We start from the raw sequence: 288358 nt of genomic DNA on the forward strand, positions 1-288358 counted from the left end.
CTTTTGTTTGTCTGGAAATGGCTTAGTTTGTCTGGAAATGTCTTAGTTTGTCTTTCATTTTTGAAGAATGATTTTGCCAGATATAGAATTCTTATTTGACAACTTACTAGTATTTTCCTTTCACTACTTTAAATATGTCACCCTACTGCCTTCTGGCTTTCATGGTTTCTGATGAGAAATTGGCTATTAATCATATTGAAGACAAGCCACTTCTCTCTCACTGCTTTTAAGATTCTCTCTCTGTCTTCACAGTTTAATTATAATGAGTTTCAGTGTGGATCTTTTTAAGTTTATCCTACTTAAAATTTATTGAGCTTTTTGTATGTATAGATTCATATCTTTCATCAAGTTTGGGCAGTTTGTGTCAGTATTTCTTCAAATATTCTTTCTGCCTCCCCGCCCCCCCCCTTTTGGGCTCCCATTATGCATGTGTTGGTCCATTTGATGGTGTCCAAAAGGTTTCTTAGTCTCTGCTCATTTTCCTTAATTTTTTTTTCTTTCTGCACCTCAGACTGGATAATCTCAAATAACCTATCTTTAAGTTTGCTGATTCTTCATTTTGCCTCTTTATGTCTGCTGTTGAACTCCTCTAGTTATTGTACTTTTCAGTTCCAGAATTTCTACTTGGTCCCTTTTTATAATTGCTGTCTCTTTATTGACATCCTCTTTATGGTGAGATGTTGTTCTCCTTTCCTTCAATTCTTTGATCATACTTAAGACACTTGATTAAACTTTTTGCCCATTAAGTCCAAAGTCTGGGTGTCCTCAGTGAAAATTTCTATTAAGTTCCTTTTTCCCCCCCTCTGAATGGGGCATCCTTTCTCTGCATTGCTCTTAATTTTTTTTTGTTGTAAACTGGATGTTTTGAATATCGTAATGTGATAACTCTGGAAGTTAGAATCTCCCCAGGGTTTGTTGTTGCTGCCTGTGGTGAGTTGTAGTTTTGTTTAGTGAGTTTTCTAAACTATTTTTGTGAAGACTGTATTCTTTGTTGTGTGTGGTCACTACAGTCTCTAGCACCCCTGGAGCCGAAACAAAACAAATCAAACCTCCTGGTCTTTGCAGACGGGCTCTCTGTGTGGGCTGGGGCATGCCTCCAATGCTCAGTCAACTCTGCCTTAGCCTTCACTGTCTGTCTGCGTAGAATGTGAAGCTCAGTTGGAGGTGAATGCTTACGATCTTGATCTTTTTCTGAAATTGTTCAACCCTGGGTGTGTATGTGGTTTTTTAGATTCCCCAGTATATGCCAGAGTTTTCTGAAGCCTCTATTCCCTGAAGCAACCCACTCCCTGATTTTCCTCCAGGCTTTCTAGAGTGGCTCCTGTTTGTTTTAACTTATTACTTTTGTCCCCAAGCACCAGTGGGTAGTTCATTTGCCTTTGGATATTTTTGACCAGTGCCCTCTATAGCTGCTTGTCTGCCCTGAGGGAGTTCAAGTTAGAAAACGAAAGGCAAGCCCTTTGCATTATTCCTTCAGTGAACCCCTAGACAGGTTCAAATAACCACAATTATTCAATAACAAGGTCTGTTCTGCTCCCCCTGGCCCCAAGAACCCACACCAAGATTGCCAGCAAGGTGTAGGTAGGTGGGGGATGAGTAGGTTAAAACACCACACAGGTCTCCTGCTGGATTTCAGTCACCTATCTCTTCATTAAATGCTCATTTTGTTACTGTAAACTTTTGAATATTTTCTAGAGTTTCAGTAAAGTTGATTCTGGTAGTTTTTGCCATGTTTTCTGTTGTATCTATAAAGAGGTTCTTGGAGTTCCCTACTCTGCCATCTTCGCTGATACTACTTGTTGATGACAGTTGGCACAGTTACTTCCTGAAAGCTTTTGTCCCAACTTAACTATACATCCTTGCATAGGTCCTTGAACCTCCTCTGAACCTCAGTCTCCCCATCTGTAAAATGGGTGGCCAGAATTGGATTGGATGGAGGTATGGGGGGATGGGGCGGGGGGAGAAGAGGGCAGCACCAGAGGTCTGTGTGAGGCACCAAGGGAGTACAGAAAGGAAGGTACTGGGGAGGGGGTGTGGGGCCCAGGGGACACATGACTCGGCAGCCTTGGTGGCTTGGTGGGGGCAGGAAGAGGATAGTGGGGTGAAGCATTCCTGGCAGAAAGCTCAGCATAAGCAAAGGTGGAAGGCCCTATCCTGGGTGATGAGCCTGGAGCAACAGTGAGCCCTGAATCTGGCAGAGGATCCGGTGTGATGCCAGAGTGGGTCATGGGGGCATTAGACTTGCCTCTCAGATCTGGTACACAGGCCACCTGCAGGCAAGGGGCCTATTTCCAGGCTTCAGCTCAGGGTGGCCTGGGTGCAGAGGATTGAGGGGCTGAGCAGTGGGTCTGGTCTGGTAGGTGCCAGGCTTTCAGCACTTTGCTGGGTCTCGTCGAGGGGGCCTCTCTCCACCCCCAGACCTGTTTTTTACCATCTCTTCCTTCTTCCTTCTGCTTCTCTGTGCTTTGCTGTTCCCCTCTTCTGATCACCCTATCCCTCATGTCTACTTAGAAAAAAATCACAACATCCAGTTGCCACCCCCTAACATGACTTGCTTAGTTAATAACCAACATTTATACAGCACATTTGTCTAGCGGGTACCAATCTGAGTGAGTTCTCACACTCACCTGTTTAATCCTGCCATCCCACATACGAGGAAACAAAGGCACATAGAGGCTGAGGAACTCGCTCAAGGTCACACAGCTGACAAGCCGCCTCGCCTGGATTGAACCTAAGCTGTCTGTCTCCAGAGTCCAACCTCTTAGTGGCCGTGCCATCCTGTCTCTCCAGGCTAATTCGTCCCTTATCTGGTGGTGCCATTCTTATCTGTGTCTGGCTCTGCCGACCCCCTTACCCCTGGGCTGGGAGCTCTGAGGGCAGTGGCCCTTCAGCTTTAGTCTGAGCCTAGTTGGTTAAGTGGACAGATGGAAGGATGCCTGAAAGCCCGCCACCAGCAGCCCCGTGTCTGAGGGTCTGATTCCTGTTCCCATGGCCTCCCCAGGTGGGTACGTGTGGACCTGACTGTGAGAAGGAGCCTGCCTGAGAGCAGGAGCCCTGAGAGGGCTCAGGAAGTGGGTGGGGATCACGGCGGTCAGTCCGATTAGTGCTGGGTGGCAAAGCGCCGTGTTCCGGGGCTGGGACAGGGATTTGGGGTGGAAGGAAGCCTGGGTCCAGCGGGGCAGCTCTGAGCTCTGTGTGGGGCATCACTGTCTCCATCCTGGCTAGTCCCCCCCCACCCCCCATTTCCCCCTTCCCCACCCACAATGGTTTGCTTATCTGTGGTGGGAGCAGTTGGGCTTCCAGAATTCCAAACAAGGTCAAGGGCCAAAAATGGGAACAAGAGGCTTTGAAGAGAGAAGAGAAAGGAGGAAAGAAGGGAGGAAGCTAGAGATAAGTAGGGAGAGGGGAGGAGGTTGGGGTGGATGGAGAGTTATAGGGCCTGGGCATTCCACACCCTCTGGGTGGCTCCATGGCCACTACCTCACAACCCAGCATAGAACCCAGCCAGGTACCCAGTCCTGTGTCGCTGCTAAGACACAGGAACCCAGCTTGGTACCCACGGTGGGTGAGCTCTGAGCCACTAGGGGTTGCTTGCTGTACTCAGGAGCCAGGGGACCCCTGCTCCAGGCCTCAGGGCCTCCTCTGCAGGCTGGAGACCATGGGCTGGTGGCTCAGAGGCTGGGTGAGGACCAGAGACGGACTCTTCAGGGACTTTCTCCAACATCCCCCAGAGCCCCCTGCCCCCCAGCAGCCCCGGATTTCTATCTTCCCTCCCTTCCCAGAGGCAGCCAGTGAGCTAGAAAGATCTTTGATGCATTTTCCCTTTTAAAAAATATATTTTTATTGATTTCAGAGAGGACCGGAGAGGGAGAGAGAAAAACACCAACAATGAGAGAGAATCATTGATCAGCAGCCTCCTGCACACCATCCAATGGGGATCGAGCCTGCAACCTGGGCATGTGCCCTGACGGGGAATCCAACTGTGACCGCCAGGTTCATAGGTCGAGCTCAACCACCAAGCCAGCCACTCTAGCCTCCCTTTAGCCTTAGAAATTCACGAAGTTCATTGTATTCTACTCCGTAACAGCCCCGGGTTTCTTTTCGTAGCAAACATACCGATTTTCTCCAAAACTGCCGTCAAGGTGAGGTTCCAGGTGCCTCATTTGCGCTGAGGCCGGCAGCCCGGTGGCCACCTGCTGCGGTCCCTATGAAGCTGGCTGCGAATCCCCGACGATTTTGGGGTGTTCGGGGTCCCGCCAACAGGGGAGGGGGCCGGGTCGGCGCGGGCGCCCCCTCCCCGCTCCTGGCCCGCAGGCGTCACCTAAGCCGCCGTTGCCATGGGCCCGCGGCAGATGGCCCGGTTTAGGGTTCCCCGAGGGCGGGCGGCGCGCACCGCATTAGGTGAATTAGGGACCTGAGCCGCCCCGCCGCCGCCGGAGCCGCCGCCAGACCCTTCGCGCTATGGAGCCCCCCGCCCGCCCCGAGGACCTCGCGGACCCCGCGGACCCGGCCGACCCCTCCGCCTCCGCCGAGGCGCCCGCCCCGCAGCCCGGCAAGTGGGCGCTGGTGCGCAGCCTGAACCAGGCGCTGAAGACCTGCGCGGTCATGCCGGTGAGGCCCGGCGGGAGCGGGAGCGGGGGGTGCGCCTCGGGGCCCTGCCCGGCCTCGGCCTCCCTGTCTGTCAGGCGCCAGGGAGGACCACAGGGTCTCGAAGCCTCGGGTGCAGGCAGATGGGGCTGGGGGCTGGTGGTGCTGCATTTGGGCCCTGACTCACAGCCTGAGTTGGCCCCTCCCTGGGGGGAGAGCCTGTGCATTTACCCAGGGGGATGGCCAGTGCGAGGACGGTCCCGGCAGGGAGCTGAGCAGGTGCCCCAGGGCCTTGGTAGACATCCGGGGACTGGCTGGCCCACTGAGCCTCTATCACCGAGGTTAGCAAGTGGGCACTTCCTTACGCACAGGCACCTGGACCCGTCTGCGGGCTCACCTTTCCCTCCTGTGGAAACTGGGGCTAATAAAACCAGTGTCCTAGAGCCATTATGAGGATTTGGGGGGGTGGGGGGGGGTGGACGGGGGTGGGGGGGGGGAGATGTCCTGAAACAGACTCCTTTTCATTCCACAAACCGGGACTGAGCCCCAGGCCCCGCCCCAGAGGAGGGAAGAGGCATAAGGGACTCAGGCCCTTGAAGAGAAATGGGGCTCCTGCCTGGGCGGGAGGTGGGAGACGTCCAGCACAGCTGGCATTGCGTGGCTCTCTCACCTTCACGGCCGCTGCCCTCTCCCCATTTTAAGGCTGGTGAACACTGATGCCCAGAGAGTCTGACAGACTTACCCAAAGTCACATGGTGTCAGTGGCGGAACTGGGACCTGAACCCACTCTCTTCTGCTTCCCTGAGGGGCCCCACCAGGGTTTTGGGGTACCCACTCTGGGGCTGGGAGACCCTCTGCTCCAGCCCCGTATTCATAGCAGAGAAGCTGGAACTTGTCCTGAGTCACACAGCCACACTGAGGTGTGTCACACTGCAAGTGGGGTTTTCAGTTCAAGGTGAGGTCCCCAGTGGGGTGCCCTCCTGGAGGGGTGGTAGGAATGGGGCCAGATGCAGTCATGGGGACGCCTGGAGTCTGGCCATGGGGATGGGAGCGTCTGGCGGGGTTAACCTGGAGCTCAGGGTCCCTTCTATTCTGACGCTCCAAGGACCTTCCCTGGGACCATGGGCCTTTCCGCCTCAGGGTTCTCAGGCCCCAGAATTCTCCCTGAAGCCTCTTAGCTGCCATTTTAGCCTCTTTCCCCGAGTTCAGACTGTTAACATAAAAAAACCATTGAAACCTGTAAAGAATTTTTGTGAGTTTATTTGAGCCAAACTGTCGACATGTGTCGGGAAGCAGAACCTCAATGAATTGAGACAGTGCTCTGGAGAATGGCAGGGTTACATCCGTATTTATACATTCCAATCAAAGGAGGGACATAGGTGGGTTACATGAAATTCATTGGTGATAGACTAAGGAGGTGGGATTAAGCGAAGCGGGGGAAACCTCTGGGATTGGATAAAAAGTAAAATGATGGACACATACTTAGGTGGGTGCAGGAACAATTCACATGATGATGAAGGAATCTGTGGTATCGGTCCTGGGGCCCAGCACATGAGGTTGTGCCCCAGGGGCTCCAGACACAGGGAAGTCACAAGCTACCCAGACATTTCAAGGCTATGTTACCATAGATGCAAAAAGACAGATAGGCTCAGTTACGGTAAAGGTTGACCTTGTCAGGGAAGATACCGGCCTAGGACGTAACTGCCCACCATCACTGCTTTTAGTTAAAGTTTAATTTCAGACCGTCCTTTGTGGTGACTTTAGGTCTCCGAGTTTGCAAGACCCCCATGCAGGCCTCCCCTGAGCTTGTCAGGTCAGCGTGTGGCCCCTTTCGTCCACCAGACCTAAGCAGAGACACTTAAGTCACTGTCCTCCTGGTATCAGGCCTTGGTTAGGTGGCTCTAGTCCCTTCTCTTTGCTGTGTGGCCCCACGCTCCTTGCTCAGCCTCTCTGAGCCTCCATCTCCTGCTGACACCAGGTCTTTCATTTTGGTTTTCTGTGTGCCAGACTCTGAGCTGGGTTGGGGGGTCCAGATGACGCAGCTAGCCTTGCCCTCTGGCTACCCCCAGCCCAAGCGTCCAGCTGGCCTTTTGGGCCCATGAATTGTCTGCGGGCAGAGACCTTATCAGTGCTCTGCGTTCTGCTCACAGAGCTGCACAGGGTTGGGCCCAGGGCATGTCGGGAGAAAGCCCTGGGTTTGGAGTTGGTCGGGCTAGGCTTCATTTCTGGCTCTGCCACAAAATGGCCGTGTGAACTGGAGCACGTTTCTTGACGTCCTTGTGGAGATAATCGGAGATGGAATCTCCTGCTTAAAGGTTATCATGATGTTCCATGAAATAGGTTGAGGGAAACATTGTGGGGGTCATTGTGAGTCAGCACAGAGCAATGTCCTGGAGTCAGTCAGCCTGTCTCTCTCTCTCTCTCTCTCTCTCTCTCTCTCTCTCTCTCTCTCTCACACACACACAACACACCCTCCTCTCTCACACATGCTCTCTCTTACATACTCACACACCCTCTCACTTGTATGCTCATGTGTGCCCCTCTCTCTCTCTCTCTCTCTCTCTCTCTCTCTCTCTCTCTCTGAGACAAATTTTGCTTTCCTGCGTTTGACCCTGGGAATCACAGATGAAGACTCAGACCCAGCCCCGCAGGCCGGTGGGGAATGGACTCAGGTGGTGATGACCTGGCGTGGTGCTGGCTGCACCAAGGGATGCCTTCATTCTCCACAGAGCAGCCAGGGTGGAGCTCTGAACATCACTCCTTTCTCCTGCTTAACACCTCCCACTGGCTTCATACTTAAAAGCCCAGCGCCTGTCCATGGCTTTCAGGGCTGCCACTGCTGCCCCCGGCACTCTGCCGGGTCACTGCTCTGTCCCCAAAGCCTGGCCCAGGCCTGGCCCACAGCTGGCTCTCCGCAAATATGTGCTGAATTAATGAATGAACTCTTCAGGAGTTGGGGAGGAGGAGGAGGAAAGTAGGGAGGTGCGGAGGGGCCAAGGAGAGATGCTATTTGTTCTGGATCTGGACAGGCAGGTGGGTGGTGGGCAGGTGAAGAAGAACAGCCTGGGCAGGGGGGTGTCAGGTGGCCCCAGGGCTAGCACTCAGGAAGCTCAGCTTGGGCCCCGGTCTAAAGCAGACATGGGGGTTACAGGGGGCCGTTTATGGAAGCAGCCATGCAGGCCGGGCACACAGTAGATGCTCAGTAAACATGTAAGTTCTCCTCCCCTCCCAGAGGCTCTCCAATTATGTTGACTTTTTCTGAGGGAAAGCTTGGGTTTGGACGAAGCCTGTCTCTAACACGCGCTAACCTCCCATAAAGCAAAGACCCACAGTGGCAGCTGTGGCTGAAAAATAGTTGTTTCCAGTGTGAATCGGAGGGGGTTGGAACGGTGATGAGTTGACCTTGGGACTCACTGAGCCCACCTCTCACTGGGACATGTGGAAACCGAGGCTCCGAGTGGTCAGCCACTGGTCCAAGGCCAAGCGGGTCCTACAACCCAGTCTCCTGACTCACAGCCCAGCGCTCTTTCCCTGGGCCATTCCCATGGGCTAATTTCATTGCGAGTCAGTTTTTATCAGCTGTTAGGTTTCTAACTGCTGCTTGATAGTAAGTTATATTTTTATTAGGATGTCTACCTCCTGGAGAATTTGGGAACCACCAAAAAGAATATTCTTATGAGGATTAGAATAAAATCCAAACACTTACTTGCAGGCCAGTGAGAGCCCCTCTTCCCCGGAGCGTGCCCACTCTGTGACTGACCTCTCTCTCCTCAGGTCCTGACACAGGGACCTCCCTGCCGTTCCTTCCTGCCTTGGGGCCTCTGCACGTGTCATTCCCTCTGCCCAGATTTCTGTCCTTGTTCTTTCCTTGTCTGGCTGCTTCTCGCCTTTTGGGTCTCAGCTCAGAGATTTCCTGCACAGAGCGGCTTCCCTGGCTACTGCACCTACGATCGGCCACTCAGCCGTTCTCCACCGCGGTGCGTATCTCCCTCACAGCCCTCACCACCATTCAGCGTGGTCGAGTTAACGTACTTGCTCGGCTCTTTGTTTTCTGTGTCCTCCCAACCAGAGTGCAGACTCCATGTCGCTGCTCGATCCCAGCATTTGGCTCAGTCGGTGCCGTGTATTCAGCAGGTGCTCCATACATGCTTGTTGATTGCATCGTGGTGGAAAGTTGTGGCTCGAAGTCCGTTTCTCTGACTTTGGGTTTTACATTTGGCTTCCACGTGCCCTATTGAGAGCCAGGCCCTACGGCAGCTGCTTCCGAGGACACAAACATGACCCCCCATTCCCCCCCCCACCCCAGCCCCCAGGGTCAGGGCTCTACCCACAAGCCAGGAGATGGTGCGACTGAACTCATATCACAGGGCCTGGCCCCGAGCGCTGTCACTGTGAGGAACCCTTAACTACAACCATGAGAATCGGCCCTTTCGGGTGTCCTGTGGGGCCGCCTCCTTTAGGACCGAGGAGATGTGGTTTGGGTGTCTTGGTGTTTTGCCGGAAGCCGGTCCATCCTTGCTGCTTGACACAGTCGCTGCAGGATAGAAACATCTGCACAGCATATGTTTCAAGGGATCTGGCGTATATAGCATACTGTTCTTAATATGTTTGCTCCCCTTAGCACTGTGTGTTTTAACCAAGGTCACCTCTCCGAGAAAGGTTGTTTCCCCAGGTAGGGATTTTTCCCTGAAGTCAGGGAGGGGATGAAACTCCTTAACTAAGTGCCAGGCGGGTAGTTAATCAATTTAACTACAAACAATCATGCTTAAGCTACATAATCTTTACTCCCTGGAATGGAGATAAGAAACGCCCTAACCTTTGTAATAGAAATTGACAGGATTAAAATCAACTGGTATAAATACGGATGTAACAAGACAATAAAAAGCAGAACCTCTCTGGAGATCCAGACCGGAACTTGGCTGGAGATCCTGGCTGGAGATCCTGGCTAGGCTGCTGATCAACTGAACACTGTCTCCGTGTCCTTCCTTCTTCGCCGACTCCGTCTACGCCTTTGGGAACCCCTGGACCTGCTGGGGTTGGACCCCGGCAGTGTTTCTACCTAAACCTCAGTGAGTCCGCTCTACATGTGTGAGGTGCAGAGCCTCGGAGAGCCGGGCTTGGAACAGGCCTGGGGTCGAAGCTGCCCAGCTGTGTGATCTCGGCTCTTCTCTCCAAGCCTCTGCTTTTCATCTGTAAAATCAGGGCAGTGATGGCTGCTACAGAGGGGGGGCGATGACATTGCCTAAATGCCCAGCCCAGGGCCTGGCACCAAATGGCTTTCAGCAAGTGCAAGTACCCTTTTCTTCCCTCTCCTGTGGTTGGCACAGAAGCCTCTGGTGGGGGTGGGGATGGGGCACAGGGCTGCTTGGAAGGGGTGCCCGAACCTCATCCCTGCTGACCTGGCCTGGGATGTCTCTCACCCACAGGGGGACTATGTCTGGATGGACCTGAGATCCGGGCAGGAGTTCGATGTGCCCATCGGGGCGGTGGTGAAGCTCTGCGACTCTGGGCAGATCCAGGTGGTGGACGATGAGGGCAATGTGAGTAGCCCCCTATCTCCCCCCATCCCCATGCCCTGGGGAGGACACGGGCTGACAGGTGACCTGAGGTAGGCGCCAAGCAGTGACCCCCCCCTCAAGGGGGTAGAGGTGGTGCCTGTGCCCTCACTGTCACCTCTCACTGCCCCCCCCCCCCCCCGGAGTTCTCCACTTCTGCCCCAGGCTACCTGTTCTATGTCCACAAGCATAGTCCATGCTTCCTACTGTTAGAGATAAGTGTCTGCGCGGGCGTGTGCACATGTGCGGTGAGGCGGCGGGTGCCCCAGGCTGGGAGCTCTTCAGACACCAGTGTGCTTCGGGGTTGGACAGACTAGGCTCATATTCCATCGCCCACTGACTAGCTGTGCAAGCTTTGCCAAATCTTTTTTCCTCCTGAGCCTCACTGTTTTCTTCTGTAAAATGGGGATAACAGGAACTATGTCACAGGGTGTTGACCCACAAATGAGATCACACATGGAGAACACCCCAGGAAAGTGAGAGCTTGGAAACGCCCTTGGTCTCACTCTATTGCAGCGGTTCTCAGCCTGTGGGTCGCGACCCCTTTGGGGGTCGAACGACCCTTTCACAGGGGTCGCCTAAGACCATCAGAAAACACATATATAATTACATATTGTTTTTGTGATTAATCACTATGCTTTAATTATGTTCCATTTGTAACAATGAAATTGGGGGTCACCACAACATGAGGAACTGTATTAAAGAGTCACGGCATTAGGAAGGTTGAGAACCACTGGTCTATTGGGTTAAGGCATCCTGTGAATTCATTGTCCACCCGACTTCCCCTGGGAATCAGCCTGACGGGTTAACCCTTTACCTCCCGTGTCTCCTCTGTCTCCTGAAGGAGAGGGACACGGGAAGTGTGAGTTGGTAGTGAGAGTGGGGCTTTGAGGAGGGAAGGAAAGGTGTGAGGAAGGTGCACGGTCTGGATGAGGGCTCAGAGGGGAAGCCTCTGAACACGTGTGCATGTGTGTTGCACGTGTGTATGTGCATGGGGACGTGCAGATGTGGTGCAGAGAACAGGGTGGCTGCTTAGCAGGGACGTGAGGGACTCAGAGAGATTCAGTTCCACCATAATTTGGGTTGCACTCATCTCTAGCCCAATAGAGATGGGGCTGAGTCCTTGTCTTAGCCTCCTAGTCTGACGGGGGAGAAGGAGAGGACAGCAACGTGGAGCAGAAGGCTCTGCTGGGGAGAGGGGAGGGCTCAGGACATTGGAGGCCATGTAGTGGACATGGAGGGAGAGGGCATCACTGTTACCCCTGCAGCTCCCGGGACATCCCCATCAGGGTCTGCACAGCCCTTTGACCCCGTTCCGTCTTTGGGTCCTCACAGCGTCTGTGACAGGCCAAGTGGGCAGCCACTGTTACCCCCAGGGACACTGCGCACAGAGAGGGGCCAGGGAACTAGTCACACAGCTGCAGGTGACGGTGCTGGGGTGAGGACCCAGGCCCTCTGGCCTCTGTGCATCCCATTCCCCTCCCAACATCTCAGTGGCCACTTGGGGCTCAGGTTCATTCACCACCTTTTGTGCCCTGGGTTTGGGAGCGCCTGCAGGGTCATTCCTGAGGCTCCAGTTCTCAGACGCCCCAGGAAGCCACTGGCTGCAGCCACAAAAGGGGGGCTGGCAGCACAGACAGGCCCACGAACCTGCCTGCAGCCTTCAGGGTGGGGCCCCGGGACGCTGCCTGCAGGCTTGAGTTTCAGCGGGGTCATGTTGCATGTCAGATGGTGTCCCGTAACTGTGTCACCAGATCTCAGAGGTCCCCTCCCAGCCCCCCCACTGAGGCCCTGAGACTGGGGGCTGCATGACTGGCTGACGTGGAGCAGGATGGGGAGGATGGGCTTGCCTCAGTGGAATCGGGTGCCTGGGCTCTGGCCTCCTCTTTCACCAGCCTTTCTCACGCTCATGCCCGCCTCACCCCTCCAGGCCCTCTCTTTTATTCCTGTCATCCCACAGACTTCTTCAACTTGAGGGTAGGGACCAGGTGACTCACATCCAGTTCTCCAGAGCTCAACAAAGGGTCTGCCCAGACAACGTTCTCCATAGAGGCCTGCTGAATGAATGAATGAATAAGTGATGAATGGCAGGTCATGGTTGCAGCCCTCATTGGAATCCTAACACTCCGCCTTTGCCCAAGCCCTTCCCATGGCAGATGCACCTCCTTCCCTCCCTCTCAGAGCAGGTGGCCCCCCTCTCTCCGAGCTCAGTGCCAGGCCAGCTCTTTTCCACACGTGCCACAGTCCCTGCAATTGGCCATGGTCTCTCTCGCTCCCTCCCCCTCTCTCTCAGGGCCGGGCCTTGGTTTCCGCCCTGGTTACACTTTGGTCCGTGTTGTGGGTGGACATTGACCTGAGGGTGCTGCCTCAGCCGGGAAGGGGTGGGGAGAGACTCGGCTCTGCCGTTGGGCTGGACAGGCCACTGTACCTCTGGAGCGTGACTCCTCGCTGTAAACCCGCGGCCGGTCGCTCTGTCCCGAGGGAGTATGACACCCAGCGCTGGCTGAGGAATGCCCAGGCTCCTTTGTAGATCTCGCAGGAGTAAAGCAAAGGTCGGCCTTCATTGTATCAGTGAATCCTCCCAACATCCCCAAGAAGAAGGGGCTGTTGCTCTAATTCCCATTTCGTAGGTGAAGTCGTGGAGGCCCAGGGGAGCAGTGACGTGAACAAGGTTACAGGGTCACACAGGGGCTCAGTCGCCTCTTCCCTCTGTGCTGAGCGGTTTGGGGAGTAATTATGGGCCCAGAGTTGGGGTCAAGTGGGGAAGGCAGACAGCTTGCCCGCGAGTCCTCTCTCTCCGGCCCACAGTCAGTGAGAGGGGACCAGGCGGAGGGAATTTTCCACCTGGATCAGCTTTTACGAGGAACAGGGAGCCTGGGCGAGAGGAATGTTCCGCTTGGGACTGGAAAGCCCAGGCGCGTTCTTCGATCTCACCGCCCGGCCCATTCACGCCGCGGGGAGAGCTGCGTGAGGGCCTGACCTGGCCCAGGAGGTGCCTGGAAATGCCAGGGAAACCGAGGGTGTGGGCACTGGCTGGCCTGGGCCTGAGCCTCTGAGGGCCTTGTGCAGGCCACCGCCCTGCTCTGGTCCTAGTCCCCCAGGTGAAGTGAGGGGTTGGGATAGGAGACCTCTGGGGTCCCCCGTGACCAGGACTTCTGCTTCTGATTCAGACCTGATCCGCCGTGCTCGCCAGCTGGCCACTGGCCCATTAGCGAGTCCCTGCCATGGTCCCTGTAGGGGGCACTGTGGATGGGACACCGCAGCCAGGGAGCCTGGCCCCCAGGAGTGCCCAGCCTGGGGCAAGTTGGGGGGGTGGGTCAGGGACAGAGCTGCACTCAGACAGTGGCAACCCAGGTGACCACTGCCTCACAGTGGGAGACCCAGGCCACGTGGGGACCCAGAGGAGGCCCCTGACCGTGCTTGCGGTGGACGTGGGCGGGGGGCACGGGTGGAGCATGTGAGGGTGGGCAGACGTGTCGTGGAGGCTTTGGAAACTGGGGAACATCTGAGCTGAGCCTCAAAGGCTGATGGAAAGAAGGGAGAGGGGACAGCACGAGCCAGTCACAGAGGGGTTTGGGGCCATGACCACCAGCCTCCCCTGGCCTGGAAGCACAGAGGTAACTGGAGCACAGGCTGGCGGTCCTGGTGTCCGGCTCACGCTGGCCCTTGAACGCCAGGCTGAAGAGCACGTGTGTGGGGGAGTCAGAGAAGCGCTGAAAGCCCCCGAGTGGTGGGATCAGACTGGTGCCTGAGGAAACGCCAGGGGGTGAGGGGTGGGAGGGGAGGACTGGAGGGAGGTGGAGGACTGCAGGGGGCAGGGACCAAGTGAGAGCTGGTGTTCCGGATCAGGATCAGCATAGGGGCTTGAGGTTGGCGAGGAGGGCGCTTTAGAGGATTGAGTGGGTAGGAGTGATGACCAGTTGGATTGGGGGTGAGATGGGATGGGGTGGGCGGCGATGCCCAGATTCCTGCTAAGAAGTTTCCTGCTAGCATCTAGCCACAGGGGCTGGTTCTCCCGGAGGGGACCTGGAGGAGAATCGTGACTTGTCCATCACACCTGCTCAGCAAGTCGGAGGCTTGAGCTGGAAGGTGGCAGAGGGACCCCAAAGTCAGGTTCCTGCCAGGTCCTGAGGCTCCCAGGTTCTGGCATTTGGGAGGAGGGAGGGGGCCCCAGAGGTCTGTGGGGGCTTGACTCAGGCTGTGGCTACACCCCAGAGCACAGGTCAGACTCACTTCCCTGGAGGGCTGGCATTGTGAGGAGAAGGTGCTGGAGACTAGGGGGAAGGTGAGGGGTGAGGGGGAGGGAGCGGGGGAGAGGCTTTCAGCGCTGGGAGGAAACCTGGGCTTTGCTAGTTTGTTGAGAGTCAATGCTGTTGGCCAGATGCTCCACCGCCTGCCACCCGGTGGCAGCAGGGAATATTGCAGGGAAGAGGAGGGGAGCCGGAGGGCAACCTGTCCTGTTTCTGCTTCTGCTCAGTAGTGAAAGCGCCCAGGCTCCACGGGCATCAAACCCATGAAATACACCCCGAATGGGTCCACTTCTCCCCATCTCCACTGCTCCCACCCTCCATCACCAGCCTCAGCCTGTGCATGTGCCGTTCTCTGGACCTGGAATTTCCTCTCGTGGGGACTCCCACATCTTTTTTTTAAAAAATATATTTTATTGATTTTCCACAGAGAGGAAGGGAGAGGGACAGAGAGTAGAAACATCGATGAGAGAGAAACATCGATCAGCTGCCTCCTGCACACCCCTCACTGGGGTTGTGCCTGCAACCAACGTACATGCCCTTGACTGGAATCGAACCCAGGACCTCTCAGTCCCCAGGCCGACGCTTTATCCACCGAGCAAAACCGGCCAGGGAAAAGGATTCCCACATCTTACAGGGTCTCTTTCTTATCATTCAGGTCTGAGCTTAACTACCCCCTCCTCGGAGAGGTGGCCCCTGACCACATTGTCTAACGTCGGTCCCCCAGTGGCTCTCCATGCTCTGTGCCTGTTGCTTTATCCCTGGAACTCTCTGAAGTTACTTTTTGTGCATGTGTTTACCGGAGTCTAGATTGGAAGCCAAGGCTAACTCCAAGTATTACACTTTCCATCCCATCCCACAACGTGACTGGGGGACCCTCATCCCCTTTATGACAACCTATGGGGCCACAGTCCCTGGCCTGCCTACCTGCCTCTGAGGTCTGTCGAGAGAATCCCTAAGAGGAGGAGGAGAGGCCCCTGGGGGTTGGGGTGGGAAGTACCGTCCTCATAGACTCAAACCTGTTAGTACGGATGGCGTTTGGCTGAGGAAGAGAATAAAGAGAACAAAACCCTTAGCAGGGTCGCATGGACTGGGGGTTCCCTTCCGTCCAGGGCCTCTCCCCGATCCTCCCGCAGCCTGGGATCGGGAGCGCACCCTGACATAAGCCCCTGTGCCTCCCGCAGGAACACTGGATCACCCCGCAGAAGGCCACGCACATCAAGCCCATGCACCCCACGTCGGTCCACGGTGTGGAGGACATGATCCGCCTGGGGGACCTCAATGAGGCTGGCATCCTGCGCAACCTGCTCATCCGCTACCGGGACCACCTCATCTATGTGAGTGCCACCTGCCTGGCTGCCCCGGGCCCCAGTGCCATCCAGGGGCCCAGACTCCCGAGACTGCCAGGCCTGCTGCTGGCCCCGGGCCAGGGACCCCTCTGCCCTGCCCCTGGGGCTGGCTCATCCTCTCTTTGGGGCCGTGGCCTGTGTGGTCTGTGGCTGGGGAAGGAGGCTGTTTGTACCACAGGTTCATGTGCCTCGGTAGGTCTTGGAACCACGGGGAAGCCAGGGCAGAGCTGGTGAGAGGCTCGGTGCTTTGCCCAGAGACAGGGAGCTGCTGCCCCGCCCACCCGGGTCTGCTGTGGGGTCAGGCCTGCTATTGGGTCCACAAGGTCAAGAGAGGAGGGGTTGGGAGCCATATCCTCAGGCAGGGGATGGAGGAGGGCACGTGCTCCTTGTCTCCCCTCCCCCAAACCTCCATATTACACCCCACACTCCACCTGGAAACTCAAGACAAATGAAGACAGTCTCACCCAGACAGGACTGAGCTGATCCCAAGAGGAGGAGGGGCCCATGGGCGTTGAGGGCGGGCAGTGCCCATCAGAACAAGAAGGGCCCACGGAGATCATTTAACTAGAGGTTCTCACACTTTGTGACCCAGGAACCCTTTGTGCTCTTAAAATAATTGAGGCGACATAGCCAGTTTGGCTCAGTGGATAGAGCGTCGGCCTGCGGACCAGAGGGTCCCAGGTTTGATTCCGGCCAAGGGCACGTACCTTGGTTGCAGGCCCTGGCCCTGGTCAGGCCTCGTGCCGGAGGCAGCCAATCACTGTGTTTCTCTCACATCGATGTTTCCCTCTGTCTTCTCTTTCTTCCACTCTCCCTAAAAATCAATGGAAAAATACCCTCGGGTGAGGATTAACCAAAAAAAGAAATTATTGAGGACCCCAAAGTGTGTTTATGTGAGTAATGTCTACTGATATTTACCACATTAGAAATTAAAACCGGGAAACTTCAAACATTTTATTAATTCATTTAAAAATAACCATAAAAATCCATGACAAGATAACATATTGTTATGAAAAAGAACTATATTTGCAAAAAAAAAAAAAAAAGAGATAATGAGATGAGTGACATTGTTGTACAATATTTTCAAATATCCTTAATGTCTGGCTTTAACAGAAGACAACTGGATTCTCATATCTGCTCTGCATCCAGGCTGATGTTTTAGTTAAAGTATATGAAGAAAATCTGGCCTCACTGATATGCAGGTGGAAAAGAAAGACTTGGTGGACTTTCTAAAAGTGTCTGGGGACCCTCAGAGGTCTTTGGGCCACACTTACAACTGTGGATCTACTCCAATAGTCCCATTTTACAGACAGGAAGACTGACACCCCACGAGGTTTAGCCAGGCTCACAGCAGTGTGCAGGGAGAGAGTGGAGGGAGCCCCCGAGGCCAGTCCCCAGGCCCTGGGCAGGCTGGTATGGAGGGCATGCTCAGGGGGCTGTGGGGTGACAAGTGCTTGGGAGAAGTGCGGAGAAGGTTCCGAGGGATTTGCAGGAGGGAGGTGTCACTCCCAGCTCGGGGAGAGTGGTGGGGCTCCTGGAGGTGGGTGAGGCTGGCTGGTAGAGATGGCATTCAGGGAAGGGCACTGCATGCCTAGAGGCGGAGACAGGACCACGCCTGGTGAGTGAGTGGCACAGGGTCGTTCAGGTTGTCAGGACCATGAAGGGGAGCCAGGGGTTGCCCCTGAGGAATCACAGCAAGGAGCTCTCTGGGCGAGGGGCCCATCCCCTTAGAAGCCCGGGCACTGTGGCCCCAGAGCTGCTGGGAGGCCCTCTGCCACCCTCCCCACGCTGGGTGCCTCTGGGGCTTCAGGCTCCCAAGGAGAGGCTGTGTCTGGGCCCTTGGCATCCACCCCTGGCGCAGGCACAGCAAGCGGCTTTCACAGGGAGCCCTTTGCACTGACAGGGGGTGGGGCTAGAATTCAAGCCAAGGCCAGAGATTCCCCTGAGGGCCCACTGGTGTCTGCACCCCAGTCATTGGCAGTCCCCCCCTTGCTCCTCTCCCTGGGTGGCAGGTGGACACCGCGGGGTCCAGGGCTCTCCGTGGCCACTCCCTCAGGCTGAGTGGAGGCTGGCACTGAGTCTGGATGCAGCAGGGAGGTGCCCACCCGCCCGAGGTCACTGCCAGAGCCATTTCCTGACCCACCCTCCTGCCAGGAGGCCGGGCCCCTCCCAGCTAGGAGCTGAGGGAGGTGGGAGGTGTCTCCACCGTGGACCCTGCAGACCGTGTCTGAGAATCACTCTGAGGCCTGGAGGTGGTTATTTTACACAGTTCAGTGATTTTGCAGACGAACTGGTTGCTCACGTGGGAGGCAGTTGGTTCGTAGACTGAATCAAGGAAAAAGGCGAAGGCGGGTTCAGAAGGGCTGCGGTGGGGGGGAACTTCCGAGTCCCAGGGTCAGTGAATCCTGCTTGTGATTGGCTGGCAGCTGGCGGAGAAAGCGGCTGGACATTGCGTCTTCAGAAGGCTGACTAGGGGTCAAAGAAAACCATTCCAGAGGCGGTAGATTCTCCAGAAAATCCCGGGATCTGCACCATCTGCCTCATCGGAAGAGTCACTAGTAACCTTTCTGACCCCTTTTCTGGGTGAGGGAGAGGGGGCAGGGAGGGGACAGGGGACGGAGCTGCCTTCATTCTGAGGCTCCGGTCAGAAAACCAAGCCATGGCCCCTGGAAGGCCCCAGCCTTCTCGTCCATGGGCCTCAGATTCTGGGTGTCTGGGAAGTCGTGCTCAAGAGCTTTAGGGTTCAAGGGAGTTTCTGGACTTGGTGGCTCCACGGTTCTGTGACTGGGTGGGTGATGTGGAGGAGAGCAGGGTCTGAAGAAGCAGCTGGGCCGGGCCGTTGTCCCACTCAGAAATCGTACCTGTCCCTCACCATGGCAACCCTGGTCACTTCATGGCTTGGGTTACCCTGGGCACAGCCCCGCACACCCCGGATTTCCTCAGATTACCGCACTGCTCACAGCCATGAGCGGGGGACACCCTGTCCCTGACTGTCTGCCCTGGGCTTGCCTGCTCCAGCTGGCCCGCCCCCAGGAGCCCGCGGGACAGACAGTACCCGGGCCACAAATCGGCCCAGGCACCCCAATAGGAGGGGGCCCTCCGAGGACACCTGGCAATCTCTCATTGGGGACCCAGAGGCCAGGGGCTGTCCCTGGGTTCTGCAGGGAACAGGTGGCAGGGCTGATAGGGACCAGGACTTCCTGATGTTGAACAGAGGTCTGGGAGGCCTGCACCCGGTCTTGGCAAGCGGCCTTTGGGGAACCTCTGGCACTCTGGTCACAGCCTTCCCTCCGGTGCAATGAGGAATCTCTTGGGTGGCACCTCTGTGACTCTGGGGAGGTATGTGTGCCCCAGGATGTGTTTGGGTATTCATGGTCTGCTAAGGTAGAGGCTGCAGGCTGGCAGGCCTGAGGGCTTCCTGGAGGAGGTGGAGCTTGAGGTAAAATGGATTCCTGCCACATCTTGGGGGTGGTATCTCTGGCCTCGGGGAGGCCCCCTGATCTTCCCCTGGGGACCTGGAGGCCCCTAGGGACCTTGTGTGCTGTGTTGGGGCTTGGGAATCATCCTTATCTGTCCTCCAGCCCAGCCCAGGGCCCCACAGGGCAGGTTTTATTACTGAGACTTGAGTAAGAGGCCTGCACTGGGCAAGTGGGCAGTCACTGTCTGCTGACTGTGGACTCTCGGAGAGAGAGGCCAGAGGGCTCGGGAAGCAGTGTCAGGGGATGGATGGGCACGAGGCCCAGAGAGGGGCAGGCAGGCCTGGTCTCAAGCCGGCAGTGGCAAGCCTCTTGCTTCTCCTCCCCACCGCCAGCTCCACAGTCCCGCAGGTGCATCCTGAGATTGGGGGAGGTCCAGGTGGGAGAGCTAGAGCTAGAGCTGGGGCTCTGGGCCCAGGTCCCTTGCTCATCCCACTCCCTGCTTCTCTGCTGTGTGATCTCGAAGCCCCTCTCCTTCCTGGAGGCGCAGTTCTCCCTTCTGAGAAGGGAGCGTGACTACGCTTCTCAGCGGCCTTCTGAGGAGGTGAGGGGAGATGCTGTGGAGCTGCGAAGCCCTGCGCCCAACGGGACCTTCCCGTCAGGTGGAGTGTCCTTGCCCTTCTGCGGGGGAGGGTCCTCTCACCGAAGGAAGCGGCCTTGTTTTTATTATTTATTTTGAAATGGGTGTCCGTGCTACAGATTAGAACGTTTTCCTTCTGCCACACAGAGAACCACTGCCATTAATTTCCAATCGATCCTCCAGTGTGCACAGGGGATTGGTTCCAGGACCACCAGTCAATACCCAAATCCGTGGATGCTCAAATCCCTTAGATGAAAGGGTGTGGTATTTGCATATCACCCATGCACCCCCTCCTGTATTCTTTAAATCAGTGGTCACCAACCGTTCAGACCTCACGGAGCACCAGTGGTCTGTGGACCACCGGTTGGCAGCCGCTGCTTTAAATAATCTCTAATGGTACCTAATACAATGTAAATGCTATGTAAATAGTTGTTATTGTTTAGGGAATAATGACAAGGAAAAAAATCTATACATGTTCAGTTCAGACCCAATCATCATTGGCCTAACTACACAGTATGTCAGCAACAACGTAACTTTTGCTGCATATTTTTGACTCATGGTTGGTTGAATCCATAGATGGGGAATCTGTGGATATAGAGGGCTGACTGTATATGTGTATCCTATATAATAAAACCCTAATACACAAATCGACTGAACACTGTAACGACCAGCGGAATGACCGGTGGAATGACCAGTCACTATGACACGCACTGGCCACCAGGGGGCAGACGCTCAATGCAGGAGCTGCCCCCTGGTGGTCAGTGTGCTCCCACAGGTGGAGCACTGCTCAGTCAGAAGCCCAGCGAGCACAGGGGCAGCGGTGGGAGCCTCTCCCGCCTCCACTGCAGGCAGGCAGTAAGGAGCAAGGGGTCCCGCACTGCGAGAGCCCTGGACTGCAGGCTGTGAGAGGGATTGGACCTAAGCCAGCAGGCGGACACCCCCTGAGGGGTCCCGGACTGTGAGAGGGCCCAGGCCAGGCTGAGGGATCACCCCCACAGTGCATGAATTTCGTGCACTGGGCCTCTAAAATATATATGATATAAAATGTGTTACACAATTAAAAATTTTTGTCTATGATGGTAACATTGCCCCCAAACTGTTCCATGCTTTTCCACTGGCCACATGTCTGGGCCATCCTTCCCGTCAGCATAGGTAGGGCTGCCTCAGTGTTGCTGACAGGCCTGTCCCCCGAGCTCCCTTCCCTGCTTTTTCCTGGGCAGCAGGGACTTTCATCACCCATTAATGTAGTCACTCTTTCCGTTAGTCAGTAAGCATTTGCTGAGAGCCCTGCGTGCTGTGCAGGGTGTAGGGGAGAGCGGACCAGAGCTATAGCGGAGTCAGGTGGACCAAGTGGAGTCCCGGTGTGAGCTGTGCTGGGGACACAGGAGGGCGCGGCTTCCTGCAGGCCCTCTCAGCTTGGCCTGGAAGGATGAACAGGAGTTCGCTAGGTGAAGGGGCAGGGGTTGGAGTGTGGGGCTTTTAACTGAGGTGTTTAATATGGAGGGCACCTCTGGCTGTGGGATGGGGCTGGTGAGGGCCAGGCTGTGAGGGCCGGGCTCGGGGTCTTGTGGGCAGGGACAGGATATGGACTTTGTCCTGAGGCCACAGGAAACCGGCTGAGGGTTTTCAGGAGGGGATGACACGCTCAGGTTGTTTAAAAGCTGACCCTGCTCGCAATGGAGGGTAGATGGGAGTGGACAGGGTGGAACCTGGGAGCCCAGCAGGGAGGTGCTTGGCCAGGAGGGGGGTGGCTGTATGCAGGAGCGAGAGGTGTGGAGGGAGGGCCCAGGCCCTGCTCTGCCTGGGGAAGGGTGGTGGTGGCGTGTGGGCCGAGCTGGGAGGCTGAGGAGGAGCCCCTTGGAAGGGAGAGGAGGTCTGGTCTGGACAGGCTGGTGGACGTCAGTGTGGACACCCAAGAGGCAGGGGACTGAGGGCCTGGTGCCCAGGAGGGCCCAGTGGAGAGGCCATGGAGCCCTGATGGGAGGAGGGGGCAGGGCGCAGCCCCAGGAAGGTGCTCCTGGGGTCTCAGCAAGCCCAGGGCCTCTGGCACTGCCCCTGCCCCACCCAGTCACAGACCCAGCTCTCAGACCACCTCTGTCTGGCTCCCTTTTGACTGAAATTAGATCTGAAATACCGTCTCTGCCTGCAGCCTCTGCAGCAGCCGCCCCTCTCCCTGCAGCTGCAGGGCGACCTTTCTCCCAAATGCCATGCCCTTTCATGCTCGATTCTCACTGAGAGACCTTTCCCCACCCTACCTCGAGGAATTCACGGGGGTCCTCGAGCTCCCAGAGCCCCAGGCTTTCCCTCCACGGCCCCCAGGGATGGGCTGTCAGCGGTCCGTGTACCTCAGACACAGTGCTGCATGGAGCCAGCCTCATGCCACGTGGTGCTCAGGGGCCAGGCGGGTGAGCAGATGCTTTAAGGGGGTATAAGGAGGAAGGAAGGGGCACCTAGGGCAGCCGCTCTACACCAGGCACCTGCAAAAGTCATGCTCTTTGGTCTTTACAACAGCCTGGGAGGTAGATGTTAACCACTCCCCTTTACAGATGAGCAAACGCAGGCTGGAGACTCAAAGTGATGCTCTGCCAGAGATGCTCCTTATGGCCACTCACCCCCCGGGGCCCAGAGTCCAGCTGGCTCCCACCGCTGGGCAGGGCTGAGCTGTGGGGGAGGATGGCTGAGGGGGTCCCGGGCTGCGGGTCGGGTCGGCAGGTTCTGCTCTGAGCAGTCAGCCCAGCCCTGGGCTGGTGGGGTTGTTGGTGGAGAAGGACCTTCTCTCCCACCTTCCAACTTCAGACCAGCTGTGCGGGCGGGTGAGTGTGGCACAGAGCCACCCAGCTCTCCATGGTGCTTGGCCTGGCCGCTCCTCTCCAGCCTCCTTCCCTGTCCGCGTCCTGCCCCATCTCTTCCTGCTGGGGCTCCTGCCCACGGTCAGCTGGACAGTGGGGTGAGGCTCAGCCGCTCTGGCTCAGGCTGCTTGAAGGAAGAGCCTGGAGGGAGAGAGTCCTCCAGGCCCCAGAGAAGGGTGGTCCAGGGTGGGCAGAGCCGGGACTGGAGCCCGGGTGTCAGGCTCCCAGCCCAGGGCTTCCAGTGGCCACACCTGGCCCCGGGTGGGCGTTTTCCCTGCCCGCAGCAATGCCTTTCCTGCATGGCCACTCGGGCTGAGGCTGCTGGGGGGCACGGAGGCCTAGGCGGGCGGGAATGGCGGACTGTCACCTCCCTGTGAGGTCACATCTTTCTTCAGCCTGTCCAGGCCCAGATGTCAACACATTTATCGCCAATTACAGGCTGGGCCTGGTACTTTCGGGGTGGGGTGGGGAGGGGCAGGAGGAGGGAGGAGTAGCCCTGGGTGCTTCACTGTGTCCTGGTGGCTTGTTGTCCCCTGAGTGGCAGGGCCAAGCCCACAGCAGGACATTTTGCACAGTTGGGCGCTCTGTGCACTAAGCGGGGAGCCCACAGACAGAGGCTCTTGGAGGGGCCCCTGGCCCTGAGCCTGCACTGCCAGGATGTCTGGAGGTGCCCCGTCCCCAAGCTCAGGGGCAGTGCTGCAGGGACTGAGGCCCACCCAACCCAGCCACACCCGCTCGCCCCTTCAGCTTCTGTGGCCTGGTTCCCCTCCCTCTGTTCTAGAAAGGTCCAGTTTAGAATTCCACTCTAAAAGTTCGGGCTGCGGGGCCGGGGGGCAAAGGTGGGAGCCAGCATTTGAGGAGTACCTACAGTGTGCTAGGAATTTTCTTTCATTTTCATAAACAGTTGATTTATGCCCATTTTACAGATGACGATAAAGAAATCAAGGCTCAGAAACCCTTTCTCCCTCTCTCCTCACTTCCTTCCTCCCTTCATCAAATGTCCCTGACACCTCCTCTGAGCCAGGCCCAGTGCTCCTCTGAAGACCCCCCCCTCCCCAGGCCATAGGGAGACGGGATTCTGGCACCAGAGCCACCAGGCTCCAAAGCCAGTGCTGTCCCTTCCGGAGGGAGGGAGCAGACAGAACCTGAGAGCTTCTGGGGTCAGAGCCTCCCACGGGGGCAGCGGTGAGCTCCCTGGCCCTTGCTCTCCACAGACGTACACGGGCTCCATCCTGGTGGCTGTGAACCCCTACCAGCTGCTCTCCATCTACTCGCCAGAGCACATCCGCCAGTACACCAACAAGAAGATCGGGGAGATGCCCCCGCACATCTTTGCCATTGCCGACAACTGCTACTTCAACATGAAACGAAACAGCCGTGACCAGTGCTGCATCATCAGGTGGGCGGCCCAGCACCAGGGTGGAGGTCCAGGCTTAACCCCAAGAGCACTAGCTATGTGCTCCTGCTAATGTCTCGTAGTATAGAGAATCACCTCCCCTTTCCCAGGTCTTATATCTCTATTAATGCGACCCAAGCTCATGTTAGCTTTTGAGACCAACCTTACTAGAATTGACTGCTGGCTCCTATTAAGTTATGGTCAGTGGAAAGCTCAGGATCCTGTTCTCTCTTGGGCAGAGGGTAAAAGGACAACGCACGATCCAGAATATAATATGTGCCATTCTATATGGCCAGTAGGGAGGGAGGGGTGTGCATGTCGGAATGAAGGGGGAGGAAAGTAACCTCTGGTTGTGGCAGAGCAATGAACTCCTCTAGCCTTCCCAGCCCTGGAAGGTCTCTATTGTCCGCCCATTACACAGACGGGGGAGGACTCGTAGGGGAAGCAGCTTGGGCTGACGCGCTAAGAGGAGGGGGACAACGCAGACTGTGACAGGCCCTGCCTGTGCCTGGGTGTCTGCAGTGGGGAGTCTGGGGCAGGGAAGACAGAGAGCACGAAGCTGATCCTGCAGTTCCTGGCGGCCATCAGTGGGCAGCACTCGTGGATCGAGCAGCAGGTGCTGGAGGCCACCCCCATCCTGGAAGGTAGGGCCAGGGCCGCAGGGGAGGGCTGGGCGGCGGGGCGGGGGCTGACCGTGCCCGTGACCCTCTGCCCACCCTGAAGCCTTCGGGAATGCCAAGACCATTCGCAACGACAACTCAAGCCGCTTCGGGAAGTACATTGACATCCACTTCAACAAGCGGGGTGCCATCGAGGGCGCCAAGATCGAGCAGTACCTGCTGGAGAAGTCGCGCGTCTGTCGCCAGGTGGGCCCAGGCCCGGGGGCAGAGCTGTCCCTCACAGAGCCCCGAGCCGCAGTGCTGTGTGGGATTCACGCGTCCGAATAGCCTCAGTCCCTCGGCGGCTGCCTGCTTGCATGCCCGAAACCCACCATGGAACCACCAGGGGAGCTTTTTCAGAGAAGCCACTTGTTCTAACAGCAAACCGTGTGGCCAGGCTTCCTGATTGGTTCCTGGCGGCCTCCCCCTGTGCTCCTGCCCCCAACACCTGTGCCCCGTTTTCAGGCGCCTGACGAGAGGAACTACCACGTGTTCTACTGCATGCTGGCGGGCATGGGCGAGGACCAGAAGAAGAAGCTGGGCCTGGGCCAGGCCACCGACTACAACTACTTGGCTATGGTGAGGTCCAGGCGGGGCATCCAGGGAGGGGGCAGCCATGCCAGTGAGGCCGGGGTCAGCCCATCCAGCCCCTCCCCAGCCCTAGGCCGGGTGGGTGGGAATTTCCACATGGACTTTCTCCCATCCTCTCGCCGGCCCCACCCCCAGCCCACCCTGGGCTTGTGTGTGCCCTAAGGCCTGTTCCCCACGTTGGGTACACCCCCGCTTGCACACACATCTAGGCAAATTCTCCCCACAGACACACGTAAATGTGTGTAGACGTCCCAGACCCAGGGACACACACACACACACACACACACACACACACACGAGCCCGCCTGTACACATATACTGTACTAGTGTAGTGTAAAGACTTAAAGACTGGGGCCTCTGCCAGGCCCCCAGGAGTGCAGGGTGCAGGACACGGTGGCTTCATACCCGAGGGCTCGCTGATTACGGGGCTCTGGTGCCAGCCTCTTGCTGCTGGCAGGCCACCAAGGAGAAGTGGACCCAGGGCCATTGCTACCACACAGCAGGCTGCCTTGTGGGGCACCAGCTTCCTTAGTCCTGGGGAGACCTGATGGCTGGTTGCCTGGAGATGGGCTGAGCCGTGTGGACACAAGTGTGGGCAATGGCACCTGAGGGATGTGGGACAACGAAGGTGCATGTATGTGTGGTAGGTGTAACGTGCACACACACACACACACACAGACACACACACACACACTCGGGTCTACAGGCACACACAATGGGGCAGGCCCTGCCAATGCTCCTTCACCCCAGGCTGCACCCGGTGAGGGGTTCAAGGCCCTGAGGGTGGGTGTCCCTGGATAGAGGGGAGCACGGCAGGGCCCTGGTGCTGTGCCTGCAGGCAGGGTGATGGGCCAGGCCTGGCGTCAGTGACCCAGGCCTCTTACTCATGGGAAATGGGGCATCCGGGGTTTCCAGACGGAGGAGATGTGTTCCCGAGCAGCCCACGTGGGAGCTTGCTAGCCTTCCTGAGAGTCATGGTGCCCGGAGCCAGGCTGCTTGGCCGGGCAGTGAGGGCCCCCCCCCCATGCCCTCCTTCACCCACTCTCTCCCTCCTGCCCACCAGGGCAACTGCATAACCTGCGAGGGCCGCGAGGACAGCCAGGAGTATGCCAACATCCGCTCCGCCATGAAGGTGCTCATGTTCACTGACACAGAGAACTGGGAGATCTCGAAGCTCCTGGCCTCCATCCTGCACCTTGGCAACCTGCAGTACGAGGGTGAGGGGCCTCAATGCACCCCACTCCCCACCCCTGTACAGAGAGTTCACGTCTCACACTCAGCATGACGCCTAGCTGTCCAGGGGGTGCTGGTGGCTCAGTTCTGACTCAGTTTCTGTCGCATGTGCCTGTGGGAGATTTGAACAGGTCCCCTAGCCTCAGGTGTGGCTTAACTCAGGTGCTGAAATTCCACCATACAGGTGTATGGATAAAGTATAATGGGGGATGACTATTGGCCCTTTATTTTAAAAAATATTTTTTTTTATTGACTTCAGAGAGGAAGGGAGAGAGTGATAGAAACATCAGTGATGAGAGAGAATCATTGATCAGCTGCCTCCTGCACACCCCCTCAGGCCCTGCACCCTGGCCTGCTTTCATCTCCAGCCCCTTGGCCCTCATGCTGGGGCATATTCTTTGGTCATTCTCTCTGCTGTGCTGCTCCTACTGGGGATTGAGCTCGCAACCCGGACATGTGCCCTTGACCGGAATTGAACCCAGGACCCTTCAATCCACAGGCCGATGCTCTATCCACTGAGCCAAACCGGCTAGGGCTCTATTGGCCCTTTAAAACCGCTTCCAAATCTGTTTTCTTCTTTAAGGTCAAATGTCTTAGAGAAGGAGTAAATTTTTTAATTAAGTCATACTAAGGTATGAGTGATTAAATATCCATCTTCAGAAAAGGGGAAAGGCTAGAAAAGAGAATATGTTCACTCATCTAACACTCCCTGGTCACCTACTCTGTGCCAGGCTGGGAGACGGTCCTCTAAGGCAGGCCCCGAGTTCCACTTTGCTCTTGCCCTTGGTACCCAATACAGTCCACGACCGAGTAAGAGCCTGAGCTTAAGTCGAAACTGACCCTCTTGGAAAGTTTGTTTGGTGAATGGATGGATAATCCCAGCTCTAAGAAGCTCACAGTCTAGTGAGTCTTAAAAGACCAAGAGAATGCATACATGAGTGGAAAAACAAACTGATGTTCCTCTCTCTCTCTCTCTCAAAATCAATTCTTAAAAAAAAGACTAAGAGATGAAGAAAGGGTACACCAGGCAGAAGGGAGAGTTCATGCAGAGGCTCTGGGGCCTGAGGAAGCACTGGGGGAAGGACAGAGAGTATCAGGCACTAAGCCAAGCAAGGCCACAGGACCTGTCTCGGAGGAGCCACGGGTTGTTCTGGGAGCCTAGAGTGAAGGCTGGGGGGGTGGGGGGGGGGCGGCGGGGGCATGACAGCCAGCGTCTGATACCTGGGTGCCAGGCGTTGGCTACACACTGTTTCTAAGCTCCTGGTGCCCATAGTTCATGATGAGAACATTCATCAAACATACATTGACCAGAGAAGCTTTAAATCAGAGTGTGGTGTCCTCTGTGGACAGGGCGGGCATTCGTCCCCTTAGACTGCCCCCTTGGCCCCTGCCCACCCTCCCCTGCCTGATGCCGTGCCCTCTTGCTGCTGACAGCCAGGACATTTGAAAACCTGGATGCCTGTGAGGTGCTCTTCTCCCCGTCCCTGGCCACAGCTGCATCCTTGCTCGAGGTCAGTGCCCGGTCTTCTGTCCCTCGGCTGTTTTTGTTTCTCTCAGAGGGACAGTTTGGACTTCAGGCCCAGGGGCTGAGCATGTGGGGCCCAAGGAGCTGGGACCTCTGCTTGGGAAAGTTCTAGAAATTCAACACGGAGAACCCACGGTGCACAGGATCTGTGCTGGGCACGGGTCCCTAGGAGGAGGAGAGCCTAGAGCCTGTCTTCCCCCAGCTGGTCTTGGGAGCAGCAGGGACTTAGGGGACCAGGGTTGGGGGCCCCAAATGAATCAGTCTGTCGGTCTTTAGCAAACACTAGGCTTGGCCCTGGGTTGGAAAACGGCGATGAGTAAAACCAGAGTAAGAGCCAGTCCTGGGAAGGGCAGGTGACATACGGGGGGCGGGGGTGGGGGGCGGGGGGGCAGGCAGGGGCCATCCGAGAGCAGTGCCCTCCGGCAGCGTTGGGGTGGGTTGGTGTTGGGAGGATTTGGCTGTAGGGCCTGGGAAGGGCATTCTTACGGTGGGGCTCTGCCCTGTGGGACCGTCTGAGTGGAGGGAGCAGTCTCAGTGAGGCCTGGTTGTGAAGAGGGAGGGGTTCTGGGCGTGGTGGGAGTTCTAGGGGGGTGGCAGGTGGCCGGGTGACCTCCCGGTGTCGCCCCACCAGGTGAACCCCCCAGACCTGATGAACTGCCTGACCAGCCGCACCCTCATCACCCGCGGCGAGACGGTGTCCACCCCGCTCAGCAGGGAGCAGGCGCTGGATGTCCGCGATGCCTTCGTCAAGGTGGGCTTGCGGAGTGGCCCCTGCTCTCCCCACCCTCTGGAGGATGGGTTGTTGACGAGTAGGAGCCGAGGGGTCCACAGAGCTGGTGGGCCTCTGGGCCATGACCCCTACCTGCCCTTGGACCCAGGCTCCAGCCACTGGCTGCCTTGGGCTGAGTCCCACAAGGGCTGGGAGTTGTGCCCCCAGGGGCCCTGCACCCTGGCCTGCTTTGATCTCCAGCCCCTTGGCCCTCATGTGGGGCATGTTCTTTGGACATTCTCTCTGCTGTGCTGCTCTCAGCCCAGGGGCACCCACTCTGGTCTCTTCAAAGAAGACAATGAAGAAAGGCTGGGCTGGGTGGGCAGGGTGCCGAATCCTGCCTGTGTCCACAGTCACACGCTTGCTGTGCCTGCTCTAGGCCCTGTGCTGGGCTCTGGGACCTGCAAGGCATCCAGGGCTGATGGGGAGACAGAGATGGATGGAGAAATGGGAGTCCCAAGGAGGGCTCCCCATACTCTGAGGTCAGGGAAGGTTTCCTGGGGAGCTTTGAAAAACCAATAGGAATTGTCCAAGCAGAAAAGGGTGCTCCGGGCAGGGGGGACAGCTGGAGCAAAGGTGTGGGATTTCAGAGCTTGCTACCCCACGGAAGGGGCTGGAGCGAGGCCTCCAGGGCCCAGGAACATGGCCTGTCTCCCTGGGGGCCTGTGGCTGGGCCAGGGCTGATGCAGCCGCCCTGCCTCTCAGGGGATCTACGGGCGGCTCTTCGTGTGGATCGTAGACAAGATCAACGCCGCGATTTACAAGCCCCCCTCCCAGGACGTGAAGAACTCTCGCCGGTCCATCGGCCTCCTGGACATCTTTGGGTTCGAGAACTTCGCTGTGAACAGGTAGCGGTGGGCTCTGCCCTGCGGGACTTTTCCTCCACAACACGGACAGGAAGGTCACGTCTCTCTCCCTTTAGACTACATTCGTCGGCCCCACACTCACGCTGCCAGGCTGCTGGGAAATTTGACTCCCGTCGTCCCTGTGGGCCCTCTCTCCTTCCTCCCCATCCCCTCCAGTTCCTGGGCCAGCTGAGGCCAGCGAGGAGGGGTGGTGGTGGGGAGGCTCTTATATGGTCAAGGACACCCCAGGCCCTGCTGCCCATTGGCCTGTGCCCAGCTGCAAGGTGCCTGGAAGCAAGTGAGGCTGGGCCTGAGCCAAGGTTGAGATGGGGGTTTTGGCCACACTTGGAGGCCCACACTCTTGGGGGGCCATGTGGGCAGACGGATGGAACAGGCCCAGGTGGATCCCAGGTGGCAGGAAGCCGGCCCTGCCCCACTTCCTAGCTGCGTGACCCCTCGCAAGTCGCCTCAGTTCCTGTAATGTCTGGATGTCTTGAAGCCCTCCCCACACGCCGCCAAAACGCCCACATTGAATTCACAGAGTGTCACCGGGAGGGCGCTGAGTTGGTGGCTCAGCGATGTCAGCCGTCAAGGCTCTGCTTCCAAGTCTCACCAGCGCCCCCCCAAATCCCATTTCTCCATCACTTGGACCACTCCTCCTGGGCCACCTCCCCAGCCTTGGCTCTGCCCCTCCCAGGCGCTCTGCCTGGGGCTGGAGCCCACCTGCCCGCCCTCCCCAGGGCCTGGTCATGCAGGGGAAGGGTCCTGAGCCCCAGGCCCTGGCTTTAGCTCTCCCTCTGACTCACTGAGTGACTTTGGGGGGATGCTTTGCTCTCGCTGGGCCTTGGTGTCCCCTCCTGCTCATAGGGGGTTGGACGTGGCAGTCCCGGGCCCCCTCAGACGTGGAGGCAGAGCTGGGCCCCCGAGCAGTGGAGCAGGGCCTGAATGACACCCCCTTGTCCCTGTGTCCCCTGCGCACCCCCCCCCCCCAAGCTTTGAGCAGCTCTGCATCAACTTCGCCAACGAGCACCTGCAGCAGTTCTTCGTGCGGCACGTGTTCAAGCTGGAGCAGGAGGAGTACGACCTGGAGAGCATCGACTGGCTGCACATCGAGTTCACCGACAACCAGGACGCCCTGGACATGATCGCCAACAAGCCCATGAACATCATCTCCCTCATCGACGAGGAGAGCAAGTTCCCCAAGGTGGGCCTGCGGGGGACTGAGGGGGTGTGGTGGTGATGGGGGAGGCTCATCCTCCACACCCAGCCTCCGCTCTCCTCACCTGCAAAATGGGGCTAATGACACCCACTCTCAGGGTGGCTCTGGGCCAACTCAAGTGCATTCATCTGGGTCCTGCACCCAACGCTGAAGATCTAAGCATGCAGCTGGCGCAGAATAGGTGCTCCCCACACGGACTAGGCCTTGGAGTGGGAGGGACTGTTCCCAGGGTTTTATTCCCAGGAGTAGATTTTCTAAACTGGACTGTATTATCATGGTGGGCAAGTGGAGGCTCAGAGAGCTCCTCTGAGCAAAGGGAGAAAAGCTCTTAAGAAAGACAGAAGAGGGGGTGCAAAGACATGGGGCAGGACAGGCAGTGGGGCCTGGTGGAGAGTGGGGGGAGTGGAGGTGGGGGGCATGGGAGAGGAGGCCCGACAGCTGCCCTCGGTCCCCACAGGGCACGGACGCCACCATGTTGCATAAGCTGAACTCGCAGCACAAGCTCAACTCCAACTACATTCCTCCCAAGAACAATCACGAGACCCAGTTCGGCATCAACCACTTTGCTGGTGTCGTCTACTATGAGACTCAAGGTACAGGCGGGCTGCCTGGGGCTGTCTCCTTGTCTGGGCCCCTCCCTCCCTCACCCTCTCCAGCCCAGGGCAGAGACCCAGGTCCTGGAATGCAAGGTGGAAACGGTGGTATCAGTGCTTTTTTTGCTTTGTTTTAGAGATTTAAAAGTGTTGCAGTAAAATATATAATACAAAATTTACTATTTTAACAATCTTTACGTCTATGATTCAGTGGCATTAAGTTGTTCACAATATAGTGCAGCCATCATCACTATTAGCGTGACCATCATCACTATCCGTTTCCAGAGCCTATTCGTCACCCCAAATAGGAGCTCTGCACCCCACTGACAATAACTCCCCCTCGCCCTCCCCCCAGCCTCTGGTACCCCCGATCCTGCTTTCCGTCTCACATGTTGGACCATCTGAAGTGCTTCTGGGAGTGGAATCTACAATATCTGTCCTTCTGTGTTTGGCTCACTTCACAGAACATAAGGTCCTCGGGTGCGTGGCTGTTGGAGCACGTGTCCTCTTTAGTATCGTTTCATCTGTTGATGGACGCTTGCGTTGTCTCCATGAGGTGGCTGCTGCAGATGATGCTCTGAGAACGTGGTGTACACGTATCCGAGTCCCTGCTTTCAGCTCTTTGGGGTGGGCTCAGTGCTCATCCGTACAATGGGAAACTGAGGCTCATAAGGGGGGGTTCATGGTCCTTACAAGACGTAGCCTTTGGATGCAAACCCAGGCCTAGAACCAGCCCAGTTACCCTCCAAGACTCTTTTAGCAAAAGGACCACGTGTGAGCTTTGAAGGGGATGTTCCTCTTCCCTCCTGGGACATGCAATTGGGTTCATTTCAAGCTAGACGCCAAGAAGAGGGTCAGAACACAGTCCAGTTTACTCCACTCGGAATTCTCACAGGGTCTGCCAAAAGCCTGCAGGTGGTCCTAGCCCGCCCCGTTGGACTGAAGGGCCAGCCTTGACTGGGTCTCCGTTGTGGGATGTGTCTGCATGGAGCTCCGGTCATTCAGCCCCAAAGGGTCCCACCCACAGCCCAAGCCTTTGACATTCAAAACAAATAAGAATAGTCATCAGTTTAGCAGGTCCTTGTTGAGCTGGTCCAGAGGCAGTAGTGTGTCATGAGCCATGCTGCAGGGGTGGGCTCTGAAGGCTGCTCAGCCCGCCTTACAATATGAAATGTGAGCTCCAACCGGGCTGTCGAGAGAAGGACGCCAACGTCACGTGAGAAGGACTCTTGGGCAAACCAATGGGTCTGTTGTTTGGAGCAACAGAGGATTGCAGTTTTCAGTTCAGTGCCACCAACACTCACTGAGCATCTGTTACGTGCCAGGCTTCCTGTGTTGCTGAGGATGCAGAAGTGAAGGCGGAGGGAATTTTACATGAAGCTGTAGAATTATAGAACGTTAGCTCTGGAGGGAACACGAGGGTCATCTACTTCTATGGATTTGCCAGCTGAGGTCCAGAGAGTGAAATGCCTTCCTCAGATCACTGACCAGTTCTGAGCTGCCTGAAGCAATTCTGCCAGCATTTTCTGGTTGGCCAAGTGCTGTTTTAATCCGGCATTTCATTCGTGACATGGATGGTGATGGGTGATCTGAAGAGAAGCAACAGCCTTTGAGTGCTGTCTTTCCCATCTGACCGACGAGGAAGCTGAGGCCCAGAGGGCACCTTCCCAGGTCTCAGCGCGTTCCTTAGAGCCCCACAATCCATGCCGACCCCAGAGCCCACCCCTCCACTGCGAGTGCCCCTGCAGCTCACCCCTCCTCAGATGCCTGGAGGGCAGCCCGGCACTGGTCTCTGTGCCATCTACCAGCCCGGGCAGCCTGAGTCCTGTGGGGAGAGGGTGCTGCCCTCTGCAGTGTCCCTCCTCCTCAGCCCTGAGCATCTGTCTCCTGCCCCCCCAACAACCCCCCTATTAACCAGCTCCTAACTCCCCATTAACTGGGAGCGGCAGTTGGGGTCTGTGTGGTGTAGGGAAGCCTCCTTGGCCTGCGCCGGTGGTCCTGAGTTTGTCTTAACTCTGCCTGTGACTTGCTTAGCTGCTCTGAACATTGATTTACTCCCTTGTGGGATGAGAAGATAATCCCTGCTTGTCCCACACCTCCTGGGCGCGGGGGCAGCTGTGAGGGGACATTGAAAACATAAGGCAAGCTGTTGTGAGTTAATTTTTGTACTATTAGCTGGTACCAGATCAACATGTAGTCTCTCCCAGGTGACACTTACCATTGCTTTTGACACCTTTGTTTAAAAGACTGAGGCTGGCATTTTAGGCACTGGGGCTCACCCAGGGAGGTGCCCACTCCGTCCCCGGGACACACCTGCTGCCCTCTCTCTGACCAGCCTGAGGAGGGGCTGTGTGGTTGGGGTGATGGAGCTCCAGCTCAGGCTCTGCCCTCACTCTCTCTGTGACCTTGGGCCAGTGGCTGTCCTCTCCCGGCCTCAGTGCCCCCCCTGAAACACGGATGTGGGTGGACTGGGTGAATGTTGAGGATCCTCTGGCCTTGGATTTGGGCGGGGGGAGGCGGGGCTGAGTCTTGTCAGGCGGAGGCAGCCGGAGCCCGCGAGGCATGACCACTCTCTGCCGCTGCCCAGGCTTCCTGGAGAAGAACCGGGACACCCTGCACGGAGACATCATCCAGCTGGTCCACTCCTCCAGGAACAAGTTCATCAAGCAGATCTTCCAGGCCGACGTCGCCATGGTAACGTGGGGGCAGGGCTTCCATGGGGCGGGAGGGGTCCCCAGGCACCAGGCCCGTGTCTAGGCACCCTTGTCCAACAGCCTCAGCGTGTCCCTCTGGCCGCAGAGCCGGGACAGAGCTTTCCTATGCCTCTAGGAGGGGTCGGGGGCCTCCAGGACCCTCCCATCTGGTCCTGTACTGACTCGGGGTGGGGGGGGAGGGTGCGGGGAGGTGGTGTGTGTGTGCAAGGCCCAGAGAAGGGTCACGTGAGAGGTCACAGAGCAGAGCCTGATCAGGACTTGGTTTACCATGGGGCCCCCCCTCCCCCCAGACCTCCTACTGCTAACAGGGAGCAGGTCCAGCCTCAGGTCGTCGGTAGGTGTGGCATTCAGAGAAAAGGCACAAAGGATAGATGTGCACCAGCCCTGGAGCCCGTGGGTGGAGAATTCCTCACCGTCCGTCTCTCCTTTGTCCCTCGAGTGGGAGGCTGGTGGGCCTCTCCCTGCAGGATCATATGCCTTTTTCTCATATTTCCTCCTGTCCCCTGGCTTCTTGGAGGGGCACGGAGAGGCTCACAGGGCCGGCAGAGCCGCTACCCCCTCGGTGCCCGTCCAGGTGCCTCAGATGCCCCCAGCCCCAGGAGCCCAGACCTCTGCCCTGCGGGTCCTCTTCTCTCCCTGGTGGGTTTCGCCCTCTGTTCTGACCCACCCCGTTCTCCTTGCCCCTCCCCCCATCGCGCCTGCACTGTGGTTCCTGCTATAGTATCTCTGTGGTTACTCATCGGGCACCCTCCGCCAGTCAGCAGCTTCTGCGAAGGTAAAAGCCCTGAGGTCTCTGGGACTAGGCTGTGTCCTTGGTCCCCATGGCACCAAGGTTTGGGGAAAGGGCTGGCTTTTCTTTATTTTTCTTTCTTTTTTTTTGAGTGTGTTTTTTTGTGGAGTGGTTTGTGGAGTGATTTTGTTTTTGGTTTCTGAGTGTGTGTATTGCAGGCATCTCAGTTTCTTGAAGAAGGAAACTGAGTCTTAGAAAAAGAGGCAAGACTTGCCCAGCTGCCCCGTGAGCCAGGGGCAGAGCCGAGACCAAACCCGAGTCTCCCGTCCTCTGCCCCCCCTGAGCCTCTTCGAGGCATCAAGGCAGCTCCTCCCAGGCCCTGCGCTCGGTCAGGTCCTCAGTGACCTTGTGCGGCAGGAGGGGCAGGTGGTGTTTTCTGCATTTTTCGGATAGAAAGCTCAGAGATGGGTGTGACCCACTCCAAGTCAGCATCCGGGGGAGCTGGCCCTAGAAGGCCTCGCCCAGACCTGCTAGGGTCCAGTGGTCGGCAAACTGCGGCTCGCGAGCCACATGTGGCTCTTTGGCCCCTTGAGTGTGGCTCTTCCGCAAAATACCGACTTCTGTGCATGGGCCACAAAGTTTCAATCGCACTGTACATGCGCTCCCGCACGTGGTCTTTTGTGGAAGAGCCACACTCAAGGGGCCAAAGAGCCGCATGTGGCTCGCGAGCCGCAGTTTGCCGACCACTGTGCTAGGCTCTGGAACAGCACCCCTTCAGGTCGTGGCTCCCAGGTGCTTTAGGTGCCGAAGGTGCTGGGGCCCCCTTAGCGGCGGCAGAGCTCTGGCATCCCCTTTGCCTCCCTTTTCCCTTCGGAACCCTCCGTCTCCTCTGTCTAGTCCTGACATCGCCCCACACGTGGTCTAATGCTGAGTCCCTCTTCCTTCCTGGATGTCTGGCGCCCCCTGCTGCCCAGTTCCTCACAGAGTCCTGAAACAATTCGTGAAAGCCTCGGCTGCAGAGTGGGGCAGGAGCAGGGGGGCCTCTGTCCGCTGCCCACGGAGCAGCCCTGGACCCCACCCCTGTTGTGGCTCAGTCAGTTAACAGCGTGAAGGTAGGGCCACCACCAAAACGGGGCCCAGACTCCTGAAGCACCAGCTCCGAGCACTCCCACCCCGAATCCACCTGACCCAGGGTCACATTGATGAGACCTCCAGGCTCTCCTGCATTCTTTCCTCTCGTCCTTTCCATTCTTTCCTCTCAGCCCACCTGCCAGGCCCACCCACTCCTTCTGGTCTTCATGGTCCTGGAATACCACTGCACCCCGTCTCCTCCCACCCCCTCTCCTCTCACCCCAAAGTACGATTGCCCCCAGGTGACAGCTAAGGAAGCTGGGGCCCAGAGAGGCCTAGCTGCTTGCCTGAGTTCACACAGCTTGTGCCACACAAGGGTTAGATCCAGGTCTGTCTCGTGGAGGTACAGCGACTTGTCCAAGGTCACATGCAAGGGAGGGCTAGTGAGGCTTTTCAAGCCCCCGCTCTTTCCACTGCACGATGGTGTCTCTGTGAGCGTCCCCCTCGAGAAGAAAAATGCTCTGTACCCGCCGGCAACACCGCGGGTCTGTTAAAGGCACACGGGACCCGGCTGGGTGAACCGTGCAGTCAGTTTATTCCACACAGCGTGCTGGCTGCAGTGCTCTCTCGGGGCGGAAGCCCAGACGCCTTGTCCAGCGATCTGAACGCATGTCCCGTGCAGGCCCCCACCCCTGAGCTCCCAGCCTTGCTTCTTGTGTCTGCTCCCCAGGACGGCCCTGGCAGCCCCACCCCAGCCACTGCTGCTGGGAAGCTCAGCTGAGCCATCAGGACGGCGGCACTGAGCACCCGGATTAATGTCTAACCCCAGTCACGTGTCCCTGGGGCCCCGAGTCCACGGACGTTTTGTTCACTCTGTGCCGGCAGCTTCCCAGCCCCATTCCCCTCACACTCAGGTGCCTGCCTCTTAGGTCCCTTCTGTGGAGTCACTTAACAATGACTTCTGGACTTTTCACTCCTGCCTTTACCCTACCTGCCCACCCCCACCCCCCCGCACCCTCCCAGATGCCATCCCCAGATATCTTCAGGTCATCCCCAAGACGAGGAATACCAGGAAGGGCCACCTTTCCCCTCACCGATAAAAGCCAAATCAGGAGCCCAGGTGGCCAGGGGGTGATGGCAGAGCCCGCGCTCCGTGGCCCGTTCGCTCCATGATCCAGGCATAACTGCTGGTGTGCCCTATATGCCAGACGCTGTCCTACGTGTTGACACCATAGTAGTGAACAAAACGGGGAAAATGTCCTGTCTGCATGAAACTTACAATCTGGCAGAAGGGGAAACAGTTAATCAGTTGGCAATAAGTAAAGTATATAGCATGTCAGGCGGGACTATATGACATGGAGAAAGATTGAGAAATGGGGAATGCCGGTTGGGGAGGCGTTGCAATGTTGAACAGGGGCATCGGGAAAGGCCTATGGAGACGTCGATAAAGGCGGGGCGGGGGGGGGGGGTGCGCGGAGAAGCCCGCCATGTGCATTGTGGGGGGAAAAGCACGGCAGGGAGAGGGGACAGCGAGTCCACGCCCTCAGGTGCTCCTCAGCCTGAGCCTGCCAGTGCCTTATAGGAAGAGCAGGAGGCGGGAGGCGGCTGGCTGGAGGGAGCGAGCGGGTGTGGACAGCGAGCAGCTACAGGGGCCAGGTCTTGTGGCTGCTGTCGGCTGTTGTGTCATGGCAGAGTGGAGGCAGTGTGGGGGGACAGAGCAGCTTGGAGGTTCTTGCAGGGATCTGAGAGAGCCGCTGGTGGCTTGGACCGGGCGGACAGTGAGGAGTGGGAAGGACGCAGGTCCTGGGCCTCCTTTGGAGGGGAGCCGAGAAGATGCTGGCCTGCTGTCTGTGCTAGCAGCTGGATGGCTACTAGGGTTTTGGCCTGAGCAATCGGAGGTGGACCATTTCTGGGAGCCCTGGAACGAGGTCAGCAGCACTTCAGATCAGCTGTGCTGTGGGCTGGTTCCGTGCCAGGCCCTGGGCACCGCAGTAAGAAAGGCAGGCCCACCTGTCCTCACGCGGCCCACAGCTCAGCAAACACAGACTAAGGTGGTTCCATTGTGGTCAAAACCAAAGAAAGCTGTGGGTCTTGTGTGTGGTTGTGTATATGTGCTGTGTGCGCGCTCTGTGTGTTATATGTATGTGCTGTGTGTTCTGTAACTTGTGCACTCTGTGTGTTGTATGTGTGTGCTATATGTTCTATAAGTTGTGTGCTGTGTGTTGTGTATGCTGTGTGTGTTCTGTGAGCTGTGTGTTGTGTATGCTGTGTGTGTGTTCTGTGAGCTGTGCATTGTGTATGCTGTGTGTGTTGTGTGCTGTGTGTTGTGTATGCTGTGTGTGTGTTCTGTGAGCTGTGCATTGTGTATGCTGTGTGTGTTCTGTGAGCTGTGTGTTGTGTATGCTGTGTGTGTGTTCTGTGAGCTGTGTGTTGTGTATGCTGTGTGTGTGTTCTGTGAGCTGTGCATTGTGTATGCTGTGTGTGTTCTGTGAGCTGTGTGTTGTGTATGCTGTGTGTGTGTTCTGTGAGCTGTGCATTGTGTATGCTGTGTGTGTTCTGTGAGCTGTGTGCTGTGTATGCTGTGTGTGTTCTGTGAGCTGTGTGTTGTGTATGCTGTGTGTGTTGTGTATGCTGTGTGTGTGTTCTGTGAGCTGTGTGTTGTGTATGCTGTGTGTGTGTTCTGTGAGCTGTGCATTGTGTATGCTGTGTGTGTTCTGTGAGCTGTGTGCTGTGTATGCTATGTGTGTGTTCTGTGAGCTGTGTATGAGTTCTGTGTCTGTGCTGTGTGTGCTTAGGGCAGGGGCTCCCACACAGGCTGGGCACAGCCCAACCTGGACAGCTCTCCGTCCCAGTGCTGCTGCTGGGTCAGGGTTGGGGGCAGCCAGCCTGACATCCACCCCACCCCCCTGCAAACACCCCCAGCTTCCCTTGGCAAACCTTAGGAAATGCTCCAAATAAAACGACAACGGAAAACACTGCACATTTCAGACCAGCAAGTGTTGGCTGTTTCTCGGCAGGTTCATTTCAGTCTGAGGCTCATGGGCTATGGCTTCAATGCCTCTGCCCACCCCCCTCCACACACCTCACATGTCTGCATCTGCACCCCGGGTTTTGGGCGCTGCAGGAGATCAGCTACATTTATGTCTTACGTGTAGCATAAAACCTTACAATAATAATCAAATTCATTCATAAGAAATCCTCACCCAACAGAAGTTTCCAGCAAAACCATAACATCAAAATGCTTTGGAATAGAATCTGGTTTCTATGGCCAGTGTCTGGGTATCAGTCTGAGATGGTCCACTTCCTGTTTGTTTGCTGTCTGGCCTCCCTACCCCACCCCACCCCACCCCACCATCTCACCATATTCTGAGAGGGGCTCCACCAGGGCAGGGAGGTGCAGGGGTCCCTGGTGGGCTCTCCAGAGAGACTGGCTGGCAGAGCACAGAGCCATGGGCCTTGGGCCACACAGTGGGAGGCCAGCTCTGTGCCTTCTTAGGAGGCTGACCCAGACCTGCTTGGCCAGGCCAGCTGCTGAACCACTAATCCCACAGGAAGGGGAGAGCACAGGCAGCCCTCCCCCAATCCCCCACCCTCCAGCCCCCACCCCCTATCCCAGGTTCCCAGGTTGCTGTTCACGTCCACTGTGCCACTCTCATCACAGCCTGTCAGCCTGATAGGGAGGGAGGCTCCGCGCTCAGGACCACACAGGAGGTGGTGGGCCAGGGTTTGAGTTTAGGTCCTCTCACCTGTCTGTAGGAAGGACCCCTCCCCTTACCCGTGCCCTGAGTGAGCGTGTTCGGCCACTCATTTATTCCTGGAGAGGGAGACTGGGGACTCAGAGAGGGGCTGAGCCTTGCCTAGAAGCCTCCAGCACACCAGGGCTCTTTCTGGCTCAGGTCCCAGGCGGCTCCCTGGAGCGGGCACGCCTGGGTCCAAGCTCCAGCTCAGACCAGACAGGTCACAGGGAAACCCCAAGTCCCGGGCAGCCTGCTTCGCCGCTGGGCTGTCCTCCCTCAGGCCCTGAGCCCGCTGACCTCCCACCGTCCCTTCCCTCCCCTTCCCTTCCCTTCCCGAGTGCTGGCGGGACACAGGTCAGCCCCTCCCATCGCTGTGGTCCGTCCCCCCAGGGCGCGGAGACCAGGAAGCGCTCGCCCACGCTCAGCAGCCAGTTCAAGCGGTCGCTGGAGCTGCTGATGCGCACCCTGGGTGCCTGCCAGCCCTTCTTCGTGCGCTGCATCAAGCCCAACGAGTTCAAGAAGCCCATGGTGAGTGGAACCAGCCTGGGGGGGGGGGGCGGTGGAGGGGCCGGGCCGTGGGGGGCAGGGTGGGGACTGGGTGAGGGCCCCCACATTCGAGATGTGGGACCGAAGGCTCCGGGAGGTTAAGGGGTTTGCAGCTGCAGAGCCCAAATCCTCACTGGGTGCCCGTCCTCCCAGGGCCCTGGATGTGTTGTTTGCCACATGCTCTTCCTAGAGGCTGGGGCGGGGGTGGGTGGGACAGAAGGTGGGGGGCCAGGGAAAGTGCCTGGAGGGAGAGGAAACAGGTGGCGGAAGGAAGCCAGCCCGTCTGCGCGTGCTGGCCCTGCCCCCTGCTGGATGCATTCCCCAGAGTGCGGAGTGCGCTGACCTGATGGGTCCCCTGGGGGCTCAGGGCCAGGTCTGCAGGGTGTGAGGTTCAAAGGGGCCCCAGCAAGCTCCCCACCTAAAGCAGGAGGAATGAGGCCAGGGCCCTGCCAGGCAGTTGGGTACCACCTTTCAGATGCCCTTCTCTGGGCCCCGACCCCAGCATCTGTGGCCTGGACCTTGATAGCAGGACATCCTCACTGCCCTCCGCCTTCCTGCCCCTGCCTCCCTGTCCAGGCCCCTCCACTGCAGTGAGAGACAGGAGTCAAACGCGTCTGACCGCTCACTGCCTGCGGCCCCCCTAGCCAGGCCCCCGAGGGCCTTCTCAGCCCTCCAGGAACCCCAGGCTGGCCCTGCGGCTGCCATCACAAAAACAACTGTGCGCCGATTAGACCAATTAAGGCACTTAACTGTCAGCAGCCAGACAGTTGTCTAAATAATGACAAATCTGCAATGACCGTAGCACGAAGGGCAACCCCTGGGATGTGCCAGGCACCCAGCACCTGCACAACCACAGTCTTGGCGTGGGTCAGCCTCCGCAGTCCCTGTGAAGTCCCCCGACATGCCCTGCACTTTCAGGCTTCCGCACCTTTGCATATGCTCGCCCTGCCCCTCCAGTGTTCTCCAGGGTTAGAGCAAAGGCTGCCTCCCCCAGGCAGCCCCCCCCCCATGTCCCAGGGGGAATTAAGCCATCTCTCCTCTCTGCCCCCGAGCACCAGCTCACCTCCGTGAGGATCTCATTTCTTGCTGCCATGTGGGTTTGAACTGCAGACCCAGGTTCCGTCCCACCTTTGCTCCTCATCTGCTGTGCGGCCTGGGCCTCTCCGGGCCTATGTCTGGGGCTGGGGGCACGCGGAGCAGGGCTGGGCTCCCAGCAGGAGCCGCCAGCACTGACGCGCTTGGCTCTGGGCAGCTGTTCGACCGGCACCTGTGCGTGCGCCAGCTGCGGTACTCGGGGATGATGGAGACCATCCGCATCCGCCGAGCCGGCTACCCCATCCGCTACAGCTTCGTGGAGTTCGTGGAGCGGTACCGAGTGCTGCTGCCCGGCGTGAAGCCGGCCTACAAGCAGGTACAGAGCTGGGGCACGGGGGCAGGAGGAACGGTCCCAGCTCTGGGCTGGGCAAGGGCCCATTTTCCCCTTGAGACGGGGTGCCGGGCGTGACGTCCGCCTGCCTCCTGAGGTGCGGCTGGGAAACTGGGGTCAGGAGGGCAGCGAGGGCTTCGATGGCCGTGCTTGCTGGCCGTGGACTTCACCGGTGGGTGTACTGGATGAGACCAGGGCTGCCAAGTGGGCTGTAGGTGTTAGATGTGGGAGAGGGGTGTTTTTAAAAATATGTTTTTTATTGATTTTTCTTTTAGAGAGAGAAAGGGAGAGGGAGCGAGGGATAGAAACATCAGTGATGAGAAAGAACCATTGATCGACTGCCTCCTGCAGTCCCCACAACCCTGGCATGTGCCCTGACCGGGACTCGAACCGGCGACGTCTTGGTTCATGGGTTGATGCTCAACCACTGAGCCTCTCCAGCCGGGCAGATGCGGGAGAGGGTCCTGCAGGCACCCTGCCGAGCTGAGGAGAGAAGGGAGGGTCAGAGAAGGCAGGGCCTGCTTGGGTCACACAGGGAGTTGGGGCAGAGCTGGAGCGAGAGCCCTGCCTCCCAGCCGTGGGAGGAGCACAGAGGTGGCCTTTCCCACTGCCCATTCCCTGATGCGCCCTTGCCCCACAGGACGACCTTCGGGGGACCTGCCAGCGCATGGCTGAGGCTGTGCTGGGCACGCACGACGACTGGCAGATTGGCAAAACCAAGATCTTTCTGAAGGTGAGAAAGGCTCCAAGCCGACTGCCTTGGGGGCTGTGGACTCCTGTCACGGTGGGAACGGGCGCCAGGGGGCCTCTTTGGAGAAGCTGGCGTCAGACGGGGTCAGGGCTGGGCCTGTGCATCCTCCCATCCTGCAATCTGTGATAGGACGAGTGGGCGTGTGGGCGGGAAATCAGGCCATCTTGGTAGGGGAGGGGCAACTGGTATTGAGCCCAGCTGTGACCTGGGGTTGGGGTCAGAGCACTGACACTGGGTGAGAAAATAGAAGACCAAAGTGGGCTCATGGGTTCAATGCGGACCCCGTGGCTGTCTTCCCTGGGACTCTGGGCAGGCCACTGGCTCTTGCTGAGCCTCATTTCCCCATAAAATGGGATGTGCCTGGTGGGGGATTTCTCGACTGTGGTTTCCTGCCAGGCAGGGCTCACCCCAGGCTCTGGTGGGTGCCACCCCCTCACTCTCTAGTGTCCCTGGTTCCTACCCTCCCTGAGCACAAACCTGGAGCTCTCTGGCTCCCACCGCAGCCTGAGCTGGGAGCAGGAAGCGAGGTCCTGGGGCGTCCTGGCCTTGGAGCAGAGCTTGCTGGCTGTTGGTGGTGGCTGGGCTGCTGCCTCAGGGCCAGTGTGAGCTCTCAGCCTGCGGGCTTCCTCATTTCCATTTCCGTCGCGTTCGCTTTCTGGCCGTTCAGGGTCACAGGGCAGGGCTCCTTCCTCTGGTACCGGGTGGGGCCTGGGCTGCGCAGGACATCTGGGTGGAGGGAAGGAAGGAGCCAGCCCGGAGCCGGAGGGGGCCCCGGGCTCCAGTGTCATTCCTTCCTGGCTGCGGGGCCACAGGCCAGTCCCTTCATCTCCCCGAGCCTTCATTTCCTCGTCGGAAAAATGTGTGCACCGGGCGTGCATCCCACAACTGCCCAGACTCGGTGGGGCTTTTTGTCCATGATCTTATTTAGTCATCACAGCAGCCAGTGAGGTAGGATCATTATGCCCATTTCAGAGGCTCAGAGAGAAGAAGTGAGATGCCGAGGTCAGGCCCTGGGCTTGCAGCCAGGGTTGGTCTGATGCCCGGCCCTGTAGGTAAGGGAGGGAGGGCACGCAGGGCACTGCCCCCCAGCCTCACCTCTCTGGGCTCTTCAGCAACCGGCAGTGGCTTCCAGTCTCAATGTCCACTTCCCATCCATGCATTCGTTCATTCGTTCACTCATTCAGAAAGGCATGGCTGAGCAGCTCCTCTGTGCTGAGCTCTCGCCACAGGAGATGTGGTCTGTGATTAGCTGGTGGATGTGGCTCCCCACAGAGACTCAGCACGGGGGGGGGGGGGGCCTTTCTGCCTGGCTCCCCAGGGACCCACTCCAGCACCTAGCACGGGGCCGGCAATGGAGACATTAGTTTTAAAGGCATTGAATGAATGATGAGATTTTTGTCTAACCAGAGTGAAGGGTGGGGGTGTGGGGGTGAGGAGGGGACAGGCCTAGAGAACTTGGCAGGGCCTGGATCATGGAGGGCCTGAAGGCCAGGGGAGACCAGACTTGTCCCCGAGAGTCATGGGCATCACGGTAAGATCACCGGAGAGTTGTTTCAGGAGGGTCCCTGCTTAGGGAGGCCAAGGGGAGTGACAGAGGCCAGGAGACTGGTGAGGAGGCTGCTGCCAAGATCCCAGAGGGTGGCTTGGCCCAGGTCAGAGGCTGATATGACAGAGACATCGGGGAAGGCACGGCGTCGGCGGACAAGGCCATCGGGATGAAGCCGCTGTGTGTGCCCATCGCACCCTCTGACTCCATCCAGTCAGATTCGGCTCCTCCCGCTCCATCTGTCCCACCCAGAACCCTGGGAAACAGCCACAGCACCTCTCTCTGTCCTGTGGCTGGGAGATGCTGCCCCACGGAGCAGAGCAGGGCTGGGAGCCTGTGCGGCCCAGGCAAGCCCCAGGCCTGGAATCCAAGGGAAGGAAGAGAGGGCCTTCCCTTGGATTCGTGGGGGGCCGCTGCTTAGGAGCTCTGCCCCCCAGGACCACCACGACATGCTGCTGGAGGTGGAGCGGGACAAGGCCATCACCGACAGAGTCATCCTCCTCCAGAAGGTCATCCGGGGATTCAAAGACAGGTACGCGCCGGGACCGGCCCCTCCCCATGGGAGCCCACACACCTCTTTCCTCTAACTGGAGCACTAAAAATACGCATGCACACCCAGCTGCACACTAGACATGAGCACACGCTGCACAACTCATGGGTGCACACAGACACACGATTACACAGGCACACACATGTGGATTCAGGGGGCACACACATGTGGACACTCTGTGGTCTCAAATGCCTGATAACATTTCCCAAAGAGGAAATTCGAGATTTTATAAATTACAAATTTTATAAATTACAAATAAGGGACATGTGTATAGCTGTGATAATCCACAAATCAGCAGGACTGACTCTGGAGTGCGATTCAGGCTCCACAAAAATCCCACAGCCTGCCCCGTTGGCAGTTCATCTGGTCACTCCCTCCTCTCCATTCATCCACCCACCCACCCACCCACCCACCTGTCTGTTCATCTGTGTGCCTGCCCACCCATCTACTGTTTCCTTCCACAGTTGCTCACTTGCTCTTGTGTGGCTCCAGGCATTGGCGTGCTGGTTCATTCACACGTGGCCGTATTAATTTTTCACTCCTCCTACATGTATTTCCACATCCAGCAGACACCTGCTGTTGGACGTGTGGCCTCTTTGTCCTCCATCCGGTCACAGGTGACTGTCATGTAGAGTGTGCGGGGGAACAGCATTGCGCCCACTCAGCCAGACAATGTGGGCTCCAGTCCAGCGTCATCGAGTCTCAGTTTTCTCATCTATAAAATGGGGAAATCTGATAGTAGTGAGTGAAGTTCACACATTTCAAATATTTTAATCTTTAAGATTATTTACTTATTATTCATACATTTATTTATTTATTTATTTATTTATTCCATAAACATGGAAAATCTCCTTATGGGCTCATGTGACAAGCCTGTGAGCAGGCAGGGCAGGTATCATTCTACCCACTTCACAGATGAGGAAGTTGAGGCAGAGAGGTGATACCCTGTTGCCCCAGGTCATTGATCCAGGAGACGCAGGGCTGGGACTAGCCTTGCTGTCCTGATTCCAAGCCCCGCCTGCACCCTGCTGCCTCTGGGCACCCCGTCTCTGCGTCTCTGCTTTGAGGATCTCCTGCTGTTTCAGGTCCAACTTCCTGAAGCTGAAGAACGCTGCCACCCTGATCCAGAGGCACTGGCGGGGCCACAACTGCCGGAGGAACTATGAGCTGGTGAGCCTCCCCAGGGGGGCTGCTCCTGCCCCACGAGGCCTTTGAACCTGCCGGCTGCCGGAGCAGCAGGATGTACCTGTGCCCAGACGCCTGGCCTCCTGCCACTGCCCCATCCTGCCCCGGCCATTTCCCCAGCCCCAAGTCCAAGTCTGGTTCTCGTGCCTTTTCCCATCTGGTCAGCGATGTTTAGGTTTTTCTTCTGGAATGTTTGGATGAGCGTGAGCACTAGGTCCTTAGAGACCTCCGAGGGGGCCCGAAGCAGGGGTGTCCCATTGACCTCAGGGGAGCAACTGGGCTGCAGCCTGGGGCTGGGCTGGGGAGGCAGACGGGGAGGAGAGCAGCTCCTGGTCTGAGGATGGGGCGCCAAGGCCACTCCTGGGAACCTTCCGCCTGAGAGGAGGCAGAGCTTCCCTCCGGGGGCCCCGGTCCAGGGAGTCAGGGTGTTCCTGCGGGGCACGCGGCGGGAGCGGGGCCGGGGCTCTGAGCGGGCTGTCCTTGCAGATGCGGCTGGGCTTCCTGCGGCTGCAGGCCCTGCACCGCTCCCGGAAGCTGCACCAGCAGTACCGCCTGGCCCGCCGGCGCATCATCCAGTTCCAGGCGCGCTGCCGGGCCTACCTGGTGCGCAAGGCCTTCCGCCACCGCCTCTGGGCCGTGCTCACCGTGCAGGCCTACGCCCGGGGCATGATCGCCCGCAGGCTGCACCGGCGCCTCCGGGCCGAGGTGAGCAGTGCCCGCCGGAGAGGGGCGAGTGCTCATCGCAGGGGGACACATCACCCCATTGCTGGCTGAGACCTAGGGCTGGGCTGGGTCTCCCCTGAGGAATGGCCGCACTGGGACCAGACCCCTCATGCTCATTCTCCCAGCCGAGGACAAATCTCTGGGAGGTGCCAGTGAACCTGGTTTGGTTTGGGGATCACTGGTGTCAAACCTACTCCCCGGCCCCCGAGCCGTGTGACCCGGGGAATGTCTCAGGTGCCTCAGTTTCCCCATCTGCCAAATGATTTGGCAAATCTCTCCCAGGCCTCAGTCAGGTGGGTGGGGCAGAGCTGGAGGAAGCACGGGGCCAGCTCCACATGGTTCGTGCCCATCGGCTCTCCCTTCCCTCAGTACCGGCGGCGTCTGGAGGCCGAGAAAATGCGGCTGGCGGAGGAGGAGAAGCTGCGGAAGGAGATGAGCGCCAAGAAGGCCAAGGAGGAGGCCGAGCGCAAGCATCAGGTGAGCGGGGACTGTCCCAGCGCTTCGCTGTCCATCCACTGGCCGACAGCCTCCTGGACACTGGCTGTCCAGCTTGTCCTCTACTCCCTCCCTTCATGTGTGCCCTGGGTGCCCGACCTGGCCCAGGACAGAGGCGGCAGGGCTGTGGCTCCAGAGTGCGCGGGTCCGTGCCCTCCCTTTTCTAGCTGGGAGACAGCACCTCCCTACAAGCCTGAGCCGGGGGCAGAGCACCCAGCATGGGCCACCAGCCACCTGTGGTGACTGAGCTTTTGAAATGACATAGCACAGGCAGCATAAAATACTCATGGGTTCTGAAGGCAGTGAGAAAAACAGGGCTATAAACCATCTCGGAACTATTTTTAAAATATTAATTACATGTTGAGATGGTATTTTGGAAAGATTGGGTTAAATAAAAGATATGATTAAAGTTGGTTTCACTTACTTTCTGTGACGGTTTGAAGTGTAGCGGCGCCATGCACGGCTCCCATGATCTTTCTGTGGGAAGCGCTGGCTACAGCCTCGAGCCACCGCGATGGGGTTTTGGGTGGTGTGGTGCCCTCCAGCTGGGGAGGCCTGAGCAGGCTTCCTGGGGGAGGCGTTCCAGCTGAGCCCCGGGGGCAGGTGGCCTTACTGTCTGGGCATCTGTCTGCATGAGGCTCGGAGGGCTGGTGGGAGCGAGGCCCAGGGGGAGAGGGGGACTGTGGTCTGGGGGTTGCAGGGGCCCTGGGGCTCCCCAGGGAGGCCTTGTTCTCTGAAGCTGTCTCCTCTGCATCACGCCCACCCGCCAGGAGCGCCTGGCCCAGCTGGCCCGCGAGGACGCGGAGCGGGAGCTGAAGGAGAAGGAGGAGGCCCGGCGGAAGAAGGAGCTCCTGGAGCAGATGGAGAGGGCCCGCCACGAGCCCGTCAACCACTCCGACATGGTGGACAAGATGTTCGGCTTCCTGGGGACTTCGGGCGGCCTGCCGGGCCAGGAGGGCCAGGCCCCCAGTGGCTTTGAGGTACGAGGCCGGGAACAGGGGCTGGCGACAGGCCTCAGTGGGTGACTGCGCCCCCCGGCGTTGAAGACCACCTGGTCCCCTCTGAGCAGAGGGCAGCAGCAATGACCTGGGTTGGGGGCCACAGGGCCCAGGCCCTGTCCAGCCGCCAGCCTGCCACGCCCGGTCAGTCACTGTCCCTCTCCAGGGCCACTCACCAGCTTGTATTCATTCATGCACTGAGCTCTCCGCATGCGCCAGGTTCTAAGTCGTGAACAGGACGGCACAGTAGCCCCTGGGGGAGGCAGTGCTGGCCCCACAGGGCAGGTGGGGGCTGCAGCCAGGTGAGTGGCCCCCACAGCAGGGACCCTCTCCTCTCCTCAGGACCTGGAGCGCGGGCGGAGGGAGATGGTGGAGGAGGACCTGGACGCGGCACTGCCCCTGCCCGATGAGGATGAGGAGGACCTCTCGGAGTACAAATTCGCCAAGTTCTCTGCCACCTACTTCCAGGGCACGACCACGCACACCTACACCCGGCGGCCACTCAAGCAGCCGCTGCTGTACCACGACGATGAGGGTGACCAGCTGGTGAGGGCTGGGGCTGTGGGTGCTGAGAGCAGGTCCCTGGTGGGCGGGGACCAGGGCTGACTTGACCCACCCCAGCCTGGGGGCCAGGCCACCTGGGCAAGATCCTAGGCCAGTGATGGCGAATCTTTTGAGCTCCGCGTGTCAGCATTTTGAAAAACCCTAACTTAACTCTGGTGCCGTGTCACATATAGAAATTTTTTGATATTTGCAACCATAGTAAAACAAAGACTTATATTTTTGATATTTATTTTATATATTTAAATGCCATTTAACAAAGAAAAATCAACCAAAAAGATGAATTCGCGTGTCACCTCTGACACGCGTGTCATAGGTTCGCCATCACTGTCCTAGGAACACCTGAGTGCCCTCAGCACAGTGGCCTCCTGTGGGCTTCTCCAGCCCCTCCCCGGCCCCAGGGGACGCTGCTGGCTGTAGCGACACCCTGCACCGAGCTCTCTGACTCCCGTGCTCTCCCCCAGGCGGCCCTGGCCGTGTGGATCACCATCCTCCGGTTCATGGGGGACCTCCCCGAGCCCAAGTACCACACGGCCATGAGTGACGGCAGCGAGAAGATCCCGGTGATGACCAAGATTTACGAGACCCTCGGCAAGAAGACGTACAAGAGGGAGCTGCAGGCGCTGCAGGGCGAGGGCGAGGTGAGGCCTGGGGCGGGGGGGGGGCCCAGGCCATGTCCCTCCCGGCCAGTGGGCAGGGCTGTCCGGTCTCCCTAGCCTCAGGGTCCTTGGCAGAGGAGGGTCCTAAAATTCGCCTCTGCCTCACCCCCCAGACCCGCGCTCTCCTCTGTCTACCCCTGGGAGCCAGTGTCCGAGCGTTTTGTAAACTGTCAGGCGTTGACCACGAGTGAGGGAGGCCACCGGGCGGAGCAGCTGGCCTTCGTAGTCAGGCCTGGCGCCCTGGAGACTCACCGAGGGTCGCCGGGCGGTCGCTACACTTTCCCAGCCCCAGTTTTCCGTCTGGCGGTGGTAGGGGCCGTGTGGGGTGAGGGTGGAGGGTCACCCGGGGTTTGCCTCCTACGCATTAGTGTGGAGGTGAGACACGCCTCCAGCCACAGCCCATGGTCAGCTGCGCTGGTCATTACTTGGGCCCACTCGCTTGACCCTGACCCCTGACCCCTGACCCCTGACCCCTGACCCCCGTTGTCCTGCAGGCCCAGCTCCCCGAGGGGCAGAAGAAGAGCAGCATGCGGCACAAGCTGGTGCACTTGACCCTGAAGAAGAAGTCGAAGCTGACAGAGGAGGTCAGCGCAGACCCCGGCTGCCTCGGGGGGCCCCGCTGGGATGGGAGCGGCGTCCATGCTGCCTGTCCTCAGGGCGCTGGGACGGCAGGCGACAGGACAGCGTCGGGGGTGGTCGGGGAGACGGGAAGAGGGCAGTGAGGTCAGGCGGGGGTCAGGTTGGGGAGGGCTTCCCGGTGAGGGGACCTGAAGGCCGGGAGGGCTGGAGAGGCAGCTGGGAGGGAGGACGTGCCCTGCCATAGCGTTCGTCTCAGGACCTTTCTGTGGGATGAGTGCCACGGGCACCGACACTGTGATTTGTTTGCGCTCATTGGTTAGTGACCTTGCCTTTTCCGAGAACCACCCCTGCCCTGCGCTCCAGGTTGCTCAGGCCGGGAGGGCAGACGGACACAAACCCAGGCGGTTACAGCGCAGGGCTGGCCCCCCTGTGCCCCTACATTTGCACACACCAGTGCTTCTCCCTAAATTCCGCCCTCCTGTCCTCTGCCTGGGGGTGGCCTCCTCCGGGAAGCCTCGTGCGCCCCCTACAGCCACCAGGCTCCTCCTCGGGGCTTCCACGCTGCCTTTGCCTCCGTCCCTGTCCAGTTCCCCATCTGAGGCTCGAATCCAGTCTCACAGCCCGAGATCCAAGTCCCACCTCTGCCGTGGGGTGTCTGAGACACCCACTCTGTGGGTCCCTGGGGGGGGGCAGTGCAAGGCGACAACTGTGGGTGCTCCGTAGATGTGAGGACCTCCCACACCCTTCCGTCTGGAGGGCACGTTCCCTCTGCTCACCTCTCACTCTCCCCTCACCTGGGCAGGGTGCAGGGCTGGGGTTGTGGGCTGTGTGAGACCAGGGAGAAGAACCCAGGCTGGGCGTTGCTCACACAGAGGGGCCAGGGCATTGGTGACAGGTGATGGTGACGGGGGAGTTGGAACTGGGGTAAGCTCTGGGTGTCAGAGTTGTGTGGGAGCCCTGGAGAGAGAGGGGTCCTGCCAAGAGTCGGAGGAGCAGATCCCTGTCCTGACTGGTAGGGGGTCGGGTGGGGTGTCAGGGAGGCTGCAGGGGAGCCTTAACCTCAGAAGTGGGTGCCAGCAGGCCATGCTCCTGGCCTGTGGGCTGGTCATGGACCCAGCGTCTGTTCTGCATGGGGTGGGGTGGGGCAGGATGGGGGCAAGACTGGCCCCTCCCAGGATTCTGCTCTTGGGGGCGGGGGCAAGGAGGGTAGGCAGACCCAGGCAGGAGGCAGGTCCCTCACTCCTCCCTGTGGCCCAGGTGACCAAGAGGCTGCACGACGGGGAGTCCACAGTGCAGGGCAACAGCATGCTGGAGGACCGGCCCACCTCCAACCTGGAGAAGCTGCACTTCGTCATCGGCAACGGCATCCTGCGGCCCGCGCTCCGGTCAGCGCCCGAGGGACGGTGCAGGGGGGGTGCAGGGGGGGGTGCAGGGGGGGTGCAGGGAGGGTGCAGGGGGGGGTGCAGGGGGGGTGCAGGGAGGGGTGCAGGGGGGGTGCAGGGAGGGGTGCAGGGAGGGGTGCAGGGGGGGTGCAGGGAGGGGTGCAGGGAGGGGTGCAGGGGGGGTGCAGGGAGGGGTGCAGGGAGGGGCGCAGGGGGGGGTGCAGGGGGGGTGCAGGGGGGGTGCAGGGGGGGTGCAGGGAGGGGTGCAGGGATGGTGCAGGGGGGGTGCAGGGACGGTGCAGGGGGGGGGTGCAGGGGGGTGCAGGGGGGGTGCAGGGACGGGTGCAGGGAGGGGTGCAGGGAGGGGGTGCAGGGGGGGTGCAGGGACGGGTGCAGGGACGGGTGCAGGGAGGGGCGGCTGTTGGGGAGGCAGCGCTGGGTGTGGCCTGGGGAGGCTGCTGGTGGCTGAGCTGTGGCTCTGTCACCTTAGCCAACAGGCCTGCTGGTCATGTGGCCTTGGTAGAGTTAGTTTCTTCTTCTGTAAGCGGGGGACGGGGGGGGGGGGCGTGCGGGGACGGGGGGGGGGGCGGTAATAAGTGGACCTGCCTCAGAGGCTCGTGGGCAGATGAATCTCAGGAGGCTGTAACCCGGGCGGCTCTCAGTAAGTGGTAGCTGTTGTTATCACGCCCTGACATGCGTCTCCTGCTTCAACCGCATCCCTGCCAGCTCATGCCTGGCAGTGCCTCCTTCCCCGCCCAGGCCCGGGGGGCTCACCTCAGGTCCCTGGGGGTTGGGGGAGGAGAGGGATGATGGAGGCGTGCCCAGGAGCAATGAAGGAATCAGCTCAGCTGGGTCAGTGGAGGGGAAACGGCCTTTTCTGAGAACTCGCCGGACAGTCGGGCGGGAGAGCTGACCCATGCGCCTGTGTCCGCTGGCTGGGAGGACAGCAGGGTGGGGTGGGGAGGGGGGGGAGCTCCGTTTCACTCGAAGGAAAACAGGTCCCGACAGGGCAGAGACGTCCCCGGGAGTCACTGGCCTCCCAGACCTTCTGCCTTCCCTCCTGGCCTCCTCGGTGCTCCTCCGGGCCATTGAAGAGACGGTCCCAGGGCCCGGGGCCACCCGCCTCCAGGGAGAAGGGGCAGGATTTGTGGCCCAGTTGTCTCAAGAGCAGACCTACAGCGGTTACTTCCAGAGAACACAGTGGCTGGGGTGTTGACTCCCCGAAGGACCGCAGCTGGTCCTTCCCTTTTCTCGGCCCAGGTGACCCCGTAGGTCCGTAAAGTGATGGGGGTCAAGGACTCCCAGCTGCCGGTGATAAAGTTTTCATTGGTTCCTGACAAGATGGAAAAGATAAGGGTGTTTCTACAACTAAATTTGATTTATTTGAAGGCCTGTTCTTTGTTCTGAGACTTCAGCCTTCCTCCTTTTTGAATATGAAAATTACCTTTGTTCTATGAAATAATTGTGACCTAGATAATGGGCAGGTTGTGTGTGGGTGGTGTGTTTTAAATGTCCTTATTTGTCACGATGAAGAGTTAGCAGCGTCCAGAATTTATTTTGAAGTTGCATTGGTTGGTTGACTCTCAAAATTGGGAGCCACTGAATGAATTAGGTCGGCTCCCCTTTCCACCTCGGCCTGCCTTTCTGAGCGGGAAAGAGCCGCGGGCGCCCCCTGGTGGCCACATTATCACCGCGGCTGGCACTTGGCCCTGAGCAGGCAGGCAGTGTCTCAGCCACAGCCAGCTGTGCGTGACAGGTGGTGGTGACTGAGGGTTTTGTGCTAGGTGCCTTATAAGCCTCGGCTCATTTTCTGCACAGCAATCCTGTAAGGAAGGTACTACCGTTTCCCTTTGAAATGAAAGCAAAAGCCCACCTTCATTGCTTTCATCTGATTACAAAAGCAGTACCCGACCACTTGAATATTCTAACGTTACAGAGATATATTGAGAGAAGATCAAAGTTGCTCATTCCGCCCCACAGAGTGAGTCCCCAGATGCTTTTGCTGTTTCTGTTCTGCCAGTTGCCATTAGTAGCAATTGCACCTGCTCTCATGACCGTGGGCTGGGCTCAGAAAGGTGAACTCTCCTGCCTTGGCCACCCAGCTGGTGAGGGACGAGGCTGGGGCGGGGCCTGCGCACCTCACCAGAGTGGTCACCAGTGGCTGTGGCCGCTGTGCCCCAGAGCAGGATATGTGCCCCCCTCAGGATCACCGGGACTGTCCGTGGGTCTGACTGGTGTTAGGAAGGGCTCCGTGCCTGGTGAGCCCGTCTCCAAAGCAGACCCTCTTCCCCAGGCCTGGGCCCGGCCGTCCTCACCCGGCCCCACTCTGCCTCTTCTTGGATGGTCTTGGTCAAGTAGCAGAGGAAGGCCTGGGTGTCCCACCTGCTGGGGACTTTCCTCTGAGCCGTCTCCCTTCCTGCCTCCCCACCTGCCCAGGGATGAGATCTACTGCCAGATCAGCAAGCAGCTCACCCACAACCCCTCCAAGAGCAGCTACGCCCGGGGCTGGATCCTCATGTCTCTCTGTGTGGGCTGCTTCGCCCCCTCTGAGAAGTTCGTTAAGGTAGGGCGGCCGCCTGGACTCCTGGGCGGGAAGGGGAGCTGGGAGAGAGCAGGGGAAGGAGCGCCGAGGGGTGAGGCCCCGCCCACGTCATCTCACGGGGCCTCACAGCGGCTACCAGGCCCGTCTTCCTGTCCCCGCCGCCCAGGCACCCAGAACTTCACACCGTTCTCCCCTCAACCAGTTTTGTGTGTGAGGAGGCTGAGTCTGACAGCATCTCGGGCCCCTCTCCATACTGTGTTCGAGCAGGTGCTTTAATTCCTCTCAGGCCTCTTCCTTGCCGGCTCCTTGGTGCCAGGCCCTGGGTGCTGGGGACAGACAGAGCCGGGGACAGCCTGGCGGCCAGTGCTGTGAAGAGGGAAGCACTCGTCAGGGAGGGGCCTGGAGGAGGAGGAGCAGTTAAGCTAGGTGCAGAGGGGGTATAGTGTGTGGGGTGAGGCAAGGGGCATGGCTGAGACTTGACAGGTCTGGGGGGTGGTGGCCCTGTTGCCAAGACGACGTATGTGGACTTCATTCTGAGGGCAGCGGGGAGCCATGGAAGGCACGGGAGGGCCGGGGGAGACGCGCCTTGGAAAGCAGGTCCTGAGCGTGGGTGGAGGGATTGGAGGCAGGAGACCCAGCGAGGCTGCTCTGTGGCCCGAGCGGGAGGCCAGAGTGGGGCCCTCAGCTGGTCCTCGTTGCAGTACCTGCGGAACTTCATCCACGGGGGACCGCCTGGCTACGCCCCGTACTGTGAGGAGCGGCTCCGGAGGACCTTCGTCAACGGGACACGGACACAGCCGCCCAGCTGGCTGGAGCTGCAGGTGCACCACCCCCCCTCCCCCCAGGCATGCGCATGTGCATGTGTGTGTGTGTGCGCGCGTGTGTGTGTGTGTGTGTATGTGTCTCCGGTGCCCAGAAAGTCCCCGCTTTGGGATTCTGGGTTCCTCATCCTTAAGTTCTGGAAGCCCAGGCCTATTGGAACAGAACCCCCAGCCGATGATCCACTCCATCCGTTGGCTTCATGGTCAAAGTGATTCAGGCAGGGCTTCCCACTGCGCCTCAGTGGCTTCATTGGCCGCAACGGTACTCGTGCCACAGGGCCCTGTGAGGGTTTGGGACATGAGGGCAGAAGCCCCTGGTGTGTGGCAATGCCTAACCTCCCAGCCCCAGGGACTGGCTCAGGGGCCCTAATGTTCCCATCGAGTTGGGGAGCACAGCAGGGCTCCCTGGGGACCTGTGACCCGGGACATACAATGTCTGGGTGAGATGCTGGGGTCTGGGGGCCTTGGGGGAAACTCCAACCTCCTAGGCAGCAGGGAGCCAGGAGCCCAGAGGGGCCAGGTGGTCTGAAGTGAAAGGATCCCCACCAACGCTCCTTGGTCACTTTCAGGCCACCAAGTCCAAGAAGCCCATTATGTTGCCTGTGACATTCATGGATGGAACCACCAAGACCCTGCTGACGGACTCGGCCACCACGGCCAAGGAGCTCTGCAACGCGCTGGCCGACAAGATCTCCCTCAAGGACCGCTTCGGGTTCTCCCTCTACATCGCCCTGTTTGATAAGGTAGGGCCGGCCCTGCAGCGGCACCGCCCGGGGCGGCCCACAGGTTTCCGGCTCAGTGCTGCCACCTACCGGCCACCTTGCACAGTAACTTACTTCCAGGGCCCTGGTTCTCTGTTAGCTGGTGGTAACTAGCTCCCGCCAATTCTTTAGGATTGCGGAGCCCTCTTAAGCCCCTAAAGAAAAGTCCAACAGAACAGGGTTGAAACCCAGAACTCACTTCAATCATATGTAGCAAGGCCGCGTCAGTCCCCCCCGGTGCCGGAGACAGGCTGCAGGGTCCTGCAGCCACGCGGCTCTCCGAGATTCATTTTCTCACCTACAAATGCGGATATAACTCCTCATCAGGTTGCTGTGGCCATTTCTTTTCACTCTTAATGGCCAATGTCACGTCTAGGCCAGGAGCCTTCTCTGTGGCGCTGGGCCTGGGGGTGGCTGATTTTACCTCCACACCCAGGAACATCACACCCAGCGGAGGTGCCCCCACCCTGCAGGTCCGGGACGGAACCACGTGTCCGACACAATTTATCTGGATTTTTCTGCTGTACAGATGGATACTCTGTGTTTTCAGGGGCCATTTGTGCATCCGAGTTTCCCAAAGGGCTTACTCTAGGAAATGGGAGCTCCCGTGGCTGTGCCGGCTCAGAGCCCATGCCTGGGGTCCAGGGGTCCCATGCTGGCCTGCCTCCAGGGTGACCTGGGCACCTCCCTGCTTCTCTCTAAGCTTAAGTTTGGCATCCGAGAGCAGTTGGCACAGTTGGTGGCTCTTTGTAGTCCTTCCTGCTGGCTCACCTTCCCACTGGGTGACCTCTGCCCACAGGTGTCCTCCCTGGGCAGTGGCAGTGACCACGTCATGGATGCCATCTCCCAGTGCGAGCAGTATGCCAAGGAGCAGGGGGCCCAGGAGCGCAATGCCCCATGGCGGCTCTTCTTCCGCAAAGAGGTCTTCACGCCCTGGCACAACCCCTCAGAAGACAACGTGGCCACCAACCTCATCTACCAGCAGGTGGTGCGAGGCGTCAAGTTTGGGGAGTACAGGTGTGAGAAGGTGAGTGCGAGCGAATCTTCCGAGTCTCCCGGCTGATCTTGCTTGGCTCACGGCCGCCTGTTTTCTGAATTCGAATTCGGGCTGAGTGTTTACTGTCTGGGATCCGCCACTAGCTAATGCGGAGGTTAGCCTGACGGAGGGCGGACATGCTCCTCGCTCCTCCCGGAGGTAACGCTGCCCACAGGAGCCAGGGCTCTGAAGCACAGCCCGGACTCTGCCAGTGGGAGGCTCCCGCACCTCTGTGGTGGCTGCTTCACGCTTGCTGTGCTGAGTTAGTCTAGGAAGCTCCGCTCTGAAGGATCAAGAGATCCACTCATGAGCACAGAGTTTGCACACGTGGAACCTTCTATCTCCTGTGGACAGGAGCGGTGTGGTTGTTTTGTTTTTGATGACGGTGATGACGGCTCTCATGGTACCTGTGATTCCGTTGGTGATTATGATGGAGGGAGGAGGATGGAGATGGTGGAAATGAAGGGGACGGTTGGTGGTGGTGGTGATGGTAGAAGTAGTGATGGTGTAGGGGTAGGTGTGAGGGTAGTGACGATGATGATGGTGTTGCTGATGGTGGTGGTGAGTTGATGTTCAGGCAGGAGGTATCAGGACAGCCGTGTCCACCGCTAAAATCCTGAAATACTTTGAACTAGTTGGGAAATATCCACTGCCTCTGAAGCTCCCAAGAGCCTTTCTTTACTGCCCCTGCTGCCAGAGCCTGGGGAACCCCAGGCAGGCATCACGGGTGCTGCCATGCACCAACCACGGGCAGAGAAGGGGCAACTGCCCAGTGCCCAGCTGGCTCTCTGGAGCCTCTGCACTGTCGCCTATGGGTTGTTCAGTACTCTGACTGTCCTGGGGGTGTGATGGTGATGGTGATGGAGTTGGTAACGGTGACACACTCCCTTCACTCGCTGTCTCCAGCGGTATCAGGTCCCCCGCTCTCCAGGGCAGTCCCTGGCTGTTCTGGTGTTTGCCAGCCCCAGTTGTTATCTTACTGGGTTGAGGATGTAGTGGCTGACCCATGACCAATGGGCTGGCTGGTCCCTCTGGGTCAGCCCGGTACCTCTGGTGCTGAGAGGACCCAGGAGAAGGCAAGAATGTGGCCCTGCCCTCAAGAAGCTCATGGTTCCACCAACCGGACAAGCTCTCCCGGTGAATCGGTGAGAGCTCAGGGTGCAAAGGCCAGGGGCTGAGGGCCCAGGAGGCAGGGCCCCGGGCTTCGGTCATGGGCAAGGGCTTCCCGGAGGGTGTGTGAATGAGGTCCCCGCACACACCCACCCCCACCGCAGGAGGACGACCTGGCCGAGCTGGCCTCCCAGCAGTACTTTGTGGACTACGGCTCCGAGATGATTCTGGAGCGCCTCCTGAACCTCGTGCCCACCTACATCCCCGACCGCGAGATCACGCCCCTGAAGACGCTCGAGAAGTGGGCCCAGCTGGCCATTGCTGCTCACAAGAAGGTACGGGGACTGGGGGGCTCTTGGAAGAGGGGGTCTCTGGTGGCCGAGGCCAGGAAGTAGCACCTGGGGGATCAAAGACATCACAGCTCTCACCTGACACGTCCACCCACAGGCTGCCGGGGACAGGCTGGCACCCTTGGCCTCCTGCTTCCCAGCCGCCTGCCTTCCTCCACCGTGCACATCGGTTCTCGTCTGTCTCTGTCATCCGCTCTGGCCTGGGTTCCAGGGATACAGAGATGGCTCACATCCAGCCCTGTGGCCCCCTGAGGGAAGCTGGGTGCAGGGCTGGTGGGGGTCCCGTCCTGGCCTTGCACAGGCGCTCTCTAGAGCCGCAGCTCAGGGGCGCTGGTGTGTCTTGGGGAGCTCCCAGGAAGGGCACCCTCTGTCCTGCCTGCGGGAGCCCTGGCCCACCTTCCTGCCTGGGGAGCTTTAGGGACAGGCCCCAGGCCCATAACCAGCCCTGAGTAGCTCCCTGTCAGGCGAAGGGGCTGCCCAAGTAGAGCAGGGTGGCCTGCTGGGGAGCCGGTGGGGAACCCTGGCTGCTGGAGGGGACCCCAGGCCTCCCCACCTCCAGGCCCTGGTTGTGTAAGAACAGAATTACCTTTGCACACAGTTGCCGGAGGGCTTCACAGACCAGCGGTCTCTCAGGCCCTTGTCACTTTCCACCCAGCCTCCCCCTGAAGCCCCCTGCAACCCCTCCACATCTAGGCCGGGCTCAGCACCGACGCCTGCCCTCCCCTCCAGGAAAGACACTGTTCTCCCTCCATCCCTCCGTCTCTCTCCTTGGCCACCTCCTCTCCATCACCCCTCACCCCCATCGGCTGCTGGAGCCCGTCCATTCCCTGCACCTGCCCTGGCTGCAGCCGGGGGCTTTTCTGTCACTCGGGTGCATTGGGAGCTCCCTGCAGGCAGGACCCTCGCTTCCCTAGCAAGTGTCGGGGGCTGATGGGACGGGTGAGGCCATGATGCCCAGGAGGGCACCGCAGCCCTGGGCCACGCCTGGCCTGGGGACAGGGACATGTGAGTTCCGGCCAGAGCACACGTGACGTCTTTTGTCCCCTGTCCTGGTCTGTCCCCCTCCAGGGGATTTATGCCCAGAGGAGAACTGATTCCCAGAAGGTCAAGGAGGACGTGGTCAATTACGCCCGCTTCAAGTGGCCCTTGCTCTTCTCCAGGTTTTACGAAGCCTACAAATTCTCAGGTACCCGCAGCCCTCCTGCCTCCATGCCCTCTTCCACCCTCACTGCGGCCACAACAGGGCGAGGCCGGAAACAGGTGCCCCCGTCAGCCAGGCTCCTGCCTGCGGGGCTGCGGGTCTCTCCAGGCCAGTGCGCTGAGTGGGTCCCACCTCCCACGGTCCAGTTGGGCTCTGTGGCGCACAGTAGGTGCTTAGCGACACAGTGGGTTGAACAACTGGATGGGCATGGAGACCATTAGAGCACCTACAGGAGAGGGTGGCCCAGAGCAGGGGCTGGCTGACTCCATGAAGCTGAGAGTGCATGTGGCCACCTGCTCACTTCCATTGGCTCAGCCGTCCCGGGGCTGTCATCTGGGGGGCACCTGCTCTGTGCCAGGCCTTGGGATTCACAGAACCACCAGTTGTCAGGCTGGAGGGAGCCTTGGGGCTCCGTGAGTCCAAGCCCCACCCGCACCCCGCCTCACCGCAGGGCGGGACTTGTCCGCAGCTGCACGAAGACCCGTGGCACCACTCACACCCAGGGCCCTGGTCCCAGCACCTCCCCCACCGCACGCGGGGCTTTGGCCGTGGGAGGCCGTGCTCTGGGGCTCAGTTCCCGTTTCTGTAAAATGGAAGGCAATATACCCTCTGCCCTGGTGGTTGGGCGGATTGGGCAGGGCTGGGCCCAGGAGAGGGGGGCCCCCTCTCAGAGCCTCGGTCTCTGCCCCAGGCCCCAGCCTCCCCAAAAACGACGTCATCGTGGCCGTCAACTGGACGGGCGTCTACTTCGTGGATGAGCAGGAGCAGGTGCTCCTGGAGCTGTCCTTCCCCGAGATCATGGCCGTGTCCAGCAGCAGGTCAGTCCCACCCCGCACCCCACTTCCTGCAGAGCAGGGAGTTGTCGAAGCTGCGCAAAGACCCGACAGGGTCCTGGTTCAGCTCTGTCCGAACTGAGGAAGGGCAGAGGGGCACACAGACAGACAGATGGGCTCCTGGAATAGACTGGCGTTCTCTGGGCTGTGTTGCTGTGGGCAGGGTTGGGCCTGGCCAGCTCTGAGCAGGCACGTGCCAGGCACACAGGATGCAGTGGTGACTGGATAGTCCTCCCCCTTTGAAGCTTCAGGCGAGAGGGGAGATGGATATTGAGCAGGTCATGGTAAAGCAGGATGAGGGTCATGAGGGCTGTGGGAGGGCAAGGAGGGCTTCCTGGAGGAAGGGGTATCTGGGCTGAGACTAAAGGCTGAGTAGGGATTAGACAACAAAAGGGACGTGGGCTGGGCTGCTGCAGGCCGGCCACGTCTGACGCAGGCTGAGCCGTGTCGGACCTGGGCGCCGCCTCACCCTGGCTAGGCCAGCCTCTCCCTGGCCGGGCCAAGCCTGACTGCGCTGGCCTTGGTCTCCTTCAGGGAGTGCCGCATCTTGCTCTCGCTGGGCTGCTCTGAACTGGGCTGCGCTTCGTGTCACCCGGGCTGGGCAGGACTGACCCCGGCTGGGCCCTGTTCTCCGTGTTGGTCCTGCAGGGGAGCCAAACTCACAGCCCCCAGCTTCACGCTGGCCACCATCAAGGGGGATGAGTATACCTTCACCTCCAGCAACGCCGAGGACATCCGTGACCTCGTGGTCACCTTTCTGGAGGGGCTCCGGAAGAGGTCTAAGTACGTGGTGGCCCTACAGGACAACCCCAACCCTGGTGAGTGGCTCCTGGCACGGGCTGCCAGGCACCGGGGTCAGGGGCGTCAGGCAGGTCACCCCCCTTGGCCTTGGCCTTGGCCTGGCCTGTTACCCCTCCTTCCCCAGATACTCTTAGCTCCGACTGAACCAAACAGCTGAACTCTGCCTCCCGTCTGCGCTCTGTGGGGACTCTCTCCCTCTCTCCCTCCCTTCCTGGCACCTCCTCCAGGGGAGTAGGGGTTCCTCCTCGGTGTCTCCAAATACCCCCATCTTCAGGTGATGACAGCAGTAGCACCTCACTGAGCATCCTTAGCCTCCTAGGCCCTGGGCAGAGCAGTGGAAAGACAGAGGGGCAGTGGGCCCTGGCCCCGCCCTCAATGGAGGCAGGGGCAGGGGCAGGGGCAGGAGTAGGGCAGACAGTGCAGTGCCTGTGCAGTGACCAGGGAAGCCAGAGGCTGTGGGACCCCAGAAGAGCGGCCCCAGGCAGCCTGGGGTGTGGGGATGAACACGGGTGTGAGTGTTTGAGGCAGAGAGCAGATCACAGGCCAAGCACAGGGGTGGAGAAAGCACGTGTCTTGGATCTGCAGTTTGGTTGGGCTGGAATGGGGGAGGGAGAGGAAGGGGCCTGGAGGTGGAAGATGCCAGGAAGGCAGCCCCCGACAGGCCTTACGAGCATGTCAGGGAGTGTGGGCTTTCTGCTAAGGGCAATGGGGAGCCACAGAAGGCGTTGGAGCAGGAGACTGGCCACTCTGATGGCCATGTCTGCGTGGAGGGCAATGGCAAGGTGGAGGTGGGGTGGCCGGTGAGCAGACATGACAGGGTCTCAGGTCGTCCGTGTGAGGAGCGGCTTACAGGTCATCGACCCAAAGAAAGATGTTTTAACCCAGAGTCTCCCTCTGCCCACATGCGGCCCCTCTCACCACGGCTTCCCAGCGGGCGAGGAGTCGGGCTTCCTCAGCTTTGCGAAGGGAGACCTCATCATCCTGGACCACGACACGGGAGAGCAGGTCATGAACTCCGGCTGGGCCAACGGCATCAACGAGCGAACCAAGCAGCGTGGGGACTTCCCCACTGACTGCGTGTATGTCATGCCCACGGTCACCATGCCGCTGCGGGAGATCGTGGTATGTGGACGGGGCCCCCGAACCCTTCCTTGTCTTCTTTCCACGTCTGAGGGAGGGATGACAATAGACACCTGGCCTGCAGCTTCCGTGAAGACGAGCTGGGGGTCCTCTGGGACCACAGACTTAAAGCTGGGGCAGCTGTCACGCCTGGAGAGGGGCCTGAGAGTGCCTCAGTGAGGAAGTGCCCAGGGGTAGGGGGGAGGAGAGGGGGCAGGACGGCACCTGGCTCTGACCGGAAGGGCAGTGGGGGCAGAGCTGGGGAGGGAGGCCCTGCTTCTTTGGACTCCCCTTGCGCGCAGCACTGAGAACTCAGAGCTCAGCTTCTCCAAGCAGCTCCCTGAGCAGGTCTCACTGTTCCTTCCCGCCCGTCCGGCCTTTCTGACTGACCTGACCGGGTTCAGACCCAGGGCACCGAGGGAAGGGTCCTGAGCCCAGCAGCCTAGAGGCAGCAGCAGCTTCAGAGATGCAAGGAGCAGAGGGGCTGCCAGGCTGAGAATGGGCACAGGGCCCCCTGAGTCCCTGAGTAACAGTCTCCCTGTCCCCCTCCCCCCCCTGTGAGAGGGTTCTGGGCTTTATCGAGTGGATCCCAGGGCCCCAGGTGGAAAGCTGACCTCAGCCCCACCTCTTGGTCTCTAGGCCCTGGTCACCATGACCCCTGACCAGCGGCAGGATGTGATCCGGCTCTTGCAGCTGCGAGCGCCGGAGCCTGAGGTGCGCGCCAAGCCCTACACCCTAGAGGAGTTCTCCTACGACTACTTCAGGTGACCGGGCAGGAGAGGGGGGAGAGGGGCCCGGGCAGGGACCTGGAGAGGGGCCTGGCAAACGGCAGGCTTCTGCGGCTCTGGTGGGGGCATCACAAAGCAACCCCACCTCTGAGCAGGGTGTGGGTCAGAGGGAGCAGGGGACCGTTTTTGTCCTCGAGATGACCCTTCTATGTGTCACCTTATCCTTCCTTCATCTGAGAGAAGGTGACTGTGCCACCCCAGGCGGGATCCTGGGCACTCATGACTCGCAGTCCTGGTGGGGAGGTGGGCACACAAGCAGGAGCTGTGATTCTGTGTACCCAGCATGTGGCGGGGCTGCTGGGGGCAGAGGCGAGGCTTCCTGGAGGAGGTGGCCTCTCGCTGAGCTGTGTAGGGGTGACTCGGGAAGAGCCCGTGCCAGGGTGGAGCAGAGAGGAGAGGAGAGAGGAGGTGGGAGGGGCAGGGCTGTCTGGGGCACAGATGTCAGAACCTTCATTTTCCAGCAGAGAAGGCGAGGCCCGGGGCTGGCACTGCCCCGGGTCACGGGGCCGCAGGGAAGAGCAGGGCCTGTTCCTGACCCCTGGCCTCCAGCGATGGGGCTGGATGGGGGTGGGTCTCACAGCTTGGTGCCTGTTAGCGCTGACTGTCCCTGTGCCTGCCAGGCCCCCACCCAAGCACACCCTGAGCCGTGTGATGGTGTCCAAGGCCCGAGGGAAGGACCGGCTGTGGAGCCACACGCGGGAGCCGCTGAAGCAGGCGCTGCTCAAGAAGATCCTGGGCAGCGAGGAGCTCTCGCAGGAGGCCTGCATGGCCTTCATCGGTATCCGCACCGACGGGGGGGGGGGGGGGGGGGCGCGGGGAGGGGACCGCAGGGCAGGGTTTCCATCTAGACACCTGCTTCCCTCTGGGGTTCAGTGGGTCCTGGGCAGATGTGGCGGGATGCTGACGGAGCACCTCCATCCATGTGCCGGCACCTTACAGTGTGCAAGGAGCCACCGCACGATCGTCTCTTCTGCCTGTTATTCAGTTGACAGTACTGTTGCCATGTGCTGGGCCAGGCATGGAGACACAGTGGTGACCAGACCCAGCCCCGGGCCTCAGGGGAGACATGCTGACCGGGATCAGTGCTGTGATGGGGTTGGCAGCGCAGTGACCTGACCCAGCCTTGGAGGAGGGCAGGGAGGGCTTCCTGGAGGAAGTGGTTTCTTGGCTGATACCTGAAAGCTGAGTAGGACTTACTTAGCCAGTCAAAGGGGAGACGGGTGGGGAGTGTTCCAGACACAGGGGGCAGCCTGCACCGAGGCCCCGAGGCAGAACAGAGCAGGTGTTCCAGGGCACAGCTGGCGGGCAGGTCCCAGAAGGGACTCTCAAGATGTGGGCTGGCTCACGGAGGGTTCCGGTCCTGTGAAGAGGCCTGGACTGTGTCCCGAGGCCATGGGGGCCCCTGGGCAGGGCTGGCACAGATTAGTGAGTTGGACCGTGCCTCCTGGTGCTGCGAGCACTTCGGATAGAGGACTGGGGGCCTGAGGAGGCGGCCGCAGGAGTTGAGGAGAGAGGGTGGGCGGTGGCCAAGGACAGCAGGGTGGGAAAACGATGCCCATTTCCTAAGTGAGTAGTCTGAGGCCCAGGGCCGCCCTGTGGCCACAAGCCCTTCCTTGACGTGCCCCCCCCACCCCCCCAGCCATGCTCAAGTACATGGGCGACTACCCATCCAAGAGGATGCGCTCCGTCAACGAGCTCACCGACCAGATCTTTGAGGGAGCCCTGAAGGCCGAGCCCCTCAAGGACGAGGTATACGTGCAGATCCTGAAGCAGCTGACCGACAACCACATCAGGTGAGCCTGGGGCTGTGGGCAGGTAAGGAAGGGGGCAGGCCCATCCCTAGTGCTCCAGCTGCAGGGCGTCCTAAAGGTCATGCGCCCACTGTGATGGGGAGCTCCCTCCCTCCCTCCCTCCCTCAGGGCGGGGCGCCACCCTCAGGCTCCTGTCCTACCTCCGCCTCAGGGGGGTCAAGAACCAAGAGGTGCGGCTGTGCCCTCTGAGCCTGTCCTTCCCCAAGTTTAACAGGCCCAGCTCCTCCTAGCGCAGCGGCTCTCAACCTGTGGGTCGAATGACCCTTTCACAGGGGTAGCCTAAGACCATCGGAAAACACATATAATTACATATTGTTTTTGTGATGAATCACTATGCTTTAATTATGTTCAATTTGTAACAATGACATTGGGGGTCACCACAGCATGAGGAGCTGTACTAACAGGTCACAGCATTAGGAAGGTTCAGAACCACTGGCCTAGCTCCTGCCACTCCCTGCTTGAGCCTCCTCTGGATCCTCCTGTCCAGCCCAGACTCTCCTGTCAGCTGCAGGGTCAGCTCATGAGCAAGTGTCCCATCTCTGGTTCGGGCTGGGCTAGGTGTCAGTTGGAAGCTCTGGCTTAAAACGCTCATGGGCTAAAGGTGCTGGGTCCCAGAGGGTATCACCTTCTTCCCCTGCTGGGCCATACAACTGCAGGAATGGGCGGTCGGGCACATGTTAGTCTCAGAGCCTGAGAGAAGCCCTACCATCTCCCCTTATGCCCAGACCCCCAACTCCCTCCCCAGCGGTGTCACTCTCTACAACTCTTTCTCAAGAGCCATACATCAGATCTCTTCACACTGACAAACCTCTGTACGTGCCATAATCACAGCCTGGAAAACTTTTCATCTCCTTCGCATATCAGAATTTTCCTCATCCTTCAAAGCCTAGACCCGTGGTCGGCAAACTGGGGCTGGCGAGCCACATGAGGCTCTTTGGCCCCTTGAGTGTGGCTCTTCCTAAGCCTTAGGAGTACCCTAATTAAGTTAATAACAATGTACCTACCTATATAGTTTAAGTTTAAAAAATTTGGCTCTCAAAAGAAATTTCAACCATTGTACTGTTGATATTTGGCTCTGTTGACTAATGAGTTTGCCGACCACTGGCCTAGACCAAATGCCACCTCCTCCTAGGAGCCCTCCAAGATTCCCCCCTATCAGACACAGGAGCTCAGGATGGTGTCTGAGGGAGCCCGGCGGCTGTTCTAACTTAGCGCTATTCAAAGAGTAGGAGAGCTTCTGCCAGAACAAATCACACACTTCTTCCTTCATAGGAAAGTCTTGCTAAAAGTCTTGCTAAAATATATATATTATTATATATATATAATTAGTTGAACCAAAGTACTTGGTGACACAGCTGATTTTCATTCTGGCATGAGCATCTTATCTCCCTGTGGCTGTCACTGGCCCCTCATGGTTCAGCTGACTACACTTTGAGTAGCACTAATTGGATCGAGCTGTCAGGGAGGTGGGTCCATTGGTCCTCAGACAGGGGTGGGGGTCCCGCCAGGCGTGTGCTGCTGTGGTGAGGGGCCGAGGGGTGTGCAGCCCGGGTGGTGCTCAGACTCCGTGATGGGGCCGTGGTACCCGGCTGGACACCACCCCTCTTCCTGCAGGTACAGCGAGGAGCGGGGCTGGGAGCTGCTCTGGCTGTGCACGGGCCTCTTCCCCCCCAGCAACATCCTCCTGCCCCACGTGCAGCGCTTCCTGCAGTCCCGGAAGCACTGCCCCCTCGCCATCGACTGCCTGCAGCGGCTCCAGAAAGCCTTGAGGTACAGCAGCCCCAGGGGCAGAGGCAATGGCACAGAGCTGGGGGGCAGGCATTGGGATGGGCTCCCGGCCACACCAGGTTTGTAGGGCGAGCCCCCTTGGGGTGAGGAAATGACCACCAGCAATTGGGACCATCCCTGGGGCACCACAGCGGTCAGCCCGACAAAGGTTGCAGCACCCAGTGCCCGTTCGGACCCAGTTGAGTCTGGTTGCTCAGAAGGGCTTGGCTCATGCCTTCAAGTCTGTCCGGGAGGCAGACGCCTGACTCACTTCATACTCTGAAAAGCCCACCTGCACCCTTCCCTTCATTCGGTCCCTCCACAGCCCTGTGCGGTGGGCACTGCTAGCCCATTGTACAGATGGGCAACTGGAGGCTCTGAGAGGTTTCGTGACTGTCACCTGGTAAGACGGATGGACAGGGATTGAAGTGCGTGTTCCGTCTCCAAAAGTCCCCTCGGTTCCTCGCGTCATGCGCCAGCTGGCCCCTGACTGTGTCCCCTCCACCCCCGGCTTTTAGGAATGGGTCCCGGAAGTACCCCCCACACCTGGTGGAGGTGGAGGCCATCCAGCACAAAACCACCCAGATATTCCACAAGGTCTACTTTCCCGACGACACCGACGAGGTGAGGGCCACTGGCTGCTTGGTTCGGGGACGGCCCGAAACACCTTCCTGAGTGCCCTCGGGGGCACGGGGGGCAGCCCGAGTCCTCCCCTCCGCCATCCCCACTTTTGCCCCTTCCCCTGCCCCTCGTGGAGTCAGAGCTCAGTCAGGTGGGCACCGACCCCTGGGTCAGGAGCCTCTGGGTTCCGGTGAGCAGCTTCCTTGAGAAGGTCCCCGCCCCCCCCCCAGGAGGCCTGGCCTTGGAACCAAGTGCCTTCTCCCTGGAGCTGAGCTCAGTCCTGGGTCCACTTTCCTCAGACCTTCCTCCCTCCCTCCCCCCACCTGGCCTGATTGGGGGTCCCCACCACCCTGTCCCCTTGTCCAAAGGTCCCTTTTGTCTTCCTGCCCTGCCCATTCGGCCAGGCTGCCTCCTGGTGTCCACTCCTGACCCCATCAGCGTCTCGTTCAGATAAATGCGTCCGACATTGAAACTTTCTGTCTGAAAAGCAGTTTTAAAACTTGTCTAGAGACTAGAGACTCAGAAATGCCACGACAGGATGCCAGACACAAGGACAAAACTCTCTGAGACCCTTTTCTGTCCCCTCCAGCGGAAGGTCACATGGAGGCCCCTCTCTCATCGCACTCCTCCCTCCTTCCCCAGACTCCGCGGTCCCTCCCAGCCCCCTCTGGGCTGCCTCCCCCTCTTTTCTCCTCCCCCCTTTTTCTGAAATTTGCTCTCTTCCTCCTCCCGTCTCTCTCCTTCCAGCCGCCCCACCCCCGGCCCCTGCACTCTGTGCTCCTCCACCATCACTCAGGCTTGCTCAGCAGGCCCAGGGCCCTGAGGCCCAGGCTGAGTGCCGCTCAGGGGAGGACGATCTGGGAAGACCCGGACAGGAGTTAGCTGCCTTGTTCTTTTCATAAATGCTGTGCCTAGCTCTGGACCCCGGGAGCCCCCTCGGAGGGGGGTGTCTTGCATGGGAGGGGGTCGGTCCCCTTGGAGGCACAGCCAGAGCCAAATGAGCCCCCTCCCCCAGGCCTTCGAGGTGGAGTCCAGCACCAAGGCCAAGGACTTCTGCCAGAACATCGCCGCCCGGCTGCTGCTCAAGTCCTCGGAGGGCTTCAGCCTCTTTGTCAAAATTGCAGACAAGGTGGGTGGCGAGCCTTGCCTGTTGGTTGGGACATTTGCTGAAGCCTTAGCAACTCATGGGGCAGCAGGGGGAGGAAACGAGGGAGGGAGGGAGGGAAAGGGGGGAAGAGAGAGGTGCTCCTGTATGTGGCATCCCCGGGTGCCCCCTTACAGGCAGCAGCTGCCCCAAAGTCTCTCCTCCGGGGCACTGCACAGCTAGCCTCACACCAGGCCCCTCCCTGCACCCAGTACACATCTCCCTCAGCTGCCGGCTGAGGCCAATTAATCCTTGAACTGACCCTTGACGAGAGGGCAGTCATCCCCACCTGACAGGTCACAGAGCCGGGCTGAGAAAGGTGAACCTATCTAAGGTCACACAGAAGGGGCTAGATCAGCCGTGGGCAAACTACGGCCCGCGGGCCGGATCCGGCCCGTTTGAAATGAATAAAACTAAAAAAAAAAAAAAGACCGTACCCTTTTATGTAATGATGTTTACTTTGAATCTATATTAGTTCACACAAACACTCCATCCATGCTTTTGTTCCAGCCCTCCGGTCCAGTTTAAGAACCCATTGTGGCCCTCGAGTCAAAAAGTTTGCCCACCCCTGGGCTAGATCTAGGTGGGACCTCCACAGCGCAGGTCCCACATTGCTCCCCGCTTCTCTGCGCACGGGGCCAAAGGCCCAGGGTCAGGCCCCTTCCCCTGGGAAGGCTTCCCTGACCAGCTCAGGCAGATAAGTGCGCCCTCCCAATTGCTCCAGCTCCCGGTGCATCCATGTCTATCTCCTCACTTCATGACTGTCCCTGTGCCTGACACGGGGCGCAGAGGCGTCTCAGTGAGGTCCTGGACCCGGGATCACTTAGAGCAGTGGTTCTCAACCTTCCTAATGCCGCGACCCTTTAATACAGTTCCTCATGTTGTGGTGACCCCCAACCATAAAATTATTTTCGTTGCTACTTAATAACTGTAATGTTGCTACTGTTATGAATCGTAATGTAAATATCTGATATGCAGGATGTACTTTCATTGTTACAAATTGAACATAATTAAAGCATAGTGATTAATCACAAAAACAATATGTAATTATATATGTGTTTTCCAATGGTCTTAGGCGACCCCTGTGAAAGGGTCGTTCGACCCCCAAAGGGGCCGCGACCCACAGGTTGAGAACCGCTGGCTTAGAGCCTGCAGGAGGAGCAGGACGTGGATGCCGCAGAATGTGCAAGGCAGGGACTGGGCCTCGTTATCAGCCTTTTCCCGGGGCCCAGAGCAGCGTTCAGCAGGTCTTTGCTGAATGACAGAATGGAGTGACTGTCCCTCTGTGCAGGCTGTGTTCTGGAGACACTCAGCAGGCACGGCTGGGCAGGGTGGGGCTGGTACACGGACACCCCTTCTGGCTGCCAGAGGGAGTCTGTGGAGAAGGGGCCACCAGGTCCTGGGGTGGGGAAGTCAGAAGACAGTATTGCTCCAGCTAAAGTGAGGGGACTAGAATGGCCATGTCCTTAGGTCATCAGCGTGCCTGAGAATGACTTCTTCTTTGACTTTGTCCGACACCTGACAGACTGGATAAAGAAAGCACGGCCCGTCAAGGATGGTAACGTGAGGCTGGGTCCTGGGTGCATCCGAGGCCCGGAGCAGGGTGGGGGCTGGCTCAATGTCACACCCAGAGGGTCTCCTCGGGGGCTGGTGCTGGGCATGGGCACCTCTTGTCCTGGGACCTTTGGGTGACACCGGGCTGCCCTCTGCCGCAGGAATCGTGCCCTCGCTCACCTACCAGGTGTTCTTCATGAAGAAGCTGTGGACCACCACGGTGCCAGGGAAGGACCCCATGGCGGATTCCATCTTCCACTACTACCAGGTGAGCCGCCAGCGCCGCTCTGCGGCTGTGGCCTCCGCGTGCGCGTGCGGCCTGTGCGCCTGTGGAAGCGGAGACCTGTGTCCTTGCTGGGCGGGGCTGTCCCGGCACAGCCCTGGGGAGAGATTTGTCCTGCTCTCTCCTCTGGGATGCTCCTCTCTCGGGCCTCTTCCTCTTTACCTGCTGAGCTTTTGGATGTGGATTCCATCATCGGATGTGTCATTTTCTCAATTACACTTTACATTCAGTAGTATTTTGTATTTGCTCCAGGTGTACAGCATAGTGGTTAGTCATATACTTTACAAAGTGTCCCTCCCGCCCAGCATTTTCAGTAGCCACCTGGCAGCATGCCTAGTTATTACAGTGTTATTAACTTCCTATGCTGTGCTTTAGATCCCCATGACTATTTTGTAACCGCCAATCTGTACTTCTCAATCCCTTCACCTTTTTCACCCAGTCCTCTAATCTCCCACCCCTCTGGCAACCATCAGTCTGTTCCTTGTATTTGTGAGTCTGTTTCTATTGGTTTATTTTGTTCTTTAGATTCCACATGTAAGTGAAATCATATGTTATGTGTCTTTCTCTGCCTTATTTCACTTAGTATAATACCCTCATCCATGCTGTTGCAAATGTGTGGGGTTTTGGGGGGAAATATTCCATTGTGTATATGTACTACAGCTTTTTTATCCAATCGTCTACTGATGGGCATGTGGGTTGCTTTCATAGCTTGCTTATTGTAAATAACACTGCAATGAACATAGGGGTGCATATATTCTTTCAAATTAGTGTTTTGGGTTTCTTTGGATATACTAGACCCAGAAGTAAAATTGCTGGGTCAGAAGGCAGTTCTATTTTTAATTTTTTGCGGAATCTCCATGCTGTTTTCTATGAATCATCTTAAGGGAAGTCTTCACTGTCCCTGAGACTCTATCAAGTCACTTTGTTCTGTGTTCTCATAGCACTGGGAATATTTCCTTCAAAGATTGAGATTGTACATTGGTTTGATGTGATAATGCCTGTTCTTGCTTTGCCTATAAGTTCAACGAGAGTAAGGAGGATATATGTTGTTGCTTATAGGGCTCAGCTCATAGTTGATGCTCAATAAGTAGATGTTGGCTTGATGGGTGGGTGAATAGGTGACTCTGTGAATGGATGGGGGAAGGATAGATGGTAAATGAATTTTTGAATTGGATATCGGTGAATGGATGGGTGAATGGGTAAGTGTGTAGGAGGGTTGGTAGGTGGATGGATGAAAAAATAGGGAAATGGATGGAAACAGATGTGTGGGTAGACCCATATGGCTGGGTAGATGGATGGATGAGTGGGTATAGATGAGCAGATAGGTGGTAGCATGGATGAGTATATGAGTGAGTACGTGAAAAGGTAGGTGGGTCACCATTGACTTGGGTTTCTGATTTGCCCTGTGTCCTCAGGCTAGCCTCCGTTTCCATACGCTTTAAACAAGAGAGCTTCAAGGCTCCAGGAGCCTGTGGATGGTGCTGGCCCTTTAGAGCAGGGGTCCTCAAACTACGGCCCGCAGGCCACATGCGGCCTGCCGAAAACATCCATCCGGCCCGCTGGGTGTTTTTGCTGCCGCTGCCTGTTGCTTAGCAGCCGACTAGTTTTTTTTTATAGTCCGGCCCTCCAATGGTCTGAGGGACAGTGAACTGGCCCCCCGTTTAAAAAGTTTGAGGACCCCTGCTCTAGAGGATTCATCTTTGTTTTTGAGTTACCCGTCATCCTCAGTTACTCTGGCTCTGGGTCTGGAAGTTCAAGGTGCGGAATGGGCTGGTGCTGCTGCTGAAACCAGCCAGTCTCAAGGGATCAGTGGAAGGAGGCTGGCTGAGAGGCTTTTCCCACAGAAGGACAGGCCTGGGCGGAGAGGCTTTTCCCACAGAAGGACAGGCCTGGGCGGGCTGGTGAATCGTCTCAGGTTCACCAGCTGGTCACTCTTGAGTTTCTGCATTTTTGAAATGGGACTGCTCACCCCGCTGGACTGTTGATGAGGGGAAATGACATACTATTCCCACGCAGCTCTGTTTTGAACTGCAACGTGCTGAACCTGTGCGGGCACAATTGCTGTTGTCCTGCCCTGTACCATTTCCCCTTAAGGAGGCTGGAGAAGCAGGTGGACCCAGCCTCAGGGTGGTAGGGAAGAAGTCCCTGCCTCCCTGTGACCTGTTCTATTTCTGGCAGGAGTTGCCCAAGTATCTCCGAGGCTACCACAAGTGCACGCGGGAAGAGGTGCTGCAGCTGGGGGCGCTGATCTACAGGGTCAAGTTCGAAGAAGACAAGTCCTACTTCCCCAGTATCCCAAAGCTGCTGCGGGAGCTGGTGCCCCAGGACCTCATCCGGCAGGTCTCACCTGACGACTGGAAGCGGGTGAGCATGGGGGTGGCGGTGGGAATAAGGTCCCCCACAATGGGTTTCCGGGCACCCCAGGGGCCAAGGAGCAGCCAACAGCCCAGGGAAGCGTCTCCTGTGGCCCTGCGTGTCATAGGGTCATCCTCCCATTCCCTCTCCACTTGCTTTAGTCTCCAGTCTTTCAGGCAAAGGCCACTTTGCAATAATGTTCCGTCCTGGTTACCGTGGTTACCATGATGTCTGTGGTGTCCTGGCTTTACTTGATTGCTACTCTTTGGCCTGCTTGCTTGGGGGAGGGGAGGGAGGGCAGCAATCCACTAACTGGGATAAGGAGGCAGCTCCTCATGGCTCCAGGACCCCATCCTTTGCCTGACCCTCCAAGGCCCATGACAACTGCTGACAGAGCAGATGGGGGAGGGGCAGGGGAGAGGACTGACCCAGCCTCCCCCTGCAGTCCATCGTCGCCTACTTCAACAAGCACGCGGGGAAGTCCAAGGAGGAGGCCAAGCTGGCCTTCCTGAAGGTCATCTTCAAGTGGCCCACCTTTGGCTCAGCCTTCTTCGAGGTGAAGGTACGCTGTGGGCGGCTTCTCAGAGAGGAGGGAGGTGGGGGGGAGGGGCCCGAGAAGACAGGGACTCCTCCCCAGGACCGTGGGGAGCAGCGGCGGCCTCTGCGCCTGCCCTGGCCTGGAGAGGAGAGCTCAGGACCTGTCTCAGCCGGGTGTCTCGCTAAGTGCTGAGCCCTGGGCTCGGTACTGGACACAGAGGGACAAGACCTCAGCCTGGAGGGAAGCAGATGTGTAAACAGGCCAGACTCTCAGAGGATAATCTGTGGGTGCTCTTGTCAAGGTGGCATGGCAGGGCTGCCAGCACCCTGCCCCCCTGGCACCGCGTTGGCAGGAGAGGTCAACTTAATCCCAGCTGGAGCGTCTATTCTGCCCCAGATGCACACAGCTTTTCCTGCTCTGGGTCCCCACCTGATGATTTTTTACTTCCTTTACTAGCAAACTACGGAGCCAAACTTCCCGGAGATCCTCTTGATTGCCATCAACAAGTATGGGGTCAGCCTCATTGATCCCAGGACCAAGGTGAGCAGAGACAGGGCAGAGCAGGCAGGGGCAGGCTGCTCTGTCTGCACCCCTAATAAAGCCCCTGCCAGCCTCCACCCTCACGTCACCTGCCCTCGTGGCCACACATCTTGAGAGGCTGTGCTTGTTCCGTCTACTTCCTGACCCTCATCAGCTCCATCCAAACGGCTCTGCTGGTTACTAACGCCTTGTTACTAAACCCAGGGAACTCCTTAGTACTTGCCTGTCAGCATCATTGGACGCTACCATCCACTCTGTCCTTCCTACACGCTCTCTGCCTGTCGTGGGCAGCATGGCAGGCTGTGCTGGGGTGACTAATGCTCACATTTATGGGCCAAGCAGTCCCACCCAGGGGACCAGGAAGCACAGACCTACCACGTGCACAGGAAGACAGCTGCACTGCGGGCGCCAGTGACCCCCGTCTTCCTCTTGGCTCCGTGTTTGCCTGGTTTTCCTCTCAGACCCTACTGTGGGCTTCCTCTCTATCCATCCCATAACACTGTGCTCCCCAAGGTTCTATCCTGTCTTTGCTTTTTAATCTTTCTTGTTGAAAGTATTACATATGTCCTCCTTTTCCCCCATTGACCCCTTCTACCCGCCCCCCCTCCCTCGGCACCCCCCCTCCCCACTGTCGTCTTCTTGTCTCTTTCCTAGACTTTCCCTGGACTCTCTCACCCGGGACCACAGTTTCAGTTCCTTTAGGCCTCTGACATGTCCACTCCCAGTCCCACATCCCTGCAGTCTCCTGACTCCCTTGGGTGTCCCGCCTGCTGGTTCCAACCCAGATGTGGAGCAGGAAGGCCTCTGCCTCCCCAGCAGCACTCTGGCAGAGCTAGCCTCTACCCTCCTGCTCGTCTTTCCAGGGCCCCATGCCCTTCCTATGGTGGTGTCTGTGGGCTGGAGCTGAAGGGAGTGAGGCCAGAGAGTCCAGGCTGTGCAACCTCAGACCTTCTGTTCCCGCAGGACATCTTGACCACGCACCCCTTCACCAAGATCTCCAACTGGAGCAGCGGCAACACCTACTTCCACATCACCATTGGGAACCTGGTGCGCGGGAGCAAGCTGCTCTGTGAGACGTCGCTGGTGAGAGCTCCTTTCCAGGCCTGGCAGGCGCCCCTGCCGCACTAAAGCTTCAGCCGCTCTCCAGGCCCTGGAGCAAACATGGGGAGTGCGTGGCTTGGCCTGGGGCCAGGATCAAGTCAGGTTGGGGCCACGGTCAGGTCATTTTGAGGCTCAGCTTTAGGTCTGGGAGAAGAGGCTTAATCTGGGGCTGAGGAACAGACCCCACCTGCAGTAACTATCGTTTGAGTGCCTTTAGTACCTGGGGAGTGAGCCTTCAGCTCTGAGTTCAACAGTAAAACCGTTAGCAACGAGGCTTCCTGGACTCAATTTCCAAGGCATAGCTTCACTTGTAGCCTTTAGAGTCATTCTTGGAGGTAGGCTTCCAGGATGTGAGGGACCCGCAAGCTAGGCCTTCATGTGGGGTCATACAGCTTAGAACCGTAGACATCCTGGAGGAATCCAGCCCCTCCACTGTGCAGCTGGGGGACCGAATCCAGAGTGGATGAGAGTTGCCTTGTCCAGGGTGCTGCCTACTGCACTTCTCTGGGAGCTGGGTCTGCGTGGGCTGGGCCTGTCCTTCTTTGCACTGTTTATCATCTTGCCGCTGTCTCCAGGGCTACAAGATGGATGACCTCCTGACGTCCTATATCAGCCAGATGCTCACGGCCATGAGCAAACAGCGGGGCTCCCGGAGTGGCAAGTGAACAGTGTGGAGGCGGCACTGGCTCTGCGCCTGCGCCTCAGGTGGCAGCTGGGTGAAGACCTTTGCCATCGGGCAGGGAAGCTGGGTCGGCCAGCCACCAGTGACAGCACCAGCTTGGACTCTGGTCCTCCTTCCAGTGAGGTGGCCTTGCTGGGGTGCAGAGCACCCTTCCAACACCCCTAAGGCCCGCGGGTAGGATTCGGTCCTGGCTGTGGCCTTCCCGGTTGTAAGAGCCTGTGCTCCGTGCATGCTTCTATCATCCCAGACCAGCCCGGCCATGCGACCTCGTTTGGCTTTCTGTGTGCACTGGGACCGGGAATCAAGAGGACACCCTAATTCTCCATCCTGGGAGCAACCAGACCAAACCAACCGAATCAAGAGTATTCTGACACCTAAGGACTGGACTGGTTGAATTCCTGTAAGTCCAGGACCCTCAGCTGGGGTGGAGGAGACGGACCCCTCTCTCTATTGCAGTGTGAGTGCTGAGCCCCTCTTTCCTGACCACCTCAGGTCATAAAGCACGTGTTTCACCTTCTGGCCTGGGAGTGTCTCTAATGGGAGGAGGAGGGAAAGAGTCTGTGGGGACAGGGTCCTGTTGGCTGTGTAACTCTCTCCTTGGTCTGTGTACAGGGCCAAGCTGGTCTGGGCCTGGGGGTAGGGGTGGCTGAGACAAGGGCAGATAGCAGAGAAATGCTGGGCTTCGGCCTGGGAGGTAAGGACCTAAGTGTGCGTGGGCAGGAGGTCAAGGAGGAACTGGCTTCTGAGCCTTCACCAGGGCCAGTGGAGCCAGAGTGGCCCCGGAATCCTGCCAGAAACATCTCCTTGGTTCATCAAGAAATCATTGAGAACGCCACGAATAATGTCTCTTTGGGTTAAATCCCTACAGCCAGTGGGTGCCTATAAAATGCTACTTTGACACCAGGATGGAACAACCAAGTTTGGCCATGACCTGGGCAGGTCTGGAGCTGGGGGCTTCAGAGAGGGAAGGTGTGATTTGGGGCTGTGGCCGGGATGAGTGCCTAGTGAGGTGACAGGGGAGAATCCCCTTGAAGTGGGTGTGTCTGTGATCTGCCTCGGGGTCCCCCTGATACTTCAGCAGAGCCAAGTCCTGCTTGCCCTCACACACCCAGGTGTTTAGCGTCTAGGTGCCCAACCGACCCACAGGGAGTACTATTCCTGTTCTCTGCAGCTGCCTGTGGGAGAGGGAGGGGTGGTTGTGGAAACGCAGGCCCCAAACCATAGCCCAGCCTTCTGGGATGGTCATGTTGCTGTCCTAGACTGTCTGCCGCCACCCCCCCGCCCCCCCCCCCCCCCTGAGTGGTTACCTGCCTCCACAGTCAGTCCAGGATAAGCCTGGGCCTGGGGAAGGTGCTACAGTGGTCTGCCCCTACACCGTCATCGTATAGATGGGGATCCCGAGGCTCAGGTAAGTGTGAACAGGTGAAGGCCACCTAGTGGAACTCAGTTCACTGCTTCTACTGTTGGGGTCCCACACAGAAGGGGCTCCAGCTGCTTGTTCTAAGTTGTAGTTGCCCTCTTTCCATTGGGGACTCAGCCAACAGCAAACTAGTAGGAAGCATCCCACTTCACACTAGATCACAAAGCCGCCTGTGGATAAAATCTTTGCCCCTAACATGCCCAGGCCACCTCTCATTTTCTGACCCAGGATGGCATCCCTTTTGCGCTCATCCCCTAGTCTTTGCCAGCCTGAGTCATCACAGAAGGGTCCAAAGAATACATACTCCACTCACCTTCTGTCTTCCTGAAAGGTTGCCTTTATTTACATGCTGAAGTTCGCCGCCGCCGCTCCATTAGCAGGGCTACTATGAAGGGTTCGGATGAGGAAAACCCGTATCATCCAGGGAAGAACGCGCTCCAGCTCCAAGACCACAGCAGTTGTTTTTCCTCTTGCCCACACCCTGGGGCTGCAGCCTTTATAGAAAGGCTAGACTAGACGTTCTCCATCGAGCTTCCAATGCTCTTCTGCACTCCCTTCTTGACCACTCCCCACCATCACCACCCTCAGGCACAGAGAGGAAGAATCAGAAGGGGGCAAGATGTGGCTCATTCTTTGAAGAGAGCCCAAAGGAGGAGGACATGCTGGATGTGGTGGAAAACATCATAAAACAGGATTCTTGGGAGTATTCAACAGTGGGAGTCTTTTTGGGTTGTTTTAGGGTGAGGGGTGTCTATGGAGGAAACTGCTGGGCCCTTTGCCTCTGGCACTGCAGTTCGGAGGGTGGCCTCTGTTGGCCTCTAGGTGAGTGCTGGGGTGGATTCAAAGGCCTCCTCAGTGGGCACTGGTTGTCTAAGGTCATCTGTAGCAGGCTCGGTGGCTTCCTGGACTGACTATGGTTCAATGCCTTTTATCCTGGTTAAACCTGGGGAGGGGCTGCTGGAGGCGCTGGGCTTTTCCCAGCTTGGGAAGGAGATGGCCTGGCTGCAGAGTTATCTTCTCCTTTCTCACTTTTTCTCCCTTTGTATCTTATACTTCCAGTATCTGTGGGACAGAAAAGAGAAACACACGGAGTTTTCAAATGTCACCTCTCCAATCTCTGTTGGTCACGTAGTGAAATCCTCGTTATATTTAAAATGTTAGTCCCTCACTTACCATCTCAGGTTCTTTCCCCCTAGTTCTCCCTATCCCAGACTTTGTGCAAACTTTATCATGGTCATGCAATTCAGCATGCTGCTGGAAGCGAAGAGTCTATTGTGTGAGGTTCCAACCCCCCAGGGAAGCCCTCAGAAGACAGAAATTAACATTCTCTTAAAGTTCATGCACTTCACAACCATTGCCTTAAAAAAGGAACACAAGAAAGAGAGAGAAATAATGAACACTCCTCCATTAGAATAGGAGGTTCTTATGGTCAGAGACTTTGTCTTGTTTGCCACTAGATACAGTGTTGTCACATAGTAAGTACTCAAAAAATAATTTTTATCTAGCTAATAGAAAAAATAGAAGGTGGAGAGGTCTTCAAGCAATGGAGCTGGGGATTTGACTCTTACCAAAGACAAATTAAAAACTGGATAATATACAAAACCAAGAAAATATCTTAAATGATGTAAGAATTTACAATAAGGGAGGAACTGTGTAGCCAAAATCTAGAAGAAAGTGAGAATCCAAAGTGGTAAGCCCAGAACTCGGTTATTTTTTTACCCTGAATGTAATTTCAATCTTGAAGAAATAGCTGCACACATGAGCTTTATCTTCTGTCAGGAGGAAGGGGATTTTTTATTGCTCTTGAGTGGAATTTGTAGGTCAACTGGATTTTAGGACAACAAATACCTAGGATATTAGGTTTTCTAATTCATGAATGTGGTGTATTGCTCCATTTATTTGGGTCTTCTCTCAGCAAACATTCGTAGTTTTCAGGTTTTATGCTGTTATAAATGGCATTTAGATTTTTAAAATTTTACCAATTATTCATTGGTAATATAAAGCTTACAATTAATTTCTCTGTATATTGACCTTATATCCTGAGCGACTACTTAACCCACTTATTATTTTCAATAGGTTTGTTTGTTGTTTGATTCCTTAGTGTTTTTTAATTTAAATAATCATATCTGCAAATCAGAAGTTTTATTTATTCCTTTATAGCTGTCATTTATCTTATTAAACTGGCTATGATCTCCAGCACAATGCTGAATAGAAGTTGTGAGAGCAGATATCCTTGCCTTATTTCTGATCTTACAGGGAAAATATTCATTGCTTCCCCATTAAAAATGATATTGGCAGTAGGTTTATTGTAAATATATTTTATCAGATTGAGGAAGTTTAATCCCTATTCCTAGTTAGCCCAGACATTTATTATAAAGGGGTGTTGACTTTTGTCAAATATGCTTTTTTTTATTTTAATATGGGATTATATTAGTTTTTATATGAAATATCTATCTTGCATTACTGGTATACACCTTACTTTCTCATGATGTATCATCCTGTTTACATTGATTGATTCAATTTGCTAATATTTCATTAAGGATTTTTATGTCTAAGTTTGTAGATGATATTGATCTGTAAATTTTGTTCTGTACTATCTTTGTGAAGTTTTATATGAGAACTTTTCTGGCCTCAAAAATCAGCTGGGAAGTGTTCTTTTTTTTTTTTTTTTGAGTTGGTATAATATTAGTGTCATTTATTTATTTATTTTTAGTTAATCCTCACCAGAGGATATTTTTCCCTATTGATTTTTAGAGAGTGGAAGGGAGGGGGCGGGGGAGAGACAAACATTGATGTGAAAGAGAGACACTGACTGGTTGCTTTCAGCACGAGCCCTGACCAGGGCAGGGGATTGAACCTGCAACCCAGGTACAAAACTCTAGACTGGGAATCAAACTTGTGACCCTTCCGTGTGCAGGCTGTCACTCTAACCACTGAACACCACCGGCCAAGGCTATTAGTATTATTTCTTAAATATTTGAATAACCAGTGAAACTCTTTGGGCCCAAACTTTTCTTTCTGGTGAAGTTTTTGATATATGAATTTGATTTTGATAGTGGGTTATCACAAATTTCTATTTCTTTTTCTGTCATGTCTGGTAAAATATATTTTCAGGAATTGTTCGCTTCATTTTGGTTGTCAAATTTAATGACATAAAAATGTTCATAATTTTCCTTTTTATGGCTAGGATCTATGGATATACTCTTTTATTCATCATTAATTATATTGGCAACCTCTTTCTCCCCCCCCCCCACATCTTGCTAAGAGTTTATCAATATTATTAAACTTTTCAAAGGACTAACTTTCCACTGTTTTGCATTTCCTTTGTATCTTTCTGTTTTATCGATTGCTGCTATATTTAGTATTTCCTTTCTTTTACTTAGGAAAAATGTACTCTTCTTTTTATAGATTCTTCAGGTAGACACTTAATCAGTATTAAACCTTTCTTCCTTCTAACATTTAAATTTTCCTGTAAGTCCTGCTGTTGTATATGCATTATCCTTTACTTAAAAATATATAATATCTACGTTCCCTTGTGATTTACTCCTAAATCAATGGAATGTTTAAAAATACATTAATTTCCAGTATTTAGAGGCTAATCTAGATATTTTATTAATATTTGTTTTTAAGTTTGTTGTGGTCACAGAATACACTGTGTAAAGATCCAAATCTTTTGAAATTTATTTATTGAGACTCGTCTTATGGCTTGTCATCTGGTCTATTTTAGTAAATATGCCATGTACATTTGAAAATATTGTATATTCTTCCAGTTGTTGGGAATTTTGTTTTATGTCAATGTGACTAAAATTGTTGTTCAGATTTCTATAACCCTTCTGATTTTATTTTTTTGTGTGATTATTAATTTCAAGTACTGAGAGACTACTTATAAAATCTCCAACTATGATTTCTCTTTCATTTTTTGTTTCATATGGTTTGAAGCTCTGATATTAAGTGCATACATCATTTTATTTATAATGGCTTCCTGATATACTGACGTTTTCATTATTATGAAATCTTTGTTTCCAGTAATGTTCCATGTTTTGAAGTCTATTTTTTCTGATATTATTTCTTACTAGAGGCCCAGTGCATGAATTTGTGCATGGATGGGGTCCCTCAGCCTGGCTGACAATCAGGGCCAATCGCCCGATCAGGGTTGGCTGGCCAGGGGGAGGGACCCTGATCAGGGAGGGACCACAGGAAGTTGGCCAGCCACGGGAGGTTGGCTGTGGGAGCGCACTGCCCACCAGGGGCAGCTCCTGCGTTGAGCGTCTGCCCCCTGATGGTCGGTGCGCATCAAAGCAATCAGTCGTTTGGTCGACTGGTCGTAAAGGTTGTTTAGGCTCTTATATATATAGATGCAGATTGTTTGCATGATATATTGTTTTCCCCATCCTTTTACTTTGAATCTATTTGTGACTTTGTTTTTAAGTATTTCTTTTGTAGACCACATATGGTTGGGATTTTCTTTTTTTCTATTAGACAATCTCTACTTTTGAGTATTTGGTCCATTTATATTTAATGTAATTAATAAAATGGTTGCATTATGACTACCATGTTTCAACTTATTGTCTATTGTTCTTTTCTGTTATTTTGCTTCCTTTGTTCTCCTTTTTCTGAATCCATCTGCTATGAGATGTATTATTGTGCTAGCTTTGAAAAAATAAGCTGCTTATGTTGTGAGAGGGCCATATGACAAGGACCTGAAGGTGAACTCCAGGAGCTCAGAGAAAAACCCTGTCATCAGTGATCAAGAGAACAGGGACAGTTACAGTCCTACAATTCTAAGGAACTAAATTCTGCCAAAAACCAGTGAGAATGAAAGAGTAATCTTAAGTCTCAGTCAGGCCAATTCCTTTATTTTAGCCTGGTGAGACTCTAAACAGAGTACCCAGCTAACCCATGCCTAAATTCCTGGCCATAATAAAATTACTGAAAACCAGTAACAAAAGAAACAATCATAAAAAGCAGTCAGAAGGGGACATTTCTAATACTTTCAACAATAAAGATAAATGTTTTAAAAAGCAGAGAAAAAGGACACATTAGAAGTAGAGGAACAAAGAAAAGAAAATGAAAAACCTATTTTTTTCTTGGAAGACTTTTCATAAGAAACTATATGAGCCCTAGCCGGTTTAGCTTAGTGGATAGAGCGATGGCCTGTGGACTGAAGGGTCTCAGGTTCAATTCCAGTCAAGGGCATGTACCTTTGCTGCAGACTCCTCCCCAGCCAGGGCCCTAGTCGGGCTCATGCAAGAGGCAACCAATCAATGTGTTTCTCTCACATAGATGTTTCTGTCTCTCCCTCTCTTTTCCATTCTCTCTAAAATCAATGGGAAAATATACTCAGGGGAGGATTTAAAAAGAAAAAGAAACTATATAAGACAGAAAACAAAGGACTGAGTTCTTTAGAGTGCTGAAAAAATATATCCTAAAGCTAGAAAGGTGCTGAATATCTTCTGATGGCAACAACCATACATGCCCATCCTGTTGGTGGCTATGGTGTAAGATGTGACACTGTGCTTAGTATTGGGGGCTCTATTCCCCTCAACCTAGACTGAGGTTTTGGGTTCTATCTAGTCTTACTTGTTCCTTCCAGGATTCTAAACTTGGTCTTGAACCTTCTAGGTTTTTCTTGGAAGTACTCAAACAGCCTTTTGATACCTTTTCTTTCTGCTTAGATCAGACAAAATTAGTTTATGCAGTAGGCAACTAAAAACTCTTAAACTGAAATACTCATTTTCTATTCACCTTCTCTCCTTTTCATTTTAACATGAATGGTGTTGGAAGTTAACTGAGTACTTTTTCTAAGGCATTATAGCCACTTCCTTCATTCAAGGTATACATATCTTCAAATTTTCCTTCAAAACCTCTCCTATCCATGACTTCCTCACCATTTCCATGTTCTTTTTATTTTTTGGCTCTATTAGTAATGGGCTGAATTGTGTGCCCCCAAATTCACATGTTGAAGCCTTAACCCCCGTGCCTCAAAATCTAAACTATACTTGGCGATAAGAGCCTTTAAAGAGTTTATTACAATAAGGCCATTAGGGTGGGCAATAATCCAATCTGCCTGAAGAAGAGGAAATTTGGAGACAAACAGAGGCACTGAAGATGTGTATGCGCACAGAGGAAAGGCTGTGTGAGGTCACAGCAAGAAGGTGGCTATCCACAAGCCAAGGACAGGGGCTCAGAAGAAACCAAACCTGCTGACGCACTGGTCTTGAACTAGTCTCCATAAGTGTGAGAAAATAAACTTTTGTTGCTTAAGTCACCAGCTTACAATATTTTATTATGGCAGCCTTAGTTTATTCATGCAACTACTGAAAATCATAAGGTATCTGGAATACAGCCCCCAGACTTCTTAACAGCTAGTAGAGTGATCTTAAGATCCATGTAACTCAGAGTTACTTGAGAATTCTCCTCCCCTCAAGAGATTTGGACAATCTTGGTTTGAACCTTCAGTTTCACAGTATAAATGACTTCCATTTAATTTATTCAAATTTCTAAACATATTCTTTCAGAGTCCCTGTGGATCCATTCCTGACTCTAAGTATTGTGTTATTCAATCATCTACCACTGGTGCATAGCATCTCAGGATCTTCACCACCATCCACAAGAAATTAAATTAATTCATGATTTTGTGCTGCTTTACTAAAGGTTCCAGGAACTGTGAAAGAAGCAGTATCATGTACTGCACAGTCCTCTGCCTTCTAGTTGGTTTTTCCTTTGACATTGAACTGGCTTCCCAAACCAATAACAATGTGATTATCGCCATAACCTTTTGAAAGTTCAGTCTAGCTTACCCTTCCCTTACAGGACCTATCTCCCTTCCTCAGCACCTGAATTCTTCTGCTTAATAATAAAGTATTCTGTTATTCCATCCCCTCTACACAGAAACTGAGCATATTGCTCCCCTATTTGAAACTCATTTGCCATCTCCTGACTGCTTATATGCAGAGCCCAGACTCTAGTCCAGCACTTCAGGATCTCTGCTGTGTCCCCCCCACCCCGCCCCCGTCCCTCCACCACATTGCCCACAGCTATTCTGGATGTGGGTGTCTGGACCACTGGTGTCAATAGCTATACTTCTGTCTGCTTCTTCACTGTTCTCTGTGGGCCAACCCTCTGCTCTCTAGAGCCAACCTCCATTTTTTCAATGATCTTCAGTCCCTCGCAGGGTGCTTGGCACAAAGTGAGAACTCAAGAACTGTGTGCTGAATAAAGATATGAAGAAATAAAAAGTAAATACCATGTTCAACATCTTCCTATGGGGTCTCTGCTTAGAGAATGAAGTCCAAAATGAGCCTGATGTCAAGGGCCCTCCAGAATCTGTGCCCAGCTACACCTCTCACTTTTCTCTGGTCCCCACCCTCCATATCCGACTCCCTCAGCACTTGTCAGTGACATGAAAAGCAGACCCTATGTCCTGGGGTAATGGGTAGCAGTGGGGTAGGCCCCCAACTTTACCTGTGTAACTGCTGGTGCGTTCGAAGACTTGTTCTCTTAGATTCTCTCTCCACCTGGAAGGAAGCAGACTATCCATGAATCTTGGATAACAATATAATAATCCAAAAATAACAATAACCCAAGGTAGTAGTAAAAAAAGAACAATAATCCAAGGCAGTAGCCAGAAAAGAAACATTATCCAGTAAAATTCTCACTTAAGCAGAGGGTTTGTAGTTTTCCCTTTAAAGGATAACTCACAAGTGAAGAAATGGTGGGCATGATTAGGTCTACACAACCATGGTCTCCTTGAGCTAAAATTCTTCTAGTTGGTGTTCCCTCTCCCACCTGGAAACTTGTAACCATGTAGCATTATCCCTGCACGGATTCTGACATGTCATTTTCTTAGATAAAGATTATGGCCTAGAAAAGGACAATGATTTTCCCAGGGTCACCCTGCAACTAAGGGGCAAATCCAGGGCTAAAACCCAGGCTTCCAGGTTTGTGAACTTGCTGTTTACACAGCGTCCTGCTATGTCCAGTTTTGTGGAAGGTGGGAAGATGGAGGCACTTGTTCTTGACAACCTTCAGCTCCCATCCTCTCCCAAAATCCCCACTGAATCTGTGGTCACTGAGCATCAATGACAGTCCTTATCCTTAGAATATTGTCTTGTGCAGAGGAGGTGGAAGGGGTGTGACGAGCTGCAGGCAGCATGAAAAGAAATGAAGGGTTCAGATTACTAACCCTGTCTTCCTGAGAACTTGCCATGAGGAATGGATTATAGGAAGGGTGTTTAATTGTTTTTTCTCAACTTCTCAAAGGAACCACTTGTACTTTTATTTTGGGAAAAATTCATTTAAAATCACAAACATATGCTTACCAATGAAAATAAAATATGGTGAAAATGAAAACTGCAGAAATACAATCCAGGAGAACCCACAGCAACACATAGGACTTTGGTGTCTGCAAAGAAGAAAACAAACTACAGTTCATGAACTGTTGGAAGGGATTTTAGATCAGATGGGCCAAGTCCTTCACTCTGCTGCCAGAGCTGGGGGAGTGGAGGGGAACAAACCAGGCAGAGGAAGCTGTCTGATGTGATCTCTCACACAGAGAATACCTGCTGCTCTCCTAACAATCACCCTTCCAAGCGGGGAGGGGCTCTACGAGGGATGAAACTGCACACTCTTCATTTCCCTGGACACTCAACACAGAGGCCTGAGAGAGTCCTAGAGAAATCACATGGCAAGTCTGCTCTGGACCCAGGACCACAGCCCAAGTTCTGCAGTCCCAGCTCTCTGTGTTTCCATGGCTCGGCTTCCCAAGCCTGGCTGTGCATCCAAATCCACCTGCGCAGCTTTCAATAGTACAGGTTCCTGGGTCTCTCTACAGACCTCAGGAATCAGAACTCCTGTATTTTTAACAACTTCCCAGGTGATACTGAAGCACCTCGTCTGTGAGCCAGCAGTTCTATATCATGATGCTTCAAGTAAGTAGGTTGAAATTATAATTCTCCCTTACCTAACATGTCCCCTGCTCCACACTCCTTGCCTGAATCACCACATCCCAGAGCTCCAGCTCCTCTTGTGTGAGTTTCCTAATGTCCTGGTTTGATCCTCCCTTTCTTCCTCCACTGCTCCCCCTCCAATTTTACTTCATGCTGCTAGGGCTGGCATTTTTTTATTCTTTCTTAGGCCATTCCTCACCCTATCCCAAGGTCTTTCTTTGGATTGAATAATCCTATATAATAAAGAGGTAATACGCAAATTGACCGTCACTCCAACACACAAGATGGCCACCCCCATGTGGTCAAAGATGGCCACCACAAGAAGGCCAGCAGAGGAGGACAGTTGTGGGTAATCAGGCCCACAGGGGAGGGAAGTTAGGGGTGACTGGGCCAGCAGGCAAGGGCAGTTGGGAGCGACCAGGCCAGCAGGGGAGGGCAGTTAGGGTGAACAGGCCGGCAGGGGAGGGCAGTTAGGGGCAATAGGGCTAGCAGGGGAGTGGTTAGGTGGTGATCAGGCTGGCAGGCAGAAGCAGTTAGGGGCAATCAGGCAGGCAGGCAGGCAGGCGAGCAGTTGGGAGCCAGCAGTCCTGGATTGTGAGAGGGATGTCCGACTGCCTAAATGGGCAGTCAGAAATCCCTCGAGGGGTCCCAGATTGGAGAGGGTGCAGGCTGGGCTGAGGGACACACACATATACACCCCTGCCCCCATGCATGAATTTCATGCACAGGGCCTCTAGTGATATTAATAAAAACACTAATGATCATGATAATAAGAACTAACAATTAATGAACACCTACAGGAGCTAAGGAAGTGTTCTAAGCACTTTAAGGGTATTTTCACATCTAATGTTCACCTACTAGAAAGGTGTAGCGGGAGCTCTTAACGAACTTCCACTAAACTAGGGCTCTTACGCCCTCGGGGAACCAGACTGATGGATGCCCACCCCATGAGCATCACCAAGCAAAACCAAAAATAAGTTGTCTTGTGCCTCAAATGGCTTAGAACAGTTGTATTTATTGTTTTAATTGTGCAGTATAAAATGTTACTTAAATCTGTAAAATCTGAGTGAAAATAAAAGTATACAATGTGACTTTGCTATTCCTCCCCAACAAAAGGTGAAGTCTGTTTCTGCCCTCATCCACCTTGAATCTGGACTTGACCATGTGATTTTCTTTGGCTAATAGAACATTTCCAAGTTCACAGTAGGATCTGTGTGATAGAAGGGAGAAAGCCACACCTCCACAATCATAGATGTCTCTGCTCTTAAGTCGCTCCCCAGGCAACTACACAGTGGGCCATATACAGGTGGGGTAGGGGATGTAAAATCCTATTATACCAGCCTTTGAAGAACAATCTGGAAGTCAGCTCACCATGGAGTAGTACGGGTAATTTATCTGCCTCAGGAGCACAATGTTGTCTGTGGTCACCGAGTTAATCTTGGAGCACCAGGCCAGTGAGAAGACCCAAGGCTCATTGACGATATATAAGTTGATAATGAAGTTAGCTGCTTTATAATCACTGGAACAAAAACAGAATCCATAGGAGGTTTAGATTTAATCTTCCCCTCATCATCTAAAAAGGGAAAAGCTACCAGATTTGTGAAAGGCTGCTGCTTAAATCACCAGAAGCAGCTGGTTCTGAAACAACTAATGATATGACATGCAGAATGGGTTCCTGTAGGAATGAGATTAAGGGAATGGATTTGATACCTCTACTACTGCACCAACAGTGGCATGTTAGTAAATGGATGGCCTAAGGCAGTGGTCGGCAAACCATGGCTCGCGAGCCACATGTGGCTCTTTGGCCCCTTGAATGTGGCTCTTCCACAAAATACCATGAGCGGGCACGCATGTACAGTGCGATTGAAACTTCATGGCCCATGTGCAAAAGTCGGTTTTCGGCCTGGGCGAGTCTATTTTGAAGAAGTGGCGTTAGAAGAAGTGGGGGGGTGTCGGTCGGTGGGTGGGGCGACGGGATATGCAGCGCAGGGGAGGTGCGTGATTCATGCACAAGTTGAAGATGGGAGAGTTGGAAGGGGTCGACCTCAGCGAACGTACCTCAATCAGATTGAGGACGTTTTTAGCAAAGGCCAGTTTAGGAGTACCCTAATTAAGTTAATAACAATGTACCTACCTATATAATTTAAGTTTAAAAAATTTGGCTCTCAAAAGGAATTTCAATCGTACTGTTGATATTTGGCTCTGTTGACTAATAAGTTTGCCGACCACTGGCCTAAGGGAAAGCAAAGAAAGAAAAAAGTCCTATTTGTAGTATTTGCTAATTTCTATGATGTAAATACTCCAACCATAGCCAATTTCAAACTACCACTGGTAAAAACAGGTTTACATAGTTTCTGAATATTTAATAATAGGCTCCCAAAAGCTGATATTAGTCAGTTCCAGCACACTACTGGGTACCACCCTTTATTCTACTTGCTCTCTTATGGGTCTTCTTTATTTGAGTGTAAGCAAATTAAAGGCAGAGACAGTATCTATTTATCTTTGTATATCCAGGACCTGGCTAGCATAAGACTTGCCTTCATAAATAGTAGTTGAAGGAATGAATAAATGAATTCCAATTTGGTTAATATTTACATTTTGAATATAAAGATTTTTTATAAACATTGAGTAGAGGGAATGAAACCCAATTTTACCCAGTACACTAAATGCCAGTAGATACTTGTGTACAGTCTCCAGAAACAGGAAGAAAATAACTAGAGGAATATCTAGTGATTCTAATCAGGTAGTCATTTTCAGGGATTAAACTTCTCAGAAAATACACCATGTATAGCATATTGAAAACAACTCCATACAGCCTGGGTCTGAATCTCACCTCTGTCATATATATCAGCTGGGCAAGTTCTGTAAAATAAAAACAATACCACCACCTTTGCAGGAATGTTTTCCATTATTACCCAATATGTGTCTAAGACAATTCTACATATCACCTAACGATAAGTAAAAAATAGAAGAAAATAGTAGTTAAAAGCTACCTTTTCATTTCTTTTGAAACTGACACACAAAAACCAATCACATTTTCATTTGGTAATAATGAACAGATAGAAACTAAAATTAAAAACACAGTACCATTAACAATCACTCCAAAGAAAATTAAATAATTAGCTATCTTAACAAAGTAAGTACTGGATCTGTAGGCTGAAAATTACAAAATATTGATGAAAGTAATCAAAGCATCCTATATAATAAAAAGGTAATATGCAAATAGACCCTAATGGCAGAACTACCTGTAACGACCAGTCGCTATGACGTGCACTGACCACCAGGGGGCAGATGCTCAACGCAGGAGCTGCCCCCTGGTGGTCAGTGTGCTCCCACAGGGGGAGTTCCGCTCAGCCACAAGCTGGGCTGATGGCTGCGAACACAGCGGCGGTGGCAGGAGCCTCTCCTGCCTCCTCAGCAGTGCTAAGGATGTCCGACTGGCCTAAGCCGTCAGTCAGTCGGACATCCTCTGAGAGCTCCCGGGCTGCCAGGGGGATGTCTGACTGCCAGCTTAGGTCTGATCCCCTGGGGAGCGGGCCTAACCCGGCAGGTGGACATCCCCCGAAGGGTCCCAGACTGCGAGAGGGCGCAGGCTGGGCTGAGGGCCCCTCCCCCGCCCCCCGTGCACAAGTTTTGTGCACCAGGCCTCTAGTATTTAAATAAATGGAGAGACATATGTATTCATGGATTGAAAGACTCAACATCATAAAGATGTCAATTCTCCTCAAATTGATCCACCAGCTTAATGCAATTCCCATCAAAATCCCAACAAGGTTTTTTGTACAATTTGGCTAGCTGGTTCTGAAATTTATATATGAAGGCACAATCTCCAAGTAGCTAAAACAATCTTGAAAAAGAAGATAATAAATTGAAAGAGAATCACTCTACCCAATATTAAAGGTTACTATACAGCTATAGTAATCAAGACAGTATGGTATTAGAGAAGGGATAAACACATAGTTGAGTGGAACATAATTTAATACCCAGAAATAGACCCACACAAATATGCCCAAATGATTTTTGATAAAGGTGAAAAAGTAATCCAATGAAATAATGACGGTTTTTTTAAATGGTGCTAGAGCAATTGGACAAGCATAGGCAGAAAAAAAGAAGATCTTTGACCTAACCATACAATTTATATAAAAATAAACTCAAAATGGATCACAGATTTAAATATACAAAAACTAGAGGCCTGGTGCATAAAAATTTGTGCACTTAGGGGAGTCCCTCAGCCCAGCCTGTGCCCTCTCGCAGTCTGGGACTCCTTGGGGGATGTCCACCTGCTGGCTTAGGCCCGCTCCCCGGGGGATTGGGCCTAAGCTGGCAGTCAAACATCCCTCTGGTAGCCCGGCAGCCCTCGGGGGATGTCCACTTGCCAGTGGGGAGCAGGCTTAAGCTGTAGTCAGACATCCTTAGCATGGCTGAGGAAGCAGGAGGGGCTCCCGCCACCACCACTGTGCTGGCAGCCATCAGCCTGGCTTGTGGCTGAGCAGAGCTCCCCTATGTGGGAGCGCACTGACCACCAGGGGGCAGCTCCTACATTGAGTGTCTGCCCCCTGGTGGTCAGTGTATGTCATAGTGGCCAGTCATTCCCAGTCGTTCTGCTATTAGGGTCAATTTGCATATTACCCTTTTATTATATAGGATAGAGGCCTGGTGCACAGGTGGGGGCTGGCTGGTTTGCCCTGAAGGGTGTCCCGGATCAGGGTGGGGGTCCCACTGGGGTGCCTGGCCAGCCTGGGTGAGGGGCTGAGGACCATTTTCAGGCTGGCCATATCCCCTTCAGGGTGGGGGTCCCCCACTGGGGTGCCTGGCCAGCCTGGGTGAGGGGCTGAGGGCCGTTTTCGGGCTGGCCACGCCCCCGGCGACCAAAGCTCCCAGCCTCTCCTTTTTTTCAGCACCTCCTTGAACGGAGGCCAGGGCAGGCTGGAAGCCGGTATCTGGGATTTATTTATCTTGTATAATTGAAACTTTGTAGCCTTGAGTGGAGCCAAGGGCCAGCCAGGGCGGGCCGGCCAGGGCAGGTGGGAAGCTTGGCTTCCTCCATCGCTGGGGGCAACCCAAGCCTTCTGCTTGCTCCAGCTCCATGGCCACCACCATCTTAGTTGGGTTAATTTGCATAGTTGCTCCTGATTGGCTGGTGGCTGTGGGTGCAGTGAGTGGCAGAGTGATGGTTAATTTGCATCTTTCTCTTTTATTAGTGTAGCTATAAAACTTTCAGGAAAAATAATAGGAGAAAATATTTGATATCTAAGGGCTAGACAAACAGTTCTTAGACTTGACACTTAAAACATGATCCATAAAAGGGAAAAATGATATTGTACCTCATCAAAATTAAAAATGTTTTGCTCAGTTGAAAATCCTGTTGAGAGGATCTCAGAATAGCCATAGACTTGGGCAAAATATTTGCAAACCACATAGCCAACAAAGGACTAGTATCTATAATATATAAAAGAACTCTCAAAGGTAAAAACAAAACAAAAATCAAGCAATCAATTAGAGAAGATATGAAGAGACAGAAGAGAATATACCAGTTGCAAATGGGCACATGGTAAGATGTTCATTAACCATCAGAGAATAAAAATTAAACCACGATGAGTACAAACATCACTACACATCTATCAGAGAGGCTACAATAAAAAGTAGTGGTAATGCCAAATATTAGCAAGGATGCAGAGACTCAGGAGCATCAGATATTGCTGATAGAAATGTAAAATGATAGCCCCTTTGAAAAAGTTTGAGTTTCTTTTAAAACTAAAGAATTACCATATCCCTGAAATTATATTCCATAGAAATAAAAACTTGTGTACACAGGAAGGGATTCTGAGAAGATGGCAGAGAAGGAAGCACCAGGAATCTGTCTCCCCACCTAACAACAGCTGTGTTGGCAGAATCTGGAACGTGTAGGCTATTGAAGGCGTGCACCTTCCAGAGGAAGAGTTGGATGGTAAGTTATCATTAACTTTGTTTAATTTAATCACTTAGCACATTGGCAGTTACCCATCCCCCATATCCTAGCCCAGTGGTGGGCAAACTGCAGCTCGTGAGCCACATGCGGCTCTTTGGCCCCTTGAGTGTGGCTCTTCCACAAAATACCACATGCAGGCGCGCACGTACAGTGTGATTGAAACTTCGTGGCCCATGCGCAGAAGTTGGTATTTTGTGGAAGAGCCACACTCAAGGGGCCAAAGAGCCGCACGTGGCTCACGAGTCACAGTTTGCCAATCACGGCCCTAGCCTCATGGCAGACAACTATGCACAAGTTCCCGCAGCAGCCAAGGTGGGCAGGTCTGTGGTATGATCACTGATTGATGCTTCTGATGAGAGAGGTGTGACAAAGAGGAGAGAAGCCCTAGTCGTTGCACCTCCCTCCACTGTTGCAAACCCTTCCCCTTCCAGCTGAGGTGATTTTCAGGGGATTTACAGGACCAGTGATCTTTCTTCCCCACCTTTCATTTTTCTCTTTTTCTGGTTTTGGAACCCAGATATTAAATACTAGGGCATTCAAAAGCAACTGCATATATAGGGAAAATTAGAAAGTGACTGTGTATATCCAGAGAAAGGCATAGAAGATACCTGAGAAGACTTTAAGTTTATACCTCAGGCTGATCCTTGGCACAGACAACCGATCAACAAACAAATGTATTCATAACAAAAAACAGCAAACCCTGAGGAAGGGGGAGAACCTGAGGAAGGGGGAAAATCTGGAGTTACCAGATTATTAGATTCAAATGTCCTATTTCAAAAGAAAATCACAAACATACAAAGAAACAAGAAAGTGTGGTCCAGCCCAGATGGTGTGGCTCAGTGGTTGAGCATCGACCTATGAACCAGAAGGTGCCGGTTCGATTCCTGGTCAGGGCACATGCCTGGGTTGTGAGCTCCATCCCCAGTGTGGGGTGTGCAGGAGACAGCCACTCAATGATTCTCTCTCATCATTGATGTTTCTACCTCTCTCCCTCTCCCTTCCTCTCTGAAATCAATAAAAATATATTAAATAAAAAGAAAATAAAACAGGGAGTAGGGTCTACTCAAGGGGAAAAAAAATCAGTAGAAACGGTCCCTAAAAAGATGTGATGGCAGATATATTAGACAATGACTTTAAAACAACCATCTTAAAGATAATTAAAGAACTAAAGAAGACGTGGATAAAGTAAAAAAAAAAAAAAAAAAAGATAAACAAAATGAAAATATTAATAAAAGGACAAAAAAACCTAAAAAGAAACCAAAAACAAATTCTGGAGCTGAAAATACAGTAATTGAAATAAAAACCTGACTATTAGCATTCAAAGGCAAATATGAGCAGTCAGAATAAAGAATCACTGTATTTTATGACAGGACAATAGAAGTTAATGAGACTGAAAAAAAAGATTAAAGAAAAGTTAGCAGAGTCTGCAAGATCTGTTGTACACCATTAAATGAATCAATACATGAATAGTTACAATCTGAAGGAGAAGAGAGAAAGGAGCAGAGAAAATATCTGAAGAAATAATGATTGAAAACTTCCCAAGTTTGATGAAAGACATGAATATAAACATTGAAGAAGTTCAATGAATTCCAACTAAGTTGAATTCAAAGAGACCCACATGGAGACACATTTTAAACAAATTTTCAAAAGACAAAGACAAAGAGAAAATTTTAAAAGCACTAATAGAGAAGTGACCTGTCACATACAAGGGGTCCACAATAAATATCCGATCATAAACTTTAAAGGCCAGAAGGCAGTGTACCCACATATTCAGTGTTTTAAAAAAACACCTGTCAACCAAGAATCCTATATCCAGTAAAACTGTTCTTCAAAACTGAGGGGAAACTTGATAAATTCCTAGATAGACTAAAGCTGAGAACACTAGATCCTAGTTCATGGACACTAGGTCTGCCCTACAAGAAAAGATCAAGGGAGTCCTGCAAGGTGAAATGAAAAATACAATAGATAGTTATTGCTTTGTATCATTTGCTAAAAAGGGTTACACAAGAGATCTATGAACAATTGTTCCCAACAAATTGGATAACCTAGATGAAATGGACAAAATCCTAGAAACACAAAATCTACCAAGACTGAATCCTGAATAACTGGAAAACGTGAAAACCTATAAGTAAAGAGACTGAATCATTAACCAAAGTCTTCCCCAAAATAGAAGTCTTAGAACTGATGACTTCACTGGTGAATTCCACCTAACATTTAAAGAAGGACTAGTAATAACCCATTAGGATTGCTACGTCAAAAAAAAACAAACCAACAAGAATGTGAAGGATGTGGAAAAATTGGAACCCTTGTGCATTGTTGGTACAGCAGTTGTGGGAAACAACATGTCAGTTTCTCAAACAATTAGAATCACTATATGATCCAGCAAGTCTACTTCTGGGTATACAGGCATATCTTGGAGATACTGTAGGTTCACATCCAAACCGCCACAATTAAGTGAAGATCTCAACAAAGCAAGTTACACGAATTTTTGGTTTCCAAGTGCACATAAAAGTTATGTTTACATCATACTGTAGTTTATTAAGAGTGCAACAAGCATTATGCCTAAAATAATAATATACACACCTTAATTAAAAAATACTTTACTGCTTAGTCCTAGCTGGTTTGGCTCAGTGGATAGAGTGTCAGCCTGCAGACTGAAGGGTCCTGAGTTTGATTCCAGTCAAGGGCACATGCCCAGGTTGCTAGATCCTCAATAGGGGGCATGCAGGAGGCAGCCTATCAATGATTCTTTCTCATCAATGATGCTTCTCTCTCTTTCTCTCCCTCTCCCTTCCTGTCTGAAATCAATAAAAAATATATTTAAAGATAAATAAATAAATAAATAAATAAATAATTTTTACTGCTTAAAAAACTCTGAACATCATCTAAGCTTTCACCAGGTTGTAATCTTTCACTGGTGGATGGTCTTGCTTTGATGTTGATGGCTGCTGATTGATCAGGGTGGTGTTTCCTGAAGGCTGGGGTGGCTGGCAATTTCTTAAAATAAGACAACAATGAAGTTAGCCCCACAATTGACTCTTTCTTTCACAAATGATTTCTCTGTAGCACGCAATACTATTTGATAGCATTTTACCCACAGTGAAAGTTCTTTTAAAATTGCAGTCAATCCTCTCAAACTCTGCTACCACTTTATTAACTAAGTTTATATAATTTTTTTGTTTATTTATTTATTTGAGCCAAACTGTCAACAACTGCCAGGAAACAAAATCTCAAGGCATTGAGATAATGCTCCCAAGTTTATGTAATTTTATATATCTTTGCTTGTCATTTCAACAATATTCACAGCATATTCAGCAGGAATAGATTTCATCTCTAGAAACCACTTTGGTCATCTGTAAGAAATAACTCCTCATCTGTTAAAGTTTTCTGAGATTACAGCAATTTAGTCACATATTCAGGCTCCACTTCTAATTATAATTTTCTTTCTATTTCTACCACATCTGCAGTTACTTCTTCCACTGAAGTCTTGAACCTCTCCAAGTCATCTATGAGAATTAGAATCAACATTCCAGTCTCCTGTTAATGTTGATATTTTGACCTTGTCCTATGAATCACAGAAGTTCTGAATCTAGAATAGTAGCTCCTTTACAGAAGGTTTTCAATTTACTTTGCCCAAATCCATAAGAGGAATCACTAGTTATGATAGCTAGAGCCTCATGAAATTTATTTCTTCCAATAAGACTTAAAGGTCAAAATTACTCCTTGATACATGGACTAAAGAATGGATGTTGTGTTAGCAGCATGAAAACAACATTAATCTCATTGTACATCTCCATCAGAGCTCTTGGGTGACCAGATGCATTGTCAATGAGCAGTAATATTTTGAAAGGGATCTTTTGTGCTGAGCAGATCTTAATAGTAGGCTTAAAATATTCAGTAAACCATATTGTAAACAGATGTGCTGTTATCCAGCTTTGTTGTTTCATTTATAGGGCACATGCAGAGTATATTTAGCACAATTCTTAAGGACCATAGGATTTTCAGAATGGTAAATGAGTATTGGCTTCAACTTAAAGTCACCATGGCATTAGTTCCTAACAAGAGGGTCAGCCTGTCCTCTGAAGCTTTGAGAACAGGCATTGAGTTCTCCTTCCTAGCTTTAAAAATCCTGGATGGCATTTTATTCCAATATAAAGCTGTTTCATCTACACTAAAAATCTACAAATCTTTTGTTTAGTGTAATCACCTTTATTATCTCAGCTAGATCTTCTGGATAACTTGGTATAGCTTCTACATCAACACTTGCTGCTTCACTTTGCACTTCTATGTTATGGAGATGGTTTCTTTCCTTAAATCTTATGAACCAACCTCTGCTAGCTTCCAACTTTTCTTCTGCTGTCTTCTCACCTTTTTCAGCCTTCAAAGGACTAAACATCGTCCTTGTTCTGGATTAGGCATGGTTTAAAGAACTGTTGTGGCTGAACTGATCTTCTCTCCAGAACACTAAAAATTTCTCCATATCAATAATAAGGGTGTTTTGCTTTCTTATCCTTTGTGTGTTCATTTTTCCTTCAAGAACTTTTCTTCTGCATTTAAACTTAGCTGTTTGGCACAAGAGGCCTATCTTGGCTTTCAACATGTCTTCCTGACTAAGCTTAATCATTTCTAGCTTTTGATTTAAAGTGAGAGACATATGATTCTTCCTTTCACTTGAACATTTAGAGGCTATGATAGGATTAATAATGGACCAAACATTCCCAGTAAAAGGCAGAGACTGACTGACTAAATAAAAAAGCAAGAACGAATAACATTCTTTTTACAAGAGATGAATGGACTTTAAAGATGCAAAGCAATTGAAAGATAAATGACAGTTAAAAATAAGTATAATACAAACACTAATTATAAGAAATCTAGTGTGGTAACGTTAATAAAAGAAAAAGTAATCTTTAAGTAAGAATTATTAGCAGACATAATGGACATTTCATAATGAAAGAATCAATTCACCAAGAAGACCTAACAATTCTAAATGCATATGCACCCTAATAAAAGGGTTTTAAAACATAAGAACAACAGAGCTTAAGAGAGAGATACACAAATCAAAAATCATAGTTGGATACATTAACACTCCTTTCTCAGTAACTGACAGATGAGGCATAAGTAGTCATTCACTTCTCTCTGACTGGTGAGTTTGCTCCTAGAAGAAAAAAGGCAGAAGACTTGATCTAATCTTCTTGTCAACATAATAACTACATCTTTTGTAAATATAATAATGACATTTACTAGGAAGAGAAGTATATCTACATATACATATAGATATAAATTTATTTCAGAGAGGAAGGGTGAGGGAGAGAGAGATAGAAACATCAATAATGAGAGAGAATCATCCATTGGTTGCCTCCTGCATGCCCCCTACTGGGGATCAATCCCACAACCTGGGCATGTGCCCTGACCAGGAATAGAACTGTGACCTCCTGGTTCATAGGTAGACCCTCAACCACTGAGTCCCACCACCTGGGCAGGAAGCAAAGCATTATATATAGAAAATATTAGTTAAAGGATGCTCCTTGTTAACTATTTCTTTATTATATACTAGAGGCCCAGTGCATGAAATTCATGCACAGAGAGGGTCTCTAGGCCTCACCTGTGATCAGGGCTGATCTTTCCCGGCTGCCAGCAGCCAGGCCCGCCCCTACCGCCACTGCCACTGGTCACCCTCTGTGTATGGGGTGACCGGTGGGGTGACTGGGGCCCTGGAGCCATCAGGATCCACCACCACCCACCCCCAGTTCCCAGTTCCTCATTGGGCGATCAGAGCCTGCCGGCCAGGGGGGAGAGACTGCGAGGTTGGCCAGCAGGCCCCGAGTGATGATCAGGGCCTGTGGGTTGGGGGCAGCTCCTGCATTGGTGGTCAGTGTGTGTTAGCTGACTGGTCATTCCACCATCGGGTTGATTTGCATATTACGCTTCTATATATATAGATTTTGTAAGTAAATACAGAATGTAGATTTATGAGGCATGGGTCCCTGGAGGAGGTCACATAAGCTATACCACTTCCTGGGAGTATTAAATGGAGATGTTTTATAACTCAGATGCGCCTCTTCTATGTGAAATATTCTGTGGACCTTAGAGTATGTATGTATCCAATAAAGGAATACCAGTGGAGCTGGAGTCAATGTCTCTGACTTCTTGTCTGAGCCTCTTCACTGCCCACTTATCTTTGAGATTAATAAGAAAGATTGATAGTAGGCAAGTTCTCTGATATTTGTCAGTTTGATCTGCAACTTAAGCCCTTGTGTTAACATAATAGAAAAAAGAAACAAGGAAAAATTCACTATGAAATGTTTGAAAAGTCTCAACCAACTTAAACTACTTGACATTTATAGAATACTACATCCAGCAACTGAAGAGAGCACATTATTTCAGATAGTCATGAGAAATTCAGCAAGATAAATGATAAAATGGGCCATAAAACAAGTTTAAATACATTAAAAAGTACTGAAATCATACAGAGTTATTCTCTTATCACAATGGATTTAAATTAAAAATCAAGAGGAACACAAAAAAATTTTTTTAAAGTTAACACACTTCTAAATAATCTATGAGTAAGATGGAAATTAAGGAGAATTTAAAATATTTTAAATTGAATTATAATAAAGACAATATATCAAAATTATTTGTGGGGTGCTATTAAAGCACTGTTTACAGGAAAATTTATAGCTTTAAGTGGTTACATTTGAACAGGAGATCTAAAATCAATCACCTAATTTTTTATGTAGGTAAAGAAGCTATCTAATAAAAGAAAAGCAAATTAAACCTAAAGTAAATCAAAGAGAGACAACAATAAAGGTAAGAGTAGAAATCAATAAACAGGGGGAAAAAAACATGCAAGAAAAACTAACAAAGCCAAAATTTGGTGTTTTGAAATGATAAAATTCATAACCCCCTAGCAAGATTGTCCAAGAAAAAGAGGGAAAGTAAACATTTCCAATATCAGAATTAGAGGTGATAGTTAGTTGTACATGCTGTGAATGTGCTAATGTCACCAAACTGTTCACTTTAAAATAGTTACTTTTATGAAATATCACCTTAATAAATTAGCTTTTAAAATTAAAAAAAAATCAAAAAACACTTAAAAATCCCACATCAGGAAATAAAACAGAGGGCATCTCTATACATATTAATATACTTTTGGTTATAATAATGTATTTAAACCAATCTGTCAAAATGGCAAGGTCACCATGTCATGTTACAATGGTCTGAGAGACTAGAAAGTGAGCACTGATTAGAGAGAATGTATTGAAAATGTGATCATAATCCCAAATATCCTGGTCATAAATATTATACAAATACCAGTAACTGAAAGTACAACTGCTTAATTTCTTAAAATTTAATGGTCCTTGAGGGGGATGTCTTGAAATAAAGTCCAACTCATGAATTTATTATCATCAGCTTTATATTACAGCTATATAGAAAAAGCCCCTCTTTTTCCTACTAGAATATATGCTTTCCTTAAGGCAAAAGATGATGCCTTGCTTATGTTAACTTTTCAGAATAGGAGTCAGTATATGACCCCTCTTAATTCAGATGCCAGTTGAAACTATACTCATGTAACTATGGCCAATGTATAAATTTAAAGGCACAGTGGTCAAATAATTTGGACTCTGGAATCTGCCAGACCTATATATACTCAGTTTGGTCCCCTACTGACCAACTGTATGAACTTTTCCTCTTTAGAGGCAAGTTTCCTCACTTGCAAAATGGGGATCAAGAAAATTTCCAGGACACAGCATGTAAGGATGGTAAAGATAAAGGTAGAAGCTAACATTAATTGTGTTCTTACATTTGCCCAGCATTTTGCCATGTGCATAATAAGAATTCTCATTTATAATTTAACAATTCGAACAGGTTACTGTTATTCTCAATTTACAAATGAGAAAACTGACAATTAGAAACTTGTCCAAAGTCCTATGATGAATAGGTTAGGATTTGAAAAAGAGCCTGTGGTTTACCAACCACAGAACATGAACATAATAAATGCTCAATAAATAGAATCTATTAAAATTCTTTCTCAACTACTAAATTAATCTAAATTATGATTAGAAGAAAAGCAAATAATTTTAGAGCCATTTTCTCTTTTAAAAAAGTTAAAATTAGCCCTAGCTGGTTTGTCTCAGTGAATAGAGCGTTGGCCTGTGGGCTGAAGGGTCCTGGGTTTGATTCTGGTCAAGGGCACATGCTCAGGTTGCAGGCTTGATCCCCAATGTGAGGCATGCAGGAGGCAGCCGATCAATGATTATCTCTCATCATTGATGTTTCTATCTCTCTCCCTTCCTCTCTGAAATCAATAAAAAAATATTTTTAAAAAAGTTAAAATTATAGAAACACATTCAAAAGAGAGGAGTAGTTGGGCAAAGAGAAATCTCCTAATTAGGAAATAAAGGTAACAAAACTTCCAATGCTTAAAAAGAGACATATTTTATGTTAAACTATCCCACGGCCTAGAGGAAGGAAAAGCAGGAACAGGAACTTAGGTGCATCCCACAGCTTAGTTCATGGTTTGAGATGCAGAAAGTTATCTAGGGGGATTTTTACGAAGGGGATTTTGAGTATATATGATAACATCGCCAAGGAAAACTTTCTCTGAAACATTTAGAATTATCTGAAAAAAGTATTTTTAAATATAAGAAAAAGGGGATATGGGTTAAATTAATCAGTGATTAATAAAAGTTAAGTTTGAAAAAGTGACCATTTTATACCAGGTGCTTTTAATTGTTAAAAGTGTCTCTAACCATCTATCCTATCTAATAATAGAGAAACATGGTAATTAACCATAACTTCGCTACCCTTCCCATTGGCTAATCAGGGCGATATGCAAATTAACTGCCAACCAAGATGGCAGCCGGCAGCCAGGCAGCTGAAGCAAATAGGAGGCTTGCTTGCTCCAGTGATGGAGGAAGCCCGCCTGCCGCTGCCGGCCTCTGAGCTGCACTCTAAGAAACAATGTTGCAAATATAGAAGCTAAACAAACCCCAGAAACCTGCTTTCAGCCAGCCAGCCTCGGAGCTGGAGCTATGCTGGGCTGCATATCTGGCGCTTTGGCCAGACGTGCTGTCTGTGCTGTCTGTTCCTAAAACACATAGATAGGAAGGCACTGACATCAGGCCAGGCCTTGAAATATGGTCTCATGGCCCCTTCCCAGCATGCAGGCCTTCTTTCTCAGAAGACCCGGAAGTCTCATTCCAAATTTGGGAGACAAAAGACTGGAGAAAGTATAAATAAAGAGAGATTCCTCCATATTGGGGGGCCCAGAATTTGAAAGACACATTTTTCTCTGGGCCTCCACAAAATTTAATAATAAAATGTAACTCTTGCAGTCAGCGCTGCAGTTCAGCCTCTGCTTTGGCAGGATGCTGTAACTGTAGTCAGCTGGCCAGCTTAAGAAAGGCTCTTAAATTTAAATTCTGAGTCAGTGGTCTATCTCACTGAGTGAACCCATAACAGAGCTGCAACAGTGTTCCAATTATAGAAGCCAAACAAACCCAGATACCTGCTTTCAGTAGCCGAGGTCTCAGAGCTGGAGCCGAGCCTCAGAGCTAAAGCCGGCTCTCAGTTCCAGTGACAGCCATAGAAGGTAAATAAATACCAGAATTAAAAAAAAAAAGAAAAAAAGGAGCGGTTGGGAGCTTCAGTCACCCGCCAGTCTGAAAATGGCCCTCAGCCCCTCACCCAGACTGGCCAGGGACCCCCACCCTGAAGGGGGTGTGACCAGCTGAAACAGCCATCAGCCCCTCATCCAGGCTGGCCAGGCACCCAAGCGGGATCACCACCCGGATCTGGGACACCCTTCAGAGCAAACCAGCGGGCCTCCACCCGTGCACCAGGCCTCTATCCTACATAGTAAAAGGTTAATATGCAAACTGACCCTAACAGCAGAAGGACTGGGAATGATTGGTCACTATGACACACACTGACCACCAGGGGGCAGATGCTCAATGCAGGAGCTGTCCTCTGGTGGTCAGGGTGCTCTCACATGGGAGGAGCTCTGCTCAGCCACAAGCCAGGCTGATGGCTGCCAGTACAGCAGTGGTGGTGGGAGCCTCTCCTGCCTCCTCAGCAGCACTAAGGATGTCCGACTGCAGTTTAGGCCTGCTCCCCGCTGGCAAGTGGACATCCCCCGAGGGCTTCCAGGCTGCCAGAGGGATGTCTGATTGCCAGCTTAGGCCCAATCCCCCAGGGAGTGGGCCTAAGCCAGCAGGTGGTCATCCCCTGAGGGGTCCCAGACTGCGAGAGGGCACAGGCTGGGCTGAGGAACCCCTCCTCACCCCCCCCCGAGTGCACAAATTTTTGTGCACTGGGACTCTAGTATATATATAAAAGCCTAAGTGACTGAACGACTGAATGACTGAATGACTGGTGGACTGGTTGCTATGACATGCACTGATCACCAGGGGGCAGATGCTCAACACAGGAACTGCCCCCTGGTGGTCAGTGAGCTCCCACAGTGGAAGCATTGCTCAGCTGACATATGGGCGGCAGATGCAGGGCTCACGGCTGGCCGCCGTAGCCCAGAGACCGCAGCACACAAGCCTACTGAGGGGCTGCAGCGGCAGGCACAGCGGGGCCAGGATGAGCAGGAGCAGCAGGCAGCACTGGACTGCCAGTTTCGGCCGGATCCTCACAGGCTATGCCAAGGGACCCCACTGGTGCATGAATCCGTGCACTGGGCCTCTGGTATATTTATAAATGTGGTGGTTAATAATTTTAGTTTATTCTCATGCTTGGCTGCTTTAAGTTTTTTAAATAATGATGTAGTAATGTTCTTAATTATGCCTTTTAGAAATCTGGCTATCTGGATAACAAAGCTATTCATGAGATACTGCAATCCTTCTGGTAATGGCTGGAGGAAATAAACACCTCTCTGAGTTCTGACTTTTTAACAGTCACTTTATATGAAAACAAAAAATGCCAAGCATACAAAAACGTGTGTTCACTGATGAGAGATTGAAGCACAAAGAAGAAGAGGCTGAAGACTACATTCCAGGGATATAATCTATACATGATAAATGTTGGTTGGTAGAGGTGGGGAGGAAGAAATGAGGGAAGAGCAAGAAGAGGAGAATATGGGATTCCAAAAAGATAGCCACACACAGAATCCTGAGATGGGAAGGGGAAGCTCAGTAGTTTGGTTAGAATGCAGATTTTGTGCAAGTAAAGCAGTGCATGCCTAGAGAGGTGTGGTCAAACACTTACCTCAACCCATTGTGGAACAACCTCTTGTAGTCAACATTTATTATACTGATATTTTCTTTTTTAAGTTCAGCAACGGGATCTAACCGGCCCACATGCTGAAAATTAGGAGCTTTCCACCTCACATAGTCCCTATCAAAACCAGGCAACCAATAAACCTGTAAGAAGAAACAGGACATTTTTCAGTGAACCATCAGCTGTCTAGGTACAAACAGTTCCCTGTACAATAGATGAAGCCCCATTCCAGCACTGGTGGCAGTCTATAGGGAGCAGAGGGAGATTCTAGTCTTTGGCCTGATATAGTCTGATAAATTCTTACAATGGGGCTTTCACTGGGGTTGTTCTGCAGTTGAGTTTCCTCAGGTAATATAATGGGTCAAGGGCCCATTGTGTCACACTAGCCAAAGTGGATGAGGGGCTGGCAGGTGTGGATGAAAGGTGGGAACCATAAACATCTCCTCTGGCTGATGATGCTAAACATCATCCTTGAGAGGGCTCATTATGACTCATCTGTGCAAATAGTTCCATTGGTAAAAAGACCCATTTTTCCCGACTCATAGCACTCTTCTATATTCTGAGAATTTAAGAGATTTGGAATAATTGACTACCCCAATGCAGAGGTTCCTTCTGAAAAACATGATGAACAAATCTATGCTCAAGTAAGACTCAGCTTATTCATCATTAATTGAAACCAAGTCCTCGATGCATTAGTGTACCCAGGCCCTTTCTAATAGTTCTACTTTGGTGCATGGTACAGGTCACATCAGATGGTCATTACACTGCTGATATTTCGTTTGGTTTGGAATAGCAACAAACCTCAATGTTTCTCCCCAGTGAAATAAATATAAGTGAGTCATTCTTAGGTTGCTTCATGTAATGTATAAGCAATAATTTCCATTTCTAAAGGGAGAAAATTTATTTAAAGATCCCAGAGAAGATCTGTAAGATAGGGTAAGTTCAACTGCTATACTCTTGGGACATGCTACCCACCTCCCAACCTCTACCATAAATACTGTGATAGACATACCAAATGTTGCTCAATTTTAGATTTAAGAATCACATCTACTACACGACGTACATATGTACTTCTGAGAGGATGTTTTGGTGGAGGGCCATTAAGATCAAATATCACATATTTATTTGTCTTCCGTGCAATATCCAAATAATCACTTAGTTTTGGAATCTTCTGACTTCCTGCTTTTTCTTCATCAGCCTCTGATAAGGGTTTCATATTGTAAAATGGCTTCTTCTAAAAATAAATACATCAGAGAATACATTGGCTCCTATCAAAAGCATTTTCCAATTTTCCTGCTATATGGCCCTACCTCCATGTTGCTCCATTATCATTCAACACCAGGCCCTCTGAAATACTGGTAATGCCAGGAGGAAATAAACAACTGAGATAAGAGTTACCAAGGAGAAAAATAAAATATAGACTCCAGCTCAGCTGGTGTGACGCAGTGGTGGAACATCAATCCATTAATGAAGAGGTCCCTGGTTCAATTCCTGGTCAGGGCACATGCCCCAGTTCCAAGCTTGATCGCCGTTCGGGGGCATGTAGGAGGCAGCTGATTGATGATGAATATTTTAAAAATAGAGACTCCGTAGCTAATTATGGTATTTGGAATATTTTTATCTATATCAAAGACCCTGTTGTATTTGCACTGAAAGACCTTCATGTTCCTGTCTTAACTTTCCTTTTCAGACTTTTTTCTATAACTCAAGTTATCCCTTTTCAGTTGCCCTGGCTTCCAACATTTGCTCACACTGTTCTAGAAATAGGCTTTGGGCCCTAGCTGGTTTGGCTCAGTGGATAGAGCTTTGGCCTGCGGACTGAAGGGTCCCGGGTTCTATTCCAGTCAAGGACATGAACCTTGGTTGCTGGCTCAATCACCAGTAGGGGCTGTGCAGGAAGCAGCCGATCGAAAATGTTCCTCTCTCATAGATGTTTCTCTCTATATATCCCTCTCCCTTCCTCTCTCTCTCAAAATCAATAAAAAAAAATTTTTTAAAAAGAAATAGTCTTTGGCTTCAGACTGAATTGGAGTCAATACCAGTTCTTATTACTCATTTGCCTTCTTTGTCATATTCACCTGTTAAAAATCCTACCCTCAACCTGCAAAGCCCAGTTCAAATGCTACCTTCTTCATGAAACCTTAAATATTCCTGAACTAAAACGATTTTAATAGTGTTAAAGTTCAATGGCCCATTTTTGTGCCCCTGTATTTGGATGTCTCATTTTGCCTTCTATAGTTATCTGTGGATATCTTAGACCAAATTCAAAACCAGGCTTCATATGCTTCTTGCTGTGTAATTGGTAAACCATTTAAATTCTCCAAGTTTTCATTGCCCAAACCAGAAAGCAGAGGACGGGGTGGGGGGGTAGGGGTGGGGTAGGGGGGTGCGGGGTGCGGGAGAGCGGGGAGGCCGGGTAAGCTATCTACTTCAAGATTATTGTGAAAATTAAATAGGATAAAATATGTACAGGGTCTAGGAGCATGTACAGTACATAGAAAAGTGCACAATTCACTTAGTTCCCTTACTCTCTACTGCCTCAACTGGAATGTAACTCCCTCACAGCAGAAACTGTCCATTTTTCTGTGCAATACACAGCATTTCATTCTACACCTCAGTCCATACATGTATTAGCTATTTTAAATATAACAGATGGCTGTTTTTATTGTCATTTACCAGTTGTAGATTATTTGTGGGTGAAGTCAGTGAAGCAAGCAGTAGCCACCTCACATTTGTGTAACTTAATCTCTTTCTCTCTGCACAACTTTATCCTCATTCTCATTCTCACCTTTTCTATTTCTTTTCCTTTCCTTGACCTCTTTAACAAGCCGCCCTTTCTCGCTTTTCTCTCAGGAAATATACAACCACATTTCACAATATCCCCATGCTAGACTGTAAGGCAGATCACAGAAGCTGAATTAAACATAGTCTATACCTGAGCGGAGGTCTACAATGAGGGTTTTCTTCAGTCTCAGAAAAACAGAAATTTGCTTTAGGATTCAAGATTTTGTTTGACTCTACACCCGATCTAGACCAACTGACTCATTTAAATATTAAAATAACAGTAGGCATAGACCAAGGTGGGATTTACATGACTAAACTGTGCATAATTTTTTTAACTGTGTTTGAATGGGAAAAAGGAATAGAAAATGCACTCTAGAAAGACATTTATGAAGCCTTTCCTTTAAGAATAAATTGGACGAAAATTCAAAATAGCAAAAACAATAAAGATTAAGCAACAGGAGAGTTTAAAACTAGATTCCAGTAAGCTTTAAATGTTATTATGGAGTAGAACTAACAGCTGAAGTAAATCAAGTCTCTTTTTTTATACATAAAATAGGCGACTTAGTCAGAAAAAATAAATAGGAATGGGATGATGCCTGTTTAGACTATCTCCAAATTGTGGGTAAACATTTTCAAAAGCTTAGAAAGTAACAAGATAAAAATGAAAACAAATTTCCAGTTCTCCATATAAAATACCTAGTTCCTAAATTAAAAACAATACTAAAAAGGTCTTTGGTTCTCTAGGCCTATGCTTAGAATAATTGCAAGTAGATGGTCCAGTGGACAATCCAATGTGTTATATTGATTAAAAAGTAGGACAATTATTCAAAATCTGCCAAATAACCCTACTTAAAGGAAAATATTACCATTCAATCAGTAATTTTTCAGAACTATCTGTAAATATAGATGAAGAATAATATATATATTTTCTTGTTGATACATAAGCCACCGCCTTTAAAAAAAATTTATTAATCCAGAAAATGAGATTGTTCAGAGCACTAAAACCATTGAAGTAGTGGGAATGTCTAACAATCCCAAGTCCTTTATATATCTCAACCTATAACTGTTATTTTGAGGCCACTATCAGAAACACTCCTTTCTTCTCTATGGCACTTTCCTATAAATTTCATCATTAGAAATCTACTTTGTAAAAAGCACCACCAGAGAACAAAAAAATGGCAGCTGAATAGACAGATGTGTCATGCACCTTGTCCTGGAGACAGACTAAAAATGCAACTAAATGGGAGAACAACCACCCGGCATTAACAAATGAGACACAGCTGAGGAGACAGTTTACAACAAGGAAGGGCAGAGGATGCCTGGAGAGCAGTAGGAATGGGAACGTGGGCTTAAGAGGGGAGGCTGGCCAGCTGGCCAAGAGGGTGAGGAGGAAGCTGTGTTGCACCAAAGCCACATCCCTTGGAGACAGGTGTAACATCCAACTGTGAAAAGGAAAAGCCACAGGGCTGCTGTCTGCCAGGGACTCTGGACCCAAGACCACAACCTCAAAAGGCTGCACTGCAAAAGGTGGCCCAACAGGAAGCCCGAGGTGGGGAGAGAGAAACATGCAGTTTCGTTGTTGTGTTGTCTTTGCTTTTTTTTCTCTAAACACATCTACTTTTTCTCCCATTTTTCTTTCTCTATTTTAGTTTTCCTCTTTCCTTTCTTTTTTCCCCTTTTAAAAAGTGGATCTTCTTTATCTGCTTTATGGATATTATTCAAGTCTCTATTGGTTTATTCATATACCTAATTTCCTCTTTCCTGCTCCTACTCCATTTCCCCTTCTCTTCTCTTTTTCTTCACTACTCAATTTTTTATTTTTTCTCTTCTCCCAATTTCTTAACCTGCTTCACAACCTAAATTTAGGCTTATCTGCTATCTCCTCTATTCTTTTCAAAAAATTTTTAAAAATTATTTCTTCTTGTCTTTTCATTTCTTTTCTCCCTCCTCTATGCTAAACCATGGTCCTACCCCTATTTATCCAATTCCTTAACCTTATTTTCTCTATTTAAGCTTTGCATCTACAGATTCCGCACCCCCCCTCCCCCTTTTTTTCTGGCTGTTTTTTGTCTGTACTTTTTGGTTTTGTTTTGTTGTGTTTTCTCCCCATATTCTTTATTTTTTTCCCCTTGCTAACATTCTTGCTCTCTTTTCTATTTCCCAATTCTCTTTTTTCTGGTGGTCAGTTTTATTGGGGCTACAGGTATCTTGTGTTCTGTTCCTACTGCCTCATGTCTTGTCGTGTTGTATTTTGTGCTGTTTGGTCAGCACCTCCACAATGGTTGGCACGATGTGGTAGAGAGCGAGCCACATAATCAGAAGAGACTCCATCCATGAATGGGACAGTAACATTCAAGACACAACTACATTAGGAGAACCCAAATATCTCAAGCAGGGGACCCAGCCCAGGAGACCTGAAAGTGTGCACCATTGAGTCCCAAAAAACATCTACCACATAAGACAAATTAAAAAATCTGGGAGGCGTAGCAGTCTGATCTAATACATAGAAACAATTACAAAGAAACAGCAAAAATGGAGAAACAAAGAAATAACCCCCAAACGAAAGAAAAGGAGGAATCACCAAGAAAGAAACTGAAGGAAATGTAGGCAAGCAATTTGTCAAAGAAAGAATTCAGAGTAATGGTTACAAAGATGCTCAAATGTCTAGATGAGAAATTCAACAACATATGTAAGAATCAAGAGGAAAAGAAGAATCATACAGTTGCAATAAAGAACACAATGGAAAATTTCAACAGTAGACTAGAAGAAGCTAAGGACTGATTCAGCAAGTTAGAAGACAAGGTAGAAAAAAACACCCAAGCAGAGCAGCAACTGGAAAAAAAAAAGTAAAAGCAGGAGAGTCTAAGGGAGCTATGGGACAACATGAAATGAAACAACATCTGCATAATAGGGTACCAGAAGGAGAGGAAGCTGAGCAAGGAATAGAAAACCTGTTTGAAGGAATAATGACAGAAAACTTCCATGACTTTGGGAAGAAAAAAGAAGCACAGAGAGTCCAAAACAAGATGAACCTCAAAAGACTGACACCAAGACACATTGTAATTAAATTGGCAAACAAAAAAGTAAGAATCTTAAAGGCTGCCAGAGGGAGACTGAAAGTTATCTACAAGGGATCCCCCATTAGACCATCAACTGATTTCTCAGGACAGAAGGAAATGGCATGAAGTATATAAAGTGATGCGAAGCAGGGACTGAATCCAAGAATACTCTATCCAGCAAGGCTATCATTCAAAATTCAGAAGCCTCACAGACAAAAAAAAAAAAAAAAAAGGCTAAGGGAGTTTATTACCACCAAGCCAGCAATGCAAGAAACGCCAAAGGGACTGTTGTAAAAAGAAGAAATAGAAAGGGAATAAGGAATATATACATAAAAAATAAAAATGGTAATAGGTACCTATCAATAATAACCTTAAATGTAAATGAATTAACTGCTCCAATCAAAAGACATAGGGTAGCTGAATGGATAAGAAAACATGATCTATATACATGCTGTCTATAAGAGACCCATCTCAGAACAAAGTACTCACACAGACTGAAAGTGAAGGGATGAAAAAAAAAAATTCAGGCAAATGGAAATGAAAAAAAAAAAAAAAAAAAAAAGCTGGGGTAGCAATACTTATACTGATAAAATAGACCTCAAAGTGAAAGCCATAACAAGAGATAAAGAAGGTCACTTCATAATACTACAGGGATCTATACAACAGGAGGTTATAACCCTGGTAAACATATATGCGCCCAATACAGGAACATCTAAATATATTTTAAAAAGCTTCTGGAGCATATCAAGGGCGAGATCAACAGAAATACAATCACAGTAGAGGACTTTAATACCCTACTGACATCACTGGATAAATCTTCTAGACAAAAATTCAACAAGGAAACAGCAATCCTAAATGACATTCTAGAACAGATAGAACTAATTGACATCTTCATAACTTTCCACCCCAAAGCTACAGAATATACAATCTTCTCAAGTATATATGGACCATTTTCAAATATAGACTACATGTTAGGACACAAGCTAAGTCTCTACAAATTCAAGAAGATTGAAATCATATCAAGCATCTTCCCGGACCACAATGGCATGAAATTAGAAATCAGCTACAATAAAAATGCTCAAAAAATCAAACACATGGAAACTAAATAGCATGCTATTAAACAATGAATGGGATACCAAAGCGATCAAAGAAGAAATAAAAAAACATCCTGGAAACAAATGAAAATGCACACACAACAATCTAAAACCTATGGGACACAGTGAAAGCAGTCCTAAAAGGGAAGGCCTCCCTCAAAAAACAAGAAAAACTGGCAATGATTTCTAACACTAAAACTTAAAAAATTAGAAAGAGAACAAGAAGAAAAACCCAGAACAAGTAGAAGGAAGGGAATAATAAAGATCAAAGCAGAAATAAATGACATAGAGACCAAAAAAAACAAAACAAAACTAAACTAAACTAAACTAAACTAAACAAACAAAGAAACCCCAACAACAACAACAACAAAAACAATATGATCAATAAAACCAAGAGCTGGTTCTTTGAAAGGATAAACAAGACTGATGGACCTCTAGCCAAGCTCACCATAAAACAAAAAGAGAGGACCCAAATAAACAAAATCAGAAACAAAAGAGATGAAGTAACAACTGACCCCACAGAAATACAAAGAATTGTAATAAAATACTGTGAATGACTTTATTCCAATAAATGAGACAACATGGATGAAATGGACATATTCCTAGAAAAATACAACCTTTCAAAACTCAATCAGAAAGAATCAGAAACCCTGATTAAGTTGATGACTACTGATGAAATTGAAGCAGTAATAAAAGAAGACTCCCAGCAAACCAAAGCCCTGGTCCAGATGGATTCACAGGGGAGTTTTACCAAATATTCAAAGAAGAACTAACACTTCTACTCCTCAAAATATTCCAAAAAATTCAAGAGAAGGAACACTATCACACTCTTTCTATGAGGCTACCATCACTCTAATTCCAAAACCAGATAAAGACACAACAAAGAAAGAGAACTACAGGTCAATATCCCTGATGAACATAGACACTAAAATCCTCAACAAATCTCTAGCAAACCTGATCTAGTAATACATTAAAAAGATCATACATCATGACCAAGTGGGATTTATTCCAGGGATGCTAGGCTGGTACAATATTCGCAAATCAATAAATGTGATACAGCACATAAACAGATTACAAGAAAAAAATCACATGATCATATCAATCGATGCAGAAAAAGCTTTAGATAAAATCCAATACCCTTTTTTGGGAATAGAGGGAACATATCTCAACATAGTAAAGGCCATATATGACAAACCTACAGCCAACATCATACTCAATGGGAGAAAACTAAAACCATTTCCCCTAAGAACAAGAATAAGACAGAGATGCCCTCTTTCACCACTCTCATTCAACATAGTTCTGGAAGTCCTGACCATAGTGGTCAGACAAGAAGAAGAAATAAAAGGAACCCAAACTGGAAAGGAGAAAATAAAACTCTCATTATTAGCAGATGACATAATACTGTACATAGAAAACCCTAAAGACTCCATCAAAAAACTACTTGATTTAATAAATGAATTCAGAAACATAGCAGGATATAAAATTAACACCCCAAAATCCATAGCATTTTTATACACCAACTAGTAGCCCGGTGCATGAAATTCATGCACATTAAAAGGGAATTAATTGCCCTAACCGGTTTGGCTCAGTGGATAGAGCATCGGCCTGTGGACTCAAGGGTCCCAGGTTCGATTCCAGTCAAGGGCATGTACCGTGGTTGTGGGCACATCCCCAGTGGGGAGTGTGCAGGAGGCAGCTGATCGATGTTTCTCTTTCATCAATGTTTCTAACTCTCTATCCCTCTCCCTTCCTCTCTGTAAAAAGTCAATAAAATATATATTTTTAAAAAAGGGAATTAATTAGCGGAGATATTTTAATATTGCTATTTGCCCTTTCTCTATAATAGAAGTGTGAGAGATGAAAGGAAATTATTAAAATATATATGAAAATAATATATAAATTTGTTAATAAATAAACAGTAACAAAAGGATATAACAACACAGAGGCATGATATAAAAACGACAAAAACATGATTTGAAAACAACAAAAACATGATATGAAAACAACAGAAACATGATATAAACACAACAGTGATGTAAACAATGACTGATAAAGTGATTAAACTTATTCTAATATCTCCCTGTACACCACATTAAGAGTGAAAACACTTTCAGAGTGCTTGACTAATTTCCCTTGTGATGAAGTATTTAGAACTTGAAGTGTAACGTCACATGCTCTTCAAACTCGAGAGAAAGCAACATATAACTGACCATGTGCAAAAATGGGTTTAGGTAGGAATATGCCTACTTTGTCTAGAGTTTGTCCTTGTGATTTATTAATAGTCATCACAAATGCTGGCATCACGGGAAACCGTTGTCGAATCAATTTAAATGGGAGGCCAGTGTCAGATGGGGACAAATTAATTCTTGGAATCAGAACAACCTCTCCCTCTGCACATCCTGTTAATACTTCAGCTTCGATAATGTTAGGTCACAATATTTTGATAATAAATCTGGTACCATTACAAAGACCCCATTTACTATTGAGATTTCTCAATAGCATGATGATTGCACCCACTTTCAATTTTAATTTATGACACGGCATTCCCAAAGGAGTAATACTATTAAGAAATTCGATGGGAAAATTTTTCTTTTCAGCATCATCTGTGGAATCAATGGTATCATCACTCAAATATGTGTGAAAATCTCCATTGAGTATATCCAAATTTTCTTCGTTTAATTTTTGAACATGCTCACTTTTTGGACAAAGAATTGCACGTTTAGATATATTTTTAATATTATCTATAGCAGTGGTTCTCAACCTTGGCTGCACATTAGAATCACCTGGGAATCTTTTAAAAATCCTGATTCCTGGGCCTCACCCTTCGGAAATTGTTTCTTTGTTATGGGGTGGGGCCACAACATTAGTAACAAAGAAACAGAATTTCTGACAATCCCCTGGCGATTGTCAAGGGCGGGGGGGGGGGGGAAGGAGACATATGTAATACTTTTTGTAATACTTTAAGCAATAAAAAAAAAAGAAAAAAGAAACTCCCGAATGGAAATTTTTAGGAATAAAAAAACTTGAAATGTTAAAAAAAAAAAAAGAAACAGAATTTCTGGAGGATGAGGCCCAGAAATCAGGATTTTAAAAAGATTCACAGGTGATTCTAATGTGCAGCCAAGGTTGAGAACCACTGATCTATAGATACAGTATTTCCAAAGGTAGCTTCAGTAATAGATCTATTACAAATCATTTCACTTCCATGCTCCACTCTGAGGGTGGGTTCCTGCCTGAAAACTCGCCGTGAGAGCTGGTTCCTGCCTGAAACCTCATTCTCCAGGAAATAGCTGGGGGAGGGCGCAGCCATTTCCAAGATGACCCCTGCAGGACTGCCTTCCTTCCGGTTGGTCTTGGTTCTGGCCATGATGTTACACCCAGGGTTTTTATATAAGTAGATAGTGAACTCTCAGAAAGAAAAACTAAAAAACAAACAAAAAAACACAAAAAAAATCCCATTTATCATTGCAACAAAAAAAATTAAGATACTTAGGAATAAACCTAACAAGAAGGTAAAAGGCCTTGAAAACTACAGGACATTGAAAAAAAGAGATAGAGGAAGATATAAACAATTAGAAGAATATACCATGTTCATGGATTGGTAGAATCAACATCATTAAAATGCCCATACTACCCAAAGCAATCTATAGATTCAATGCAACCCCTATTAAAATACCAATGGCATATTTCACAGACCTAGAACAAACTCTCAAAAATTTATATGGAACCAAAAAGGACTCTGAATAGCCACAGCAATCTTGAGAAAGAAGAACAAAGTTGGAGGAATCACAATACCAGATATCAAGTTATACTACAAAGCCACTGTACTCAAAACAGCCTGGTACTGGCACAAGAACAAGCATATAGATCAATGGAACAGAACAGAGAACCCAGAAATCAACCCAAGCCACTATGCTCAATTAATATTTGACAAAGAAGGCAAGAGCATACATTGGAGCAGAGACAGTCTCTTCAATAAATGGTGTTGGGAAAACTGAACAGGTACATGCAAAAAATGAAACTAGACCACCAACTTACATCATACACAAGAATAAACTGAAAATGGATAAAAGACTTAAATGTAAGATGTGAAACCATAAAGGTACTAGAAGAAACCATAGCCACCAAAATCTCAGGCATCTCTCGTAGCAATATATTTACCCATACATCTCCTAGGACAATGGAAACTAAGACAAAAATAAACAAATGGGACTACATGAAAATAAAAAGCTTCTGCATGGCAAAAGAAACCATCATCAAAATAACAAGAATCCCCTTACACTGGAGAACATATTTGCCAATGATACATCTGATAAGGGTTTAATCTCCAAAATATAGAAGGAACTCATACAACTTAACAAAAGGAAGACAAACAATCCAATTTAAAAATGGGCAAAGGACCTAAATAGACACCTTTCTAACGTGGACATATAGAAAGCCAAGAGTCATGAAAAAATGCTCAGAGTCACTAATTATCCGAGAGATGCAAGTCAAAATGACAATGAGATATCACCTCACACCTGTCAGAAAGGCTATAAATCAACCAATGACAAGTGTTGGCGAGGTAGTGGAGAAAAGGGAACCCTAGAGTACACTGCTGCTGGGAATGCAGACTGGTGCAGCCACTGTGGAAAACAGTATAGAGTTTCCTCAAGAAAATAAAAATGGAACTCCCTTTTGACCCAGTCATCCCTCTTCTAGGAATATATCCTAAGAAACCTGAAACACTCATCAGAAAGAATACATGAACCCCTATGTTCATAGCAGCACAATTTACAATAGCTAAGACTTGGAAACAGACTGAGTGTCCATCAGCAGATGAGTGGATAAAAAAGCTATGGTACATTTACACAATGTAATACTACATGGCAATGAAAAAGAAAGAACTCTTACCATTTGCAACAGCATGGATGGACCAGGAGAGTATTATGCTGAACAAAATAAGCCAGTCAGAGAAAGATTAAGTATCACATGATCTCACTCATATGTGGAATCTAATGAACAAAATAAACTGATGATCAAAAATAGACCGAGAGTCATAGAGGCATGAACACTGTTGAACCCTAGAGGGGAGGCAGAGGATGCTGGGTGGGAAGAGATCAATCAATGAACTTGTATGCATATATGCATAATCAGTGAACACAGACAATGGGGTGGTGAGGGCCTGGTTGTGGGGGTGGGATGGTAGCAAGATGGAAGAGGTTAATGGGGGAAAAAGAAGGACCATTTCCCCTAAGTACAGGAACAATACTTGTAATACTTCCAACAATGGAGAGTTAAAAAAAAAAAAAAAGCTTTATTACTTAACTTAAAAATAAATAAATAAAAAAGCACCACCAAGAGAAATGTACTACATCTAAATTATTTTCAGGAGTCACAGAAAATTCTGCTGCATATTATCAAATTATCACTATAAATATTAGTATATTAATTCAAAACATGACAAATTATTAGCCATAGTACCAGAATCCCTGAGGGAAAAAGAGGCAGAATAATTGACATCAAACTCTGTTGACACTGTTTCTAGAGAAAAAGCAACAATTTACATGGGAAGTTATGCTTCAGGAATTTACTGAAGGCACATACTAACTCCTTTTGACTTAAACAGATCTTTGTAAAATTTTCATTAAATTTATTGAGTGATGATTAATAAGATTATATAGGTTTCAAGTGTACAAAACTATAATACATAATCTGTATGTTGCACTGTATATTCACCATCCAAAAGTAAAGTCTCCTTCTGTCACCATATATTTGACCCCCTTTAACTTCTTCTACCAACCCTGCTCCTCTTTCCCTCTGGTAACCACAGTACTGCTGTCTGTGTCTATGAGTTTTTTGTCTGTTTGTTACTTTCTGTTTATATTTCACACTAGAGGCCCAGTGCATGAATTCATACACAGGTGAGGTCCAGCCAGCACGCCCCAATGGGGGCCAATCCAGAGTGGGGCCGGTGGGGGGCAAGGGAATGCAGGTGGTTAGCCGGCTGGCTCCGCCCCCAATCAGGGTGGGGGAGCCATTTGGGGGTGGGGCCGGCCGGGGGGTAGGGGCCATGGGAGGTTGAGGCGGGGGGAGCTGATCGGGCCTGGATGAAGCCTATTGGCCACTGCAGTGCGCACCATAGCGACCGGTCATTCTGGTCATTCCACAATTAGGTTGCGGAGCAATTATATATATAGATGAGTGAAATCATATGGTTCTTAACTATTTCGTCAGACTTATTTCACTTAGCAGGTAGTCTCAAGATCCATCATGTTGTCACAAATGACACTATTTCATCTTTTCTTTTGGCTGAGTAGTATTCCATTGTATATATGTACCACATCTTCTTTATCCAATCATCCATTGAAGGATACTTAGTTTGCTTCCATGTTTTGACCACTGTGAATAACATTGCAATGAACATGGGGATACATACATTTTTATGAATAAACTAGTGGCCCGGTGCACGAAATTCATGCGGGGGGGGGGGGGGGGCGGTGTTGTCCCTCAGTCCAGCCTGCACCCTCTCCAATCTGGGATCCTTCAAAGGATGTCCTACTGCAGGTTTACAGGGATCGGGCGTAAACTGGGCAGTCGGACATCCCTCTCACAATCTGGGACTGCTGGCTCCTAACCACTCACCTGCCTACCTGCCTACCTGCTGGCCTGCCTGCCTGCCTGCCTGATTGCCCCTAACCACTCTGCCTGCCGGCCTGCTTGCCCCCAAATGCCCCCCCCCCCGTCAGCCTGATCACCCCCAACTGCCCCTCGTGCCAGCGTGCTCGCCCCCAACTTCCCCCCCTGCTGGCCTGCTTGCCCCTACCTTCCCTCCCCACTGGCCTGCTTGCCCCCAACTGCCCCCCTGCTGGCCTGCTCACTCCAAATTGCCACCCCCCCCACTGTCCTGATCACCTCCAACTGACCCCTACTGATGGCCTGCTCGCCCCCAACTGGTCCCCCTGCTGGTCCACTTACCCCCAACAGCCCCACCCCCCATCAGCCTGATCACCCATAACTGCCGTGCCATCCTGGCCTGATCATCCACAACTGCCCTCCCCTCTTGGCCTCTAACCGCCTCTACCTCGGCCCTGCCACCATGGCTTTGTCCAGAAGAACGTCTGGAAGGTATCCTGGAAGGTCTCCCAGTCTAATTAGCATATTACCCTTTTATTAGTATAGATAGAGGACTGGTGCATGGGTAGGGGCTGGCTGGTTTTCCCTGAAGGGTGTTCCGGATCAGGGTGGGGGTCCCGCTGGGGTCCCTGGCCAGCCTGGGTGAGGGGCCGAGGGCCGTTTTCAGGCTGGCCATAACCCCTTCAGGCTGGGGGTCCCCACTGGGGTGCCTGGCCAGCTAAGGTGAGGGGCTGATGGCTGTTTGCAGGCCGGCCAAGCCCCCCAGCAGGGACCTTCACCCTATGGGGGTGTGGCCAGCCTGGGTGAGGAGCTGAGGGCCGTTTTCAGGCTGCCCACAGCCCCTTCAGAGTGGGGGGGGGGGGTCCCGCTGGGGTGCCTGACCAGCCTGGGTGAGGGGCTGATGGCCGTTTTCAGGCTGGCCATGACCCCTGGCGGCCCAAGCTCCCAGCCTCTCCTTTTTTTTTTTTTTTCAGCACCTCCTTGAGTGGAGGCCAGGGTGGGCTGGAAGCAGCTATCTGGGAATTATTTATCTTCTATAATTGAAACTTTGTAGCCTTGAGCGGAGCCAAGGGCTGGCCAGAGATGGTGGGAAGCTTGGCTTCCTCCATCGCCAGGGGCAACCCAAGCCTCCGTCTCGCTCCAGCTCCTTGGCCGCCACCATCTTAGTTGGGTTAATTTGCGTACTCACTCTGATTGGCTGGTGGGTGTAGTGGCGTAGCAGAGTGATGGTTAATTTGCATGTTTCTCTTTTATTAGTGTAGATATTTTCAAATTTTTCAGGTAAATATGCAAAAGAAGGGTCATGTGGTAGCTCTAGTCTTAAATTTTTGAGGAATCCCATACTATTTTCCATAGTGGCTGTACCAATTTACACTCCCACCAGCAGTATATAATGATTCTGTTTTTCTCTACAACCTCTGTAACACTTATTTCTTGTCTTGTTGATAATAGCCATCCTAACAGTTGTGATTTTGACTTTCATTTTCCTAATAGCTAGTGAAGATGAGCATCTTTTCATATATCTTTTGGTCATTTGTATGTCTTCCTTGGAGAAGTGTCTGTTTAGGTCCACTGCCATTTTTTAATTCGATTTTTTGTTGTTGCGTTATATGAGTTTTTTGTATATTTTGGATATTAGCCCCTTATCAAAGGTATTATTTGCAAATATCTTCTCCAATTCGGTTGGTTGCCTTTTTGTTTTGTTGTTGGTTTCTTTTGCTGTGCAGAAGCTTTTAAGTTTGATATAATCCCATTCATTTACCTTTTGTTTCACTTCCCTTGCATTTTGGGTCAAAGTTACAAAATCCTCTCTAAGACCAAGACCTTAAGTTTAGTACATATATTTTCTTTCATATATTTTATTGTTTGAGGTCTTATACTTAAGTCTTTGATCCATTTTGAGTTAATTTTTGTGTATGGTGGCAAATAACAGTCTAGTTTCATTGTTTTGCAGGTGGATTTCCAATTTTCCCAACACCATTTATGGAAGAGGCTTCCTTTTCTCCACTGTATGTTTTTTGCTTTGTTGAAAATTACTTGCCCATACCTTGTGCCTTTTGCCGAATGGCACTATGCTGATGCAATTGGCACCCAGCCTTAGGTTGCAGTGTGGTCTCTTCTAAGTGCCTCTGGGCTCAGCATAGGCAGCTGTCAACCAGGGATCACTTTTTAGTGCCTACCAGGAGGCCCTGGGCTGGGCACAGGTGGCGACTGAATTCAGACTATACCAGTGCCCCTCTCAAGAGGCTCCAGAACGAACACACCTGGTGGCCAGCCTCAGACCACAACAGCACCACCTGATTAGTTACACAAACAGAACACCCAAAGGGTTGGTCTCGGCAGGCACCAGGGCCCCGCTGAGGCAAACCTGCTCTGTGTGGTCAACCCTTACTGTGTTGGTAAACCCTACCCACTGACAAGCCAACAGAAATCAAGTTTCAATTAGAATAGGTCTTACACAATTTATACCAGGGACACTCTAGGAGCACCTGGCTCAGGTGGCCAGAAAGACTGTGCCACTAGGCCCTATAGACCACATACTACATAAGGCCACTCTACCAAACCTTGGAGACACAGCAGCTCTACCTAATACATAGAAACAAACATAGGGAGGCAGCCAACATGAGGAGACAAAGAAAATGACTTAAATTAAAAAGAGCAGGAAAAAAACTCCAGAAAAGAAACTAAATGAAACCGAGGCAAGCAATCTATAGATGTAGAGTTCAAAACACTGGTTATAAAGTTGTGTGGGCCAACACTCTAGCCACTGCTCAGCACATTCTTAAACAAGCCTACCTAAAGGTCATCTGACTCTTAGAAAAATGTACCTTTGTTTAAATTATTTAGTATTGATTAGGGCCAGAACATAAAGTTAGGTGTCAACTTGGAGAAAACTTATAAAAATGGAAATGACTTTTGTCCAGTGGAGATACAAATTATTTTTGTCTAGTAGAGAAGTTAACTCCAAAGGTATGGTTTCATTGTCATACAGCATATTAACCAACTTAATATTCTAGGTTTGTATCTAATTTAGCAATCTAATTTCAACAGTTCTTTGTTGCACTGACTATACTGGTATGTATGTTGGTTTCTCACTTCTCTTTTGAGTGGAGATTCAGTCATCCTGCTTGTTCTCTTATCAATGTGTTAAATAAAACTTGGTCTCATGCTCACTATTTGTAGGCATGAGAATTATATTTTCCCAAAAATATATAAAAAAGCTCCACAGAAATGTTGGTTTTGCTAGAGAAACAGTAACTCTGCTAAACCTCCAGAAACAATGCCCAGAACTTCTGTATCTATTTTTATTTTATTACTGATCAAATAAACTGCTTAATTTTCATAAGTAATGTCAAGAATAATAAATGTACTAAAAAATAATTATCAACTTATCACCATCATCAATCCATAAGTATACCTATCCAATGAAGGACAAGAATAATCTTCACAAAACAACAACAACAATTTCTTTGTTATGAAAAATTATCCAAACAGCCAAATATTTTAAAATATATGCTCAGATCACTTCAACCACCTCTGGGCACAGTGTGTGCAAGCAAAGAAATCTCCACAATCAAACCTAAAAATAAAGTTTAAATAACCATATTTGGCGCTGGCTGGAATGGCCCAGTTGGCTGGAACGTCAACCAGTACACCAAAAGGTTGCAGATTTTCAGGGCACATGCCTAGGGTTATGGGCTTGATCCCCAGTGAGGGTGCATACGGGAGGCAACAAACCAATGTTACTTTCTTACATCAATGTTTCTCTCTTCCTCAGTCTCTAAAAATCAACATATCCTTGGGTGAAGGTTAAATAACCATATTGGAACCCCAGGTTTCAGGACAGTCCTCAGTAGCCACAGTAATAGCATAACTAAACACTGCAAGCCTACTGACTAAGTATGCTAAAATAAAGGTATTAATCCTATTTAAAAAACCCCCACCCAATCTTATTAGAGTAAAATATCCAGCCCTACTGCTTACAATAAGTAAGTTTTATGAGCCACACATTATACATCAGATATAACAGCCTTTTCATCTGGAACACACATTTGCCAAAGCATTAACTATGGCTAACAAATCCAACATATACATTCTAATGGAACATCTCTAGTTTGTATGTGTCTATTTATTCATGTATGATGAAACATATAAGGAGCCTGCATACCACAGACACCTGGAATATCAAAGTGATCCCAGTATTTTCACATATGAATCAGCACTTATAGGCCAGGTACTCCTATGAGAACACGTTTTCTGAGGAGATACAATAATTACAAATTTACTTTCAACTATCTATTCATTAAAAGAATGAACCTGAAGTGAATAAGTCCTTCCTTACATAGTTCTTTTCACGATTTTTTACAAGAAAAAGGAACAAATAAGTCCTCAGGATGAACACCAAATATAAATAAAATTCCATTTCATCCTTAGTGCATAATCAAAAATATCTTAAGATTTATTTTCCCAATTACACAATTACCTGATAAGAGGACTATTTCCACAGTGGATCGGTCCCTAGAGCATGTGCTCTGCTACCACTGGTGCTAGCGATATACAGCCTGCTGCTGTCTGTCCTGCTCTGAGGTTTATTTTCAAAGTCAAAGTCTCAAGTTAGTGTATCTGATTGCTAAAACCTCAGTCACATGGATTCCCCTGCACATATAATAAGCTGAAAAATGCAAGTTGTTTTGTTTTCTTTAATCTACCTTGAGAAAGCAGTCTTGACTTTTATCAAATGCAAATCTGACATTTTATTTTACTTACTTTAAATTTTTCAAAAAAATCTTTATTATTTAAGCATTGCTATAATTTCCTCTCAACATGTTTTCCCAGATTATTCTCCCAATCTATCTCCCACCTACATCCATACCTTTCTCTCTCACCTTCCCTCCATTATTCCCTTCCTCTCTTTCTTACACACACACACACACACACACACACACACACATATTTCCTCTGGCTCGAGTATACTATTAATCTCTGAAACTCACCACCATCCCTGCCCATAGTAATGATCTTCCCTCAGCTAAAATGATATTTTTCCATAAAATATTTTCCATCTATCTCAGGTAGAAACATTCACTCTTACCTCAAAATTACACTACACACAACACATGCTTTATATTTTACCACACCTTTATTAGCCTATACATCTCCTCCCTCCAGAATCCCCAAACCATGCATCAGACTGAGTTAGGAATTGTTCTTTATGCTTCTGAGGAACCTGAAGTTAACTCTAGTTTAGCACTTATCACAATGTATTGTAATGACCTGTTTCATATACTGACATGTGAACTCCATTAAGACTATGTGTGTTTATTCACCATTGTAGTCCGCCTATATAGTACCCAATAGGTACTCAAAAAATATTTGTTGAATAATTAGAAGATGAAATCAAGAATAAACATGTTTACTAGTCAGCCTCATTTATGCGTATGAGCTACTCAAAATGCCTAGGAAAATGTCATGTACATGGTAGGCACACTGTAAAAGTTTATGAAATGTTTGGATAAAAAGAAATTAAATAACAATAGTAAGTTCACAAATTTGTCTTCAGAATTTCCAGAGACTGTAGAAAGCAGTAATTAGATTGACAGCATTACTGGAAAAGCCCAATGCTATAATCCTGCTACCAACTGGAATGAAAGTATGTGTACGCTTGACTATCTTCATCCAAAGCCTTTTTGTCTAGGAGCAGCACATGACCTTGTACAGGAGAGGAAATCAATGCAGGATTGTTAAGCTGGGGAATGTCTTACCCATGGATCTACAAACCATTCGCCAGCATTCAGAGTTGACAGGAATTTCCAATAGAAGAAGGATGTTGCTGTATAGGATTCGTTTGGCTTGACCTCCCTGATATTGGTTGTTCTTCTCAGGTTATGGTCATGCATGAGAAAAGGCACCTCATCAATACTGCAGGCAGAGGGGGGAAAGAGGGGAAGGGATGGATAGGCTGAACTCAGCCACCTTGGCACAGAGAGTTCTCAGAAGCCCATCAAGGTCACAAGTTTCACTAGGGTTCCTTACTCCCTCCCAGATCTCATCAAAGGCTTACGTGCTAGTCATTTACACTTTGATGTCCATATTTTTCAGCCCTAGGGTTCAATCTTTTGTGGTATATCATATCAGCGATGGTGAAAGAGTAGCTTTCCTATCCAGGTGTTTTCTGGCATCAAGAAAACAGCAGGTACAGTAGTGACTGAGAGTGAATGGGGTGGTGCTAGGGCCAGGCCTTAAGGTCCCAAAATTATGCTAAGCAGGCATCCACACAATCTTCCTGTGTTTTTCTGACCCATTCCCTAGCTAGGCACTTGCCCTGAGTATTTCTGGTCTACATCCTTCACATCAGGTGGTATCATTAGAAAAACGTCCTGGTTCTCTCATCTGCTATCGGCCTTAAAGAATCTCTGCCTTTATGAAAAATCTCTCTTCCTTTCCCATTAAAATACCTATGAAAAGAACCCTGTAATGGCCATGAGGGTGAAACAGGGTTGAGACTTAGCTTCCTGCCCATTAACAACTACAAAATTGGACGAAATGAAGGAAATAACTTTTTCAGCCAATGGACAACAGGGAGTACAGTATGATGATTTCAGAAAAGACAAATAAATGAAATAAGCTCTACCATTATCTAGGCTTCCTTCTTGAAGGTGAATACAGGATTGTGGAATACAGGATGGGGGAACCTAAAAGGGACCCAGCTATTGTGCTGAAATGAGGAGAAAAAGATCAGATTAAGGAGAGGTCAAGACATCTAGAATTTGTGGGCTAGAGTCCTATAGAGGTTGGAGCTTGAGAAAGACAGAGAGGAGATACCTTGATTGATCTAGGGCAGTGGTCGGCAAACCACGGCTCATGAGCCACATGCGGCTCTTTGGCCCCTTGAGTGTGGCTCTTCCACAAAATACCACGTGCGGGCGCGCATGTACAGTGCGATTGAAACTTCGTGGCCCATGTGCAGAAGTCGATTTTCGGCGTGGGCGAGTCTATTTTGAAGAAGTGGCGTTAGAAGTGGGGGGTACGTTCGCGGAGGTCAACCCCTCAAATTGAGGACGTTTTTAGCAAAGGTCAGCTTAGGAGTACCCTAATTAAGTTAATAACAATGTACCTACCTATATAGTTTAAGTTTAAAAAATTTGGCTCTCAAAAGAAATTTCAATCGTTGTACTGTTGATATTTGGCTCTGTTGACTAATGAGTTTGCCGACCACTAATCTAGGGAAATATGCAATTCGCAGGAGAAAGCCTGGATATAAACCAGGGTTAATTTTATTCCAGTTCAGCTCTCAGCCCTGTAGCAGCTATCCAACCCTCACTAAGAGCCATATCAAAAGCAACTGTGTACAGGTTCCTGGAATAGCTTGCACAGCAGCTGGTGAGAACCAGGGTAGTAAAAAGGACCCTATACTGCAACTATGAGGGTTTATGCTCTGGTTGCTGGCTGCTGCTTTTTGTCACTGAGGGCAGACAGAGAGGTGGGCAACCATTGTTGCAGCTCCCCCCACTGTTGCAAAGCCCTCCCACTCTGCTTGAAGTGACTATCAGAGGATTTAAAAATCCAGCACCCCTGCCCTGACAGGTTTGGCTCAGTGGATAGAGTGTCGGCCTGCGGGTCCCAGGTTCGATTCCAGTCAAGGTTGCGGGCACATCCCCGGGGGGGTGGGGGGGGGGGTGTGTGCAGGAGACAGCTGATCAATCTTTCTCTCTCATAGATGTTTCTAACTCTCTGTCCCTCTCCCTTCCTCTCTGTAAAAAATCAATAAAATATATTTTAAAAAAATGTTTACTTAAAAAAGAAAATCCAGCACCCTTTTTACTACTCTTCATTTTTCTCCTTTTGAAAGCCAGACATTAAAGACAATCAATTTAAAACAAGTGAATATATGAAAAAATTTACAAAGTGACTGTATAAAACAGCTGCATATATAGGGAAATTAGAATGTGACTGTGTATGCCCAAGAAAGGGATCAGAAAAATCTGAAAATATCTGAAGTTTGCACCTCAGGCTAACCCATGGCACAGAGACATCCTAAACAAATTATAATAAAATTATTTTAAATGCAGTAAATCCTTAGGAAGGAGGAGAATCTGATTTCCAGTGTTACCACTCTATTAGATTCAAATGTCCATTTTTCAACCAAAAAAATATCACCAAAAGTATCACAAGGCATACAAAGAAACCGGAAAGCATGGCCCATTTAAAGGAAAAAAATAAATCAACAAAAACTGTCTCTGAAAAAGAGCTGATGGCAAATATACTAGACAAAGACTTTTTTTTTTTTTTTATTGCTTAAAGTATTACAAAGGGTATTACATATGTGTCCATTTTATCCCCCCGCCGTAGACAGTCCCCCAGCCTCCCCTATCCCCCAGTGTCTTATGTCCATTGGTTATGCTTATACGCATGCATACAAGTCCTTTAGTTGATCTCTTACCCCCCTACCTCCTGCCCCCCAACCCTCCCCGGCCTTCCCACTGCAGTTTGACAATCTGTTTGAGGCAGCTCTGCCTCTGAATCTATTATTGTTCAAAAGTTTATAATGGTCTCTATTATCCATGAATGAGTGAGATCATGTGGTATTTTTCCTTCATTGACTGGCTTATTTCACTTAGCATAATGCTCTCCAGTTCCATCCATGACGTTGCAAATGGTAAGAGTTCCTTCCTTTTTTGAGCAGCATAGTATTCCATCGTGTAGATGTACCACAGTTTTCTAATCCATTCATCTACTGATGGGCACTTAGGCTGTTTCCAGATCTTAGCTATGGTGAATTGTGCTGCTATGAACATAGGGGTGCATATATCTTTTCTGATTGGTGTTTCTGGTTTCTTGGGATATATTCCTAGAAGTGGGATCACAGGGTCAAATGGGAGTTCCATTTTCAGTTTTTTAAGGAAACTCCATACTGTCTTCCATAGTGGCTGCACCAGTCTGCATTCCCACCAGCAGTGCACAAGTGTTCCTTTTTCTCCACATCCTCTCCAGCACTTGTCGTTTGTTGATTTGTTGATGCTAGCCAGACTAGACAAAGACTTTTAAAAAACTGTCTTAAAGATACTCAAATAAGTAAAGAAAGATGTAGATAAAGTCAAGAAAACAATGTATGAATGAAAGAACAATATTAATAAAACAATTAAAAACCTAAAAGAAACAAAAAATAATTTTGGAGCTAAAATGTACAATATCTGAAATGAAAAACTGACTAAAGAGATTCAAAGGAAGATTTAAGCAGGCAGAAGAAAGAATCAGTGACTTACAAGATATGACAATAGAAGTTACTGAGTCTAAGGAACAGAAATATAAAAGATCATATAAAACAGTCTAAGGAATACCCCGACACCAAAGCCAAACAAACACCCTAGAAGAAAATAAAACTCAGCCCAGCGGTGTTGCTCAGTGGTTGAGTGTTGACCCATGAACCAAGAGGTCACTGGTTTGATTCCTGGTCAGGGGTACATGCCCGGGTTACAGGCTCAAACCCCAGTAGGGGGCATGCAGGAGGCAGTCGATCAGTGACTCTCTCTCATCATTGATGTTTCTATCTCTCTATCCCTCTCCCTTCCTCTCTCTCTAAAATCAACTTTTAAAAAAATAAAACTATAGAACAACATCCCTTATGAACATTGATGCAAAAATCCTTAACAAAATACTAGAAAGCAGAACTCTGCGGTGTATTAAAAAAATTATAAAATATGGCCAAAAACAATTTATTCCTAAAATGAAAGGATGGTCCAACATAACAAAATCCATCAGTGCAATACATCATATTAACATAATGAATGGAAAAAAAACACATAATAATTTCAATAGTCACAGAAAAAAGCATTTAATAAAATTCAACACCCTTTTATAATACCACTTAATAATGTAGGAATAGAAGAAAACATCCCAACATAACAACAGACATAAGAAAACCTACAGTGAACATCATATTCAACAGTGAAAAACTGAAAACTTTCCCACTAGGAACAAAGCAAGGTAAGGCAATAAATAAGGCAAGGTCTACTTTTTCCTCTTTTCACAGCAGTACTGGAAGTTCTAACCAGGGTAAATAAGCAACACAGAGAAATGGATGGCATAAAAATTAGGAAGAAATAAAATTACCTGTTTTCAGATGATAAAATCATATGTAGAAAACCATAAATATTCCCATAAAAAAAAACAGAACTAATAAATGAATTCAGCAAACTAGCAGAACACAAAGTCAAAACACAAATATCAGTTGCATTACTATACAGTAACTAGAGGCCCGGTGCACGAAATTAGTGCGGGGGGGGGGGGGGTTCCCCTCAACCCAGCCTGCACCCTCTCGCAATTCAGGACCCCTCGAGGGATGTCCAACTGCCTCGGACATTCCTCTCGCAATCCGGGACTGCTGGCTCCTAACCACTGGCCTGCCTTGCTGGGGTCCAACCCCAGCGGGTCCAGGGGTCCCCAAAGGTGTGGATGGAGTCGGCGAAGAAGGAATGACACGGTGACAGCGTTCAATTGATCAGCAGCCTAGCCAGGATCTCCAGCCAGGATCTCCAGCCAAGTTCTGGTCTGGATCTCCAGAGGGGTTCTGCTTAGGGTCTCCAGCCAGGTTCTGTGTCCATGGTCTCTTGCTAGGTTCTCCAGCCAGGTTCTCCAGGTTCTCCAGCTAGGTTCTGTAGCCAAGTTCCCTCGCTAGGTTCTCCAGCCAGGTTCTGTCCAGGTTCTCCAGCCAGGTTCAGTCACCAGGTTCTAGTCAGGTTCTCTTGCCAATTTCTGTAGTCAGGTTCAGTCCAGGATCTTCTGCCATGTTCTCTCACTAGGTTCTGTCTCTAGGTTCTGAGGCCAGTTTCTGTCCAGGATCTTTTGCCATGTTCTCTCCAGCGAAGTTCTTCTGTCTCTAGAGAACGTTCTGTGTAGGTTCTGTGCCTAGGTTCTGTCTCTCTCTCTGTCTGTGTTCTTACATCTGTATTTATACCAGTTGATTCAATCCTATCAATCTCTATTACAAAGGTTAGGGCGTTTCTTATCTCCATTCCAGGGAGTAAAGATTATGTAGCTTAAGCATGATTGTTCGTAGTTAAAGTGATTAATTACCCTCCTGGCACTTAGTTGAGGGGTTTTATTCCCTCCCTAACTTCAGGGGAAAATCCCTACCTGGGGAAACAACCTTTCTCAGAGAGGAGACCTTGGTTAAAACACATAGTTCCAAGAAGGTGAGCAAACATTTTAAGAACAGTATGCCATATATGCCAGGTCCCTTGAAACAGCAAGCATGGACCAGCTCCCGGCAAATTCCCCCTTTTTTATTTTTTAAAAGCGGGCATTAAAAAGAAAAAAAAAACCCAAATGCTCTCTTGTATCCATTTTAAGAGTAGGATTGGCGCTTTTCGCTATTACCTGAGGCCTGATCTATCACCCCAGGGAGAGCTTGCCAATCCTGCACTTTCCCGGGGTGGAAAGGCTGCAGTGGGGTTAAGGATAAGGCTCCTTGGGCCTACCTCCTCCCATGCCTTTACATTTACCTTTCCTTCCTCAGAAAAGCATGGACATACTTCTTGTATAAAACATTCTGTCTGACTAGGAGTAACCTTAATTCCTCTGCTAGCAAGCATATGTGTTAAAAGATCAATACAGAGTCTTATTTCTTTAGACTCAGTATGGCACATCTTCTTAATCTAAAGATCAATACAGAGTCTTCTTTCTTTGGACTCAGTATGGCACATCTTCTCAATCTAAGAATCAATACAGAGTCTTCTTTCTTTGGACTCAGTATGGCACATCTTCTCAATCTGAGTTCTATACTATCCACCTTCTTACCCTACTTATCCTCTGTAGGGGGGTCTGCAGTACCCTGGTGGAGTCCTATCCATCCCGAGTGTGGGGTTCTCAATGGGGGGGGGTGGCTTACCTAGGGGAATCCTGTTCCAGGAGTTCCCAAAGGTGTGGACGGAGTCGGCGAAGACTATCCACCCTCTTCCTACAGTGGAGTCCTATCCGTCCCGAGTGTGGGGTGCTTACCTAGGGGTCCCTGTTTGGGCGCCAGATGCCGGGGTCCAACCCCAGCAGGTCCAGGGGTTCCCAAAGGCGTGGACGGAGTCGGCGAAGAAGGAATGACACGGAGACAGCGTTCAGTTGATCAGCAGCCTAGCCAGGATCTCCAGCCAAGTTCTGGTCTCGATCTCCAGAGAGGTTCTGCTTAGGATCTCCAGCCAGGTTCTGTGTCCATGTTGTCTTGCTAGGTTCTCCAGGTTCTCCAGCTAGGTTCTGTAGCCAAGTTCCCTCGCTAGGTTCTCCAGCCAGGTTCTGTCCAGGTTCTCCAGCCAGGTTCAGTCACCAGGTTCTAGTCAGGTTCTCTTGCCAATTTCTGTAGTCAGGTTCAGTCCAGGATCTTCTGCCATGTTCTCTCACTAGGTTCTGTCTCTAGGTTCTGAGGCCAGTTTCTGTCCAGGATCTTTTGCCATGTTCTCTCCAGCGAAGTTCTTCTGTCTCTAGAGAACGTTCTGTGTAGGTTCTGTGCCTAGGTTCTGTCTCTCTCTCTGTCTGTGTTCTTACATCTGTATTTATACCAGTTGATTCAATCCTATCAATCTCTATTACAAAGGTTAGGGCGTTTCTTATCTCCATTCCAGGGAGTAAAGATTATGTAGCTTAAGCATGATTGTTCGTAGTTAAAGTGATTAATTACCCTCCTGGCACTTAGTTGAGGGGTTTTATTCCCTCCCTAACTTCAGGGGAAAATCCCTACCTGGGGAAACAACCTTTCTCAGAGACCTTGGTTAAAACACATAGTGCCAAGAAGGTGAGCAAACATATTAAGAACAGTATGCCATATATGCCAGGTCCCTTGAAACAGCAAGCATGGACCAGCTCCCGGCACTGCCTGCCTGCCCACTCCTAACCACTCTGCCTGCCTGCCTGATTGCCCCTAACCATTCACCTGCCTGCTTGACCACCCCTAACCACTCTTCCTGCCTGCCTCATCGCCTCTAACCACTCTGCATGCCTGCCTGATTGCTCCTAACCACTTGCCTGCCTACCTGATCGCTCCTAACTGCTCGCCTGCCTGCCTGATTGCCCCTCACCACTCTGCCTGCCTGCCTGATCTCCCCTAACTGCCTTTGCCTCGGCCCCCACCATTGCGGCTTCATCTGGAAGGACGTCCAGAATGACATCTGGAAGGTCATTTGGCTGTCTGGTCTAATTAGCATATTATTCTTTTATTATTATAGATGAGGAACAATCTGAAAGGAAATTACAAAGATAATTCCATTTACAAAAGCATCAAAAAGAATAATATACTTAGAAAAAAACTTAACCAAGGATGTGCAATTTAAAAAACACTGCTGAGAGAAATTTAAAAATTGGAACTCATCTTGCCCTAGCTGGTTTGGCTCAGTAAATAGAGCATCAGCCTGTGGACTGAAGGGTCTCAGGTTCAATTCCAGTCAAGGGCACATGCCCAGGGTACAGGCTAAATCCTCAGTAGGGGACATGCAGGAGGCAGCTAATCAATGATTCTCTCTCATCATTGACGTTTCCATCTCTCTCTCCTCCCTTCCTCTCTGAAATCAATACAAATATTTTTTTAAAAAATTCGAACACATCTCATCTTCATGTATTGGAAGACTTAACATTATTAAGATATCAGTACTACCCAAAGCAGTCTACCAATTCAATGCAATCACTATCAAAATGCCAATGATGTTTTTTTAAGAAACAGAACAAAGCCCATTTTAAAATTCATATAGATTCTCAAGGGATCCTGAATATCCAAAACAATCTTTAAAAAGAGAACAAAACTGGAGTACTCACATTTCCTAACTTCAAAACTTACTACAAAGTTACAGTAATCAAAACACTATGGAAGATGGTGGCATAGGCAAATGCCTGTACTCGCTGCCTCCCACAACCACATCAATATGACAACTAAAATATAGAACAACCATCATCCAGAACCGCCAGAAAGCTGGCTGAATGGAAGTCCTACAACTAGAGAAGTAAAGAAGAAAGCATACTGAGAGTGAGAGGAGGTGCAGAGGTGCAGAATGGGCTGGTCCGGAACCCACCAGTGCCACTTTTTTAGTCAGGAGGGAGATTGTCTTTGTGGAGGCTGCCTGGAGGAGCAAGGGGTCCCACTCCCTACCAGATGCCCAGTCCAGGGTCACAGAGCTGAGAAAAGTAGTCCCTATGGGCAGTAAGAACTATGGGCTGTAAAAACCAGTGCGGACTGGGGCTTAGTGACACAGAGGCTGCTGGAGACCCAGCTGCTCTTAAAAGGCCAGCACACAAACTGAACTTACAAGCTCCTGCTTCCTCTGAGCTCCAGTGCTGGGCAAAGCTGGGGGAGGAGAGGGTCCAGACACATATGAGGAGAAACTGGACTGTCTGACATTAAAGCAGGAACTTGGGGGCAGCTTTCTCCCAGATGGAGGTGCTTGCAGTGGTCATTGTTCTTATGCTGGGACCTTCCCAGTTGCAGGGCTGACTGGCAGCCATTTCTGTTTGCTCCTCCCTGGTGATTCCCTGACACCCCACCCCATCCAATTTACAACCCCATCCAAGCTGCTTGCAGTGGCTTTTGCATATGAATGGCCTGTCCTTGCTCAGGCTAAAACCTGTCAAACAAATTGCAACTGAGTCAGGGAGCCCCAAACCTATCAATAAAAGTCCCAAGATCCAGCACCAGCACCAGCCTGCCTTGCTTCACAACTGGGCCTCATTTGGGTGCTGCCAAACCCCATACAAAGAGGAGGCATCTTCAGATCTTTCTAGCTCCTGCTGGATGGCCCCAGGCAATGGCTGACTTTATACCTTCCTGGAGACCCAAGAGCCAGTGTACCCAGTGGTCAGTGTCAGACCATATAAGATTACAATTCTACACATCCATAAGCGACACACTCAAGGGGCAGACTCAGTGAGTACTAAAGCCCTAGTGAAGCAAGTCCTGCTCCATAAGGGTATCTCCTGCACAGCAGCTCTCCCACTGTAGTCACAGCCGGTCCCCACAGCCAATTGGCCTGGAGGTCAATTCCTCCCAGTGACATCAACAGCAATCAAGCTCAACTACAACAAGACTGTGCACACAGCCCACAAAGGGTACACCTAGAGTGTCCACCTCAGGTGACTGGGGAGGCTGAGCCACTGGGCCATATAGGATACCTACTACATAAGGCCACTCTATCAACTCAAGGAGACTTAGCAGCTCTACCCAATACATAGAAACAAACACAGAGAAGCTGCCAAAATGTGGAGACAAAGAAACATGTCACAAATGAAAGAACAGAAGAAAGCAAACTACTGGATATAGAGTTCAAAACCATGGTTATAAGGTTACTCAAGAATCTTCTAGAAACCTCCAAGAGACTTAGTGAGACTTTCAAGGATCTTAGTGAGAATGCAAAAAAAAAAAAAATTAAAAGGACCAGTCAGAAATTAGCATACACTGACTGATATAAAGAATAATATACAACACATATGTAATACCCTTTGTAATACTTTAAGCAATAAAAAAAAAAGAATAATATACAGGGATTCAACAGTAGACTAGAGGATCCTGAGAATCAAGTCAATGATTTGAAATATGAGGAAGCTCCTGCATTGAGTATCTGCAGGCCCCTGGTGGTCAGTGTGTGTCATAGTGACCAGTCATTCCTAGTCATTCTGCTCTTAGGGTCAATTTGCACATTACCCTTTTATTATATAGAATAGAGGCCTGGTGCATGGGTGGGGGCCAGCTGGTTTTCCCTGAAGGGTGTCCCAGATCAGGGTGGGGGTCCCATTGGGGTGCCTGGCCAGCCTTGGTGAGGGGCTGAGGGCTGTTTGCAGGCTGGCCAACCCCCACAGCAGTGACCTTCACCCCATGGGGGTGTGGCCAGCCTGGGTGAGGGGCTAAGGGCTGTTTTCAGGCTGGCCACACCCCCTTCAGGGTGGATGTCCCTCCTGGGGTGCCTGGCAAGCCTGGGTGAGGGGCTGAGGGCCGTTTTCAGGCTGGCCACACCCCCTGGCGACCCAAGCTCCCAGCCTCTCCTTTTCTTCTTTTTTTCAGCGCCTCCTTGAGAAGAGGCCAGGGCAGGCTGGAAGAAGGTATCTGGGATTTATTTATCTACTATAATTGAAACTTTGTAGCCTTGAGCGGAGCCCAGGGCCAGCCAGACTAAGCGCGAAGCTTGGCTTCCTCCATCGCTGGGGGCAACCCAAGCCTCCTGCTCACTCTAGCTCCATGACCGCCGCCATCTTAGTTGGGTTAATTTGCGTACTCGCTGATTGGCTTGTGGGCATGGCTTGTGGGTGTGGCTTGAGCATAGCAGAGGGGCAGTTAATTTGCACATGTCTCTTCTATTATATAGGATGGTGTGAGCCATGGGTCATTGAGTTTCTTTGCATCTTTGTCAAAATCATTTGGCATCAAAAAATGAAAAACAGTACACATAACGGGAAAAATTTTTGCAAATCACATATCAAATAAAGGAGACCTCTTTCTTTAACTCATAGATTATTTAGAAGTAGATTTGTTTCATTTTCAAATGTTTAGAGATTTTCTTGTTACTTTTGGCACTGCTTTCTGGTGTGATTCTATTGTGGTCAGAGAATTCATTCTGTATGACCAGTATTTTTAAATTAGTTGAGTTTTGTTTTATGGTGCATGGTGTTGCCTAATGTTCTGTGGACACTTGAAAAAAATACGTCTTCTACTGCCCTTGGATTGAGTGTTCCATAAATGTCACTTAGATTCTGTTGATGATGGTGCTGTTAGCTGTACTGCATCTTTTTTTTTTTTTTAAGTCCTCACCCGAGACTATCTTTCCATTGATTTTAGGTAAAGGGAGGGAAGGAGGGAGGGAGAAAGAGAGAGATATATTGTTTGCTTGCCTCCCACGTGCACCGGGGATCGAACCTGCAACCCAGATACAAGCCCTTGACTGGAAATTAAACCCTTGACCCTACAGTGTGTAGGCCAATGCTCTACCCACTGAACACACTGGCCAGGGCTGTTTTGCATCTTTAATGGTATTGTGCCAAATGGTTATAATAATTACTAAGAGAAGGGTGTTGTAGTCCTTAACTATAGTTATGTGTTTGTCTATTTCTCCTTTCAGTTTTTGCTTCATGTATTTTGAAGCTCTGTTTTTGGGTTGATATATATTTAGAATTGTTATGTACTCTTACCAAATTTTTTTAATTTTATCATTATGTAATGTTCCTCTTTGTCTCTGGTGATTTTCTTTGCTCTGAAGTCTACTTTGTCTAGTATTAATATAGCCTCGCCATTCTAGCTTTGATTAGAATTTATATAGCATATTTTTTCATTATTTTATTTTTAACCTACCTAAATCATTGTGTTTGAGGTGAATTTCTTTTTTAAAAATTATTATTTATGGTTGACAGTATTACAGATGTCCCCAATTTTCTCCCTATTTGCCCCCTAAGATGAATTCCTAGTACACAGCACATATTTATATCATATTTTTACTTTTCTATTTTTTAGGTGTTTATATTTATTTTAGAGAGAGGGGAGAGGGAGACAGAGAGAGAGAAAAACATCAATGTGAGAGCACACCCCCACTGGGGATCAAGCCTGAAAACCAGGCATGTGCCCTGACCAGGAATCGAATTGGTGATTTCTTGGCGCATGGAATGATGCTCAACCAACTGAGCCACACTGGTCAGGACTGTGTATATTTTTAAATCTTTGTTTCTAGTCTCTCTCTTTTAATTGGTATATTTAGATCATTTACATTTTATTTATTAATATGTTAGGATTTAAAGCTGCCATTTTAATACTTGTTTTTTCCCTCTGATTTTGTTTCTCTGTTTTTTATTAGCTTTCCTGTTGGTATTCTGAATACTTTTAAATTTATAGCGTTTTTTTAGCATAATACTTCTGTATATTTTTTGGTGTGGTTGCCCTATATATTACAATATATAGCTATAATAATAAAAGCATAATATGCTGAGGGGAAAAGGAGAGGGGTAGTTGTTTAACAGGTAAAGAGTTTCAGATTTGCAAGATAAAAAAGTTATAGAGATCTATTTCACAACAATGTGAATATACTTAACATTATTAAGCTGTACACTGAACATTGTTAAGATAGTACATTTCATGTTATGTAATTTTGAACAAAATAAAAAAAGACGGACATTTTGACATATACTATAATAGAGATGAACCTTGACGTTATGCTAGGTAAAACGAGCCACACATAAAGGACATATATTATATGTTTCCACTTGTATGAGTGTAGTCAACTTCATAGAGACAGAAAATAGAATAGCAGTTGCCAGGGCCTCAGGGGAGGAAAGACCAAGGAGTTATTATTTAATATGTACAGAGTTTCAGTTTGAGAAAATGAAAAGTTCTAGAGATGGATGGTGCTGATGGTAACAAAACAAGATCAATGTACTTAATGCCATTGAATTATAAAACTAAAAATGGTTAAATTGATAAATTTTTATGTTAAGTATATTTTTACTTCAATAAAGAGATCACTAGATAACTTATTAATAATTCTCCTTGCTCTCTAGTTGGGGGAGTGAGGAAAGAGGTACCCCTCTTATTTCAGGGCAGGAATGGAAGACAGGGATCTGCCCATCATCTCTAGGACCAGAGCCCCAGGCAGGGGGGAATGGCTTTACTGTGGTGTTCACCTAAGTAAGGCTGCTATAGTCAACATATTCATATCTTGTTGGTCCACATTCCTCCCAGTTTTTTTCTCTAGAAAAAAACTGGGAGAAGTGGAAGGGGCTATTTTTTTCCATCTGCAGCTGTAGGTGTTTTCTGGGTTTCAGGTCTCTACAGAGCTCATGTAGGAATGTATAAGGAAAAAACAAAACAAAACAACAACAAAAATGGGGAACTCACTACCTACTTGGTATTTCCTTTAGCCTTATGAATGCTAGCCAGTCCACCTTCATTCCTCCACCTTTCAGAGTCTTCTGTCAGTAGCTTTGTGAATTGTGCCAAATTTTTAATTTAATTTTGTTTGTATTATTATTCTTGGAAAGAATATGGTGAAATTTGTTTACTACATTTATTTCATCTGGAACAAAAGTTCCTGCCACTGGCTACACTTGCTACTTTTATACTGACTGGGTCCACTTTACCAATTTTAGTAGTTAACCATATTTTACCACATAGTAATTATTGATATTACATTTTTCCTCTTCAAGTTACTGGTGTGATATTCGTGTCCTGACTGATAGGCACTTTTTGGTAATGATGAAGCCTAGGCTATGACCATCCATGTAAATGGAGTATGTGGAGATGGTCACTGGAAATGAAGATGCCATCAAGGAGAGAAACTGAGGAGCTGGAAGGATCATCCGCATTACAGTTGAAGTCACAGAAACAAGAGATGAGAGAAAGACCATGTGCCAGGAGCTCGTTGTTTCAGCACCTTTACCACGTTATGCCATGACCACCAAGCACTTCCACAAATGAACCCAGGAGCTCTGACAGGACATCCTGTTTCAAAACCCCAATCTGAACATTCTGCATAGAACAGTTGTCATGGTTGGGTAATGTCAGGAAATGTAGTTCCAATCCTGGCTTTATCAGTACTTCCAGCCTTATGACCTTACCAAACATTTCCCTTTATTGAATCCAGGTTCAAATCACATTTCCTCACTTTGAATTAGGATGTTCATTTTTCTGTTTGCCTCACAGAAAGGCTGTGAAGGGAGTTTGCACACACCACTACCCATCTCCGTGAGAAGTCTCCCTCACAGATTGCCAGATGAATTTTTCTAAGTCACTTTTTAAAACAGTAAGAAATCTGCTGAAACCTATGATGGCTTGTCCATTACACATTTAAGAATCTCCATGATTCAGTCCAATGATCTTGCAGCCATACCTCCTCCTCCTCCTCACATGGCCCTCTCTCATCCCCTACCATATCAATTTGCCATCCATACAGGTTAGCTCACTGATCTACAAAGTTGTTTGTTTTTTATTTAGATGCCTTTAAATAAGTTGTTGTCTCTGCCCGGAATATACTCTATCACCATATCTTCGTGTAAAACAATATTTATTCTTCAACACTCAACCCAAACACAATTCTGAGTACATAGGTCATTTTTTATATAACAGGAGGTGACCTTTTCCTCCATGTCTGACTTAATCTTCTCGGGAAGGGACACCCCACAAATGGTCTTATACTGTGGGTATTTGTAAACATGCCATGTCTCCTGCATTGGCTGGGAACATCCCTTAGGCAGGAGTACACTGTACTCATTTGCCTCTCCATAGCACTCCAGAAGAAGGCCTGGAATATAGTAGGTGTCCAGGGACTGTCAGGTAAACATATTGCTAGGTAGTGTAGTACATGGGGTTAAGTTGTACTTTTTAAGCATGGCTTGTAATGGGGCCAAATTTGAATTATGTGTGGAGTCTATACATAGTGTGTATGATTTATGACCCTATAATTAAGAATGTAGTGGTACAGATTAGATATATGCTTGCAAGGGAGAAGTGCCTTGTGTCTGTGTGTGTGTATGTGCGCGCTATGTGCACATTGGCATAGGAACACAGGAGAAACTCCCCGAGGCTTATGCTCTTACACTTTGGCCCACGCTGGTCATCTTCCATGGCACTGACCTTATTTCTTCCCCATCCAGCCCCTGCTTTCCTACCTTAAGAATACATCAGTCTCCAGTCCAAAGGCGTCGTTTTCAACAGCTTTCTCAAAGGACATCATGGTGTTCTCAGGCGCCAGCTGTGGAAGAAAAGGACATCAGACCCTTTACCTCAGAGTTTCTCCCCCAACATTCCTTTTATGGTAGATGGGAAGCCCAACAGTGAGCCCCTCTCTTCCACCCAATAGATCTGGGACTGTGCTCATCTGAGGCAATGTCACTGGGCACAGTAAAGAGAAATGGACTGACAGTTAGGTGACCTGGCTGGGTTCAAGTCCAACATCTACAATTATCTTTATTCTTTTCATCAAAAGCCCATTCATTTTCCTTTACAGAGATTCCTACGGTTCTGAGGTCCCTATCTCTCACCCATAACCCCATGCACACTGGTACTCACCCACGTTCATCATGCTTAGACCTACCATGGGTGCACCTCTATGTCCAAAGAGGGCTGGCTTGGGTCCCAATTTATTCTCATTCTCAACGCAGGGAGAATAAAATCCCCATGGCACCACAAACAGAAATAAAAGGATAAGGAAAAAAGGCAGTCCAATAGCCACTTGTGCAGCTGAAAAAGTTGGAAGGAGGGGGAAGTGAGAAAAAGAGATAAAGAGGAATGGAGACCCAACCCAAGAAACTAACTATCCCAAAGCAGCAGCCAGTAAACACCCAGTGCATGGGTTTCAGTGCCTCGTGGACTGCCTGATTTACTCTCTATTTCCGCCATATCCCCATTTATTTTCAGTGATTAGAAAGTACAGCACTATCCAAATGTAAGCATTATTATTAAGGCAATAGTATTTGACTGAAAATATCCAGGAAATAAATTGTGCAGGAGGTAGAAGGAAGTAAAGGAGAGGGCATGTTAAGAAATACCTTCTCAGGAGTAGGAGTAGAATGGTTGGTGCTGAGAAAGCCCTGAAGTCAAAATGGCCCTACCTAGTATATATAAGGCAGTGCAGGATAGTGGAAGGGGCACTGGCTAACAGAAGTCTGAGTTCAAAGCCAGACATCGCAGGGGTGGGGAACATGTGACCCAAGGGCCATATAAGACCCGTGAAATCATTTGGTCTGGCCCTGCCAAGGTTAAATGTTTGACCAAATATAGCGGGCTAATATTTAAGTTGATAATTTTGTATGGCCTGCGAATGATGATATAAATATCCAAAAGGCCTTTGGCAGATAAAGATTCCCAACCCTGGTCTAATGTGTAGCTAAGGACACACGGCTTAACCTGCGTCTCCATTTTCTTCATTCTGAAAAATGGGGCTATCTTGCTGCTAACCACTCCTTCATAGAGTTGATATAACAGTATTTACCAATAATAGGTACTCAATGAATATTATGCATTTGCTTCTCTTTCTCTCTCTCTCTCTCTCTCTCTCTCTCTCTCTCTCTCTCACACACACACACACACACACACACACACACACACACACACACAGCTCATCCACAATACTTGTTATTACTGGCCAATCCCCATCACTTATAATTGTAGATCTCTGAGGATTTTACCTATTTGTACATATTTAAGCTACTATGTATACTTCAGTCACTTTCAAATCTGTATCTCCAGCTCTAACCTCTCAGCTTTGTGAGTCTAGGACATATCTTGATTCTTTTTATCCTATGACGTTTACTCTGGTCTCTTCTGAATCTAGCTAAAATTTCAGAAATGAAAAAGAAAAAGAGTTCATTATTGTCACCATTAAACTTTTGCCCCAAAACATTTCCTACAATTCACCCTCTACATACAGATACAAACAGGTACAAACACTCGCAATGCCAACACTACCAATCCAGTCATTCTCTTGTCTCTATCCTTGTACAATCAGGGAGCAAACACTCCCTATGTAACCAATAGGAAACAGAGATACATAAAAAGAAGATGCTACTGGTTTCTCAGGAAGGATGCTGAGAGATAACTCCATTCTCTACACGATTTAATGTATAGCTCTGATTCTTTTTTGTTTCTATGATATTAGGGCAAAGGATGGAGAGCAAATCAGAGGCACAGAGAGATGTTTCTGCTTCTGCTCTAAGCTCCCAGGTATGACAGGGACTCACAGGGGCCTGCTTTGCGTTACTAGAGCATAACCAGGCATATCTGGACCTCGTATAAGTTCATTAGTTGAAACTAGTAACATCTGAATAGAATCTAAAGGAACTGTGACTAGTACTATCACTCTCAAATATATCTAAAATGGCCTCTACCCTGCCCCAAACCTCTTTCCATTTCCAGACAGTCACTGTGTAACATCATGGAGATTCATTCTTACTTTCCCAGGAGAATCCCTCTGTAGAAGAAGGCCTGTTTGATCCGGAAAATGTTCTGACAGGCCACATGGGGTTATGAGCTTGACCATAAGGAGCATGCCTGAGTAATAAGCTAAGTGAATTTCAAAGTCACATAGTGGTGGCTATCTACCACGCTTGTGTTCGGCTGAGTAGAGTATGTAAGCTAAAGCCAGGACATACCTTCTTGTTCCAAATGGACCAAGTAGTAGGCCACAGGCCAGGAAAGGAGAACCATCACAGTTATCATAGTCAGATGCACATGAGGAGCAAACACCTGGGAGAAAGCCAAAAGTCAGGCTGACCACATTGGACAAACAGTGCTTGACCTACAGGATGATGCTTACCTTCAGCGAGAGTCCAAACGTCAGCCACCTGTCTTTCCAGTAAATGCATAAAATCGACAGAAAAAAAGTGCATATCAGAATCACTAGCATAACCAGGATCTGCAGAAACAAAACAAAACAGAACAATCTCCTCACTTCCAGGCACTAGGCTTGGGTCAGCTCTGTCCTTGGGAGTTGTGTGTGTCCCCACAATGGCAGGGGCGTTCTTTCCTCATTATTTTAACCTGACCGTCCTGCAGCTCCCTAGTATGGAACTAATCGTTTACCTTCGTTGCTCCCAAGTCGTTGTTGTGTAGCACGGCTGGAAACAAATCACACAGCTACGTAGTCTGATACCTTTACTAATTATCACCTCCAACTCAGCTGAGCACACAGCATTGCCTGGCATCTCGCACTCAATATCAACAATGGCCATTACAGATATTCACTACTTTGTTTTTATTTAACTCAATATAGTCACAAGTAAATAATATTTTGTGATTACCTTTTCTTTGTATGTTTTCCCCAACAGTCTGTAAGCTTCATAAGATCAAGTAAAATATTTATGATTATATCCTCGCTGCCTTGCAGAATGTCTAACACATAGTAAGCTTTCAATAAGTACTTCTTGAGCAGATGAAAAGAATCTGCCTGCAAGAACACCATATACCTCATAGAAAATATTAAGACCAAGCTGATATAACTTTAACTTCTTCCCCTTGAAATGTAGTCTTTCTGCATTTGTCCTACTTTCTAGAAAGCACTTAGTTCCTTCATTTCTATAATCTGTATATCTATTAAAGTAATTGAGACCGTAAGTAAACCTCTCATAAAATAACTCCAGACCTTGCCAGCATAAATGTTTAATTTCACCAAATATAGGTTTGGGCAAAAGTAGGTTAACAGTTGTGATATGGGAAACACAGAATGAAGCTACTGTAATAATCATAACCTGCATGTCTTTTTCCCTCGGAACAACTGTAAACTCACTTTGGCCCACCTCTGTACTTAAGGAAGAAACATTTCCAATCTTTAACAAACTCTTCCAAAAAATAGAAAGAGAGCAATACTTTCTAACTTCTCTTTGAAGCCAACAAAGCATTAATACCTAAACTCAACAAGGACATTACAAGAAAATAAAAAGTAGTCATGTGCCACAATAACGCTTTGGTCAATAACAACCCTCATATACAATGGTGGTCCCATCTATAATAATAAAAGCATAATATGCTAATTAGACCAGACGTCCTTCCGGAAGAAGCTGGGGCTGCAAGGGAAGCCCCAGTCCCAGGTGCCAGAGGGGAGCCGGGTACCGGCAGCCGGGGGAAGGAATGCCTACTCTTGCATGAATTTCGTGCATTGGGCCTCTAGTCTACACTAATAAAAGAGAAAAATGGTAATTGGCGTACGACGATACCGTTTTCATTGGCTAATCAGGGCTATATGCAAATTAACTGCCAACTAAGATTGGCAGTTAACTGCCAACAAGATGGCGGCTAATTTGCATATGTAGGCACAATGCAGGGAGGTGAAAGGGAAAGCAGGAAGAAGCCCCCTGCCACTGACAGTGATCGGAAACCCAGGGGGGAGCTAAGAGCTGGGGGGCAGGGCAAAGGTGGCCCCGGAGCCGCCTTTGCCCTGCCCCCCAGCCATGATTGGAGAATCAGGCACCTTTGCCGCCCTGGCCAGTGATAGCAGGAAATAGGGGTGGAGCCAGCAATGGGAGCTGGGCACGGTCGAAGCTGGCAGTCCCAGGAGCTAGGGGTCCCTTGCCTGGGCCTAAAGCGAAGCCCATGATCGCGGCGCCCCCCACTGCCACTGCAGGTCCCCGCTGCCCGGGCCGGATGCCTAGGCCAGAGGCGTTAGGCCTGGGCAGGGGCGGAGCCTGCAACCGCGGGGAGCTGGGGGTCCCCTGCCCAGGCCTGACACCTCTGCCGGAGGCCTCAGGCCTGGTCAAGGGGCCGATCCGGTGATTGGTGATCGGAGGGTGATGAGGGTCAACTCCTCTGGCCAAGGCATCAGGCCTGGGTGGGGGGCGGAGCCGGGGTTTGGGGGGAGATGATGGTCCCCTTGCCCAGGCCTGAAGCCTGGGTCAGAGGCGTCAGGCTTGGGCGGGGGGTGGAGCAAGCGATCAGAGGGAGATGGGGGTCCCCTGCCCAGGCATGATTCCTGGGCCAGAGGCCTCAGGCCTGGGCGGGGGCCAGAGCCAGTGATCGGGGGGAGATGGGGGTCCCCTGTCCAAGCCTGACACCTCTGGCGGAGGCGTCAGGCCTGGGCAAGGGGCCGATCCTGTGATTGGAGGGTGATGGGGGTCAACGCCTGAGGGCTCCCAGTATGTGAGAGGGGGCAGGCTGGGCTGAGGGACACTCCCCCCCCCACACACACACACACCCAGTGCACGAATTTCGTGCACCGGGCCCCTAGTAAGATTATAATAGAGCTGAAAGTTTTCTATTGCCTAATTACAGCATAGCCATAGTAATGTTATTGTGCAATGTATTAGTCAAGTATTTGTGTTGATGCCAGTGTAAACAAACCTACTGCACTCCAATGGTAGAAAAGCACAGTATCTTTTCTATGTTTAGTTTTGTTTAGATACACTAATATTGCCTACAGTATTCAGTACAGTAACGTTCTATATAGGTTTATAGCCTAGGAGCAATAGGCTATAATATTTAGGATTGACTAGGTACACCCTATGATGTTGCAACGTTCACAAAATCGCCAGAGAATGAATTTCTCAGAACGCATTACCGTTGTTAAGTGACATGTGAATGTATAGGCCTATCTCTCCTGTATACATAGATGAAAAAAATCTTAAATAACCTATTAGCAAACCAAATGCATCCCAACACAAATATTTAACTGTCAAATCAGACATACACGAGTCTCATGGGATTCTGTGCCCTTACTCAATACCAGCCTTAACTAGCGATTTTAAATACAGACAATTATAAAGTATAGATAAAACAGTTTCCCTTCGAGAAATCTGATCCTGCCAAATGCAGATATTCATAAATAGTTCTATTCTCTCCTGGACTAGGATACATGCTGGTTTTGAAGTTAACATGTGTGGTGTGTTTTGGGCAAAGTATGTGGAAACACTGCCTCACAGAAGGAGCCTTGGTGGTTATGGAGCATCCATATCTTATACAACTCCAGCCAGCCATGTCTCCAACCCTACAAACCTAGAAATTCCAGGTTTCTTTACAATAGGGAACCCAGATAGACTAGGTTATATTCTGCTAGATATGTTCATAGATAATGATTCTCATTATCTTTGGCTAATAACATCTTTATATGTGTTTCCCAGGAGGTTGTTATTAGCATGTTTACAAGGAGTTTGGATTGAGGTCACTCATTCTTCTTTGAGCATGAGGTAAAAGGGGAATGGGTTACAGGCCCAATGCTAACCATGTCCTTCCAGATTTATTCTGAGTACACTAAAACTAAAACTTCAACCCCAACAAAATCTCCCTTGCCAAGAGAAGCAGTCTCTCCTCCCATGTCTAATAAGTCTAGTCCTTCGTTGGTGTGAAAATCTACTGAAATGAGTACACCTACTAGAGCAGTGGTTCTCAACCTTCTGGCCCGTTAAATACAGTTCCTCATGTTGTGACCCAACCATAAAATTATTTTCGTTGCTACTTCATAACTGTAATGTTGCTGTTATGAATCATAATGTAAATATCTGATATGCAGGATGGTCTTAGGCAACCCCTGTGAAAGGGTCGTTTGATTGCCAAAGAGGTCGCGACCCACAGGTTGAGAAACGCTGTACTAGAGCTTCTGAATTCAGTTTATCAGAATCCAGGTATTATGCATCTCAAATTGGTTCTATATCTGAAACCTTGGTTCAACAGTAGCCTATGCTTAATGAAATTGGTGTTATATAAAAGGCAGTGTCCAAAAATTTATTGAGAAAAATTTTCTGTATTTTTTTATTTTCTTTATTAAGGTAATACATGTGTCCTTATCCTCCCACTGTCCACCCCCCCCCCCACCCCTCCACTCGTGCCCTCACCCCCCTGTTGCCTGTGTCCATTGGTTAGGCTTATATGCATGCATACAAGTCCTTTGGTGGATCTCCTCCTCTCCCCCTACCCTCTCCTGCCTTCTAAGGTTTGACAGTCTGATTGATGCTTCTCTGTCTCTGGATCTGTTTTTGTTCATCAGTTTATGTTGTTCATTATATTCCACAAGTGAGTGAGATCATATGATATTTATATTTCTCCAACTGACTTATTTTGCTTAGCATAATGCTCTCCGGGTCCATCCATGCTGTTGCAAATGGTAAAAGTTCCTTCTTTTTTACAGTAGTGTAGTATTCCATTGTGTAGATGTACCACTGTTTTTTAATCCATTCATCTGCTAATGGACAATTAGGCTGTTTCCAAATCTTAGCTATGGTAAATTGTGCTGCTATGAACATAGGGGTGCATATATCCTTTCTGATTAGTGTTTCTGCTTTCTTGGGATATATTCCTAGAAGTGGGATCACTGGGTCAAATGGGAGTTCCATTTTTAGTTTTTGAGGAAACTCCATACTGTTCTCCACAGTGGCTGCATCATTCTGCATTCCCACCAGCAGTGCACGAGGGTTCCTTTTTCTCCACATCCTTGCCAGCACTTGTCATTTGTTGATGATAGCTATTCTGATAGGTGTGAGATGGTACCTCATTGTTGTTTTGATTTGCATCTCTCGGATGATTAGTGACTTTGAGCATGTTTTCATGGGTCTCTTGGCTTTCTGAGTGTCCTCTTTAGAAAAGATTCTATTTAGGTCCCTTGCCCATTTTTTGATTGGATTTTTTACTTTCCTTTTGTTGAGTTGTATGAGTTTCCTGTAAATGATGGAGATTAAACCCTTATCGGAGATAACATTGGCAAATATGTTCTCCCATGCAGTGGGCTTTCTTGTTGTTTTGTTGATGGTTTCTTTTGCTGTGCAGAAGCTTTTTATTTTGATGTACTCCCATTTGTTTATTTTCTCTTTGGTTTCCATTGCCCTAGGAGCTGTATCAGTGAAGATATTCTTTGGCATATGTCTGAAAATACAGCCCAGTGAATGAACAAACACGACCTATAATAACAATTTCTCTTCCATTATGGAATGGGCAACTGTGATCATGGTTAAGTTTATTCCTACATATCTTAATTTTTTTGTTGCAATGGTAAATAGAATTATTTGTTTAGTTTCTCTTTCTGAGAATTCATTATTGGTGTATAAAAATGCCATAGATTTCTGGGTGTTAATTTTGTATCCTGCTACACTGCCAAATTCATTTATTAAATCTAGTAAGTTTTCTAATGGAGTCTTTAAGGTTTTCTATGTACAATATTATGTCATCTGAAAATAATGACAGTTTTACTTCCTCCTTTCCAATTTGAATACCTTTTATTTCTTCTTCTTGTCTGATCACTGCGGCTAGGACTTCTAGTACTATGTTGAATAAGGGTGGTGAAAGTGGACATCTCTGTCTGTTTCTTGTTCTTAGGGGAAAAGGTTTTAGTTTTTGCCCATTGAGTATGTTGGCTATAGGTTTGTCATATATGGCCTTAATTATGTTGAGATATGATCCCTCTAATTCCCACTTGGCTGAGAGTTTTTATCAAAAATTGGTGTTGCCCCTAGCAGGTTTGGATCAGTGGATAGAGCATCAGCCTTCAGACTAAAATGTCCCAGGTTTGATTCCAGTCAAGGGCACATGCCCCGGTGGCAGGCTTGATCCCCAGTAGGGAACGTGCCAGAGGCAGCCGATCAATGACTTTCTCTCATCATTGATGTTTCTATCTCTCTCTACCTCTCCCTTCCTCTCTGATCAATAAAAATATATTTTTTAAAAAATGGGTGTTGGATTTTGTGAAATGTTTATTCTGCATCTATTTTATATGATCATGTGATTTTTGTCTTTCAATTTGTTTTTATGATGTATCACGTTTATTGACTTGTGAATATTGTACCAGCCTTGCATCCCTGAATAAATCCCACTTCTTCATGGGATTTATTGCTGGGTCAGTTTGCTAATAGTTTGTTGAGGATTTTAGCATCTATGTTCCTCAGGGATTTTAGCCTGTAATACTTTCTTTGTAGTGTCTTTATCTGGTTTTGGAATTAGGATAATGCTGGCCTCATAAAAAGAGCTTGGAAGTATTCCTTCCTCTTGGATTTTTTGAAATAGTTTGAGAAGTACAGGTATTAGTTCTTCTTTGAATGTTTGATAAAACTCCCCTGTGAAGCCGCCTGGACTAGGGCTTTTGTTTGCTGGGAGGTTTTGTGTGTGCATGTTTTTGTTTTTTGTGGGGGGTTTTTTACTGCTTCTATTTCATCAGTTGTTATTTGCCCACCTTAGATGTTTCAATGCATGACTCTCTCAGATGTATTTGTGCATTGAGCAGGGAACCCTTTGTTGAGATATGGCTGTACAGATTGTTGTAACTTCTAGGGGAGACACCAAGGAAATCTCTCATGCCACCATTCCTCGGATGTTATTCTCCATTCTAATCACTCTTAAATTTACATTTCCAGTTAATATGTCTCATTAGAGTAATAGTCAATTTAAGACCACTCAGAGATTTTGACATGTTCCTGATTTCAGGAAATGTATCGAACCCATGCCTGAAACAGTTTAGAAAAAGCAAAGGCTGTAGATGGAGCTTCTCAAACACATGGCAGAACAAAATAAGGGAGGTTATGTTGGAAATGGAGGGTGGGGAGGAGCAAAGATGCCTGCTTTCTAGGGATCCTTTGAGAGAAGCCATGCTGGTGCCATTTTAAAAACTCCAAATGAAGGGACCTCACCAGACAGATTTCAGGGGATATAGGAAGACAAGCAATGACTCCACCAAAAGAGTTGTAGTCAAGGTTCTCAGCAGAAGGGTCTCTGAAAATACACACAGAAAAAGTCCATGGGGTAAAGAGCCAACAACTGTGCATTTACCTGGTTCTGATGGATCAATCCCAGATGATCTTCTTGCCCTTCCTTGTGAGACCATGTTTATCCTGTCTCCTGTACCCCTGACCCTCCTTTGGTGAAAGAGAGGTAACAGTACCATCATGCTCTCTCCACCAGTGGAGGCTTCCACCACTGGGGAGGGGGTAAGTCTTATAAAGTTGGAGTCTGGGACATTACAATGAACTGAATTTTTAATGACTGGCATGAGAATGTTCTTGTCACTACACAGGACTAGGAAAGTAATAGAGCTTGCCTAAGATTTTATTGGGATAGAAGAACAGTCACAGGGTGAATTTAATAAGGAGTAATGAGAAAAAATAAAGTGTGGGTTCAGATCCTTCAGTAAAATCAGTCACATCTGTTAGAATTTCATGAGTTCAATGAAAACAGAGTAAGTAAATCTCTTCTTTCTAAGGGGAACAATGAAGAAAACACAACTCTGTACTTAACACTGAGTGCCAAGAAGCACGGTCAGTCCTGGTCTAACGTTTCTATGAAGATTCTGATGGCCTACCTTATGACACCAGAACAGGTATAGTTCATACCCTTCCCGAATCAACAAAAATCCAAGTATCTGAAAAAGAAAAGTACAGAAAAGGAGGTTATTTTGAAATCACCAAGTTGGGGCCCACAGCACTGTTCTTTATTCAAATGCCTTTTCACTACATTCACTTCTTGCTATACTTGCACTGTTCAAAACCTGGGAACTTGACATGCTGCCCCTCTGCCTGAAAATCTCTCCCTCCCAGGCCACTGACCTTTCAAACCAGTTCACATGCCACCTCCTATTCATAACTCTTACCAGCACCCTCAGGAAGAATTTCTTTCTGGAATTCATAATAAACCACCACACCGATATCCTTCCGAGTTCCCACCAATTTCTTACCCCTGGGATAGACCTTATTCCTGGTGTTACTCAGACCCACTTAGGAGAGGACAGAGGTCAGAGGCCAGCCCTTCCCAGCATCATTTAAAAGCTTTCTTGAGCCCTAACCAATTTGGCTCAGTGGATAGAGCGTCAGCCTGCAGACTCAAGGGTCCCAGGTTCGATTCTGGTCAAGAGCATGTACCTTGGTTGTGGGCACATCCCCAGTAGGGGGTGTGCAGGAGGCAGCTGATCGATGTTTCTCTCTCATTGATGTTTCTAACTCTCTATCCCTCTCCCTTCCTCTCTGTAAAAAATCAATTAAAAATTTTTGAAAAAAAAAAAAAAAAAGCTTTCTTGAGGAATCAATGTCACTGTAACAACTTTTAACCACTGTTGTTAACACTGGCATTTAGTCAATAAATCTCAGATTTCAGTGTAAATCTAGTCCGTCACAAAGTCAGCATAGGGATAGAAACTGAAAACTGGAGACTTCAGATACTTAGGACGTTACAAGAGTTGGAATATATATGACACTTACCTTTTTATCAAAATAATTTTATGTATATGATTTCATTTCTTCTTTACCCAGCCCTATAAAATGCCATTATATTAAATATTATCACTCTCATTTCAAACAGAAGAAACTGAGTCTCAGAAGTTATATGACTTGACCAAAGTTACAAAGTAACTCAAACACAGAATTGAAAATAGAACCTAGGGCTCCCTCTTTGTTCACTGTTGTATGCATTGCATGTATCCATAAAAGGTAGGGTGGAGTAGGATTTGTTAAAAAATATTCATTATTCCATAGTAGAACTCATTCCCACCTTAGAAGCTAACTACAGCACTTCACATTTATTGTGTATGAAAGCAGTATAATTCAATGGCCAGAGGCTGGCCCAGACCACATCATTCATCTACATTTTCCCATTATAAAGAAAGTATCTAGCCCTGGCTTGTGTGGTAAAATGGTTAGAGCATGACCTTGCATACCAAAGAACCGTGGGTGCAATTCCTGGTCAAAGGCATACACCTGTGTTGCAGGCTCGCGCCGCACCCCCCCCCCGCCCCCCCTCTCCAGTTTGGGCACGTGTGGGAAGCAACCAATCAATGTGTCTCTCTTACATCGGTGTTATAATGCTCTGCCTTTGTTAGTTTCTTTTTTCTACGATTAAGATGCCCTACTAGATTCCAAACTCATTCAATTAAGGGACTATATGTAGTAAGGTTACATTTCATGCCTATCTCTTTGGAGTGCTCTGTATGAAAACAGAAGGTGCTTATGTTTTGTTGACCTCTGCATACTTAGTACTTATCACTCACATCATGATTAATCAATTTTCTTGAGAGAAAAAAAATAAATGCAAATGGCACTTTATTTGGGGGTTTTCTTTTATATCAGATAGTAAATCAGTAGTGACAAGAAATCATGAAATCAGAGAAAGACGCAGATGCCCTACGTACAAATGGGCACTGAAAAACTCCAATTTCCTAAACGTGTGAAACAACACACCAATCATATGAATCACTTAAAACTAGGTCTGTTCCCTTAATTAAGATTAGTGATTAATGTAATCTTTGAGTTATTTTACAGAGACAGCACTACACCTGTGTCACCCCATCCCTCAAGACTGAGGAATATTTAAAGAGGAGCGAGGACTGAAACAGACATTAACAAAGTACTTTGTGTCTTACATGGAGACCAAATTAGACTAGACTGAAACCAGACACCGAGAAATTGGTCACTAACCACATTTTTTAAGTATATTACAGAGAGAGGAAAAAGAAACACACACACACACACACACACACACACACACACACACACACGCACGAAGCTCTTCTCCAGTCCCTCTGCCGAGACCAGCAGAAACTGGTGGACACCGGCTGAGACGAGTTGAGCTAACTGGAGTTTGTGCAGAGAACTCTTGAACGTACCCGTTTCCGCCAAACTCCGCCAGATTGGAAATCCTCTGTGCTTTCCTTTGCCGCTCTCATATCCCTTACCATCTATGCCTAAATCTCAAAGTTATCCAATTGAACCCTTCCAAGTATAAATCTATGAATAGGTATAACCTCCTCTTTCCCTCTTCCCTTAAAACTTGTCTCACGCCTTTCTTCCAGGAGACTGGTTTGAGCCTTGCCTCCGATCTCCCTTGTGTAGCTGCCTCAGAATAAATCCTCTCTCTCTGCAAAAGACCACTGTCTCTGGGTAGGGTTTTTCAGTTGCCTGATGGGAAACAAACCCACTTACTCTAAGCCAGTGGTTCTCAACCTTGGCTGCACATTAGAATCACCTGGGAATCTTTTTAAAATCCTGATTTCTGAGTCTCATCCTCCGGAAATTCTGTTTCTTTGTTATGGGGTGAGGCCACAACATTAGTAACAAAGAAACAGAATTTCCGGAGGATGAGGCCCAGAAATCAGGATTTTAAAAAGATTCCCAGGTGATTCTAATGTGCAGCCAAGGTTGAGAACCACTGCTCTAAGCACTTACAGTTGTCCTCCATAAGCTTCCACTTCCACACCTTTCTCTTGCCTGGCCTGAATTTCTCTCCCTACATGACACTAACTATGTAACAACAGAGGCAGGGTCACTATTGCCAAAAGACTTTTGCCAACATGTAATTTGCATCTGAACTAGCAGACTAGCATTTGCATATTATAACAGGTTTAAAAAACTAGTTAATTTATAAAGCCCCAAAACACTGATTCTCAGGAGATGGGAAATGAAATGAGTTAGTTCAATACATAAAGGCTAATGTGAAGCTCTGGGTGCCCAAAATAACAATATTGACTGAACCATAACATGGGCTTATGAAATAGGGGAATAGAAGAAGGATGTTCTGCCACCCTTTCAAAGGGTCAAAGTGGTAAGACACATCCTCTAATAGCCATTTTTCTCCATCAGTCCCTTGTTCCTAAATTTCAAGCAGTTGATGTAAACCTCAACGCTACTTAGACAAGTGATCTTAGGTTCTGAGGACTCCCAGCACCACTGTGCACCATACCATAGACAGGAGCACCTCATGATGCTACTCAGAAAGGGAGTGGGAGAAATGGGGAAGGTTACTCACCAACAGCAATGAAGTGTAGACAACCAAGATTCCAAATAAACTCAGCAAAAGAATGGACCAGAAGTACCAGTATCCTGTAAGTAGATAAACAACCCTGCAAAAATGTGTTTCAATCCTTAAAATGTAGCAGAAAGTAGCAGCATCTAAGACTAAACTAGATGAGGCAATAAGAAAACTGAGGAAGATAAGAAGAGAAGCATTTTGGGAACATATATGTGAAGAGCTTTGGGGATATTCAGTGAGGAGTTTTAACTCTGTCCTATAGTACTTTTGGGTACTTTAATGGGGGTCTGTATAAGTGGTATGATGTTTTAATGTTATTTAGAATATATACTCAAAAATTATGTCCTCTTTAGAGAGCAAGAAATAATACAGAAATTCTGAAATGCCAAAAGAGAAAAAGTCATCCATAAGCCCACCACCTTAATACTTTCCATTTTGGCAGGTTCCTTGTCCATGCGACTACGTATTTTTTTTTACCTAACTACAATCATAGCCACCACATTAATTGCTCTATTCTGTGTAAGAGATTTGAGCTGTTAAAACAATCCTGATGTGTTATTTTCCAAAAGTAGTTTATGAGAAAAACTACTAATGATTTTGCTAAGAGAAATAGTGTCATACTTGGTCTAGATATCAAATGTCAAAAAATTTAGAGACTTCCTTTCAAGATAACAGAAATTACTTCCTCATGTAACTTGGAGAAGTATATTTTAACAATATAACATATAAACTAGTGAACATATAACCACTTCAAAACAAAGAAGGAAATTCTCTTTGGTAAGGGGTATAAGACACACCAAGAAGAAAGAAACAGATGAGGAACCATTCTAGCAAGAGCCATTCTAGATCAAGACACTGGTGAGAGTAGTCCGTAGATGAGTCTACAACCAGGAATAATAAGATGTATAAGGAATGTGAACAAATGAACTGATTAAAGTGGAGAACTTGCACCCAACTCGATATTATTATTTTTTCGATATTATTAATTGAACTATCAGAAAAGAAGCACAGAATAAAAATATTTCAGTATTCAAAGAAATAAAGGGAGGACTCACATCCACGTAACAGAAATAGGGTGTTTTAACACAATCATGGTGATTATTAAAACCATAAAACAGGGACCTTGAAAAAGACCATGAAAGATGATAATATCAGTGACCATAATAGCAGTGTATATGCAGCCAAAAAAAAATAATCAAATGGCTTAAGCAAGTAGTGATATTGACTTTGTTTTCCAAGTGATAAGGAAAGTAAGGGCTGTCACTTAATAGTGCCTCTACCTTTCTAAGCATTTCTCTGGCCACATTAGATTTTTTTTTCACTTTTTTCAACCTAAAAGATCTTCTTTTGTATACTCAATCACATGGAAATAGTATTATTAGTTTAGTTCAGCTCAAAACTCGCTCACCAAACTCAGGTGAAGTGCTCACCCACCTGCTATGAACTACAGGCAAAGGAAGAACTGTTTTTGTTTTTTTCTCTCTTTTTATCTCCCCTTCTACTACTTCATCTGTACTCATTCTTGGTGGCAGTGGTGGGGTAACAAAAGGGAGTGAGAAGAATGAAAAGGTGTTTAAGTGAATGCATATACATCAGTAGGATTGAAAAAGGGTCTTTCTTAGCTATTCCTTCTTTAAACTGTGAATACACAGCTGCTGATGACCGTATAATAGGCTCACTCTACATATGTTCAAGCAGTTTTATCCCTGCTCTGGGCCACTATTTTATCTCCCTCTAGCAGCATGATCACAACCCCTATTGGATGAAAGCCTTCTCATTCAACCGAGACAGCCTTCTTAAGGCAATCTCTTCAACTAAATCTACACTCTCTGCACTTATGTTTAAAGGAATCGTACAGGACCTTCTTTCTCCTTCCCACAGCTAAAACATGCAGCTGTCCGGCATCTTCTCCCAATTCATACCCCATATACCACAATGCTCTATATCAGCATCAATTGTTAGCTGATAGCAATGCTGAGAGAGAAAAGATATGTTGTTGTGAGGCATTGGGAACCTTCACATAGCAAGGAATGGGGAGACAAGTTTACTCCACTCACACTTGGGGGGACTAAACAGTCCCCCATGCTGGCACATGGACTTACTTGGACTCAATCCCTCTGAGCTCCAGCACTTGGCAGCAGCACTAGGGGAACCAGAGACACACAGGGAGGAACTGGACTGTCTGGCATTGGGGCAGGAACTCAGGGGCAGCTTTCTCCCAGATGGAGGTGCTCACAGGAGTCATTGTTCCTGTGCTGGGACCTTCCTGATCCCACAGCTGACTGGCAGCCATATCTGAGTTTCCATCATCCTGGCTCACACTGTTTTCTCCACTCTGGTGATTCCCTGAGACCTGGGCTCATCCAACTTGCAGCCCCACCCAAGCTGTTTGCTGTAGCTTTTCCATTTGAATGGCCTGTTCTGGCTCAGGCTTCAGATTGTCCTAAAATCTCTTAAACAAGCAGCAGCTGGTGTCAGCATGCCCCATCCTATCTAATAATAGACAAACATGGTAATTGACCATACCTCCGCTACGCTTCCCATGGGCTAATCAGCAGAATATGCAAATTAACTGCCAACAAAGATGGTGGCCGGCAGCCACGCAGTTGAAGCGAACATGAGGCTTGCTTGCTCCAGTGATGGAGGAAGCCAAGGTTCCCCGCCTGCCGCGGCCTGGCTCTGAGCTCCGGAAGCAACAATGTTTCAATTATAGAAGCTAAACAAACCCCAGATACCTGTTTTCAGCCACCCAGGGCCTCAGAGCTTAGAGCACCAGTGATGGCAACAGAGTTTCTATTATAGAAGCTAAACAAACCCAGATACCTGCTTTCAGCCAGCCACAGCCGCAGAGCTGGAGCCAGGCCTCAGAGCTGGAGCTGGTTCTCAGCTCCAGTGACAGCTATAGAAGGTAAATAAATCCCAGAATAAAAAAAAAAATTAAAAAAAAAAAGAGGCTGGGAGCTTCAGTCGCCCGCCAGCCTGAAAACGGCCCTCAGCCCCTCACCCAGACTGGCCAGGCACCCCAGTGGGGGCCCCCACCATGAAGGGGGTGTGACCAGCTGCCAACAGCCATCAGCCCATCATCCAGGCTGGCCAAGCACCCAAGCGGGACTCCCACCCTGATCCGGATCAACCTTCAGAGCAAACCAGCCGGCCCCCACCCGTGCACCAGGCTTCTATCCTATATAGTAAAAGGGTAATATGCAAACTGACCCTAACAGCAGAAAGACTGGGAATGACTGGTCACTATGACACACACTGACCACCAGGGGGCAGATGCTCAATGCAGGAGCTGCCCTCTGGTGGTCAGTGCGCTCTTACAGGGAGGAGCTCTGCTCAGCCACAAGCCAGGCTGATGGCTGCCAGTACAGCAGTGGTGGTGGGAGCCTCTCCTGCCTCCTCAGCAGTGCTAAGGATGTCTGACTGCAGCTTAGGTCTGCTCCCCGCTGGCAAGTGGACATGCCCCGAGGGCTGCCGGGCTGCCAGAGGGATGTCTGATTGCCATCTTAGGCCCAATCCCCCCAGGGTGCAGGCCTAAGCCAGCAAGTGCTCACCCCCGAGGGGTCCCAGACTGCAAGAGGGCACAGGCCGGGCTGAGGAACCCCCTACCCCCGAGCGCACAAATTTTTGTGCACCGGGCCTCTAGTCTATAATAATAAAAATGTAATATGCAATGGCCGAACAGCAGAACGACCTTCCCGATGACCTCTGGACAACCTTCCAGACGAAGCCACAGCTGAGAGGGCCACAGCAGTTGCTGGGGCTGTGAAGGCCTACTCTTGCATAAATTTCGTGCATCGGGCCTCTAGTATGTACATAAAAGAAAGGAAATCACTATCCTGAAGAGATATCTGTACCTCCAGGATTGTTGCAGCTTTATTTACAACAGTCAAAAACATAAAAACAACCTAAGTGTTCACTGATGGATGAATGAATTAAAAAATGTAATACATACACACACAGAAAGAAATATTAGTCAGTCATGGAAAGAAGGAAATCTTGCTATTGGCAACAACATGGATGGACCTTGTGGGCAATATGCTAAGTGAAATAGGTCAGATGAGAAAGATAAATACTGTATGATATCACTTATGTCTATATCTATATCACTTATATGACTTTAAATCTAAAGAAACTGAACTCATAGAAACAGGAAAAATATTAGTGGTTGCCAGAGCCAGGGGTGAGGGGTCAAAGAATTGAGCAAAGGTGATCAAAAGGTACAACTTTCAGTAATAAGATAAATAAGTTCTAGGGATATAATATACAGCATAATGACTGTAGTTAACAATACTATATTGTATATTTGAATGTTGCTAAAAAAGTAGATCTGAAAAGTTATCATTTACAAGAAAAAACATTTGGAGCTATGTGAGGTGATGTTAACTAAACTCATTGTGGTAATCATTTTGTAATTTATACATATATGAAACCATTATTTTGTATACCTTAAATTTATAATGTTATATGCCAATTACATTTCAATGAAACTAAAAGCAAACCCTCAGCTAACCGCATACTCAGTGGTGAAAAGGTAAAAGCTTTACCTATAAGATCATGAACAAGTCAAGTATGCTACTCTTGTCACTTTTATTCAACATAGTATTAGAAGTCCTAGCCAGAGCAATTAGGCAAAAAAGCAAAATAAAATGCATCCAAATTAGAAAGGAAGAGGTAAAACTGTCACTACTTGCAAATGACATGATAATCTAGAAAATCTTAATAATTCTACCAAAAATTATTAGAACTAAGAAATGAATTCTGCAACATGCTAGAAATCCCAATTCTTGGGTGCCACCCCAGACTTACTAAATCATGGATCCTGTGTGTGAGGCCAGCAGATTGCGCTGTAACAAGCTGTCCAAGGAACTCCCATGCTTGTTCAGATTTGAGAACTACTGGCCTGTATCGAACTCCTGTCACTATCTCTGGGACCTTTCTGTGCCTCAGTCCCACGTCTGTAGAATGGGGAAAATAATGGTACACCTAGTTCAAAGGGTGGTTGTATGTTTTCAAAAGTTGAAAACTGGTACATAGCCACTATTATTATTAACTAGAGGCCCAGTGCACGAATTCATGCATGGGCAGGGTCCAACCGGCCTGCCCCCACACCGGGGCCAATGGGGGATGAGGAGGGGAGAAGGGACGTGGGTGGTTGCCAATTGGGGTGGGAGGAGCTGATAGGGGGCGGGGCTGGCCAGATTTGGTCCCACTGAACATAGGTGGACCGGGAAGTATAATAGGAGAGAGTGCTCAGCATCCTTACCCCACCCAACGGGCAGGCTTCCATCCACCAAGTGTGGAAAGCACAATTTTGCCCACCTTCTCTCTTATGACATTGGATCTTTTCAACCTCAGATAGTATCCGGGTGGCTATTAGACCAAAAAGCCCTTTCACAAATGAAAACACAAAAAGTGAAACTCACCAGTCAAAGCCATGATATTCATTTGAGGTTTCTATCCACACGAACAGCAAAACTACAGACACGCAAAATGCAATTACCAGAAATGGGTAAAATAACTGCTCTACCTGGGAAGAAAAAATGAAAGCCAAATTTAACTCCATTTATCCTTGCTACCTCAGCAATATCTGTATACACTTGCCAAAGCTCTGTATAGGTATAGGACCATGCATTACTCTCCCAGTCTGCAGTGAACACTGTATTACTTTGACCCCTATGGAATTTTGTACAAGCCTATTATAACATTTATTACACTGAAATGAAATTATGTTTGTATTTATTGTGACAGCTTCTACTCTGAGGAACAGGAACTTCTAACATCGCTGTTTTGCCAATATCTAGCATAGTTCCTTAAATGCAGCTGGCTCTCAACAATTATCTGATGAATTTATACAATTCTCTATCTACCTAATTTTTTGATGACTCATTCATTAATTCATTAATTCATTGTTCATCAGTTAATTTAGTCATTTACCTATTCACATTTGAAGAGGGCATATGCAGCTTAGGAAATAAAGCTTTTTTTGAGTAACTATTTTGTGTTAGTACAATGCTAGGGACGTCACAAGCTACTTTCACTGATTTATCTATCAATATAGCCATTTATATTAGGTATTATTGCCCTCATTTTTGAGAAGAAAGAACTAAAGCTCAGCAAGGTAAAGTAACTGACTCAAGATCAAACGGACAAGTAGCAAGGATACTGACCAGATCTGTGAGACCAAAGCCAGGATGGAGGACAGTCAAACTGAGGCTTGAAGGCAATCCCCTACACTGAAAATCATGTTACAAACCAGCCATGTCAGAGGTTGCAAAACCCTCCTTGAGAACATTAGGTTTTGATCGCAGAGCTATAATCCTAACACCTGTATTGCAGAAATAAGAAATCCGTCTCTTAGGGACACTGCTTTTACTGTGTTAAAAATAGATAGACTAATCCCTACCCTGATTAAATCATGGGGTGATTGTGAATAAGAAAAAAAAATAAAATGGAAAACATAGAAACGATATCCCAAAAAGATGGAAACATAACAAGTATCATAGCATTAAACTACCACTTCTGAGTATCAGAGGATGGAAAGCACACCACTGTACTTCACTATCTCTTGACTTCTGACTACCTTATTCCTCCTAGTCAGGATTGCCTGCACAATCATTTATATATGTGGAAGATCACTTCCAAAGGCAAGAACTCCAACATATTAATAAAAATAGCTAATAGTTACTGAGTGCTAATTGTGTGCCAAGCCCAATTCTAAGTGTTTTCCACATATTATCTCTCCTATCCTCATGACAAATCCTATTGGTGGGGACTATTGCTATCATCTTCCTTATTCTATTGAGGAATCCAAAGCACCAGAATGTTAATTAATCTGCCCAAGTTCCTGTAGTGGTAAAGCTCCAATTTGGTGGTAGTCAGTGATGAAGCCATAAATTGAATCCAGGCCGTCTTTCCCAGACCCAAGATCTTAGCTCTTATGCTCTATGCTCGACTCCTTCCCCTGAGTAGAAATGGGGCCGTGAGAATTATCTACTTCAATTCATATAACCAGCCCAAGGGCAGAGCTGGAATTAGGACTCAAACAAACCCCAGGCTCTGGTCCAGGGATTTTTCAACTATGCCACATTGCCTTAAATGTCATCATTCTCACAAAGCCTCCCTTTATCTTTCTATGCCAGCGGTTCTCAACCTGTGGGTCGTGACCCCTTAGGCGGTCAAACGACCCTTTCACAGGGGTCGCCTAAGACCATCCTGCAGATCAGATATTTACATTATGATTCATAACAGTAGCAACATTAAGTTATGAAGTAGCAACGAAAATAATTTTATGGTTGGGTCACAACATGAGGAACTGTATTTAAAGGGCCATAAGGTTGAGAACCACTGCTCTATGCCCTTCTTTATAGCTCTCGTGTGACAACTTCATCTCCACATAGTAAATATCTTTTTAATCAATTCACTCTTTTCCATCTTTACTATCACTTCTTGAGTCCAGGCCACCAACATCTTACCTTGAATACTGCCATGGGGTAAGGGTAGGCCACATGCCACCACTCAGGCTTATCAGAGTTCTTCTTTAGGGAAAATCAGGCATTAGCCTGACCAATAATAAAAGAATACCTTGCCCTGGCCAGTGTGGCTTAACTGGCTGAGCGTCATCCCATGCACTGAAAGGTCACCAGTACGATTCCCGATCAGGGTACATGCTCATGTTGTAGGCTCAATCCCCCATCTGGGTGCATGCAGGAGGCAGCCAATTGATGTTGCTCTCTCATATCAATATTTCTCTCTCTCCCTTCCTCTCTCTCTTTCTCTTAAAAAAATACATGGAAAAAAAACATTTAAAAAGAATAAAAATAAATAAAAGAGCACTTTGTTTCCCACTTGCTTTTTTTCTTTCTTTCTCATAAGCAGAGCTCGTTTGGGAAACTCACAATGAAGAGAAAATTAAATATTCAGACATTCCTGTAATCCCTGGACAAAAACATCTAAATATACTTAAACTTCACTTTTTCTTCAAGGTTCAACTGAGTGAATAAAAGCAAAAGTGAGTGATCAAATAAATGAATGATAAAAGAGGTAGCAAGGAAAAGGAGAAGTGAAGACTAACAGTGAAAGAACACAAGCACATGTTTCAGTAAGGTTAATTTGGTTCCAGAATTGTGGCAGACCTTTCATGGGAGAACTAGAGCCCAAGCACGCCCAGTGCGGGAGATAATGAGCCCTCATGGTGGTAGGGACCAGCCCACGCTCCCCACATCTCAGGAAGTGTGGTCTATATTTCCACATTTCTCTATACCAAAGAGCAGCAGCAGAATCGACGTCCAGATTGCTTCTCTAGTTTGCCTTCCCACTGGCAGCTGTATAAGCCAGTAATGTAGGTGACATAGCACTCGTGGTTGCACTTGTCTTCTATGCATGAAGAACACCTTTTCAATCTTCTTGTCTCCTGCTTTTTCTCCTCTTCCATGGTTCACCCTTTTGCTGCAATGACAAATAAAACAAACAATCTAGTACTCCCTTAAATGTTACCATTCTACAGAAAATTCCATAGAAAATGATTTCTTTTTAAATACATAATCTAGGATACTGTACTTAATTCAGCACAGGAGACTAGAGCTTCATGCCACCTTCCCACTAACTTGAGTGTTTATCTCAGTCATTGCACCACTCACTATTGTTTTCTCAGCTGTAAAACAGGACCATATTCTCTGCACTAGCCAACTAATAGATGCTGAAAGCATCACATTAGATAATATATACAGACGATGTATCTTTTAAAGTAGAATATGCTATTGAAATAACTTGAGAACTTAGAGGTATGGACGAGATATATGAAAAATACAATCCTTGACTAATAGGTGACTCACACATACAGTACCTGCCCCTTTCCTTTGTATCCTCTCCCATACGGAATCGGTGAGGGGTAGCCTCAATTAAGAATAATGGAATATTCAAAAGAGCAATGCCTGAAATAAAACAAATTTGTTTCTTTTGCCAACAAAAAATTTCAAAGGTAGAAAGGACAAATGATGTGGTATGTGGCTTCACAATGTCACTAAGAACCCAGACATTATCCACCTTGCTGTTCCTCTGCAGCATAGGGCTGCTTTCTCAGGGTCTAATGTGGCAGCTCAAGCTACATCCATTACTTCAGATTCCAGCTAACAGGAAGGAAGAAGGAATAAAGAAGGATGCTTCCCTTTATTTTAAGGACATTTACAGAAACTGAACATGGTATTTCAGTGACAGGGTTTTCTTACTCGTTAAAAAAAGGAAAAACAGATATTGGGGGACATATAGCTGTCACTATGGCATTTTCTCACCACATTGTGATAGGAAAATGTTGTTCTCATACTCAGGAACTTTCATAGAATGTGTGGAATTTTCGGGAAAAAGAACAATGTATTTAAAAACAAACAAGAACAGTCTAAAGGACTTGATCCCAGGCAATAGTCTCTACCCCTGAAAACTTTGTTATGCCCCAACTTGTTCTTTTGTGAAAAGGACTCCAGTGTTGTAGTTAACAGTACAGAGTCTGAGTGGCCACTTTTGGCCAAAATGGAGTAACAGGGACTACAGTAAATCTCCCACTTTAACTGACTAAAAATCTGGGGAAAAATATGAAGCTACAGTTTTCAGACAGTAGACAAGAGGTCATGAAGGACAGCAATCCATCAAAGAAAGGAAGCAAAGGAAGTGAGTACAGGCATATCTTGGAGACATTGCAGGTTTGGTACCAGACCATCACAACACAGTGAATATTGCAATAAAGCAAGTCAGGTGAATTTTTTGGATTCCTGTGCAAATAAAAGTTATGTTTATACTCTACTGTAGTGTATTAAATATGCAAAAGCATTATGCCTAATAAACAATGTACACACCTTAATTAAAAATATTTTATTGCTAAAATAATGCTAACCACCAATGAGCCATCAGCAAGTCATAATCTTTTTTCTGGTAGAGGGTCTTGCCTCGATGTTGAAGGATATTCTTTAAGAAGAGGAAGAGGAAGGAGAAGGATCAAAAATATGGATAAAATCGCAGTAAATAAGTATCTATCAACAATTGAATCTAAAAATCAAAATAAACGAACAAGGAATCTGGTGAACAAAATAAACTGATGAATAAAATAGAACCAGAGTCATGGAAACATGGAACAGACTGATGAATCTCAGAGGGAAGGGGAGATGGGGGGTAGAAATAGATTAACCAAAGAACTTATATGCATATATGTATTCCCTGTGGACACAGACTATAGGGGGTGAAGGCCTGGGGTGGGGTAGGAACAAGGTGGAGGGGAGCAATGGGGGGAGGGGGGAGGAGAGAAAGGGAGACATCTGTAATACTCTCAACAATGAAGATTTAATTTAAACAATGTCTGATTTGAACCTAAATACAGAGGGGGGCAAAAGTAAGTTTACAGTTGTTTGTATGGAAAAAAACATGCAGATTATGATTATTACAACAGCTTTACTAACTCTGCTTTTTGAGTACTCAGAACTGCAAACCTACTTCTGGCCCACCCTTTATATATCTACTAGAGGCCCGATGCACAAAGATTCATGCAAGAATGGGCCTTCCTTCCCCTGGTTCCATCTTTCCACCTTTGCTCAGCCCAGAGCCATCTTTCCGCCTTCCCACGCTGGCTGCCTAGAGGCCCGGAGTGGCTGGGGCCGTGCGGAAAGCCTGCGATGACACAAGCGTCCTGCCCCACCCCCGGCCACTCAGTGCCTGTGTATGCAAATTAGCCTGCTATCTTTGTTGGGTTAATTTGCATACCCACTCCAGATTGGCTGGTGGGCATCATGATGGTACAGTCAATTTGCATCTTTCTCTTTTTTAGTGTAGACAATTCCTTTTAATGTAAGTGGACTTAATGCTCCAATTTAAAAAACACAAAAATTGTCTAGATTAAAGTATCAAAACCCACCATATGCTCCTTATAAGAAGTTGATTTGTTGAGGTAGAAGGAAAAAGATATAGTACCTGTGTGTGTATGTGTGTGTGTATGTATGTTTGTGTGTGTGTGTGTATATGTATGTATGTATATATATATATATATATATATATATATATATATATATATATATCACTATTTCATACCAGGATATGGCATGTACCAACCAAAGACAAAACCTCTGAAACAAAAACATAAGCATTTACTACACACACATCTGAGCTGATTGACTACCTGTTCTGCAGCTCTAGACTGTCCTCAGCTAGGATGACTGGGGTGACCTGACTCTGCTCCATGTGTCACTCAACCAGGTTAGCCTGAGGATGGTCTCATGGTGATGGAAAATGTCCAAGAGAGAGAGTTCCACTGGGCAAGCCCATTTCAAGCCTCTGCTTCAAAGGATGTCTTGAGGTCAAAGTCAAAAGCAGAGCAGGTCAACTCATGGTAGGCAGGCATTAGCAAGTTACATAGCAAACAGTGTGAACACAAAAGGTGTAACTAATGTAAGGGTGAGAATTAGGGCCAAAAAATACAATCTACTTACTAGCAGATCAAAAAACCCTGAAGCAACTAGAGTTAATAAAAACAAAAAGGGACATTCCATAATGATAAAAATGATTTTTTAAAAAGAACTTTCAGTTTATAGGCACCTAACCACATATCCTCTATAGGAGCAAAAGACAAGTCCACAAATAGGGCGAAAGATTTACCACATCTCTCTCAATAATAGACACAATAAACAGATTTTTTAAAGTCTGTAAGGATATAGAAGATTTTAACAATTGATTAACAAACTAGTCTAACATTTAGAAAACACTGTTCTCAATGATGGCAGAATGTACATTTTCTAATGGAAATGGAACATTTATGAAAAGTGATCATGTACTGAGTACACAACTGGTTGTAATAAACTTGTAAGAATTGACGTCTTAAGAGCACATTTTCTGACCACATTGCAATTAAGCCAGAAATCAGTAAGAAAAAGTTAACTATCTCCAACTGCATGCAAGAGCAACCTGGAGAAACTTTGACAGCTCAGGTCAGCATAATACCTGCAGCTGCCACTCGCCTTTCCTATATCTCAGGACCTGGGGTTGGGAGCCTTCCACCTGGGGTCATGCAGGTGGATGTACTGATCAACTTTTTGGTTTAGAGCTTTCACCCTTTTTTCCCTGTAGGTCGCCTCCATGTTTCCTGGAAGTGTCTGATAATGACATAGCTGCGGATACCAGCTTGTTGCTGCCCGTTTTAGAATAAGGTAAAGTCAGATGTTGAAAACAACCTGACCCTCCAGTTCCCTTTCCCATCGGATCTGAACGCCGATCTTGGTGGTCGTAGAGAGGAAAAGTAAGAGCGAAGCTGACCTCACAGTGCTTGTCGTCTGTGGGCTAGTTTCAAACAAGGTTTTAAAAAAAAGATAACTAGAAAATGGCACACTTGGTAATGAAACACTGTGTGTATAAAACCACATGGATCCAAGGAAAATAGTCACAATGAAAAACGAGAAAAAAAAGCTTGAACAAGTAGATGATGAAACCGGAAGGAAAACGACACGCACCTGGTGCCTATGTTGCACGTATCGAATTAGCGAAGAAAGGCAGGTCAAACAAACATCGCTGAGAGGATGGTAACGGCTGGGGTGAGCAGCTGGACGAAAGGCAGCACTTGAACCACAACCCCTTCCCACGCGTCTGCATGGCCTTTACCTTGGCGTCTACCAGCCCGGCAGCCAAGTCCGCAGTGAAATGCCCATAACGTTCAGGAGGCGGGAGGAGGGCCGGGCATCAATCATCAGTTCTCCCTCCAGACCTCATCTCGGATTCCCAACCCAGCGGTTCTCAACCTGTGGGTCGCGACCCCTTTGGCGGTCGACCCTTTCACAGGGGTCGCCTAAGACCATCCTGCATATCCGATATTTACATGACGATTCATAACAATAGCAACATGACAGTTATGAAGTAGCAACGAAAATAATTTTATGGTTGGGTCACAACAGGAGGAACTGTATTTAAAGGGCCAGGAGGTTGAGAACCACTGCGACCGCCGGTTGAATTTCCACTTGCAAGCCTCACAGGTCACTCCAAGGTCATGTCCAAAACAGAATCCTTGGTTTCCCTCCAAGGCCCATTCCTCCCAAGTTCCTCCCATCTCAGGAAAGGGCACCACTGTTCGCCCAGTTGCTTGAGTCAAAATCCAGGGCGCGCCTGCCAGGATGGAGGGCCTAGAAAAGACAGCCTCCCGCCATAAGCCAGGAACCCGGACAGAGCTCCTTACACACGATGCTCAGACGCTGGGCACGCGCAGCTGGGCTGTGACCCCCAGACAAAGGCGCCGGGCCCTCCACACCTGCGGGGACTTCCCGATAGGCCCACCCGGAGGCCGGCACGGGTCTACGGTCCCCCTGACCCCCAGAGGGGGCCCCCGGGGTCCGCACAGGTGGAAGCCCTTGGGCCTCAGCTGCCCCACCAGCCCCGCAGGTAATGGCAGCCCCGGGGCCAACCGACCTGGGGAGCCGACTGAGCCCACGGGCCGCGGGTCTGACTGCCAACCTGATCAGGAACGTAGCTCCTGTTCCGGAAGATGGTAGTGGAAAGCGGGGAGCTGGACACTTGACTTACCGTGACTTCACAGCCCAAGCTCAGGCCTGGGCCTCGCACTGACCAGACCAGCGTCTCTCAAGATGGAGGCCGGGCTGAGGACGCGCCCGCGGGCCGGGGGCGTGGCCGGGGCGTGGCCGGGGCGTGGCCTCCGAGGCTCCCTCAGCTGCCTGGAGGCTACAGTGAAAGCCCAACCCCAACCCCAACCTTAGCTTGCAGAGCACATCTGAAATGTGCCTTTTAGGCTGTACAGTACTCCCTGCTTGATTCTGCTTTGGTTCTTATAAAAATAGTAAGGCTAGCCCAGCCGGGGTGGCTCAGTGGTTGAGCTTCCACCAGGAGGTCACGGTTCCATTTCAGTCAGGGCCCAGGCCCAGGCTGTGGGCTGGATCCCCAGTAGGGGGCGTGCAGGAGGCAGCCAATCCATGATTCTCTCTCATCATTGATGTTTCTCTCTCTCTTTCCCTCTTCCTTCCTCTCTGAAATCAATAAAAATATTTTATTTTTTAAAATATATTTTATTGATTTTTTTAGAGAGGAAGGGAGAGGGATAGAGAGCCAGAAACATCGATGAGAGAGAAACATGGATTGGCTGCCTCCTGCACACGCCCCACTGGGGATGTGCCCGCAACCAAGGTACATGTCCCCTACCGGAATCGAACCTGGGACCCCTGAGTCCGCAGGCTGATGCTCTATTCACTGAGCCAAACCGGTTAGGGCTAAAAATATTTTAAAAATAAATTAGAGAAAGCACATTCTAACCTGGATGAGAGTTGTACACCCTGGGAGCTAACATTGGAATGCAGTCCATCCTCCTTTCCTGAGAATTGCCTATCATTAAGGAAAGATTTACAATCTCCTGGCTGAAACAATCTATGACCCCACTCCCACCCTCCAGCCCGCATTGCCTGTAACCATTATACCTTGCCTACTTTCCCATGCCTATAATTCTTGCTTTCTTTGTCCTTTTGTGTGATATGAACAGCTGGCTTATGGAGAGGGGTAGAGCAGATTTTCGTGAGTGACCTGCTCCTCTCACCCATACTGCTGGCATTATTGGAATAAATGCTCATATATGATTCAACCCTGTCTCTGCTTAATTGGCTCAAGTAGTGACAAGCAGCCCAGACCCACTGGTTGTCTGGTTACACTTGTACTGCTTCCCTACACCATTATGTATCTTTATTCATATTGTCCCTACTGCCAAGCTTACCTACTTCCCACCCCCAACTTTCACCTGGCTAAATTCTTTTGTTGGTGTAAGATGTGGTCCAGGAGGCCTTTTTTGGTCATTACCACCTTTTCCTTACCACTAGACTGGATTAAGTATTTCCTCCTCTGGTTTTATATGTTCCTTCAAATAAACCTGTTACTACTATACTAGGGGCCCAGTGCATGAACTCATGCACCTTGAAAGGAACTGTGGGCCACGAGGCTGTGGTGGGCACAGGGGTGGGTCTCAGCCCATCCTCCATGCCCCTGCCTGACCCCTTAGGCCGCAGCCCCTGGTCCCCTGTCTGCTGGCAGCCCTGCTCCCACCACCACCACTCCCACACACTGATGGCTCTGGCCCCACTTGCACCCGCTGATGGCACATAGTGATTGGGGCCAGCACCAGCAGTGGGTGGGAGTGGGGCATCACCATAAGGGGGTGTGAGTGGCGGCTACTGCCCTGATCGCCCCTCAGGAGCAGAGGGAGGTGAAGAAGCCCTGAGGGACGATCTGGGCCAGCAGCCACAACTCGCACCTGCTGACAGCGCCAGCAGTGGGTGAAAGCGCTGGGCGGGACCACAGCACGCAGGAGCAAAGAACTTTCAGTACCACCAGAGGCTCGCCCGATGACAGCAACCAGCGCCCCACCTTGGTCTGGCGCCCCTGTTCACCTGCTCCACCATCCTGTTGCGGCCGACGTTCGCCCACCTGGTGGTCAGCATACGTCATAGTGATCGGTTGTCGGTCTATTTGCATATTAGCCTTTCATTATATAGGATTAGCTACATTGGTTTTAATGACCTATTTTGTTTTGTAGAGTTTTTAATTTCTTCTTCCCCCATCTAGTTGTAATATACTTGAGGATGAGGCCACATCTAACTCATCTCTTGCTCCTGGTTGTCTTGCTTACTACAATGCTTGGCACAACTGGTTGGTTAAATAAATAGTCAGAAGCTACAGACCCATCAACTCTTAATAAGGCAGTTGGCTGCATTTTTTTTTTCTGACCCCGCTGAATTACCTGGAATGTACCTCCCACTCATCAGTTGATAGTACTTAACACAAATCTTGAAGGTGACTTGGACCAGGATGGTGATAGTGTAGGCTGATCCTTGAGATGTTTATCCTTCTCCTCCTAACTTCCATCTGGGACCCTATTTTGACCCTTGATATAGCCGTACTAAACTGGTTGGCACCCACTGGTAGAATTCACTAGTGAAGCCATTTGGTCCTGAACCTGTACTTTTTGGAAATTTTTTAATGGTTGTTACAATTTTCTCACTGTTGATCAGTCTACTTCGATTTTCCATGTCTTTGTAATTTAGTCTAAGAGGGTTATATATTTCTAAGAACTTGCCCATTTTTCTAGGTTATTGAATTTGGTGGCATTTAGTCTTTCATAGTATTCTTTTTTTTAATTGACTTTTTAAATATGTGCCCTGACTGGGAATCAAACCTGCAAACTTGCGGTGCACAGGATGACACTCAACCAACTGAACTACTCTTTAGTTCTTTAAGATGTAATTTTAGGTTGTTTATTTGGTTCAACATACACAAATCAATCAATATGATACACCACATAAACAAAATACAGGATACAAATCATATGATCATTATCAATAGATATTAAAAAAAGCATTTGACAAGATATCCATTTATGATTAAAACATAATAAAATGGGTATAGAAGGAAAGTAACTCAACATAATAAAGGTCATATATGACAAACCCTCAGCTAATACCATACTCAATGGTGATGAACGAAAGCTTTTACTCTATAATCAGGAACAAGACAAGGATGCCACCTCTTGCCACTGTTATTCAATATCGTGCTGGAAGTCCTAGCCAGAGCAATAAGACAAGAGAAAGAAGTAAAAAGCATCCAAACTGAAAATAAAGAAGTACAATTGTCACTCTTTGCAGATGACATGATCTTTATATAAAAAAACCCTAAAGACTCTACCAAAAACTATTAGAAATAATAAACAAATACAGTACAGTTTTAGGATACAAAATCGATGTATAAAAATCCATCCCATTCCTATATACTAAATGAAATTTCAGAAAAAGAAATAAGAAAAGACAATTTCTTTTGCAATTGCTACAAAAAGAATAAAATACCACGGAATAAATTTAACAAAGAATGTGAAAGACCTATTCATTGAAAACTACAAAACATTGTTAAAAGAAATTGAAAAAGACATAAAGAAATGGGAAAAGACATTCCATGTCTATATATTGGAAGAATCAACATATTTAAAATGGCCATATTACCCAAAGCAATATACAGATTTAATACCCATCACAATTCCAATGGCATTTTAACAAGAAAAAGAACAAAAAAAATCATCAAATTTGTATGGAACCATAGAAGACCCCAAATAGCCTAAGCAATCCTAAGCAAAAGGAACAAAGCCAGAAGTATCACACTCCCTGACTTCAGAAAAACATGATAGTGGCAGAAAAACAGATACACAGACCAATGGAACAGAATTGAGAGCCCAGAAATAAACCACATGTATATAGGCAAATAATTTCAACAAGGAGCCAAAAATATACAATGGAAAAAAGAAAGCCTCTTCCATAAATGGTGCTGGGAAAATAGAAAAGGCACATGCAAAAGAATTAAACTAGACTGCTATTTGTCACCATGCACAAAAATGAACTCAAGATGGGTCAAAGACCTACATATAAGACCTGAAACAATAAGATAGATAAACTTATAGAGGATTTTATGAATTTGACCTCAAAGGCAAAGGAAGTAAAAGCAAACATAAATGCATGGGACTATATCAAACTAAAGAGTCTCTGTACAGCAAAAGAAACCATCAACAAAACAAAAAGGCAACCAAACAAATGGGAGAAGATATTATATGCAACACCTCTGATAAGGGTCTAATATCTAAAATATATAAAGAACTCAATTCAAAAATAAAAAACATAAACAATCCAATTTTTTAAAAAATGGCAGAGGATCTGAACAGACACTTATCCCAAGAAGACCTAAGAATGGCCAGCAGGTATATAAAAAGATGCTCAACTTCACTAGCTATTATTAGGGAAATGAAAATCAAAACTACGAGATTATAGACTTACACTTGTTAGAATGACTATTACCAACAAGTAATAATAACTGTTGAGGAGGTTGTAGAGAAAAAGGAACTCCCACTCAATGCTGGTGGGAATATAAACTGGTACAAACAGTATGAAGGCTCCTTGAAAAATTAAGAATAGAGTTACCATATGAACCAGCAACACTCCTTCTGAGTATCTACCCCAAAAATGTGAACACATTTATTCTGAAAGATATATGCAACCCTATGTTCATTGCAAAATTAATCACAGTGGCCAAGACATGGAAACAACCAAAGTGTCCTTCGGTAAATAAGTGGATAAAAGATGTGTACGTATATACAACAGAATACTACTCAACCATAAGAAAATATGAAATACTTCCATTTGCAACAACATGGATGGATCTTGAGACTATCATGCTAGACAAAATAAGTCAGATGGAAAAAATCAAGAACCATATGGTTGCACTCATATATGGGATATAAAATTGAAAGCAATCAGTGAACAATCAAGACAAACAAAAACTCATATACACAGACACAGTATGGTGGTTACCAGAGGAAAGGGGGTGAGGACAGTATTAAAGGGTAAAGGAGATAAACTATATGATGACAGGGGATCTGACTTTGGGTGGTAAATACACAATTCAATATACAGATGGGGCATTATGGAATTCTACTTGAAAACAATATTAATTTTATTAACCTATGTCACCCCACTATTTTATTAAAAGTAAGAAAATGTTCTTGCAGAAATTCTTAAATTATTTGTTGGAAAAGGTGAGGTATAAATATAAATAAATGATAATCAAGGCACATGTGCTTTGTAATCTAAAGAGCTTTACAAACATGACTTATTATATAAGTAGTATCAGAGTAAGATTTCTCAGCCCACTCATTAAGAAAGAGAATCTGTGCCTGAGGAGAAAGCAGAATAATCCTGATCTCATTAACTAGAGATCACAGGTGTGAGGACATAACGTGAGTAAGCAAGTTTACAACCTTACACATCCTAACTTCAACTTATCTGTGGCCTAGTCCCGTGGTCGGCAAACTGCGGCTCACGAGCCACATGCTGCTCTTTGGCCCCTTGAGTGTGGCTCTTCCTAAGCCTTAGGAGTACCCTATTTAAGTTAATAACAATGTACCTACCTATATAATTTAAGTTTAAAAAATTTGGCTCTCAAAAGAAATTTCAATCGTTGTACTGTTGATATTTGGCTCTGTTGACTAATGAGTTTGCCGACTATTGGCCTAGTCCGTTAGGCTTTCTGATAACATGGGAAATGAGGCTGACACTGCAAAACCCCATGTTGCTGTAGAGCCGTCCAAGTTTCAGCACAAGTCATTGGCCTAATTTTTTAATATTTATTTTGAAGAAGCACCTCTCATCGGTTCAGCTGAGCTAATCTGAGCTCAGTGCAATAAAACACTCCAAACTTGTAGCAATAAAATACTGACATAGTCCAGTTTTAAATTTTACTTTGCTAAACTCTCCAAGTTTGGAGAATTACACTTTGGTTGTGAAAATGCAGCCACAAAAAAAAAATTCCAAACAGAAGGCTGCTGGACTTCCTGGAATAAACCAAAGGCTCTAGGCCCTGACCACAGGAACCAAGCTCTCCCACATGGAATTCTGCAGCTCAGCACCATTATAGGCCCTCAGTGACAGCTTCTTCCAATCACTTACGCATTCCCCCAGGCACACACTGAAACCAAGCTGGAGGTCAGCATTAGGTAATGCCCACAGACAATATCCCCACTGCCAACTCCCATCTCAGTCACCACCACAGCCCACAGAGAACTCCACTCCCAGATTGCCTTCGAATCTGGGAATTTTGGCTCCAAAAGTCTGGGTGAAACCCAGGCATCTGTATTTTTTAAGAGCGACTCAGATGTGTAATCTGGGTTGAAAACAACTGACAGAGATATTACACTAGGATGTAACACATACTTAGGAAGACTTAGTTCCGCACTTATCCTTGTCACTTCCCAGCTGTGAGACCTTGAGCAATTTACTTTCCTCAGCCTCCCCAACAGAAAATGAGTTGCTGTAGGTATCAGATAAAACAAGAAATGAGGTTTCTAGTTTTAAAATAAAAAGGAAGGACAGAAAGAAAAGAAAAGAAAGAACACTTCACATTTGTACGCTGTTTTACTGTTTAGAAAATAGTTTTACACCCACTATGTCAAATGACAAAAGCCTACTATGGGGTGAATGGATATTATTTTTACCATTTTACAGATGAGGATACTGGGATAGAGGGGAAACTGTCACAGAGTTAGTAAATGTCAGAGGTAGGACTCAATCTAGGATATCTAAGTTCAATTATAGACCATTTCTCTTTGCAGCCAGTATAAGTTCTCAAATACTTTTTTCTTTTTCTTAGATTCTCTTTATTTTATTGTATTTTTTCCATCACCATTTATCCCCTCTGTAAGGGCACCCCGCTTTAAAGACTGCCAGTGATGCTGTGAGTCCTGCTAGGACTAAGTGAAGCACAAAGCAGCAGGTCAACAAATGTTGATTGGTTGAATGGCAATAACAACAAGTACAAAGGCAAGATGTGGCTAATTCTTCTCTGAAGACAGCCCAAAAGAGGCGGAAACGCTGGATATAGTGAGAAACATCGTAAGAGAGGATTCTCAGGAGGATTCAATAGTAGAGGTCCTTTGGGGTTGTGTTTCGGGATGAAAGACCTCTATGGAGGAAACTGTTGGTTCATTCACCTTCAAGGCAAGCAATGCAGTTTGGAGGGTGGCCTCTCTGTTGGCCTCCCAGGTGGGCGTTTGGGTGGGATTAAAGGCCTTGCAGGGTATCAGTTGTCTAATATCATCCTTGCAGACATGAGTGGTTTCATGGTTTCCTTGATGGGCTCTGCTGTCTTTCTTCTTGGGGACTACGTACTGAGAACTGGCAAGAGCCTGGAAACTTCCTTATACTGGTGGTTAAAAGATGTAAAAAGAGGTTTTTGAGTTCAGGGTATTTTTGAAACTTGAAAGGGTGGCTCTGTGGATAAATTTCAAGCTTCTTGTTTCTTACTTTTTCTCTCTTGGAGGCTTATACTCTCAATATGTGTGGGATAGAAAAGACAAGAACACAGATGCCTCACGTGTCACTTCTCCAATCTTTGCTGGTCATGTGGTGAAACCTTCGTCATCTTCAAAATGTTAGTCCCTCACTCACCATCTCAGGTTCTTTCCCCCTAGTTCTTCCTCTACCCCAGACTGTGAACAGATTTTATGATGGTCCTCCAATTCAGCATGGTGCTAACGTTTAAAAGTCTATTAAGTGAGGTTCTAGCTCCCCAGGGAAGCCCTCAGAAGAAAAAATTGACATTTGCTGAAAGTTCATGCATTGTATAACCATTGTTTCTAAATATGCTTGAATAGAAAAATAAATATATTCTCTATTAGAATGAGAACTTTCTGAGTTCAAAGACTTTGTCTTGTCACTACATATGCAGTGCCTAGAAGTGACTGTCACACAGTAAGCACTCAAAATAATTTTAATCTAACTAACTGATAGGAAAAATAGAAGGTGGAGACATCTTATAGAAACAGAGCTAGAAAATTGACTCTTACCAATAACAAATTAAAAACTGGATAACATACAAAACCAAGAAAATACCTTTAAATTATATAAGATTATACAATCAGAGGAGGAACTGCAGGGCCAAAATCTAAAAGAAAGTGAGAATCCAAAGAGGTAAGCCCAGAACTGTTATTTTTCACCCTACAGTAAATGTAATTTCAATCTTGAAGAAACAGCTGCACACATGAGCTTCATCTTTTGTCAGTTCACAGGAGGAAGGGGATCTTTTATTGCTCTTGGATTGAATTTGTAGGTCAATTCCATGACAACTAATATCTATGATAGTTTTTGTAATTCATGAATGTGGTATACTATTCTGTTTATTTGAGTCTTTTTTCACTCAGTAAATCTTTGTAGTTTTGAGTGAACCATTGTGTATCTTCTTTGCAAGAGCTTGCAAATTTCCTCTTAAATTTATTTCTATTTTATGTTGTTACACTGTTGAAAATTGTGTTATTTAAACATTTTTTAAGTTTCCAATTATTCATTACTAATATAAAGACATACAATTATTGCCCGGCCAGCATGGCTCAGTGGTTGAGCATCTGCCTATGAACCAGGAGATCATGGTTCAATTCCCAGTCAGGGCACATGCCCGGGTTGTGGGCTCAATCTGCAGTCAGGGATGTGCAGGAGGCAGCCAATCAATGATTCTCTCTCATCATTGATGTTTCTCTCTCTCTCTCTCTCTCTCTCTCTCTCTCTCTCTCTCTCTCCCTCCCTCCCTCTCTCTCTCTCTCTTCCCCCCTCCCTCTCCCTCTCTCTCTAAAATCAATAAAATTATATATATTAAAAGACATACAATTGATTTTTCTGTATCCTGAGATATTGTTTAACTCACTTATCAGTTCCAGTAGGTTTGTTTGTTGTTTGATTCCTTAAAATTTTTAAAATGTAACTAATTATATCTGCAAATCAGAAGTTTTATCTCTTCATTTATGCCTGTCATTTATCTTATTAAACTGGTTATGATCTCCAGCATAATGCTGAATAGAAGTTGTGAGAGCAGATATCCTTGCCTTATTTCTCAACTTCCAGGGAAATATTCATTGCTTCACCACTAAAAATGATATTGGCTTTTTAGTAAAAATATTTTCAAATATCTTTGATCAGAATGAGGAAGTTTTATCCCTATTCCTAGTTCGTCCGGACCTTTTATCATAAATGGGTGCTGACTTCTGTCAAATGTGCTTTTTCTACTTTATTTTGTTAATATGTTGAATTATATTGAGTAATTTTTGAAATGATATATCCATCTTGCATTACTGGTCTGAACCCCACTTGCTCATGATGTATTAGCCTGTTTAAACTAATGGATTCAAACATTTTGATAAAGATTTTTATGTCTACGTTCTGAATGATATCTATCTGTAAATTTATTTCTTGTAAGGTCTTTGTCAGGTTTTATATGAGGGTATTGCTAGCCTCAAAAATCAGCTAGGAAGTCCTCTTCCCTTTTTCTGAGTTTTCATAAGATTAGTATTATCTTATATATTTGATTAGTGAGTGAAACTCTTTGGGCAATGGACTTTTCTTGTGGTGAGGTTTTATATATACAAACTAGAGGCCCACTGCATGAAATTTGTGCATGGGTAGGGTCCCTAGCAGCTGTCGGCTGCCAGCCGGGCCTCCCTTTCCTGGCTGCCAGCTGCCGGCTGGGGCCTTCCTTCATTCCACCCTGCCTCCTGGTGGTCAGTGCACATCATAGCGAGCGATCGAACTCCTGGTCAGTCAAACTCCTGAGGGGACACTTTGCATATTAGGCTTTTATATATATAGATTGATTGTAATAGTGGATAATTAAAATTTTATATTTCTTCTCTCAGTTCTGGTAAGTTATGTATTTCAAGGAATTTGTCTACTTCATCTAATTTGTCAAATTTAATGGCATAAAAATGTTCATAATATTTCTTTTTATATTTAGGATCTAAAGAGACATTCCCATTTCATTCACCATTCATATTGGCGATTTCTCTTTCTCTCTCTTCCCTCCCTTCCTCCATCTCCCTACCTCCCTCTCTCTCTCATCTTGCTAAGAATATATCAATTTTATTTTTTTCAAATAAATAAGTTTTAATTTTCTCATTTTTCTCTATTGTTTGTATCATTTCTATTTATATCATTGATTCCTACTGTCTTTAGTAGTTCTTTCCTCATCATTGGGAAAAAAAATGTCTATTTTTAGATTCTTAAGGTAGAAACTTAATCAGTATTAAACTTTTCTTTCTTCTAACATTTAAAGTAATAAAATTCCTTCTAAGTTCTGCTTTAGCTGTATCTCACAAATATTGTTGTATATGCATTATCCTTTAGTTTAAAATATTTTCTAATTTCCCTTGTGATTTGCCCCTTAATCAATGGAATGTTTAGAAACACATTGATTGCCAGAATTTAGAGGCTTAGCTAGGTATTTTATTAATGTTCAATTTAGTTGTGGTCACAGACCATAGTCTGTAAGATTTCAGTCTTTTGAAATATATTTATTGAGACTATTTTATGGTTTGTCATGTGGTCTATCTTTGCAAATGCACCATGCCAGATACATATGAAAATATTGTTTATGCTGCAGTTTTGGGGCATACTATTTTATGTCATTTAGGCCAAGGTGACCGAAAGTGTTGTTCAGACATCTGCATCCTTTCTGATTATAATTTTTGGGTGTTCAGTTTCTCTTCCAGGTACTGAGAGAGGAATGAAATCTCTGACTATAAATCTCTTTCATTTAGTTTTTGTTTCATGTATTTTGAAGCTATGTTATTAAGTGCATACACAGTTATAGTTATAATGCTTTCCTAACATATTGACCTTTTCATCCTTATGAAACCTTTGTTTCCAGGAATGTTCCATGCTTTCATATGTATTTTTTCAGATATTTCCTATGCTGAGGTGATTATGGTGCAAGATGTACCTAGTGTTGGCGGCTCTATTCCCCTCAACCTGAATGGATCTGGACTCAGGTTCTGGCTTCTGTCCAGTCTTCCCTCTTCCCTTCATGATTTCAAACTTAGTCCTACACCTTCTAGGTGTTTCCTCGAAGTACTCAAAAAGCCTTTCAATACATTCTCTTTTTGCTTAGAACAGTCAAAACTGGTTTATGTAACAGCAAACTAAAAAACTCTTAAGAACTGGCAAACGGATTAATGTATTTTCTACTTCCCTTATTTTCTTATCATTTCACCATGGTGAAGTATTGAGGTCAAGCTAATGGAGTACTTTTTCTAAGGCATTATAGCCACTTCTCATCCAGGATTTCCTCACCATTTTCATGTTCTTTTCAGTTCTTGGCTGGATTACTGTTATGGGTGGAATTGTGTTATCCTCAAATTCACATGTTGAAGCACTAACCCCCAGTACTTCAAAATCTGACTACACTTGGAAATAGGGCATTTAAAGAAGTGACTAAAGAGGGCCATTAGAGTGGACCTTAATCCAACCTGACTGGAGAAGGGAAAATTTGGACACATAGAGACAGTGAGGATGTGTATGTGCACAAAGGAAAGGCTGTGTGAGGTCACAAGGAAGAAGGTGCTATCTGCAAGCCAAGGACAGGGGGCTCAGAAGAAACCAAACCTGCTGATGCACTGGTCTTGAATTTCTAACCTCTATACTGTAAGAAAATAAATTTCTGTTGTTTAACCTGCCCCGCCTAAGATATTTTGTTATGGCAGCCTTAGTTTACTCATGCAACTACTGAAAATCATAAGGTATCTGGAATACAGCCTTCAGACCTCTCAACAGCCAGTAGAGTGATCTTAAAATCCATATTTTATTTTTCACTTATACACTCTTTTATTCTTTTTGACTTTAGATTCACATGAATTTATTATCAATTCAAATATTATCAACCTAAGTATTTAAATGAAAAGTGTTTTTTAACAAAGTTTTATTTAATATATCCAAAGGGACAACTTTGAGACATTACTGATTAGGGGGATAGAATTATGGAGGAGTGTATTGCTTTCTAATTTATGCATTTTATAATTAATTGAATTTTATATAAAGAGCAAGTTTCCTTTGTAATCAATTTTAAAAATAAAAATGTTAAAAATATATACAGTACACACATGAAGGGGAATTATGGAAGGACAGGCAGGTAGAGAGGTTTCACTTTTGCCAAGGTACCTGCCATCCAAGGTTTCCTTGAGCTGCTCAAGCCACCAGGAGGGGTCAGCTATGGTATGGTGCCACCAGAGGGCCTCAGTGCACCGTGGCCCTTGATCCTGATCCTCTCTCCCCGGGTCCTGACCCTGAACAGGTCAGAAAAGTAGGCTTGTGAGGCTGGACCATGGAGAAGACAATCTGAAATATTTAGGCTTCTCATTTAGGCTTCTCAGCCTAAAGCTTTAACTTCCAAGGCAGTTTGGAATTTGGGTTATTACTCTGCAGTGGTAACTTTTGATTCTGAATTGAAGCTTTTTTGGTGTACTAAAGTGGACCTTTAAAAATTAAGTGAGGGTGAAGGCAGGATTGGGGAGATGAGGGGCATTGGGGGGATAAGGACACATTTGTAATATCTTATTCAATAAAGGAAAAAAAATAAAAATAAAAATTATCTAAGCGTGACTAGAAAAGCTATGGGACCTGAGTATGATTTCATTCAGGGGCAGGGAAAGGCCTAGCTCACAGAGCAGTTTAAAGTGTCAATAAGAGAAATGAAGCTGTTTTCTGGTACACTACTGTGTCCCGCTCTACAGGCAACCTATTCTACACAGATAAGAAAAACAGTCTTCAGCAGTAAACTGGTTAGCTGGGGCTCCCTTAAGTGATGAGATTTAGTGAGGATTGTAACCCAGGTCTTCAGGTCCCTAAGCCTCTGGTAATGAGCTGTGGAAGGGGAAATCAAACTAGGTAACTGGCCACAGGCTCTCTTTTTCAAATAAGCACACAGTATCACTTGGAAGTGAAGTACGTTTGTTTTTCTCCCTCTACCCTATGCCACTGTCATTGCTGCCATGCCTCTAGGAAGGTGGGCTGCAGTAGCAAAATTCTAGACTCAGACCTCATTCTATCTTGCATCATGCAACAATGTGCAAGAATCTTCATATCTTCAAGCTTCAGTTTCCTTATGGGGATATTAACAGGGGCTAATTCAGAGGGCTAAATTACATAATGCATGAAAAGAACACTGTTAGGATTCAATAAACGGCAGTTATTAAAACGATACTAATTTCTCCCTGAAAATCACAGAAGGACCTGGGTGAGGAAAGGGAGAATGCTGCATTTACAATAGAATGAAGTCTCTGCTCCCAGGCAACTACACAGTAGGCAATGTACAGGTGGGGTAGGGGACATGAAATCCTATTATACTAGACTTGGAAGAACAATCTGGAAGTCAGCTCACCATGGAGTAGTCCGGGTAAGTTATCTGCCTCAGGAGCTGAATGTTGTCTGTGGTCACCAAGTTAATCCTGGAGCACCAGGCCAGTGAGAAGACCCAAGGCTCATTGACGATATATAAGTTGATGGTGAAGCTAGCTGCTTTATAATCACTGGAACAAAAACAGAATCCATAGGAGATTTAGACTTTGACTCTCATCATCTAAAAGGGAAACAGCCACGAGGTTTGTGAAAGGCTAATGCTTAAATCACCAGCTGGTCCTGAAACAACTATGATAGGACATGCAGAATAGGCTCATGTTGCAATGAGATAAAGGACTGGATTTTTACCTCCTGTACTAACAGTGGCATTTTAGTAAACTGGATGTCCTGGGGTAAAAAAATGGAAAGAGAAAGGAAAAAGGAAGGGAAGGGAAGGGAAGGGAAGGGAAGGGAAGGGAAGGGAAGGGAAGGGAAGAAAGGAAAAGGGAATGAAAGAAAAGAAAAGGAAATCCCTATTTGTAGTATTTGCTCATTTCCATGGTGTAAATACTCCTACCATAGCCAATTTCAAGCTGGAAAAACAGATTTTCAAAGTTTCTGATCATTGGCTCCCAAAAGCCAGTATGAACAAGCTTCAGCACTTTATTGGGTAGCAGCGATACTTCCATCAAAGCACTTGACAACACGCTCTATGTGCTTTCTTATGGTACTTGAGTGTAAATTAAAGGCAGAGACAGAGTCTTATTCATCTTTGTATATCCAGTACCTAGCATAATACCTGCCTTCTTAAACAGTAATTGAAGGAATAAATAAATGAATACCAATCTGGTGACTATTTGAATTTCAAATATAAAGACTTTTTACAAGCACCAAATTCTTCCCAATGCACTAAACATCAGTAGATACTTCTGTACTAACCAGAGAAACAGGAAGAAGATCAGTAGAAAAATATTTAGTAATTCAAGTTGTCATTTTCAGGGATTAAATTTCTCAGAAAAGACACTATGTAAGTGCCTTCAAAAAATTTTTTGAAAATTGAGTTGGTATAGCATATTGGAAACAGCTCTGTACAAGCCTGGGTTTCAATCCCAGCTCTGTCATATAATGGCAAGGCAAGTTCTTACACTCAGTATATAAACTAAGATAAAAGCATTAATAACACCTTTGCAGGAGTGTTATCGATTAGTCATCCAATGTCTCTAAGAAAATTCTAGATCACCTAAAGCTACATAAAAAATAGAAATAAGAGCCAGCATGGATCTGTGGTTAGAACATTGGCACCAAAGAGTTTTGAGTTTGATTCCTAGTCAAGGGCACATACCTGAGTTATAGGTTTGATCCCTGGTCCCAGTCAGACAAAAAACACCTTTATATAAAAAAACAGCTTTACATCAAAAAAAGATTATGAGAGACAAAGAAAAACATTATATATTGATTTTAAAAAATTGATGCATCAAGAAAATATCTATAATAATAAAACATAATATGCTAATTAGACCAGACGTCCTTCTGGACAACCTTAGGACGAAGCCGCAGCGGCAGGGGCATCGGGCCTCTGGTAACAATTATGAACACTTACATAATGACAGATGAGCCAAATTTATAAAGCAGAAACTGGCAGAATTGAAGGAAAAAATAGACAGCTATACAATAAAAGTTGGAGACTTCAATATCCCATTCTCAGTAATGGATAGAAGAAGCAGACAGAAATTAAGTAAGGAAATAGAGGATTTAATCAACACAAGAAATTAACTATACCTAACAGACATATATAGATCATTAAACCCTAAAACAATAGCATTCATATTCATTTTAAGTGCATAGGGGATATTTTTCAGACTAGACCATATATTAGATCACAAATTAAATGTCAATAGATGTAAAAAGATAGATATCAGACTAAGTATCTTCTTTAATCATAACAAGAAAGTAGAAGTCAATAACAGAAAGAAAACTGGAAAATTCACATATTTGTGGAAATTAAACAACACTTTTTTAAATAACCAAAGGATCAACAAAGAAATCACAAGGGAACTTAAAAAATACATAGATAAATGAAAATGAAAACGCAACATACTAAAACTCATGGGATGCAGCAAAATCAATGTTTTTGATTCTCTCTAGGGGAGAATCAATGTTTACATTAAAAAAAAACACACACACACAAGAAAGACCTCAAATCAACAACCTAATTTTACAAAAACTAGAATAAGAGAAAATTGACCCAGTAGAGCAAGGGGAAGAAAATAATAAAATTTAGTGCAGACATAAACAAAATAGAGAACAGAAAATCAACAGAGAAAACCAATGAATCCAACAGTAACTTCATTTAAAAGATTGACAAAAAATAATAAACCTTTAGCTAGATGGACTAATAAGGACAAAAGAGAATATACTCAAATTACTTAAATCAGAAATAAAGTGAGCACATTACTACCAGTTTTACAGAAATAAAAAGGATTAGAAGAGAGTACTATGAACAACTGTTCCCCAACAAACTGGATAATCTAGATCTGGATAAATTTCTAGAAACACAAAATCTACCAAGACTGAATCATGAAGAATTTAAAAATGTGAAGACTTAAATGAGTAAAGAGGTTGACTCATTAACCAAAAATCTCCTGAAAAAGAAAAGTTCTGCACCCGATGATTTCACTGGTGAATTCCCCAAACATTTAAAGGGGAAATAATACCAACCCATTAAAATGGCTACATCAAACAGAAATAACAAGGATGTGGAGGAAGTGGGAAAATTTGAACCGTGTGCTCTGTTGGTACAGCTGCTATGGAAAACAGTATGGCAGTTCCTCCAAAAACTACAAATAGAATTACTATATGATCCAGCAATACCATTTCTGGTGCATTAGGCACACCTTAAAGACATTGTGGATTTGGTTCCACAACACTGCAATAAAGCAAATATTGCAGTAAAGCCAGTCACAAAATTGTTTTTGGTTTTCCAGTGCATATAGAATTTGTTTATACTATACTGCAGTTTATGAAGTGTGCAATAGCATTATATCTAAAAACAACAACAACAATGCACATGCCTTAATTTAAAAAATACTTTATTACTAAAAAATGCTAACTATAGCCTTGGTCGGGTGGCTTATTTGGTTGGAGCATCATCCCATACACCACAGAGTTGTAGGTTTGATTCCCGATCAGGGCACACACCTAGGTTGTAGGTTCAATCCCTGGTCGGGGTAAGTATGGGAGGCAACTGATTAATGTTTCTCTCTCATCTCGATGTTTCTTCCTCTCTTTCTCCCTTCCTCTCTCTAAAAATCAATAAAAACATATTCTCAGGTGAGTATTAAAAACGAAATTTTTAAAATGCTAACCATCATCTGAGCATTCATCTTGCCTCATTGTTGATGGCTGCTGACTGATTAGGGTGCTGTTGCTGAAGGTTCATGTTGCTGGGCAATTTCGTAAGACAACAATGAATCATGAAGAATTTGCTCCATCGATTGACTGACGCTTCCTTTCACAAATAACTTCTCTACAGAACTTCTTTTAAAATTAGAGTCAGACCTCTCAAACCATCCATTAGGTTAGAATCAACTTCTTCCCATTTCCTGTTAATGTTGATATTTGACCTCTTCCGATGAATCACAAATGTTCTTAATCTAGAACAGGGAATCCTTTAAAGAAGATTATCAATTTACTTTGTCCAGATCCATCAGAGGAATCACTATTTATAACAGCTAGAGCCTCATGAAATGTATTTCTTACATATTAAGACTTGAAGGTTAAAATTACTCCTTGATTCATGGGCTGTAGAATGGATGTTGTTAGCAGCATGAAAACAACATTAATCTCATTGTACATCTCCATCAGAGCTCTTGGGTGACCAGATGCATGGTCAATGAGCAGTGGTATTTTGAAAGGGATCTTTTTTTTTTTTTTTCCTGAGCAGTGGTTCTAAACCAGCCGTGGGCAAACTACGGCCCGCTGGCCGGATCCGTCCTGTTTGAAATGAATAAAACTAAAAAAAAAAAAAAAAACAAAGACTGTACCCTTTTATGTAATGATGTTTACTTTGAATTTATATTAGTTCACACAAACACTCCATCCATGCTTTTGTTCCGGCCCTCCGGTCCAGTTTAAGAACCCATTGTGGCCCTCGAGTCAAAAAGTTTGCCCACCCCTGTGGGTTTAAATATTCAGTAAACCACATTGTAACAAGATGTGCTGTCATCCAGCCTTCGTTGTTTCATTTTATAGGCCACAGGCAGAATATAATTAGCATCATTCTTAAGGGCCCTAGGACTTTTGGACTGGTAAATGAGCATTAAAGTCAGCACCTGCTTAGGCCCTAACAGGAGAATCAGCCTGTCCTTTGAAGCCAGGCATTGACTTCTCCTCTCTAGCTGTGAAAGTCCTAGGTGGCATCTTTTCAGCATGCCTTCCTCACTCACTACTGTTTCATCTACACTGAAAACCTGCTATTTAGGGTAGCCACCTTCATTCATTATCTCAGCTAGATCTTCTGGATAACTTGCTGTAGCTTCTACATCAGCGCTTGCTGCTCCACCTTGCACTTTTATATTATGAAAACAGTTTATTTCCTTAAACCTCACAAACCTCTACCAGCTTCAAACTTCTGAAGCTTTCGAAACTCTCTTGGTCTTCATAGAATTGAAGAGAGTTAAGGTTTTGTTCTGGAATAAGCTTTTCCTTAAGGAAATGTTGTGGCTGGCTTGATCTTTTATCCAGACCACTAAAAGTTTCTCCATATCACCTTAGCCGGTTTGGCTCAGTGGATAGAGCGTTGGCCTGTGGATTGGGGGGTCCCGGGTTCAGTTCTGGTCAAGAGCATGTATCTTGGTTGTGGGCACGTCCCCAGTGGGGGGTGTACAGGAGGCGGCTGATCGATGTTTCTCTCTCATCGATGTTTCTAACTCTCTATCCCTCTCCCTCCCTCTCTGTAAAAAATCAATAAAATATCTATTTAAAAATAATAATTAAAAAATACAGTATTTTTTAAGAAAATTTTCTCCATATCAGCAATAATGCTGGTTTGCTTCCTTACCATTCATGTGTTCACTGAAGTAGCACTTTTAATGTCCTCCAAAAACTTTTCCTTTGCATTCACTTCACTAACTATTTGGTGCAACAGGCCTACCTCTTAGGCAGTCTTGGTTTTTGACATGCCTTCCTCACTACTAATTATTTCTAGGTTTTCATTTAAAGTGAGAGATGTGTGGCCCTTCCTTTCACTTGAATACTTAGAGGCCATTGTAGTGTTAAAAATTGGCCTAATTTCAAAATTGTTGTGTCTCAGGGAACAGGGAGGCCCTAGATGAGGGAGAGAGATGAGGGAGCAACAGGCTGGTGGAGCAATCAGAACCACATTTATCAATTAAGTTTGCCATTTTATATGGGCACACTTTGTGGCACTCCAAACAATTACAATAGTAACATCAAAGACCACTCATCACAGTCCACTATAACAAATATAGTAATAACGAAAAAGTTTAAAATATGAAAATTACAAAATTTGACACAAAGACATAAACTGATCAAATACTTGCTCAATGCAGGGTTGCCACAAACCTTCAATTTGTAAAAAATGCAGTATCTGCAAAGTGCAATAAAGCAAAGCACAATAAAACAAGGTATGTCTGTATACTTAAAAGTATTAAAAGCAGGGTTTTGAAGAGATGATTGTACAAACATCTTGATAGCATTATTCATAACTAGAGGCCCGGTGCACAAAAATTTGTGCACTCGGGTGGGTCCCTCAGCCCGGCCTGTGCCCTCTCGCAGTCTGGGGCCCCTCGGGGGCCCCTTCCCCTGGCTGCTGGCACCAGTTTTCCTCCGGTGCCCGGAACCCAGGCCTTTGCTCTTCGCCAGGAGGGGCTTAGCTCCTCACTGCTCGCTGCTCGCCGTGTGCGGGCCCCGGGGGCGTGGCGGAGGCCGGTGCAGCGGGCTTCCCTTTGCTCTTCGCTCGCCATGCCGGCCTTTGCTCGCTGCTCCTGCCCAGGGCCAGCCAGCTTCACTCCATTGCTTGGCGCCTACGTATGCAAATTAACCACCATCTTTGTTGGTGGTTAATTTGCATATCACCCTGATTAGCCAATGGGAAGCACAGCAAAGGTACGGTCAATTACCCTTTTGCCTTTTATTAGATAGGATAGCTAAAATGCATCTAATAAATATATAAGCAAACTGTAGAATATACATATAGTAAATATTATTCGGCCTTAAAAATGAAGTAAATTCTGGAATGTTGAATTTAACACAAATGAATCTTGAGGACCTTATGCTAAGTGAAAGAATCCAATCTCAAAAAGATAAATACTATATAATTCTACATATATGAGTCAAAATCATAGCGACAGAAAGTAGAATGATAGTCACCAAGGCCTAGGGGTGGGAGTAGGGGAATGCAGTGTTCTTATTTAATGAATATAGAATTTGAGTTTATAAAAATGAAAAGAGTTATTAGGTAGATGGATGGTGTGATTGCAAAATTTTATAAATGTATATTAAAACCACTGAACTACACATTTAAAATTGATTAAAATAGTAAATTTCATGTTATATGTATTTTATCAAAATTTAAAAAATTAAAAGAAGGAAATTGGAGTAAACTATAGACTTTTAGTTTAAAAAATTATGTTCACATGAAAATCTGTACACAAATGTTCATAACATCTATATATATAAAAGCCTAAGTGACCAAATGACTGAACAACCAACCAACCAACCAACCAAATGATCAGTTGCTATGATGCACACTGACCACCAGAGGACAGACCTCATTGCACTGGATCGGGCTCCCTCCTGTCTGGATCGGGCCTGCGGGGATCAGGCCCAAACCAGCTATTCGACATCCCCCGGGGGATCCTGGATTGCAAGAGGGCACAGGCCAGGATGAGGGACCCCACCGATGCACGAATCCGTGCACTGGGCCTCTAGTTTATTTATAATAGCTCATAAATGGAAAGAATCATATATGCGTAAGCTGGTGAATTATTAAAGAAACTTTAGTACATTCATACAATGGACTACTACTCAGCAACAAAAAAGAACACACCATTATCACATGCCACAACTGGATGGATCTCAAGAGAATTATCTGTAAAAATTACAATCACAACAGGCTACATACTACAAAATCCTATTTATGTAAAATTTTGGAAAAGACAAAATTATAGAAATGGAGAACAGGTTGGTCATTGCAAGGAGTTGGGATCTGAGGAGAGGAGAAGTGGATGAAGATAATTTCCAGGGCACCGCATGTAAAAATGGTGATGAGAAAAGCAGCAGCTAATGATTATATTCTTAATTTGCCCAGTATGTTGCTATGTGTATACAAACAGTCCTAAGGTTACGTCAGACTCGACATATGTCGTTTTGTGGTTACATCAGCATCTCCCATTTATTTATATAAAAAAAAAGTTCCATCATTTAGACATGTGTACATATGTGCTTTATGTTTTTTATTATTTATTTACCACAAGTAAAGGTCAGGAATTGTTATCTTTTAAATTTTTTTTTACTGTTTCACTTCATTACTGCTGTGTATGTGCTCCATGTGAGTGATGTAGGTGTTTATGTAGGTGGGTTCCAACTTACAGCGAAAATCGCGTTATGTCGCGCCATAGGAACGGATCTCTGATGTAACCCGAGGACCTACTATAATATGAATTATCTGATTTAATCTTTTAATCATTCTACGATGTTACTGTTGTTAATTTACCAATAAGAACACTGACAATGAGAAACTGTCCAGAGTCTTATGTGTAGCTGATGAATAGGCCAGGATTTGAAAAAGAGACCTGTGGTCTACCAACCACATAGCATGAACATAATAAATGCCCAATAAATAGAAGCTATTAAAATTCTTTCTCAACTACTAGATTAATCTAAATTATGACTGGAAGGAAAACATTTTACAGCAATTTTCTATCTGAAAAAAAAGTAAAAGGAAATAGCAATACAATCACAATAGAGGCATAGTTGGGAAAAAATGAATCTTCTGATTGGAAAATAGAGGTAAGACATACATAATAATTCAATGCAACAAGAAAAAAATATATATTTTGTGATCAACCACGACCATGGTCAAAAAGGCAGGAAGAGTAGAAACAGAAACAGAGGTGCATCCAATGGCCTCATTCATGGTTTGAGATGCAAAAAGGGTGTGGAAATCAGCTGCTAAAATATTCGCTGCTAGTATTAGTGGAGGAAATGGTGTGCCTGCACGTAAGGCGCATAAGGGAAATGAATCCAACACAATTATAGTAATCAGTCATTAGTGAACGTTGTAGTTATTAATAATTATGTATAACAGGATATTGTAAAAATTAAGTTACGAAATTTTTATTAAAACATATTTACATAACATTATATTGGCTGGGCCACAAAAATATTCATTGTGGGCCATATGCGGCCCGCGGGCTGCGAGTTTGACATGCTTGATCTACAAGGTTGGTCAGGTTCAACTGCTATGCTCCAGGGACATACTACCCACCTCCCAACCTCTACCATAAATACTGAGATAGACATAACAGATGTTGCTCAATTTTAGAGTCAAGAATCACACGTACAACATGATGGATAAACATTTTTCTGAAGGGATGTTTTGGTGGAGGGACATTAAGATCAAACATCACAAATTTATTTGTCTTCTGTGCAAGTTCCAATAAATCACTTAGTTTTGGAATCTGATTTCTTGCTTTTTCTCTATCAGCCTCTGATAAGGGTTTTATATTGTAAAATGGTTTGAGCTAAAAAATAAACAAATACAAAAGAGAATGCATTGGTTTCCATTAGAAGCATTTACAATGCTCCTGCTACTAGTATATAGCTCCACTTCTAGCCCTACTATGTGTTGCTCCATGACCATTCAACCCATCAGGACCTCTGAAATACTGTCCTGAGCCAAGGAGAGAAATTAAATGTAATCTCCATAGGTAATTAAATGTAATCTCCATAGGTAATTAAATGTAATCTCCATACATAATTTGGAATGATTGAGTTTATATCAAAGAACCTGTTGTATTTCCACTGAAAGACTTTCATGTTCCTGTCTTGACCTTCCTTTCAGCCTGTATTCTATAACTCAAGGTAATACAATCCCTTTTCAGTTGCATTGGCTTCCAACATTTGCCTCACTGTTCTAGAAATAGGCTTTGGCTTAAGACTGAACTGGAGTCAATCCCAGCTCTATCACTCACTTGCCTTCTTTGCCATTACCACCTGTTAAAAATCCTACCCTTAAACTGCAAAGCCCAGTCCAAATGCTACTTCTTTCATGAAGACTTAAGTATTCCTGAACTAAAGAGACTTTGATGGTGTTAAACTCCAACGGCCCATTTTTGTGCCTCTGTATTTGTATGTCTCATTCTGTCCTCTATAGTTATCTGTGGTTATCTTAGACCAGATTCAAATCCTGGCTTCATATGCTTCTTGCTGTGTAATTGGTAGAACCATTTACATTCTCCCAGTCTTCATTGCCCAAACCAGAAAGTAGAGGATGGGGGGTGAGGGTAAGCTATCTACTTCTCAAGATTATTCTGAAGATTAAATATGATAAAACTAGAGGCCCAGTGCACGAATTCGTGCACCTTGAAAGGAACTGTGGGCCGCGAGGCTGCAGTGGGCACAGGGGCAGGTCTTGGCCCATCCTCCACACCCCCATCCAGTCCCTCCCACCACGACCTCCAGTCCCCTGTCTGCTGGCACCCTCACTCCCAATGCTGCTGCTCCCACTCACTGACGGTCCTGGCCGTATTTGCACCCACTGATGGCGCAAAGCGATTAGGGCCGGCGCCAGCAGTGGGTGTGAGCGGCGGCTGCTGCCCCGATTGCCCCTCAGGATCAAGGGGAGGTGGAGAAGCCCTGAGGGGTGATTGGGACCGGCAGCTGCTGCTTGTACCACTGATGGCGCCGAGCGATCGAGCAGGGACAGTGCTGGGCGCCGGCAGTGGGTGTGAGTGGTGGCTCCAGTGCCAACAGCAGGTGCAAGCAGGGTCAGCACCGGCAGCAGGTGTGAGTGCCGGGCGGGACTGCGGTGTGCAGAAGCAAAGAATTTTCAGTAACCACCAGAGGCTGGCCCTGATGACAGCAATCGGCGCTCCGCCTTGGTCTGGCACCCTTGCTCACCTGCTCCACCATCCCGCCACAGCCAACGCCCTCCATGTTCCACACTCTGCTGCCTGCTGCCGATGCTCGCCATGTTGCGTGCATGTCCTCTGGTGGTCAGCGCACATCATAGTGACTAGTTCTTTGGTTTTTCCGCCGTTTGGTCTACTTGCATATTAGGGTTTTCTATATTTATATATGTGCAGGATCTAGGAGCAGGGGTGGGCAAACATTTTGACTCGAGGGCCACAATGGGTTCATAAACTGGGCCGGAACAAAAGCATGGATGGAGTGTTTGTGTGAACTAATATAAATTCAAAGTAAACATCATTACATAAAAGGGTACAGTCTTTTTTTTTTTTTTAGTTTTATTCATTTCAAATGGGCCAGATCCGGCCCACGGGCCGTAGATTTTAGGAGCATGTTCAGTACATAGAAAAGTGCACAATTCACTTAGTTCCCTTACTCTCTACTGCCTCAACTGGAATGTAACACCCTCACAGAAGAAACTGTCCATTTTTCTTTGCAATACACAGCATTTCATCCTACATCTCAGTCCATACTTGTATTAGTTAAATGTAACAGATGGCTGCTTTTATTATCGTTTACCAGTTGTAGATTTTTTGTGGGTGAAGTCAGTGAAGCAAGCAGTAGCCACCTCACATTAACGTAACTCAATCTCTTTCTCTCTGCACAACTTTATTTCATTCTCACTCTCACCCTTTCCACTTCTTCTCCTTGCTTTGACCTCTTTAAAAAGCTGCCATTTCTCACCTTTTTCTCAGGATATATATACAATCACATTTCACAATATCCCCATGCTAGACTGTAAGGCAGATCACAGAAGCTGAATTAAACATAATCTATATCTGAGCTGAGGTCTATCGCAGTGGTTCTCAACCTTCCTAATGCCGCGACCCTTTAGTACAGTTCCTCATGTTGTGGTGACCCCCCAATTTCATGTTACAAATTGAACATAATTAAAGCATAGTGATTAATCACAAAAACAATATGTAATTATGTATGTGTTTTCCGATGGTCTTAGGCAACCCCTGTGAAAGGGTCATTCGACCCCCAAAGGGGTCGCGACCCACAGGTTGAGAACCGCTGGTCTATCATGAGGGTTTTTTTCATCCTCAAGAAAATAGAAATTTGATTCAGGATTCAAGATTTTGTTTGATTCTATACCAGATCTAGACCAACTGATTAATTTGTTAGGCCTTTATGTGGGGGAAATTGTTAAAAGAACAAGATGGGTAAGACCAAGACAGAATTTAATGACTAAGCTATGCATAATTTTGTAAGTGTCCCTGAATGGGCAAAAGGAATAGGAAATGCACACTAGGAAAACATTTATGAAGCCTTTCCTTTAAGGATAAATGTCATGAAAAATTCAAAATAGTAAAATCAAGAAAGATTAATCAACAACAGAGTTTAAAACTAGAGTCCAATAAGGTTTAAGTGGTATTATGGGGTAGATCTAACAGCTGAAGTAAATCAAGTCTTTTTTTTTTTTTTTTTGTATATGAAATAGGGGACTTAGTTAGAAAAATAAAATGGAATAGGACAGTGGTTCTCACCTTCTGGCCCTTTAAATACAGTTCCTCATGTTGTGACCCAACCATAAAATTATTTTCGTTGCTACTTCATAACTGTAATGTTGCTACTGTTATGAATCGTAATGTAAATATCTGATATGCAGGATGGTCTTAGGTGACCCCTGTGAAAGGGTCACTCGACCGCCAAAGGGGTCGCGACCCAAAGGTTGAGAACCGCTGGAATAGAACAAGACAGTTTATACTACCTCCAATATGTGGCTGAACATTTCAAAAGTCCTAGGAAGTAACAATATAGTAATGACAACAAAATAGTTCTCCACATAAAACACCTGGTTCTTCAATTAAAAACAATGCTAAAAGGTCCTCATTTCTCTATGCCAGTGATAGCAAACCTTTAGAGCTCGGCGTGTCAGCATTTCGAAAAACCCTAACTTAACTCTGGTGCCATGTGACATAAGAATTTTTTGATATTTGCAACCATAGTAAAACAAAGATTTCAATTTTGATATTTATTTTATATACTTAAATGCCATTTAACAAAGAAAAATCAACCAAAAAAATGAGTTCGCTTGTCACCTCTGACACGTGTGTCATAGGTTCGCCATCACTGCTCTATGCCTATGTTTAGAGAAATTACAACAGAAAGGACATTGGATGAGTCAATGTATCAGACTGTTTAAGAAAGCAGACCGTTATCTAAATCTGCCCAATAATGCCATTTAAAGGAAACCACTCAACAAACAATCTGAGATGTATCTGTAAATGTAGATGAACAATACAGTTTTTGTTGATAAAGATGTCACCACCTTTATTATTTCTATCAGAGAAAATCAGATCGCTCTGAGTAGCATAAAGTAGTGGTACTTTCTAACAATCCCAAGTTCTTTCCCTCATCCCAACCTATAACTATGTTGAAGCTATTGTCAGACACACTCCTTTCTTCTTTATGGCATTTTCCTATAAACTTCATTATTAGGAACCTACTTTGTAAAAAAAACCTCCAGAATAAATGTACTGGGGACAAATTATTTTTAGGAGTCACAGAAAATTCTACTGCACATTATCAAATTACTAGAGGCCCAGTGCACAAATTTGTGCACCGGTGGAGGTCCCTCAGCCTGGCCTGCGCCCTCTCACAATCCGGACCCCTCAGGGGATGTTGGACTGCTGGTTTCGGCCCAATCCCCAAGGGAAGTAGTAGTGCATGAAGCAGCAGGCGGCCGGGGAGGAGCCCGAGCCCAGGCCTGGCAAGGTGCCACTCCCACTCATCCTGACCCCGCTGTGCCTGCTGCTGCCTGTTGGTAGCGCTGCCGCCTCTCAGTAGCACTGCCATGGAGGCGGGAGAGGCTCACACCACCGCAGCTGTACTCACCAGCCGTGAGCCCAGTATCTGGCACCTGTTGGTCAGCTGAGTGGCGCTCCCGCTGTGAGAGTGCACTGACCACCAGGGGGCAGCTCCTGCATTGAGCGCCTGCCCCCTGGTGGTCAGTGTGTGTCATAGCAACCGGCTGCGTAGGGTTTTATATATATACTAGAGGCCTTGTGCACAAAATTTGTGCACTGGGGGGAGGGATGTCCCTCAGCCTAGCCTGCACCCTCTCCAATCTGGGATCTCATGGGGATCAGGCCTAAACCAGCAGTCAGACATCCCTCTCACAATCCAGGACTGCTGGCTCCCAACCACTTGCCTGCCTGCCTGATTGCCCCTAACCACTTCTGCCGGCCAGCCTGATAACCCCCTAACCACTCCCCTGCCGGCCCAATCAATGCCTAATTGCTCCCCTGCCAGCCCAATCACCCCCAACTACCCTCCCCTGCCAGCCTGGTCGCCCCCAACTGCCCTCTCCTGCTGGCCATCTTATGGCTATGGGCCCCACTATCTTTGAGGGCAGGGCAGTCAATTAGCATATTCCCTTCTTATTGGCTGTGGGCACTGCCATCTTTGAGGGTGGGGCAGTCAATTAGCATATTTCCTCCTTATTGGCTGTGGGTGCTGCCATCTTTGAGGGCGGGGCAACCAATTAGCATGTCCCCTCCTTATTGGCTGTGGGTGCTGTGAGAATTACCTATGTCAAATCATATAACCAGCCCAAGGGCAGAGTTGGAATTAGGATCCAAACCTACCCCCATGCTCTGGTCCAGGGATTTTTCAACTATGCCACATTGCCTCACTCATGATTCCCACACAGCCTCCATTTATCTTCCTCCCTATGCCCTTCTTTATAGCTCTCGTGTGACTTACAACCTCATCCCACATAATAAATATCTGTTAAATCAATTCGCTCTTCTCCATTTTTACCATCACTTCTTGAATCCAAGCCACCAAGATCTCTTACCTTGAGCCACATGCCACCACTCAGGCTTATCCACGTTCTTTATTCAGAAAAAGCAGGCATCAGCCTGACCAATAATAAAGGAGCACTTTGTTTCCCGTGGGCTAGTTTCTTTTTCTCATAAGCATAGCTCCTTTGAAGGCAGAGATGTCGCCCTGTATTAGTTGTGTCCCTTCCAATGCATCCTCCATATAATCAAATAATCATTCCAAAACATAGTTCAGACAACATCTCTAACTTGGTATCTTCGGGGACAGTTTATTCCTTACAGATAGATGTCAAATTCTAAAAACCACACAACTGTCCCATCTTCCACTCTGGCCTCATTTCCCATCACTTCTTTATTTACATCCCTGCCCCACCTAAAATAAACCTCACACCAATGCCCTTGCCTCTGCCTCCAATGCCATTTCTTTTTCCATCCCCTGCTCTTTACCTGTATAAATCTTAATCAACTTTCCCCTTCTAAATAAAGTTATGTTCAACCATTCCACTGACATATGGGTGCATATTAGCATGCAGCACGCATGTGCACACACACCCACACACTCAAAATAATAGCACTTCTCTCACCATACTGACATCGTGTGTGTACTTGTCTTTTCCTCCAATACTCTGTGAATTCCTTGAGAGTGGTAACTATGCCTGAAGCACTTCTGTTATCACCAGTCACTAGCATAGAAGCCAAATATTTGGGCAGAAAAGATACAGGGGACAGAACATTCTGCCTAATCCAGGAAAGCTTCCTATTTCCACCCCTTTCCTTGTGCTCCCTGTTTCAGGCATAAAAAGTTAGTTATCCAATTGGTCAGAATCTCACACCCTAGCTGGACCAGGTTTGCAAGTAAGTGAAGGTACATGATATGGCCACCCTCTTCTCACTTCAGTATGCTCATCATTTCATCCCTTACATCATATCGCCCACCAGCGGGTCCCACCATGTGGCTTAGAGCAAGAAGCAGGCCCTCAGTGAGGCTAGGCCACATGCCACCACTCAGCCCTGACGAGTTCTTCTTTAGGGAAAATCAGGCATTAGCCTGATCAATAAGAGAGCACCTTGCCCTGGCTGGTGTGGCTCAGTCGGTTAAGTCATTCCACGCACCAAAAAGTCACTGGTTTGATTCCTGAACAGGACACATGCCCAGGTTGCAGGCTCAATCCCCCATCAGAGTACATGCAGGGTGCAGCCAATCAATGCTTCTCTCTCTCCCTTCCTCTCTCTCTCTAAACAATAAATGAAAATAAAACACATTAACAAATAATAAAAATAAATAAAAGAACACCTTGTTTCCCAGTTGCTATTGTTGTTTTTTTCCTTTCTCATAAGCAGAGCTACTTTAGGAAACTCACAATGAAGAGAAAATTAAATATTCAGACATTCCTGTAATCCCTGGACAAAAACATCTAAATGTACTTAAACTTCACTTTTTCTTCAAGGTTCACTGAGTGAATAAAAGCAAAAGTGAGTGAATGAATAAATGAATGATAAAAGAGGTAGCACGGAAAAGGAGAAGTGAAGTCTAACAGTGAAAGAACACAAGCACATGTTTCAGTAAGGTTAATTTGGTTCCAGGATTGCGGCAGACCTTTCATGGGAGAACTAGAGCCCAAGCATGCCCAGTGCGGGAGATAATGAGCCCTCATGGTGGCAGGGACCAGCCCACGTTCCCCACATCTCAGGAAGTGTGGTCCTGCTCCTTTCCATCTCTCTGTACCAAGAGCAGCAGCAGGGTCCACATCTAGACCTTTTTCTCCAGCTTGGTTTTCCAATAGCAGCTGTAGCAGCCAGTAATGTAGGTGGCATAGCATTCGTGGTTGAAGATGTGTATAATCCATGGCTTATGCCTTTTCTGTCTTTTCTTCTGGCTCTGTACCTCAACCTTCTTGACATTCTTAAGTATGGTACACCCTTTGCTGGAATGACAAATAAAACAATAAGGATCTAGTAGCTCCTTTAATTGTTTCCTACCCCACCATTCTACAGAAAATTCCATTAAAAAATAAATGAATTTTAAAAATTATAATCTAAGATAATGCACTGAATTCAGTGCAGAAGATTAGAGCTTCATCCAACCTTTCCCAATAACTTAAGTGTTTATTGCAGTCATTGAACCATTTAGTTTTCTCACCTCTAAAATGGAACCATATTCTCTGCACCAGCCAATTAATAGATGCTGAAAGCATCATATTAGATAATATATATGAATATGTTTTTTTAACTGTTACATGCTCTTGGAATAACTTGAGAACTTAGAGGCATGGGTGAGGTATATGAAAAATACAATCTTTGACTAATAAGTGACTCTCACACACACAGTTGCCTGCCCCTTCCATTTCTCTCCTCTCACATATGTAATCGGTAAGAGTCCACCTCAATTAAGAATTATGGAATATTCAAAATAGCAATGGCTGAATTAAATTCATACAACTCAGTATCAAAAAACAATGTGATTAAGAAATAGATGACCTGACCATAGCAGGTTTGGCTCAATGGATAGAGCATCGGCCTGCAGACTGAATGGTCCCAGGTTCGATTCCAGTCAAGGGCACATCCATGGGTTGCGGGCTCGATCCCAGGTTGGGCTGCAGGAGGCAGCCAGTCAATGATTCTCTCTCATCATTGATGTTTCTGTTTTTCTCTCTCTCCCTTCCTCTCTGAAATCAATAAAAATATATTTAAAAAAAGAAAGAGATGACCTATATAGACATTTACAATTGTAAAAGTAACATGTATGACAACAATATTCAAAGGCAGGGAAATTGCTTCTAGATGTGTGGGAATCATGTCTAAACTTAGGAGGCATTACTTTGTACTATGATGAAATATAATTTAATATTTCATATACCTTGTATATGCTATTTATTAATATTCCATTATCAGGATAATGCCATGTACCAATCAAAGAAAAAACCTCAGTCACATATAAAAATAGGCATTTATGATTCACACATCTGAGCTGAACAGTTATCTGTTCTGCTGCTCTAGAATGGCCTCGGCTTGGATGACTGGGGTGACCCAGTGCTGCTCCATGTGTCACTCAACCAGACTAGCCTAAGCATATTGTCACGGAGATGGAAAACGGCCAAGAAAGCAAGTTCCCATATGCAAGTTCCCATTTACAGCCTCTGCTTCAAGGGATGTTGTGTGGTCTAAGGCAAAAGCAGACCTGGTCAACTCATGGTAGGAGAGCACCATAGAGTTACTTGGCAAAGGGTGTGAACACAAAAGGTGTAACTAAAGGAAGGGCGAGAACTGGGGTCATATCTCACTATGTTACCAACAGATTTGAAAACCTCGAGGGAAAAAGCATTAGTAGAGACAAAGAGGGATATTTCATAATGATTTTTTAAAAGAATTTTCAATTTATAGGCACCTAATCACATAGTCTCTCTATGGAAAAAGACAAATCCACTATCATGGTGGGAGATCTGTCAATAAAGGACATATTAAGCAGACAAAAAAAGTCTGTAAAAATATGAGATTCTAACAACTTGATTAACAAACTAACCTAACAATTATCAAACACTATACTCAATGACTGCAGAATGTGCATTCTTTTCAATTGGAAATAGGACATTTATCAAAATGATATATTAAGCCACATAACTGGTTTTAATAAACTTCTAAACATTGAAATCTTTTTTTTAAATATATTTTATTGATTTTTTACAGCGAGGAAGGGAGAGAGATAGAGGGTTAGAAACATCGATGAGAGAGAAACATTGATCAGCTGCCTCCTGCACATCTCCCACTGGGGATATGCCCGCAACCCAGGTACATGCCCTTGACTGGAATCGAACCTGGGACCTTTCAGTCCGCAGGCCGACGCTCTATCCACTGAGCCAAACCGGTTTCGGCTAAACATTGAAATCTTAAGAGTGTGTTTTCTACTACATTGCAGTTATACCAGAAGCCCATAAGAAGAAAATGATAACTGAAAATTCCACATTTGGAGATTAAAAACCATTATTTTAATTTTTAAATGTTTCTTTTACAGTTTACATTCAATATTACATTAGTTTCAAGTGTACAGCATAGTGCTTAAACATTTCTGTAACTTATGCAGTGATCCCACCTATAATTCTAGCCCTCACCTGGCAGCATACACAGTTATTACAATACTATTGACTATATTTCCTGTGCTGTACTTTACATCCCGGGACTATTCTGTAACTGCCAATTTGTGCTTCTTAATTCCTTCACCTTTTCCACCCAGCTCCCCAACCCTCTCCATCAGGCAACCATCAGTTTGTTCTCTGCATCTATGAATCTGTTTTGTTTGTTCTTTATGTTTTAGATTTCACACATTAATGAAAACCTATGCTATGTGTCTTTCTCTGTGTGACTTATTTCCCTTATCATGATACCCTCTTGCTCCATTGTTTAGTGTAAATGATAACATCTCATTCTTTTTTATGACCAACTAATATTGCATTGTATTTAGAGGGTGACCCAAAAAACTGTATACACACTTTGAATAATTATAAAGTCAGTGTTTATTAATATACAGATCATTTTCAAAATTTAAAAGAATCTACAGAAATGAATAATTTTTTTGGTCAATGCCTGTTTTCAAATTGATGACCTTTCTGGTCCAGACACTGCTGATAACACAAAGTAACGGAATTGCAAACACCAAGAATCATTTTTTTCGGTATTAGTGCACCTTCAATTCATCAACCGTTGCCGGTTTTGTATGGTAAACTTTCTCTTTTATGTGTCCTCATAAAAAAATCTAGTGGATAAATTTTCTTTGTTCAAAGACTAGTCTGGCTCCACCCATTATTTCAAATCTGTTAAACCTGAAAAGGAGTGAAAATTAAGTGAGTTATCAGCTGTTAAAGTGTGTATACATTTTTTGGGGACACCTTGTATGTACCACATCTTCTTTATCAATTGTCTATCAATGGGCTTGGGTTGCTCGCATATCTTGGGTATTGTAAGTAATGCTGCATTGAACATAATAGGAATGCATATACCTTTTTGAATTCGTGTTTTGGATTTCTTCAGATAAATACCCACAAGAAGGATTGCTGAATTATATGGTAGTTGTACATTTTTTTAATTTTTTAGGTTGAAATATATATTTATTTTTAATTCACAAAGATACTCGTAAATTATAAAAATGTTTTCCAAAAATAACTGACCCCAGTTTACATATCCAACAAAGTTTATGAAAAGTACTGAGTATTTTGTCTTTTAAAATTTTTGCCAAATTGATGAAGGTAAAATATATATATATACTAGAGGCCTAGTACACGAATTCGTGCACCAGTGAGGGCCCTCAGCCTGGCCTGCAGGATTGGGCCAAAACTGGCTCTCCGACATCCCTCAAGCGGTCCTGGATATTGAGAGGTGCAGGCCAGGCCGAGGGAACCCAATGGAGCATGATCAGGGCTGGGGAGAGACGCAGGAGGTTGGCCAGCAGGGGAGGGACCGCAGGAGGGCTCCAGGGCGTGTCCGGCCCTTCTCGCTCAGTCCTGATCTGCCAGACCCCAGCAGCAAGCTAACCTACTGGTCGAACATCTGCCCCCTGGTGGTCAATCCTCATCATAGTGAGCAGTTGAGTGGCCTTAGCATATCATTAGCATATTATGCTTTGATTGGTTGAACGGCCGACTGGTTGACTGGACACTTAGCATATTAGGCTTTTATTATATAGGATATTTTTTTAAATTTTTATTTTTTTAAATTTTATTTTATTGTTTAAAGTATTACAAATAGTAGTACATATGTCTCCTTTTTTCCCCATTGACCTTGCCCCAGCCTCCCCTACCCCCCTGCACATGCTCTCACCCCCCACACCCAGTGTCTTGGGCCCATTGGTTATGCTTATATGCATGCATACAAGTCCTCTGGTTGATCTCTTAACTGCCACAAACCCTCCCCTGCCTTCCCACTGTAGTTTGACAGTCTGTTCGATGCTTCTTTGCCTCTGTATCTATTTTTGTTCATCACTTTATTATGTTCTTTATATTCACTGCATGGGAGAACATATTTGCCAATGTTATCACCGATAAGGGTTCAATCTCCAACATTTACAGGGGACTCATACAACTTAACAAAAGGAAGATAAACAATCCAATCAAAAAATGGGCAAAAGACCTAAATAGACACTTTTTGAAAGAGGACATACAGAAGGCCAGGAGACATATGAAAACATGCTCAAAGTCACTAATCATTCAAAAGATGCAAATCAAAACGACAATGAGGTGCCATCTCACACCCGTCAGAATGGCTATCATCAACAAATCAACAAACAACAAGTGCTGGTGAGGATGCGGAGAAAAAGGAACCCTCATGCACTGCTGGTGGGAATGCAGAATGATGCAGCCACTGTGAAGAACAGTATGGAGTTTCCTCAAAAAATTAAAAATGGAACTCCCATTTGACCCAGTAATACCACTTCTAGGAATATATCCCAAGAAACTAGAAACACCAATCAGAAAGGATATATGCACCCCTATGTTCATAGCAGCATAATTCACCATAGCTAAGATTTGGAAACAGCCTAAGTGCCCATCAGCAGATGAGTGGATTAAAAACCTGTGGTACATATACACAATGGAATACTATGCTGCGGTAAAAAAGAAGGAACTCTTACCATTTGCAACAGCATGGATGGAACTGGAGAGCATTATGCTAAGTGAAATAAGCCAGTCAGAGAAAGATAAATACCACATGATCTCACTCATTTGTGGAATATAGAGAACAACATAGACTGATGAACAGGGACAGATCCAAAGACGGAGAAACAGCGATCAGACTATCAATCCCCAGAGGGAAAGTAGGGGAGGGTGGGGGTAAGGGGAAGAGATCAACTAAAGGAACTCTTACCATTCCCAACAGCATGGATGGACATGAAGAGCATTATGCTAAGTGAAATAAGCCAGTCTGAGGAAGATAAATACCACACGAACTCACTCATTTGTGGAATGTATATTTTATTTTTTTGAGGAACCTGCATAATTACACACATTTTTTTTAAATCCATGGTCAAAGGAAAAAAAAAATCACAATGGAAATAAGAAAAAAAGTCTGAACTAGTTGATGATGAAACTACACAAACTTGGTGTCTTTGTTGCAAATATCGAATTATCCAAGAAAAATGTTTTGAACAAACAACTTTGACTAAGAGGATGGTAAACGGTTTGTATACTGGATAAAAGGCAGCATTTTAACCAGAATAATTAGCACACCATTTCCCACGTATCTGCATGCCCTTTATATTTGAGTCTACCAGCCCGGTAGCCAAGTCCACACTGAAATTTCAATAACGTGTGTTTTTTTTTTCGGGGGGCGGGGAGCTACGATCAATAAATACTGCTTCCTTTCCAGAGCTCTTCTGGTTTCCAATCCCATACGTCCGACATACTGAAATGTCCACTTGCATTTCTCATGCGACTCTCAAATGTAATATTCCAAAACCGAACACCTGATTTTCCCTCCAGGACAAGTTCCTCCCCAAGTTCCTCCCATCTCAGGAGAGGGCACCACTGTTCATCCAGGTGCTGGTGTCCAAAACCCGGGGGTTCCCGGTGAGTGTGGCTCAGTGGTTGACCCCAGTCCCAAGAACCAAGAGGTCCCGGGTTGATTCCCCGGCGGGGCACACGCCAGGGTGTCTGTCCGCTGGGTCCCCAGCAGGGGGCGCGCAGGAGGCAGCCAATGGGTGATGCTTCCCTCTCATCCATGTTTCTCCCTCTCTTTTCCTCTCTCTTTAAAAATCAGTAAAAAAAAAAAAAAAACCCCAAAAACCCCACATGTTTTTTAAAACCCAGGGCGCGCCTGCCAGGATGGAGGGCCTAGAAAAGACAGCCTCCCGCCATAAGCCAGGAACCCGGACAGAGCTCCTTACACACGATGCTCAGACGCTGGGCACCGCGCAGCTGGGCTGTGACCCCCAGACAAAGGCGCCAGGCCCTCCACACCTGCGGGGACTTCCCGATAGGCCCACCCGGAGGCCGGCCTGGGCCTGCGGTCCCCCCCCGCCCAAAGGTGGCCCCCAGGGCCCGCACAGGTGGAAGCCCTTGGGCCTCAGCTGCCCCACCAGCCCCGCAGGTAATGGCAGCCCCGGGGCCAACCGACCTGGGGAGCCGACTGAGCCCACGGGCCGCGGGTCTGACTGCCAACCTGATCAGGAACGTAGCTCCTGTTTCGGAAGATGTTAGTGGGAAGCGGGGAGCTGGACACTTGACTTACCGTGACTTCACAGCCCAAGCTCAGGCCTGGGCCTCGCACTGACCAGACCAGCGTCTCTCAAGATGGAGACCGGGCTGAGGACGCGCCTGCGGGCCGGGGGCGTGGCCGGGGCGTGGCCAGGGCGTGGCCTCCGAGGCTCCCTCAGCTGCCGGGAGGCTGCAGTGAAGCCCAACCCCCACCTTAGCTTGCAGAGCACATCTGAAATGTGCCTTTCAGGCTGTACAGTACTCCCTGCTTGATTCTGCTTTGGTTCTTATAAAAATAACAAGTATAAACTTGTTAATCATTCAGTTTAGGCATTAAATATTTTTTGCAGCCTGGTTATTTGGGTTTTTTTTCCTAACCTGCTTAAAACTAGCCTGTTCTAGTTTTGTTTAATCTTTGATTCCTCTATTTCTCTAGCTTTGACCTGAGTTCTGAGCACTAAACCCAGCTGCCTGGGTCCTTGACAGATGGCTGAGAGCAGATAGAACGTTGGAGGGTGTTCTGGGCAGAATCCTTAGATGGCACATTGATTCAAGCCCAAAATCCTGAGCAGAAAATCCAGCCGTGCTGTGCCCAGAGTTCTGACGTATAGAGAAATTTGTGCTATTTTAAGCCACAATGTTTGTGGTAATTTATTATGTAGCAATAGAAAACTAACACAGAGGAGACAGATATGTTCAGTGCCAATATAAAATTAGACAGGTAGCAATTGTCTATGAGTTTCAGAGTTATCTTGTCTCCATCACTCTGCAGATATCGTTTTTTAAAAAGGCATGAAAATATGCTGTTAAGCTGCCTAAGCATGAAGAATATTCCATTATCTGAGTGGAGGCTAGATATCCCAGCAATAAACAGTCATCCCTATAATGGAAGGGTCACAGGACAGTCAATGCTTCTGCTTTGGCATCCAACTAATCAGACAACTTTAAGATTGCAGAGGGGCAATCGGTTAACAATTCCTCAGGCCTCATCAGACTAACCAGTTTACCATTGCAATCTCAAAGTGAACAGGTAGTCTGGGTTCTCATCACTCCCATACCATCATCTAACATTCCTTCTCTCTTACACATAAGCAACCCAATTTCAGTAACTGCATGGAGGATCTCCTGTACCTTTATTTTCTTACACAAAACAATATTGGGGGGTCACCAATCTTAATACATTGACCCCTTGATCTAAAAGCCGTAAGCTGACAGCATCTTTTGCCTGAAGGTGGGGCTGGGGAGGTTGATGGTTGACTTCATGTGTCAACTTGACTGGGCCATAAGATGCCCAGTATAGTATCTGGTTAAACATTATTTCTGGGTGTATTTGCAGGGTGTTTCCACAAGAGATTAGCATTTGAATTGAAGGGCCGAGTAAAGTAGATGGCCCTCCCCAGTGTTGGTGAGCATCATCCAATTAGTTGAGGGGCTAAATAGAAAACGGTGGAGGAAGGTTGCTTTCTGCTAGATTACTGATCTTCTGGGACACTGATCTTCTGCCCTTGGTGCTCCTGGTTCTGACATCAGACTTTGACTGAAATCTACACCATTGGCTCTCTGACTGTCAGACTTTTAAACAACTGGTTTTTCTGGGTCTCCAACTTGCAGACACAGATCATGAAACTTCTCAGGCTCCATAACTGCTTGAGCCAATCTATACTAATAAAAGGGTAATAGGCTAATTAGACCAGATAGACCAGACAAATTCTGGACGTCCTTCCTGACAAAGCTGGGGCCCAGGTGGCACCACCTGGGGTCCCGGGTGCCTGCGGCCGGTCAAAGGGAGGGAAGCCCAGGTCCTGGTTGCTTGCGGCCGGCCAGAAGAGGGAAGCCTAGGTCATGGGTGCGGGGGCCAAGGCAGAGGCAGTTAAGGGTGATTAGGCAGGCAGGCAAGCGGTTAGGGAAGATAAGGCAGGCAAGCGAGCAGTTAGGAGCCAGAGGTCCCAGATTGCGAGAGGGATGTGCAACTGTCAGTTGCAGGATCAGACCTAAACCAGCAGTCGGACATCCCACAAGGGATGTGAGAGGGTACAGGCCGGGCTGAGGGACACCCTCCCATGCATGAATTTTGTGCACCAGGCCTCTAGTCTATATATATAAAACATTAATATGCAAATAGACTGAAAGGCAGAACAACCAAACAACTGGTTGCTATGACAGGCACAGACCACCAGGGGTGCAGGCAGAACATGGCAGGCATCAGCAGCAGGTGGCAGAGCGCGGAACATGATTGGCGTTGGCTGTGGCAGGATGGTGGAGCAGGTGAGTGGGGATGCAGACTAAGGTTAGGCACGGGTCGCTGCCATGGGGGTGAGCCTCCGGTGGTTACAGAAAATTCTTTGCTCCCACGTGCCACGGTCCCACTGGGCGCTCGCACCTGCTGCTGGCACCAGAGCTGCTGCTTGCACCCACTGCCAGCGCCCTGTGCCGGCCCTGATCAGTTGGCGCCGTCAGCGGGTTCAAGTGGCGACTGCCGGCTTCAATCACCCCTCAGGGCTTCTCCACCTCCTTCTGCTCCTGAAGGGTGATCAAGGCCAACAGCCGCCTCTCGTACCCGCTACCAGAGACAGCCCTGATTGCACCCACTGCTGGCGGCGGCCCCCCTCACACTGGCAGCTGGTGCCAGAGCCACTGCTCTCACCCACTGCCAACACCCCAGGCCGGTCCCAATAGCCCCTGAGAGCTTCTCCACCTCCCCCTGCTCCTGAGGGGTCATCGGGGAAGCAGCTGCCACTTGCACCCCCTGGTGGCACTGGCCCCAATTGCTCTGTGACAACAGCGGTGTGAGCAGGGCCGGCGCCGTGAGCGTGTGGGAGCAGCGGTGGTGGGAGTGGGAACCCGGGCTGCAACAGGAGGGGCCAGGCGGGGGCATGGAGGATGGGCCGAGACTCGCCCCTGTGCCACTGCAGCCTTGTGGCCCACAGTTCCTTTCAAGGGGCATGAATTCATGCACTGGGCCCCTAGTACCTTATAATATAGAAACATATTGGCCCATTTCTCTTAATTTATATTTAAAATAAAAGTGTTAAGAAAGAGCCTGGCTAGCATGGCTCAGTGGTTGAGCGTTGACCTATGAACCAGGTCACGGTTTGGTTCCGGTCAGCGCTCATGCCCCAGTTGTGGGCTCGATCCCCAGTGTGGGGTGTGCAGGACACAGTCTATCAATGATTCCCTCTCATTACTGATGTTTCTATCTCTCTCTCCCTCTCCCTTCCTCTCTAAAATATTTTTTTTAAAGAAAAAATACACATTGAAATATATAGGGGTGAAGGGGCATTTTATCTGCACTTAATCTCAAATGGAGAAGAAAAATATATATTTATCTCATAAATTTGTTTTCTTTAGTTTGAGATTATGTCAAAATAAAAAACCAGGAAATAAAGGAAAAATGAAAGGCATATACTCCAAGTAGAGTATTTTCATCCTCTTTTATTGAAGGAAATAAAACCTGTGCTGCAGAGGCAGTAGTACCTCAGAGCATAACAAGGTAGCCAATGGGGCTGACATGACAAGCCACAATGCTGGCCAGGGGCCCTACCATAGTGGCAGGACCAAAACCACAGATAGCAGGAGGTAGCAAACATCCCAAACACCCAGTGCAAGCATTTCCATTTGCAGAGAGCTTGGCCATGCATTGTGAAAACAGGGTCCCCTCACAGCTGGCAGAGTATCATCTCAAGCCACCAAGTCCATCCAAACTAACATGTAGTCTCAGATTTGGAGATCCTTCCCTTTGGCCGAAAGATTCAGGCCATTGGGAGATCTCACTTAATCTTTCAGCTCCTTATCCCAAAAGGAAAAAGAGACTGAGTTCTTAAAATATCACATAGGTATAGCTGGACAGGTCCTGAAATCCAGCCTTGTTCTAAAAGCAGCTAATGTTTTCTCTCCTGACTTCTCACACTGCTCTCAGCATAGGCCCTAGGAAACTTCTCAGTGTTCTAAACAAGGACAGAATGGGGAGCAGCAGTCTAAAGGATGTAGGGAGTCAAAAGCTGCTACATAGATAGCCAAGACCATCTCACAAGAAATAGCATGGGGAACACTACTGGGTCAAGATCCTCCCAAGCAGCTGTAGAAGCACACACAAGGAAAAATGTGGTAGCCCTCTCCTCCCAACGCAGTATCAGCTGTGCCATAGACATGGTCCAGGAAGGTGAGTCATTTCATGTCCCTGACAGATTATCAACCCCAAGGGCATTCCTCCAGCTGTTCCAATTTTCAAGTACAATACGGTGTTTGGGCAGTTCAGTCACAGAAAATCAAGAACTAAAGAAGCCTCAACCAATTACAAATTGATAATGTTATAAAGCCAAAAATTTATACAGCCAAAAATAGATTGGCCTGGGGTTTGGGAAGAGGTGGTATGTGAAGAAGATTTTGCTAGGTAGAAACAGGAGTCCAAGGGTTTATTCCTATAAACCATCCTCACATCTGCAGATCAGGAGGAAATTCCTTATTCAGATGGCCGTCATCTGAGTAGTCAGTTGCATTTCTCTTCAATGCTGGACACATGGTTTTCAAGGATCAAAGTCTTGAGAGCACTAGACCAGGAAATGGGAGGAGCAAGGCAAGGAAGAGAGAGCATCAAGGGTTGGAATTTCTGGAATTAGCATTAATTTCACAGAAGGCTTGGCACAAGGAGGCTGGGGTGAGCGTGGTTTTAGTGATTGTTCTTGGTTGCCTCCTTTGCTGCAGCGATGAGTGGAGTGAGGCTGGAGAGGGGTTTGGCAATCTTCAAGAACTGATGCTAGAAAAGAAAAAAAAAAGAGCAAAAGACACATGACTATTGACCATTCTTCCTCAGCAGCCATTACAAGATGTTAAGGGCATCCATGTCTATCTGGAAAGCTTCAGATTATCCCCAAATTGAAGGACATCTTTAAAAGATAACAACCCATTTTGGAAAACCATTTGGTGGTATCTACTTTCAACTAAACACAATCTGTCCTATATCCCAGCAATTCCACTCCTGGGGATATTTCCAAGAGGAGTTTGTGTATGCATCAAAAGACAGACGTAAGGCTGTTCATCACAGCTTTACTTCTAATAGCCATAACTAAAAAGAACCCAAATATCCAAGAGAATGGAAGGATGAATAATGTTATAGTCATAAAATACTATGCAGAAAATTACACAGAAATACAATAAATAACTGGTACACTGACAATGAGAAAAAGCCCACAAACATTATGTTGAATGAAAGAAGCCAGATACAAAGGAGTTTATATTATACTAGAGGCCCATTGCATGAAGAGATTCGTGCAATAGGCCTTCTTTCCCCTGGCTGCCAGCACCAGTTTTCCTCTGGCACCCAGGACCCAGACCTTCACTCTGGCCACCGCCTTCCATCTTCGCTCTGGACACAGTCTTCGTTGTGGCTGGAGCCTTCAGTCTTTGCTCCTCACTCTGGCAGGAGTCTTCAGTCTCCGGCCAGAGCTGCTCCTGTAGCTCCTTCCGCTCCCCACCCTCCCCCTCATAGCTTGATCGCTGCTTTGCCTGCAGACCTCGCCAACGGGCTCCTGGATTCCAGGGGGCCATCTTATCTGCGGCCCGGCTTTCCGATCATGATCACGGGCCACAGGTAGGGTGGCTCCTGGGTCCCGGGGTACCGCCTTGCCTGCGGCCTGGTTTCCGATCACAATCAAATCACGATCACGATCACAGCGCCAAGCCCCACCACCCAGGGCTGCACACGGGGGTCCCAACTGGGGGCGGGGCTTAGGCAGCACATGGGGCCCGGATGGCGGCTCGTGTTGGCCTGCCCTGCCTGCAGTATGCAAATTAGCCACCATCTTTGTTGACAGTTAATTTGCATATCACACTGATTAGCCAATGGGAGGCGTAGTGAAGGTACAGTCAATTACCATGTTTGTCTATTATTAGATAGGATTAGGTAAGACTAAACTATGGTGATAATCAGAACAATTACCTCTGTGGGAAAGTACTGACTAATCATGACTCAATGATATATTGAAATGCTGTGTTTCAGGAGCATATGAGACCACATAATTTGTTGTGCTATCCTTGAATCCAGTAAGGCTAATTAATCCAGTAAGGACTTGATCAATAGCTTGGTCCTAACCCAAATCACTTTCATTGGACTGTACTTTGGGCCATATCCCCAACTATTAAAGAAGACTTTTTGGAGAAAACACCATATGAAAACGGCATGTACATTTTCAGTAAAACTGTGATGAAAAACAATTCTTTACATAACTCAGTCTCTTAACTAAAAGTGATTTTCCTTATATTTATTAGTAAAAAAGCTTTGTGCCTTGAGAATAGGGGCTATTTCTTCAATTTGATAAGAATATAGAAACTACCACATTTCCTTTCCAGTCCAACTACCAGAACACTTGGAACTAAATTTGATGTTTAAACAAAACAATTTAACTCAAATTATTTGCAAATTTAATTTTTTTTGCCATCCTTATAAGTCCCTTTTTAATCATGCTGTATATGTGTACAGACACACACAGAGACAATATATATAGATTCTTTACTAGCAAGTTGCTTCAACTTCCTTTTGGACAGAGATAGAACATAAAGAGGTACTAAGAACAAGAAGTTACAATTATTATGAAAGGAATAAAAGATCTGGCTAAATCACACAGACATAAATTCCAACATAAGATCCTATGTACTTCTGTTCACATATGTGTTTGCACTGGAGAAACAGATGAGAAGCTTTCATTCTTTAAGATTCCAAGAGTCATGGTTTTAAATATTTACAATGTACAGTAACATTAAAGAGCCCATGTCCTCAGATCACATGTTCTATGAGCCTCTGAGCTGAGAAAGCAGCATGATCAAATATCCAACTGAGAGGCTTCAGTTTCCGTCTCTATATGGTGAACAAAGTAGACTAGATAAACTCTAAGGCCCTTCCAGTTTTCACTCTCTTCGAGCCAAAAGAGCAGTGGCCAAGAGCACAGAAACTTGAGAGCCTAATGAACACAGGTGAAGTCCTGGTTTCCCGCTTATCAGTTATGTAATCATAAAAAAGTTACTGAATGCTTGAATTCTCTCTTCTTTTTCATGTGTAAACTTGGGAATAACAGAAGCTCTAACTCTCAGGTTGTTATAAAGTATGAATGAAAAATACATAAAGTTCCTAGTGCCTAGACTGTGGTAAAGATTCAAAATCCTGCATTTACTATTAGTTACATTATTATATCGAGAAAACTCTAGAGGGCACTACTCTTTCAATAACTCCAATTTGGTACCTAATTAACAATATCTTCAGTCACAGTCTTAACATAGTATTTGCACATTTCCCAATGCCTCGGGTTTCCTGAACAAACCTCATATGAAAGGCAAAGGGATCCTATCTGTACTGCGTGTTATAAGGGGTTTTTAGTCCCAAAGGATTCTAGAGACGATTGGATTACACTTGGCAGAACCCAGATCCCATATCTAATTGACCAATGCTTTGTAACCAGTAACCCCAATTACAAAGAAATGCTAAATATGTTCCAGAGGGTAACATTTCAATTTAAGCAATTCCATTCAATTTAACAGATTTCTTCTAAATACCTATTCTGAACTAGGTCCTACTATAAGAGGAGACCCAGAGATTAATAAAATGGAGGTTGTAATCTAGTGGGGAAAACAGAAATGTTCATTAACTAACTTTAATGCAGGGCAGTGTGGTAGATCTTGCTCTGCCCTACCCTGCTTAGTTGCTCTTGATCCTAACACAAAAGTGACTGACTGGGCATGCCTGCAGATGACTCACTGTTATAAAGTTATGTGATACTTATTATTAAATCACCATAGGCAAAGTAGGAAAATATACTAGTAATAAGAAATTGTACCTGGAACATAAGTGTTAAATACAAATAATGTGGCCTGCTAAAGACAGCTTCTGCAACCGTGTGAAATAATTAGGCTGTCTATTCAGAATTCAGCAGGTGGTAGTATCAAAGACATAGTAAACCCCTGACTTTAGGCTTCGCCATGTCTGGCAGAATATCACTGCCACCATCTGAGAAGGTTTCAACTGAAGAAACAGGGAAGACTTGAAAAGCTGCGCTCTAACCATCCCCCAAACTTATGACCTCTGATACCCTTTACTGAAAATGCATTTTTTGAGCTTATCTCCAGTAAAATATAACTTTTGTAATATTTTCATATTAGAGAGCATCTTCTACCAAAGACTCAAACTCTGCTAGACCCAACCAGCCAGAACAAAACAAGTGCTAAAGGAAGATACAAGCAAAGTTCAGTAGGAGCTCAGATAGATCTTTCAGCTGACCCTGGGAGAATGCAGAGTTTTAACAGGCTGAGGAAGAGCCTAAGGGAATGACAGGAGCAGAAGCCCAGGATGAAGAAGGTTAGGGACCTGGAAATATAGGTTGAGTGCAAAAGTGGTAAGAGAGAAGCCAGGTTCTATAAAAACCCGTACCTCACAGACAAAAATGAAGCAAAACAGGCTTGGTTTAGTGGTTTCCCAAAACCAGGGGCTTCTCTGCATACACCAGTTACCTGTAACAGCTCTTTAGCCGAACCTCTCTTCTCCACATCCATCTCAAGGCAGCGGTTCAGAAAGTCTCGGAAGATAGATGACAGCTTCTCTGGGTTCTGGAGCTCTGGGGTCCCATTGGTGGCAATGAGGTACAAGGCCTGACAACACAAGTGGAAAATCACCTTAGGTTCCAAATGAGGTTCTCACTTGGTCCCAGACATGCCTTCTAGAAATGAGGTCAGCTGCTTTATGCTTCTAGGACACAAAGAGGCAGCTTTGGTATAGTGGAAGGACTATGACCAAGGATCAAGTTTAACATTGAAAAGCCATGTGACCACGTGCAAGCCAGTGAGCTTCCAACTTTCTCATCTGTAAAACAGGGATGATAATAGTGCTTATCCCACACGACTGTAAAAATAAAACAAGGCAGTATATTGGAAAGCACTTGGTAAATGATGAAGTGTGCTACACAGCTAAAGGTTAATTATTATTCTTGATTACAGATCTCTAGGTTTCAGTATGCATTTGACATGGGACTAGCAACACTCACTCTCAGAGGGTTTTCATTGAGGTATGGGGGCTCCCCTTCAATCATTTCGATGGCCATGATGCCCAGGGACCAGATATCAACCTTGGGCCCATAGGCTTTCCGTGTCACAACCTCTGGTGCCATCCAGTACGGGGTTCCAACCATGGTGCTCCGTTTGCTCTGCTCTGGGGTGATTTGGGCACAGAATCCAAAATCAGCTAGAAAAAGAAAAGAAGGAAAGGAATTGTGTTTAGGGTACTCTTTTGTGAGTATTGACTATATGCCTACCCCCAGGTGTCAATCTCTGCCTCACTCCCTCTCTCTCCAAAGCTGGAGTCACATAATTTCCACTTTCATGCCCAGCTCCTAGTCTGGCCCCTGTTCAACCTTAAAAGAGAAGTAGGAGCAACATAACAAATATCACCTCTGGCCTTTTATCCATCCTCAAGCCAAAAGGACTAGACATTAAAAGTCCAAGCTGCCCATTTGGCCTGGATTACTTGCTCCAATTCTTCTTTCTTCTTGAAAACAATCCCCATATCCCAAAATCCAGCAGGTAGGTCCTTGCTTTGCTTCCTGGGCATGAGTCTCAGACTTAATCTCTAATCACTTACAATGAGGCAGGGCCCTACTTTTATCAGTTCCTCACCCTGTGGCCAGAGCAGAGACTGAGAACAGTCTCCCCATCCACCTATGACACAGCCTGTTTGTCTGGACTACTGGTCCTTACACTTTTATTCTGACTGAAGTTCATTCACATTACATTGCAATTACATGTTTATTTAAATTACGAGGCCTTTGATAGGAAGAACTATGTCTTCTCACTCACTTTTTTTATTCCAAAAGGGTCTGGAATATAACAGACATATAATACTGAATGGATGACTGAATGACAAATATTACCCTAAACTCATTTTTTTAATTATGTATTTCATGTAGACTGAGAACTACTTGAAGACAGGCAAAAGCGTCCTCCGTATCCATCAGAAGACCTAGCACATAGGGGGCATTCAGCACATTTTTTTTGGCTAAATGTATAAATGAATGAAAAAAAATGACACCTTATATAGTAGTAATATAAAGATCCGAGGAAATGCTCTTTGGTGAGTGCTCTAGCTACTATTATATGAACACTGTCCCACAGGAGACAGGGTCCCACTGGGAAGAGAAGCATTATCACTCCTACTCACTTAGCTTGACAGAGCCATCCATTCCCAACAGGATGTTGTCACTCTTGATATCTCTGTGAATGACCTGGTTGGAATGCAGAAACTCCAAAGCTTGCAGGCACTATTGAAGTCATGTGGGCAGGGGGAGAAAGAAAGGACATATAATACGAAGACTTACAGGAAATCAACTAATCCAACTTCCTAATTCTATGATAAAGTGAGGCCCCCACAAGTAAAAGGACTTGCTCCAAATGAGCGGCATAGATAGGTCTAGATTCTAGTCTCCTGTCTCCCAGTTAAGCATTCCTCTAACACTACATGCTGCCTTATATCTTTACTAGAGGGGCAGGTCCCTCAGCCCGGCCTGCACCCTCTTGCAATCCAGGACCCCTTGGGGGTTGTCCAACTGATTAGGCCTAAACCAGCAGTCAAACATCCCTCTCACAATCCAGGACCACTGGCTCCTAACTGCTCACCTGCCTGCCTGCCTGATTGCCCCTAACCACTCTGCCTGCCTGCCTGCCTCATCGCCCCTAACTGCTTACCTGCCTGTCTGATTGCCCCTAACCGCCTCTGCCTCGGCCCCCGCCGCCACGGCTTTGTCCGGAAGGATGTCCAGAATGACGTTGGCAAGGTCGTTCGGCTGTCTGGTTTAGCATATTACGCTTTTATTATTATAGATTATACCTTATTTATTATACCTTACTATAATATACCGTATAGCAGTTTTCTTTCAGTACGTGAGTTCCTCCAATATATTTTATTTTGGAGTTTTTTACAGAGCATTACATACTTGGCAAAGAACCTGAGACCCCCCCAAAAAAACTACTGAGGAAGAATGGAAAGAATTTTGTAATAATAAAACTGGAGGAAAGTGACAAAAAGACATATTTGGGAAAGTAGGCATCTGGAACTGATATTAGAAGTAGTAAAGTTAGAAGGATAATCTTATTTTGGAGATAATTTATATTGTTTGGGGTATGCTAAATCTATATACCTATAAGCATTTATAGACAATGTCCAGTAAGCAATTGAACATAAGAGTCTTAAGTTCTATACAGAGGTCTAGACTTGAGATAAATATTTATGAGTCATATGTGAAGAGGTGATTTTTTTTTTTTAAGTTATAGAAATGGTCGGAACTGGCAAATGTTATAGAAGATAAGAGGAGAAAGAAAAAAACCTTAGAAAACACCTATACTTAGCAGGCAGAATGAATAACATAGAGACTGAATGGAAGAATGAAAGTGCCTGGTTCTGCCACTCCTGATGGACAAAATCATTCCAGATAAATCACTTACTCTCTGGGCTACTGTTTCCCCATCTATAAAATGCTACTGAATCTACTAAGTTAAGTCCAGAACCCAAAGCTAAAATTTTAGAAGCTTCTACCAAATTAAAAACCATCTATAACAATAAAAGTGTAATATGCTAATTAGACCGCCTGTCCTTCCGAATGACCTTCCAGATGAAACCCGGGTCCTGGGTGCCTGTTGGCAGCCGGAGGGAAGCCCGGGTCCCAGGTGCCAGAGGGAAGCCAGTGCTGGCAGCCAGAGGAAGGAAGGCCTACTCTTGCACAAATTTTGTGCATCGGGCCTCTAGTAAAGATATAAACCAATATGAAAATGATATTTAAATGTTCTCAAATTAATACTTTATTTTTAAAAGCATACTAATGGCTAAATTAAAAATAAACCAATATCCAGAAGTGGCTATTCCCTATAAAGGTAATAGTTGTTTTCCTTAGGAGGCTGAAAACCCTGGCCTCTGAATGTCAAAAATTATGAACAAAAAGGATGATTTCAAGAAATTGGAACCCTCATGCACTGCTAGGAGAAATGTGAAATGGTACAGCCACTTTGGAGAACAGTGTGGCCATTCCTCAAAATGTTTTCCTAGGCATCAAGAGAAATTAAAACATATATCCAGCCCTGGCCCATGTGGCTCAGTTGGCTGAAGTGTCAGGTCACATACCCAGGTTGTGGGTTCGATACCCAATCTGGGTGCGTACAGGAGGCAACCGATTGAACTTTCTTCTCTTTCTCTCTCTCTCTCTCTCTCTCTCTCTCTCTCTCTCTCTCTCTCTCATCAATCAAAAACATATCATTGGGTGAGGATTAATAATAATAAAAAAATACATCCAAACAAAAACGTATGCATGAATGTTTATAGCATTATTCACAATAGCCAAAAAGTGGAAATGACCCAAATGTCCATCAACTGATGAAGAGATAAATAAATGCAATCTGATTTGCTATTAAAAGGAATAAAGCACTGCTATGTTCTATAATAAGGATGAACCTTCAAACCATTATGCTAAGTGAAAGAAGCCAGTCAAAAATAAGCAAATACTACATGATTGCATTTATATGAAACCCAAAACAAGCAAATCTATAGGAGTGGGGTGAGTGGAAAGTGACTGCTAACAGGTATGGAGTTTCTTTTTGGGGTGATAAACTTGTTTATGGTGATGGTTGTACAATTCAATATACTAAAAACAATAAAAGTATATGCGTTGATTGAGTGGATCAAAATTCAAACTCCAAAGTATTGTTTCTACTATATGCATCTGCTTTTGCACCATCATAAAGTCAAAATGTCATAGGTGATCCAACATAAGTCAGGACCACCTGTGCTTTATATGGGTGAATTATATCTCACTAAAGCTTTTTTAAAAAGTGGGATGATCTCTATTAGAACTCAATGAAACAGCAATGCCATCCATTTATGCAACATTTAAAAATTCTTCAAAGTGCTTTTTGATCCATATGGCACCCCTAAGGTGCATACTCTGTGCACTTCCATTTTAAAGATAAATAATCTGAGGCAAATAGATTTCCTTGAGTACACATGCATGTATCGTGCATGTATTTTTAACCAGTGAAAGTAGGTTTCTGGGGTGAGTGAAAAACATCTTAGACATTACAATGGTTTGTGGTTTCCAAAGGGTCACGGTACATAAACAGATATTCAACATAATGTACCTATGATATTAAAATTTCATGGGGGCAATGTGATTAGAAAAAAATGTCTTCAAAAGCTCGTTGAGGTGGGGGCAGAAATAATGGGGGGAAAGTTGAAACACTGCATCAGTGGTACAGAAAAGAAGTCAGACCTAAGAATCCCAAGCTGGTATTAATTCCATTAACCTATTGTACTTGTCCTAGATCACAGGATTTTTAAAGTAAATACTGTCATATTAAAAAATACTGTCATATTTTCTAGGACACAGTACTGATTTCACATGCTTTTGTTTCCTAATATTTATTAAATATACAACTACATAAATTCATCTGTATGCCTCCAGGTGTTACATCATCAAACCTCAATCATACTATTGGACATATCCCCATAAAACTCTGAACCTAATATAATCTTCTACTTTCCCTTTCCCCAATTCCCAAACTTTTCTCTGGGCTATTGAAAAGCTCCAGTCTCATATCAGCAAAACATCCAATATCCTCAACTTCTCTGAATATTCCCTTCATCTTCTCACTCTAATGACAACGTGGCTATCCTCTGAGTGCTGCTCATGGAGCCTTTACAGAGAGCCTCCCCCTTCTTACTCCAGCACGTTATAGAACTCAGACACTTAATAGCAAAGGGGAGAAAGGAGAATACCCATTTATGCTTTGCTTTCTATTTCTTTTGCCTGGAAATATTTTACCCTAGATTTTTAGCTTGGCTTACTTCCTCATATCATTCAGATCTTTATTCAAACCTATGCAAAGCCTTCCCTGATGACTCTGTCTAAAAGAGCAATTCCTCTGTCACCACCTTCTTACTCTGCTTCCTAGGAAACCTCATAGCACATATGATTAAAATATATGTCCATATAAAAGAGAGGAAAATATTACAAAGTGTTTATAGCAGTTATCTTTAAGGGTTGAAATTATGAGTGACTTGATATATATTTTGGTACTTTTTAATTTTTCTATAATGGGTATATCCCATATAACAAGGAGCTAATATGCTAATTAGAGCGGACAGCGGAATGACCTTCGGAGCGACCTTCCGGAACAACCAGTGGGGGGTCGGGGCCACAGGGCTGCGAGGGCCTACTCTTGCACGATTTTTGTGCATCAGGCCTCTAGTAATTTTATAATCGGAATAAAGTTATCTTTAAAGAAAAAAAATCATGGTGATAGAAATTTCAAAACAGGTATAATAAAAGAATGATGGGAGAGTCTGACTTCCCATCTAATTTCTCCCACCTGCACAGTGCCCAGGCTGAGATCCCACCAGATGTTGAACACTGACAGACCTGGGTATGGAGACTACATCCTGCTCAAGGCTGGTTTGGCCACTGGCCTTACCTCACGGCAAACAGCTGCAATCTGGCCTTCATCCATGCAGGTTTCTGTCACCACATCTGTCAAAGAGCCTCCAGCCAAGTATTCCATGACAACCCACAGCTCATCTCCCACGAGGTAACTGTAGGATAAAGGGTAAGAAGGATCAGAGTACACTGAGCCATAGAACTGGGTTTCAAAGGCTCAGCACGTAGACAGAGTGAACCTGCACTTCCAATGGAGGCGTTGCTTTCTCCTTTAACACCTCCACCATCCATCAGTCCCAAAGGCCCTATCTCTCTGACAGGACCTGTCCATACCTGTCCAAGTAGTTCACAATATTTGGGTTCTTATTTTCCCTCATGACCAGGATCTCATTAATAATCAGCTCTTTCTTCGGCTGCTGCTGAAGGTTCATCTGCTTAATGGCCACCTGAAATCAGAGTGCATTCGATACACAATTAGAGTCACTCAGTACTTACTGAGCATCTACTAAGTACTAGACCTTAAACACTAAGCAGAGATGATTAAGATATGGTCTTACCCTTGAATAATTCACAATTTATTAACATAGCCCAGTGGTACTCAATATGAGGTCCCTAGACCAGCAGGATCAACATCTGGAAACTTGTTGAAAATGAAAATTTTCAGGCTCTAGCCAGTCCTAGAAATTTTGTATTTTAATAAACCCTCTAGGAGATTCTGATATGCACCAGTTTGAGGATCAACCTTGCTACTAAATAAAATAGTCATATTAAAAAATACTTTTTAAAATCACAGTATAAAAGAGGTGTGCTTTAACAAAAGTCCATACAAAATACTACAGGAACATATTTGGCAATGTAGAGACTTCAGAGAGGGGAAAATGACTTTTTAAACTTGGTGTGGAAAGACACATCAGAGTGGACCAATTAAGAGAGAAGACAAAAAAAGGATAAAATCTCTACACTATTTGTGTATGAAAAAAGATCTTGATAGGTTTCTTGTCTAAAGAAATACATCGGCTTCCACATAATACAAATATAAGGTGCCGAAACCGGTTTGGCTCAGTGGATAGAGCGTTGGCCTGCGGACTGAAAGGTCCCGGGTTCGATTCCGGTCAGGGGCATGTTCCTGGGTTGCGGGCACATCCCCGGTGGGAGATGTGCAGGAGGCAACTGATCGATGTTTCTCTCTCATCGATGTTTCTGACTCTCTGTCTCTCTCTCTTTCTCTCTGTAAAAAATTAATAAAATATATTTTTAAAAAAATATATAAGGTATAGGTGAGTTTCCAAGGCACTTTTTTATCTATCTTTTCTGTGTCAGGTACTATCTAAGGTATTCTCAATTTTATTTCATTTAATCCTCCGAAATAACAAATTCAGCATTACTGCTGACCCCTTTTGACAGATAAGGAAATTGTGTTTGAGAGGGATATGTGAATTGCATACATATGGCTGAAGGGCAACACACTGACCTAAAGACATCTTACATTAAGTATAGTAAGCCCTTGTAACATATGTTAAGATTTGGAGCCATGGCCGAAACCGGTTTGGCTCAGTGGATAGAGTGTCGGCCTGCGGACTGAAAGGTCCCAGGTTCGATTCCGGTCAAGGGCATGTACCTGGGTTGCGGGCATATCCCCAGTAGGAGATGTGCAGGAGGCAGCTGATCGATGTTTCTCTCTCATCGATGTTTCTAACTCTCTATCTCTCTCCCTTCCTCTCTGTAAAAAATCAATAAAATATATTAAAAAAAAAAAAGATTTGGAGCCATGGAGTGCCTTTGGAATTCCCTCAGGCCATCTCGAAGGATGGAACAGTATTCTTGAACCTCACAGAAGTCACTGCTGGTAGCAGAAAGGAAGAACAGAGCCGGACAGAAGATAACACAGAGGCAGTGGCAGGACCTCAGGGATCATATGTAATAGCTACTGACTAACTATGGCCTAGGCTACATGCCCTTCACACCTAATCAGATCCCTCCTCTTCAGGCCAGCAGACAGCACTCCTATAACAGAAAAGGAATTGGACTTGACCTCTGAGGATGTAAGCTCCAGGGCTGAGTCTGCACTTACTGATCTTGGCCAATCACAAGCTCTCTACGCCTCAGTCTCTTCATCAATACACTGAGGATAATAATACCAACCCCGGTTCCCTTCCTCACAGGATTGGTTTGAGGACTAAATGAGATAGTGGCCAATGTGTTACTCAGATTCAAAAAGAAATTTAAATGCTAAAGTAAGGCAACAATGAAAATGCTAATCACAGTAATAACTGCATTTGATAATTACCTGGCACAGAGCAGCAAGAATGACAACATCAACAGGAACAATAGCAAAACCCAACCACCCTCCCACCACTACTATTTTTTGAAGGCCTACTATGTACCAGGCCCGGAGGTTAGGTACTCTGCTTACATTATGTCAGCAAAATCTAACAACAACCCTGTAAGTAAAAATCATTATCTGCATTTGCAGGTAAGGAAATTGAGATTTAACATTTACAAGAAAATTGCCTAAAGTCATAATCAGTGCCCACAGGGCCGCATGACTCCAAAGCCTCTTCCAGTCTCTTCTATTACACACATGCCCTCCAAACAATAGGCTTGAAAAATAATAGTTCAATCTGTCACTGGAAGACTTCCCAGCACTCACATACAGTCTTCCTCTAGGTCACAGACAACAGCTCTGCTCATCCCAGGGGACAGCCCCTCGTAAGCACTTACTCCCGAAGCCTGGAGGTTTAGACTCCCTGGGCAGGAAGCAAGGTCTTCCTGACCACACTCATTAGCCACCCTAATGGACTTCCATTCATAGTTTTATAACCACAAGGCAGGCACATAGGGAAGTCAAGTTTGTTTCCTGTGGGTAGCTTTTCATACACGCAGCCTCCAGGCCTTTCAGGAACTGCCCACCATGAGCCAGCCTCCCATTAAGGGCTGTAAAACCCAAGAGGCCAGAAACGTAACAAGAACCCTAGTGCCTAACCCAAGCTCTGCAGCCCAGAAAGCACAGCTTTAGGTTTTGGAATCCAAAGTTTCTAACCCAGTCCTTGCCAACTGTACCACCCTACAAGTTATTTAAACTCCCTGTTACCTACATCATAGGGACTTTTAGAATGGGCATAACCTCCTGTTTTCCAGATCTCTGCCTCCAATTCACCATATTTAAAATTGACACAATGATATCACCCTTCCTTCCTCACCATTATTTCAATACAGGTTCCTCTCGGCACTATAAGTCTTTTAGGCGTACACAACGGAAAACATGGTCTGTTACATTTGTATATGATTTTGGGGGAAAGGGGATAAAACCATTTTATCTAGGGCCTTCAGGAGAGGTGTGAGGGGCTGGGAGGACAACGAGATCCGCCATCCTCAGCTCAGCCAGATCTCCCGCTTCACAGCCACTGGAAAGCCATTTAGATGCGATTGTAATGTCTCAGTGCACTGAATCTTTCACATAGTGTCCCTATTGAGCTAAGAAGGGCTAAAATTTAACCAAAAAACCAGTAGAGCTGAAGGAGCAATAGTTGGTTATAGACACTCACCTCCTGTCCTGTGGCCACATCCATTGCTGTGTACACAGTGCCTGAAGCACTGAACAACAGGTTGGGGAGAGAGGGAGGAAAAACATAGGTATTAAGTGAGGTGATACTTGTCAAATGCAAATCTACACACAATTTGGCAATACAGGGTTTATAACAGCAGCAAAAATAATCTTCCCCACTGCCCACCCCCACCTTCTCAGATTTGAGGGGCAGTATGTAGCAGCAGAGAGTATACAGGCTCTCGTGGCCAAAAGATCTGAGTTCCAATCTAGAACGTCTGCCTAGAATCTACTAGATATACAGTCCTGAGCAAGATATTCTCTAAGCTTCACTTTCCTCGTTTGCAAAGTGAAGGTAAGAGTATAAGAGTGTATAAGAGAATTTAAATCAATTATTTATTTATGCTCTCAAGAGGATATGTGAATTTCATTTTAAAAGAGTTTTGTATTTTTCATTCTTTTCAAACATAAAATATTAAATATGCTTTTTAAATACATATGCTCCCAGAAAATCTGCTATTTCTACCCCAGCCCCAAGGTATCCTCACTATACATGTGCACATATGCGTGCACACACACACACACACACACACACACACACACACACAAAGAGAAAAGGGAGTGGGAGAGAGAGAAGTACTAGGAATAATGCTAGAAAAGTAATCATGTCCACCCAAAATAACTAAAAACCTCATTTTATGCCTATAACTATGAATAGTTATGCCTATAACTATAACTGCATATTTGTAGGTGATGATATGCAGCAATATTTGTAACTTTACATGTCATATGTCAGATAAGAAATTTAATTCCATGTATTGCCAAAAAAAAAAAAAAGCATTTTAGCAAGCCCTGAGATTATGCTTCGCAGGGAAGTCAGGACAATTCAGGGAGAAAACTTGTAAGTTTGCCTTAGAGTTAGAAATTATGGTCACCAGCTTCCTAACCACCACTCTTTAGTTGAGATCCTAGCTACATGCCAAAAAAATTGTGATTATAAGATATGGACTATCAAATAAGGACTGGATTATTTGCATTGGCAGCTATTTCCCACTGACTCATCATCCTGCCTCTAGCCATCTTCTGTCATAAAGCTGGTGTCTAACTTCCTGTGCCCATCCTCCCCCATCCCACCAGATGAACCATTCTTAAAAGGCCTTGGGGGTGGACATCTCTATGATGTCAGAAGTCTAGAAAGCAACTCGGGCCCACTGGTTAGTACTTGATTGTTTCTACCTTGAATAGACGTATGTTTAGATATGAATTGTGGGGCAAAAAAATCCTCCGGTCTTAAAGGGAAGAGCAAGCAAATATTATAAGAGCACTAATTCATCATAATTATGTGGCATTTGTGGTTTTTTTGAAATCATGGCATGTGAAATCATCAGCACAGATGATTAATAAATATTACACTAACAGACCTGTCAAATAAGCAGGGAAAGCACATTTTGTAGATGTTGCCTATTTATGGGCTTCACACATCTGAATTTTTTAAAAAATCATAAATTCAGGACGTGAAAAGCACAGAATCTACAATTGCTCTCCCTTAAATTTATGGATGAAGAAACTGAACTCCAGAGATGGGACCCGACTTGCCCACACTTGTCTGTACATCTGCTACATTCTCAGTACCTCAATGTAATTAGCTGAAGGAAATGCCATACCAGATTACTCTTACTTTCTTCTCAAGATGTTAACAACCTTATATCAGTTCAGACTCACAAAAGCATGTCTAGTAGAAAAAGCACTCCAACAGGAAAAAAATAAGATTCACGCAAGTCCAGGGTTGTTTTAAGGATTAAACAACAGATGCAAATAACTGATGTAAGCTGTAGAATGCTGTATAATTAAAACATCAGTAAATTATACAATACTTTATTTCCAGGAAGTTTTGGAATCATAAGGAAAAAACTAAAACAGAAAATTTCAATGACTTCATTAGCAATAATGCTTTCATTCAACTAACACTGAGATGAGAGCTTTCCATAAGCCAGGTAATTTTTTTATTGTTTCTTTTTAATTTTAGCTATTTCTGTAGGTCTATAAAAATCTCATTATTTTTATTTTTCATATAGAGATATAACTTACCTAAGTAATTTGCACAAATCTTAAGTGAACAACTTGATGATTTTTCAATAGGTATACACACGTGTGTACCACCAACATCACCCCTGAAGTTTCCTTCATGCCCCTTCCCAATCAGCATTCCCCTCTCAGACACAACAATTTCTCTGGCTTCTATTAGCATATATTAGTTTTGCCTGTTCTTGAACTTATATTTATATAAATAAAATCATAGAGTTTCTGTTCTGTTATGTCTGGCTTCTTTTGTTCAAAATAACGGCCAAATGCTTTTTAAGAAATCACAGTATAGGGGTGACCCTTGAACAACACAGGGACACTGACCTCCTGTGTAGCCAGAAATCTATGTACAACTTTTGATTCCCCAAAAGCTTAACTACTAAAAGCCTACTGCTGACCGGAAGCCTTACTAACAACATAGTCAATTAGCACATATTTTGCCCATTATATGTGTTATATACTGTATTCTTACAGTAAAGTAAGCTAGAGAAAGTGAAATGTTAAGAAAAGCAGCCCGGCCCCCATGGTTCAGTGGTTGAGCCAGTGGTTGCAGGCTCAATCCCCAGTGTGGGGCACGCAGAAGGCAGCAAATCAATGACACTCTCTCATCACTGATGCTTCTATCTCTCTCTTCCTCTCTGAAATCAGTATATATATATATATATATATATATATATATATATATATACATACATACATATATACATATATACACACATATATATGTATATATATATGTGTGTGTGTGTATATATATATACATACATACATATATACATATATACACACATATATATGTATATATATGTGTGTATATATATATATATATATATATATATATATATATACTTAAAAAAAGAAAATCATAAGGAAGAGAAAATACGTTTACAGTATTTATGGAAAACTTGTACATAAATGGACCCGTGCAGCTCAAACCTGTATTGTCCAAAGGTCAACTGTATTCTAATTCTTTGTTTGACTATCTCCTGTAGACATGAGGTATTTGAAAGCAGAGACTGTGTCTGATTCATAGCTGTATTCCCATTGCCTGGTACACAACAGGACTTAATTAAGATTTGCTGAGCTCAGTACACTGAGGGCAGCATACAAGATGCAGAGAAGGAACCAGAGAGGAGAAGACTATCCACCTAGAAAAACGGGTCCTGCTACACTAGCAGAAGGGTCTGCAATTGAGTCTTCCATTTCATATTAGTGCTGATAGAGCTGAGCACCAGGTAAACAGGGTTAGTCTGAAAAAGCAGAGCTGTTATTTGGGAAGCATGTTTTATACTAAGAAAATAAATGGTTTTTCAGTTCTCACTGCAGGGGTATTTTTAGCAACATGGTTGGCTAATGGCACATCTCTCCTATTAAGCATAATTCTGCCAAACCTGAAGTCAGCCTAACATAACACCTTCTAATGGGTGAGGGGTGAAGTGGAGAAAGAAGAACAAGGTTTCTGAGAGGCAAAACAAAAGCAAAATCACATGCACCAGTACACACAATTTCAAGTCACTTTTCCAGGTAAAGAAAATGCCCCTACTAACCCTTGCCCAATCTTCTCAAACCGTGTATATTTCTTCTTAGGATCGCCCACACTCACTATGCTTCCTGTGAAAGAAACAGAGACCAAAAATCATTTTTTTCCCCTCAGATCAAGATATGAAACAGGCCTCATGTTTCTCCAAACCCTGGAGTTGGCAAAGGTACCTCCAATACCCAAAAACCATACTAAGGAGATCCTAAGCTTTCCCCCAAAAGTTTCATCTCCTTACCCTTTTATTCACAGTAATCTATTCCATTTCTAAATTCCTGAGAACCATTTATTAATTTTTAATTCATTCATTCAATAAACATTTACTCATTTAATATGCTCGCTGACCATGTGCCAAGCTCTATGTTGAATGCTAGGAATAAAAGATAGATGAGACAGTTAAGGCCGTCTCTGCTCTCAAGAAGCTCAGTTTCATGGAGGAGACAGACAAGCATAAAGTCCCATGAAAAAATAATAATCATTGCACTAGACGGCAAGGGTTACAGAAAGAGGCACAAAATACAAACTGGAAAGGCTTCAGATAGGAGGTGATATCTGGACTGATTTTTACAGGGTAAATAAGAGTTAGGTAGGGAGAGAAAGTTGAGAAGGGGTCACAGAAGGAAGTACATCGAGTGCAAAGAAAGAGGTACGAGAGAGTTCACTGAGTTTTACGATTTGTATTCTAGAGATGGTGAAAATGAGGCCCACAGAAGGGAAGATACTTCCTCCAAGGTCACACAGCACATTGGTGTCAGGGCTAAGATTAGGAGTTTGGTTTTCCAGCTCCCAGTCCAAAGTGCTTTCCACTGATCACCTCCAACTGACCCCCACTGACGGCCTGCTTGCCCCCAACTGGCCCCCCTGCTGGTCTGCTTACCCCCAATGGCACCGCCCCCCACCAGCCTGATCACCCACAACTGCCCTCCCCTCTTGGCCTCTAACTGCCTCTACCTTGGCCCCACCACCATGGCTTTGTCCAGAAGAACATCCGGAAGGTCTCCTGGGAGGTCTCCCAGTCTAATTAGCATATTACCCTTTTATTCGTATAGATAGAGGCCTGGTGCACGGATGGGAACCGGCTGGTTTGCCCTGAAGGGCATCTCTGATCAGGGTGGAGGTTCCCTTGGGGTGTGGGGCAGCCTGAACAAGGGACCTGTGGTGGTCTGAAGGCCAGCCACGCCCCCATGGGGTGAAGGTCCCCACTGAGGGTGTGTGGCCAGCCTGGGTGAGGGGCTGATGGCTGTTTGCAGGCTGGCCACAGCCCCTTCAGGGTGGGGGTCCCTGCTGAGGTACCTGGCCAGCCTGGGTGAGGAGCTGATGGCTGTTTGCAGGCTGGCCATGGCCCCCCGTGACCCAAGCTCCCAGCCCCTCCTTTTTTTCTTTTATTTTTCAGTGCCTCGGAGGGAAGCAGGTACCTGGGATTTATTTATCTTCTATAATTGAAACTTTGTAGCCTTGAATGGAGGCCAGGGCTGGCCAGGGCGGGCAGGAAGCTTGGCTTCCTCCATCGCCGGGGGCAAACCAAGCCTCCAGCTTGCTCCAGCTCTGTGGCCACCGCCATCTTGGTTGGGTTAATTTGCATACTCGCTCCTGATTGGGTGGTGGATGGGACGCGATTAACCAAAGAACTTGCAGGCATATATGCATAACCCATGGACATAGACAATAGTGTGGTAAAGGCCTGGGGCAAGGGGCAGGGGTAGGCTAGAAGGGATCAATGGGGAAGAAGAGGGGACATCTGTAATACTTTCAACAATAGAAATTTTTTTAAAAATTAAAAAAAGAATCAACCAGATGCTTCTGAAGTTAGAATTTGTTTAGGGTATATTGTGGATGCAAATAAAATTATATTAAAAAAAAAAAAAAGCAAACCCTGTTTTTCCTCCCCAAAGCCAAGAGAAAGTACAAGAGCATAGAATTGAATATATTTGTTACTTCCTGATCCATGCTCCACTCTGTCCAGTTGCAGATGAGATTTGGTCATTCTACTTCTATCCTTCATGTTTCAACTACCTCCACATTCTAAATCCTATCCAGGGTTTCTTGCCTGGACCAGGGGAATTTGTTTTCTACTCATAATAGAAAGTTTTATCTTTTGAGTCGTTGTTTTCCTTTGTATTTCTCTGTGCCCACCACTCTCTCAGTTTCAGATCAAATTATATGGCCCTAGCCGGTTTGGCTCAGTGGATAGAGCGTTGGCCTGTGGACTGAAGGGTCCCAGGTTTGATTCCGATCAAGGGCACATCCCCGGTTGCAGGCTCAATCCCCAGTAGGGGGCATGCAGAAGGCAGCCAATCAATGATTCTCTCTCATCACTGATGTTTCTATCTCTCTCTCCTTCTCCCTTCCTCTCTGAAATCAATAAAATTATTTCAAAAAGATTAAATTATTATTGCCTTTGTATTACTTGACAAGTTGCAATTGCTTTGTTCCTAATTGCTTCCTACTGGAAACTGTTCTCTGCTTTTCTCCCAAGGTGTGGGTTAATAGATCAGCTGCTTCTGGTTTGAAAGATGTTTTCAGGTTGGCTCATAAAGATTTTTTCTCCTGAGCCCCAGTTGGCCCTCCTCACCTATAAGTAAGACCTTCTCGCAATCAAAACTGTGTTTATTCTGTTCTGAGTGTTGGTGCTATTATGGTGAATAATATTTACTCTTTCATCTCTAACACCTAGCATGGAGTCTATTTGTTGAATAAATGAGTTGGAGGTATATTTCCTGTTTTAGGGTATTTGGAGTCAGATGGGAGAGCTTACCGTTGGAAGCTGTGGGTCCCTGGAATTCCTGTCCTCACATTTGACCTTTTCCCTTAAAATTGCCTCAGGCCTACTCACTAGATGTTTCAGGCTTGTTTAACTTTTTCATGAGGCTCAGTTCTAGTTGACATCTGGAGGCAGTTCATTGGGAGGGGACATGTGACCAAGTCAATGCCAACTTTCCCCGTAGCCTGACTGTAATAAATTACTTCCTTGCAGTAACCAGAGTCAGGCTGTGCCTGGTTCATGTTTCTGTTTCTGGTTTGAAGGATCCCTTCAGCTCTCTACTCATTGATAAAGGATGATTGTCCCTGAGCCCATTGGTTGGACAAGACATTGCGTTTCACTCTCCTTAGTTCTCCTTTCTCTCCTAAATCCTCTCCACGTCTTCACAGGTACCTTGGGGAAAGATGATCCAAAATTATATTTCCATAGTTTTCCATTTTCAAAACTACTTTTATTCCCCAATGAATGTGCTCTCACAGTTAATGTTTGAAATTAGAAGTTAGACCTTCTGATTCCTAGACTAGTGCCATTTTCATGTTATAATACTTCTGAAGATTTAGTGACTTTTGGAAATCTGTGATTGACTTATTATGGTACATAATTATTAATCATTGTGACACTTAATTTGTTCTAAATCAAATTTCTCTCTTTTCTTCGATGGCCTAAAAGCCTTGTAAGAATTGTCTTACACATTTTTTGGTCACTTTATCCTTGATCACTTTTTCCAGACTTTTGCAGTCTGGCTTTGACATCTGTCACCTTTACTCAGGCTATAATTGCCCTAGAAATTTCTTTGCGTCCTAGAAATTGATACACCCACTGGTTTTACTGAGTTCTACCTTCCTGGATCTTTTGGGGTTTTTTTTTTAATTTAAACTTTATTTTCTTGTTTAAAGTATTACAAATCTAGTACATATGTCTCCTTTTTCCCCCATTGTCCTTCCCCCAGCCTCCCCTAAACTCCAGCACATGCCTTTACCCCACCCCCACCCCCCAGTGTCTTGTGTCCATTGGTTATGCTTATATGCATGCATATAAGTCCTTAGATTGATCTCTTAACCCTCCCCCCGCCGCAAAACTCCCCAGCCTTCCCGCTGTAATTTGACAGTTTGTTCAATGCTTCTCTGCCTCTGTATCTATCTTTTTGTTCATTAAGTTATAATGTTCTTTATTATCCATAAATGAGTGAGATCATGTAGTATTTTTCTTTCACTGCCTGGCTTATTTCACTTAGCATAATGCTCTCCAGTTCCATCCATGCTGCTGCAAATAGTAAGAATTCCTTCTTTTTTATAGTAGCGTAGTATTCCATTGTGTAGATGTACCATAGTTTTCTAATCCACTCATCTGCTGATGGGCATTTAGACTGTTTCCAAATCTTAGTTATTGTAAATTGTGCTGCTATGAACATAGGGGTGCATATATCCTTTCTGATTGGTGTTTCTGTTTTCTTGGGATATATTCCTAGAAGTGGTATTACTGGGTCAAATGGCAGTTCCATTTTTATATTTTTGAGGTAATGTCATACAGTGTTCCACAATGGCTGCACCAGTCTGCATTCCCACCAGCAGTGAAGGAGGGTTCCTTTTACTCTGCATCCTCTCCAGCACTTGTCATTTGTTGATTTGTTGATGATAGCCATTCTGACAGGTATGAGGTGAAAACTCATTGTTGTTTTGATTTGCATCTCTCGGATGATTAGTGACTTTGAGCATGTTTTCATGTGTCTCTTGGCTTTCTGAATGTTCTCTTTCAAAAAGTGTCTATTTAGGTCCTTTGCCCATTTTTTGATTGGGTTGTTTATCTTCCTTTTGTTAAGTTGTATGAGTTCCCTGTAAGTGTTGAAGATTAAATCCTTATCAGTGATAACATTGGCAAATATGTTCTCCCATGCAGTGGGCTTTCTTGTTGTTTTGTTGATGGTTTCTTTTGCTGTGCAGAAGCTTTTTATTTTGATGTAGTCCCATTTGTTTATTTTCTCCTTAGTCTCTCTTGCCCTAGGACAGTGATGGCGAACCTATGACACGTATGTCAGAGGTGACACGTGACCTCATTTTTTTGGTTGATTTTTCTTTGTTATATGACATTTAAATATATAAAATAAATATAAAAAATATAAGTCTTTGTTTTACTATGGTTGCAAATATCAAAAAATTTTTATATGTGACACGGCACCAGAGTTAAGTTAGGGTTTTTCAAAATGCTGACACGCCGAGCTCAAAAGGTTCGCCATCACTGCCCTAGGATCTGTGTCTGTAAAGATATTGCTACAACATATGTCTGCAATTTTGCTGCCTATGGAGTCTTGTAGGGTTTTTATGATTTCCCGTCTTACATTCAAGTCCTTTAGTCATTTTGAGTTTGTTTTTGTGTATGTTGTAAGTTGGTGATCTAGTTTCATTTTTTTGCATGTACCTGACCAAATTTCCCAGCACTATTTATAAAGAGGCTGTTTTGACTCTATTGTATGCTCTTGCCTCCTTTGTCAAATATTAATTGAGTATAATGGCTTGGGTCAATTTCTGGATCCTCTATTGACCAGCGATTCTCAACCTGTGGGTCGCGAACAATGAAAATACATCCTGCATATCAGATATTTACATTATGATTCATAACAGTAGCAAAATTAGTTATGAAGTAGCAACAAAAATAATTTTATGGTTGAGGGTCATCACATGAGGAACTGTATTAAAGGGTCGCGGCATTAGGAAGGTTGAGAACCACTCTAATTAGAAAAGAGGATCAGAGTGACTATTTCCATCTAATATGACTAGAACCATGACAGAGATAAGCACAGAATAGCACTGGGCCCCAGGGGAGGGTACCTCGCACAGACAGGAAAAGGTAATTAGAAAGACTCTCCTAGAGTACATGCCCTTGACTAGTATCGAACCTGGGACCCTTCAGTCTGTAGGCCGACGCTCTATCCACACGCTCTATCCACTGAGCCAAACCAGTCAGGGCTCTTTAGAAGGAAGATAAAACCTCAAAAAGAACGATGTATATAACGGATTAATTTCCAGAGCATTCCCAGATGCCATTTATGTTGCAAGTCTTCCTTCCTGAATTGTTTTCAATTTTCAATTGAGGGGATATTTTAAGGCAAACAGATGAACCTGGTGAAAAGGAGAAAGAGAGTGAGGAGGGAGTGTGGGAAAGAGAGGCTTTGTAATGACTTCTATGTGAGGACAGCCTGGAACCCCTTTCTCCAACCTCAACTCCTTCCATCCTTTCTTTCACTTTATGGTTGGAACACATCATAATTCCCCAACTTGTACACCATTTCAAGCCTCTGGGGTCTTACTTGGACTGCTCTGTGTCCATGTAGAGTTCTTTTTCCCTCCTTTTGGTACAGATTCAAAACCCTCTGCCTTTCTCCTTTCCTTCTTCTAGGGAAAAAGAAGAGAGGAGAAGAGCCCTGACAGGTTTGGCTCAGTGGATAGAGCATCAGCTTGCAGACTGAAGGGTCCCAGGTTCGATTCTGATCATAGGGCGGAGAGGAGGAGAAGGGAGAGGAGGAGAAGGGAGAGGAGAAGGGAGAGGAGAAGGGAGAGGAGGAGAAAGGAGAGGAGGAGAAAGGAGAGGAGGAGAAGGGAGAGGAGGAGAAAGGAGAGGAGAAGGTTGTTCCTACAACCAAGATGGCAGATCTGTCTTCTCCTAGGTCAGTGGTTGGCAAACCATGGCTCGCGAACCACCTGTGGCTCTTTGGCCCCTTGAGTATGGCTCTTCCACAAAATACCACGTGCGGGCACGCACGTACAGTGCGATTGAAACTTTGTGGCCCATGCGCAGAAGTCGGTTTTCAGCCTGGGCCAGTCTATTTTGAAGAAGTGGTGTTAGAAACAGCAAAGTGACATTAGCCTTTGTTAAAAATCCTCTCAATGCTACTGTAACAGAATTAAATTTTTCTCCCTTTAATATTGACATTGGCAACTTTGAAATACAATTGCTGGATTTAAAAAACAAAGAACTATGGAGCTCGAAATTTGAACATCTTTGTGCTGATATAGAAATATTGGAGAAAAACAAATGTGAACTTAGTTCACAGCACAAGTGGTTTGCTTTGAAAGACCTGGAGAAGGAAGATATGTTGATTTTTAACACCTGGAATAGTATTCCTGACTCATATAATCAACTGAAAAAACTAGCATTTGCTGTTCTTTCCTTATTCGGGTCTACATATTTATGCGAACAATCATTTTCAAGCATGAACCTTATCAAGAGTAAATTGAGAAGTCATCTTATTGATGAGAACCTGGAATCGTGCCTAAAATTAAAAACAACAACATACAAACCTGACTTACCCAAACTTTCCAAGGAGATGAAAGGCCATTATTCACATTAGTGTTTGTCAGTCATTGTCATGATTTAATTTTATGGCTATAGTAAAGTAAATTATAAGGAATTTACACGATGGAATACTATGCTGCTGTAAAAAGGAAGGCACACTTACCATTTGCAACGGCATGGATGGAACTGGAGAGCATTATGCTAAGTGAAATAAGCCAGTCAACGAAGGAAAAATACCACATGATCTCACTCATTCATGGATAATAGAGACCATTATAAACTTTTGAACAATAATAGATACAGAAGCAGAGCTGCCTCAAACAGATTGTCAAACTGCAGCGGGAAAGCCGGGGAGCGTTGGGGGGCAGGAGGGAGGGGGGTAAGAGATCAACTAAAGGACTTGTATGCATGCATATAAGCATAACCAATGGACATAAGACACTGGGGGATAGGGGAGGCTAGGGGACTGTCAAGGGTGGGGGGGAAAAAAGGACACATATGTAATACCCTTTGTAATACTTTAAGCAATAAAAAAATAAATAAATAAATAAATAAATAAATAAAAATAAAAAATAAATTAAAAAAAGGAATTTAATTTTATCAATAAATAATATCATTATTAAGTATGATGTCAAGTTTTATTCAATGTATCTATAGTTTAACTAAGACTTAAAACTTTAGCCCTGACTGGTTTGGCTAAGTGGATAGAGCGTCGGCCTGCGGACTGAAGGGTCCCGGGTTTGATTCCGGCCAAGGGCATGTACCTTGGTTGCAGGCACATCCCTAGTCGGGGGTATGCAAGAGGCAGCTGATCGATGTTTCTCTCTCATCGATGTTCCTAAATCTCTATCCCTCTCCCTTCCTCTCTGTAAAAAATCAATAAAACATATTAAAAAAAAAAAGACTTAAAACTTTAAGTAAAGTTTATTAAGTTAATTTTAGGGAATGTTGTGGAGTGAAAGATGTAGTGTCGAGGATTGAGAAAGGTATGTTGAGATGGTTTGGACATATAGAGAGGATGAATGAAAGGAGATAGATGAAACAAGTATACAAGACGAGTGTGGATGGGAGAGTTGGAAGGGGTCGACCTCAGCGAACGTACCTCAATCAGAGTAAGGACATTTTTAGTAAAGGCCAGCTTAGGAGTACCCTAATTAAGTTAATAACAATATACCTACCTATATAGTTTAAGTTTAAAAAATTTGGCTCTCTAAAGAAATTTCACTCGTTGTACTGTTGATATTTGGCTCTGTTGACTAATGAGTTTGCTGACCACTGTCCTAGGTCAATGACAAACATACAAATAATTAATTTAAAAAAAATCAATCACAGCACTCTTTCCCACCACATATAGACAAGGCCTCAGCCTTTGTCAATACAACATTACATACTATTCACTAGATAAAAGCTATTTATCATCTACATAACCCATGCCTAAGGGTGAGAAATACCTAGATCTTAACTTGAGCTATCCACATTCTCTCTCATCACATTCTCATCTTAATGTGGTATCCAATCGGGCTAGTGACTCAGAGGAGGTGGGAACAAGGGTAGGGTGAAGAGAAGCACAGTTTATGGCTAAGATATCCAGCATAGCTAGCCAGCCACATACAGCAAGCCTAGGACGGAGATCTTGACAGCAACAAAATTCTGTCTTTGTGCTCAACCAATCATATAGCAGAGGAAGGTTCAAAAAGCTACAAAGTGCTTACGTAATTTCTCCAAGATCTCTTCATCAGACATTTTAGGCTTCTTCTTCTGCTTCTCGGTATTCCGGGTCAGAGCATCTGGAGGAGTGGTATTACTCTCCGTAGGTGAAATGGGAGATGTAGCCACATCCCGAGTTGGAGTAACAGGAAGTGGTTCAATCACAGACCGTGTGTAGACCTGCATTGTTGGAATAAGAATTGGACAAGGCCAGCCTCTGTTAGCATAGCGAAGCTCAGGAGCCTCTCTTAAATGTGCGTTAGAACATCCACAGAAAAACAAATCCCAACAAACTCATTCGTTCTCCCAGGTCAAAATCTATGTCCCTCCTCCTCTGTGCCAGGCCTATCCTCTGTGGTTGGAATGGCCCTCCTTGCTCTCAGTATACACGGCAAGGGTTAGTGAGAGTCTGAACAATGACGATATTCAATACAGGTTAGACAACTCTCAACAGAAATGATTTAAAGGAAATTCTATCATTGGATGGGAATCCCCTTCATCTCAAAATTCTATTCTTCCCCAAGCTGAAATGAATATCTTGTATTTGCACAGCACTTTGCACTAATACAACATTATCTCTTTTGAGCTGCTCCCTCTTTAAATCCTAAACCCTTGCAGAGGAGGAACTACAACTGTTCTTGTTGACGAAGCAATAGGATGTAGTCATTTAGACCACAGACTCAAGAATCTGACTGCCTGGGCTTAAATCCCAACTCTTATTTTTACCATTTGTATGACCTTGGGCAGGTTACTTAGCTTCTCTGTGCTTCCGTTTCCTCATTTATGAAATGGTGATACTAATGATACCTATTTTATGGGGTTGTTGTAGGAATAAATTAATTAACATAGTTCTATAACTATCCCCACCATCCACCATGAACTCTTTTCATCTTGCCAAAATAAGATTCAGTACCCATGAGAGTGGCAGCCACCACTCCACTTTCCAGAATTTCCCAACTCTGGGTGCCTCATTCACCCACCAATGGACACCTAAGTTATTTCTACCTTTTGGCTATTGTGAATAAGCCAAGTTAGTTTTAAATGCAAATGTAAAATTATTAAAATCATACCCAACAGATACTGAGCTTTTAAAATTTTGCTAATTCTATTATATTTCCTATTCATTTATTTAACAAACATTTACTGAGAATCTTTGCCTGGCTGTACAAAATGCTGCCCCATCCTCTTGTGAATTAAATCTTGTGAAAACGTAACTACAAGGCTGAAAGGGATAAATGTCATTTAAAAGTGAGCAAACTATATACTACTGAGGTTTAGATAACTTATATTCCCTTTCCCAGAAGATCATTTTAGGCATTTATCAGATTTTTTTCATAAAAATATCACAACTGTCTTTTGGCTAGTCTACAAGCTCTCTGAAGACAGTGAATGTGTCATTCATCCCTGAGTTTCTGTATCGAAGCAGTTCCTAACAAAAAGCATGCATTTAGATGCATGTTTCATGAATCAATGAATCAATAAGTGGGGTTCTTCAGCTGGATCTTGAAGGACAGACAGGACTTGAATAGGTGCAAATGGGAAAGAACTTAAGTGAAGACATTGAGATCAGAGGCTAGAGCTTCTTTCCTGACTTCTAGCGTAATGATTTCTTCAATTTCTATCTCTACCTATAGACAAAGAATATCCCTGGCACCTCAGGCCTGCACTTCCACGCCCTGTCATTTTTTATTTTCCAAATAGTGTGGGGGGGAGACATCAATGATGAGATGCATTGATCGGCTGCCTCCTGCATGCCCCACACTGGGGATCAAGCCTACAACCAGGGCATATGCCCTGACTGGTTCATGGGTCGATGCTCAACCCCTGAGCCACACCGGCTGGGCATGCCTTGTCCTTCTTGTTCGGTTCTCCTGATATGGCTCATTGAGGGTACAAACCCTGCCTTTTCCTTCTCTAATAGTCTCCTTCTCTGGCTCCCAGCACAGACCTGCATACACAAAAAGGCCACTGTGCTATGGTGGAAAGCAGCCTGGATTTAGAATAAATTACCTGCTTTCAATCCTGGCTCTTTTGGTTACCAAGAGGCTTTAGGTAGATCAATTTACCTTTCCAAATCTCAGCTTCTTTTTCTATAAATTGGGAATTATCAGTGCCTTTATAGAAATGATTGCTATGAGGACCTACAGAAAGGGTGACTCCAGATTATAAATCCTTATCCTAAAAGGCCATCTGATCCCCTTGAATTTCCTCCACAGCATCTCCCACAGTCAGCCAACCAACTTCTGCTTAAACACCTCCCTGAATGCTTAACCCAAAGGCAGCCTTTTTTGTATTATCACAGAGTTTAAGCCCTAGATTGTTCTTTCATTACAAAGCTCTTGTCATAAAAAAAAGTCCAAGTTAAAATATATATATATATATATATATATATATACACACACACATACACACACACACACACACACACACACACACTAGCAGAGTATCGTCTGATAATAGGTCAGTGCTCACTGAAGCTAAATTAAGTAAAAGGCATGAGCCCCTGTTGTCAAAGAGAGGGCAGAAGGACTGTGGCTATTCTGAGATGGATGGAAGAACCTCCTAGGAAGTTAAATAAAAATCACTGCCAATATCAGGCATCCGGATATCCAGCATATTAATAGCACTAACATATTTATCAACTCTCTTGGGTCTTTCAGTATCATCAATGATGTTCTAAGAGGCTGAATGCTGCACATTTAACAGAGAAGAAAAGATCTGCAGCCGGCTAATTTGTTGCTTCCCAGGAGACGGGAATAATTTATGTTAGTCCTGCACTAAGCAACATTAATTCTGCATATCTTCCTGTCTGTGGAGAACAGACTAAGTTAACGAGGGCTGGGTTGGTATATACACCAATTATTTAGGACATTTTGGCGCTATCTGCAAACCTATGATAAATATATATACAACTTATTGTCTTTAATCATAAAGAAAGTACCTTTCAATCAAATTGGCTCAGTGATCTCACCAACTCCTAAATCTAAGGACCACTACCCGAGTATAAAACCTCTAAGCCCCAAGCATCAGCCTCCCCCTCCCCCTCCAAACTTCAATAACAAAGACTCACAGATTTTGTGTGCTCTGGGCGTGGAGCAATCACTGGAGGTGGGGTAGCATCATCATCATCGTCTTCATCTTCTGAGACTGGTGGCACTGCGGGGGTCTCAGACACAGTCTTCACATTCTGAACAGCGGAGAAAAAGCCAGACTCATCAGGTCCAGCTTTAAGATACCAGGATCGAAATCTCCCCACCCCTCACCAAAGAAACCTCATCCTGACACCCCCTCAGAAACCCACAGCAGCCTCCGAGCTCTTCGCCGTTGTGCAGCCAGTAAGGAACTCAGCCGGCTGCCCTCTCTTCCAGTTACCACTATCCACTCAGTCCCTTCCTCCCATCCAAAGCCAAATGGGGATTGGGAAGCCAGGTTACACTTCTCCTACCTGCCTTCCCCAATCCAGACCCCGAAGACAAGCATGTAGCTCCTTCTTAGTCTATAAATTTTACTCTCCACACCGAACGGGTAATAAAATACGAAATGTAGAGAAGGGATGAGAAGTTGGGAATTCTACAAAGTTTATCATTATATTCCTTACTCCTTTCTGATATGGTTAATGGAAATCCAGGCAGGCGCTTGCCTCTCCTTTTCCTTTCTTTACCAAAACCTATCGCACACCCATTATGTCCACAGGTGCCCTCGCCTCAACCTGCAGATACAGAACCTCAGGAGCCCCTTGTCTCAAGAGAACAATGAGTTTCTCCCAAGACTGGCTACTATCCATCTCACTGGTCCTGGAATGAACCTTACCAGCATGACTGGTTGGATCTGCTATAATCTCAGCAACGTGATTTTCACTTGCAAACTGTAACAAAGCTGGGCCAAGAACAGCATGTTTGGGGGCAGGTCCAGGCAAAAATATCATACCATTGCTGTTTATACCACAGATATGAGACAAAATAGCTCCAAAACCTGAGATGTTTGTTGGAGACTAAATGATCACAGCATAGGACTGAAGAGGCAATAGAGATATTTTAATACATATAGACATAATTCAACAGTGTCCGATATTTTCAGGGCACTGACTCTGTGCTCGGTCAGATACTGTGATGGATACTGTTGACATAAAGATACAAAGATGAAAAGGGTGGCCTATGTCCTGAAGCAGCTCATCATCGAATACAGGAGACAGAGGGTGAGTTTCCCTTTTGCCTGCCATTTGGGGCCTCTAGAGAGAGGACAGTAGGGGATCAGAATGACAGGGGATAGGTGGAAAACTTCCCTAGAGGAATAGTAGACTAGAGGTACTGTTACCATGTGGCAGGCTGGCCTTTACCACATGTGACATACTAAGGTAAGCAAAACTAGTTATCTCATATTTTCAACAGGACCTCGGGTACTGGGCATGACTTAAAAACTTTCAGTGCTGGGCACATGTAAGCAACAAGCTTTGGTCACCATAAGCAATGAATTTATCCTTTCAGTCTCAAGTTTTATCACTTGAGGAATGTGGTGAAAAGTAGCAGTATAATTATAATAAGTCACTTTCAGTCCTACAATCCAATAGAGGTTCTTTCCCTGTCAAAGTATGTATATATATATATATATATATATATATATATATATATATATATATATTTGTGTGTGTGGGGGGGGGATTTAATCCTCACCCAAGGATCTTTTTCCCATTGATTTTTTTCTTAGAGAGAGTAGAAGAAAGGGAGGAAGGGAGAGAAAGAGAGAAAAAGAGAGAAACATCAATTGACTACCTCCCGACTGAGCCTCAACACAGGGCCGGGGATCGGATCGGACCTGCAACCCAGATATGCACCTTTGACCCGGAATCAAATCTGAGACCCTTCAGTCCACAGGCTGACTCTCTAACCACTAAGCAACACCAGCCAGGGCTCAAAACATATATTTTGGTATTTTTCTATTCTAATTTCTTTTTACAAAATATATTTTATTGATTTTGTACAGAAAGGAAGGGAGAGGGATAGAGAGGTAGAAACATCAATGAGACATCAATCAGCTGCCTCCTGCACACCCCCTACTGGGGATGTGCCCGCAACCCAGGTACATGCCCTTGACCAGAATTGAACCTGGGACCCTTTAGTGCGCAGGCTAACGCTCTATCCACTGAGCCAAACCAGTTAGGGCTATTCTAATTTCTTTTCTCCCCACTATTCCTCTCAACAAACTTTAACCAGAAATCCAAAATGGGAATTAAGTTGGCTGCCTCTTCACATCGGGTTGTTGCCTTGGGGCACCCTGATGTACATTATAAAAACTAGGTTTGTTTGCTCTAAAACTCTGTAGAGAAGGAGATTTCATCATCTTCCTTAGCAAAACATTCTGTTTTCCCAGGTGAAAGCTTTGGGTGGTAGTATTAACAACTATCAGAATCAGAGCTACAGGTTTTTGTCCCAAATTTTTATTTCTTATCCCTGTGTCCCTGGGCAAGGCTGTCCTACTCTAAGCCACACATTTCTCATCTCTAAAATGGGGATAATGACAGCACTCTCTGCCTACCTAGTTGGATGTGCATTTTAGTCTAAACTAACAACATCTTGGAGGATAAAAAAGAATTCTTAGAAATTAAAATTCTTAGAGGGGCCCTAAGAGAATGCAATGAAGTGAGGTGGGTATAAGAACTCTTTGTACACAGTAAGGAGCTAGGAAGATATAAGGAATCAATTAAATTATCATTCTGACTAATGACCACAAACCTCTGTTTTTTAAAAAGCCAATGAAGAACAAAATAAAGTCCCTGGTCTATGCCTTACATTTTAGAAGAGGAAACAGTCAAAATTAACCATTTCAGGTATAGTCGTAACAAGATAATCTATGAGAGTTTAAACTCCACTCTAGATGTTTTGGTTCTATGTGGTTAATCCTTCCCTATAATCTATATATATAAAAGCCTAATACGCTACGTGTCTGACCGTTTGATCAGTCACTATGATGTGCACTGACCACCAGGGGGCAGATGCTCCAACCGGTAGGTTAGCTTGCTGCTGGGGTCTGGCTGATTGGGACTGGGTGAGATGGGCTGGACATGCCCTGGAGCCAACCTCCCGTGGTCCCTCCCCAGTCTCTAAAATATTTCTTCTTATTAATTTCCTTTCAATGTTCACAAATCCATGCACTGGGCTTTTAGTTAAATAAATAAAAAGACTCATACAACATACAGTCTTTTGTATTTAGCTTCTTTTTGTTAGCATAAAGTTTACAAGGTTCATCCAAATTGTGGCATTATCAGTACTACATTCCTTTTTGTCTAAATAATAGTCCATTGTATTAATATAATACTTTTTTAAAAATCCATTCATCAATTGATGGGCATTTGGATTGTTTCCCTTTGGGGCTATTATGAATAATGCTCATATGAACATTCACGCACCCATTTTTGTGTGAATGTATGTTTTTATTTCTATTGGATATATACTGAGGAGTGGAACTTCGAGGTCAGCTGGTAACTCGATGCTTATCCTTTTGAGGAACTGCCAGACTTTTCCACAGAGGCTGCCCCATTGTACACTCCCACCAGCAATTATGAGGGTTCCAATTTCTTCCTTTGATTATTTTTTACTCTAATGCCTCCGTTCTCTGAATCTTCTTGAATCTCATTGCCTAAACCCTCTGTGTCCTTTATTCTCGATTTTCCATCTTTTTTATAGTTTTTATCATTAATTCGCTCTTAGATGTATTTGGCTTTTAATCCTTGTGAACTTATTTACCTAATAATATTTTTTAATTTCTAATAATTCTTTTTTATCCTCTAAGATGTTGTTAGATTAGACTAAAATGTACATCAAACTATACCATTCTCCTATTTAAAATATCCCTTAGCTCCAGCCCTAAGTCCAAGTTCTTTGGTCTGAAATGATGGATCCTCAACTTGGTTTTTGCTCATGCCACCTCCGATAAGAAAGCACTGTCCTTCCAGGTAGCTCAGTTGGTAAGAGTGCTGTCTCGATATGCCACTGTTGCCAGTTAGATCCCTGTTCAGGGCACATATAAGAAGCGACCAATGAATGCACAAATAAGTAGAACAACAAATCGATGTCTCTCTCACAATAAGTAAATAAAAAGTTTTTAAAAAAGCATTGCCCTTTTCTCTGCCTGGTATCATTACCTGTGTTTACCTGACACTATTTTATAAATCCTTGTTTATGTGTCCTGTTTCCTCACGAATTTGTGAGATCAAGAGCAAAGACCTTACCATTCTTTGACTCCCCAATCTATCACACCGTAGGTGTTCATTTTATAAATGAGAATTCAGGAACTACAAGGCATACCATCTGAGATCTCAGACCAATGCCACAAATAAAATTTTAGAGCCAGAAGCCCTTAATAATCATGTCTATTAAATGAACAAATCATTCAGTCCCAACAACTCTGTTCACACTTCTCTGTACTACTCGGCAGAATAAATCACTCCATCAAATATGACCCCCAATGTACATTATTTATACCTCTCTTGCAGCCTTTCTCCCTATAGTCTGCTGTTAATTTTTCCCTCAAGGACTGAGATAGTGCATATTCATTTTTGTATCACGAACACCTTGGCACAAAGGAGGTGCTAAGTAAATATTTATTTTATGGAGGAATAAATGAATAATCAGGGGAACTGAATTCTGCATTGGTTTCCACTATTAGCTCATTCAAGGGTAGGGAGCAAGTCATTTAATTTCTCTGAGTCTCAATTTCTTAACCTGTGTTATGGGGATTACAATCCTGTCCAATTATTTCACAAATCAAATGAAATGACTTGTATGAAACCAATATGGGAAATAATGACATGCTACCACAATAGAAACCATATCCCTCAGGTAAAACTAGCAAGGATACCGTGTACTGAGCCACAGGGACAAATGTTCTGAATCGGGAGAGAAAATGTCCTTGACGGCCTGAATGGCTTTAATTGTAGCTACGAAACCAGTACAGGTTTTCAGCAAGCAGGTGTTATCCTCTCTGCCATATGGCCTGAGCCCCAGGGCCCCTCCTCCTCCTCACTAATGAACAACCCGCTATGGCTTTACTGAAGTCTCCTTTATAAGACCTCTCTGCCATCTTCTTTCTCAGTTCCCTGCCTCGGTGAGAAAAGAACCCTGGAACAGCACTCAGAAGACCCTAGTTCTAATCTGGTTCTGCCATAATAGCTAATTCTGAGTCTCCAGGAAACTGTTTTTCTACCTGTGAAACAGGAATAAAAATACTTTCTTCACAAGGTAATTGTGAGGTCTAATTATTAGCACAGTGCCTGGCACATATCAGCCACTCAATATATGAGAGCTGCCACTCCTCCCATAAGAACAAAGATATATGAACCACAAAGCACCGCTCAGCTTTCTCCAATAATTCACTATTCAACAGTGGTAAGAACCTCCCAACGATCTTAACATTTGCAAATGCTTCCCCATCTTTTAATTATATATCTTCCATTTGATGAAAGAGTGAATAGGGGAAAGCAACGCAGACTGGGAATCTGATACCTATTGCCATCAACCCTTCTCAAGTTCAGTTTTATCAACGATAAAGCAAAAATAATAACTGACCTCATCAAGCACCCGTGAGGATTAAAAGAAGTAGTAAATAAGAAAGGACTGAGTGTGCTATTAGGCACTGGACAGGTGAACATTTTTTACAAATGATGACAGGATAAATGACTCAGGGTAAACCAATCCGCACTCCTGGAAACACGGTTCAAACTATTTCAACGATGACTCGACACTGTTAGAACTTACTACTTTCCTGCTTAAAATTCTTCAAGAGCTTCTCATTGCCTTTAAGATAGATTAAAACTCCTACAGGATCGGACCTGCTGACCACTCCTCCTTGTCACCCACTTCTAGTCCCTTCACCCTTCACATGCCAGCCACACAAACTACCAAGCATAGCTTGCGAGCCCTTGTCTTGACACATTCTATTTATTCCGTCTCTGTCTGGAATACTCTCATCTCTTTTTAATTCTTACACCCTAGACAACTAACTCATTTAGCTCAGACTCTCATCAAGAAACTTTCCTTATACATCCAGTTTCATTCAGTAAGTGGTTACCTGCCAGATGCCATGCATACAGCAATAAGCAAACCAGACCTAACCCCTGGGACCCATAAACTTCCAGCACACAGCACTGTAACTGTTGACTGTCGTCTTCATGTCCCTCACAAGACTGGGAGATTATATCGGACATTGGGACAATGTCGGATTCATGCCCATATTGCCACCTCTCCACAAGACATGGCACAGAGTAGGGGTTTTGCAAGTGTTTAGCAGATCAATATGACATAACCACCTCTGTACATAGACAGCATCAGGTTGTAAAGAACAGCAGTTATCATATATATATATATGATAACAGCTTACTATTTAAAGACCCTTTCAAACATATCAACATATTTTACTTGCTCTGGAAAATAGAACTTGTAAGCTGGAAGAGGCAGAGGGATCTTTGAAGTTATTGAGTTTTACTCTCCAGCCCTTCCTATGACAGGGCATTCACTACAACTTCAGGGGACACCTTAAATCAGCGGTTCTCAACCTGTGGGTCGCGACCACTATGGCGGTCGAACGACCCTTTCACAGGGGTCGCCTAAGACTATCCTGCATATCAGATATTTACATTACGATTCATAACAGTAGCAACATTACAGTTACGAAATAGCAACGAAAATAATTTTATGGTTGGGTCACAACACGAGGAACTGTTCAGGGCCAGAAGGTTGAGAACCACTGCCTTAAATGGACAGAATATGCTGCCCTCAACAATCAGGCCTAATCCTGGTTTTGTATACCCAAACCAAAGAGAGGGACTTCTCTTCTAAATTCAGGTTTTCGAAGACGTGTCCAGGTAAAGCAAAGTATGTCATCCTCTTTTTATCGATTAAAAAACTCAAGCTCAGATACTGGCTTTAAAAGGCAAATGAAAAACTGAGCCTAAAAGCCAGTTCTTCTGGTTCCAAGGTTAGGATTTCTAGAACATTAAAACAAATTTTTTTAAGCTGGAAGGGGTATCTACTGATTGAGTCCAATTCCTTTGCAGTTCCCTGTGCAGACAGGGACTCTGAGGCCCAGAGTGTGGGAGTGGCCAAGATGAGGGCCTCCCAGCCCAGGCTCCGCATCTGCCACACTGTCTTCGATCCCTAACCACCACACCTGCCCGGATCAGAATAGAGGAAATGAAGACTTACCAAAGTGTTAGAAGAATTATAATCCTCAGCTAATTTATCTGCAAAGGAAAAGAGACCAGGGACTCAGTCAGTAAACGATTACAGTGCATCTGTTCTTGAGAGCTAAGGAGGCCTAGCCAGTCAAGCCCTTGCCAGGCTCAGAGAACGACAACAGTATTCCTGGTACTATGGGCCCAATACCATGCTAGGCACATTATACACATTACCTCCCTTATCCTCAATAGATTTCCAAGTGCTCTTATTATGTTTCCTTTTATAGATTTGGAAACTGAGGTTCAGAGATGTTAAGTAATCTGCCCAGGGTACACACAGTTGTTAAATAGGAGTCAAGATCTGAATTCTGGTCAAACTCTAAATACTATGATAGAACTGTATCCACATCAGCAACTCTATCGTCATCAGGCCTGAATTTAAAAGAAAGAGGATTCATGGCCGGGTTGTCCTGAGCACCCATGACAAATTATGACCAGCCTGCAGCTTGGGCTTCTAGAAAGGATCCTCCACATTCATGTCTATTCCCCACAGGGAAAGAAAGACGAAGGCTCAGGAAATGAGAGGCATTAATCATGTCAAGTCTAATTAAAGGCAGAATCTTGTTTCTAATAATAGATTCAAGCTTCCACAGTAAGGTAATTACCATATTTCACTGATTCTGAGATGTACGTTTTTTCACATTAACATTTCTAAAACAGAGATGTGTCCTATAAAGGCTTTTTTTCTTAATTCCTCACCCAAGGATATATTTTTAGATTTTTAGAGAGAGAGGAAATGAGAGAGAGAGAGAGAGGGAGAGAAATACCTATGTGAGAAACATCGATCAGTGGCTTCCTGTACGCACCTTGACTGGGGGTCAAACCCACACCCTTTTGGTGTGCAGGATGATGTTCCAACCAAATGAGCCACCCAGCCAGGGCGCATTTCCTATTTTAATTGGCAACCTTTTTTCTTTAGTGGTATATAAAATAATGATGCCTCTTAAAATCAGTGATATCTTAGATTTAATGAAATATGAAACATACACTCAATGGAGATTTTAGCAAGAAAATAAGTTTAAAGACCAAGTACTGCATTTGGCTTTATTCTTTAATTCCTAAAGACCCAAGAAGAAAGTGACTTTGCTGGTTCAAGTGACTTTTCTGGAATTAAAGAGGAAAAATATTCTACCAAATCCAATACATTCCTCACCAAGAACAAAGCCCAGAGAATGTCCAAGACCCCAATTCCCATTATATAAGAAAGTGCCAGGTAGTACTTCTTCTGTCCTATGACAAATAATGGACCCAAAAGCTATGACAAAATGTTCTTAAAACAAACCCTGAATAGCCAGCTGTACTCTGGTGAAACCAATTCAGGATGTACTTTAAACATAACTCACTGGTTCTTTTTGTCCAAAAGAACATCAGCTTAGGGCAAAACAAAGCACAATACTACGTCCTCACTGCACAACCCCAACCTGATGCTAGTGTTTTTGAGGACTGGGTGTTCTGATAATAAATATATCTGGTCCATATAAGAAACAAGTAAGCATTGCTCCTTTTAACTGAGATGTACCATGTCTACATATCAAAATCAAATTCCACAGCACAGAACGACAGAGCAGAGAGGACTTCCAATCCCTTCATTTTACCAATGAGGAATCTAAGGTTCAGAGAAAAGAAACAGGTTCAAGATTACATAAATCACCCTAGCCTGTTTGGCTTAGTGGATAGAATGTTGGCCTATGGACTGAAGGGTCTCGGGTTCGATTCTGGTCAAGGGCCCAGATTGCAGGTTCAATTACCAGTGGGGGGCATGCAGGAGGCAGCCATTCAGTGATTCTCTCTCATCATTGATGTTTCTATCTCTCCCTTCCTCTCCCTTCCTCTCTGAAATCAATAAAAAATATATTTTTAAAAAAGATTACATAAATCACTGGCAACGTAGAGCTAAACTCCCTACACTACTTTTTGTTAATCAGCACAGAAAATAAAATGCTGAAAAAAATAGAAAAGTTGACAAAAATTGGCTTGGAAGATTATGCTTGGGTTATAAACCGCAATGGACTGAAAGACCCGAATTTAAAACACACTTCCATCAAATATCAGTTGAATCACCCAAAGCAATTCACTTAGTTTCTCTAAGCCTAATTCATTTCTCTGAGTCTGTAAACTAGGGATAATAATCCTTGCCCTACCAATCCTACAAGGCCATGATGAGAATCAAATGAGATCACTCATATACAAGCATATACAGATTGAGATAGTGTTAGCATAATAGTATGAGAAGAGAGGAAACAGAAAAAGGAGAAAGATGACTTTAAAAATAAACCATGCCAAACATAAAAGTTTGCCTGGAGTTGGTCCTGGTCTTCAACTTCTAGAAAATTAAAAATCCTGCATGCACATGCATGTGTACACACACATATACCTGTACTCAATGTTACTCACATATGCACACATAGATGAGCATACACACAATTACCTGGATTGTATAAGCATTCATTCATGAATACTTAAGTGGGCTTTGATTCCAAATATATGCAAACCCACAGAGCTACGCTTCCATATACATATATGGCACTTGTCTACATCTACACACATGTAAACATAAAACAAAAAGTCTTCCAAAGACTTTGAAGCTGAGGCTTTCAAAGCCAGCTCTAATCTTATATCTCCACAACAAAATCCCTAAAACACAAGCTCTAATCTCCTGCGTAGAAAATTCGCCCCACACCACCCCTCAACCCCAATTCCTCCTTGGAATGCCCCAGTCCTCCAATGCGAGAAGTAAGACAGACCCAGCGGGGCCAGACGTGAAGAAGGAAATACTGCTGGGAACACGCATGACCCTCTCCTGGGCACCACCATGGCAGCATGAGCGAAGCTGCAGTCTGTCATCCTCGCCATCTGTGCCCTTTGATACAAGCCAGATACTTGCTGGGAAAGCATCCTTCAAAATTGGCTAGTTCATCCTGGTTCTCACCTTCCCCAGTAATACTGCCCTTCGAAAAAGACAGCATGGACTCTGGAAAGAGCACTGAACTCGGAGGTAAGAGACCAGCTCTGCCACTAAATCAGACACATCAGAAAAGCCTTTTTTGGCTTTGTCTGCAAAACATGGGGAACTGGAAGTGATATACATACTAGGGCTATTTCTTGCTCTAACATCCTAAGATGCTATACAAAAGGTAAGTCTCCAGAAATGTAGGCCTTCTCATGACTTGTCTAGGAAAAGAAAATTTCTCTACTATAAAAAGAGGTTCTCCAAATGAAGTTACTAGAGGCAAGTAGTAAACTTAAAGGGTGCTGGTAGAGGATTAGAGGACCTGGCTTCTAATCTCAATTCTGCTATAAAGGACAACCCTGAAAAACATAGTCCCTTATATAGGGAGTACATCTAAAGCACATTTATTATTACAGACCTGTTTTTCACTTGACTGATAAAAATCAGTTCCTTAATGAAGAAATTGGGCTTGCCTACTTAAAAGATATACATTAAATGTGTTATTAAATTAACTTAACAATATTAAAGATACTGATGATAATGACAGCTACATTTCCATGGTGTCATTTATAACCCATGAAGGACTTTTGCATCAATGAGCTCATTTTTTCCTCACTACAACCTCCAGAGATAGGAATTATTACTCCCATTTTGAGGCTCAAAGAAATGAAGTGACAGTTAAAGGCTAGTGAGTGTCAGAAGTGAGATCTTCTAGCACAAAGTGTATGTCTTTACATGTCACATTTTTTAAATGAGCAGTTTCAGAGTAAAGACTCAAGTTTGATGCAAAACCCATTGCCTTGGCTAACCCTGTCTTAGTGAAAGTACCATCTCCACTCCTTCCAATACTTTCTTCTCTCACCCCAGGCCAACAGGCAGGGGGCTCTTTTCCACCCACAAGAAAATCCTTTTTCCCAGGCTGCCCTGTTCACAATCTTGTACCTGTAAAGCTCATGTACTTCTGGCTGTTGGAGGTCTTCTTGGAGTTATAGAATTCTAATACATCCAGCACAGCCTGCGGGTTTTTCTTCTGCTCCGACTTAGTGATATTTGATGTTTGAAGCAAGCGGGCCCACTGTTCTGGCATCCCCTGTAGGAGAGACATGAAGGCTGTCAGGAGGATAGTCACAGGGGGCCCTGAAGGAAAATCAGCGCTCCTCTGATACCTGCTAGCAGCCAAGGGCAATTTAGTCATTCCTCCCTGTACCCTCAGAGTGCGGCACAGCCTCTTTTATAAGACTTCTCTCATTGTATTAGTCACTTCTTGAGATTTTGCTCCTTCACCAGGCTAATCCTCCTTTGGAATAGGAACCATGTCCGATTTGTCTCCGCACCATCAGTGCCCAGAACAGAGCCTGCCGCCAAAAGGCCACCTCACAGAGCTCTATTTAAGAAATGAAGATTCAAAGGATTCTTCGGTGCAATTTTGGAGACTCGTCTAGTGTCCCTCTCGTGAATAAAAGAAGATAGCAACGAGGGTCTCAAGCAGACAGAAGCATCAGGAAGACTAGAAAGGATTGCCTCTCACAGTGCACAGCCAGAACTCTGAAGGCCTCTCTGTGGCCTGGGACTCACTGTGAACTCCCCTGTGACAGCATCAAACCCAACGTGAATCGTGTGCTCAAAATCTGAAGGAAGAGAAATCTCTGGCCGCTCCTTCTCCTTCTTTTTATTTGCTGCAAAAGAAAGAGAGAAATGGAAATTTTAAAAACAGAAACATTATTACATTTTTAGGCTTGTTTAGCTCTTTGTTTATCTGTAGGCTCCTTTAGAGGCCAAGAATTATCTATTTCATATCTGTATTTACAGAGCCCAATGCTGGGCTTAAATTGGAATAGATGTTCAATGCACGAGTAAAGACTTAATTTTTTGTCAAACTAAAGTAAGGGAGGCACAGAAAGAACACTCATCAGAGTTAATAGTCCTGTTTCTACTACTAATGAGCCACCTGATCCAGGGAAAGTCACTTCCTTCTTCTGAATCCTGGTTTCCCACCCATCTGTAAAGAGAGGAGTCTCAAGTAGGTTGTCTCTAAGGACACTTCCAGCCCTGACATCCTATATTCAATGAGCTTCTATAGCCTGCGTCCTACTTACTAGGTCTTTGATTATGGACTTCTTTATGGTTCAATTACATAATTTTATATTTGGAAGTAGATTTAATAATGTAAGTCATTAATATTTTATCAGGTGCTTACCAGGCAATGGCTCAAATTCTTTTATATGTAATAATTAACTTTAGCCTCACAGCAACTCTATCACTCAGGTACTATCATCCTTATTTTACAGATAAATAAGCTTAAGTTATTTGCCCAAAATCACATGATTAGCAATGGGCAGTCCCAAGACCCAAGCCCAGGCAGTCTGGCTCAGAGTCTGATCTCTACACCACGATGCTATGCTGCCTCCCTAGGTTAAGACCTTAAAGGCTCATTAAGTCCAAATACTTGTAGGGTCTAGCATAGAGTAGATGTTCACTACAGTCCCGCTGACCTCACAGAAAAGTTATAGAGCTGAAGTACCCTTGTTAGGGGTTGAATCGTGTCTCCCCAAAGATAAGTCCTAACTCTTAGTGCCTCAGAATGTGACCTTATTTGGAAATAAGGTCATTGAAGATGTAATTAGTTTTGTATTTGTATCATGCTCTAGTGATTACAAGGCACTTTCACATATATTAGTTCTCTAGAGTCTCAAAACAACAGTGTGACAAGCAGGGCAGTGATTATGGTGCCCATTTGAGAGAAGAAGAAACAAACGTTCCAAGAAATTAAGTAATCTGCCCAACGCCACAGAGCAATTCAGAAGCAAATGTGGGGCCAGAACTAAGGCTTTTAGACTTCCAGCTCTGTAGCCTTTCTATTGTGTCACTCTGCCTCTCATGGATTGCTGCTGCTTATGATTCTGCTCTCTCTCAACGCATTTATCTTCTACACAGTGGTCAAATTTATCCACTCTTCTCTCTCTTCATTGCCACCACCCTATTTCAGACAGTTATCTGTGGCCTGAATCATTCTAAGAGTTGCCCATCATCTGCATTCTGGTTCTCTCCAATGAAAACAACAGTTAGAGTAGTCTATAGACTTGCTATTCAAAGCAGCATCAGTCAGCATCAACATGTAGAATCTCAAACTCCACCATAAGACTGTTGAATCAGAATCTAAATTTTAATATCTCAAACTCCACCATAGACTATTGAGTCAGAATAAAAATTTTAATAAGATCCCTAATGATTCGTGTGTATATAAAAGTTTGAGAATCAACCCACAGCCAACATCATACTCAATGAGCAAAAACTAAGTGTTTCCCTTAACATCAGGAACAAGACAGGGATGTCCACTTTCACCACTCTTATTCAACATAGTACTGGAATTTCTAGCCATAGCAATCAGACAAGAAGAAGAAATAAAAGGCATCCAAATTTAAAAAGAAGAAGTAAAACTGTCATTATTTGCAGATAACATCATACTGTATATAAGAAACCCTAAAGATCCCACCAAAAAACTAGTAGAACTGATAAATAAATTCAGTAAAGTAGGCTGAAAAATAAATATCCGGAAATCCATTTCACCTCTATACACCAATAATGAACTATCAGAAAGGGAAGCTAAGAAAACAATCCCATTTACAATTGCATCCCCCGCCCGCACCCCCCCCCAAAAAAAATACCTTGGAATAAATGTAACCAAGGATGTAAAAGACATGCACTCAGAGAATTATAAAACACTGAAGAAAAAAACTGAAGAAGATACATGTAAGTGCAAGCATATACAATGTTCATGGATAGGAAGAATTATCAACATTAAAATGTCTATACTACCCCAAGCAATCTATAATACCATGCAATTCCTAGCAAGATACCAATGGGGTATTTCACAGAACTAGAACAAATATTCCAAAAATTTATATGGAACCACAAAAGACCCCAAACAGTCACGGCAATCTTGAGAAAGAAGAACAATGTTGAAGGAATCACGCTACCCGATATCAAATTATACTATAAGGCCATAGTAATAAAAACAGCATGGTACTGGCACAAAAACAGACTTATAGACCAATGGAACAGAATAGTAAGCACAGAAATAAACCCATGCCTTTAGAGTCAATTAATATTTGACAAAGGAGGCAAGAACATACAGTGGGGTAAAGACAGTCTATTCAATAAATGATAATGGGAAAATTGAACAGATAGATGAAAAAAACTAAACTAGACCACCTTTTCACACCACACACACATAAACTCAAAATGGATTAAAGACTTAAATGTAAGCCCTGGCCGGCTTGGCTCAGTGGATAGAGCGTCAGCCTGCGGACTGAAGAGTCCCGGGTTCAATTCCGGCCAAGGGCTCATGCTTGGGTTGCGGGCTTAATCCCCAGTAGGGGTGTGCAGGAAGCAGCCGATCAATGATTCTCTCTCTGCCTCTCCCTTCCTCTCTGAAATCAATAAAGAAATATATATATATATTTTAAAAGACTTAAATGTAAGTCACAAAACCATGAAAATCCTAGAAGAAAACACAGGTGGCAAAATCTCAGACATTTTCTTAGCAATATTTTTTCTGATATATCTCCTTGGGCAAGAGAAACAAAGAAAAATAAAGGGAAATACATCAAACAAAAAAGCTTTTGCACAGCAAAGGAAACCATCAGCAAAATGAAAAGACAACCCATTAAATACCAGAACATGTTCACCAATGACATATCTAATAAGGAGTTAATACACAAAATTTATAAAGAACTTACACAACAACACACAAAAAACAACAACAATCCAATTAAAAATTGGGCAAAGGACTTGAATGGACATTTCACCAAAGAGGACATACAGATGGCCAGGAGACATATGAAAAGATGCTTAACAACACTAACCATCAGAGAGATGCAAATTAAAACCACAATGAGATATCACCTCACACCTGTCAGAATGTCTATCATCAATAAATCAGCAAACAACAAGCATTGGTGAGGAAGTGAAGAAAAGGGACCCCTCAAGCACTGTTGGTGGGTCTGCAGATTGGTGCAGCCATTATGGCAAACAGAATGGAGGTTCCTCAAAAAATTAAAAAATGGAACTGCCTTATAACCCAGCAATCCCACTTCTGGGAATATATCCAAAGAAACCTGAAACACTAATTCAAAAGAATATATACACCCCTATATTCATTGCAGCATTATTTTCAATAGCTAAGATTTGGAAGCAGCCCAAGTGCCCATCAGTAGATGAGTGAATAAAAAAATCTGTGCGCCGAAACCGGTTTGGCTCAGTGGATAGAAGAACCTGCGGACTGAAGGGTCCCAGGTTCGATTCCGGTCAAGGGCATGTACCTGGGTTGCGGGCATATCCCCAGTTGGAGATGCGCAGGAGGCAGCTGATCGATGTTTCTCTCTCATCGATGTTTCTAACTCTCTGTCTCTCTCCCTTCCTCTCTGTAAAAAATCAATAAAATATATATATAAAAAAATCTGTGGTACATTTACACAATGGAATACTACTCGGCTATAAAAGAGAAGGAAATCTTACCTTTTGTGACAGTATGAATGGACCTGGCAAGTATTATACTAAGTGAAATAAGCCAATCAAGAAAGACAAATATCATATGATTTCTCTTATATGTGGAATCTAATGAATAAAACAAACAAATAAAATAGAAACAGACTCATAGATACAGAGAACAGACTGACAGCTGTCAGAAGGGAGGGGACTTGGAGGGTTGGGGCAAGAAGGTGAAGGGATTAAGCTGGAGGGAGGGGGAAACACATTACAGACACAGATAACAAACAGTATGGTTACTACTAGAGGGAAAGTGAACACACAATATAATAGACAGATGATGTGGTATAGAATTGTATACTTGAAACCTATATAATTTCATTAACCAATATCATCCCAATAAAATCAATAAAAATTAAAACAGATAAAATAAGCCCAGCCGGTGTGGCTCCATGGTTGAGCATTGACCCATAAACCAGGAGATCATGGTTTGATTCCCTGTCAGGGCACATGCCCAGGTTGTGTGGCTTGATCCCCAGTAGAGGGCATGCAGGAAGCAGTCGATCAATGATTCTCTCTCATCATTGATGTTTCTATCCCTCTCTCCTCCCTTCCTCTGTCTGAAATTAATAAAAACGTATTTAAAACTGATGAACAAAATAGATCTAGAGACACAGCAGCCTGGAAGAGACTGTGGAATCTCAGAGGGAAGGTGGGGGTGAGTGGGTTAGTGGGAAGAGATCAACCAAAGATCAATTTGTGTGCATATATGCATAACCCATGGACACAGACAGTAGGATGATGAAGGCCTGAGGTAGGGGTTGGGGGCGGGCTAGGAGGGGTCCATGGGAGTAAAAAGGGGACATATGTAATACTTTCAACAATAAAGATTTAATTTAAAAAATAAACATTTAAAAATAAAAGTTTAAGAATCAAGGGGATGAGAAAACAAACCACAGACAGGGAGAAAATATTTGCAAAAGATTTATTTAATAAAGAACCATTATCCAAAATACACAAAGAATTCTTAAAACTCAACAATAAGAAAACAACTCGATTACGAAAATGAGCAAAAGACATGGGTACACACATTGCCAAAGAAGACATACAAATGGAAAAGATGCTCAACATCATATATCATTAGGGAACTGCAAACTAAAACAATAATGAAGTACCACTCCACTCCTGTTAGAATGGCCAAAATCAAAAAGTGACACCATATGCTGACAAGGGTGTGGAGCATCAAAAACTTTCATTCGTTGCTGGTGGGAATGCAAAATAGTAGTCATTTTGGAAGACAGGTTGCAGTTTCTTACAAAATTAAACATATTCTTTCCATACAATCAAGCAATCACACTCGTTGGTATTTAGCCACATGAGCTGAAAACTTATGTTCACACAAAAACTTGCACATAGATGTCTATATCAGCTTTATTTATAATTACCCAAACTTGGAACCAACCAAGATGTCCTTCGGTGGGTGAATGGATAAGTAAGCTGTGGCACCTCCAGAAAGTGGAATACTGTTCAGCACTAAAAATAAATGATCATCTGGCTGGCGTGGCTCAGTGGTTGAGTGTCGACCTATGAACCAGGAGGTCATGGTGCCATCACTGGTCAGGACACATGCCCGGGTTGTGGGCTCGATCCCCAGTGTGGGGCATGCAAGAGGCAGCTGATCAGTGGTGCTCTCTCATCATTGATGTTTTTTTCTCTCCCTCTCCCTTCCTCTCTGAAGTCAATAAAAAAATGTATTTTTAAAAATAAAAAAGAAATGATCTATCAAGCCATATAAAGAGGAACCATAAATGCACATCACTAGGTAAAAGAAATCAATCTGAAAAGACCACAGGTTTTAGCTATTTACCCACTTGATAATGTATCTTCCAGAAGCAGCTGCTTTGAGAGGGAAGGCTAAGGACTTATCAAGGCTGAAATTAAGTTGTCATTTATGACATAAATCCATCTGTCTTGCTTACAGGAATGCATGGGACACGTTGCAGGGCTTTGGGATTGCTTTCCGTGCCTAAATTTCTTTTTTTTTTAAATTAAATCTTTATTGTTCAGATTATTACATTTGTTCCTCTTTTTTTCCCCCCCATAACTCCCCTCCTCCCAGTTCCCGCCCCACCCTCCGCCCTCACTCCCCACCCACTGTCCTCTTCCATAGGTGCACGATTTTTGTCCAGTCTCTTTCCGCATCTCCCACACCCCTTTCCCCCCCCAAGAATAGTCAGTCCATTCCCTTTCTATGTCCCTGATTCTATTATGATCACCAGATTATTTATTCACTTGATTCTTAGATTCACTTGTTGATAGATGCATATTTGTTGTTCATAATTTGTATCTTTACCTTTTTCTTCTTCTTAAAGGATACCTTTCAGCATTTCATATAATACTGGTTTGGTGGTGATGAACTCCTTTAGCTTTTCCTTATCTGTGAAGCTCTTTATCTGACCTTCAATTCTGAATGATAGCTTTGCTGGATAAAGTAATCTTGGTTGTAGGTTCTTGGTATTCATCACTTTGAATATTTCTTGCCATTCCCTTCTGGCCTGCAAAGTTTCTGTTGAGAAATCAGCTGACAGTCGTATGGGTATTCCCTTGTAGGTAACTGGGTTTCTTTCTCTTGCTGCTTTTAAGATTCTCTCTTTGTCTTTTGCTCTTGGCATTTTAATTATGATGTGTCTTGGTGTGGTCCTCTTTGGATTCCTTTTGTTTGGGGTTTTCTGTCCTTCCTGGACCTGTAAGTCTATTTCTTTCACCAGGTGGGGGAAGTTTTCTGTCATTATTTCTTCAAATAGGTTTTCAATGTCTTGCTCTCTCATCTTCTGGCACCCCTATAATTCTGATGTTGGTACGCTTGAAGCTGTCCCAGAGGCTCCTTACACTATCTTCGTATTTTCGGATTCTTTTTTCATTTTGCTTTTCCAGTTGGGTGTTTTTTGCTTCTTCGCGTTTCGAATCTTTGACTTGATTCTTGCGCTCCTCTGGTCTGCTGTTGGGTGTCTGTATAATATTCTTTATTTCAGTCAGTGTATACTTAATTTCTAGTTGGTTCTTTATCACAACATCGAGGGTCTCATTAGATTTCTTGAGGATCTCACTACATTTATCAGCGGTCTCACCAGTCTTTTCGAGGGCCTTACTAAGTTTATCGGCAGCTTCTAGACAGTTCTTGAGAGACCTTAAAAGTGTGGTTTTGAGCTCTATATCTTCCATTTCTGACATTTGCATCCTGTTTCTTTGTCTCCGCATTTTTATATCTTTTCTTGGTGCACCCCCTAGTGGTCTTTGTGCGCAGTCTTGTAGTTAAGCCTTGATTGTTGTCGGTAATACCAGGGGTGATTTGACCTCCAGGCTAACTGGCTATGAGAGTCAGCTGTGACTGCAGTGGGAGAGCTTCTGTGCTGGATCTCTAGGGCGGTGCTAATCTAGCCTTTGCCTGAGGCTATCTGGCAAATGGCTCTGCGCAGGGATTGGGCGGGGCGGGTCCCGGGGATCTACAGGGCGGGCTGGAGCAAGCAGTTATGGCGGCTCTCAGTTCCGTCCCTAGGGGCTCTGCCTCTCAGAGTCCCAGCAACCGCTGCAAACCTCGGAGAGAAAGCTGCCTTCGAGTTCCGACCGAAGCCAGACAGTCCCGCTTCTCCCGTTTGAGTCTGGGTCCCCAGAGACTCGCCCGGATCTGGAGCTCAGAGTCTGAAACTCCCTCCCGATTGAAAACAACAACCGCGCCCTCCGCCGCCAGCCCGCTCCGCGCGCGCACTCCGCACCTGAGTATTTCACTTCAGCACTGCGCCTCCTCTGAGTCTGGGTATGATATTCTCTTTCCTCCTAGTTGTAGAATTTCCACTCAGCCAGCCTTCCTGTGGTTCTGGATGATGTCCGTTCTGTCCTTTAGTTATATCTCTGAAGTGGTTGTTCGAGGCAGCAATCTCCGGCGTTAACCTATGCCGCCATCTTGGTTTCCCCTAAATTTCTTTTGATCTAGTTACTTAAAAGTATCTTAAGAATAACTGTTATTTTTATATTTTATTTATATTTATATATCACTATATTTTTACATATTATTTATATTATGTTAGTATATCATCATAGGCTTGGAATGGCAAATGCAAAATGAATTTTGGTAAAGAAGTTACAAACAGAGAATGGCTCAGCGGATGAGCAGTCTACAAGAACAGAGCCCCAGGGAAATGAAGTCCTTTAACACAAAAACACACAGGGTAATGCTGAAGGTGGCTCTGCTTCATATGCAGTACCTCCCATAGTATCTTCATATATAGTACCTCTTCCTCTCATTCTCCCTTTAAACATTCAGCCATCTTTTAAAGACTGGTTCAAGTCCCACTTCTTCCCAGTGGATTTCCTGACCTTTCCTCTCTCTGTGAATTCCCAAGACACTGAGTCAGCATTTAGTTATTTCCTATCTGGAATGATTCTTTGGGGTTTTTTAAGACTTACCTCCTAACCTAAGATGTAAACTTCTTGAGGACAAAAATCATGGCCCAAATGAAAATAGTACCTATGCTATTGTTGTGACTGTTATAAACTACTTTTTTAGTATTGTTATTGTTATTGTTATTTTGAGGATCACTAAAGTTACCTTTGTAAGTTGAGTTATCTTTAACATAAGAAAGTATCCGAGACATATCTATGGTAACCTCATGAGATACCTGGATCAGAACTTCCCAGCTGGATTCCTGACCCTCAAAAACTGAGATAACAAATAGTATTGGTTGTTTTAAGATGCGTAAGAGAAGGGAAGAGTGTTAGAGTCATATTTCCTATCTCACTCATTAACAGGAAACTGGCTGAATAGAAAGCAGAATCATCCTGATTTCCTGTAACCAGAGATCACTGGCTTGAGGACATAAAGTGGAGAAACAAGCATACAACCACACATCCTAATTTTAGCCCTACCTGTGGCCTCATCCACTCAGCTTTCTGACACATGAGGCTGACAATTTCAAGTCTCATGTTGTTGTACAGCCATCCATTTTCAGCACAAGGCACTGGCCTTATTTATATTTTTTAAAGATTTATTTTTAAGAAGCACCTCTCATTGGTTCAGCTGAGCTAATCTGAACTCAAGGCAGTAAAACACTCCAAACTTGGAGAGATAAACACTGACGTAGTCCAGTTTTAAAATTAACTTTGCTAAATGCTTCCCAAGCTCAGATAATTCCACTTTGGTTGTGAAAATGTAGCCAGAAAAAGATTCCAAACGAAAAGCTGCAGGGCTTCTTAGAATAAACCATAGGCTCCAGGCCCTGACCACAGGAACCTGGCTTTCCCACATGGAATTCTGCAGCTCAGCACCACCTATTACAGGCCCCGAGTGACAGCTTCTTCCCATCATTTACGCATTCCCCCAGGCACACACTGAAGCCATGCTGGAGGTCAGCATTAGGTAATGCCCACAGACATATCCTCACTGCCAACTCCCATCCCAGTCACCACCACAGCCCACAGAGAGCTCTCCTTTCTTATCCCCCAAGTCTTCTTAGAGACCCGAAAGTACCCCTCTGGAAATTCTGGGTCCAAAGTCTGGCTGAAACCCAGGCATCTGTATTTTTTAAAAGCATCATGAGTGACTCAGATGTGTCATCTGGGTTGAGAACAACTGACAGAGATGTTATGCTAGGATGTAACACATACTTAGGAAGACTTAGTTCCGCACTCATCCCTGCCACTTCCCAGCTGTGAGACCTTGAACAATTTACTTTCCTCAGCCTCCCCAACAGAAAATGAGTTGCTGTGGGTATCAGATAAAATAAGAAATAAGGTTTTTAGTAAAACATACACACAAACACTTCATATTTGTACGTGTTTTATAGTTTAGAAAATGCTTTTACGCCCACTACATCAAATGACAAAAGCCTACTAATGGTATAGGGTGGATGGAAATTATAATTATTACCATGTTACAGATAAGAATACTGGGATTAAAATAAACAGGTAAGGGGGTGGGTCACAGTAAATATCAGAGGTAGTGCCGGCGGCAAGAATGACACCAGGTGTCAGACCAGTGGAGCCAGACCGGACCTCAGATCAGCAACCTCGGTATTTGAGTTCTGGCTAAGAAAGAAATCAGAACCACGACTGAAACTGTAAGAAAAAGTTTATTTAGAATGTCACGGAGGTAAAAGAAGTGAGCCGTGGGAGAAATGGGCTTAGGAAACAAGTTACAGAGGCAAAGGAAGGGTCCTTGGAGCTTAGGAAAGAGGTAAAGCTAACCCGCCAGGGAGGGAAGAAAAGGGGAAGGGGAAAGGTGTGGGCCAACTCCAGGGAGAGCTCACTGGCCCTCCTCCGAAAGGCTGTTAAGGATGGAGATTTTAGGGAGAGCCCCAGAAGGGGGGTCTCAATATCTCAATAGAATTTCATTAGCTTTCCAGGTGTGTCCACTGATTGGTCAGCTCCAGGGAGGGGGTCATTAGTCAATGCAGCTGGTCCTGATATCAGCCATAGAATAGCTTGTCTGGTTTTGTTGCTTTTCTGGGCCAAGCACTGAAACACAGCTGGGGCCTAGACATATTTGATGTGGGTCAAAAATTCATTGTCCTGGGCTATTCTCTGACCCCCTTGTTCATTCCCTGTCTAAGGGGGTCTAACGGGCATTACTAGCAACATGCCAGGGGAGGCAAGGTCAGCGAGGGCCCCAACCACATGACCATCGATGTGAAAGGTTAGGGGGTCTAAGCCACCTGACCAGCAATATGCTAGAGGAGGAAAGGTTCCCCAGCGGGGGAGGTCCTCGTTTTCCCCGTTTTGCTCCTTGCTAGGCACCCAGGGCTTTGGACCAGAGTGACCTTCTGTGTCTGCCCCAGCGTCTTTGGTCTGCTCATTGTCTGTCTAACTGCCAACCACAGGAGGACTCCATCTAGGTGATCTAAGTCCAGTTCTAGACCATTTCTCTATGCAGCTGGTATAAATTTTCAAATATTTTACAAAGGGCACACCGCTTTAAAGACTGCGGCAATGTGAATCCGGCTAGGACTAGGTTAAGCACAAAGCAGCAAGTCAACAACGCCGATTGACTGAATGGCAATATCAACTGAGCACAACATCAAGCTGAATAAATGCTCCCAACAAAGGTAAAACCACTTTTCGAAAAATGTCATGTTGATGTACACATGAATCATAGCCATCTAGGACCTTAAACCTATGAGCTCAGGGCATGTATAGAAAATCTGTAACTAGAGAATGAAAGAGAAGTTACTAGATCATTTCATAACAAGTTCTTATAACTCTATACTTTGAATTTATAGAGCTGCAGCTTTAACCTTGAGGTAAGAGATTTGTTTTCAGACCAGATTTGGCCTAAGGTTACTCAGTAAGGATTTCCAGAAGTACCACTGGGGCTATAGCTCTTTGGCCTAGATCAGTGGTCGGCAAACTGCGGCTCGTGAGCCACATGCGGCTCTTTGGCCCCTTGAGTGTGGCTCTTCCACAAAATACCGACTTCTGTGCATGGGCCACGAAGTTTCGATCGCACTGTATGTATTTTGTGGAAGAGCCGCACTCAAGGGGCCAAAGAGCCGCATGTGGCTCACGAGCCGCAGTTTGCCGACCACTGGCCTGGATTGTTTTCACAATGGACAACCTGATCCAACTTCACCTTTATAACATCTCATTTATCTAATTACTAGAGGCCCATTGCACGAATTAGTGCACCAGTGGGGTCCCTTGGCCTGGCCTATGGGATTGGGCCGAAACCGGCTCTCTGACATCCCCGCAAGGGGTCCAGGATTGTGAGAAGGTGCATGCCAGGCCAAGGGACCCCACTAGTGCATGATCAAGGCCGGGGAGGGACACAGGAGGTTGGCCAGCCAGGGAGGGACCGCAGGAGGACTCCAGGGCATGTCCAGTCTGTCTCACTCAGTCCCCATCGGCCAGACCCCAGCAGTAAGCTAACTTACCAGTCGGATCATCTGCCCCCTGGTGGTCAGTGCACGTCATAGTGAGCGGTTGAGCAGCCTAAGCATATCAGCATATTACGCTTTGATTGGCTGAATGGCCGACTGGATGACCAGACACTTAGCATATTAGGCTTTTACTATATAGGAGGATAGGATTTCAAAGGTATGAGAGACTATATTTATCCACTGGATTGATTCTAATGTTTTAATTTAAGACATTGCGTTCTACAGAGAAATAATTAACCCAAGTCAGGCAGCCAATTTATGGGAGAACCAAGACTATAACCTAGATATCCAGACCCCCACTTCCCTATTCAGTACCTAAGATCATCCTTTTAGTTCCAAATGATGTCTGAAGGTTATGCTTCCATCTGCTGCTATAAGCAGAAATATTTTTTTTAAGAGTTTTATTGCGATATAATTCATATAACATATAATTCACCTATATAGTGTACAATTCAGTGGCTTTTTGTATATTCACAGAGCCTGGTGAACATCCCCACAATCAGTTTCAGAACATTTTCATCACCCCCAAAAGAAAACCCACTTAGCCAAAATTCCCCAATTCTATCTGCCTCCCCGACAGCCCTTGACAACAATTCGTCTACTTTTTGTCTATGGATTTGCCCATTCTGAACATTTCATATAAAAAGAATTATATAATATGTAGTCTTTTGTGGCTGCTTTCTTTCACTAACATTGTTCTCAAGGTTCATCCATGTTGTAGCATGGGTCAGAACTTCATTTCTCTTTGTTACCAAATAATATTTCTTTGTATGGATACACTACTTTTTATTTATCCATTCATTCATCAGTTTTGGCTATTATGAATAATGCTAGTGCAAACATTCATGTACTAGTTTTTGTGTGGGCATGTTTTCATTTCTGTGTTATGTGGTAACTAACTCTACTAGTATGTTTAACATTTTGAGAAACTGACATACTTTTCCACTGTTGACCATACTATTTTACATTCCGACCAGCAGTGTATGAGGGTTTCAATTTCTCCAGGTCCTTGCCAACACTTGTTATTATCTCTCTTTATTATTGTCATCCTAGTGGGTGTGAAGTAGTCTCTCATTGTGGTTCTGATTGGCATTTCCCAAGTGGTTAATGATTATGAGCATCTTTTCATGGGCTTACTGTATATCTTCTTTGAGAAATGTCTATTCAGATACTTTGCCCATTTTATAATCAAGTTGTCTTTTTACTGTTCAGTTGTAATAGCTCCTGATATATTTCTTATACAAATCCCTTATCAGATATATAATTTGGAAAATTTTTCTCCCAGTCTGTGGGTTATCTTTTTACTTTCTTGATGGTATCATTTGAAGCACAAGGTTTTAATTGATGATGCCTAGTGAGCAGAAATTTTATTATCTTCCTAGTTTGTCAGCAAGAAAAATTCCAAACTTTTAATTTTATTTTTTATATATATTTTTATTGATTTCAGAGAGGAAGGGAGAGGGAGAGAGAGAGATAGAAACATCAATGATGAGAGAGAATCATTGATTAGCTGCCTCCTGCACACCCTTACTGGGGATCAAGCCCACAACCTGGGCATGTGCCTTTGACTGGAATCGAACCCGGGACCCTTCAGTCTGCAGGCTGATGCTCTATCCACTGAGCCAAACCAGCTAGGGCCCACACTTTTAATTTTAAAAGTCCTCTTCCTTTCCTCAGCAATTACTTGCCCTCTTCACTACATGTGGAAAGTTGGGTTAAAGGCCTTCCTATTTATAGAGATCTTATAACAATTATGGTTGATAAAAGCACAATATTAAAAATAAGCACACATCTAAATAGAGGGACAAACAAAGTGGCTCTATATGTGGGAGGAGGTGCCGGAGCAGGGTAACACCACGTACATCATAGCCCCTGTGCCTAGGAAGTTGGTAGCTACTATATAATGAATTAGCCAGAAAATGCAAGTTACGCAACTTACCTACCTTTCTTCTATCTAGACCTGAAAAGAGCTCACAGTGAAGGTAGAAGCAGAAAGGGTAAACACATAAAGATGAAAGCCCAATGTACTCAATAAAAAGCCTCATTAGTTCTCATTTCAGTTATTCACCAAGCACTTTCTATTTGTAAGACCACTGCTTATTAGACATCTCTATGTCAAGACATTTCAAATGCAAAGTGTCTAAAATTATCCTTTCACCTCAAATGCAAGGTGTTTAAAGTCATCTTCCCTGCTCTCCAATAGCCAGCCCTCTTGACTTGTTTCTCTTCCTGTTTTTCCCTATTTGGTAAATGATGCAATCATATACCATCTCCCCCGATCTGTAGTTATGCAGTTATATTTTTCTGCAACACAAAACATTTTCTGCAATTCATCAATGTGGTTGTTATATTTGGCTGTTTCAGAATCCCAATTCTGATTTTGTCATATAATCTACTAGCCACGCATCCCACCTTCAACAAACCAGTAAAGAGAAGGGGAACTAATATTGGAGTGCCTTCTGTGCAGAAGGTCCTGTATTAGAAACTTTGAATGGAATCTTCACACAACAACCCTGTGAGATATTATCCCAATTATAGAGAGAGGACAATACCATTCTTTCCTAGAGATAGAAAACTAAAAGTCAAAGGAGTTAACTGACCTACCTAAGGGTAGAGAGCTGTAAGTGATTAATCCAGGATTTGAACCAGGTCCACCTAAATCGGAAGCTCATGATAACTAATTACAGACAGAAAGCAAATTTCTTCAGCATGCAACAAGAACAAAGCCCTGTAGGCATGACTGAAAATTTTACTTCATAGCAACAGACCCTTAAATAAATATTTGGGGCTGAGGGTGTCAAACAAAAGTCATCTACCCATGTGGACACCCAAACCTCTATTTCACTATTGTCCATAGGATTTCAGTGACTTTATCAAATACACTGTTAAAATCCTGGTTATTCTTCTAGAAGTTTTGTCAACAGAAAGGAAATGAGCCCAGCTGGTATGACTTTTTCAGAGTGAACTCATGCTGAGTCCTGCTTCCTTTTCCAAGCTTCCTTTCCTCAGCTACTACTTGCCCTTCTTACTGATATTTAATCCCCAAATCTAGGTGTGAGCTCAAGATATATGAATAAAAAAGAGGCAATCAAGAATCTGGAGAAAAGACATTCCAAATAAAACTAGTCTGGAAACAAAGCACTCCCAAATGAACACATGTCAATATTTCTTACATTCTGAGAGTTCATAAACAGTTTAAGTAAATAAACATGTACAGATTGTCCAAAGTCTGGCAAGAGCGTAATTATTTTCTTAGAATTTTGCTCAGAATAATTAATACTAGTAAGAGTTTAATAGGTCTATTTTCCATTTGACTCCAGCCACTTTAGGCAAAAAAGACAAGAGAAATATTTAATAGGGTGGAAGGAGGTATTAAAGGAAAATGAAGTCAAGGAAAGAATGAATCTCTTATCCAGGTTACCAAAAAAAAAAAAAATTAAGTATATAAATTATGAGAAAGAAGTGAAATACTGTACTTTTATCTCCAGGTAGGATGGATCTGTAAAACCGGTCCTTCTTTTTCTTCTCCTCTGGATTTGGAGGCAGAGGTTTGGAGCCGTGGTTTAGGGTTCCGGCGTCTTTGCTACCAGCTCCAATCATAGTGCTGGTGTTTCTCATTGGAGGGGCTGGGGGTTTATCTTGAATGTCCAGGCCGTTATTTGACATTGTCACCACCACCAGCAGCTACTGCAATCAGAAAAAAAGAACATAGCATTTTTATTATTTCTGAACAAAAAGAAATGTGTGTTGAAAAGTTTGAAAGAATCCAAATTATACAATCCTTCCTCCAGGGCCCTGTTCAAGCCCTTCTCTGCATACCACGACTACCACTATCATATTCAGTCAACAGTACTCAAAGATACAATGCCTACTCTGTGCCAAGCACTGCTGAAAATTCACAAGGTTCTTGCTTTTTCTCTGCATTCCCCTATCTGAGGCATTGGAGAACACAGAAAACCATGATGATGTAGTTTAAAAGATAGAAATTTAGCCCAGCTGAACTAAGTATGAATCCCAGTGCCACTTATTAGCTTTAGAAAAATTCTTTAATCATTGTGTGCCATTTATTCATTCACATGAAGATTAAATAAAACTGCTAGTAGCATTCCACACAGTGAATTTTCTGCCTATCTCTAATTTTGTAACATTCCCTCTCTGGAATGGACTATATCACTCTATCAAGGGTCTGTAGAGCTGCAGGCTTTGTAAATAGTTTTATTGAAACATAGCAACACCCATTCATTTACAAAGGTCTATGGCTTCTTTCACATTCCAATGGCAGGACTGAGTGGTTGCAACAGAGACTGTATGCCCACACACCTAAAATATTTACAATCTAGTTCTTTACAGGAAAAGTTTGCAGACACCTGGCCTATATCACCTCTGCACTATCACCTTCCTCTAAAATTTGACCTTATTCTAAATATACAATGGTCAATGAAGTAACCATCCTATCCTATATGATGCTGGATTTATTGGCAATCTCCAATGCTTCTGGAAAATATAAAGAATAAAAAAAGGGAGAAAAGAGGTAAAATCTCCTATTACATGGTAGCATTAGTTTTAATAAAGACAGATGTTATTACTTCAAATAAGTGTCAATGGATAGATATGTTTCCAGAATTAATAAAGTTTCTCATTAGTCTTCCATGCTACAGAGGATAGTATATCTTTATCCATGACTACTTCGAATGTACGCTCCTTGGAGTCAAACACAACAGTGTTTTAAAGACTAAAGTTTCTAATAAAAAAATCAGCATAATAATTACCCAGAGCTTTTTAGAAAATAGAGAGGCATGGTTTAACTCTCATAAATTTTGATTTTGTATGGCTGGGCTAAGGCCAAATTCTGTAATTTAAAAAACTAGTGATCTTAATACCAGCCAGATTTGAATACCACTGCCTTACATATCAATTGCTTAAATGGTATAAACAAAATCTATAGGAGTCTTTTTAACATTTTCTAATAAATGCAAAACTAAATGATCCCCTGCATTCATCCCTCCCTCATCCTCCCTCTCCCCCACCCCTAATCCTTTCTCCATGTGCCCTTTGGAACTGTTGTCACCTTTAAGCAGTTAGATGTCTCCTCCAGACCCAGGGCAATGGTATATTTCTAGGTTATTACATTTATTTTTACTAGATTATAATTGTTTTCACCAGAAGCAAGTGTTCCCCAAAGGTTGTGCTCTATTTTGTCACCTTTAGGATCCAAAAGTACCTAGTAGAGTATCTGACTTATAGTAGATTCAATAAATTTTTTAATTAATCAAAAGTTTACATAGGGATATATGCCTTGCCATTAAGGAACTTAATACAGATGAAATTTTAAGGTTCTTCCCAATCTGACATCGACCTACCTTACACACTAAGCCACCACACCTGGACCCAACTTACATTCCAACTATACCTCAGAAATCTCTGTTCTCCTGAATTTGCCAAATAGACTCTTACCCCCTCCTGACTCCCCAATGCTTCTGGTCAATGATGTCTCCTACTCATCTTTCCAGGTCAAATTCGAACTTCATCTTTTTGTGTAATTCATCCTGACCTTCCTCTGGCACACCAACTGCTCCCTACTTCTTTTTTTGAACAAAATAAATCAAGTAAGCGAAGACAATCTTGTCTAGACTAACTCTCTGGGTGCTGTGCTTTTTATCCATTTCTTCCAGTTGCACTTTTCAGCGTTGCTCTTGCTTTTCCCTACCAGCCCCAACTCAGGTCCCTCAGCACCGCCACAGAGAGCTTCTACCGGCTCAGTCCTCAAGTATACTTTCCCACTGCGAACTGCCAGTTCCAAAATTATACTCCCTGCAGCCACCTGATACTCTAAGCAGGCCCTTCCTTGCCTCTTCAGCCAACAACTTCATTGACTGTAACTCCCTTTTATGACCACTGCCCAGGACTGTGCCAAAAACGGCTTCAGCAGCCTTTCTGATACATACAGCTTTCCTTCATTTCTCAGTTCTTTCCCTGTGCCTGGGGAATTCTTGGTGGTAGAGCTCCACTTTCAGAAAGAGCCCAAGTTACTGAAAACAGAAAATCTGCTTTTGAAACACAGTGTTTGAATTCACTGCACCACATTCCAGCCTAGGTCTCCTGCCTATGGTTGAAAACCTCCAGTGATAAAAAAAAAATCTACAGTCTCCAAAGTCAGCCTATTCTATCTTTGGTCACCTCACTTAGAGAATTCTCACTTATATTAAGTTCTGTCTACCTCACACTGCATGGCAATTACTTGTTTACACATTTGCCTCCCCTTTCATTCCTCTCCCCTGCCAGACTATGAACACCCCCAAAACAAAATCCAGTCTTGTTTACTTCTCAATCCCCAACCCCAGGCCTGGCAAAGAATAGGTAATCAATAAAGACTTGTTGAACAAATGAACAAATAAAAGAACAAGTGAACAAATAAACAAGTAAATAAACAAACAAAAACTACTTCCATCTATTAGTCCTAAATCCCATCTCTTAGGGCTATTCAGAAAAGATTATTGCCTCTTCCCCAGACAGAACTTTAGATATCTGAAATCATCTTCCACCCAGCTGGCATGGCTCTGTGGTTGAGCGTCGGCCTATGAGCCATGAGGTCACGGTTCAATTCCCGGTCAGGGCACATGCCCAGGTTGTGGGTTCAGTCCCTACTGCGAAGGCATGCAGGAGGCAGCCGATCAATGATTTTTCTCTCACCATTGATGTTTCTATCTCTCTCTCCCTCTCCCTTCCTCTCTGAAATCAATAAAAACATTTTTTAAAATAAATAAATAAAGGTGGGGATTAGAATCCATGTCTTCAGACTCTCTGCCAAAGGATTTTCCAACTATATTTGAGGTAATTCTAGCCTCTTTGTCCCTTTTCTGACCTGAATTCTACTTCTGATTTATGTTTAGGTTGGTCACATCTAGCCAATAGCAAATATAGAAATATATAAACATGTTTGGGCTGGACTTGATTGATATTTCCCAAATTTCTTCCAGGAGCTAATAAGCACCAGAGAAGATACACAAATCCCTGGCCCTCAAATCAGCCACATGAAAGTTATATACACCTTTTGCTGTAGTTGCAGGTTCCTCATTCAAGTACAATTCAAATCAATAACTTTTTACTAAGTACTTACATGTAAGGTGCTATGCCAGAAACCAGAGATTTGGAGACAAATAAATGAAAAAGATATGATCCCAACTCTAGAGGTTCTCACAGTCTAGAAAGCAGGATAGACAGGACCTAGAAAACCACAATGCCAGACCATTTAAAAGAGTGCCATAGAGCAGTACAAGCGATAAAATGTCAGAAGACACAGAAAGGAATACCTATATTGAATTAAGGTAATCAATGAGGCTTCATGAGAAGAGATGGTATTAAGAGTAGGGTAATAAATAGGTCAGACTAGTGGTCTTTGACTCTCGACTATTAGAATCCCTATGAGCTTCTTAAAGCACCAGCTGAAGTACTTAAGGGGAAGTATACTAATATCTGCAATTTACTTTGAAATGCATTTTTAAAAATAAAATTGATTAATGGATGAACATAGGGATGTGATATACTATACATGTCAATATATAATATATAATGGATGTGATAAAACAAGTATATGAGAATGTTTATGGCAGAAGAATCTAGATGGTGGTTTTACAGCTATTCACTATAAAATCCTTTGAACTTTGCTGTATGTTTGAAAATTTTCCTATTAAGAAGTTGTGGCTTAAGCTCTGATGCAATTGGTCTGGAACAGCTCTGGTCTAGTACCTGAACCAAAGAAAACAGACAATAAATAAATGATTTTGATGGAGAGCAATGAAGGCAAATGCATCCTAGACCACGGGAATAATATAAGTGTGAGAGTACAGTGTGGAAGAATGCAACGTGAAGGTGAAAAAGGAGGGTGCAGGAATCACAGAGGGTCTTTTACAGCATTTTTTAGTCACAAAATGGTCCCTTCTTAGCAAATCTAGATCTGTGCAATGAATGTCTCATGTTAAAAATAAAAGATGACACTGTTGACTTTTTTAAAGGCTGTAAAGAGATGACAATGAAAAAAGAGGTGTTGCCTGAAGGAGGGACCAGCTGCTACCCGTCTGCAGTGAATTCTCAGTGAATTCTCTCTGTGATGCCGAGAGCTCACACAATGAGACTTGGGAAGTCTGGGAGAGTCTTTACACTGCCCAAGAAACTTGCCTAAAATTCTAAAACAGTTTCCCCAGAGAACCTTCTGGGCAAACTATCTTCACAAATAGGATTTCTGCCATCATTTGGGGCTGATATTTGAATCACCATTAACATTAGATCACATGTGGGAGTTTACAGAAAACTTGGAAATCTATTCAATTGGTATCGATTTTCTCAGTCATTCATGCAAATATTTATTTATTACCTACTGTTTGCCAGGCTGTGCTAGGTGCGGGAGATAAAATAGTGAGCAAATCAGAAGAAACAAAATCTCAGAGATGCTTCCGGTCACCCAGGGTCACATAGCTAGTGGGCCGCAGAGGCAGGAACCTGAAGTGAAGTCTATAACCAAGACCTCCTTTTCTTCCACCGCATCATCGCACCTCACTGTTCACGCTAGAAGCAAAGGGACGCACTAGGTAACCCCTAATAACCCCCCAGACCATTATTTTAAATGAAGGAGAGAAAGGAAGAAGAAGAAATAAAATCTATTCCAAATATATATTAATCACATTTCTCAGTTCCAACAACTCAGAGCAGCTGAAACTGGCATGACCTATACTCCCCCCAAGACTGGGGAGTACTGCATGCCCTTGACACCTAGTTATGAGAATCTGATCTTTAATTAAATTGTGCCAGGAGGTTTTCTTTGGCAGAGGCCTAGAATGCTGCAGTCTTGAATTTGCTGAGGGATGTCCTTCTGACATGTCAAAGACAATCCCGCTATGCAGCCTCCAGCCACTTTAGCAAGAAGAAAACAACTGCTGAGGTAGCAGGGAGGAAAGCTGGAGGCTGCTTCTGGACGGTAAGGAAAGCTACTTTAATTTCTAACCCTCAGTTTCCTCTTAGCAAAATTCAAATAAGGCTACCTACTTATACAGTTATGAGAATTAAAAAGCATACATAAAAGCGTCTAGCATGCTACCTGGCACAAAATAAATATCCAACAAATATGTGTTCACATCCCCCACTCATCTCTCCAGTTTTTCTCCGCTATTTCCTAAACGAATTGTCCCAGCTCAGTATGCATTCACGCCCCTGCCTTTGCCCACACTGCTCTCCCTGCTGAAAATGTCCCAACTCGTCTGCCAAACAAAGTCCAACTCAATCTTCAAGACCCAGTTTGACTCACTTCCTCTATGAAAACCTTCACAGAACACCCCCTCTACATCTTCCTTCCCCCAATTTAATAGCATTTTATACATACTTCTAAGCAGCAGTTTCCATATTTCATCACATTAACTTCACCAGACTATGAACAAATCAAGGGATAAAACTGAATCTGATTAACCTCTGTATTCCAGAGTCGGGCCCAGCACAGACCTGGTAATAGTACAGGTTCACTAAAAAGCAACCTGTTTTAGTGGGAAGAGAAAAGGAAACACTAGGAACTGGAAGAATCTTGAAAAATCAGTCAGTTCCAAATCTTTATGTTATAGTTAGGAACCTGAAACCAAAGGGGTATGCAATTTATCTAAGATCACTCAATGAAATAGGGAGAAAGCCATGACTCGCCTCCGATAACTCTGATTCCCTTACAAGTATTTTCTACACTGATTATTATTTGAGACAGAATGAACAAAGAACTGTACCTGGGAGGCTTCTTGCAATTGGTGAGGTCTGAGAGGCAAGCAAAGTGAAATGGAAAAGGCAGAGAGATTTGGTGTCAGACTTAATTAAGGTCACTAAGGTTGGCCTGGTACCTTCATCCTCTCCTCCCCCAACCGATCACACCTGCACATCTTCCTCATTCCTACCACCCCTGAAAAATAGTCCCTAGAGTTATGCCAGGGTCCAACCCCAGCAGGTCCAGGGGTCCCCAAAGGTGTGGACAGAGTCGGCGAAGAAGGAATGACACGGAGACAGCGTTCAGTTGATCAGCAGCCTTGCCAGGATCTCTAGCCAGGATCTCCAGCCAAGTTCTGGTCTGGATCTCCAGCGAAGTTCTGGTTAGGATCTCCAGCCAGGTTCTGTGTCCATGTTCTCTTGCTAGGTTCTCCAGGTTCTCCAGGTTCTCCAGCCAGGTTCTGTAGCCATGTTCCCTCGCTAGGTTCTCCAGCCAGGTTCTGTCCAGGTTCTCCAGCCAGGTTCAGTCACCAGGTTCTAGTCAGGTTCTCTTGCCAATTTCTGTAGTCAGGTTCAGTCCAGGATCTTTTGCTATGTTCTCTCGCTAGGTTCTGTCTCTAGGTTCTGAGGCCAGTTTCTGTCCAGGATCTTTTGCCATGTTCTCTCCAGCGAAGTTCTTCTGTCTCTAGAGAACGTTCTGTGTAGGTTCTGTGCCAATTTCTGTCTCTCTCTCTGTCTCTTGCTGTCTTGTTACATCTGTATTTATACCAGTTGATTCAATCCTATCAATCTCTATTACAAAGGTTAGGGCGTTTCTTATCTCCATTCCAGGGAGTAAAGATTATGTAGCTTAAGCATGATTGTTCATATTTAAAGTGATTAATTACCCGCCTGGCACTTAGTTAAGAGGTTTTATTCCCTCCCTAACTTCAGGGGAAAATCCCTACCTGGGGAAACAACCTTTCTCAGAGACCTTGGTTAAAACACATAGTGCCAAGAAGGTGAGCAAACATATTAAGAACAGTATGCCATATATGCCAGGTCCCTTGAAACAGCAAGGATGGACCGGCTCCCGGCAGAGTTACTTCCAGAAAGCAGTACCAACGGTCTTATAATCCTCTCCCTACCTTCCTGACCTGCAGCATCAGTTGAGCTACTCCCAAGAGTAAGCTTCAAACCTCTAGACCTCTTAACGAATGGCCTGAACTGAGAAAATCATCGCTAAAATAGCCCATACGATCTGAGAAGGAATCAATAGGCAATCTGGTTCAACCTTCCAAGAAACACTGGAATCTATTCTGCTGTCTCCTAAATAGGTGATCTTCCAGGTAATCGCTGCCTGAACATATCCTGTGGTTTCCCACAATGCCACATGCTGCCTCAAAGGAACATTTTCTCTTGGAAGTATTAAGAACCACAGCATGAAAATGGACTGCCCTCTTGGCCTCTAAAAGATATCCAGACTAAGCCAATCAAGCTTCCAGTGCCCATTTGACTTCAGTCACTCTCAATCACCCAAAACTCTCATTCCCAACCTTTTCTACCCTCTTGTCTGACCAAACTCCTCACCCCTTTCCGACTCCTTGCCTCCTTGCCTTAAAGGAAACCTGGCTACCATCTGAAGAAGAATCCTCTCTAGCAGCCCTCTCTACTGGAAGCTGTGTTCTCTCTCATACCCAACCAATCAATGTTGTCCTTAATTTTCAGTGCTATTTCATAAAACTATTTCTTTCTCTTCCTCTTGTAGAAACCTCTGTTCGTTTTAGTAGCCTCCACTGGCTGCTATCACACTTTCTTGCTGCCTCATACTCACTTCCTGGCCACCCCACTCAAAGGCTTTAGTTCCTAGATCAGCCTTCCTCTGCACCACAGCAGTTACCATTCTAGGTGACTTTGACAGCAACATTAATGATCTTCCAACACTCTGGCCAAGTTGCTGACCTCCAGTCCAAGTTAGCCGGTACTACCATGATCACATCCTGAACCTTATCACCAAAATGTGCATCTACTCCAATATTTGGAATGAGTCATATCTACTCCAAACACAACCTCTTATTCCTACAGCTCACTTACTCAAGAACTTTCACCACAATTCCTAGACTTCATTTTAAGCTCCAATGCACTATCCATTAGTTCCCCCCTGCCTTTGCTTCTCTTTTTCCCTAATCATAGTCTGTCAAAATCACTCAAAAATCAAAAACCATCGATCCTCAACCCTGGTAGATCAGTTGGTTAGACCATGGTTCCAATACACCAAGCTTCTGGGTTCAATCCCCAGACAGGGCACATACAAGAATCAATCAATGAATGCATAACTAAGTGAAACAACAAATCAATGTTCTCTCTCTCTCCAATCAATAAATAATTATTTTTTAAAAGCCACAACATTAATCTTCTAAAACTCAACAGCAACAACAACAAAAAACAAAAGAGCCTGATTCAAAAATGGGCAATGGATGGACACAGGCAACAGGGTAGTGAAAACCTGGGGTGGTGGATAGGGGCTGGGAGGAGGGGGGAGAAGGGGGAAAATGGGAGATATCTGTAATACTATCAACAATAAAAAATATATTTAAAAATGAAAAGAAAAAAATGGGCAATGGGTTTGAACAGACATTTTTCCAAAGAAGATATACAAATGGCCAATAAGCAAATAAAAAGATGTTTAACATGACTAATCATTAGAAAAATGAAAGTCAAAACTACAATGAGATACCACCTCGCCACCATTAGGATGGCTACTATTAAAAAAACACAAGTGTTGGTGAGGATGTGGAGAAAATGGGACCCTTGTGCACTGTTGGTAGGAATGTAAGATGATAAAGCAACTGTGGAAAACAGAAATAGCACTTCCTTAACAAATTAAAAATAGAATTACAGGCCCTAGCTGGTTTGGCTCAGTGGATAGAGCGTCGGCCTGCAGACTAAAGGGTCCCGGGTTCAAATCCAGTCGGCATGTATCTCAGTTGCAGGCTCCTCCCCAGCCTGGGTCCTGGTCAGTGCTCATGCAGGAGGCAACCAATCGATGTGCTTCTCTCACATAGATATTTCTCTGTCTTTCTCTCTCTCTTCTACTCTCTCTAAAAATCAGTGGAAAAATATCCTCAGGTGAGGATTTAAAAAATAATAATAATCTATATATATAAAAGGCTAATATATAAAGTGTCCCCCTCGGGAGTTCAACCGGGAGATGGCGAGTTTGATCGCTTGCTATGACATGCGCTGACCACCAGGGGGCGGCGCAGAATGAAGGAAGGTCCCAGCTGGCAGCCGGAAGGCCTTGATTGGCCCTGATCACCAGCCAGGCCTAGGGACCTTACCCATGCACGAATTTCATGCACCAGTCCTCAAGTTTAAAAATAAAAATATAATGACTGTATGATCCAGCAATTCCACTTCTAAGTATATACCCAAAAGAATTGAAAGCAGGGTTTCAAAAATATGTTTGTATACCCATATTCATAGCACCATTATTCACAATAGCTAAAGTGTTGATGCAATACATTTGACAGATGAATGAATAAGCAAAGTGTGGTATATACATACAATGCAATATTATTTAGAAAAGAAAGGAAATTCTGCAATATGCAATGACATGAATAAACTTTGAAGACATTATGCAAGTGAAATAAGCCCATCACAAATAGACAAATACTGTATGATTCCACTTATATGAAGCACCTGGAGTAGTCAAAATCATGGAGACAGAAAATATGATGGTGGCTGAGAGGGGCTGGAGGAGGGATGAATGGGTTTAATAGGTATAGAGTTCCAGTTTTACAAGATGAAGACTAATGGGAATAGATGGTGATAATAGTTGCACAATAATATAAATGTATTTAATACCACTGTACTGTACACTTAAAAATACGTAAGATGATAAATTTTATGTTATACATATTTTACCACAATAAGAAAAGGAAAAAAGTAAGGGCAACTAGAAATTACTATATAATAAATACACTACAATGTGCCAAAAGTTCACAATGGTATGGACCGTCATATTACAGTAGGAGCCTGTTCATGAGGTAGGGACCAGTGAACTAAAACTTAAATGTTAACTATGGGCAATGCATAACTGAATCTAAGTAAAATCTGTCAGATACTTTAAACAAATCTGATCAATCAATCTAAATAACTCTGATTTTTTTTTTAGATCACCCCCTTGCCTTTTCTGTTTCCAACTTCAATTGGAAACTGAACTACTCTATCTCCCAACTGTCTCTATACTGAAGCAGTTGAATGCCCTTGAGAACATACCTAGTTTCACTTGAAAATTATGGTACCTCCCTAGCTGTGATTATCTTACCTCAAATGGGCATTCAACTGGATTCTCTACTCATCTTTAGTTGATAAGATTATCTTCCATGAGAAAACAGAAATCTTTGCAAGAGAACTCCATCTTCCCACCCCCAAATTACATGCCTCCCTGCACCTGCACCATCCAGTTACAGTAAAGAAGGTGTCCCATCAAAAGCCATTCTCTCACCCAGCCAGTGTTGCTCAGTGGTTGAGCATCAATCTATGAAAACCAGGTTCCCAGTCAGGCATATGCCCGGATTACAGGCTCAATCCCCAGTATGGGGCATGCAAGAGGCAGCTGATCAATGATTCTCTCTCATCATTGATGCTTCTATCTCTCTTTACATCTCCCTTCCTCTCTAAAATCAAATATATATATTTGTATTCTTTACTTGTACTCTCTCTCTCTCTCACCTGGAATGATATCCTCTTTCAGCTCCATTAATATTCTCTCTCTCTCTCTCTCTCTCTCTCTCTCTCTCTCTCTCTCTCTGATTCTACTTACATGAGGTACTTAAGAGTGGTCAAAATCAGAGAGACAAAATATAATGGTGATTGACAAAGACTGATATATCTCTCTTAGATATATTCAGCCATTCAACATATATTTATTGAGCATCTACAATGTACCAGTACTAATCTAGGTGAATAAGACAAAGTTCCTGTGTTCATGGAGTGTATGAACTAGTTAGGAGAGGTAAACAAAGAAATAAGCAAATAAATATACATTTCAAGTCCATAATGAAAACTGAAGAGTAGTATATGTGAAAGGAGAGAGGGGAGACAGGGATGGAGGTGGTACATAAAAAAAGGTGATCAGGCCGAAACCGGTTTGGCTCAGTGGATAGAGCGTCGGCCTGCGGACTGAAAGGTCCCAGGTTCGATTCCGGTCAAGGGCATGTACCTGGGTTGCGGGCACATCCCCAGTAGGAGATGTGCAGAAGGCAGCTGATGGATGTTTCTCTCTCATCGATGTTTCTAACTCTCTCTCTCTCCCTTCCTCTCTGTAAAAAATCAATTAAAAAAATATTAAAAAAAAAAGTGATCAGAACAGGCTTCTCTAAGGAAGGCACACTTAAGATCTGAATGAAATAAGATAGCAAATCATAGTAATCATACCTGGAAGCATTTTAAGCTGAGGGAACAGTAAGTACAATTGTCCTAGAAAAGAATATTTGGGCATGGAGAATGGCAAAAAGGCCAACAAGACAAGAGTTGAGTGAACAAGGAGAATGTGGAAGGAAAGTGAGATTGGAGATGACAGCCAGAGGTTAGATTATGCAGGACCTTACAGAACACAGTAAGTTTGGATTTTGCAGCAAGTGTGAGAAAACAGTGAAGAGTTTTGAGCAGTGATCTCAGGGGAGGAAAAGTAGTGAGGTCATTAAGAAGTAATTACAATAATCCAAGTGAGAACTAATGGTGGCTTGAATGAATGGTAGTAAGTAGAAAGAAGTATTGCCAAGGTTGATATATTTTGAAGGTAGAGCCAAATTATTTATTTCGAGAGTGAATGAACAGTATGAGAAAAAAATAAAAAGAAAAAAATCAAGTTTTATCTCCAAATTTTTGGTCTGATATAAGAACACTGGGTAAATATCCTATGTGTCTCCTATTCAGACAGACAGACACACACACACACACACACACACACTCCTTTCCCTTGACACCAACATCCTCCTCCAAATACCATTTAGTTTTTTGTTCCCATTTATAGCAAAACTTCTCAAAAGAAGTGTCTACTTACTAGTACACTACCCAACTCCCTCCCCTTCTGTTTGCCAACTAACATCCTATTATTTCACCAAAAGTAGTCTTGTCAAGATTACCAATTATATCCATGTTGCCAAATCAACTGGTCAGTGTGGTTCAGTTGGTTGAGCGTCCTCCCATGCACCAAAAGGTCACGCCAGTTCAATTCCCAGTCAGGGAATTGAATGCCCATGTTTCAAATGCCCAGTGTGGGTGTGCAGGAGGCAGCCAATCGATGTTTTTCTTTCACATGGATGTTTCTCTCTCTCTCTCCCTTCCTCTCACTCTAAAAAAAAAATCAATAAAAACATATTTTAAAAAATAAATAAAAAACCAAATCAACTATTCTATTCTCACCTTATTCAATTTCTCAGTAACATTCAACATAACTGATCTCCCTTCTCTTTCAAATGCTCTATTTCTTGGCTTCTGGGAATGCACATTCACCTGTCTTTCCTTCTATCTTTCTGTCTACTCCTATCTTCCTTCGCTAGCTATCCTCTATATGTCCAAGACTAGGAACCTCCATTCTTCATACACTACACTCTCCAACAAATGATCTCATCCATTCCCATGGCTTTACATATCATCTATACGTTGATATCTCTAGCCAAGTGTCTGTCTCTAGCCCGAAATCTGTCTTTCAGACTAAATACAATCTGTTAGACAACCCCACCTGTATTTCTCATAAGTATCTTAAACCTGACATGAATAAATGGAACTCTTTTTTAAAACATATTTTTATTGACCTCAGAGAGGGAGAGGGAGAGAGAGATAGAAACCAAATGGAACGTTTGCTTTTCACAGCATCTATCATGAATTTTAATTCTATTTGCTTACTTACTATACATCTTCCTCAATAAACAGTAAGCTTCCCAAAGGAGCAACTAAGTCTGCTGTGTTTACCAATGTACTCCTAGCAACTAAATAGGGCTCAGCAAGAGTACACACCAAGTAGACACCAAGATTTACTAGACACTGCGGCTGCTCTCAAAATATTCACATACTAATGGGAGAAGCAGATGCATAAACCACAATGATAGGACAGCATGGTAAGGGCCAGTCTGCGTGATGAGAGGAAGCACATGAGTGCTGCATGAATCCAAAAGAGGGGCCCTTAGTAGCCCACAGCGAGGGGAGACTTTCTTAAGAAGGTGACTTCAGAGTTTATTTTTGCAAGATAAGAATAAGTATAGCTATCAAGTCCCTACTGTATGTATTTTTCTTTTTTACAGAATTATTTTGAAATGTTATTATAGCTCCTCAAGGTAAGTATAAATATCTTCTATTTTACATATGAAGCTCAGAAAGATTAAAAACCAGATAGCTAGTAAGTGGTAGAACCAGAATTTGAATTGAGGTCAGTCTGCTTTTAAATTCCTCCCTCCCTCTTTCTTTCTTTCTTTCTTTCTTTCTTTCTTTCTTTCTTTCTTTCTTTCTTTCTTTCTTTTTTTTTCCTATATCACAAGGCATCACTTAAAACAATATATTTTTATACTTGCCACCTACTATTTGCTTGACCTTAAACAAATCACTATACCTCTTTCAGCATGGGGCTCAATTACCAGTCTCCAAATCACTCTCTAGCCCCCTCCTTTTCCTTTATGATCAAGAGTTGGGGTTCAGCTGTAGTCAGCGAGCAACCCTGAGCACTTCTTTCAGGCTGCAGCACCTGAGCATTTTTCATGGCTGAACATGCATTCGGGAACAACTACAGTAACATTTGTACAGAGCGCTTTACAAGTTCCAGGGCAGTTTCACATATGCATTATTTCACTTGATCTTCACCAGCCCTATGAGCTGCTAAATCCCTATATTACAGATGCCAATGGAAGTAAAATGCCTCGCCTAGCTTCATCTGGTCTCTGAACTGTACTGCCCGCCAGAAGTTGAACTGAAGAAAACTGGGGAGGGAGGAGGGGCCTGCCTGGAAGGAGAGGAAGAGAGCCAGTGACTCATAGAGGGAACTCAGCACCAAGTCACCCAATGGCCTAGAGCCAGGAGAAGTGAACAGGGACCGAGTCTCTTTCCCTTCCAAGGTAATGAGTGTTTGTTTGGCCATGGCACAGTGACCTACCATATAGAACTGTTCTTTTTCCTTCTCAGCAGAACCTAGAGTCTAACCCCACAGGTAGGCAGAAATGAGAATATAAGGAAACTCTATGTACACTATATGTACACACAGGGCCAGAAGATCACATGGTGTAAGAGACTAGGGGTCACCTTTAAAGAAGACTTGAGTTTAGGACCCAGCTCTGTCGCTGACTTGATGAATCAAAAGTTCCCTCTGTGTTATCACGGCCCTTTGTACTTCTCTTATACCGCATACGTTTATTGCATGAGGTTACAGATATCCGTACTCCTTCACCTGTACTGGGAGGCAGCAACTGAGTCCAGTTTCCATTTGTGTATCCCCAGCACCTGACACCATAACTAACCCAGAATAGATGATTCAGAGAATGTCTCATGATGGATGGATGCCATATTCAAAGCTTTCTGTATGTATACACATTCCACATTCTAGTCTTGACAGTAAGTGCCAGGAAAGCTGCAATCCTGCCTTATCTCCGCTTCCCCTCTCACTCTCTTACTGTGAGAACACTGCCCAAGAAGAGTTTGCTGAGTAGAAACAACCCAGTTCGAAAGGCCAGCCTTCAGAGGGAAAGAGGATTAACCTGTATGTTCCTCTTTCACACCACTATCCACAAATAACCCCCATTTTGTCCAGGCCACCCTCTTCTTCAAAAGACCACTGTTCTCCCCCAGAACTCCTGCTTCTCTGCCTCCACCTCACCCGTTATCCCCCTCATCTTCCCTGGGCTCACAAAGGTTAACCTCTTTTCCTCCAGGTCAGTAACACCTCAGAGCTGCCAAAGAGTCTTGTTCCTCTCCCAGTCAACCTCACCAGAATGTGAGCTTCTGCCGGACCCTCTTGCTCTCCTCCCAGGCTAGTGTTCAACCTCCCACCTCCCAACTTACGTTCTCCCTACTGCCTGCTGCTGCCCAGTCCCCTCCAGGAAGGAGGTGGGGAACAAATCCAGGAAGAAAGACTGCCTATTGGTAGGCCCAACACAAGGCACTGAGGCAGTAAGGAGAGAGGCTGACACTTGGGGAAGAAAGGATTTGTAAGTGAAAGCCAAAAGCCAGGGAGGTAGGTGGGAGTTAGAGAGTGTTCGGACCACACAAACACCAGAGCAAAGGTCCCTACAACCAATAACCCAATAATAATGAGAAAGTTTATCAATACTTCTAAAAGGAAGAGAAGAACACCTAACCAAGCAGGAGAAGGACCCAAGAGAGGGAAGGAAAAAGGGAAGGGACAAGAAAGGGGAAGCATGAGGGAGCAGGAAGAAGAGCGAAACTGAGGCTGGGAGAAAAGGTGGGTCAGGGGCAGGATAGAAAAAATCACCAGGAGCCGGAAAGAAAAAGTAGAAAGAGGAAGACAAGGAAGCAGAGTCATAAAATAAAATAAAAAAAACTGAAGAGAGGAAGGAGGTCCTAAATAATCAAGTAGGTTAATACCAGGCCTGACATGTATTTCTTGGTCCCAGATAATCAAGAAGGAAAGATTATAGTGATTAAGACATTACCCAGACCCCAAGTCTGTCATTAACTTGGCAGAATAACAAGGGGGTTCCAGAGAAGACAGCCTAGTTTAAAACAGCTTTATACCTAAGTATCAAAAAACTGGTCAGTTTTGAGAAAAACCATTAACATACCTTGGCCTGCTTCTTCCTAATCCCACATCCCTGCACACAACACACCTACACGCAACACCAAAACAATCGGCATTCTCAACCTCTGCCTTGCCCAGAAAGCCACTGGGTCCTGAGCAGACCAGCAAGATGCCATCCACAAGCTGGCTAGAAGACAGGACACAGGTCTGCTGCCAGAGTTCACCTGTCTCCTCCAGGGTGAAGGGGGCTTCTCTGCCGCCCACGGGAAGGACTTTATAAAACCAGCTCACTTTTCCAGAAGGCAATCTGACAGCCCGGAAAAGCCAGAGTTGCAAACAGAATGTCAAGCCCTTCGCTGAAGAGATAAGGAAACTGAGGCTGACAGCGGCTCCTGGCACAGGGCCAGCCCCCCAAGTTTCCTATCTCCCAGTTGACTGGACCTCTTAACAGGTCACTTATCATGCAATGCCCCTCCCCAGCACCCAAGAGGGAAAAAGAACCCACCATCCCAGCTGGCAGGTAGCTAAGCCAAGGCAGAGAAAAAGTACCGCCCTAGCCACCAAGCAGACGGGTGCTGGTAAAGGAGCGCGGTTCCTGAGGCGGAGCAGTTCCCCAAAACCCAGCTTCCCCTTCACGCCCTTCCCTGCCACAGCTCTGATCCCAGTGCTGGCCTCACCCAGCGTCGGCTCCTCGGAGGATTCCCCTTCAGCCCTTCTCTCATTTGGGATCTCTTACGGGAAGAGACCCTAAATCTACCAAACCTTGCATCACCACTGCTCCGAAGCCTGCAGAGACTAACCCCTCCCCAGCATCGCCCTGCTGGGCCGGCAGTACCTGGTGGGGAGAGCTGGCCCCGGCATCTCCGGCCACTGTTTTTGTCGCAGAGCCGCACCTCTCTCCCTCCAGGCCTGGCCACGCCAAGCCCGAGCTCCACCCGGGCCTCCGGTCGGCGGGAGCGGGCTCCCTGCAGCTCCGCGCCCCAGCTCCCAGCTCCCGGGTGCAGCACGCTCCCGCCCTCGCAGCGCGCAGTGGAGGCGCCGCTTTGGGGTTGGCGAAGCAGAAGGGGCGGGGGAAGGAGGGAGGCCAGGAGGCGGGAGGAAGCCGCGCTTCTCCTTTCCGAGAAGCACCGAGGGCGGGAGGGGAGACTACCACCTTCCCTCCCTCTCAGCTGAGTCTCCAGCAGGAGGTTATTTTTTCTCTTAGACCAGGCTTCCCACGGGCCAGTTACGGGTCTTGGATGAGCCCCCGAGTCCAGGAAGAGAACCTCTGTGCCTTCGTTTCTGCAGCCGGGCCTGGACTCCAGGACAACTGAAGTCAAACCTCGGCTCCATCAGATTAGGCTTCAGAGAAAGAGGTGCACCCACCTTCCCACCCCCCACCCCCCCACAAAGGTGACAGGGTCTAATTCTAATGCCCCGGGGAAAAGGATGGGCGGGCGCTTATACCCAGTCACAGCAAAGAAAGCCCTGCGGCAATCACCCTGGATTAAGTGTTATTGTGTACCAGGCGCTTTATAAAAGGTTACGTCTGTCTCACCACAGTCTTAGGAAGTGGGCACTCTACCAATCTACACGGGTGATACTGAGGTCCAGAAGAATGTGGTTTCATTCAAGTGTTCTTAAACACCTGTCATAAACCAGGCACTGGAGTGGGCCCTGAGCTAAACAACACATAACAGGACATGTGCCAACCAACCCTGGCCCAGGACCCCCTAAATGCCAGTGAGTATCATTGAAACTGTAACAAAAACCCCACACATTTCCAAACACCCCTCGGAGGTAACATTACCTCACCAACTCCCCTTCTACATCCCGCTCTTTAGAGAGATGGCGGGAGTCAGATCATGTAGGGCCTCCTCCAGGTCATAACTAGGAGTTCGGATTTTGTCCTAAATTTTAGCAATGGGAAGGCTCTGGAAGGTTTTAAGCAGAAGGACAAGGTCTAATTTACATTTTTACAAGATCTCTAAATGATGAAAAATAGAGGAGAGCCCTGATCGGTTTGGCTCAGTGAATAGAGCTTCGGCCTGGAGACTGAAGGGTCCCGGGTTCGATTCCAGTCAAGGGCATGTACCTTGGTTGCCCGCACATCCCCAGTAGGAGGTGTGCAGGAGACAGCTAATCCATGTTTCTCTCTCATCGATGTTTCTGACTTTCTATCCCACTCCCTGCCTCTCTGTAAAAAAAAAAAAAAAAAAAAAATCAATAAAATCTATTTAAAAAAGAAAAATAGAGGAGAGGGTGATAGAATCTAGTTATTAGATTCAGGACTCCAGGTGAGAGAAGATGGTAATGACTTAGACCTGTGGTCGGCAAACTGTGACTCGCGAGCCATATGCGGCTCTTTGGCCCCTTGAGTGTGGCTCTTCCTAAGCCTTAGGAGTACCCTAATTAAGTTAATAACAATGTACCTACCTATATAGTTTAAGTTTAAAAAATTTGGCTCTCAAAAGAAATTTCAATCATACTGTTGATATTTGGCTCTGTTGACTAATGAGTTTGCTGACCACTGACTTAGACTAATACACTAGAAGATAAGATAAGAAGAAACAAGTCAATTCTAAGGACACAGCTTGGAAGCAGCAGAACTTGCTGAATAACAGAATATGACGAGTGAGAGAGGGCAGTGACTTCCCCAAGACTACCCAGCTGGTAAATGGCCAAAGTGCCCCAACTCTAGTCTGACTCCTACACCTATGCTTTATTTCTCTCTGCCATGGTAGTCAATTTTATATCAACTGCTTATCCCTCTTCCTACTGCCTGGCAAACAGCAGGTAACCAACATTATGCCTGATCAATTATTTAAGTGCAGTAGAGAGAAGTTTTATGGTATTTATCCATTTCTCCTGACAGATACCTGCACCTCCCCTCCATTCAATGGGCCCAAATTAATCTAATTGCAGAAGGGAACAGAGGAAGAACTCCATGAGGACAGAAAGAGCTCTTCTGTTAAATATCTTTCACCTTTCCCAGGCCGAGTACTTTGCCATTCCAACTACCGGAAGTCCCAGAAACAGTGCTCTGCCTTGGACATAGTGTTTCACACTAATGATCCATAATCATAGCACCTGATCTTACCCAACTGCCCACCACATGCAGCAAGCATCCTCCGACAGAGGGTTTTCTAGGCCCTGCTGGAACATGTGCAGGAAAAAAGCGCTCACTTGCAAGTTGCACTGTAAGGCAGTGCCTCCTCGTCTGCAGCCAGGCGCCTCTGTAAACTTCCAATGCCGCCTCCGGGAGGACTCGGAAAGCATCCTTCAGGAAATGGCACAGGAAAGGCTTTCAGGTAGGTGTGTATGGTGAGCTATCAAGCCCTATACTTGTTCTCTTCTCCAGGAAAAATACCCTGGGTTCTTTTCATCACTTGTTCATTCAACAACTAAGCATCTCATACAAGCCACTCCTTCAGAGTTTATGGTCTTGTTATAGTGGGTTTCAGCTCTCCCTGGGCATCAAAATTACCTGGGAAGGTTTAAAAATATGTACTGAAGTCCTATCAGAGATTTTGACTCAACTGGTCTGGGGTGTGGCCTAGGCAATATGTCTTTATAGAGAAAACTATAGATACATAGATATATATCAGAGGACTAATACTACTCAACTTCAAGACTTACTATAAAGCTACAGTGATCAAGACAGTGTGGTATAAGTGAAAGAATAGATAAATAGATCAGCGGAACAGAAGAGAGAGCCTGAAACAGACCTACACAAATATTGTCAACTGATCTTTGACAAAGGAAATTCAATGGAGAAAGAATAGTCTTTTCAATAAATGGTGCAAGAAATATATCTCCACACGCAAAAATAATTAATCTAGACAGAGACTTTACATTTCTCACAAAAAAATAACTCAAAATGTATCATAGATCTAAATGTAAAATGCAAAACTATAAAATGTCTAGACTCTAGAGATAAATAGGAGAAAATCAGATGACCTTGGGTTTGGTGATGACTTTTTAGGTACAACACCAAAATCACGATCCATAAAAGAAAATGTTGATAAGTTTCAATTAATTAAAATGTAAAAGTTCTGTTCTGCAAAGACACTATTAAGAGAAATACAAGTCACAGACTTGAGAAAATATTGGCAAAGTATATATCTGATGAAAAACTTGTATTCAAAATACACAAAGAACTCTTAAAACTCAACAAGAAGAAACCAAACAACTCGATTAAAAAATGGACAAAAGATCTGAATGGACACTTCCCCAAAGAAGATATAGAGATGGGAATTAAGCATATGGAAAGATAATAAACATCATATGTCACTAGGGACATGCAAATTTGAACAACAATGAGGTACTAATAAATACCTACTAGAAGGGCTAAAATCCTAAACAATAAAAACATAAAATTCAGCTGAGGATGTGAAGCAACTACAATTCTCATTCACTGCTGATGAGATGCAAAATCTTATAGCCATTTTGGGAGATAGCTTGGTAGTTTCTTACAAAGTTAAATGTAGGCTTACCATACAATTCAGCAATTGCATTCCTAGGTAACTTACCCAAATGAGTTGAAAATTTATGTCCACACAAAATATGTTCACAAATATGTATTGCATCCTTATTCACAATAACCAAAATTCAGAAATAACCTTATTTACAAGAGCCAAAATTCAGAAGCAACCAATATATCCTCCAACAGATGAATGGATAACAAACATACAATGGCATAACAACAATAAAAAAAATGAATTATCAAGCCATGAGAAAACCCTAAATATATACTGCTAAGTGAAAAAAGCTAGTCTGAAAAGGCTGATTCCAACTATACGAAATTCTGGGAAAGCAAAATTATAGAAAGTGCAAAAAGATCAGTGGCTGCCAGGAGCTCAAAAGGGAATTGAGGATAGGGATGAAGAGATAGAACACCGGGCATTTTTAAGGCAATTAAACTATTCTGTATGATACTATAATGATGGATATATGATATGCATTTGTCAAAAGCCATAGAACTGTAAAACACAAAGAGTGAACCCGAATATAAACTGTGGACTTTAGTTAATAATAATGTATCAATATCGGTTCATCAATTGTACCACACAAATGCAGGAAGTTGCTAATAGAGGAAGTGCTGAGTGAGTGGAGAGGGAGTATACAGCAGCTCTTTGTCCTTTCAGGTCAATATTTCTGTAAGCCTGAACCTGCTATAAAAATAAAGTCTATTAAAATAAAAATGTTAAGTATCAAGCAAAAACAGATATATAAAATAAACCTCATTTTCTTTTTTATTAGATTCATCAAAAACAATACTCTTTGTCAAACTGCTGTAAAATTTTCTAAGCACTCTAAATTTCTTGCTTCCCTCATTGCAGACTGGAACAGTTCAGACTCTACTTTGAGTAGTGGGGCTCTAGGACACCTCCCACTGAACATAGTCCTATGACCCTCTTACTGCCTGGTACCAAAGGGGGGACATGATACTCACTGTGCTTCTTACTGCCTGGTACCCTACGGGAGATTTCTTGGTCCCAGATAATCAAGAAGAAAGATTATAGTGATTAAGATGACCTTCTTACAAGGGAGAAAGTATTAGCTAAAGAAATGAAAAAGCAGAATCAAGTGAGGTAGAAGGGACTTGATCGATAAAACTGTATTTTCAAAGAAAGAAATTAAATCCTAGAAATACCAAATGACTTGCCCAAGTTTACACAAGTTAGCAGTTAACTTGTTTTAAGTGCAATAACTCCTTGCGCTGATGTAGTCCTTTGGTTTACAAAGTAAATAATTTACAAATTAATCTTCCATGAACCTTGGTCAGCAATGTTTTTGTCTGTGTGGTCATCTTAGGCCTGACCAGTTCCTTTCAAGTCACTCACCTGGATTCTGCAGGTATTTGCATTTGTAACCCCTGGAAACACTATATAAAGGCTAATGATCAGTAATAATGAGCAAATTTTGCTTAGATAAATTTAACTCATGACTATCATGATCATACTGCCTATAAGATTTGAAAATTGTTAATTTTTTTGCAACCACAAGTAATTTTAAGAACAATACACTTAAAGATTGAGAATTATAATCTTCTGCTACCGCCAGTTAAATGTAAAAGAAGTCAGTCAATAATGATAATTTTGATTATAAAATAGTCATCTAATATACCATTCTTTCTTGCAACCAGATAGCAGGGCCAGTTGCCTATTAAGGACTCTCAATGGGCCATAAATAAACCCAAAAATATATGGGCAACTAATTTTCGACAAAGGAGCCAAAAACATAGAATAGGAAAAGGAAAGCCTCTTCAATAAATGATGCTGGGAAAAATGGAAAGCCACATGCAAAAGAATGAAACTAGACTGCTATCTGACCCCATACACAAAAATTAACTCAAAATGACCTGAATATAAGACCTGAAACAATAAAACACATAGAAAAAAATATAGGCACTAAACTTAATGGACTTTGGTCTCCTAGGACTATTTGTATGCATAGCACTTATCATCAATTGACATATTTGCTTATTGGTTAACTCCTTCCAATAGAACATACACTTCACAAGGGCAAAGACTTTGTCTTTATTCCAGACCTCAAAACGCATTCCTTGCACACAGTATGTGGCTGCTAAGTAATGGCTGAATGAATTAATGGAGCCAGAAACACCAGTCAGAAGCAACTACAGAGAACCTTGGAGGCCAGAAAAAAATATGGATGCAGTGGATGCAATCTTAGAATTCGCTTAATGAAGAAGCTGCTCATACAAATCACCTTGTGCCCTCCAAGAAAGAGGGGGAAAGGAGCAGAGCGGAAGGGAGAGTGAGAAATGAATGGATGTGAAATTCTATACTGTACCAATACAAGAATCCTATATAATAAAAGGGTAATATGCAAATGAACCAAATGACGGAACTACCGGTCACTATGACACACACTGACCACGAGGGGGCTGACGCTTAATGCAGGAGCTGCTCCCAGCCCACAGGCCCCTTTCACCTGATTGGGGCCTGCCAACCAACCTCTCGGTCCCTTCTCTTCCCCCATCCCCCACCCCGGCCAGCAGGCTCTGATTGCCCGATGACGAATGGGGAACCGGGGGTGGGGGCAGTGGGTGGCGGGGCCGGCAGCCAGGGAAGATGGCCCTGGTCTCAGGCCAGGCCTAGGGACCATACCTGTGCACAAATTTCATGCACCGGACCTCTAGTACTATAATAATCAGAGGTATCTAATAATGAAATGGACAAACTTGAAGGTACTAACATCCCCAACCAGCCTCTCTACAGGGAGGATACAATAAGAAACTACTCTCCCATAATTTTCTTCTTTCTCTGCTTGTCCTTTTGGACTCAGCTCAAATGTTATCACCTCTTCAAAGGCTTTCTAGAATCACCCCTTCTGATGGCCCTCAGAGCACTCTATCTACACTTACTCCAACTTGGTAAAAGTATTTGTTAATACATGGTTAGGTAGTGAACTGTGCGCCCCTCCCCAGAAAAATTCATAAGCTAAAGCCCTAGCCCTTCTTTGTGACTGTTTTGAAGATAAGGTTTTTAAGGCAGTGATTAAGGTTAAATGACCTCATAAGGGAGGAGCACTGATCCAATGGAGGTGCTGTCGTTATAAAACAGGAAGAGTCACCAGAATCGATCTCTCAAGCCAGGAATAATAGTGCCACTATTATTACAGCTCTCATGAGAAACTGAATCCTGCCAAAACCTCAATGTTGAGGCACACAAAATGCTGCGCTGTAAAACAATGACAACTATTCATTTATCTCTTACTTATACCTTTTATTCCCATATATAAATTGTTTTTTAAAAATATTCCAGCCCTGGCCAGCTGGTTAGAGTGTCAGTATACCAAGGCACATATAAGAAGCAACCAATGAATGCATAAATAAATGGAAAAACAAATCTTTCTCTCTCTCTCTCTCTCTCTCTCTCTCTCTCTCTCTCTCTCCTCTCTCTCTCTCTCTCTCTCTCTCTCTTCTCTCTCTCTCTCTCTCTCTCTCTCTCTCTCTCTCTCTCTCTCTCTCTCTCTCTTCCCTCTCCCCACTCTCCCCCCTTTCAAACCAATTTTTAAAAACACAGATTCTTAAAATATTCCATGCTAACATATTATCACTAACCCTAACAAATTAAAAATGCTCATACCTAAAAACAACCCTATGTCTTATCAGTTACAACATCCCAGCATTAAATCCAAAGGAATTTATCTCCTATCTGCTGAGTGCTTTAAGTCCCAGATACTACCCTGCGCAGGAACAGCCTTATCGCCACTAGTGTTATCTCCTTCAACTTGCTACCTCTGATACAGTCCTGCCCAAAGGCCTGAGTAGGTCCTCCTCGTTTACAGCACCTCCTGAAATCTCCTGTCACTTTATTTTCCACAGGTGTCATATCTCCAGCCAGACTCTAAGTCCCTTTGGTTAGGGAATGTTGCATTCATTTCTGTCCCCTCAATACCTAAGCAAAGCCTAGGACATAGAAGGTTCCCAACAATTAAATCTACTGAATCCAGACAAATCTAAAAATAAAAACACCACATATGTGTTGGCATCTAATTCACCCACACAATCTTTCTGTCTTGCTCTGAATCCTTTTATACCCCAGGATATAAGCTTGTTCCCAAGGCTGCCTTAGCTCTCTCTCCTCAATATTTTAAATGCTGCAGCAGAACAAGTGGCTTTATTAAAAAGTTGATTCTAAGTTCTCTTAAAAACCAGAAGCAGTTTGAAAGGCCACTGTATCTTCACAGCAGAAGAGCATTTTAATAAGCATATCCCCCTTTAAGGACTCTTAGATACAATACACCTTAGACGCAGAATTTTCTTAATAAGCTTCCAATCTTTCTTGCCATTGAAATATTTCTTCTCACTTTAAGCTTAGACTCCAACCATGGTGCTTCCTGGGGTCAGCAAGGTTTTAGAAAAGGAGTACCTTCTAGAAGATAGGACAATCCCTAACATTTATGCAGCTCTTTACAGTTAACAAAGCACAGTCACACACATTATCCAATTTAATGCTTATAGATGACCCTGTGAGACTTCTCCTCACAAAGCTCCGTCCCAAAGCCACCTCTCCTGGACCGCTACCACCACCAGCGCCACCTCTTCCCCTCTGCCCAACACACACACACACACACACACACACACACACACACACACGACTGCTATTGCCCTTGTCACTTAACAGACTATCTACTAAAAACCAGGCCCAGCAGGTGTAGAGCAAAGTAAATGCTCCCTGTCTATGAATAAACAAAGGGAGGTAGATAGAACAGCTAGAATTTTTGTTTTAATAAATTAAAAACTGGCCCTAGCTGGTTTGGCTCAGTGGATGATAGAGCGTTGGCCTGCACACGAAAGGGTCCCGGGTTCGATTCCGGTCAAAGGCATGTACCTCAGTTGCAGGCTCCTCCCCAGCCTGAGCCCTAGTCGGGATGCATGCAGAAGGCAACCAATTGATGTGTTTCTCTCACATCAAATTTATCTCAGTCTTGGCCTCACTCTAAAAATCAATGGAAAAATATTCCCGGGTGAGGATTTAAAAATAATAATAAAAAATTAGTTTCCCGTCTTACGTTTAAGTCCTTTATCCATTTTGAGTTTATTTTTGTGTATGGTACAAGTTGGTAGTCTAGTTTCATTTTTTTTTTTTGCATGTATCTGTCCCATTTTCCCAACACCATTTATTAAAGAGACTATCTTGACTCCACTGTATGCTCTTGCCTTTGTCGAATATTAATTGAGCACAATGACCTGGGTTGGTTTCTGGGTTCTCTGTTCGGTTCCATTGGCCTACATATATGTTCTTGTGACAGTACCAGGCAGTTCTGAGAACAGTGGCTGTGTGACATAGCTTGATATCTGATATTGTGATCCCTCCAATTTTGTTCTTCTTTCTCAGGATTGCTGTGGCTATTCGGGGTCTTTTTTATTCCATATGAATTTTTGGAGCATTTGTTCTAGGTCTGTGAAATATTCCGTTGGTATCTTAATGGGGACTGCATTGAACATAAGATGGGAAACCATAAAAATCTTAGAAGAATCCACAGGCAGCAAAATATCAGACATATGTCGTAGCAATATCTTTACTGATACAGCTCCTAGGATAATAGAAACTAAGGAGAATATAAACAAATGGGATTACATCAATAAAAAGCTTTTGCACAGCAAAAGAAACCGTCAACAAAACAACAAGAAAGCCCACTGCATGGGAAAACATATTTGTCAATGCTATCTCTGATAAGGGTTTAATCTCCAAAATGTACAGGGAACTCATACAACTTAACAAAAGGAAGTTAAACAATCCAATCAAAAAATGAGCAAAGGACCTAAATAGATACTTTTCAAAAGAGGACATTCAGAAAGCCAAGAGACATATGAAAACATGTTCAAAGTCAATAATCATCCCAGAGATGCAAATCAAAATGACAATGAGGTACCATCTCACACCTGTCAGAATGGCTATTATCAACAAATCAACAAACAACAAGTGCTGGTGAGGATGTGGAGAAAAAGGAACCCCCGTGCACTGGTGGTGGGAATGCAGACTGGTGCAGCCACTGTGGAAAACAGTCTGGATTTTCCTCAAAAAATTAAAAATGGAACTCCCATTTGACTTAGTAATCCCACTTCTAGGAATATATCCCAAGAAATTGGAAACTCCAATCAGAAAGGACATATGCACCCCTATGTTCACAGAAGCACAATTTACAATAGCTAAGATCTGGAAACAGCCTAAGTGCCCATCAGCAGATGAGTGAATTAAGAAACAGTGGTACATCTACACAATGGAATACTATGCTACTGTAAAAAAAAAGGAACTCTTACCATTTGCAACAGCATGGATGGAACTGGAAAGCATTATGCTAATCGAAATAAGCCAGTCAGAGAAAAATAAATATCACATGATCTCACTCACTTCTGGAATATAATAAACAGCATAAACTGATGAACAAAAATAGAGCCAGAGGAAAAAAAATATTTTTGAATGTAATAGAAGTAATCCTGTTATTTGCAGATTTTTAATATCTCCTACAACTTTTGTGATATTATACTATGTTAGGACAGTGTTGGTAATATTATTATATTTTAAATCTTTTTTTGAAATATTAATGTTTATTGCATGTAATATTATATTTAAAATCGTTTTCCCTGAAATATTGTTTATTGCATGTAAATGACTATTTTGTATCTACAATCTGATAATAGATTTAGTCTGTATATTGTAACAAAAAAAAAGTGAAGAGTAAAAAACAAACAATTTACCTTCAAAAAATAATAATAATAAAATAAAGTAGAAGCCAGGATGTCTTTACAAAATTGTCCCAGCTAAGACTATACCCAGAGTATTCTTGACTTTCATGAACAGACTATTACACACTCCCCTCTCCGAGGACTGGTCAGTGCACAAGAGTCCAGACTAGAAATCAGAAGTCCCTGGTCCTCAGACAAGCGACTTCACTTCTCTAAGCCTGTTTCCTCCTTTGTCGAATGGGAATAAGCACATAGTCTTTCCCTCTCTGAACACACTGGGAGAATTACACAAGGTTATGTGAGAAAAAGCGGCCTGAGAAGTGTGAAATGGTATACTAAGCTAGAGACAATGCTCAGGTCGATGGCTTCCACTGTCGCTGATGAAGTGTTCGGAGCCTGCCCTTGGAGAATCAAATTTATCCTAACAACTCTAAAAAATCAGTTTTTTTATGTTTCAATTTTTATTGATTCCAGAGAGAGGAAGGGAGGAGAGAGAGAAAGAAACATGAATAATGAGAGAGAGTCATTGATTGGCCGCCTCCTGCTCACACCCTACTGGGGATCGAGCCAGCAACCTGGGTATGTGCCCTGACTGGGAATCGACCCTGATCTCCTGGGTCATAGGTAGATGCTCAACCACTAAGCCATGCCGGTCAGGCAAAATCAGCTTTATTATCCTCATCTTACAGCTGAGAAAAAATGAGGCCCAGAAAGCTTAACACTTTCCAAACACTGCAAACCTATCAGAGCTGGGAGCAGAATCCAGATCCATTACATCCTCAGGATCCTCCCATACTGCTTCCCCAACATAAAAGAAGAAGGAAAGCTGTTATTCCTCATTAATTTCAATTACCACTAGGCAGATGGAACAGTGCTGGTCTTGATTTGAGAACATTCCATTGTCTCTCAGGCCAAATCAAACCAAGAGTTAGCCTTGTACAAGCACAGCTTGACTGGCATCCCTGTAGCGCCTCGCCACAGTAGGATGAGCTAAATCTGAATGTGTGCATTAGAAAGTGTTCTGACCTCAATTCTGAAATTATTTTAACTAGACTGAAAGTCTGACAGGAAAAGCAAAAGGGAACAATCCACTTTTCACCATTCGATGCTATGATTATGACCCATGGGAAAGAGCCTACACTTTTGAAATCACGCAACCCAAACTTAGGCAGAAAAGAAAAAACTGAACAAAGCCCTGGAGGAGGGAATCAGCAGAACAAGAGAGGATGGAGATGTGACTATGGCTGGAGCAATGCTGGTAGTGAGAGGAGACCTAAGAAAATACGGTCCTCTATCCTCTTCCTTCCCAGACATCCCCATATCCTGCAAAGAACCTAACCTGTCATGCTTTTCTCTCTACAGCACCTGAAAGTACAAATCAGTAAGCTAGTGAGAAAGTCCAAGACCCTCCTTTGCTGATACTTCAGCCTAAATACTTCTCCAAAGATAGATTAAGTGGCAGACAGGCTGTCCGAAGTCTCGTTGTCACTACACTGCCCTTCACACAGTGTGAGGCAAGTGTTTTGGTAGAGGAATGTGGCTGCTATTATTTCCAGATTTAAATACTCAATAATCTATAGCCAGGACTTATTTTATTTGGGATGAGAATGTAAAGGAAACATTTATTTATTTATGTATGTATGGATGTATGTATGTATTTAGAGAAAGGGAGAGACAGAGAGAGAGATATCAATCTGTTGCCTCCTGCCCACACCCTGATGAC

At 45.7% G+C, this 288358-nt stretch overlaps 3 protein-coding genes across 7 annotated transcripts in view; 1 reads left to right on the forward strand and 2 right to left on the reverse strand.

Moving 5' to 3' along the window:
• Positions 1-10013: 10013 nt before the first annotated feature.
• Positions 10014-75403, forward strand: MYO7A (myosin VIIA; the record flags this gene model as incomplete). Of its 4 annotated transcripts, none has more annotated exons than XM_081099918.1 (47): positions 10014-10127; positions 15574-15726; positions 23858-24042; positions 24562-24683; positions 24763-24905; positions 25164-25277; positions 26353-26506; positions 27957-28033; positions 28679-28798; positions 29522-29664; positions 30655-30865; positions 31338-31473; positions 34061-34167; positions 40116-40253; positions 41524-41682; positions 42338-42430; positions 44432-44526; positions 45630-45714; positions 46216-46434; positions 46822-46929; positions 47718-47927; positions 48288-48491; positions 48971-49147; positions 49660-49749; positions 51002-51129; positions 53563-53689; positions 54370-54489; positions 55059-55232; positions 56050-56277; positions 57561-57731; positions 58815-58932; positions 59639-59765; positions 60315-60598; positions 61513-61703; positions 62340-62464; positions 63109-63266; positions 64128-64281; positions 65914-66069; positions 66585-66690; positions 67703-67816; positions 69302-69389; positions 69547-69653; positions 71847-72032; positions 72469-72585; positions 73018-73101; positions 74065-74184; positions 74778-75403. In XM_081099918.1, the coding sequence occupies 47 exons, from the start codon at positions 10029-10031 to the stop codon at positions 74865-74867; spliced, it is 6615 nt and encodes a 2204-aa protein (XP_080956044.1). In that variant the 3' UTR covers positions 74868-75403. The 4 variants fall into 4 exon arrangements, with proteins under 4 accessions (XP_080956044.1, XP_080956045.1, XP_080956046.1 ...); XM_081099919.1 differs by having other exon boundaries at positions 60429-60598; XM_081099920.1 differs by having other exon boundaries at positions 60429-60598; positions 72469-72579; positions 74778-75401.
• Positions 75404-76620: 1217 nt separating this feature from the next.
• Positions 76621-139662, reverse strand: GDPD4 (glycerophosphodiester phosphodiesterase domain containing 4; the record flags this gene model as incomplete). Its single annotated transcript, XM_081100312.1, has 11 exons — positions 76621-77366; positions 83769-83821; positions 84626-84708; positions 86624-86771; positions 102432-102586; positions 103456-103677; positions 121758-121914; positions 136603-136685; positions 137028-137173; positions 139084-139177; positions 139600-139662. The coding sequence occupies 11 exons, from the start codon at positions 139660-139662 to the stop codon at positions 77242-77244; spliced, it is 1329 nt and encodes a 442-aa protein (XP_080956438.1). The 3' UTR covers positions 76621-77241.
• Positions 139663-202421: 62759 nt separating this feature from the next.
• The window catches only part of PAK1 (p21 (RAC1) activated kinase 1), a 126227-nt gene continuing 40290 nt past the window's right edge, over positions 202422-288358 (reverse strand). Inside the window, exons 1-15 of one of the 2 annotated variants that reach the window (XM_081100076.1) lie at positions 276271-276487; positions 259450-259660; positions 244134-244234; positions 243501-243648; positions 239577-239614; positions 232451-232567; positions 229386-229560; positions 220633-220696; positions 217005-217053; positions 213793-213905; positions 213497-213614; positions 209202-209301; positions 208033-208229; positions 207503-207640; positions 202422-203762 (exon numbers count right to left, since the gene is read on the reverse strand). In XM_081100076.1, coding sequence (XP_080956202.1) covers positions 203676-203762; positions 207503-207640; positions 208033-208229; positions 209202-209301; positions 213497-213614; positions 213793-213905; positions 217005-217053; positions 220633-220696; positions 229386-229560; positions 232451-232567; positions 239577-239614; positions 243501-243648; positions 244134-244234; positions 259450-259639 — 1635 coding nt within the window. In that variant the 5' untranslated portion in view covers positions 259640-259660; positions 276271-276487 and the 3' untranslated portion in view covers positions 202422-203675. Of the gene's footprint in view, positions 203763-207502; positions 207641-208032; positions 208230-209201; positions 209302-213496; positions 213615-213792; positions 213906-217004; positions 217054-220632; positions 220697-229385; positions 229561-232450; positions 232568-239576; positions 239615-243500; positions 243649-244133; positions 244235-259449; positions 259661-276270; positions 276488-288358 lie in introns of those variants that run through there. The other variant, XM_081100077.1, reaches the window with a different exon arrangement.

The sequence above is a fragment of the Myotis nattereri genome, assembly GCF_964212035.1.
Source record: "Myotis nattereri genome assembly, chromosome: 9".
NCBI lineage: Eukaryota > Metazoa > Chordata > Mammalia > Chiroptera > Vespertilionidae > Myotis > Myotis nattereri.